The sequence below is a fragment of the Rattus norvegicus genome, chromosome 1 (genome assembly GCF_036323735.1).
Source record: "Rattus norvegicus strain BN/NHsdMcwi chromosome 1, GRCr8, whole genome shotgun sequence".
Classification (NCBI taxonomy): Eukaryota; Metazoa; Chordata; class Mammalia; order Rodentia; family Muridae; genus Rattus; species Rattus norvegicus.
In genome coordinates this window covers 249,506,247-249,733,114 of record NC_086019.1, presented here as the reverse complement: position 1 = coordinate 249,733,114, position 226,868 = coordinate 249,506,247, and the positions used below count along the sequence as shown (strand labels likewise).

Below are 226,868 nucleotides of genomic sequence, written 5' to 3'. Positions count from 1 at the left end.
TCTCCCAATGCTAAACCTATACTTCTAAGTTCTTGAGTTCAGTTCTTTCTAAAGAGTGGCTGTCTAAAAACTTCTCCTCAGCTCAGTTTCTCTCTCATCTTGGTTCTTCTCAGCTCAGTTCTAACTCAAGTCTCTTTGTCCTCAGCACTTAAACATCTTTCGAATACACGATCACATGTTAAGAGTTCATCACAAGTTCACACAAAAAATCAAATCATAAATTGAAATAGAAATTTACAACAGAGAATGTTTACATGCTATCCATTAGGAATAATTATCTGGCTAAACATCTGTCACCTGTCTCAGCTCCACAGGTTCACTGAAGGTTTAAAACCATAACTAAGTTATTAGTGAAGTTTGGTATAGATAAACCCAGTCAATATTTTATCCTCTGTCCTAGCACCTATAACAAATTGTTAGTTCCCTTTTTAGGACCTTTGGTTAATTGTTTTACAACCTCTTGGAGTGTGCTCTAAGTAGGAGAAAGTCTAGTTGCCATCTAAGAGCAATTAACTGGTGAAATGTCGAAGACTGGCAGAGTTCTCATTGTAGTTTTGACTATCAGAAAAGGATCGAATAGCAGTCCCACTATGAAAGAACTCAATGATCACTGATATAAGGAATTCTTATAGGATCATCAGTAAAACTTAAGAAGTCATCTATTTATCTAGTATCGCTACAAGACAGTACATCTTTGTAGATCTTCAGAGATTTACTTCAAAGGGCTGGGCTATTACTTAATGATTGTTATATATCTTTAATAATAACAGGAAAAGCATATTAATAGCAGGAACCTTTCCTAAAATGAATTCCCTTACAGCCTTGCTTAATAAGGGTGAACCTGTCACAGATTATGTAATAATCTGAAAGAGGCCATCTCAGGATGTTAGTTTTTAGCTTGTCACATTATGGCTCCTGACAGGTCTCTCTCTGGCTGTTCTAGAACTCACTATGTACCCTTTCCTCTTATTTTTATCTCAATGCAGTCTTGAGACTGTTTAGCCAGCCTTGAACTTGCTGTGTTCACAGGCTGGCATAGTTATGATCTGCAGGATGATGTCATACAGGTGAAGGCAGGTACAAGAGAGAATGAGGCCTGTCATTGGACAAGAAGGAAGGATGAGAGGGAGAAAAGTTTTAGAGAGAGGAGGAGACTGGAGCAAGAAGAAGAAGTGCTGGGAGAGCATGGAGGTGGATGTTAAGATTCTTCTCTGCACCTTTACAGGTTGTTATGAATATTCTTAAAGGATGGATGTGTATAGGGCTTTGTGTGATGAGCAAATTATATATTATCAATTGGATCAGAGGTTATTGTGTTGTGTGTTCTTTCATGTGGTGATTTAAGTTCAACAGAGTATGTGGTGGCTGGAGACGTGTATGATGGCAACCTGCCTTGGGAACAAGATGGGTAGAGAATTGCTGCCAGGCCCAGAGAGAAGCCATTGGCAGTGTGATATGAGATACAGCAAAGCAGGTGAGAGGCTTTGCTGACTGAGATGAAGATATCTACCAGATATCTTGGGGCACCACAGTGCCAGACCTAGTGCGGGGTAAAAGACAGCTATATATTTTTTATAATTTTACACCAACAATGATCCTCTTGCCTCAGCCTCCCCAGAAGCTGAGATTACAGATGTGTATACCCTCTCTGGCCTGCTTTCCTCTTTGACTCACATCTTACAATCACTGAAGTCCTTTAGCCATGTGGAGGTCATGCTATCAGAGTAACCTACTTGCATTTAAAGGATCAGTTGATAGCTAGGGGTGATGGCACATGTGTGTAATCACGGATCTCAAGAGATCGAGGCAGGGGGAATCTGTAGTTAAAGTCATTCTCAAATATTCAGAAAGTTTGACATGAGCCTCTGATGAAAGAGACCCTGTTGTTGTTGTTGTTGTTGTTGTTGTTGTTGTTGTTTATGAGTAATTGCTGCTTACACTACAGCTTCAGCTTTATGGATTGTTCATGGGATAATGGAGTCTATATCAGAACCTCACAGTGATGCCTGTGGGCTCCTTAAGGTGCAGACTATGATGGAGCTTCCTCTTGTACCTGGATCAGGTGGTGATTTCAAACCAGAGAGCTGAGGGACTGGATATGTGCATTGCACATCTTCTCTTCTTGAACAAACGGAATTTGTTGGAATTGATTCGAGTCTTTTCTGTCATTTCCCTTTTGGAATAAAAACATCTCGGTTCCAGAAATAGCATTACTCTAAGTAGATTGGGTTCTAGACGGTATAGACAGGGTAACTCCTGTTGAAGGTGGAGAAGAGATGAGAAATGACAACTAACCAGAGAGAGGGAAGAACTCTAAAAGAGGAGTGGAAAGGTGGGAAGGTAGGCTACAGGAGACAGGCGGGTGGCTGAGGAGCGCTCAAAGTGACTGGGCTTAAAGCCTTTATTGACTGCCTTGTCCAACCTCAGAGTTGGTGGTAGTGCCTACCTGACAGGGCTGTTAAAATGACTGAGCAAGATGATGTGTTTGTGTGTCTGTTTGTTTGTTTGTTTTTCTATTCCTGGTACATTTCTTGTCAGTCTACAAAGACAGATTAGAAAATCCCGTCTTTAAGATCTAGGTAGCACGGTTGTATTTTATTGATATAAAAAAATCTCTCCCTCCCTATATTTGTGGTCACCTGGTTGTTGACAAAGGCCCAGAAAATTTAATAAAGGGGTAGACGATTACACAAAAAGGAATGGTGCCAGGGAAACCTGCATATCCACATGCAAAGTGAGGGAACTGGACCCTGCTTCATACCATATACAATATCAGCCAGAAGTGGATCATAGACTCAAGTATAAGATATAAAACTATTGGACCCTTAAGGGAAAAGGCCTAAGTGTCGATCTTTATGGCCTTAAGTTAGGAACCAGTTTTTAATGACACCAAAGCACAAAGAGCGAAGAAAAAGATACACAACTTAGACTTAAAATTTAGATCTTTGTGCCTGGAGTGGTACATGAGAAAAGCATGAGCAAGGCCCATTCCACACGCCTGTAAATCCCAACCCTGGGAAGACTTCAGCTCAGCACTGCTGCGTGCCTCACCGTGAGACTCAAGATTGGAGAAAAAGATGCAAGTCGGAGATCTCATATGGGACTTAATATCCAGGATGTTCAACGAACTAATATACCATAACAATAAAAGGCCAACAACACAATTAAAAGTGGGAAAGGGTGCTGGTATCCAAAGATACACATGTGAACAGTAAACACCTGCAGAGATGGTCAGAAGCATTAGCTATCAAAGAAAAATGGATCCAAACTACAAGACACGCCTAACATCCTATTAGCTGTTCTAGAAGCCTAGAGATTAAAATGCTCAAGCACTGGCTGAATACTGACATAGTGGTCTGAATAACAACAGCCCCCATGGTCTCAGGCGTTTGAACGCTTGGTCCCTGGCTGGTGGCACCACTGTTTGGGGAGGTTTAGGAGGTGTGGCCTTGCTGTCAGTGGGGTGGGCTTTTGAATTTTTATAATCTCACCCCACATCCACTTAAGGCTCTGTTTCATGCTCGTGACTAACTGTGTGAACTCTCAGCTTCCTTCTCCTGCTACCTCCTCTTCTGTTCGCTATTGTGCTCATCTCCCAATCCCCCGCCTGCCATCATGGACACTTATCCCTCCGGAACACTAAAGGCCAGATAGACTCCCCTTTCTATAACATGCATCGGCTCCTGATGTTTTATCACAGGAAATACAACTTAAGTTATCCATTTCTCTCAAGGGACTTCAGCAGCCATGAACTTAGCGTTCATGGAGCAGAGTCCGGTAGACAAGCCCCTATAGATACAACAGATTAACTAAATGCCAAAAGGCAACCCCTTGCAAGCAATTTCATAGTGTGTGAATTGTAACCCATTAAAGCTTTGATAGAAACAACAACAACAAAAAAAACCCCTCCTTCTCCCACAATTAACTATGATTGTACAGCAAGCCGCCTCTTCACTTCTGTATTTCCTTTAGGCTGATTATGTGGTCCCTGTGGAGGATAACGATGAAAACTATATCCATCCCAGAGAAAGCAGCCCGCTGCCTGCTGAGAAAGGTAAGCATTTGGGGTTTGTAGTGCTTGAAAACCTCCAGCAGTTAGCTGCTCATCAAATAAGCCTCGGGAAGCTCAGACCGGAAGTGCCCCTCCTCTGCAGCCACGCCCCCTTTGGCTAGGGGAGCATCTGCTTCAGAGCCTTTCTCCTCCTTCCTTGTGCATGGGTTATAAAAGCCCTGGAGCTATCATCTTCAGCCGCCTTCACGCAGAATGGTTCTCAATAGCTAACTCTGGCCGGACCAAAAGACACAGCGTTGACTTAGGAACAGTGCACAGCTATCAAATCAGTGGAGGGATGATATATATAAAAAAAAAAGAGCTCATGGGCTGTGCCACCTGGCTTGTTAGTTCCACGGTGTCTTGGGGCTTATAGGACACTTGGTCTGTCAATCCTGCTGGGGATAAGAAATGCTATCACAAACACACTGTCCCAGATCAGACGTGAAAGCGGCACCCTCTAGAAATAGTGACTTTGGAAAATATAATCCCAGGCAGGTGATGCTTCTCATCCAATAAATTGGACCAGAAAGAAATGGTTCTTGCCTCTCCTGTTTTTCATTTGTTTTGTTTCGTTTTGTCTTTTTTTTTTTATAATAACTCTATCCTATATTCCCCGAGTATATGGCTTAAAGACCAAGTCGCCCAGTGAACAGAGCAACACTTACACATCCCCTTCTCTCCTCTCCTCAAACAGCCTCAAAAACCCAAGGGATTAGTATATGGAAGGGAAGGAGGTGTGATCAATTTGGCACCACCATGTTTAGGTTTAATACACTTTTGATTAAAATGAAACAGAGCGAAACTTTGTCACCCAAGCCTCCAGTAGCTGATATTCTGATCCAGAATGCATTTTAACATGCTATCTTTATTTCATTTCTTTCATCACTAATAAGTACACCCATCCCAGAGCTTCCCCTGAGAAGATCTCTTTGGATGGCTTATGGGATTAAGGAGGGTCATGGAATCTTTGTAGATTCTCTGATTTGACTGATCATGTTTCTATCTGCAATAACTTCCCTCCGTGGAGTGTGTCTGCAATCACTCTGCATGTGTATATTTGTGTGTTTCAGCTCCCACGGTGAATAGATCAACCAAACCAAACAGCTCCTCAAAGCATGTGTCCCCTCCAGGGACTGTCGCAGGTAAGTAGATGCATGGTTTAGTTTTGAATCTGTTCCTTATGCACAACTCAGACCATACACATACAATCACCTATATCCCCAAGTTTCCTAGGACAGGGGACAAAGACTTAATCTTATCCATGCCCACAGGCTTCCTGGAAGTGACCTGACCTCTACCCACTAGATTGCAAAGTCATCTCCCTAAATATGATGGGCAAAAATGTCCCCACATGGTGCCAAGGATCTCTGGGTTGGATTCAACTTCTAGTAGGGTGAGAACATCAGTTTAAACAAACCAGATATCTTAATCCATAGGGACTGGTCTCCTGCTGAGAATTTAGAGAGAGTGAAATCTCTAGATGGTATTCAACTTTTGTATGGAAAAGATACGTAGAATCTGTATTTCTAAGCTTTCTCTAACTTGGTATTTCTCTATGTCGGCTAGGATTTAGCATTGAGTACCTTGGTGGGTCTGTCCTGGCCAAGGTATGCTGCAAAGATCATAAAATGAAGCAGATCTCACATAAGAGATTTATTGGTGCATGTGTGTGAGTGTGTGTGTGTGTGTGTGTGTGTGTGTATGTGTGTGTTGAGAGGAAAACAGGGACATCTCGAAGTAGAAATATGAGAGGCATAGAGACAAAGAGACAGAGAGTGAGAGACATACAGAGACTGGGAGACAGCGGAGGCTGTGATAGGGGGAGCTTTTGAAGGGTTGGTGACTAGTGATGACATAGCTGCTGGTGTTGAGTCTCTGAGGGCAAGCTGGGGAGCACCTAATTTCTAACAGATACCATTTAAAACTGTGCTCCTCAAAAAAATAAACCCTTGCCAGGCAGTGACTGAGCATACCTTTAATCCTAGAACTCATGAGGCAGAGGTATATACCTCTGTGAGTTTGAAACCAGCCTGAGGGTTGGGGATTTAGCCCAGTGGTAGAGCGCTTGCTCTGGGTTCGGTCCCCAGCTCCGAAAAAAAAAAAAAAGAAAAAAAAAGAGAAAAAGAAACCAGCCTGATCTACAGAGTGAGTTCTAGAACAGCCAGGTCTACCCAGAGAAACCCTCTCTTGGAAAGCCAACCAACCAACCAAACTGAATGAGTAGATAGATGACAGACAAACCCTTAAAATTTACAAATTCCCCAAGTGTGAAAACTGAACCTCACACTAATGCAACCAAAATTGTTGCAGAATTGCTGGGTGGAATCTTTTGTGTACATGCCTCAGAATACAGGATGCTACATACTTTAAGATGCTACGTACTTTAACAACAACAACAAACACAACACAGGCTCCAAGAATGCTTGCAAAGAGCTGCAGCTCTGGAGGAGAAAGTGCTGGCACTACAGGGGTTGGGAGGGTTAGGAAAAGAGAACAGATGAAGCTGAAATAGTGATGTGCAAAACACACATGGAAGCAGGATGAACACGGAGGCAGGATGCACATGGGACAGGACACAGTGAAGCCCTGAAAATGAATTCCTAGCTGAGAAAATAAGCAGCAGTTGACACCCCGACCTGCACCTTTAAAACAAACATCTTTATGTTTCTTGCTCAGGACAGATAGACACTGAAGCTAGTTTCGTTTGTTTGTTTGTCTTGTTTTGTTTTTGCTTTTTTTGATTTCCTCCTACATTTATGCTTTTGATACACAATCCACCACCCTTCTCCCTTAGAGTGTCCCAACCAAGAACTGTGCTCTTTCAGAAAGGGAGGTGGGTACCAGGTACACCATTGCCAGGGTCCTGCTGATGTGCCCCTTGGTCTGGCTGCACTCTGGGAGAGCAGAGGACCTGGCTGGTGAATAGAGGAGTCTGTCTCCATTCTCCCTCACAGAAGCCTCCTCCTTCCTCTCCAGAAGAGAGGTGAGGGTGACCTGCCTGGGTTCACAGCTCAGGTGGCCCTGCCACTTGCCCTCTCTGAGTCTCCATCTGTCCCAGCTGGTGTTAGGGAGGTACAGATGGTGTATCTGCAGTCCCTAGCACTCTGCCAGCACCCAGAGATGCTGGGGTATTCCTCACGAGACACTAGTAATAACCCTCTTTACTAATCCTTTATGCATTATAATTTGAATATTACAAATCTCGTCCAAGTACAAAGTCCATGACTTTTATGAACGATATTTATAGAAACATTATATAACCATTGCCGCAGCTCCCTTTAGAATATTCCCATACCCACCCAGCCCCCGAGATCCCTTATGTCCTCTTGTATATAGTCGTGCTAGTCCCACTCCTGGCTCCAGGCAACCATGTGTCTGTATCTGTTACTGTAAACCTGCTCTTGCTGACATTTCATATAGATCGGATCACTGACTACGTAGCCCTGCACATCTGGCTTCTGAACATCTGGCCCTTTCCCTTCGCGATCAAGTCTTTAGCCATCAGACATGCTTGCTCCCTTTATAGCACTATTGATTCTGGCTGTGTTCGACTGGTTTTTAAAATGTCAGATTTATCCTGTTGTCTGACCACAAAAAATGAATTTGACAAGATGACTGTTCCCATTTCACAGAGAGCCTGAGACAGAGTTTGTTAAGAAGTCACCCAGACAGTTTGGTGACAGAAACATAACTAGCGTGCTGTCTTCCTAATGCCAGACCATGGTGTTTTGGTTTGGTTCGGTTCGGTTTGGTTTGGTTTTTTATGAATTCGTCAGGGAACAGGGCATGTTCCTGTCATGGTACACACGTGGAGCTCAGAGGACAACTTTGTAAAGTCTATTCTCTCCTTTCACCGAAGGGGTTCTGGGGATTGAACTTAGGTCCTCAAGATTGGCGGCAAGCACTTTTTTTTTTTCTTTTTTTCGGAGCTGGGGACCGAACCCAGGGCCTTGCGCTTCCTAGGTAAGCGCTCTACCACTGAGCTAAATCCCCAGCCCCGGCGGCAAGCACTTTTATCTGCTGAGCTACCTCACTGGCCAGAGAGCACCATGGTACCTCAGAGCAGAACTGGAAGATCCTCCTCCTCTGTCTGCCTGCTAAAAGCTGGTTTTGGAGAGGAAAGAAACAAGGAGCTGTGGTCAGGCTGGGTGGGGACATGGAAGAAAGGATAGCTCAGTAAAAAACTCAGGCAGTGGGTCTAACAAAAGCTGTGGGGACCGACTTGGACCTTTTACCGCTTCCTGGGTTTTCAGACATGGCCGCCTCCTCTGCCCTGCTGTCTTCTGTCTGAATATGTGCAGTCAGCCTCTTTGCAGGATCACCCTTAATGTTCAGCATCATTCAGCAGTTAGGGGATCGCAGTGGGACTCAGCACCATGGATGACACTTCAGTTTATTTTCATGTGACATGTACAGCTTACTGTATGTGAAGGGACACAGTAAAAAACTGCTGATGTGACTGCTCCATTATTAGGGGAAGGTTTTTATGGTGAATGAGAGAGAAAATATCCAGAAGAGCCCAGAGCATAAAAAAAGAGAAACGGACTGCACACACACATATATTACACACATATATACACACATACACACACATACACACATACACACACTCATATGCACATACATTACCTACATACATGCACACACATACACACACATATACACTCGTACACACCCACATACACAGCCCACACCCACATACATACACACCCACACACATACATACACACACTCATATGAGCACACACACATACATACACATACATACATACATATACATATAGACATACATACCCACATGCACACCCCACACCCACATACACACATATACACACACATACATATATACACACACATAAACACCCACATACACATACATATACAGACATACACACATCCACATCCACACACATCCACACCTACCCCCCACACACATCCATACACCCACATATATACACACCCACACATATACCCTCCCACACACACCTCACACACATATATACCCACACACATGTACACACACACGCATACACACACGTACACACTCACCCCCCCACACCCACATCACCCACATACATACACACCCACACATATACATACATATACATGGGTGTTGAACAAATCATGTGAATTACATATAAGGAGGATGAATAGCTGGGGATGGGTGAGGAAGCGCTGGAAGCCAGTGTGGACTTTGAAGTGTATAACAGGTACTTCTGATACCGAGGGAGCCTGGAGGCCAGCATGGGCGCTGTTGGTATGCTAATAACTACCATAGGTTATGTCCGTGGAGAGCGAAGGGAAATGGCTGCAAGCAGGTGGGGAGGCACTGGGGGACCATTTCACACATTCCTGAGGAATGATGACTATTATCTAACTGCCTGGAATCCTGCGGTCCAGCCTGAGCTAATCTCTGTATATATGGACACTTTGAGACCTAACACTTAGAAATGTGGTTTTCTTTCTTACATGTTTCCTAAAGTTGTATCTAAGTCAGGTAAGCCATAAGCAGGAGAGTCCTGGAGAAGGCGAAGGCATGGCTGCACAGGGTGCTGATGAAGGCCTAGAGTAACACCCACTCTGGTGTGTAGTGACGTCAGCACCCAACTCAGCAAGTACTGTGACGAGTAGATGGTCTCTGTGCAGAAGTCCAGAGAATAACCCTGTGCCAGACTTTCAGTACGTTGTAAGGCCTTTTTCTTTAGGACGAGAGGCACGAAGACAGCATGTCTCTCCTTCCAGGCACCTTCCACAGAGCCTGTGCATGCCTCCTAGTGCTTACCTCAGTAGTATTTGGTAACTGATTTCTGTGTTTACATCACTACAGAGGGCAGCAGATCGGACTCCAGCTTACAGAGTATCTCCTGCATGTCCATTAGGAACCCGGGACCTCTCATATAATAGTCTCTTAGTGAGATGTTTACTCAGGGATTGGGAGGTGGCTCAGGGAGAATGGCACTTACTGATCAGACAGGATCTTGGATCTGAGTTTGGATCTCCAAGCACACGTGTAAAGAGTCAGGCGTGAGCATGTGGGCAGCTGTAATTCCAGCACTCTGAGGAATAGAGACACGAGGGTCACTGCGACCTGATGGATTGCCAGCCTACCTCAGGTTTAATGAAAGACTCTATCTAAAAGGGATAAGGCAGAATAAGAGCAGGGCAGCCGACACCCTCCTCTGTTTTCTACATACACATGCACAAGCACATACACGCATGTACACCATACACAATGTTTATTCAGTTCAGTTTGATCAAATATCTCATCATGAACCTCCTCCTTACTGAGTAGTGTCCAAGAAGCCATCATGTAGGGGATGTATCATCTCTTACGGCCTCCTTCACTTTGTCTGGTTCTATTTTCAGTCAGGCAGGTGGGGAGGGTGTGGATACAAAGTCAAGGGTTCCTTATATGACTTCAGAAGATTCGGTGGGGGTAATGGTCTTGAACATGAGTCTAAGGAGAAGATCTTCTTGAAGTGTTAGAATGGCATTCTGACCTACAACATGTTTATATGTTAGCATTTTTTTCTTTTGTGTGTGTGTGTATGTGTGTTTGCATATGTATAGGCACAGAAATATGGGTGCATGTACACGTGGAGGCCTCAGATTGATGTTGGGAATCATTTTCTATCACTCTTCTACCCTATTCATTGAGTCAGGCTCTCTCAATCAAACTTAGACTTCATCAACAATGGTTAGTCTTGCTGAGTTTCCTATCTCTCTACCTTCTCAGACTGGCACTACAAGGAAACTGCCACACCCTCCTGGCATTTATGTGGGTTCTGGGGATCTGAACTCTGGTCCTCACACTAGAGTGGCAAGCCCTTCAACCATGGAACTGTCCCCCCACCCCTGTATTGGCATTTCACATTCCTCATCACTGTGCCCATTGGTTTGCCCCTTGGCTTCAGTGTCACTAGATATACATGCTTCAGTAAAAGTAACACGAAACACGTGTCTCCAAAGGTTAGCCTCTCTAATACAACTGTCCCTGAAGGCGGGACACAGTGACTGACTCCTGTTTGTGCTGTGCAGGTCGAAACAGTGGGGTCTGGGACTCCAAGTCATCTTTGCCTGCTGCACCATCCCCACTGCCACGAGCTGGGTGAGTACTGATTGAGAATCGTGGCTCTATGAGATTTGGGGGTGGGGGTTAGGGGTGGGGTGGGAGCTGCTGCCCTGAGGACTCCTGTTAATTCTCCCTTCCCATGGTAGCCTTCATGTTGGAGCGACCACTAAAATTGGAAATGAAGAGTCTTGCTCCGAATGGAGTCAGTTTTAGCTACATTCTGAGTCCACTGGTTCACTGTTATTTGCAAGGCACCCCAATTTTCAGCACCTGATAGTTCTGAGACCTCCAAACAGGTTCCACATTTACTTTCTGCTCCCTGGTTTTATTTGCAAGTAGAGCATGGGCTATAAGAGTGGACATCAGAACATGCATTGGGGGTGCTCATACATCTGAACACATATTAGGGTGCACATACATTAGAACATGCATTGGGGTGCTCATACATTAGAACACGCATTGGGGTGCTCATGCATTAGAACACACATTGGGGTGCTCATACATCTGAACACGCATTGGGATGCTCATGCATTAGAACACACATTGGGGTGCACATACATTGAACACGCATTGGGGTGCACATACATCTGAACATGCATTGGGGTGCTCATAAATTAGAACATACATTGGGGTGCTCATACATTAGAACATGCATTGGGGTGCTCATACATTAGAATACACATTGGGGTACTCATACATTAGAACACACATTGGGATGCTCATACATCTGAACACGCATTGGGGTGCTCATACATCTATCTGAACAGGTATTAGGGTGTTTTGTGAGATATAGAATACTTATGAACTATAAGGTAGCTTTGGAAATTGCTGGATAAGTATTACAACATGTTATTAAGTGACACCATACTAGTTACTTTTTTATTGCTGTGATAAGACACTGTGGCTAAGGAAACATAAAAGAAAATATTTGATTTGGGCTTAGTTTCAGATGGCTAGAGATTATAGATTTGAATGCTTAGGGAGTGGCACTGTTTGAAAGAATTAGGAGGCCTGGCCTTGGAGGAAGTGTGTCACTGGGGGTGGGCTATGAGATCTCAAAAGCCCATACCAGGCACAGACTGTCTGTCTGTCTGTCTGCATTTGTCTCTGTCTGTCTCCATCTGTCTGTCTGTCTGTGTCTGTCTGTCTGTCTCTGTCTGTCTGTCTGTCTCTCTCTGCCTCTCTCTCTCTCTTTCTCTCTCTTTCTCTCTCTCTCTGCTTATAGGATCAGGGTGTAACTCTCAGCTACTCCAGCACCTGCCTGCATGCTGTCATGCCTCCTGCCATGTTGATAATGGACTGAACCTCTCAAAACTGTAAGCCAGCCCCAACTAAATGTTTTCTTTTATAAGAATTGCCTTGGTCATGGTGTCTCTTCACAGCAATAGGACACTGACTGAAACCCTTCTCTATCTGTTGAGAAGATGAGCACAATTACATCCTCCATCCCTCCCTATCTGTCCTTCAAGAGCAGTCTTGCACTGTTTTCACTCTCATGGTTTAGGTCTAAGAAGGATGGTACTTCTACCTCATTTACCTTGTGTTTTAACAAGGCTAATCTTTTATTTTCCAGGAAGAAAACAGCTACACCACTTAAGACGGTAAATTGATTCTGCACCTGAAAGTATTTCACATTTCCTGTAATATCTATTGATAGCCACTTACTTAAGGTCGGCAATGCATCCAATTGTGCTTAACAATAGCAGGCTTAGCAACAGAAGCCTAGACAACCCAGAGGAGCTTCTAATGTTCAGGTAGCTGGGAAGGTACTGCTTCCTATGAGCTGGTGCTTGCTGGATTCTGCTGGCCTCTTTAAATGCGTATATCAGATAATAAAGAATGTGCAGGTGTCCGTGCCTGCATCATTGCAGAAGGCCTCTGTCTACTTCCTGCCTTGTTGATCCCAGAGCAACTGGCATACTACTATGTATCAGATAAATAGCCACAAACGAAACTCAGCTTCTGGCCAGAACAGGATGACCCTGGGCCAGCCCATGATCCAAGGCAGCCCAGCTGGACCTCAGCTTACCCTAGAACCTGATGGTGACCATCATTTCGGATACCAGAAGGTGGGACCGTAAGACCAAACCCAGTTGCCAGATGCCAGTTGCACAAGCACTAGTGCCTAGAAACTGCTGAGGAGGTCACAGTGGTCAATACTGTTGACAGGTTAGGGATGTCCCCACAAGGAAATGCACTGCTCCTCCCATGAGGCAAACTCATCCAGGTTTCAATGGATGAAAATGGTGGGCCGGAAACTGCCTTAGCTTCGTCATGACTTAGAGTAGCTGCAGCAAATCTCTGACAGCATATTTAATAGTGCTCTGATTTTTATCTCTATTTTCCAATTTGCTGACTTACCTTTTTTTTCCCCTTAACAATAGACTCCCGTTCCTTCCCTACAGAACGCATCAAATGTTTGTGAAGGTAAATGTGTTTATTCTGAAGGTGAAGGATATAATTCTAAAAATAATCTTTTCAATTAATAATATGTGTGTAAGCTCTGTGTTCTGAATTTCAGTCATTATTTATGAGCCAATTGTTAATATAAAAGCCAACTCTTCTAAGTGGTGGGTCTTTGTGCTGTGGTAGAGAGCAGCGACATTTGCTTAGGAGCCTGAGTTTAGCAGGCATGGGCTGTGGAGGAAGCTACCGCCTGCCTACCTCTTGTCTATTACTGATAGCTACGGTCAGCCAGAAAGCAATATGGTAGTACGATATCTCAGAGCCTAGACAAGGTAATGACTTTTTAAAAACGGCTTATTTAAAGTTCTGTTGCTAAGTTTTCAAAGTTCAAATGTCCCTTGTGTCCGTACATCTCCCAATGCATCTCTGCTTTTGCTTCAAAAAAAAAAAAACAAAACAAAACAAAACACACACACACACACACACACACACACACACACACACACACACACTTTTTTTAATGACCCCATTTTAAAAAATGGGGACTAGGGAGAGAAAGTAAGATTCATTCTTGATGTCAACACTTAGAACATAGAGGCATTGAAGTCCCCCCCCCCCAGAAACAACACCTCACATGAAGGAACCCTGTACAAAAATCACAGTGTCATCCGTGTCTGTGTCCCCATTCCCCCCAACCCCACCTCGGTCCTAAGTCAGTGTCTGCACAGAGCATCCTGGCGTCCCTGCTCAATGGAAAGTGGCTTTTTGTTTTTCCCTAAGCACATACTGCAGCTCTCATCTTTGCTTTTAGTACATCATTAGAGCCCCACCCCCTTTTATTTCCTTTTTTTGCCTTTCCCCAGGCTGTTTCTACCCCCACCTCCTCCTCTGCGGCCAGTGATTCTCTGCCTCCCCTTTGAAGTTTTTCTGTTCCTGGACATCCCACGCATACCTCGCATGGCTTTCCAGTCCCTCCACCCTGATAAGCAGGAGCAGGGCAGATTCTTAGTGTCCTGGGGCCTCTGTGCAAACTTTAAGGCTCCAGGAGTCTCCAAACCAAGTCTTCTTGGAAGCCCTTGGCAGAGGCATCCCGCAGAGGTGTTTAACAAGCAGCTTCTTCAGACTCATTCCAAGAGCCTAGGCAGGGCTCATCTAAACCCAAAGGGGTGGGCAGCCTCCTCTGCCCTGGGAAGAAGACCTCAGGACTGTGAGAAGGAAAGAAGGACGAGGATATAGGGACGAGAGACCATGTAGGGCTTTATTGGGGGAGGGGATTACTTTGTAAGAACCGTTGCCCGTGGCTTGCTTAGAGGCTTGGGTACAGATTAAAGTTTCCTTTTCCAGCTGGCATTTGGCCATTGCTGGGGTGGCCAGTGAGTAGTCAGTTAAAAGAGTCTGAGATGTCTGACAGACTGAGAGTCACATGACTGGGGGTGGGGCCTCGGGCAGGAAGTCGGGAATCCAAAGAAACAACCCACTCTTGTATACGACTGAGGGCAGGAAAGAAACTGCTGATGGGACTGACCCATAAGGTAGTTAACGTTTTTATTGGAGTTATGAGAGAGTTCAGACAGAGGCTTCTGGAACTGTCTAGAACAGAGAGAAAGAGGTGGGCTGAGCGTGGCTCAGGGTAGGGAAGCAGGAGAGAACAGTGGAGATAGTAGGATCACAAGAGGTAGAGAATGGAGCATAGCTAGAGGGAGTAAGAGAAGCAAATAATGAGACTGGTCAGGGTTCAAGAAGGATGGGTAGCTGGGGTCGGGGAGGGGCACTGAGGGGGCGGAAAGGGAGAAGGCCTAGGATGCCAGCATGGACTTTGAAACCTGTAGCAGGTACATGGGATACTGAGCGAACCCAGAGGTCAGCATGGTCTTTAAGATCCTGATAGGCATCACATCATATGACTCCGTTTGGCAGATAGGAACCAGCTTCGCCAGTCCCTGAGGAATGCCGGCTTTTATCTAAACACCAGGAATTCCATTGTCCAACCTGAGCTCTTTCTGGGTATCCGGACAGTCCGAGAGGCCTAACTGAGCTCTGGAAATGAAATTACTGTAATGGTGGGATTGTCACAGCTCAACTGACCACGGAGGAGGTTTTACAAGCCGGCAAGGCCCTCGCTAAGAGTATAGAGATGATATAGTATGGTCAGAGCTGCTGGAACCTAATACGTTTCCACTGTGCTCCTCTGGGAATTTCTGCGCTTTAAAGAAACGAGCACAAAACTAGCAATAGCAGTTTGAAGAATCTGGCCACACACCAGAAACACCTTTAGAGTCAAGGCCGTCTGAATGGCGGTGCACTTGGGCTTTGAGTCGCTGAGTTCTCACTGCTTCTCTTCTTCTGAAGTTCCTGTAACTTTTCGCCTTTCTCAATGCCTCACTAGTAAAGCTTCCTATGGGCTTCAACAGTCATTCCCCATCTCCTGACCCCCGAGATAGGGCCTCTCTGTATAGCCCTTGCTATCCTGGAACTCTGTAAACCAGGCTGGCCTTGACCTCAGAGATCCATCCGCCTCTGCCTCCCACGTTGCTGGGATTAAAGACATGGACCACCATCACCTGGCTTCTACAGACATTTCTTAAGCTTTATGTTTGTGCCTATTTTTAACCCTCCCTCAAGAACACGCTGAGATCCAAGTGATATTCATATTCGAGATTGACCTAGACTTAGATTCAAAAGGAGTAGATCGTTCATAAACCCCAAGATTTTACTCTCACCAGCAATAAGTTACTTAAACCACATCTCATGAGCAGTCAAGACACAGGAAGGCATGAAGCAGAGAACGAGTTACACAGAGGCTGTGGAGCCTGCTCGTCTCCTGGCACCCACCTCTGCTCAGACAGTTAAAGTCCAGTACCCATGGCTTCTGTCTCTGTGTACACGGCTGGAGGAGCCCACATTACCCGTACCACTGCTGAAAGGGCGTCTTGGTCCTAAGAGCGCATGCGCTCCAAGAGGCTGCGGCATACACAGACCAAGAACCCCTTAGAAGACAGGGCACTGGGAAGACATCTGGTCAAAGAGGCTGTATTTGGGGATGGGGATGGACATTTTACTTTAATACTAATGTGAGACTCTCCTAATCCAGAAAAGCCTGTTCCTGCTGAGCGCCACCGAGGGTCTAGTCACAGACAAGACACTGTACAGTCACCAGTGTTTCCTCCCACCCAGAAGTAAGAATCCTTTATTTATTTATTCATTCATTCATTCTTTAAAAATATTTTCATTTTATATTTATGTATGTGTGAGTATAGGCTGCATGTGTGTAAAAAGGTTATCAGCCCCCCTGGGGCTGGAGTTACATACATGGTTGCTAGCCATCCAGTGTGGGCACCGGGAACGGAACTCAGGGCTTCTGCAAGAGCAGGAAGCAATCACCTCGCCCACCCCTTATTTATTTATTTATTTATTTATTTATTTATTTATTTTTACTTATTTGTCTGTTTATTTTATAAAGACGGTAGCCCCAGCTTTCTTGGAATTCCTTATGTGTGCAGCCAGGTTGCCCTTTAGTTCAAGTCCCTCCTTCCCCAGCCTCCAGAGTACAAGGATAATAGATCATGCGCTCGCTCTTTTCCCAGTAAGAGAACCCTTCCCTTTAAGCACAAGCTTCTTCTTGTTGCTATGGGAATTCCTTGTCATGCAAGCTCACACAGGGAACCGATGTTTCATTGCTTCTTAATGAAATCTGGAAGGCTATTAAGCAACTTACGAGACTGTAGAATCTGAGACCCATTCTCCACGCTACCGGTCTCATCTGACATACAGCGCTATAGTCAAGGCTCCTCCTTTTGCAAAGCTGAAGGAAAAACGTCCTGGTTCTCCATAAGGTTTATTGCCCCTCCCATCTTTAGATCTAATTATCCTTTGGTGTAGCTTCTCCAGACTTTGTATTGTGTTCTGCCTTTCATGTAACCTCCATTTCTTCCTTTCAGACCTGTCCTTCAAAAGCCTGTACCCCTGCCAAGTAAGTACAAGATCATGACAGCCAATCATAGGAGGAAGGTAGGGCCAGGCACGGGAGTGAATGGTACTGTCCCTTCCACTGTGCCAGAGTCTTATTTGCTTCCTAGTCTATAAAATGGGGCCAGAAATATTCATTTCATAGAGTTGTTTTAAAAGGTAAATATTTTTAATCTTCAGTATTGGTTGAATATCTACTTATCAGTCAGCATCATATTAAAAAAAAAATAACAGTACAGCTATTTTCAAAATCGGATTGAAATACCCAGAACAGTATGATAGGTACTTAACTTATATCTGAAATATGTTTTAATGAACTTCACATACATCTATAAGATGTACCCTAAAATGAGAACATGGTAATTAACTATGTAATTTTCTCAAGGTAAACATCACCTTAAAAACACACTTCCTCCAACAAGGCCACACCCACTCCAACAAGGCCACACCCACTCCAACAAGGGCACACCTCCATAATACCTTTGCCTCTGAATCCAAACCACCACATTCAGTCAAGACATTTTATCACAGAAAGAGAAAAGTAACTAATACAATAGGCAGACATTTTTCCTTTTTATTAAACTGTTTATTACTTAGTCAAGAAAGAAAGAAAGGAAGGAAGAAAGGAAGAAAGAAAGAAAGAAAGAAAGGAGGGAGGGAGGGAGAGAGAGAGAGAGAGGGAGATAGGCAGGCAGGTAGGTATAGAATTTGATTGGCAGAAGGAATGGTTGGAAATAAGATGACAGATTTAATAAAAAAATTTAATAAAAAATGAGTATGACACTCGAAATGTATATAAGAAATACTCAAGTTAATAAAAAAATCTCAAGCACAAAAAAAATGAGTATGGTAGGCTATTGGATATCTGAAAGGAGATGGCTTAGTAGTGTGAGGCTGGGTATGCAGGGTCTTTTCATGACTCTCCATGTATTTAGAGATGAGATAGAAAGCAAAGGAGGGAGAAGAGTCCCTGATAAGCCTTCCATTATATACTCATTATATATTATTATTATTATTATATAAACTGCCACCATATACATTTATGACATATGGTATGTCTAAGTATATTTTTTCTTTGGTAACTGATTTTTGTTCATTTTATTAATTATTCTCTTATATATTTGTATTTTTAGTACATTAAAGCTTCCCGTGTTTGGGCTGCAAGCACTCTTAATGTCACAATTTGGCAAATTTATGCAAATTCGCAGTGATGGGATTAACGTCAGAGCTTCATGCCTATAGATAAGTGTTATGCCACTGAGCTATACGTGGAGTATGATGTTCTAGTAGTCATTCAATTAAAATACAGAATCAAATCTGGAGAGATGGATCAGAAGTTGAGTTCAGGGGCTGGAGAGATGGCTCAGTGGTTAAGAGCACTGACTGCTCTTCCAGAGGTCCTGAGTTCAGTTCCCAGCACCCACCAAGGCCTGTAACTCCAACCCCAGGGACCAGTGCTCTCTTCTGGCATCTGTGAGCACTGCACCCACACGCATATACACATATACACATATACACATATACATATACACATATACACATATACACATATACACATATACACATATACACTTATACACATATACACATATACACATATACACTTATACACTTATACACATATACACATACACACATATACACATATACACTTGAAAATTAAGAATTTTAACACATGCATATATTAACCAGGTGAGTCAGGCTCACAGAATGTAGCTACTACTGCTCTTCATTTTCCTCCAACTCAATGAAGGGGGTAAGAAAGAAAACAAACTCTACATTTAATTTGGAATATAGTCCAAATAATGAAGATCGACCATTCAAATAAACAGAGTAATTGTCATTTACACATAAAAAATCATATTCTTGCTACATAACTTGATTTTTTTAATTACACCTTTGGTTCGCTTTAAATAAAATTAAACTCATACTTGGTAGTTTTTTCTGCTAATTCTAACCCCACAAAATGAAAATGTCTATAGAAACTTATTTTTTCTGTTTAAAAAGCTTTATCTTTTGTTTGCCAGCTCAAATCATTCTTTCATTTGTTACTGATCATCCATCCACCATGTGCCAGTCACTGCTTGAGCTAAGGAGAGACTAGGCTGAGTCAATGGCCTTGTTCAGATGAAAGTTATATCACTGCTGAAGGAGACAGGAGGCAGGACAACAGACAAGGAGATAAATGGTCTCATACTAGGCAACCCTAAAGTGCCATGGAGAGCAAGGTGGTGGGTGGGTGGATGGTAGAATCTGATGGGGATAGCAGTGAGAGTCACCATCTTAGGTGGGGTGGTCTGAAAATGTTTTCTCTGACATGGCATACTCAGATACACACACACACACACACACACACACACACACACACACACACACACACACACACCACAGGAGGTCCAGCTCAAATATATATATATATATATATATATTCCCAATGACTAGATCTACATCAGGCACACAAGAATGAAAAAATTAATCAAACAGACAAACAAACGAACGAGTATTTTCTCTATTTCCTGTGTTTCTATTAGTCAGACTGTAAACTTGAGGGAGTTTTCACTTTAATGCAAGGATTCTCAAACATTTTCCCCTTGAAACCACTTTTAATACTTTTAAAATGCACTGGAGACCCAAATACCTTCCTACTAATAATAAGTATATTAAATTAAAGCTGTCAATGAAGGGATATGGAGAGGATATGTCAAAGTACTTTGTTTGTCCGTGAAAATTATTCTGCATAATAAAATAAAAATAATTAAATGATTTAATGACAAAAATTAACACTTTTAGCTAATAGGCCATTTTCAAAGCTGTAGGTTAGAGCCATGGATGTGCGAGCTGACGACCCCCCTTGTTTTATGCGTTGGATAAGTCACAAAATGGAGCATGAGGAGACTGCTTCTCATTATTTAAAGCTTAAAAAGTAAAACTATTAAATAACCGATTTAAAAATTACATTGGATCCATTGCACACTAACATAAATATTTTTGTGAAAACTATTTCAAACTAAATACCTGTGTCTCTGTGTGTGTGTGCATATCTGTGCGTGTGTGTGTGTGTGTGTCCATATCTGTGCCTGTGTGTGTGTGTGTGCCTCTGTGTGTGTGTGTGTGTGTGTGTGTGTTTGTGTAGAGTGGTACTGGATGACATTTTACACATTTTACTTACTCCTAAGACAGGGTCTCACTATGTAGCCCAGGCTGGCCTTGAACTCGTGATCCTCCTGCCTTAGTTTCCTAGTAACTGATATCACAGCTTGCATCACCAGGTTCGACTTGACCGAACTTTTCATTTCTGGAGTCAACAGTCTGTTGCTGTGCTTGCTGAAGTAAATGAGGAAAACCTAGACTTTTCAATGATAAGCATTTGTCAGCAACGAAGACCTCAAAGGCATCTAGAAGGATCTTGAGGATCTAGAGGGGGTCCTGAGCACCCTCACCCCCACAGTCCTGAAGATTTTTCAGTTCTGAGTGTGGCCCATAGAGCTCATGCAGCAGTGAGGCAAAGTTTCTGTAAGTGCACAGAAACTACTGAAGGTTAATGGAGTTCTCAAATCTCTTCCAGGGTTCACAGAAGGGGGAAGCCCAGCTGCAGACGGACCGGTACCTAGCTTCCCATTTAATTCTACTTTTGCAGACCAGGTAGGGCATGAGCCTGATGCCCTTGGACTATTTCCAGTGGATTTCGGGAAAGGGCAAATTGTCTTCTGAGAAGACAATTTGGGGTATGGCTCAGGATGGAGTCTGGATTTTAACTGAGTTGGTCCGATGGATACAGAATGTCCTGTTCTTTTCAGTGACTAAGAGAGACCTCACCCCATTTTTTTCTCATGTCTATTACAGACGCCCCAAATAACAGTGTTTCTTTAAAACAGTGAGGGACGTGTTGTTTTGGTTGTTATTCCTCTCACATTTATTTAAACTTTATAATTTCCTCAGAATAGACCTGTGGAGGCCTATATCAAACAGAACAGCATAAAGACACAGAGAAGGGACTCTGTGTGCCCTTGAAGGTGACAAGTGAACAAGTATCCTTATTTGTCAAACTCCAGTAAGACAATATCACTGCACAAACATGAAGATTTGAGTCCCTTTTCCAACACCCCCCCCAAAAAAACCCCAGAATAGACAAAAATGCAATGAAGAGGGAGTGTGATGCTGTCTGTGTGTTTATAATCCCAGCACGGGAGAGACAGAAAAGGAGATCCCCGGGATGGGTGGCCATCATCCAAGCTTAGTCCTCGAGGCCCCGTCTCAGTGAGTGATGCTAATTCAAAAAGCAAGGTGGACAGGTCCTGAGAAGGAACATCTAATGTTGATATCTGACACACTTGCATACGCGCTTGTGTGCACAGGCACTCCCGTGCACATATAAACACACGCACACCGAAATTAGGAAGCACTCTATGAAGCCTCAAGAATAAAACACGGGTTGGGAAGATGGCTCAGCAGTTAAGGGCACAGGCTGCTCTTCCAGAGGACTCAGGTTCAATTCCCAGCAACCACGTGACAGCTCACAACTGTCTGATACTCCAGGATCTCACAAGGATGCAGAGACATACATGCAGGCAAAACACCAATACATATAAAATAAAAATAAATAATTTTTATAAAGACTATTCGCACAATGAGAAAAGAGTATATAATTCATTCAGGAGGAAAGTGGTTCAGGAATCTAGTGAGGTTCATTTATGTTTTAGCACTAAATTTAGCAGCGAATGCCAAATGGGAACGAGCTAGCCATATAATCTCTGTGGTTGGCCAAAGCCCAAAACTCATTTTAACATTACTGGTAAAGATGTCGATTATTGTTCTGGTCTTTTTACCAGCTCATGTTTCCTAACGCTTTTCTGTCTCACAGGAGGCTGAACTGCACGGTAAGCCCTGGTACGCTGGCGCCTGCGACCGCAAGTCTGCTGAAGAGGCCTTGCACCGATCCAACAAGGTTTGGGCACCTAAAAATCCCACATCCGCGCCCGCGGTTCAGCATAAATGCAACTAGTTGTTGCGTGGGTTAGGTGCAGGGGCTATTTCCCTGTACTCCCCTCCTCCCCGCTCGTGGGAGCACCCGTTGTTCTTTCTTCTCCTTCCTGTTTGTTTTTAATATCAAGGCTCCAGGGGGTCCACTACCCTCAAACAATGGAAAGTAGCGGGAGGCCGGGAGGTCTGGGGAAAGACCTGATGCTGCCAGAGCCCAGCTTTGGAGGAGGGAGGACAGGCTATTTGGAACCAATGAATGGGGCTTAGGATATGGACAAAGAAACTACCTGGAAATATTGTTTTGAGAGCTCAATATTGGGGACAGATGGGACAGTGGAAGATTAAAGTTTCCTTTTCACTTCCTCTGTTCTCCCATTTTTTAAAAAAAAACCTCAAATCCCTGTCAAAATGTCAGCTGGTGAGGGTTCTTTGCTCTGTTTAGACAGAAATCATCCGCAGAGCAGAAGACTATCTCCAACGAGTTAAAGTTTTCCTCAGTTTTTGCTTCCTTCTAGTCCAGCCCACTCTAGTTAGGGGGAAAAATGGCCGCCTTTTATGGGGCCCAGCGCCGCACACGGTACACTAGGGAACGTGGCCCTGGAGAGAGACTGCGGAGCGGAGCGGGTATGGTTTGGAGCAGCAACAACTTGTTTGTATGGGCCAATCACATCCTTGCTTTCTTTTGAACCAACCACTGTGGATCTCCTTAGCTAGTCCACCGGGAGAAGGGATAGTGCTTTGGCCGAGGTGGAAGTGGCTCCAGGGCTGCCTGGAGGTTGGGAGGTTAACCCTTGTTGCTCTTTCTGCGAGCCCTGGTTGACTCTGCAGCCTTTGGAGCCAGGACAGTCAGCCGCAAGGTTTTCAGTGTTGTCCCCAGGCCTCTGTCACTCTTGGGTGGTCATCACAGTCTGGCCCACTCTGCTGTAGTCCATTTTAAATGCTGTGGCTGTCTCCGTGGCTTACTTCGGGTCACACATTAAATCTATTAGACCTTACTTAGTCCCCGCGAAACCTGGCGAATTTTGTACCTTTGTTTCTGAGATAGATCTTTTTGTCTTTTTCTTCAAATTCCTCCCTATGGGTGAACACCAGTTGTTGCATTTCTTCTTCTTATCTTAGGTCATGTTTTGTCTATAATTTTTAAAATGTATGATTCTAAGCTATTTTAATAAAATATTTAATACACATTGAACTTTTTAATAGTTTTTCAACTTCAAAATAAGTCTACCAAGGTGAGTATTTTCTTCAGCTAAAAGCTTGAGTTCCCAGTTTAGATTTTTGCTTAAGGAACTTGGAAGCATAGGCTCTCATTTGAGAGACTCTCGGTTTGATCTTACCTTTTCCATGTTTCTGAATCCCAGGGAGCCCAATACCTCAGTCAGCACGTTAAACACTAGTGCCGACTTTGAGTATCCATTTTAATAAGCAGTATTTTTGGAAAATAATAAATTCCAAGCAATAACAAAAACACGGAGCTAAGTAAGTAATATTTTAAAGTGATAAAATACTCTTCACAAACTGATTTCTAGCTGAAGGAAATTAACTAATACGATCACTGTGCTTTACTCTCACTGAACAGGATGGATCATTTCTTATTCGGAAAAGCTCCGGCCACGATTCTAAGCAGCCGTACACACTAGTTGCGTTCTTTAACAAGCGTGTATATAATATCCCTGTGCGGTTCATCGAAGCAACCAAACAATATGCTTTGGGAAAGAAGAAAAATGGCGAAGAGGTCAGTAGCTGTTATTTCTCCATTTGTTTATTTCCTATCTTGAGATAAGAAAATAGTCACAGTCATAACAGGTAGCCTAGGTGGGCCCAAAACTCCTTAGCCCAGGCTGGCTTTGAACTCATAATCCTCCTGAGTTTAGGATTGTAGGAGAGGATCACTGTGGTTGGCTGGTAACTTCTCTTTAACCCAGCTCTATGTCTACCCATTGAATACAGTGGTAGGATGCTCTATTAGACGCCAGAGATCAAGGAAAGAGTGTGAAAGTACTTAGCCTCAGGGCTGTATATATGTTTATATGTTATAAGTAGAACATAAGAGGAAAGGCCATGGTTTGAAATACTGTTTAATGTAGTATACGATGTACATGGTGTAATAGTATATCTGATGGGAAGTCAGAAGAAAGTGTGATGCATACGCTAGTATTTTAGTTTAACTTTTAAATTGCATATGTCTGTGTGTATGACGTGCATGTTGGGGAGGTATGTGGATGCCCAACACTAACATTAAGGAGTCTTTCTGGATTGTTGTCTACCCGATTGCTTGAAGCAGGGTCTTTTGATTGCATATGGCTAGTCTAGCTAGCCACTTGTTCCAGGTATCCCCTGGATCTGTCTTCTGAATACTAGAAGTACATGCAGGCCACTGTGTCCACCTGGCATTCTTATGGGCGCTGGGGATCTGAACTCCCATATTTTTGTTTGCATAGCAAGTGCTTTGTCCACTGAGACATCTCCTCATCTCCTAGTTCTACCCAGTAAGGGAAATCTGATAGGATTATTAGTCCAAGAAAACCCATAAATGAAAGTTGAATTGCCAAAGCCAATTAAGGTTGTAAGAGTCAAGGTCATGAACTATCGTTCCAAAATCAAGGCCTGGGAACTCCACTCTGGTACTGAGTTAGGTGACCAGGGAAGTACTTGAGAATCCAGTACTTGATCTGAAACAGTAGGCTATAATTCTCAGACCAGAATGAGCTTATGTAATGAAATACATAGGCCTTAAATAACTAACAGAAAGGTCATTAGTTAGGAGCAAAATGATAGCTCACTATGTTTCTGGTTAGCTAACCTGTTCCCATAAAGGAATTGTGGAGTGTGTCAGAATAACCCATTATCTTTGTCAGTGTTCTATCACTGTGAGGAGACACTATGTATGGCCAAGGCAACTCTTATAAAGGAAAGCATTTAACTGGGGACTTGCTTAAAAGTTTCAGAGGTTTAGTCCATTATTACCATGGTGGGGAGCATGGCAGCAAGAACAGTAACTCCTGATCTGCAGCAAAGGGAGCAGCACTGAGCCGTGTGTGGGCTTTTGAAACCTCAAAGTCCATCGCCAATGACACACTCCCTCCAACAAGTCCACACCTTCCTGTCCTTTTCAAATAGTGCCACTCCCTTATGACTCAAGCATCAAAATGCATGGGCCTAAGGGTGCCAATCGTATTCAAACCATCAGACCCATGAATGGCCCAGAAAGGAATACTTATTCTCACCTTGAATGATGGGTTGGATTTGAGTCTGTGGAGTGAAGGATGGAGGAAAAAAAAGGAAAAAAAGGTGGAAAAGGATGGTTTTAAACAAACAAAAAAAAGAAGCACAGACAGGGTTCTCAGAAGAGACACTTAAGAGCGAGCACGGTAGCACTTACCTGCAAGGCCAATGCTTGGGAAGATGATGATAGAAGATTGTGAGTTCAAGTCCATCCTGGGCTTTAGAGTGAGACCCTGCCTCAGATTTTAAAGTGGAAAGAGGAAGAAAGGAAGGTAGGAGGAGGAGGGAGGGAGGGAATGAGGGGAGGAAGAAGGGAGAGATGAGGGGAAGGAAGGAACATTCCTAAAAGGTATTTTCTAAAGGAGACAGACCTTTCCAAACCCAGCATTATTTAAAAAGAAATCATAATTACTGATGCATCTGCCTTTTCCAGTACTGAGGCCCTGGCCATGCCTTGCTCACTGTGCCTTTCCAGACGGGGAGGACAGTGGCTTGCTTTAGGGGATGCTACGTGAATGGATTCAGTTGTTAGTTGAATAGTTATAGACAAGAAACCTTGTTTTCAAAATGTGGTTAAGACACACAGATCAAAGTAGGTTGGTTATGTTTAGGTTACAGATGGGCATACGACATCCTTATACAATGATATATGAGCATCAACAACCCCCCTCCCCCCGCCAATCCCCCGCCCCAGCACTGGTTACGTATTTCTGGGTTGTTATAGTAGCCATCTTCATGGATGTGCTGTGGTACCTCACTCACATTCCTCATTCCGTGATTAGCATTGCTCAACATTTTTTATATGTTTATTGACCACTTAAATTTATCATCTGTGCAGAAATGTTCACCTCACTCCCTTGTACACTTTCCAGTCGAGTCCTCCTATTCTTGCTGTTGTTGAGTTTGCCATTACCCCCCTGGGATTAAAGTCAGGCACCACCACGGCCAGCTCTGAGTTTGGGAATGTAGGGACACACTTCCCTTGTTACTTTTTCCTGAGTTGTCTGGGAACACTAATCCAGAGCAGAATCGCACTGTCACTTAAAGCGCTGTCATTAAATAACCGTTCTAGTTTATTTCCCAGCCCTTCAGTTTCCAGTTGCACTTAGCTTCCCAGCACCCTGTGCTGCTGGCCAGTTCTGCTTCTGCCCTCAGGGTATTCCGGCGTGTTTGTGCAAAGGTCGTGATGCTTACCCCGGTGGGTGGGTTTGCAGGATCTCCACAGCTTCAGTGCAGGAGAGAAACAGCCTTCTCTGAGACAATGTTCAGTAAAACAGCTCTCCTTTATTAGGGGTAACAATGTATAAATCTTGGGGAGTCGGTAGGGGGCTTTCAGGGGGTTTTCAGGGTGAGCGCACATTATTGGTTGTTGGGAATGCTGCATTTGCATGAAGAGGAATTCCAAGCATTTGCTGGATGTGTCCTTATAAGGAGAGAGGAAGTTAAACCTATAATTTGGCCACCAGGCTATATGACTACCCAAGTAGGGCAGAGGTTGGGGTTGTGTTACAGGCTGGATCCATGCAGACCCAGAGCAAGGAGGGAACAGTCCTAACTCGCTCCTGTCTCAGGATGAGGTTTTTGTGGTTTGGACACTTCTTGGCTTCTTGCTCCGAACTGGCTCCCCTAGTCGCCTGCCTTCCAGCCCCACCCTGTGCCAAACAAACAGCGTGACTGTATCATTCTATTTATCACAGAAGAGTTTCACTGGCAACAGTGAGAGGGTTGGATGATGGAAGGACTCAAGATAAACTTTCAGATCCCTGTCTGCTTCCCTCTGCTTGTAAAGCCTTCCATTCCTGCTGCAAACTTGATCTTAAACGTCTCTTTGAAAAGATTCTTTAATCGTAATCAGTGTTAGGAAAAAGTGTTGATGCTGATAGGACGGACCCAGGAGTTGCTTCACTTCCATATCTCCCCAGGGGTGTAGCTCACCTGCAAAGGACATGAAAATGGGGAGCTGGGAGCTGTCCTACTCACAGGTCCTGAAATTTTCTGATATAAACTGAGCTCTCAGAGAGAGCCAGAGCTTCCTTGCCACACTGCTCAACAGGAATTCTTCGGTTCCTAAGAACCTTCCTCTCTACCTCAGAATCAACAGGTCAGCACTCCGCTCAACTCTCAGCTTAACCAGCGCCCGGACCAAAATGTGTAGTAGATTATTCTAAAGGTATCTGGCAATGCTGAAAATCAACTTTAAAAATCTCCTTTAAATAATTTGTAAGAAAAATAGATGTTTTCAATACACTGATCAGAAAAACAGGGAAATGAAAATTTGGGCTATCTCACACCAACTATGCATGTGTTTTTAAAGATTGTTTCTCTACTTCTATTTGTATATTGTGTGTGTGTGTGTGTGTGTGTAGTGTGTGTGTGTGTGTGTGTGTGTGTGTGTGTGTGTGTGCATTCCCTAACCAGTTAATTGTTTACCTTTTCATGTGGTTGTTTTGACTTGTACAGTACAGGGTATCATTCAGATGGCGAGACTGTTAAAACCCAACTGTATTTCATTTGAGAAGTTGTCCAGTATTATGATTATATTGTTATTCAATGTGGAGATCTTGGAAGTCATCCAAACAATCAATAAAAATGTTTACTTGCTTTGTTCCAGGCGGCTATCAGGTGTTAACAGATTAAGGAATACAATGAAGTCAATAGATACCAATTCCATAAACCATGCACCTATTACAGACCAATTACTCTAAGAATGACGAATGTACTTACTGATGACTTCACACTTTTATATGCATAATACATATGGCCTGTGCTATGTTCCTTTAATCTTTTATTTAAGACTTTGATCACTTTCAGAACAAACTTTCTGACATCTTTAAGTAAGTCTTATAGACAATGGGGCGTTCAAATATAGACAGAGCGACACACATGGCGAGAGTATAGCAGTGAACCTCATTGTTACTTGCACTGAATTACCTCAAAGTTTACCAGCAGCCAAGAACAGGTAGAAAGAAGAGAGCTCCAAAGCTCCCCTTTCTTGTTCAGAAAGGAAAACAAAAATATAAATCTATCTAGGAGATAAGTTTTCTAGTTCTGAATCCTGAGTAATCCTGAGTAGTATGTCATTGTGTTTCAGTTTGCTTCCCTCGCTATAACAAAAATTCCTCTCCGAATCAACTTATAAAGATGAAAAGTTTATTTTGGCTCAGTTTGGAAGGTCTTAGTCAACAGTAGATTGGCCCTCCTGGTTTTTTGGTCCCATGGTGAGTCGTGACAGAGTGAAATCACGCATGAGGAGGAACCAGAACCTCATGATTCCCTCAAGGGCACTTCCTGAATGAACTGAAGACATCCTGTGAGGCTCGCTTCTTAAAGGTCCCACTAATTTAACATTAGTGGCACTGTGGGAGCCTAGCCTTTAGCACATGGGCTTTGTGGAGATTGTCAGTACTTGTGCCACATTGCAGATAATTTGTGTTCTGTGAGGGTTATGAAGAAGTCTATCACACGGCAGTTTCATGTTTGACAGTATGAAGCAATTTTTAAAATGATTGATTGATTGATGATTGATTGCCTTTTCAAGACAGGTGGCTGTTCTGGAAGTCACTCTGTAGACCATGCTAGCCTGAACTCAGGGATCATCCTGTCTCTGCCTCCCAAGTGCTGGAGTTGAAGTCATGCACCACTATACCCAACTCAGAAGCAAATATTTAAAAACATTTAGCAAATATTTAAACAAATATTACATCATAATCAGTAACTTGTCTAAGTAGGTATTGTAGTTGAAGTTGTCCATATGGCTTTGGACTTACGGAATATAGGAAAGTCCAGAGCCTATCACCCTACAGGGTCCAGGCTTGTTAAACTAGACGGACACTTCTGGGCAGTGTCAGTTGAGCCCCAATAACCGTGAACAACTTGAGAAAGGGGGGCACTGTGCAGGGAGATTAGGAGTGGAGAAAGGGTGGAGATAACATAAGCAGAAATTGACCCGCCCATGTTTTCCTTCTCCAGTACTTTGGAAGCGTTGTGGAGATCATCAAGAATCACCAGCACAACCCCCTGGTTCTTATTGACAGTCAGAATAACACAAAAGACTCCACGAGACTGAAATACGCCGTGAAGGTTTCATAACGAAAGAGACGGTCGACGCCGCTGTCCCAGACATTTCCCCCGTTTCTTCTTTTGAGAAAACTTCGTGTTCTGGCTGTGAGTCATCAGCGATGAGGGAGAGAAGATGAATGAAGCCCCTGAGACTTCATGAATGAATGAATCCACTCCTCCGTAAGATGTTCACACGAGCTTTTCTATGGCCTGACTTGATGAAGTAATGGCTGGGGAGGGTCGGTTATTCTGCTACTAATATTGTCTAAATAAATGTATTTAAAAGAAACGGGTGTGATGCGTGCTCAGTGATATAAGGAAGCAATACTATATTTTTAAACTAAGAGAAGTATACTCTTGCGTACAACAAAGCTGCTGGGAATTTTGCCCCCACGGCAATCATTGTACCTGAATGCAGTGAGTCCGTTGACTGCTGAGGCGTCCTCTCAGGTTCCAGTATTGGGGGACACAGCGTACCTAACATGCCAACCTTTCTCCATCTCCCTGAAAGAGTCCCTTAGAGGGTAGGTAACCCTACCCTGCTTCTCGAAGCCTTCCTCTGCAGGTAGAATTCTCAGAGACGCTAGGAAAATCTCCAGGAGATCCCATCAGCTTTGCCTATAACTGTCAACGCTCAATAAGAAAATGAGTTTCCGCAGAGAACTTCTCCGGCAAGCTAGCTGGTGGGACGGGAGGGAACACATGTCATAGCAACTGAAGGCAACACCTCAGGCCCTGTGTTCTGTTTCAAGGATGTCAGAGAGCAGATTGCAGCTGTGTGACCGGAAAGCTGCAAGCTTGTGGCAAGGGATAGCAAAGATAAGAAGGCTGGGCCTCTGGTCATCAGCAGCCTGCCCTGTGCAGTGCCAGCCACAGTGGGAGTTTCATGGCTCTGAACTCTGGGAGTTAAACTACTTTATAGCAATGGGGGCAGGTTTGCCTAAGAGTAGAATGGATTGGTGTTCAGGACTAGACATAGGTGAGGCATGATTTTAGAACTAGAAATGCCTTTCAGATGCTGTGTAATTCAACTTCTACTTAGAGGTGAGGTTGCATAGCAGAAATGTAAAGGTTTGCTACCTGAAGTTTAGTTGCAATGAATACATCTGCGTCTAAATACAAGGGGAGACATTGTTGGCCTCAGAGCTAGGCAGTCCAAGATCTGCTGCTAACTGGGGTACTGTTAGGTGTGCCTCTTATCCCTGTCAGCAACAGTTTTTACATTTCTGAAACTACTTCTTTCTAGTAATGACACAAGAATGAACAAAGTTACTTTTTTTATACACATACGACTTGTGCCTATTAAATGTTAACTCAGCCACCTAGCTAAAATCTCGTTTGCAGAGATAAAAACTGATCCGTGAACAACTCTTCAAATATATCTGCTTAAAAATGCTTATTTTGATTCCATGTCAGGAAGACCCCTAGGATTTTTCCATGTCTGTCAGTTTTAATTTTTCTTTTTTAGAAGTCACAAAGTTAGCCATTCTCTTTGCCCAAGAAGAAAAGTACATTTAGGTACATCCTATCAGTTTTCTCCAGGTTCCTGCACCCCCTTTCTATGGACCAAACCCCCAAAGATCTAAGGCTTTAGGCCTGTGATTCATCTCCTCCTTAAACTTTACTATGACAAAATGGCTGAAATGCTATACACTAAAGACCTGAACAGCATTTCTCCACTGAGTGAGAAGCAGGGACTGATGGGAGTTCGTACAAAGGCTCTTCAGTGATGCTTCAAATAAGTGACCCCAGCTTCTCTGGCCACAGACTGTGTGACCTTGGCATGCCCACACATCAGATGGAGATGGTAATGCAGTTTGTCTTACAGGATTGTTCAAAGAGTGTGTTAAAGTTGTAAGACATTTAAGAGTGTCGATTATCACTGATATAACCAGTCCACAGTCACCGAGCCCACTGTGTGCCAGGCTCCTGGAAGTGTGGTGATGAAATCACCTTACACTTTTGGAAGCGCCCAAATAACCGGATATTTCAAATTCAGCGTCCTCACCTTATAAAAGCGTCAAACAGGACTCTTAATCTAGGAATTGTTGCTTTTAAAATGATATCCTCTAGGGGCTAGAGAGATGGCGCAGCGGTTAAGAGCACCGACTGCTCTTCCAGAGGTCCTGAGTTCAAATCCCAGCAACCACATGGTGGCTCACAGCCATCTGTAATGGGATCTGATGCCCTCTTCTAGGGTGCATGAAGACAGTGACAGTGTACTCATATACATGAAATAAATAAATCTTTTTAAAAAATGATATCCTCTATTAAGACAAAATTCAAAGGAAAAATGCAAGTAAAATAAAAACACTATTAACACTCGTTACCTCAGTTGCTGCCCCATCCTTTCCCCTGTAAAGCAGTTTTTAGAAATTTTGCCATTCTCTGCTTCTTATTCAAGTAGGCCAATTAGACTTAGATTGAAATCCTGGTGCTATATATTCTCCACCAAGTTATTCAATGAGTTGGTTGTTTTCTTTGGCTTTGGAGGTTTTTTATGAGGGTATCGAAACCCCTGGGACAAAGTCAGTTCTCAAAATATGGGGTCATCATAGATAAAGGTCCAAGTAACCCAAGGGGAAGTCTTGAGTAGAGGATACAATTCAAAGGCTATCACTGACAACCTCCTGTGGGGAGACAGAGACTTAACCAATGGTGGGACCAATAAAAAGCAGGTGGGAAGGTCTGAGGAGTAACACCAGGAGAGAGCTGACTGCATGTGGAGGGCAGGGGAGAGAGCCACTGACTGTGGACTCCCATGTTTCAAATGTGAATGATTTAAAGAATGAAGTCCTCTGACGGTGGGAGAAATGGCTCCTGCAGAGATGACTCGTTCAACATTCTTAGCCACACAGTCCTCAGAGAGGAGTCTCAAGGGCAATTCTCAGAACAGAATGAACCAGAATACGCCCTTCCGTGAGTGTGTGTAGACTTGCCAATGAGAAAAGCTGTTACGCTGGTCTGAAGAGAAATTTAGAAGACTCTCTCTCTCTCTCTCTCTCTCTCTCTCTCTCTCTCTCTCTCTCTCTCTCGATCAAGGCACACAAAGAGCTGTTCAAATGTGAACATGAGTATTGGCAGGTTAACATGTTTTTAGTTCTCATGATGGCATCAAGAAGTAGTGTGTTCTGAAGAATTTGTTGTTCTCTGACAGGAAAGGAGTGCAGCTGTGAATGAGAAGGCCGGAAGCCAAGGATGCAGCCACACATGCTGTGCTGAGGCTCCACACTAGTGCGTCACTGTCAAAGAAGGAAGTAGAGGAAAGTGGCATAGAGGAAGGCACTCCGGCCTTCGAAGTCACACAGCACTTTTGAGGCGCCTATATCGTTGTGTGTGTGAGGACAGGTGCATAGTATTTGTTTTGTGGGCCAGTGTGTTGAATTCCGTTGGGCGCTCAATGGACTGTCACACACACGTCTCAGTGTGGGTCTGTTCTCTTTTCTCTTTGGTAAGCACCCAGGAAGGTAAATGTGACTCACGTAGCAAGTGTATGCTTTGCTTCATAAGAGCTTGCTAGGATGTTTCCAAAAATGGATGCGATGAACCACAGAACAGGCAATGCGTTTACTTGGCTCACATCTCAGTCAGTACTCGATATTGTTAGTCTTTCTGATTTCAGCCATTCTACTCAGGACTTAGTAGTATCCCATTGTGACCACAATTAGCACTTTCTTAGTGACTCATGACACTGAACATTTTTTCACATGTGTGTCTTCATTTATGTAGTTTATTCAAACACTTTGTCTACTTTAATATTTAGGGGTCTTTTTTGTTCCCTTTTGGTTTGGTTTTGTTTTGTTTCATGACAGCATTTCTCTGTGTAGCCCTGGCTGTCCTGGAACTCACTTTTACAGACCAGGTTGGTCTTGAACTCACAGACATCCACCCAACTCTGACTCCCAAATGCTAGGATTAAAGGCATGTGCCACCATTGCCTGGCAATATTTATTTATTTATTTATCTATTTATTTATTCATTTATGAGGGGGTCTCACTATGCCATCTTGGCTGACCTGAAAGTTTCTGTATGAAAGAAGCTGGCCTCAAACTCATAGAAATTCACCTGCCTCTGTCTCCCAAGTGCTGGTATTCCATGCCTTGTCCAATATTGAGTTGCTTTTACTAAATGTCATGAATACTTTATATTTTCCAGATACAAGTACCTTGGCAGATATATATTCTATGCCCGTTGTATTTTGCCTTCCTGTAGTAAACTTAAGGTAATTATAAAACAACAAACATTTCATAATGCTGAATTCGATTTCCCAACACAGCATTCAGGACTTTTGCATGTATGTTCATAAGAGACACTGGTCTTCTTCAAGTTTATTGTTGTTTGTTTGTTTTTCTTTTTCTTTTTCTTTTTTTTTTTGGTTCTTTTTTTTTTTTTTTTTTTTTTTTTTTGGAGCTGGGGACCGAACCCAGGGCCTTGCGCTTCCTAGGTAAGCGCTCTACCACTGAGCTAAATCCCCAGCCCCTGTTTGTTTTTCGAGACAGGGTTTCTCTGTGTGGCCCTGGCTGTCCTAGAACTTACTCTGTACATCAGGCCGAACTCCCAGAGATCCACCTGCCTCTGCTTCTCAAGTGCTGTGATTAGAGTGAGCCACCACTGCCAGCTTCTTCAAGTTCTCTACCAGTGTTAATGGTAAACCCATTGATTGGACAAGAAAAAGCTCCTGTTTTCTAACAATTTCTGCAATACTGATGAGTTTTGCTGCCGATACTATTTCTCACTAATAATTTTAATGGGAATCACCAGCAGAGCCATCTGGCCTGAGGCTTGTGTATCGTTAATAACAAACTCAATTTCTCTCAGAGACGTGTGTGTGTGTGTGTGTGTGTGTGTCTGTGTGTGTGTCTGTGTGTGTGTCTGTGTGTGTGTGTGCAGCTAATTTGTGTTTTCTTAGTAGTTATCTATATCAAGTGGAATTTAAAAAAACTGATACGATTCTAATACAATATTTCTTAAAATGTAGTAATAGCCCCTTTTTGTTCCTGGAAATCTTTTCTATTTTCTAAAGGTTCATCAATCTTACTGGTCTTTCCAGAGAGCTGGGATTGTTTTTGTCAGTTTTCTCCGTTATTTATTTTGTGGTCGTCGGCTTCCACAAAGAGCTTTGCTATTATTTCCCCCTTTCTACTTGTTTTTGATACAATTTGCTCCTTTACACATTGTGAGGATGGAACCTTAGGAGATTTAATTTGATGTTAGGACACAGTTTTCTCATTTTCGCTTACTTCTAAGTGTTTCCAAATGTCCCTTGCGATGGCTTTCGTCACCTGTGGAGTGATCAGATCGGTGCTGAGCGGTGCTTCTCCATCACGCTGAAAGGCTGCAAACAACACGCTCAAAGTCAAGTGCTGGGGGCAGAGCATTATCCAGGAAGAATCCTGTATCTACTGGGCAGTTGTGGCTCACTCCTTTAATCCCAGCACTCAAGAGGCAGAGAGGCAGGCAGGTCTCTAAGTTCCAGGACAGCCAGGGCTACATAGATAAACTCTCAAAAAACAAAACAAAACAAGAATCCTGTTCCCAGCAAAACTATCTCTCCCAAAAGGAAAGAAAAATAAAGACATTCACAGAGAAGTGAAAACTGACAGTGTGGTTGACAGATATTGTATCAGAGCTGGAGAGAGAGATGCTCAGTCCAGAAAGTGTTTGCCAGACAAGGGAGGACTTGAGTTCATCCACAGAAGAACCCAGGTTTTTGTTTTTTGTTTTCAAATCCAGGTGAAATATGGTGCTGGTGTGTAATCCAGGCACAAGGGGACTAGAAACAAGGGAGTTTCAGGCCACAGACATCTCAGGAAAAAGTTAGCCTGAGGAACAGCACCTAAGGTTGTCCTCTAACCTTCCACATAAATAAATGATCATGAATACAAACATATAAGCATCCTTATCACCTGCACACAAATGCCTGATCACACCAATACATGCACAAACACACACATACACACATGCACACACACATGCACACACATGCGTGCACACACACATACACACATGCACACACATGCACACACATGCGTGCACACACACACACAAAATTAAAGGAAGTCTACATTAGCTATCACACTGTGATAAATATGAAAGACAAATCAAATTGTAAGGAGGAGGAAATGATAGTCCACTTGGTCCTGTGCCTGTGGTAACATAGACAGGCACACTAAAATATGTGGTAGAAGAAAACTGGAGAGGGGTAGAGAAGGATGAGCCATGTTCTCAAGTCTCTTCTCCCCAGTGATCTAACTTCTTTCTGTTATTCCTAAACATACCGTCACCTCACAGCAGAGTCACAAGTTGCTGATAGAACCTTTAGCATGTGGCCTTGAGGGAATAATTCCAGATCCAAACCATACCACAGTCTTTCAGGATGAAAGGGACAATGGAAAGAAGTTAAACCTATCCAAAGAAATGAAAAATGACACAGAAGTGTACACACACACACACACACACACACACACACACACACACACACACACACGTAAATACATTTTTCCTTCTAAGTTTTTTCCTCTCCTGACCTAAGACGACTCCAAAAGCAATTATAAATCTACAGAGATACACAATTTACTGATGCATTTTGTAACAAGGATAGCATAAGAAGTGATTAAGCTGCAGAAAGCAAATGTTTTGTTATTGAAAATGAAATCCATTTGAACTCGATGATGTAGGGCAGGCCTATAACCTCCTGCATGAAAAATTCCACATTTTATAAGGGTGTGGTTTTGTTTCATTGGGTGTCATATCTAAGAGGCATTTGCCTGAATGAAAATCACAAGGTATTTTCCTCGGTTTTTCTTGTTTTACACTTCTTGTTTACATTTAAATCTGTGATTGTGTAGTGACAGATTTTGTCCTTTACTCTTTGGACTACGCCTCAGGGTGTAAAGCCTCTAATTTTCAAGTTTGTTTATTCTTATACCAGATTCGACCTCCTAAGCTGCTAGTATTTGGCTTTATTATCCATATTGGATACGGAATTACATTCTCCTCAGCTCGTTGGTTTCCTTTAGGTTTTGGACATACTTATCAAGGCTGCTCATCACTTACCTGATACACCTCTCAAAGGTTTCTAGTATACGCTTTCCCATGATCACATTGTTCTGTATTTCATAATTTGAAACTGGACATTTTATGTAATGCTTTGCACCTGGACCCTTCTTCCTATTGTTACACAGACACAGGACGGACAGACACACACACCCTCAGATGGGCTCCTTTGTAGTGGCTTGGCTAAGCTGAATTAGAAGTCTAGTTCTGCCTTGGATGTTACTAATCAAGTCCCCCCAAACCCTGAATCTTTTAAGTTTGACATTCCCAGGAGTTGCTCTTGAATCTGCATGTTTAGTGGTCAGCCCTCTGTATCTGTGAGGTTTATACCCATGTCACAAAACCTATGTGTCCTTGAGACAGCTCTCACTGCTTAGGGAGTTTACAGATTTGCCTGAGTTCAGAAACTTGCAAGCCAGAATCCCTCTGATCGCTCCTTCGAGTTTATAGCCCGCATGTGAACTGATTGGAAAGGGTAATGGCTTTTCTCCAGGTGGTCACTTTCTCTGACCCTATTCTTAAAACTCCTGTGTGGAATCTTGTTAGTATGCATGACCAACTGTTGGCCTTCTGTACCATTCCGACTGCTGGTTTTAGCAGTACTCTTGCATAGGAACTGCTCATGTTTTGAATACAGAAAAGGCCTGTGATGGCTTTAAAGCATCACTTTGACTGAAATAAAGACTACCTTGAGAACATTTAATGTATGGTTATTTCCAAAAAAGATGGTGGAGTAGGTGGGCATGGGACAGGCTGTCTGTCCCTCCAAATCTAGGACATTCATACACCCTTGGATATCAGAACTCTTAACTCTCAAGCCTTTAGATGTTAAACATACCTTGGCTCTCAGGCTTTTGCTCTTGGACTGAAGAATCAGTGATTCACAGGTTTGGTTTCTTGTTCTGAGCCATAGTACCAGTTGTTTTTGAGTCTCTAGTCTGCAGGCTACTTACTTGTAGGGCTTCCCAGACTCTTACTGAAGAGGTCAATACATCCAACAGAAGTCAAACACCTATCTATACCTTGTGTTAGTTCCACCTATGGAGAACCTAAAACCGACTCGAAATAGGTAATAGACTAGTCCCTGAAGCTCCTTCTAGCACTCTTCTGAACATCTTTGCTTGTGAAACTAGAAGTCTGAGGAGTTCCAGGCAGGGCAAAATAAAGGCAACTGCAGTCAGTGTAGTTGAGTATAGCTGCCTACTGAGAAATACTATTTACTTTAGACTAGTTTTTCCTTTAGATGAGTCATGTAGACTATTTTGTGCCCTTTCCTATAAATGGGTCTGTTCCTTTATTACACTATTAGAATCCAACTCTCAGTGCACATCTTACAGCTTTTAAGATATGAAAGCTACTTTCAATTAATATTTTGCCCTTCTTTAAATCTATACCTTCATTTTGCTTTTTTTAAAAAAGTCACATTTGCCTGCATATATATCTGTGCACATGCATGCAGTGTCCTTGGAGAATAGGATGAGTCAGATCCCGTGGAAATGGAAGAGATTGTGAGCAAACAAATGGGTGCTGGGATCTGAAGTTGGGTCCTCTCTAAAAGCAGGTGCTCTTAATCACTGAGCCTCTCTCCAGCCCAACATATATTTGGGCTTTTCTCTCTCCTAGACACAGAGGGGAACCTACTTTATTATGGACCTATTCAAACCTGCAAAGTTCCAAAAGATCAAAAGCTTTCCCCAGCAAAGCCAAGGACATGTTATGCTAAATACACTCTTTCTCAAAGTTCAACTATTAACTTTTGAAGAAAAAGTAAAGCCCCATTTTTATTCTGTAGTCTTCTTAGACATTAAATAGACAGAAGGGGAGGGAGAGATTTCCCATTAGAATTTCCATTAGGTTTTAGCTCAGTTTAAAAAAAGAAAGAAAGAACTCTCATGTAAACACAAGCTTAAGTTTAATTGAAGAAAACCTTCATTAATAATGAACAAGGAAATTAACAATGCTTACCATTCTTTAAACATCATGTACATTATTAATATATACTGTGTATTTCCAATCAATTCCACTCAGGCTCAATTCAAGAAACACAATTATAACAGGTTTTATACAAAAAAATACTCCACTAAGAAAGTAGATAAACTGCACAGAAACAGTACAAGTATAATGTGCATAGCAATATAGCTGGAAGCATCTACTTATGGCTTTGTTTAAATCAAAACTATTAGGGGAATGGGCCCGTTTAGGACCTACTGTTACAGTTGGCATGTGTAAACGGTTCACATCATTTTTAGGCACTTGCTAACAATAGTGTTTAATCCCTGAAAAAAAAAAAAAGTATGTCCCCAACCAAAAAAAAAAAAAAAAAAGTCAGAAATAAAAACCAATAAAATAACATGGGTACAGTCCTTTTTCTTTTTAAATCACCCATTTTTATTAATGCATGCAAAGAATTAAAAAGAAAATACTTTTTGTGTCATAAACTTCTTGTGCAAATTTACATAATCAAGTACAAAAATATGTACACATTTGTTATATACAAAAAAAGCCCTGAAGTTTTGATCCAATCAATGAAAATGTCATTAACATGTATAGTAACATTAAAACAAAAAATTACATAGAATATCATCTTTTAATATAACTTCATTATCCAATGAGACAAAAAATGATGCAAATGTATATCGTAAGGTTAAATTAATGGATTGTTATGAAAATATCCACTTTGAAATTGTTGGGCATGTCTCTCAGGAATTTTTCAAGTTTTATGAACTGCTACTGAGTCCATTGTTAATGCTTGCTTCTCTATTTTCAAACACCAACTATTAACACTATTCTGGGTTGTTGGTCGTCCTGAAAATGGTCTAGCCTAATGTGGACATGTTTAGGCCAGAACAGTAATTAAACACAAGCAAAAATATAATCTGCTTTGTTAACCTTGCTTCAAAATATTATCTCTGTAAAAATAGTTTTAGTTTTGAAGAAAAGCCATTCCCTTTCAAATGCTTCTATGTTCTTTCTGCTCATTTTGAAGGGATGCCAACCAAGGGAGGTAAAAAAGTCATTTGGTTATGGACACTTCCAATCAGATAGTATAGTTCTGTGCAAGGGGATCACTGGGAAATAGGACCAAATTCAGGAAAATGTTGACATTCAAGTGGATTTTAGAAAAAGTTTGATTCTTCTCTGGAGATTGCCCCATTTACTGCAGTGATCAAGACAGCCACAGGAAGAGACAATCATCTTGAGAGGGCATTCCAATCTGATATAGGGCACAGCAACAGGATTTACTTGCCCCAAACTCTTCAAGCATTATTTCAAGTTTAACTACAGTCCAGCAAGATGTAGCTTTCAAAGAAACTTAATACCTTTCAAATGAACTATGATAGATAGAAAGTAACTTTATCTAAGCTCAGTCCTTCTTTACAAGTAGTAGGAAACCATTGTGAGAAGGTTCTCCACCTCCAGAGAAACTCTTGTCAGTTCTACAAGGCTGGTGGGAGAAGAAAGGGAATGGGCTGTCCACCATTACCCTCTAATTTAATTGAGAAAACTCTTTTGTCAAAAATTTCCTTACCCCTACTGTCCCACAGATGCATCTTTATACAACTAAATCAAGGTCTGTGCTAATTACGTTCTTTCAAAATATATGTTAATTGTGGCATTTCCAAGTACCACATATAAAGCTTTGTTCTTCCACAGAAATATAATCGACTCTTAGAAATGTTCAAAACTATACCAATGTAGAAAAAGCCTGAATTACAATACCAACCCATTCTTCTTCTAAGCTATCCTTTCCTTGGTAATCACAGTAAGTTATTCTAACATATTCCAATCCTTAGTAGCTTCCACTAAATGTCTCTGCCCATGGCCAGCCCACACATCCTGATTGTCAAAAACTCTACCACAGAACCAACAGTTAAACTTAGATTTCAAGACATCTTCGGAGGTAGTTTTTACAATCTGGTAATTATTTTTGCTTGTCTTTTTGAGTGTTAGTTTTAGCACAAACCTTTCTTTCACAGAATTAACAGGTTTAAGCATTTTGTGTCTCTTGGAAAAGTCACTGTAAGTTGTTTCAGAAGTGATAGAAACTGGTTTCAGTAAAGCATTAATAGTTGCTTTTGACAGTGAAACCTTCAATACACGCCCATTAAACTTTGTGATAGTTTTCATTACACGTTCTACTTCTGGGGCATCTGCATCAGGATGGTTCAAAACCACAACTGGTTGGTTTCTCCTAGGACATTTTACAAGCTGTTCGGAATTAAAAGGGAAAAGTCTCAAAGTTCTACCAGAATCCTTTGGAAGCCTAGGTCTGCTAAATCCAAATGTTTCCTGGACATCTTCAGCATTAGCCCTTTCTTTACACTTTCTATGCGTTGCTGACTTCTTCCTTGGAGGTTCTTGGTAATTATCAATGTACTTTCGTTTACAGCTTCTGTTTCTAGATACAAAGGCAGTTTCAGAATCTTGACTTATACGAGTTTTAATTTTTGCAAACTTATTTTTACAAGTCTTTCTTTTATTGAAATTTCTCTCAATTGTACAATTTGCTTTACTTCTTGACACTCTTGTTTCTGAACGCTCACTGATATGTACTGGTTCCTCAGAAGATCCTGGGCATGCTGCAGTAGAAGAAAGGACAGCTTCATTTGCTGGCATCAAATCCTGCACTGAGACTGGTAAGGCATCTCTAGAAGATTGTGGCACTTTCTGTTCTCCATGTACAGTTGGTTTAGAGGGTACAATCTCTTTCTGGAATGAAGATGCAGAGTTGCCAACTGAAAGATTATTAACAGCACTCATACTTAAAACAGGATTAAAAATCTTTAAGAGTATTTTCTGTGGTGCTCCTGCAGGTCTCTTTGGCTGAATACGTTGGTAGGTGCTGTTTTGGACTAACCTAGGCTTAAGCAGTTTAGTGTTATTTGGCATCATACACTTAAAAAATACAGCTTGTTTACCGTCAGGCATGAGGGTGTAGAGAGATGCTTTGGGTAAACTTTCATTCTGTTGTTTTACCGCATCCAAGACATTCACGTTAGGGCCCTGCTGTTCAGGTAGAACGTTAGCAAAAGGAACCGCTTTCACTGAAGAACTTACTGATGTTTTAATAATATAAGAACCTTTCAGTGGCAATGTATTCTCTGAGCAAGTTTTCATGTTCACACAACTGCCAATACTGGAACAAAGTCCAGGTGTAAGACAGTACCTGTTGTGTTCTGCCTTCAGAAAAGGTGTTCTGCAAGGTTCCTTAGTCACAGTCCCGTAACTATGAACATTCTCAGTCTTAACAGTGGGAACACCTTCAGGTTTCCCATTGTTAACTGTCAAAACCACTCCAGGTTTCTTGTTTACAAGGAGAGCAGCAGGTACACTCTGTGTATTAACCAAAGGAACTGGTCTTCCGGAGAAAACATGCAATCCAGGCTTGTTAGCAACATGCAACGGTATAATAAAACCTTTTGGAGTTTGAACAAATACAGGATTCTTCTGTTCTGAGGTTAGAAGTGGATTCTGAACATACACAGGACCTGAATGTTGTGTTGTGGTTCGGAGTTTGTCTTTTACAAGCTGTTGTGTTATTATTGCATCTGACTGAGTCTTGAGTAATGTGATGATACTTGGAATTTTAGTGGTCACCCCTGGATCTCTCACATCTTGTAATACTGACAGCGCTTGTTTTTCCTGTCCATTACATTTTAAATTCAGATCATTTGCAGGCACATTAACACCTACACTGGCAGAAGGAACTGAGATGATGTCTTGCATTTGGAAGTCTTTTGAAGATTTTATCACTTCTTCCTTGGATTTTTTAAGTGTTTGGTCACAATCAAGTGGAAGGTTTTTACTGGGAATGTTATTAGAATCTTCCTTTATATCAGATCTTGGTTTTAATGTATCTTGAAGTAACTGGTTTACTTCAGGTGGCAAAAATTCTGAAGCCTGCTCACTCTGGAGAGAGAAAACAGATGTGATTCGCGGCATCATAGGGGAGCCGGCACAGGGAATGTCATCCCACTTAGGTTCTTCAGTCATATTCAATAAATTTTGGTTTTCATTAGTAAAGAGGCTCTGTTCATTAAAATTTTGTGTTTCTTCTAAATCACATGGTTCTTCAATTTCCGTTTTTATTTTTAAAGTTCCACTTAAAGGGCTGATGGATGCTAACAGGCTATCTGAGTTGGAGCTCTCCTTTCTCAGTGGTGAAGTTGTGTCACTGTCACTAGTTGATTGTTGAGTAACTGTTTTATTCGAAGACTCCCTCTGAAGGTTTTCACACACTGCTCCTCTTGAAAACCTACGGCGTTTATTATTTACCTTTGAGTAATTATGAAAAGGTAATGATCCTTGGTTGGAGAACTCAAAACAGTTGGAGGATTCAGCAGGTAACTCAGAGTTGACATAATTAATGCAGTAGTTATGCATATCTCCACAACTGTATGCATTTGGCCTGATAGTAAGGTTGACTTTATCAGGACTGTTAATGGAGGTTCCTATTAAGTCTGGATGACTCTGGGTGCTGGGATTTTCCCACAAGTCAACATTATCTCTTGCTTCAACTTTTGTAGTCAAACGCACTGATGTAACTGATTCTGACGGTGTTGGCAATGAAGTTACACTTTTACTGTCATCCACCATCTGAAGCATATTATTTTTTTCGGATATGAAAGCTGTTTCCTTTTCAGAAATTACTTTCCTGGGAAGCTCAGGGGATGAACATGAAAGTGGAGCTGCTTTCACAAAATCTGTGTCATTCATTGCAGTTAATCCAGTTGCAAATCCAGTGTTGTCCATGGCCTGGGGTGGCAAATTAGCTGTACTCTCCTTTTCTGTGTTCGGCTGTAAGGCTGGTGAAGGTAAAATCTGCTTATTGGCAGGCAACAATTTTATTACGATATGCTGTCTCCCATCTACCATCTTGAAGCCCATAAACTTAGCACTGTAGTTAGCAGGAATTGTTATCTTATTATTTCTCACCAGTAACACCGTCGGTCCCTGTACAGCGCTCAAGACACTTGAAGGAGCACTTGCTCCCTCATCAGCTTTATTACATTGCCCAGTGGATAGCACAGTTGCCTTTTCTGACCCCGATTCTATGGGCTTATCACCGTCCTCACAGTGCTGTCTTCCACCCTTTTCCTCATTTAATTGCTCTTGACTCTGGTCTTCAGATTTAGTCTGTGTTTTGCTCACTATATTAAATGCTTGAGCATTTTTTCCTATACTTTCATCGTTCCCACTGGCAATTGTCTTACGTTTCCAAAACGTCTTTGTTGGACCTATTTTGTATCTTTTAAGTATTAGTTTAAGTCCTGTTGTAGTCTTTGCCACTCTTTTATCATATTGGTCTCTTTCCAGTTTTTCTTTCGCATATAAGTGTTCTTTATGCAAGGTTATAACATGTCTGACAAGTTGGTCTTTATGAATGGCACCATAGCTACAGTAGTGACAAGTGAAGGGCAGAGTACCAGAATGGACACGAAGGTGCTTCTGAAGCTCTCCCTTGGTAAAACACAAGTGATGGCATTTTCCACATTTATAATGCACTTCTTTATGTCTATGAATGTGCTGAACAAATGTGCCGACATCCTGGGTAAAGAATCTACACTCTTCACACTGAAAATTACCATTAACACAATGTTTAGACGTGAAATGCTTTGTCAAGTCCAATAAAGTATATGAACGCTCACTGTTACAAATATCACATTTTACAAAAGTATTCCTATGGGTTTTTCGGTGTTGTTTAAATATCTGGAAGTCACTTGCTGAAAAACTACACATTTCACAAGGAAATGAAGGCAGCTCGCCATGATGCCACATTTCAAAGTGTTTCTGCAAGTCATTCGGGCTATACTGAGTGCGGTCTTGGCACTTTGAACAAGTAAAGTTGAGTATCTTTGCACACATCTTTCCAGCCTCGTCTTCCGCGCGCTCAGATTCACAGCGCTGTGCACACCCCTTGGCACAGCTTACAGTCCTCACACTGACAGATTTCCTTGCAGTCTGTGGTTTACTCTGAAACAGTTTTCTGTATTTTTCAACTTCATGTTTCATTAAGATTTCATTTGGAATATTTATCTTGGGTAAACAGATGTTCACATTTTTTGGTTCATAATGAAAACCAGCTTCTGAAATTTTTGGTATAGGTATTGATTTGATAGTATCTGGTATCTCATTTCTTGTATCAATTTTTTTCAAAATAGTTTGTTTTTCATCACAAAATAGCTGTGTCTGTTCAAATGGCATGATTTAATTAAAAAAAAAAATCCAGTCTCTTTTGTTCTGAAAACTTGTGAAGTTATTTGTGATTTAAACACAAAATACTGAGTTGCAACATCTTCAAAATAACCAGGATTTTCCTCAAATCAATGCACCTAAAATTAAACAAAGAATTGAAATTTTCATCACAAAATTAAAAGTAAATTTCATATCTTTAAGTTCATTCTGAATCAACAAAGCAGAAATGCTAATCAAACACGCATACTAAAGACACAAAGACCTGGTCTGTTAAGAACACCCAAGGGTAGAGGTGGCTTCATCTAACAACATGAGTGGCAGCATCACTTGACCTTCTGCTATCTTTCCTTCACTTAGGTTAGGAACATGTGATGCCAAAATGACTGTTCAAACTAAAAGTTAACACCCGTCAAGGTACAAACTGAATGAAAGACTATTATCACCCTCCTAAAGCAGAACAGTCTTGGCCCAATAGTCTTATGTGTGAATCCCTACAGTAAGACAGTTTTATGAAAAACCATACCTGATTACAGGTTGCTCATGGGTGCCAGAGGCATAAAACACCATTAAGCATAAACTGACATTAGCGACTACTGGATTTTTCCCTAGAAGAAAATTAGAGCATTGTTACCAAATGATAAGAATATACAAAATAAATACAAAAAGCAACATAAATGTATATATGAGATTTTGCTTGTTCTTGCATAAAGTATTAACACAAGACTTTCATACCTTGACCTTTTTTTTTTTTACTGTTGTATCATAGACTTCTCTCTAGGAATACCGGTGTCAACAGATCTACTCCCCCTTCCAATGGCTTCAGAACATTCCACATTCTTCCTGCTGGTGGAACTTTACTCTTTTGCTACTACAAAGGCTCTGACCAGGGAAACAATATCTGGGATGCACTAAGCTGAACTGCTCATAACTGGATGACTTTGTGCTTGTGTTTTGTCTCTGGTAATGTACTTATTAAAATATATAAATAAATGAATAAATAAATAAATAGAATGCTAAATGACAGTCCCCTTTAAAAGCTAAAACCAGCAGAAAATTAAAGATAGCTACAGAAACAATACTTCCATTTCTCATTTACACAATACACATTTCTGAAATATACCTAGATTCGTTTGCCTTCACCCGAATGTGTACTTCTGCAGTTCTAAAAGTACCTTATATCCAACAAAATTAGAACTATACACTGGAAACATTATTGAAGAAGTATAGATATTAATTTGTCTCTGTAATGTATAGCCTGTATTTATTTTTTTAAGCTTCTTTCTGAACAGATAGATGATATGTTCTATGAATAATACCAGAGATAAATGTGTATTTACCTTCTCCTCATATAGTATAAGGGATTTAAATTGAAATGACTGTTAGTTGAAAATTACAATATACTAAAACTCAAAACATGAAGTAAAAAAAAAAACTATATAAACAAGCTTCCTATCAACTATTTTGTTGCATTAATAAAATTTCAAAGCAAGATTGTCAAGGATGATATTAACAAGGAAACTGTAATCAAAGTCTCTATTTGATCTATTTGATAAGCCTATTTATGGAGCGCAAACTAAGTTACTGACTCATAAACTTGAAATAGTGAGCCTAGAATGGGATGTTTAAACTTTAGTATTATCAAAAGGGGTGGGAGAGAGTTCAGTGAAGGCCATATGAAAAGAAGGTCCCAAAAGAAGAAGAGCTACTGAAAGTAACTAGAACTGTTGGGAGGCCAGGACACAAGGATGTCTAATTGAATGTTCTCCTTTATCCAGATGGAACTTAAAGATAATGACTAGTTATAAAAATGTTTAATTTACAAATAAAAACCACCCTTAGCGTTTACTTAAAGTTGCTGTCAACTAATGTTGAATGTCAATAGAGTATAGGAAGAGCGCATTCTTTTCAGGTAGTTGAGGGCTTGTAATTTGCTCTCAAAGTCCAACTTAATCTGAAAAATCTATCTGACCTTGAAGCATGCTCACTGTTTGTGTGTAACCAATGCCACCAGAGAATAACTTACACTAGAGCTGCCACCTTTGGTAGAAAAAAGAAAAAAAAGAAAGAATAAACTTTGTTGTAGATACCTCAGGTAACATAAGGACAAAATTTTATTATAATTTGACCCCCACCTATTAAGCTATTTTTTATTATAGTCAATTTCCATCTCCACCAACAAAGATTACTGGTTTTAAATGTGCTATTTAAATTATGGTTCTACTCACTCCTAAGTTTACCAATGTCCTAAGTCACTGAAATAAGACACTTTGTAAAAGCAGTATAATACGTTTTCAACACAGTGGCTAATAAAGCTTTCGTTCCTCTGCCAACTGACCAACGAAGTAACAAAACTACCTAATAGAGAAAAAAACTTAAAGGTCTAAGAACAAATTCCAAAAACCTATTACAAAGCATTGGATAGAAAATGGCCTAGCAAGAAAGGCAAGCGCTGACTCACTAACAACCAGCATTTAAAAAGAAAAATGTTTGTGACATCAGGTCTAGCTACATTCATTGCCTGTGTTGCCCAAGCTAGCCTTAAATTTTTGGGCTCAAGCAATTTCCCCACCTAGGCTAGTGAGTAGCTTGAACTACAGGCTTAAGCATCACATTCAGATGCTCGCCACTATTTCGAAAGAGAAAGGAGTCCAATAGGAGACACTCATCAACAATATTCAATGAATATCTTTTACATCCAAAGTAATAAAATGGCAAAAAATGTGCCCCCTTTACCCACTAAACCTACCTTGGGAGAGACGGAAGGCTTGAATGGAAGGTCAGATTGGAGCTCTTTAGAGGACAGAAGGCTCAGGGTGACATATGAGAAAAAAGGAATCCAGAATTTTCAACTGAGTCCAGAAGCCAGGAAGAACGAGGAACTGCTAGTATCAACTGTCAGAAAAGACATAAAAGAAAAATTATTACTAAAAACAAATGAACCTTCCTATACTAATAGCTATTTTCTTCTGCTCAGTACTGTATTTTCTTATGTCAATGTCAGAAAAAAAAAATTCCTAAATTTCACCTCTTCTTCTAATTAAAAAACCTGAGAAAATCTTGTTTTATCTCATCTTAACTACTAATGTCATTAGAAAAGATAAGCAGGAGCTGGACATGAACCTTATTCCCAGCATTTGGAAGGCAGATGGATTTCTTTGAGTTTGAGGCCAGTCTGGAACACATAGTGAGTTCTAGGCTGGCCAGAGATATACAATGGGACCATGCCTCAAACAAACCGGTATGGGGTGGGGGTGTGGGGGAGGCAGACAGAAAGACAATAAACTACAAGAAGCACAAATAACTGGATAAAGTGATGGATGAGTGGGAGGAAGAAAGTTTCAGAGAAACTTCTTTTACCCAAAAGTGACTGCAATGAGTTATTACTGTAAAAACAAAAAACAAACAAACTTTTTTTTCTTTTAAAAATCAAGTAACACAACACCCCCTAACCCATATTTGCTGACTTTACCCTGGAGACAGGGAGACTCCCCCAGTAGATGCCTGAAACCAGAAGTACCTAAATTATGTATATAGTTATTTTCTTACATATATCTATGAAGTTTAACTTACAAAACAGACATAGTAAGAGATTAACAATGATAAAATAGAATACTGTAATAATAAAAAGTATGAAGTTTCTGTTTATTAGCTTGCTGAATTAGATTCACAATTCTGTTATGCCTGATGATACAATGCTTCCAAAACAAGGGAAATGATACAGACACTGGCATTGCACTGAGCTACTACACTGTACACTAGGCAATACGGTCCATGAACATCAAGTTGACAAATGATAGCAGGTTATGTAGCATAAAACACTATGGGCATGCTAAGAAATAATTCACATCCCAGGATGTACAGAAATAGACTTTAACACACCACTCAGAGTAGCATGCTATTAAAAACGTAAGAACTAGCTATTTCTGGACTTTTCTATTCATCATTTTCAGACTATCACTGCCTGTTCAAAAGGGAAGAGTTCTATAGTTGGCAATCACAGTAAAGAAAAAAAACTAATGTTTTAAGAGAGACAAAGTAGATGAGGCTAACTAATTTTGAGGCAAAAAAAAAAAAAACAACAACAAATTTTTAAAGTCAGTTTTTTCAAAAGCTAGGTAAAATTACTAGTAGGAAGAAAATATAAAACTCAATATATACAGTATTAGCTAGCGGTAAATGCTATGGTATATGGAATATGAAACAGACATTTAGTTTTCTGTGGAAAGGAGAAACCTAAGTTTATTCTATGTCTAGTAAGAACTCTCGAGAAAAAAAATGTATAAAAATCAAGGGACTAGATAATAAAAAATACAACATATAAGTAAATATAAACAGCATTACTAGTTTAGTTAGGAAAGCAGAAAAGATTAAAGGAACACATACAACATCAAATACATAAGAAATTCATGCAGAAAAATGAACAACTTCTTATTGCAGATATTATAAAAAGGAAACGTTAGATGCTGGAAAGCAGTAAGGCAGTAAAAGTAACCACTTAGTCTCTGGCCGACAGTTGGTAAAGAACTAATCCGTCTTACTTCAGAAGTCTCAGGAATTGCAGCAGGAAGCAGCAGGAAAGCTAAAGTAAAGTGAAACCTGGAGAAAGCTGCTTGAGCCTTAGATCTGATCCCTACTTAACCTGTCACAAAGGACACTGCTCTCTCCCACCACAGTAGAAACCTAAGCGTGTATTCTCTGCAGGGTGAAACAGAAAGTCTAAAGTGAGAACAGGGGAGAAAGTGAGTACCACAGTAAAATTAAGAGCACTGCATTAACCATTGCAAACAGACACGATCCTCCCCTCCCCCGGTTCCTTTGTCCCCTCTGGTATTGCTCCTAGACTAACAGTGTGACTTAACCATGATCTGCTGATGGTTCCTGAGCCACGTCACTAGCCTACAAGACTGGTATAGATAGTGGGTGTTTAGGAAAAACACCCTGTGGACTTGTATCTCACCTCTTCATGTTTTAAATGTCTTCTAATTTTTTTATGGTTTATTTTTACTGTAGTTTAAAAACTATCATTCTACAATAAATTAGGATTTAAAAAAATTCCTGCTTTTTCCACGTAAGAAGCACTGAGCCAGAATCTGGGGACAGACCAGGCCCATATAGAGCTCCCCAGAGTGGGGAGCAAATGCTGTTTATTAACCCATCTATCAATTCAGCTAATTATTATCATCAAACAATTCAAAGACTGATTACTGGACATCTGAGGCAGTCTCTAAAATTAGCTCAGGATTCAGACCAAACAGAAGGAAAAGAAAATAACTGATAATACAGACATATGCATCAATACACCCTAATTTTAAAACTGATTTTCTAGGTAAATGAGATATAACAAAAGGTTCCAAGAAAAACAACAACAACGAAAAAAAAAAGGCCTTTGGAAGTAGGAAAATAGATTAAATACTGGAAACAATGGTACGTTCATCTACTTCTAATTATTTGTAAGGCAGAGGCAGAAGGGTGACAAGTCTGAGACCAGCCTAAGTTACATAGTGAAACCATGTTAAAATAAAACAACCAAAGTGTAATAAAATAAACATTCAAACACCAGAAAGGCTGAAAAGCATATGAGGTAACTTGTCTGACACTAGAGCAAAGCAGGCACGCTAGGGATGGCTGAACATGTCAGTTAGCCCAGAACATTGGAGGCAGAGATAGGACAACTGCTGCATTAGAAGTCAGCCTAGGGTACTGGCACACCTTTGGCTCTGCCTTCCAAGTCCTGGGATTATAGGCACTAAGCCATACCCTCTAGCTTAAAATAATTTTTTAGGGGTTAGAGAGATGGCTTAGCAGTTAAGAGCACTGAATGTTCTTCTAGAGAAGCAGGGTTCAATTCCCAGCACCCAAACGGCAGCTTACAAACATCTGCAACTCTAGTTCCAGAGGATGAAACACTGTCTTCTGGCCTCTACTGGGATCACACATCCATCTAGTATATATACATATATCAGGTAAAACACTCATGAAAAACACACATGCATTCATGGTACACATACATACATGCAGGTAAAACAATCATGAAGAACACACATACATTCATGGTGCACATGCATTCATGGTGCACATACATATATGCAGGTAAAACAGTAAGAAGTTTGTGAATACACAACAACCAAAAAAAATGATTTAAAAATCTGGAGTGTAATCAATTTCAGGTGTCTCCACTACCACTCACTTGTTACAAGGCTAACCTGAGCAGACTCGGTTCTGAACACACAGCACGCACACCTGTACCAGTTTATCCTCAAGTCTCACAACACCAACCAATGCTGCCTGAAAAATCTCGGTTCAGATTTTACAAGCCTTTTGCTATGAACTGCAGTTTTCACTGTACATACAAAGCTTTCTACTTGTAGAGGACAGGAGAGAACTGACACACGTCAAGTAGTACTCTGACCTCTACACATACCCAATGCACACCAACCCTGCACAAAATAATAACAACAGTTTATTATTATTGTTATTTTAAAAATTATTGAAGTGAATCTTCAATCAGGATTAGGACAGAATTTCCAATAATTTCTGAAGTAGCCCTAAGCATACTTCTGCTATTATGATTTATAAAAAGTGATGTTCTTGGCACTGAGTGTTATAAAATAAAAATATTGATCAACCATGAAAAAAATCAGATACCCCCAGCAATATCAAATATTCAGCCAAATTGTAGTTTTTTTATAGAAAAACAAATAGGCACATCCACCACACTAGTATGTAAATTCGTTTTAGCTTTTGCTGTTATAAAATTACATGTAAATCAGAGAATTGTTTTAAAACAAACTTTTATGAGTCACTATCAGTAAATACATAATTTGTATACCTATTTTATAAACCTAGTTACCCATAGTTACATAACAATTTCTTGAGCCAAAGGGATCATGAGTAGAAAAACTTTAAGAAGTCCATACTATGTGGAATACTGGTTGGTTGGTTGGCTGTCTGTTTGTCTGTCTCTCTGAGACAGGATCTCTCTACATAACCCTGGGCTGTCCTAGAACTCACTACATTGGTCAGATTCATGGAGAGCCACCTGTCCCTGCCTCCCCAGTGCTGAGATTTAAGGTGTGCACCATCACATGTGGCTAAACACTGTTACGTTTTGTTTTTAGGAGTAGTGTACAGATCAGAGGGACCATCGCCACATGTCATCCACATGTAATCTTAGTCTACCCTATCTTCAGAATAGAACTGTGTCTTCACTCTCCTCTTGCTATTCAATGTCATCACCTTAGTCCAGCCACCACAGCTCTAGCTTGAAGTAACAGTCTTCCAAAGGGGCATCTATGCTTCCTGCTTGTCTACCACATTCTCCTAAAGACATTCTCTAAACTTGGAGAGATGCTCAGTGGATAGGAGCAACAGTCGCTCTTCCAGAGGACCAGGAGTCAATTCCCAGCACTTATATGGCAGATCACAACCATCTGTCATTTTAGTCCCAGGGGATCAGACATCCTCTTTTGTACACTATGAGCAGTGCATGCAAGTGGTGCACAGATACATATGCAGGCAAAACACCGTGCACATAAATATTTTTAAATATATAATAAAATAAAATGCATTCTCTAACAAAATAATCTATCAATATAAGTCACAATGCTCCTTAACTTGAACCTTAAGTCCATTTCAGCTGATTTAATAGGATCCTCTAACAGCATACTATAGACTGAGCAGCTTGTAAACAACTGAAATTCCATTGTTCTCATAGCTCCAGAGTCTGGGAAGGCCATGCTAAAGGTACCAGCATCACTGCTATCTTCCTAGTTTGTAAATGGCAGAGACAAGGCAAAGAAACTCCCTAGGGTCTCTTTAATAAGGACACTAATTTCATTCATGAAGAATCTATCCTCATAATCTAATCAATTCCCCAAGGCTTGACCTCCTAATGCCATCGCATTGGGGAATTAAGACTTTCAGTCTATGTAACTCCTCAGCTCTTAAATTTTAATCTTTTTTGCAGGGCCAAAAAAACAATGATAATACCTGAGGCTGGAAACGTGGGTCAGCAGTTAAGCGTACTCGCTGTTCTTCCAGAGACCTAAGTTTGGTTGCCAGCACATGTCTAGGTGCTGACAACATAACAACAGGACAGCCACCTACTGGGTACCTGACACTCCGGGCCCAGAGTGGACAGACACCTGCACTCACACCACCCTTGCCATCTGTACGCACCTTAGCAGGCCACCAGTCTCCTAGCTCAATTATTCCTCTCTTAACTTTCATCATCTCTGCAGCAAGGCCTTCTCAGAATCTATAAATCACCCACCCCCTCCTCAAAAATAAAAACTCTATTTTATGCCTTTATTAGACTTTTATACTATGTTAGCAGTATTTTAACTCTATGCTAACTTACCTTCTAACTCTACACTACAGTATGAACTAAATAAGGACAAATCTTTAATGTTCTTTGCTGCTCCACCAACGTAGTGCTGGGCTTGTAGTCCCACCAAATCAGTGCCAGTCTTTTGCTCTAAGTTATCAGGAGTACAATAGAGGAAAAGGGACAGATTAAAAATCCCTCCCCTTGTAGAGCTAATATTCTACTGTTCAGACAGCAAAGGACACTGTTATTCTGGTCAAAGAGAGCAACAGCAGATAAAACAATGGGGAAAAGGAAGAACTAGGGTGTTGTAATTTTAAACATAATATCAAGAAACTCTCACTTCAAAAGTTATGGGGGGTGACGGTCAGTTTTATTTGTCTAGCATGCTCAACAAGGCTCAGAATTCAATCCTCAGCACTGCCAAAAGAAAGAAGAGTCTTAAGAAGTTAAGGAGGAACTGGGATGCAGGTGTGGTAGCATTTGCTTTTAGTACCCTGGGCCCAGGAGCAGAGACAGGTGGATATCTGTGAGTGTGAGGCCAGCCTGGTCTACAGAGTTCTTAGCCAGCCACAAAAACACAGTACAACATTGCATATAAATAATAAATTATACAAAAAGAAAGGAGATGTTGAGAGATTGAGCATTCTAAGTAAGGAAACATTAGGTCCCAAGACCCTGAGTGTACAGCATACCTAACATATTTGATCTATCAGTATTACTGGATCAGAAAGCATGAAAAGAGAAGAAATGTAGAAGCAAGATAAAACATGAGGACAGAAACAGGGCCTGGAGATGCTAAGCAAATTTGGTTTTATTCTGAAAGAGATAGGATGCTACTTCAGTAGAGATGGGATATGAGCTGAATTAGTTTTTTGTTTCTTCCTTCCAAGTGCCTTGGACATGTTAGGCAAGTATACTCCCATTAACCTACATTTCCCAGCCACTGAACTACTTTTAAAAGAGACCATCTGGGTCATCATATAAAAAGTAGAAGATTTGGGAGAAATATGGAAATTATTAAGGAACCAATTTAAAAGCTATTACAACTATCCTGTACGACATAATGACCTTGCAGAATCTAGAAGTCATGGTCAGGTTCTGAACTGATTTTGAGGAAAGTACCTATAAGATTTATTGGTCTATCTTCTCTGATATAAAGACATATACCAAAAGCACCTAAAACTTCCAACTTCAATAACTAGAACTATGATCTCTTGGAAACCATAAGTATTCTAATATAAATAAAATGTATGTCAAACACTTACTGAAAAATGTTTTTAAAAAGCTGTAGAAATAGCAGGAAAGTCTATCAAAAGGTCAGTTATGTCCATGGACAATTCAGGATGTTTCTGACATTCAAGTGGAATTATGTAATGAGTATTCCACAGAGGTCTAGTTAAAAGATAAAATTTCAGTTGTCATCAGGATATCACTGTGTTTGCATTTATGTATTGGGGACATAATTAAATCACCAAAGCATATATAAAGAGAAAAGTTCAAAGTCTAAAGCCTCAAGAACAGTAAGTGGGGTAGAAAAGAAACACCATTGATACTGAAGCTAAAGAGAATGTGGTACTCTAAAAAGAGGTAAAGAAAATGGGATTGATCAACTCCATTAAGTGAGGTAAGACAGAACTTACCCCTGGTTTTAAGGTCACTGTCACCACAAAGAGTGGCTGGCACAATTTTGGAGGAGTCAGTAGAGGAGGCAGAATGGCAAAGGTTTAAGAACAAATGTGGGAAAAAGAAACATCACGAAAGTTGCTGTGCAGACAACTCTTTGAGGGGTTATCACAAAAGACCTACAGCAGAACTGAAGTCACTGGACTTTTGTTTTGTTTTTAATAAGCAAAACTATAGTATAAACGAGTATCTATGAAAATGATCCTAGTAGAAAATTTTTAAACTGAGGATAGAAGAAAAAATATGGTAACATGACCTTGGTAGATTGGAAGGGATGGAGTATAGAATAAACTGTGGAGTCAGACTTAGAAAAGAACAGAGAATTCATCTTCAGTAACTATACAGGGGATGACACAGACGCTAATAGGTGAAAAATCTGTGGGTGCCTGTGGAACAAAGTGGCTCATCAAGTTTACCTATGGGCCAAATCTGGCTAATAACTGGTTTCCTAAACCTCATTGAAACACAGGCCACATTTGCTCATGTATATATTACCTATGACTACCTTTCATATTCCAATGACAGCTGATAGCAGCAACAGAGGCCATGACCCACAAAGCCGAAGATGTTTACTATCTGTTCACTTACAAGAGGAGTCTGCAAACCCTGGTTAACAATCTTAAACTGTTAATCTTAAATTTGAAGGTCAGATAATTTGGCTATAAGAAAAAGATGGCATGATCTTAGACAACACCAACATCTAACAAGCGATACTTTTATGTCTTCCTTAGTACTCAGCTCCGTAAAAAAAGAATATTTTCTCCTTTAGCTACCTGGAATACACTATATAGAGAGACTCCTGACTCTGCCTTGTAAGTGTTGGAATTAAAGGCAGGTCCCCAGCATGCTCTTCAAGAGATGAATTCTGTAAGTAACCAAATGTTTACTTAAATTTCATTTCTTATCTTGTTCATCTGTTTTATGTACTGCCATATCACTTTTGAACTGGTCATATCTCTAAGTATAGTATTTGTCTGTTACCAAGGATCTCTCAAAAAGGGTAAGAAAATCAGTTAATATTTAAGAAACAGACTAGCATTCTAAGTTAATTATTATTTGTTTACTATCATTTATGTATACTTCACATGTAGCATCAACAGAACAGCATTAACTGTCTATAGAGTGAATACTCACTTTACCTATTATTATGTCTTGAAATGAGACCCCTGTAAAGCCTAAGCTTTCAAACTCAAATATAACCTCTGTTTCTAACACTCACAATAGCAATATTAATCTTAGCATCAATTCTGCAAAATATAATAATCTAAGTTAGTTTAGTAATTGGACTGCAATTTCTTACTTTCACTAGTCATTCTTTTCTACACAGAATACATCAAACATGGTTCTGAAAATTCTCTACAGTCATTATTTTACGAAGGACAAAGTATTATGCAAATCTAGCAAGACATCAAACATGTTTTATAAAAAGGAGTTGCTCAACCCTTAGCCAGACTAACGAGAGGACACAGAGAGTGTGTCCAAATTAACAAACAAAATCAGAAATGAAAAGGGAGACATAACTACAGATTCAGAGGAAATTCAAAAAAATCATCAGATCTTACTATAAAAGCCTATATTCAACAAAACTTGAAAATCTGCAGGAAATGGACAATTTCCTAGACAGATACCAGGTACTGAAGTTAAATCAGGAACAGATAAACAGTTAAACAACCCCATAACTCCTAAGGAAATAGAAGCAGTCATTAAAGGTCTCCCAACCAAAAAGAGCCCAGGTCCAGACGGGTTTAGTGCAGAATTCTATCAAACATTCATAGAAGACCTCATACCAATACTATCCAAACTATTCCACAAAATTGAAACAGATGGATCACTACCGAATACCTTCTACGAAGCCACAATTACTCTTATACCTAAACCACACAAAGACCCAACAAAGAAAGAGAACTTCAGACCAATTTCCCTTATGAATATCGATGCATAAATACTCAATAAAATTCTGGCAAACCGAATCCAAGAGCACATCAAAACAATCATCCACCATGATCAAGTAGGCTTCATCCCAGGCATGCAGGGATGGTTTAATATATGGAAAACCATCAACGTGATCCATTATATAAACAAACTGAAAGAACAAAACCACATGATCATTTCATTAGATGCTGAGAAAGCATTTGACAAAATTCAACACCCCTTCATGATAAAAGTCCTGGAAAGAATTGGAACTCAAGGCCCATACCTAAACATAGTAAAAGCCATATACAGCAAACCAGTTCCAAACATTAAACTAAATGGAGAGAAACTTGAAGCAATCCCACTAAAATCAGGGACTAGACAAGGCTGCCCACTCTCTCCCTACTTATTCAATATAGTTCTTGAAGTTCTAGCCAGAGCAATCAGACAACAAAAGGAGGTCAAGGGGATACAGATCGGAAAAGAAGAAGTCAAAATATCACTATTTGCAGATGATATGATAGTATATTTAAGTGATCCCAAAAGTTCCACCAGAGAACTACTAAAGCTGATAAACAACTTTAGCTAAGTGGCTGGGTATAAAATTAACTCAAATAAATCAGTAGCCGTCCTCTACACAAAAGAGAAACAAGCTGAGAAAGAAATTAGGGAAACGACACCCTTCATAATAGACCCAAATAATATAAAGTACCTCGGTGTGACTTTAACCAAGCAAGTAAAAGATCTGAACAATAAGAACTTCAAGACTCTGAAGAAAGAAATTGGAGAAGACCTCAGAAGATGGAAAGATCTCCCATGCTCATGGATTGGCAGGATTAATATAGTAAAAATGGCCATTCTACCAAAAGCGATCTACAGATTCAATGCAATCCCCATCAAAATACCAATCCAATTCTTCAAAGAGTTAGACAGAACAATTTGCAAATTTATCTGGAATAACAAAAAACCCAGAATAGCTAAAACTATCCTCAACAATAAAAGGACTTCAGGGGGAATCACTATCCCTGAACTCAAGCAGTATTACAGAGCAATAGTGATAAAAACTACATGGTATTGGTACAGAGACAGACAGATAGACCAATGGAACAGAATTGAAGACCCAGAAATGAACCCACACACCTATGGGCACTTGATTTTTGACAAAGGAGCCAAAACCATCAAATGGAAAAAAGATAGCATTTTCAGCAAATGGTGCTGGTTCAACTGGAGGTCAACATGCAGAAGAATGCAGATCGATCCATGCTTATCACCCTGTACAAAGCTTAAGTCCAAGTGGATCAAGGACCTCCACATCAAACCAGACACACTCAAACTAATAGAAGAAAAACTAGGGAAGCATCTGGAACACATGGGCACTGGAAAAAATTTCCTGAACAAAACACCAATGGCTTATGCTCTAAGATCAAGAATCGACAAATGGGATCTCATAAAACTGCAAAGCTTCTGTAAGGCAAAGGACACTGTGGTTAGGACAAAACGGCAACCAACAGATTGGGAAAAGATCTTTACCAATCCTACAACAGATAGAGGCCTTATATCCAAAATATACAAAGAACTCAAGAAGTTAGACCACAGGGAGACAAATAACCCTATTAAAAAATGGGGTTCAGAGCTAAACAAAGAATTCACACCTGAGGAATGCCGAATGGCTGAGAAACACCTAAAGAAATGTTCAACATCTTTAGTCATAAGGGAAATGCAAATCAAAATAACCCTGAGATTTCACCTCACACCAGTGAGAATGGCTAAGATCAAAAACTCAGGTGACAGCAAATGCTGGCGAGGATGTGGAGAAAGAGGAACACTCCTCCATTGTTGTGGGATTGCAGACTGGTACAACCATTCTGGAAATCAGTCTGGAGGTTCCTCAGAAAATTGGACATTGAACTGCCTGAGGATCCAGCTATACCTCTCTTGGGCATATACCCAAAAGATGCCCCAACATATAAAAAAGACACGTGCTCCACTATGTTCATCGCAGCCTTATTTATAATAGCCAGAAGCTGGAAAGAACCCAGATGCCCTTCAACAGAGGAATGGATACAGAAAATGTGGTACATCTACACAATGGAATATTACTCAGCTATCAAAAACAATGACTTTATGAAATTCGTAGGCAAATGGTTGGAACTGGAAAATATCATCCTGAGTGAGGTAACCCAATCACAGAAAAACACACATGGTATGCACTCATTGATAAGTGGCTATTAGCCCAAATGCTTGAATTACCCTAGATGCCTAAAACAAATGAAACTCAAGACGGATGATAAAAATATGAATGCTTCACTCCTTCTTTAAAAGGGGAACAAGAATACCCTTGGCAGGGAATAGAGAGGCAAAGATTAAAACAGACACAGAAGGAACACCCATTCAGAGCCTGCCCCATATGTGGCCCATACATATACAGCCATCCAATTAGACAAGATGGATGAAGCAAAGAAGTGCAGACAGACAGGAGCTGGATGTAGATTGCTCCTGAGAGACACAGCCAGAATACAGCAAATACAGAGGCGAATGCCAGCAGCAAACCACTGAACTGAGAATAGGACCCCCGTTGAAGGAATCAGAGAAAGAACTGGAAGAGCTTGAAGTGGCTCAAGACCCCATATGTACAACAATGCCAAGCAACCAGAGCTTCCAGGGACTAAGCCACTACCTAAAGACTATACATGGACTGACCCTGGACTCTGACCTCATAGGTAGCAATGAATATCCTAGTAAGAGCACCAGTGGAAGGGGAAGCCCTGGGTCCTGCTAAGACTGAACCCCCAGTGAACTAGATTGTTGGGGGGAGGGCGGCAATGGGGGGAGGATGGGGAGGGGAACACCCATAAAGAAGAGGAGGAGGAGGGGTTTGCCTGGAAACCAGGAAAGGGAATAACACTCGAAATGTATATAAGAAATACTCAAGTTAATAAAAAATAAAAATAAAAAAATAAATTCCATATGTAAAAACTGAAAAAAAAGAAAAAAAAAGGAGTTGCTCAAGGAAGGAACATAAATGATAACCTGGTATGTGAACCTGGTTGTTCCATTCAATATAGTTATCAGACATTCATTTTCAATAAATAAAAGTGTATGCCTTTGTGGGAAAAGCCCTGAAAAGAATACAGTCTATTGGTAAAGTTCAAGGAAGAACATGGTTCTATGATTGCCAAGAAGTATATGCTTAATGCATTTAGAAATGAGAATTATAAGATATCCTGGCACCCATTTTAAAGATATCAAAACCAAAGTAACACAAACAAGTGACAGGCATTGTGTTGAGAGCAGATTAAACCCTGTTTTTGAATCAGGGCACACAGTATTTTCCAATACATTTTAACAGCTCTCCTTATAATACTATGGACTTGTTGGCAGATTATGCCATTTTTTTTATCCACATCAGGACATTCAGATGCTTATCCCAGGAAACCAGTCATAATCCCTTAGTGATCCCCAGCTCCTTTTCTAAGCTCAAGTAGATAAGCATTAATCATAATGTAAATATATACTGTTTTTCTTTAGGTGCACTGACTAGCACTTGCCAAATTAAGGCACAGACTGGTCATTTATAGAGCTTTGAAACCTGTTTCTACTGAATTTGTCTTTATTGTTCATTATCCAGAAGCCCTTAATGCTACCTCCATATTTAGTATGACATGTTAAAATCATCTTTGAGCCCTGATAAAACATTAAACAACTATGAAACCCAAAATCAGGTTTTTTTTTTTTTTTTTAGCTTACATTAAAATAAAATCTTCTGGAGAAATCCCTTTTATTTTGGCCAAAAATAAAACTCTAAAGTAAATTTGAACATTCAGAGATAAAAAAAAAAAAGAAAGAAAGAAAGAAAGAAAGAAAGAAACAAAAACAATTGTTTCAGCTGGGAATTTAGCTCAGTGGTAGAGCGCTTACCTAGGAAGCGCAAGGCCCTGGGTTCGGTCCCCAGCTCCGGAAAAAAAAAAAAAAAAAAAAAAAAAGAAAGAAAGAAACAAGAACATTCAGAGATATGTAACCATTCAGTCTATTTAATCCAATATTAAAACATGTGAACTTACTAGTCTATCTACTCAAGCGCACCAATCCATACCTTTCTCCCAGGAACAAAGGCACACAACTTAATGCTTGGACAATGCCACAGTCAGGTACAGTGAGCAAAAGAGATGGTATCTGGAAGTGAAAACAAAGATTTTAAAATTTTGACAGCAAAAGTAAAATGTTTTTATCCTTGTCAATTACACTTCACATTGGAGTTAGGCATGCGCATTTGTTTTAAGCTCCTCTGCACTTGGGCATGAGGATACCACTGACACCCAGTGATAACAAGTCATAAATTATGTAATACAAAAGTCAGAACTCAAGAATCTGTCTTCAATAGCATTATTTAATACAATGAAAGGAAAACTGGTCTTGCCCTATCAAATTGCAAAAGCAGAACTAGCATTGCATCTGATTCTGAACCACTACAAAAGCATACCAACGATAGCAATGTTCAATGCTGGTATCAACATCCCAGGAGAACTGCCTATGATGTGACACCTATAGGTATTAATAGACTCTACAGGAGTGCAGACAACAAGTAAACATTTCAAATTTTCTAAGAACCCTTTTCTCCTTCTTACTGACAAAACCTTTTAAGTAAGTACCTGAAGAAATGCAAGGTTAAAATCTTGCACTTAAAACCAGAAAAGTAGGAAGACTGGTCATATTAAGTATTCTCTACAAGGCACAATGCTTTAATGAGAATAAGCCCCCCCCACCAGTTGCAAAAAAGTAGCAATAAAAGCACATTATAAGGTTATTTGTTTTGTTTTAAATCAAACTCTATTTAGATTTAAAGTTTTTCATTCAGAATATTTCAAAATACAGCAGATTTTGGGACCACAGTATACTACTTCCAGAAAGGAAATCACAAGATGTGAAGATTTAATGATAAAACCCTCCAGTATTTGTGGTCATGAGCTCACACACAGTCATTGTAGTTGCGATCTTTTTATCCTTTCAAACATCAGACATAAGTTTTGAATTGGTAATTATAATTTGGGAAAAAATTTCAGTAAAGAGTAAAGTCTACTATGCTCACCTACCCCATAGAATGCCAATACTTCTAAAGGGTTAATATGAACTGTCCCTTATAAATTTCTTTAAAAAAAAAAAAAAAAAAGCTTCTTTGAAGGATAATTAACAGATCTGCAGATATAATTAAAAATGTTAGGGAATTTCAGCAAGTCACCTTAAATGCTTTCTAATCATTCTAACCATACCTAAGCTTTAGAGCACACTCAAATCAGATCTGTTTTGCTGGGGGGGAAAGCAATCCAATTAGTATTAGTAAAATGTGCATTAAAAAAGACTTTCAAATTAATGACGTCCCCATCACGATGTGAGTTGTTTTCACATTACATCCCTGAGATAATCACAGTTCAACATTGTCATGAATTCCTTAAAAACTGACGCTCCCCTTCCCATTTTCAAGACTTTTGAAAAAAATAATTCACAAACACTAAATGCCCCAAATTTAAACCTGAGGCGAAAAATGACCCTTAACGTTGGTGTTCTAAACTTCTAAGTTCCATCTGTTTCATTGATCTAGATTAGAGTTAAAACACATTATCATCTATGCATTCAGACCGAATACTTTAGAGTTACCAAAGCCATCTAACTCAAAAGACTACACACTTAACAAAGAGGACACCATGTTAAGAACAGATTCAAGATGGACCCTACAAGTGAAAAAAGCCAGTTACGAAGAAATCCATCTGCCACTGGGTGTGGTTGGGGGGGTCTACAAAGAGGAGCACTTTTTTGCCCAACTCTCAGGGCGCGCAGTGCGTGCGCCAGAGAGCGGGGAGTCTCTGCAAGGTAGAGCCCCCAATAGCCATAGACTGGGCCCACAGTAGGGATGCCGTCGAGGCGGGCGAGCGAACCTACAGCTCGAGGGGGTGCGGACTGAGAGCTGCCCATCCCGTCTCCACCAGCCGCGGAACCCGACGAGTGATGGCTTCGCGCGCCAAACGCCCCCGCATCGCCCCCAAACGCCGCGCCCGATCCGCCCCTTTCCCCGGAGTTCCGCTGCCCCTCCGACGCGCGGAAGTACACTGTCGCGGCGCTCGCCCAAGTCCTAGCCTCTGAGACCGTGGGGAGTTCTTACAGACAAACTTACAACAAGCCCAAGCCGAGACGACAATGACCAACCCTAATAGCTGGCAAGAGCCCCTGGTTAAAAACCAATGACTTCTCTAGAAAACTTTGCGGCAAGTTGGCCGGAAGCGCTGAATGGACGGGACTATTTAACATGAGCTTCCTATCACAAGAGGCGGATCCCTAGACCACTTCGAGGAAAACCTGGCACCCCACGAATTCGCCCTTGGTCCCTTGCTGCCTCTCTGTGTGCGCCCCGACATCCTAACTGGTCTTGGCGGCTCCGCGCACAGGGAATACCTGTCGTGGTCCCCATTGCCTGCGAGTCCCAGATGGCGGCCATTACCCCTCCATCCGGGTATTGCCGGAAAGCAGAGCGCCGCGCTGCCGGCTGCGGCGGAGGGATCCGCGCTGCACCTGAGGCGAGCGGAAGAGAACGGCGGCCGGAAGGGTACGCGCCTTAGCCTTACGATAGTAGGCCATGGCGCTGAGTCCACGGCTGACCTCAACAGAAGGCGCCTCCCTGCGTCCTAGCTCACCACTCCCCCTCAACTCACCAGCAGCGGGGATTCTACTGCCGGTGGAAGAGCGGGAAAATGGCTACTGTACTTCCCCAAGTAGACACCAGAAGCAGGGGCTGGTGCGCTTGGCAAGCCTTGGCTGACAGGAAATGGAGAGTCTCAACCCAGAGATTTTTAACCAGCCCCGTCTTAGCAAATGGCGTCTTCCCTGTACTTACTCGGATCACGCAAGTTCTGGTATCCCTTGAAGTCCTAGCTGTTGAACGAAGCAGCCATCCAAAGCTCTGGTCCACAAGGGAGCCAACCCTGAGTTCGAAAGCAGCCTCACAGGCTACTCTGTGAGGGACGGTCTTCTCCCAACACAGGACGACCTCCTCCCAAGGCCTGGAGGTCTCATCTGAGCGAAGGAAGCCCTCCCCGCGAAGAAAACCCTTGCACACACATCACAGTCTCAAAAATGGAATCCTTGCCCCCAAGAAAAGAATCCTCCCCCAACAACACACAAGAGTCGTACAAAGTTCAAATGTGGCCCCTCTCTTTCAGAACGTTTCAGAAGCCTACTAATCTCACTTGGTAAATAATTACCTTCCTTAAAAGGAAAAAAAAAAAAAAACCCACACGTGGAAGCACTGTGGAAACTGCTGCCATCAAAAACACGAGGCGGAGGGATATAGCAAAATATTAAAACTCGAAACTATGAGAATTTTGGCTTCGACTGTGTGCCGTAGGTTTTTTTGGGGGGAGGGGGTGTAACCCCTGGCCCGCGCAAATTTTTCCTAAAACCAACTTTAAAACTTTTAAGAATTTTCCATTGTCTTAGGATATGCTTTTGAGTGCATTGACCTGTTGCCATACGAACTTTACCCTTTAATTTAACAAAGGTGTGGGGGGGGGGGATAAGAAAAACACACTGTGTACCCTTAGTTTTGGGTGGTAAGTATGTTGGTGTACAGCAGTCCTCCTAGAACAGGCAAGCTGAAGTTCACACAAGAAGTACAATTATAACTATAAAATTGAAAGTGAAATCTATTAATATCAAAGTATATAATATAAATATAATATAGTATATACTATATAGTGATGTTTGAAAAATAGATTTTCTTGGGGTGACGGGGAGTGAGCGGTTAACAGGCCATGAGACAGTATAACAGAGCTCTGGTTGTCCTGGAACGCTATTTATAGACTAAGATGGCCTCAAACTCTCAGAGCTCTTGCCTGCCTCTACCTCCTGAGTGCTGGTAGTTTTTCTCCTTAACACAATATTTTCATTGCTCAGGACAAGAGGACACCCACTGCTGAGGAGAGAAGAGGAGAAAAGCTTGCTTGTGCTTTAATAGGAAAAAAAAGTTGTTTTGGAATGTGAATAGTTTTGTTAAGGATTTTATAATTTAGATGATGAAAATGGTGCACCACAATGCTCTGAAGTATTCTCATAAAACTTTATTTTTGTGTATATATTCACCTTGAAACCTGCTTTTATGCTAGAAGACTCAAAATATTCATTGCGTGCTAAATAAGCAGAAACGTTGTTGAGTTCTTTCCCTTGCCCGTTTTTTTTTTTTCATTCCTATCAAATAAATCTTATTCTTTGCTCCTTTAAAGCTCTGAACACTGAAGTTAACAAAAAGGGTGAAACAGAAAGGAATAGATGGAATATAAAATCGCAAAGGAACAAAGATTGAATAATAATAGCTCAAGAAAAGATTCTAGGGACTGGAGAGATGGCTCAATGGTTAAGAGCACTGACTGCTCTTCCAGAGGTCCTGAGTTCAATTCCCAGCAACCACATGGTGGCTCACAACCATCTGTAATGAGATCTGATGCCCTCTTATGGTGTGTCTGAAGACAGTGACAGTGTACTAGTATAAATAAAATAAATAAATCTTAAAAAAAAAAGAAAAGAAAATATTCTAGAATGTTCCATACTTGAGGATAATTAATGGAAATAGGATAACCATATTAATGCTTTCAGGGATCGGTTGCTCTGAGAATGAACCTCTTATTTACTAACAAAGGGCAATAACCTCTTAGCGTCTCCTAGTAAACCTGGTGGAGACAATCACAAAGTTTTCTTCCTGCTTACAGATCCTTTATTTAAATGTATTGTTAATTCATGGTCATCTATCACAAAGTGGGTTAATATAAAATAATGAAAAATAAATGGATAAAATGCATTTCACTTTAGGCATTCTGTCCTCTGAATCATATGACATTGTATCATAATGCAGGCAGCTACCATGTAAATATATATTCAGAGAGAAGTAAGTATAGCTTGGTACACCGTAAGTGCTTCAATCATAATGAAAAACTGACATGTTTGTTTGTTTGTTTGTTTGTTTGTTTGTTTGTTTGTTTCAAGACAGGATTTCTCTGAGTAGCCATGGCTTCCTTGAACTCTCTCTTTAGACCAGGCTGGTCTCAAACTCAGGGATCCACCAGGCTCTACCTCCTGAGTGATGGTATTGTAGGTATGTGCCACCACTGCCAGCAAGATGCTTAATTTAAAGAGCAACAGTCTCCTAAGATTTCATCTCTTTCTGTTGATCTTTCAACTCAACCCCTTGCACCCTGCCCAACAGTATAATTAAACGCATCTGAATGTGGACAAGTTAGACATGAAGAATGTGGGTGATCTAACACTAAATGGCCGTACTCCTTGATCAAGGCTATTATGGGTTGGTCACCAATGAATCTATAAAATGGTAACTGAGGTTCAAGTGGCATCTTCCCCAATGTTTTCTTTTTCCCTTTTCTTTCTTTCTTTCTTTTGTAGACAAATCATTCACTTCACCATTTGTCGTCATGGCTCGGGGATGAGAGGATGTCGATCTCTTAGCAAAGAACTCTCAATGTTATCTTCAAAGTCCATTCTTTGATATCTTTTTAGGAGAAATTCCTTTGAACACCTATTTGTGTGCCACAGAGACAAATATGTGTATTATATTAAAACAGACAAAGAGAGCTGGGAATGGGAATAAAAATAAATTTCATGAAACCTCAGCAAGATGGAGAAAAAGATACTGCTATTGCCATATAAACTCTAAGAGGGGCCCACATTTTTTAATGTATGTGCTAAAATCTGCAAACATCTTCCTGCTACACGAGACGTTGCTTCTGCCCTGTCATGCAAAGCTAAGTCAATGGTAAGTAAAAGGTTCACACAACTCTGCTCTGTGGATGTTCTGTTTCGTTCCTGTTTCAAACAAACAGCTCTAGCTCTTTAGCTCACCCTATACAAAAGCTGAAAGTCTAAGTGATAAGTTTATGCTCACTAGAATGATAAAAGAAATTTTCATTATGTAATAATAAGTAATCTCACGTTTGGTCTGCCTCACTCGTGGCTTAGAGAAAGGAAACAGCCCATTCATAGGAAGAAATGCAGAGAGAAGCAAGAACTGTTATCATGAGCTTGAGACTAACCAAATAGGATTTTCTTTACAGTGAGGTGTGGATAGATTGGATACAGTAATCATCAGTGATTTTGTGAGGTCTGGTCTCTCAACTCTGGCTTTTTTCATTTCTCTCTTTTTAACTGGGACTAACAGTTTTGTTTTGTTTTGTTTGTTTTTTTGGTTTTTTTTTTTTGCTCTAAAAATGAGCAAAACTTCCTAAGATTTAACAAGCAAAAGAGAAAGTATCAAACTAAGAAGCATATCCTTTCTGAAAAGCTAGGAAGATCCCTGAAGCTTGACGGCTAACCAGCCTAGCACAATCCTTGAGCTTTGTGTTCAGTAAGAGACTCTGTCTCAAAAACTGAACATGAGAACAATGGAGGAAAGACATGTAACATCAACCTCATACATCCAATCACACACACACACACACACACACACACACACACACACACACACACACACACACACAAATGCACACACCACACAATAGTCTCTCTCTCTCTCACACATACACACACACACACACACACACACACACACACACACACACGACAGAGCCAGAGATAGAGACAGAGGGAGAGACAGAGAGGTTTTTGTAAAAGAAATGAAAATACAGATGCCACTTTGATCCATATTCAAGCTAACAAATAAACATGAATAAAGGACAATTGGAATTTGAAGATTGAAGACATTTGATATTAGCAATTTCCAATATATAAGTATGATACATATTTATACATATATATACATATATATGCATATATATTTAGGTTTTAAAAGTGTGCTACTTAGAGATATATTGCATTTTTACAGATGAGATGATAGTTTATCAGAGAATTATTTCACAAGAGGAAGAAATATAAAAGAATGTGGATGAAAAATGAAATGGTTGTCTTTGAGTTGATAATTCTTGGCACTAAAGAATGAGACAGAAAGATGTTGGAATTATTTTTTATTCTAACATTGAACATAGAGGGAAAGAGAGAAACTGAATGACTTACAATCAGGTAATTTTGTGTTTCATTGATTTCCTAACAGGAAGGGAAAGCTAGACTGTAGCAGAAAAGGGAGTAATGGAATTTAGAGAGATGACTTGGCAGTTAAGAGCACTGACTGCTCTTCCAGTGGATCCTGGTTCAATTCCCAGCAACTACATGGAGGCTTACAACTATCTGTAACTTCACTTGTAGAATTAGATGCTCTCTTAGACATGCACACAGGCACACATAAAATAAATACAAAATTTTAAAAGAAAGAAAAGGAAAAGATAAGCCTGGAAATAAGTATTACATAATAAATCAATGGAGAGAAGGAAAATGTCTCTAGCCCACAGTCTTCACTTTAACTGGCCAAGTCACCAAATTTAAGTGAAAAAAAAAGTCTTAGGGAGCCTTAGATCTCTATTGCCTTTTTCAAAAATCCAAAGCAGCAGAATAGCCAGACAACAAATCTACTGTCACTATACAACTCTTAGTGCAAAGTGTCACAGAGGGATTCAAACACTTACCTAAAAAAGTAATTAGTTTAGAAGACTCTTTTTACCTAGATAATTATTGGAGCAGAATGATTAATTTTAACTTAATTATTTAAAATGAATACACTTCATGAAGTAAACGTAAACTTCCCCTTATCTGAAAGAAGACTTATAAAAAGATAGGCATATAGAAATAATTCTGGGACTAGAGCAAGGGAGTAAGAACCAGGTGTCTGTCTACCTCGTCAAGAGCTAATTGTCAGGATCTGTTGGTGACGTGATTATTTTGGAACTCTGAAGTCCAACAAAGGCTTACAACTTCCAGAGGAAGTCTCATCTTGACTGACTGCTAGTCTTTTTAGTCCATTTCAGCTCATAGCTTATGCTGGCTTCTGTAGTCGGAAATATCTAGGAAAATACCTAGGTTCTTGATCCCGGAGGAAAAGCCAGGTTGTGCAATAAGAAACAAGTGCTTGTTCTGCACATACCAAAAATCAGTATTTTCTTCCTACCTTCTTTTCTCCCAGCAACCCATATTTTTTTCTTATAAAACATAATCTAAGAATTAGATGAGAAGAACTGAGTAGTTCATAATTGAAGGAGATCTTAGCACACATCTGTCAGGTAGACATAGGTCTGGAGCACAAAACATTTGTGTAGCAAAACACAAAACTGTATCTCACATCTGTATTCCTGCCTTTAAACTGTGCAGAGAAAAATGGAATGCTTACAGAACTGTGGCTCACTTTGAGATAGTCTCACCACACTGCCTATGTCCATCTTGAAATGGCCATCTTCCTGCCTCTGCTAGAGGACTAGAATGCAATTGTAAACCACCAGGCCCATTTAAAGGCAATTTTTATTTTCCTTGCTCTGCATTGCTTGAGCACATCAGTGAAGTCCTGTGTAATATTTCAGCCTATGGGTGCAATGTGCATGATAACATTCAGCTTCCCTCCATCCATGCTCTCCCACTCTATCCTAAAAACCTCTATTCCACATTCAGATCGACGTCATTTAAAGTTTCCACCTAGGAGAGAAACACGAAGCAACTGCTTTTCTGTGCATAGATTATTTCACCCAACATCATCCCATCCTGCTCCATCTATTTTGATGCAAATACACAATTTCACCCTCCCCGATAGCTAATACTCTTAGGTGTGCACATAACACACTTTTCTGTATTTGAACACCTATCGATGGGCAACTATGATAATTCTCTGTCTTAAGTTACTGCGAATAGTGGAGCAGTTAACATGAGAGTCCAGAAACCACTTGGGTGTGCAGATTTCTTTTCCTTTGGACTGATGCCCTGAAGCGGGGTAACCAGATCCTATAATAGATCCTATACTTGCGCTTTTTTTTTCTTTTTCTTTTTTTCGGAGCTGGAGACCGAACCCAGGGCCTTGCGCTTGCTAGGCAAGCGCTCTACCGCTGAGCTAAATCCCCAACCCCGTACTTGCGCTTTTTGAAGCAATGTCTGTACCGTTCTCCATAATAATAGTACCGACTTACACTCCCATTTTAGAACATTTGTTAAATTTTATTCTGAGTAGGTGTGCAGGTAAGGGGTCAGAAGACAACTTTGCAGAATTGTGTCCCCCATCTACGTGTGCATCGGGAGATTAGCTCAGGCGGCCGGATTTGTGTGTGACAACTGTTTTACCTGTTGGATCATCTTGTTGGACCACACACTACTTGAAAGTTCCCTTCTCGACATTGTCACTAACATTTGCTATCTTAGTTTTGTTTCTTCATTAAACAATAGCAGTTCTAACCAGGGTGACAAAATTGCTTGCTGTGGTTTCTGTTTGCATTCCTGTAACAGGTAGTGACACTTTTCATCATGTATGTATTGGCCACTTGAATTCCTTCTTTGGAAAGTTTCCACTCAAATCCTTTGCCCATTTAAAAAAAATACTTAGAATGGGGATTGACTGATGAATAAATTTGTTTAGCAAAATATCTTATTCCATTCCATTAGCTGTCTCTTTGCTCCTGGGATAAATTTTAAGTGTCAGCACTTTTCCTAGAATTTATACCATGCAAACAATTATACCATGCAAATAAGTAAATAGTTATATATCATTTCACACAGGGGAGCTTCCTTTAACATCTTAAATATTAACAAAATTCTCCAACTGAGGACCCTAGACATTAAATGTTTCAAACACAGTAGTAGCCTATAAATACCACAAGGTTTTAGGAATATAACCATTAAATGTGTTTGCCATTTGAATATAGTTTTAGAGGCACTAAAATTACATAAGTGCTATCCCAGAATGGGTAAATTTTAAAATGAAGTTATATTTGATGATTTTCAGAAAGTACAGTCCTGCCTGGAGGAGGCAGCTCAGTGGCAGAGTATTTATCTAGCTTTGCACACGGCCCTAGGTCAGACTCCTAACATCAAAAGAGGAGAAAGTACAAGCATAGAAACAAAGTGTTAGCAGTGACATCATTGACTCACGTGCGTATCTTCTGTACATTTTCCAGCCATGTATTTCCTCTTCTCGTGCTCATTTTGTAATATTTTCCTAGAACATGCATTTTTTCCCTAACTGCTAACTTCATTGCCGTTTTGTCATTTTCCTATTCGTAGATGTTTTATACATTGCTACTATAAACTGTGCTGTCTCTCTGTCTCTCTATTTGTATCTCTCTGTCTCTGTCTCTCTGCGTCTTTCTCCATCTGTCTCTGTCTCTCTCTGTCTGTCTGTCCGTCTCTCATCTTAAGCACCCAGAGTTTTAAGTTTGCTGATCCTGTTGTTCTATAGACCAGGCTGGCCTTGAACTCAGAGATCCACCTGCCTCTGTCTCTAGAGTATGGAATTAAAGGCCTGCACCACCATGGCCCACATAGTTTGCTGATCCTCCATACTGAATATTTTGCTCATTTCCTCCCTTTACCTGATATGAGCTTGCTTGTTTTCTGCTTCTGGTCACTTTAGTGAATCACTGAACTCACCTAACCTAGTTCACCTCTTTTCTTTATTCATCCAGGTAAACCTATACATTTCTCCCCTAAGCACTGCATTAGCTGTTTCAAAATATTTTCTAACTTCTATTGAAAATGTTCTATTTGTGTGTGTGTGTGTGTGTGTGTGTGTGTGTGTGTGTGTGTGTGTTTGGGGGGGGTTCTGTTTGTTTGGTTTTTTGGTTTTGGGTTGGTGTTTTTGGGGGGGTTAATTATTTATTTACATTTAAAATGTCACCCTTCCTGGTCTCCCCTCTGCAAACCTTCCATCCTCTTTGCCTCTAAGAGGGTGCTCACATACCTACTCACCCATTCCCAACTCACCGCTCTACCATCCCCCTACACTGGGGCATCGAGCCTCCACAGGACCAAGGGCCTCCCCTCCCATTGATGCCAGATAAGCCCATCCTCTGCTACATATGCAGTGGAGCCATGGATGGTCCGTGTGTATACTTCGGTTGGTGGTTTAGTCCTGGAAGCTCTGGGTGGTCCAGTTGATATTTTTCTTCGTATGGGATTGCAAACCCCTTCATCTCTTTCAGTCCTTCCTCTTAAGCCTTCCATTGGAGTCCTTGGGCTCAGTCTGATGGTTGGCTGTGAGTATCTGCATCTGTATTAGTCAGGTGCTGGCAGAGCCTCTCAGAGGACAACTAGATACCAGGCTCCTGACAACAAGCACTTCTTGGCTTAGCAATAGTGTCAGGGTTTGGTGTCTGCAGATGAGATGGATCCCAAAGTGGGACAGTCTCTGCTCCCTTTTCTGTCCTGGCATTTCCTTTAGACATGAATTATTCTGGGTTAAAATTTGTTTAGATGGTAGTCCTTTAACCCCTTCTTTTGAAATATATAGCTTAACATCTAAAACCCACAGTGTTTCTTTGATTTTTTTTCTTTGCTGCTCTTTGTATGGATCTTGTGCACAATTCTGTGGTGATCAGAAAAGGTATTTCCCAGAAAACCAAACTGTCCTAATTTGTTGAGGATGCTTTGCCATCTCCGATATGGTCAATATTGGTAAATATTTTGTGTGCTTTTCAAAATAATGCACATACGAGGTAAAGTGTCTATAGATGTCACTTAGTTGAATCTGAATCCATTTTTCTCTTATAGGTCTCTATGTTTTTACTCTATTCTCTTATTTACTAGGACAGTATGTATAGGGGCTGGCAAGGTGGCTCATCAGGCAAAGGAGCTTACCACATAAGCCTGATTACTCAAGTTTAATCCCCAGAATCCCCATAATGGAGCAAGGAGAGAATCTACTATACAAAATGTTTCTCTGACAACAATGTTTATGCTATGATTTACCCCTTCATGTACATCACACACACACACACACACACACACACACACACACACACACGCACACACACACAGAGTAATAATATACCAAATATTATACACACACAGTAATAATATACCCAATATTACACACACACAATTAATATATTCTGATGAAAGATAATGAAGTTTCTACTATGAACATAGATGTGTCTTTTTCCTTATAGCTCTGTCCTTTTGCTCTGTCCATTCTGAAGTGATGCTATTTTGTACACACAAATTGTAACTCTAATCTTCCAAGTAGACAGAATGTTTTCCTTTATGAAGATTTGTGCGAAGATCTACCTACTTCTGCCTCCCACATGCTGGGATTAAAGGCGCGTGCCACCATGCATCTTTTAGTACATGCTTTCAAGTGGCTTTTCCAGTGTTTATTGGTCTGAAGATGTATTTGCTTTACTTTCAGGACTTCATTTTTTGGTTGGTGTGGAATCTAGGTTGACAGCTGTTTACGTGCACAGCAACTGAGGTATTTTACCTTCTCTCTGGCTTGCCCTGTTTCTATTTATATATCATGACTATCCAATTTCTACTCAATCGAAGATAATTTTTTAAATATGAGTTTTGCTTTTAAAGCCTTGTTTATTAATTTTATTTATGTGTGGTTAAGTGTCTCTTATGAGGGTATGCAACATCTAACATATATGTACAGGTGACATAGACTCTGGAAGGTATCAAATCTCCTGGAACTGGAGATACAGATGGCCGTAACTGAGAATGGGTGCTGGAAAACAAACTTGGGTCCTTTGAAAGAACAGCAAATGTCCTTAACCACTGAGCCATCTCTCCAGCATGAGTTTTGCTCTTAAATTTGTCTACCTGCCTGCTTTTCAGCAGCTTGGCTCTTATGTCTCTAGCATGGCTTTGAGATATGTATCGTGCTTATAGTTTTTGTGGGGAAATAGACCTTCATATTTGGAGAAATTCCTTGGTGAGCAATTTATAATTACATTATCAATTACCTCAAGCTTCACAACCATTTGTTATTTTATTAGTTTGTGTGGGTGAGTGACCCAGGAGCAGCACTGCAAGGTGTCTTGGGCATTATGTCACAAGAGGTAACAGCAGGGGGGCTCACTAGACGTGCCATCGCACCTTGACAATAGTGGTTGGTGATTTGCTTTCAAGTGTCTTCCATGCCAGGCGGCTGGTGCCAGGTGGCTGCTGCAGGTACTCTGGCATGGCAACTGGCATCCACCACCTCAACTAATCTGAGAGAAACCAAGGTGCAAGCCTCACGCCCTTTACTACACAGCCCTGCCCTGCCCTGCCCCGTCCCCCATTTCCATTCTGTCACTTTGGTGCAGAGATTAACTGTTTTGGTACAGGAGCATTTGCTAACAGTCTGTTAATATTAAACGACAAAAATCACTGGACACCTTCTCAGTGGCTGTCTCCTTCGTTTCCCAAGTACCCCTCCCCAATTCTTCATGTATCTCTCATGTGGGAAATACAGTCACTTTCAAATGTGTCAGCACAGTATGAGCACAAAACCCCCAATTTTATATCTAGATGTTATGACTCATCTTGAGGAGCGTCCAGATAGGGTACCTAAGATAGGTCATAGAAGTGATTAGTAACTAGTGAGCTTCCCAGGGTTACTGACAGGAACACAGGTAAGAGGTTACTTAAGGGAGTATGGGTGACTCAGAGCCGGTACTTAGTCTACCGAGGCATGATTGATAACACAGGTAAGAGGTAACTTAAAGGAAATGACTCAGAGCAGGAGTGTAGCCTCCCTTCAGCTTGGCTTCTCCTTGTGGAGCTTCTCACATATCTGCAAGGTGACTTGGCTGCCAGAAAGGTCTTCTCTCCCCAGAAATTGTTTACTGCTTTTACAACCTTGAGGGCAGGACCCTGTGTTTCCAGTAGTTTCTATTGCTTCCTAAGTCCCCCCACCCCCCACTTTTCTCAAGGAGGAAGATCATTGTGAGATCCTTAATAAACACTCCTGGGACCAGGTGTAGTGGCAATGCCTCTAATCCTTGCACTTGGAAGGCAGAGGCAGGTGGATTTCTGTGACTATGAAGCCAGCCTGGTCTACATAGTGAGTTCCAGGACAGCCAGACCAATGTACAAAACAAAACAAACAAAACTGAACAAACAAAGAAAATCTCCTGGGTATTTTCCTATTGATCTGAAGTCTTGTGAAGAAAGAGGACAAATTGGCTGTGCCTTGCAGGTCACCTAGAGACTGGGTATAGAAGCCCTGGGTGGCCTGGTATAGATGCTTAGCTTTGCAAGGTGGCAATGGGTACAGCACATGGTCTACATAATTCTGATTAGCATCTGGGCAATAAAATAGTTTTTAATTAGATCCATTCCAAATCACCTGCTCTTACTATCTGTCTTAGTCAGGGTTTCTATTCCTGCACAAACATCATGAGGAGGAAAGGGTTTATTCAGCTTACACTTCCACATTGCTGTCCATCGCTGAAGGAAGTCAGGACTGGAACTCAAGCAGGTCAGGAAGCAGGAGCTGATGCAGAGGCCATGGAGGAATGGTGCTTTACTGGCTTGTTCCCCATGGCTTGCTCAGCTTGCTTTCTTATAGAACCCAATACCAGCCCAGGGATGGCACCACACACAATGGGTCCTCCCACCCTTGATCACTAGTTGAGAAAATGCCTTACAGGTGGATCTCATGGAGGTATTTCCTCAAGGGAGGCTCCTTTCTCTGTGATAACTCCACTAGTGTCAAGTTGACACACAAACCAGCCAGTACACTATCTAAGCTCTTGGCTCTTCCTTCCGAATTAGCTTTTTTTTTTTTTTTTTTTTTTTTTTTTTTTTGTAGAGCATAAACTTGTACTTTGAGCCTGTGAAGCTCTTTGCAGTCAAGTTCATGACTTTGATGATGGGCTGCTACCTCTGTCTCTTTTGCTGTTCTTAGTCATTTCCCAGTAAGCTATTTTGTCCAATAGTGAAGTCTCCCAGAATATTCTATCCCTTCATTCGTCTCCTCTTAAATCATTTTAAGGTGTCTCTCATGAAAACATTAAAAACCGAATGTGAAGCTTTTCATCTAATATGTATCCATAAATAATTATGCTACTCTATTAAACAAACTTGCTCTTTTGTGTGTGAGGGTATTGTGTGAATGTGGGGTGCACATGTATGGGGGGAGCTGTGCATGTGTATGTGGAGGTCACAGGACAATCTTTGGTGTTTATGGATCTTTTGCTGGAGATAGGCCTCACACCTGTCTGGAACTTGACCAAGTAGGCTAGGTTAGCTGGCTGTGAGCTGGAGGAATTTGCTCTCACCTCCCATTTCACTATCATTGGGGTTAGCAAGTGTCTGTTTTCACACCTAGCATCTGATGTGGGTTCCAGGGTCTTCAGATAACTAGGGCGAGCACACTATCATTTGAGTCATTTCTCCAGTTCCTAAAGACACTCTTCCTTCTAGTCTTGCTCATAATTAATATTGAGTCCACTGGCATCTGCCAATATTATCCCTGTACAACTTACCTATCATATTCATATATTTCGTACTTTGTGGTTGTAAAAGAAAAAGACTCCTGAGTTCAATGTTATAAAAACAACTTTTATGCTTATGGCTTCTGTGTGGGTCAGACTCAAAAAATGCATAGAGACAGTTCATCTCTGCTCTACAATATTTGAACCCTTCTTTGGAAGACTGAGAACCAGTATTGTGAAGTCAGTAGAGATCATATTCCTTAGAATGCTGGTGGTGGATGCTGGCTAGATTTCTTTTTCTTTGCCTATGGGTCTCGCCAGGTGACTTCTGTTTGTAGTTTACTTTGGGATTCCTTACAGGTGCCCAGTTTTCCCAGAGTAAATTTTTCAGTAAGAGAGAGGTAGGCAGAACAAATATTTTGGAATCCTCAGGAGTCACGTGACACCAGTTATGTGCACTTTGCTATTAGAGAACTGGTATGAACTACTCAGCTTCAAAGGGAAGAAATGACGCTGCTGACCCACATAACCACTCTCACCCAGGGGTCAACAGCTGCCTCTTGAGGCTGGGACTCAGGTCAGAGCATTGCTCAACCCTCGTCAGAGAAGCTTCTTCTTGTGGTGGACGGTAATTAGCCCAGAAACTCACAACTGGACAAGTAGAGAATGGGAGATGTTGGAGCACTCAGTCCTATATGTGATATCTTATGAGACCACTCCCTCCAAGGGCCAGAGATCTATGTGGAAGGAAGAGGAAAGATTCTCAAAGCCAGGGTTGGTGGATGACTCCAAGGAAACAGGGTCATCTGGACACAAAAGGATTGATACACATATGAAATTACAGAGACCTTCACAAGTTCAAACCATGTCTCACCCCTAACCAAGAAGCTATTTGCAATTGCTATCTGCTGGAAGGGGAAAATTGTTTTTTTCCAATATAATGTTACTGAGTACAGCAACCACACTGAAGGGCAGGCCTCATGCCCTGCAGTTGGCCAACATAAAATAGATTTCATTTTTGTGTGCATGTGCACGTGTGCAAGTGTGTGTGTGTGTGTGTGTGTGTGTGTGTGTGTGTGTGTGGTGTGTGTGTGTGTGTGGTGTGTGTGTGTGTGTGTGTGTGTTGTTTGGTTTGGTATGTTTTGCTGTATTGGGCTTTTGTTTGTTTTGATTTTCTTTCCTTTTTAACATAATGAAAGAGCATAAAGTTGGGTGGGTAGCAAGGTGGAAAGCATCTTGAAAGAATTGGGGTAAGGGGAAGAATATGACCATAATGTATGGAAAATTTTTAAATAAATCAATTTTAAAAGACGCCTTTTATTAGCAGCATTTTCTTAAACAACAAGCCATCCTGTTTCTCCAATCTCATTCATTTTCTTTCCAGAGGCCTCCTGCCGGTAATCCAGTTTTGAATTCCTGAAATGTCTTAAAATATACTGTTTCGTAATTTGACGTGAAAGGTTCTTGGACTACAGAATTTCAGGTTCAGAGGGATTACGTGAGTTTGGCTGATGTGCTGATTCTTTCTGAGCTTTCTGTTCTCTTAAGATTAGGAGGAAGAGTGACCACGGACTCCTGATGCTGGCTGAGAGACTTCCAGGAGTTTTTTGTGCAAACATAACAGTGTGACCCCAGCGGCACAGTGAGCATCTTTGGTGCCAGTTATTCCTCTCTCTCCTCTTACTCCCCGTCTGCTGCTAACATACCAGTGTATCATCACAGATGCTGCTCTATGCGAATGGAAATCATGAGCAGGCCAGGGACAGCTCCCTGAGCTTTCATGTGTCACACTTACAGGCTGGGCTTTGAACCCAGAGGCTTATGGCTTTAAGGCCCAAGAACCTAGAGATTCATTGCTGCCAGGTTCGAAAGCAAAAACTTACAGTGCTAGCTGCTCTGGTCTAAAGACTACTGGTTGTTCTAGGTTTTGAGTGGCAGTAGCCCAGCACCCAGCAGCTAGTGCGACAGCAGCGGAGCAGCAAGCAATGGGGTCTTTGACTCTCTGTTGGATTTCAAGAATTCTTCCAGAAACCAGGGGCTGGAAGCTTCTTCCTGCAGTTTCTTTAAGCCTCTCTGATTTACTCAGTCTCAGTTTTGCTGATTTAGCTCTCCACGGTGCTCCTGAACTCTTCATGGCTGGTGCGTGGGTTTGGGACTAAAATCCCTAGGAGTGCTGGCTTTCCTTATATAACCAGTTCAGCCACCCTAGCTGTAATAAAACAGCAGCAACAACAACAAACAAACAAACAAACAAACAAACAAACAAAACAAAACAAAAACCTTCAAATAACCAATAGAAGAATATTTAGAGGAAAGGTACAGTGGTGGACACCAGTAATACCAGCAATTTGGAAGGAGGAGGGTGAGCTTAAGGCTAGTATAGGCTACATGCTAAATCCTTTCTGTGGTGGGAAGGGGTCATGCTCACAATTAGTAAACTGAGAGGTATTTACCCTTTGGCCAGCTCCTGTCTAAAAACCAGACACCTGTATTATAGCACTCGATTTTTCTTGTTAATATTTTATTACTTATGTTCTTACTGTATTCGTTCCTCATTCTGTACTTCAAAGATTATACACTGTGGTTGACACAAAGTAGTTGCTCAAAAATGTTTACCAAGGCTATGGAAATGGTTCACTGGTTAACGATCTTTCTGCAGAAGCATGAAGACCTGAGTTCAGATCCTTAACATCCATTGAGAAACCAGGGGTGGATGCATGCTCCAGGAACCCCAGTGCTTGGAGGGAGGGAGCTAGGACACTCTCCAGGGCTCACTAGCTGCCAGGCTAGCAAAAAATGGTGAATTCCAGTTCAGTGAGAGACCTTGTCTCAAGGGAGTGAGGCTGAGAGTGATAGAGCATGAGGACACTTGGTCTCATATGTATGTGTGTGCTCACTCTTCCCCCCAAAACACACACACTCATATGTGTGCATGCAAACACAGGCACAAGCACACGTGCACATGCGCGCGCGCGCGCACACACACACACACACACACACACACACACACGCACACAAGAAAAGTTTAAAAATTTTTTTGAGTTAAAAATTTAAGTTTGAGGAATTCAAACACTCCCAAAAGTGGAGGCAAAGGTGGAGGCAGCAAGATCAGAAATTCACTGTTGTATTCTGGCCATTCCACATGACTACAGGAGACCTCAAAATGCCAGTAAAAGCATCTCTCAGGAATTTTGGCTCTAAAGAAGCAGGGACCACAAGAACACATGAACAAGCAGATTGCCCTAGATAAGAAACATTCAGTTTCTCTATCAATACTTCACCTATCCATTGCTTTGGATTTTCTACTAATCCAAGCCAAGCAGGCTTTCTCTTCTAAAGTCTCATCTCTCTTCTTAGGCATGTCAAAAAGGTTCTGACAACTCTCTTGCTCTTGTGGTCCACACTTAATGCATCATTTGCCTTGACACACTGTGGTACAAATGGTCAGTATCAACATAGTGACTCTCTGTCACCTTTGTCAAAACTTCTTACTGTTCCATTTCTCCTACTTTTGACATTTCCCAGATGTCAGGGTATTTTGAAAAATACCATAGTATCTCTAAAAGCTCTGATGATACATAGTCATTTCTCTGAGTAATGTCACTGGAATTAAAGGAGTGTAGGGAAGTAGATAACACTGTAAAATTTCTTCTCCTCTTATCATCTCTAAAATCCTCTCTTAAGACTTGAAACTTGAGGCTGAGATAGGAGGACAGCAGCAAGTTCAAGGCCACCACAGCTACAGAATAACCGGGTCAACCCAGACTGTATTACAGTAACCTGAGATGTAGGAGAGCACATGATGCTTGTAAAGTTTCCAACAATTATCAAACCAATCTTGAACTGCTATGGCTGTTTAACACAGAAAGCAAAATTGGTCAAGGGTCCCCATGTACTACACTCAGAAATCCTTTGCTGCATTTGCATCAACACATGCTGGTCCGGTCAATGAAACAGAGATGTAAGGCAAACTGGTTCCAGGGAGGTCTCCTCTGACAAGTGATTTTTAGATTGAGGACCCTTAATGGATTTGTTGAAAGTTACTTAGACTGTTAACTAGGACACTTTCACCAACCTTTCTGGCCACTGCCCGTCCCATCTTAACTGCTTCAGACTTGGAGCCTCCCCTGGTTCTTGCCCATTTTTGTGCTGAGTGTTCCCTTTATACATTTTTCTGTACATTTACTCTCATCTTTAAAATCCCCTACCCGCCTCCAACAGACTCAGACTTATATAAAGAAATCCCTTTGGAAACATGTATTTTGTCAGGACCTCACTTTGGCAGTTCAGAGTTACTGCATTGTAGTGCTGAGGTCATTATTATTATTATCATCAGCAGCAAAATAAGGCAACAGTGAAAGTGCAATATTCTGATAGAAGACAAAAGTTTTATTGTGCCGAGTCTGAAATAAATTGTTTAAAACTACAGTTTCCCAAGGTTTGTTCCCTAACACGGGAAGGTACTATAACCCCAATGAAGTCAGAATAAAAAAAAAAGATATTTAATTAAAATCATGGGCGAGCTGAAGTACCACTTCTTGGGCTACTATGCTGAAGAAAGGCTTGCAAAGGCAACAATCTATGGTGACAAGGTATAGGAATTTAAATTTTCCAGAAAGGGAGTCATCACGAAATACTGACTTAGGTCAAATTCTATTCGTATGGGCTTAAATTGCTTGCCCTCTCTCAATCTTAGTTCCTCCATATATATATGAAATAAACACAACAGCCTCTGTCTCTCCGATTGTTGAACACGGTACAGCAGGGTTGGCTTTAAGCACAGTGACTGGGCTTGTGTCATGGGCCACGCTCCTCCTACTGCCCAGTCCGACCAGCAGAGTCAGATTGCACCCACTTCCGGAGACCACTTCACCTCAGCATCCCTGGGTCGAGCGCGTATCCTTCCGCGTCGCGTCACTTCCGGGAGACTCAGGACTTGGCTCATCATCATACCCGGATGTAACTGTCATGGCCGACGTCTGTGAGCGCTCGCAATGGACGTGGAGTTAAGGGCTGTCCGAAAGGCTTTTCAAATTAGGGTTTTCGAAGCCTGTTATCTAGACGCAACGGACAAGATGCCGCGAGGCAGGGCGTCCCCTGGCGGCTCCCAAACTGTGCTCTCGCACTCCTGTCAACCTGTCAGGCTTTCCCAGACCTGTTGCTCCCCCTTGGCAGGGCGAGGCCGCGCGGCCCACTCAAGACTTTCTTTGATCCTTTTGCAGTCCAGGCTCTGGGCGGGCATTGCGACTGCATCTTACAGGAAAAGGCGGGCCGGACGCCCGGAAGAGGTGGGGGCACTGAGGACTCTCCGCCGCGGCGCTAGGGACCCATCACCAAGTGCGACGGGGCGCCTCCGCCCTCTGGGGTCCTGGTCAGGTCTCAGCTAAGGTTGTTCTTACTGTGGGGCACTTCTTTGCTGACTCAGCCACACGCAGTCTGCCCTGCCCTAGATTTCTGTCCTCTGAGTCTCAAGGACGGGTTGAGGTGTGGTCTGATTGGTTTCAGAGTTCTAAAAAAAGTGAGAGAGAGAAAGAAAAAAAACCAAAAAAACAAAAACAAAAACAAAAAAAAAACAACCCAACTCAAATATAAGCAAAGCAGTACTAGTTTATAATTCAGAATTTATAAGCAATTTCACGTGTCAAGTTGCGACAGTGTTAAAGATGCGATTTAAAAAGAAGTGTTCTTGTAAAACAAGAATAAATACGAACATTTAGAGAGACCGAACTCTGCTACCACGGTGAACTGGAGAGTTCCTCGTAAGGTTGTTTTTTGCCAAAGGTTTCTGAAAATATTCTAGGTACATTCATTTTAATTACATTTTCTCTTACCAGGAGTGGGGAGTCCTAAAGATCCTGTCACCAAGTTAACAGAAAGAAGCATTAATTGGTTTATTAACAGTTCATACTAGTTAAAGTCAACTTATACCACTAGGGTTAAAAATCTCAGTTAAAACTTTTCCTGCCTGAAATGGGTAATATAAAAGACAGACTGTAGCTGCTGCATTTATAGAAACACAAATGTAGAAGTACTTAACAGGAGGCTGACTTCACTTGGTAGTGTTATCTTAAGCCACACAATTAGCAGAGATGACTTGGAAAGCATTTTTTTAAAAGTAGTAATAGTAAAAGAAAAGAGGAATGATGGGCATGACCCATTTTTCAGACTATTCCATTACTTAAAACATAATACATGAAATTACGAAGCACCTTGAAAAACAAATTTTGTTTTTTGTTGTTGTTTTGAGACAGTCATAAACTATATATTGTTCAGGGGGGCCTGGAATTCACTGTATCCCATACTGGCCTCAAATTCACAACAATCCTCCTGTCTTAGCCTCCTAGATTTTTTTTTTTATAATTATGTACAAAAGCACTAAGTTGGTAATGAATGAGAAGGTGCTTTAAAATAGGCCAAGAAAAATCACAATCAGCTATTATGCTTCTGACCAAATTATGTGTCCTGTCATACTTCAATCACCGGTGTTTCAGTGTGTGTGTGTGTGTGTGTGTGTGTGTGTGTGTGTTATATACTCACACACATGCAGTTTTAGTTTTTGTTTGTTTTGACTTAATTTTTTGAGACAAGGCTTCTCTTTTTAGCCTTAGCTGTCCTGGAACTCTGCAGACAAGGCTAGCCTCGAACTCAGAGATCTTTCTGCCTGTGCCTCCAGAGAGCTGGAACTAAAGGCATGTACCACTTTGTTCATCTAGTTTCAGTATTTCAAAGAGAACAAAAGTGAAGTAGCTGTTTAATTACTGCATTTTGTTCCTTGGATTAAGATTGTTGTGTCTAATAAAGTGTTTAGTAATTTGAACAAGGTTAACCTAGATCCTTACTGTTTGTACGACCTCGTGAATGCAAGTCTTCTGGGCCCACGGCATAGTTTCCCAACAAAGTAGAGTTGAAGTGGCTATTTTTGTTGTTGTTGTTGCTGCTTATTTGTTTAATTGCTTTAGTTGGAACATTAATCATTGTATTGGGTTTTTCATTATTGTAGTTAGCTGCAGGCCTTGTGTAATGTCTGTTAGTTGAGGGATAATCGAGGCTTCCTTTAAATTATTTCCTACTAAATGTAAATTTGATCATAAGGCCTTGCCACTTATAGAAGACTTACCATATGCCAACCTCATAGTGCTTAGTTAATATTTATGGCAATACTATAAAGTGGTCTTTAAACAGATGGAGAAACAAGGCTAAGAGGGATTTGCCCATGGTCACAAGACTAGAGCCATATTCTATTAGCAATAATCGCGCCTTGGATAAACCTCATTGGCTACGATACTGCCACTGCGCAAAGCTTAGAGCCATATTCTTATGTACCTTCTCCTTGTTCTCTTTTAGTGTGTGTGTGTGTGTGTGTGTGTGTGTGTGTGTGTGTGTGTGTAGTTGTGTGCATGAATGCACAGGCAGAGATTGAATTGTCTTTCTCAGACACTCCCCACCTTATTATTTGAGACAGGGTCCCTCACTGGACTTGGAGCTCACAGATTCAGCTAGACTGACTGAACAGTGAGCTCCAGGGATCCTATGGTCTCTGAACCCCTAGACCTGGTAGCAGGAGGTGCCAGGCTCCCCCATCCTCTAGTTGGCAGTTGGTGCCTGCTTGTCTTTGAACTCTAAGAGTTGCAAAGGTACAGGTAGTCTGCTATGTTTCTGAGACTAGTGTCAGAAAAGAGACAATTTTCAAGGCCCAAATTATTCATTAAATTTGCCTTTGTGTCCTAAACCAATAGGATAGGAAACTTGGAAAAAGGACAAGTCCTAGCCTATGGGAAAGGGAGGACAAGAATTTCCCATGAGGACATTACAAATTATTATATTCCAACAAACCAGCCACTTTTCTTTTCTCTCTGCAGAGCAGACTACTCGAACCTGCTTTGTTTTCACTAGTCTCTCGGATTTACCATCTCACAACTGAACATGGCTTCAACATACAAGGCAATGTTGATGTGTCTCTTTCATCTGACTTCATTTCCTTAAAACTGAAACAGACCCGGACTCAGCTGTACCTACCCGGACTTGTCTGTCTGTAGGGGGACATAATCTAACAGTTCCTACGTCTTATTATTTTCTCATTTAGTAAATTAACCCATAGAACCTTACCTTTAATCTTTAATCTTTTGAGACAGAGTCTTGCTATGTGGCTCATGCTATTCTTGAATTTGATATATAACCTTGACTAGCCTCAAGCCCCTGATAATGCTCCTGTCTCAGCTTCCTGAGCACTAGGTTTACAGATGTATACCACCATACCTGGATGAACTTTTGTATTCCTTCAGATCTTGAGATACCCAGAATCTTTAAAACAATCTTTTCCTATCGAGTCTGGGATTTTCTTCTAAGACCTCATACTGATTCTGTAAGTTTCTCTGCTTCACTTGTGCTCTCTCCACCTCTGGCTGTTTGACTACATCCTAACTATGATGTCTCTGATTTCCAAAATGTCCAGGTTTAAAAGAATGTACATCTTGGATAGGCGGTTTTCCCATTTATATATCTTTATAGCCTTTTATTTCTGTATTGTGTGGTTTTGATATGTAGAATTCAAGGTTGAAAAGGAAAAAGCTCTTGCTAGGCATAGTGGTGCAGGCCTGTCACTTCAGTTCTTGAGAGGCAGAGATAGGCAGTCAGACCAGCCTTCACTACATAACAAGACTCTGTCCCAAAAATAAAGCAAAGCAAAACAAAACTGAAGCTCTGTGGTGATGGGACAGTAAGAACTGTTTCTCTCATTCTCTCAATAAGACATTAGCACAATAGACATGCAGTAAGTTCTAGGTAAACATTTGCTAACTGGAAACATGCTGGCACATGCCTGTAATGCTAGCACGGTGAGGTGGAGGGAGGAGGATCAGGGATTTAAGGTCAGCCTTAGCAACACATCGAATGGGGTCCTGTCTGAAAGATACCCCTCCCAAATCACTAAATTAATTAAAATTTAAATTATTACAAATGTATTTTTAAAAGATTACATGTGGCTTTAATTTTATATAAAATACAGTATACCAAAAGTGCAAAAGTAAGGCTGGAGAGGTGACTCGACAGTTAAGAGTACTGGCTGTTCTTCCAGAGGACCTGGGTTCAATTACCAGCTCCCACATGGCAGGGCACAACTGTCTGTTCCAGGGGATTTGACTTCCTCACACATGCAGACAAAGCACCAATGTAAAAAAATAAAAATAAATATATTCTTTTAAAATGCAAAAGTACCTGGGCCTAGTAGCACCAACCTATAACCCTAGCTCTTCAGAGGCTACAACAGGAGGATTGCAAGTTCAAGGTGATTTGAAAGCCAGTCCGGTTTAAAGAGTCTCAGGCTCTATTCGTCTGTCTGTCTGTCTGTCTCTGAAACAATACTGGGAATGTAGTACTTGCCAAGCATGCCTCAGTTCCTAGCTTTAACACTAGTACTGAAAAAGTAGGGTGGGGCAAGGGGGAGAGGCAGAAATGGTCATACTGTTGTTGTTGTTGTTGCATTTAGAGAGCAAACACTGGGCTTGGGAGATAGCTCAATTGGTTGTGTATAAGAGACTTCCTGGGCAGACACAACACACACACACACAACAGTGAAGCAATGAGCTTTTGCTGGGGCTATTGACAGGAGTGTGGGGGAGGGGTTAATCACAGGGAGCAGTGATGACTCAAAAGCAGCTGCCTCACAGAAAAGTAAGGACCAGGAAAGCGGCAGAGCCCTGAGCAGCTGCTAGAGTGCTGGAGAGAGAGACATTCCTCCTCTCCACAGTTGTTTTCCTCCTTGTTTCTGCTGTGGAGGGGTCCTTGAGACTCAAGTTTCTGTTCTTCCAGTTTTGTGACTTCCGGCTTACCTTCTGCAGCCCCTGAGTTTCTACCTTCCTCCTGGTGGGACTGTTTTAAAATACTATAGTACAGTTGGTTAGTAACAAACAAACAAACAAACAGTTGTTACTTTGTAAGGGTGAGGATCTGGGCTCCCGCTCCAGAATCCACATGGAAAAGCCTGGGTATGATGTTGGGTGTTTGTCATCCCAGCACGGGGGTGCGGGGGCAGGGTGCAGAGACAAGCAGATCCCTGGGACTTACTGGCCAGGTGCCTATCCTGTTTGTGAGTTCTTCTGTGACCGAGAGATCCTATCTCTAAGAACAATGTGGACAGCACCTGGGGAAAGGATGCTCAAGGCCACACTCAGCTCTCACACATCTGCACACACAAACACAGGCACACACACAGAAATCACACTATCTCCAAGTTCCTGTGTGCGTGCGTGCGTGTGCGTGTGCGTGTGTGCATGCGTGCGTGCATAGTGATGTGCATGAGCATAAAGGCAAAGATTGAAATCACTTGTCTTTCTCGGATACTCTCCACCTTATTTTTTTGAGACAGGGTCCCTCACTGAACTCGGAGCTCACTGATTGAGCTAGACTGACTGACTCAGTGAGCTCTGGGAATCCAATGGTCTCTGGACCCCTAGTGCTGGGGTTACAAGGTATGCCACCATGCGCAGTTCCTCTGTGATGGCTGGGAATTCAAACTCAGGTCCTCAAGCTCTTTGCCAATGGAGTTATCTCCCCAATCTCCACAAATAGCATTCTTTTTATCCTGATAACTTCAATTGCCTTTTGTCCCTTAGTGGTGGCCTCGTAAAACTGAAATGCTGGTATATACAGTCGTAAACAAGAAACCTAACTGATCTTGTTTTCAAACTGACTAAAGGTCTTTGCAGTAAGGAAAGTTATAAAAATGGTGATAGCTTATTACATCCTTGTACCATGGAGATGTGTAAACTTACAAATAGCATGGGGGTTTTCCAAGCTCTGAATTTTAAAAACTGTAATTGAAAGATAATCTGAAAGTGTGTGAGTAGACAAGTGTTTGGTGGGGGTGGGGGTGGTGAAGGGGAATATGGTGCTCCAGCCTCTCAAGTGCACCTCCTGAGCTCTGTACTTCTGTTAAAATGAGAAGGGGCTCAGGGATTACAGTACTGGATACAGATGGTTCCCTGCAGCTACTCTGCAGCCTGTTGTGTCTGTCTAATCGCCCTCGTTCTTTTTAACCCTGTCATTGTCACTTGAAGCAAGTTGGTAAAGCTAGGTAAGCTGATTATTCTGGCTAATGGCCACCCAAGGGATCCTCTAAGAGGACATTTAAGGCTTTGCTTTACCACAAAAGGAATGGTTGGGATTTTCTTTTTGTTTGTTGGGTTTCCCCCCCTCCATCCAGGTGGAAATAGGCAATGCCCTTGGTATTGGTGGTCCTAAGCTCCAGAGACTCAGAGGATGGGCCCTGGGACCTAGAGATTTACAGTGAGGCCTTGAGGACTAAGGGCTTTGAAAGCCAAAGATTTGCAGCTGCAGGTACTCAAGGGGCATAAGAGGCCTTGAGTATCAGTGACCTGGCACCCAGCCGCTAGAGTCCCAGTGCAAGCTGCAGATGTTGAGCCCCAGCTCTTAAGTGTTGATGGGCCTCTGGAACTTTTCCAGTGGCAGCTATGGTCACCCGTAGTTCCCACGGGTTCTACTTCCAGCCACATTCTGGAACTCCTCAGTCTCCTCTTAGCTGCTGAGTTGAGAGACTATAGCGTGGAAGTCATGAGGACTTATAGCTTAGGGGGTCTCTCTGATGCAACTGTCTACAGCTGCCAGCCAGAATTTGGTCTAGTGTGTGTGCGGGTGTGCGCGCATGTATGCGCTACCAGCCATCCCACTCTATCCACAATAAGGACCATCTGAGAGATGTGTTGACTAGGGCTTTATGTTGAAGTAGCAGGGAAGGGAGGCAGTACCTGGTGAGGAACCTCCTGCACCAACCCAGGGAGTCTGAAAAACACATTGCTCATAATCACAGAAGGGCGTGGCACGCTGTGCACAGCCTCTAGGTGCAACAATCTCAAGTCTTGAATGTGCACCAATCATGAGCTTTTCCTGAGTCACTGAAGGCAGCACTCCTCTGAATTCCTAGTGAGAATAGCTACAAGATGGGTGGGGTCATCTAGGTGTCACAAAGGCTTGTCATAGTTGTAGTGAAGTCTCCTGGAGCCGGACAAGCTGCCTGGAACTGCTACAGTTAGAGCAAGGCCTCCTGCAACTGAAGTTATCCTTTCAGCAACAACCATGGTGGCAGCCAGCTTTACCCTGGAATAGAGATCTCCTCAAGGCTCCAAGAAGTGTTCACTGCTCAAAATGGCTGGGTTGTCTTGATGGAAACCCAGTATGTAGCTTAGGAAAGAACTGTTTGTTTTACAGTTCCCTGTTCAAATCGTCTGCCAATCAAGTGGCTGACACGACTGTTCCTAACAGTTTGGCTACTTAAAAAAAAAAAAAAAAGATTTACCAGTGACGTTAATATTCTCAACAGTACTTAACAGTGTTCAAAGTCAAGTACTCATAGGGGGAGTTGGGTCCCTCTGATCTCACAAGAACATTTCTAGTTTCTCTGTGTAGCAGATCTTTCCCTGTCACTGGTCTTACATACTTAAGAAGGCAAACTTTGCTCTTCTATATAATTGAAAAGATACCAGTAAGTTTTTGCCCTTTGTGGTAGTTGATATTACAAACTTGACAGGATCTAGAGTCACTTAAGATGCAGATTTCATATCTGTGGGTGGTACCATCAATAGTAGGGTTACTAAACTGAAATAGAGAACTGAATAGCACAATATCTCTCTGCTTCCTGGCTGAACACCCAATATGACCTGCCACCTCATTCTCCTGCTGCCCAGCCTTGATGGACTGTATCCTCAAATTGTGAGCCACAACAAACTCCTCTTTCCTTAAGCTGCTTTGTTAGGGTTTCTTCAGAACAATGAGAATAATAACTAATTTATGATTTACCTCAGACATCATAATTTCTATGAGTCTCATACTTCTCCACAATTCTGACCTGACTTTGAGCCTCTCAGTTTCACCAGCAAAGAAAGACTGGTGAAGAGGGAGGTTTCTTATAAGCCTCTCGCTTCCTGAAAGATGCCCTGAGGGGGAGATCAAATGCTGGAATGGAACTGCACACCCTGAGTCAGTGAGCATAACTTCGCCTGTTTCCCCGTCTTCGTAAGAGAATCCATCTGTTCCCTCATTTCAGTGATGTGGGGACTTGTGTTGCTCACATTGGCCTCTAGTTCCATTTTAGCTTCTCCAGGAGCTTTGATGAGCACAACCACTGTTCTGACATCAAGGACTCTGGAACATCTCCTTCCCTCGGTCCTCCCTGTTCCTCCAAAGCTCCCCGGCATTTTCATCCCCCACAGATTATCTCTGTGATTCTCAGAGAAGAGAGACTCCATAAAGCAGGGGCTTCTCACTTATTAGTACCACAGGACATTGTGGCATTTCCCTGATGTCCTTCTTTGTTCCCTTCTCCTTTCACGTGAAGAATGAGAGGGGGGGGGAGGGAGAAAGGGAGAAAGGGAAAAGAGAAGAGAAGAGAAGAGAAGAGAAGAGAAGAGAAGAGAAGAGAAGAGAAGAGAAGAGAAAAAAAAGAAAGAGGCTCTGGGTGCCTTCCCTGTCCTGCCTTTCAAGTCCCAATAGCTCCTTCATGTTGGTGCTATCATCAACCATTGGGTGCTCGGAAAACCATCTACCTTAGAAGAAAACAAATAAACCTTCTCCCAGTACTTTGTCTTCCTCCGTTCTATGAGGTGCCTTTTTTCATGCCCATGGTTCATGAAAACATGCCTCTACCCACTTTTTTTTTCCACTTTGCACTTCCTCTTAATTCTTTGTTTAACTGCAATATTTTATCTCCACTCAAATTAACCAGTTTTAAAATGATTAGTTACCACACTATTTCTAAACTCACCATGTACCTCTCAGGACTTGTCCGATTTGGCCCAGGCTCTAAGGATGACAGATTAAACATTCCCTTATCTTGAAAGCTTTTCCTTGGGCCTTATTGACAGTGTTTCCTGGTGGCTAATAGCTATCTCTCTAGTCATTCTTCCTTGAGTTTCTAGAAATCTTCATTCGTCTGTGGTCTTATTTTCATATCTTCATACCTTCATAAAACATCTGTCACACTCCAGTAAGTACACTACTTATGGGCTGAAGAGATGGCTCAGTGGTTAGGAGCACTGATTGCTCTTCCAGAGGTCCTGAGTTCAAATCCCAGCAACCACATGGTGGCTCACATCCATCTGTAATGAGATCTGATGCCCTCTTCTGGTGTCTCTGAAGACAGCTACAGCATACTTATATATAATAAAGTAAAGTAAGTAAATAAATAAATCTTTTTTAAAAAGGAAAGAGAAAAACACCTTGTTTTAAAAAAAGTATACTACTTATTGGAAACTGAGAAAAAATTGCAATGTTTAGATGCTCCAGAAAAAGGCAATCCTTAACATATACCCAAAGTTTACTTAGCATGTGTTTTCAAGCATCTCACAGTTATATGTGTTTGCTTTCATTCTAGATTTTTTAAAACTGATGCTTCAAGACCTGTACCCTATTTTGGTAGAAGCTTTTACAGAAACATTAATTTTTTTTAATGTTTCTGGTAGGATAGTTAGGGAGATGTCTAAGCAGAGAGAGTGCTTGCAGGGATGGGAGTTAGGATCTCCCAAGCCTATACAAAAGTTGGGAACCTGTAATTCCAGCATGCTGGAGGTAGAGACAGGTGGTCCTCAATGCAAGCTGGCTAGCTAGAATAGTTATAATTTGACTTCTTCAAGGTTCAATGAGAGACCGTGCCACAACTTTTTTTTTAAAAAAAGAGAATCATGGGAAAACATCCAACATCAACTACACACACACACACACACACACACACACACACACACACACACACACACACACATCTGTATATACCACACATATATACAGACTAAGGAGAAAGTGTCTCAAGAAGATTAAGGGTTTAGGCTATAGCTTAGAGATGGTGTGTGTGTCTACCATGTAGCTACAGGTCAGATCTTCCGCTCTGCAAAAAAAGAAAGAAGAAAGGTTAAGTTTTACAAAAGAAGGAAGTTTGCAGAAAGTAGAAATGAAGACAGTTGCATAAACTGAGGGCTTGGGCAGCAGACATATAAACTGAGGGCATGAATACTCCAAGGCATGTTCAAGGAGAAGGTTTTTATTGTGGACACAAAGGAGAGCACAGCCAGAGAAATCTAGAAGAGTCTAGAGCAGGGAGAGAAAGTAGTACACTGAACACGGCAGACTATGGGTGTGAGGGGAGTAAGAGAGGAAGAAAGAGAGTGCAAAGGAGACCAAGAGAGAGAGAGACACAGGATCCACAGGCAGGACCCTCAAGGATAGCCCCTGTTCCAGTTGTTGGGGGGACCCAGATGAAGACCAAGCTCATCTGCTCCATATGTGCTGGGAGGCCTAGGTCTAGCCTGTGCTCACTCTTTGGTTGGTGATTCAGTCTCTGGGAGCTCCCAAGGGTCCAGATATGTTGGCTCTGTTGGTCTTCCTATGGAGTCCTCTTCAGGTCCCTCAATCCTTCTCCCAACTCTTCTGTAAGACTCCCCAGGCTCCATCTAATGTTTGGATGTGAGTATCTTCATCTCTTTCCATTGGCTGCTGGGTGGAGCCTCTCAGAGGACAGTCCTCTGCAGTCCTACTAGGTCCTACCTAGTCCTACTAGGTCCCTGTCTGCAGGCATCACAGAGTATCACTGATAGTGTCAGGGATTGGTTCTTGCTCGTGGGATGGGTCTCAATTTAGGTCAGTCATTGGTCAGTTATTCCCTCAGTTTCTGCTCTACCTTTGTTCCTGCCTATCTTGTAGACAGGACACATTTTGGGTCGAGTGGAAGAGGATGTGCCTAGTCCTACAGTGACTTAATGTGTGTGTATGGTTGTGGGGTGTTAGTGGAGAGTGTGACACCCAGAGGGGGCTTCCCCTTCTCAAAACAGAAGAGGAAGGTGGAACAGGGAGGGGGCAGGACTTTCATGAGAGGCTACTTGGAGGAGAGGAGGGGCTGATACTAAGGTATAAAGTGAATACATTTTTAAAAATTAAGCAAACAAAACAAGAAGGATATCAAACAGACTCTAGAAATAGGAATGAATCTTCACTGACTTAGAAAATCCAGGGCTAAAGATAAGTACTTTCTGCAATTTCCCTAGTTTAGCCAAGGACTAAACACAAGGCCATGGTCATATTCTTTAGGTAATAAATATTCTTTCTTTTCATCAGAGGAAACCCTGGGTAAAAGACATTTGTCTCTTCACTCTTGACACACCATGCTCAGTTCATTAAAGACACATAAATGGAGTGATAGGCTAACTTTACTCTGAGATGAAGATCAGTGGTGTCTTACCTTCTATGGCCTTCTACTAGAGCAGAGAAGGGGCTACAGAGGGGGCTGAATGATTCCTTACTGGATGATGAAGTTATGTCCATCGGCAAACAAGGATCCTGGTGTTGATATCTTGCAGTCACAGTACTAAGCTACTTGCAGTCTGGGCATTATCCCCGTGTGTCCTCCGTACTTAACTAACTCCTGCATGTTGAATGGAAGCTAAGACGACCGAGCTCTGTGTGTCTAGAAGATATATTATTAAAGAAGAGGTCTTTAGCTAAAAATCCCAGAGTTGGCTTCCTAGGGACATTAGTAGCAACAAAAGAAAAACTACGTGAGATTCATGTTTCATTAGGGACTGCTACCTAGAGCCAAACAGTTATGCTCTAGTGTAGTGAGTGGATTGCCAGTAACTCCAAACCACAGACAAACATAAAAACATCGAAATATATACCATGGATTACAATTAACACGAGTACTGGACTGTGTCAGGGAGTCGGGAAGTCTTTCTAAAGTCATGCTCAGCTGAAATCTGGAGACACAAGGAAGTGTTAACTGGAGGAAGAGGGGAGGCTGAAATGGACAATACCTTCTGTGGAAGAGAACAGTCAAGAGGAAGAACTGGAAGACAGAGTCGGGAGGAGACAATGTTGAAGCCAGCTTTGGGCTTTGAGATGGCCTTAGCTACACTTGTACAAAGCACTGCAGTGGGACAGGGAAGACCTAAAGGGGCAGCCACCCAGGCATATGTAATAGTAGCTCTCAGCGGTGGTGATGGACAGTGGGAACAAATCGGTAGTTACCTCTCACTGTTTTGATATGAACGCTAGATTAGACTGATTATAATTTTTTTGAAGGTAATTTATCAGAAACTAAATTTTGAGTATTTCTTTAGGCGGTGGAATAAGAATATTGGCTATAGAAGCCTTTTAACAGCACCCACAGTGAAGGTGGAAGGAGCCCTAAGTGAGTCTATCATTCTCGAAGAGATATACGTATAAACACTCCATTCTTTTAGAAGACCAAGTACAGACATGCTATGCCTGAAAGCAAGTGTGTGTGTGTGTGTGTGTGTGTGTGTGTGTGTGTGTGTGTGTGTGTGTGTGTGTGTTTAGGGGGTCATAATGGAAAGTACTTATTGTTGGCCATGTTGGAGGTATGAAGGATACAAAAATATCTGTATTGGTTATAATGGTTTTGACTACAAGAAACAAAAACCCAGAGTCAAAGATTAGTACAACTGTGGTGGTTTGAATAAGAATGGCCCTGATAGGCTCATAGATTTGAATGCTTAATCATCAGAGGGTGGCATTATCTAACAAGGGATAGGACGTGTGGCCTTGTTGGTGTAGATGTAGCCTTGTTAGAGGAAGTGTGTCACTGGGAAAGTACTTTGAGGTTTCAAAGGCTCAAGTCAGGCCCAGCGTCTCTCTCTTCCTGCTGCCTGCTGATCCAGATGTAGAAGTCTTAGCTACTTTTCTAGCACCATGTCTGCCTATGAGCTGCCATGCTTCCTACCATGATGACAGTGAATTAAACCTCTGAAACTATAAGCCTGTCCCAATTAAATTCTTTCTCTATAAAGGTTGGTGTGGTAGTGGTGTCTCTTCGCAGCAACAGAATACTAAGGCAGCAATTAACTTACAGAATAAAAACTACAGATTAAAAGGCAGGTGTATGAAGGCTCAAGGTGTGTTGTTCCTGTTCACAGTGATATCATTACAGAAAGGCTATTGCCACTGTCTCTGTCACTGGCCCCACAACTCCCTCCCTCTTCCCCCAGCATGTGCCACACACACACTCTGAAGGGGATTGAGCCCAGAGCTTCAGCAAACACTTCACCATTGAGCTACACTGCCAGCCTTTGGTTGCATTTCATATTATAGTTGGTGGATAAAAAGGTGGCATAACTTCAAAATCAAGCTGCAGCAATGCAGCTACAGCAGCTGCAGGAATTCCATGCGGAGCTGGCAAGGTTCTCTTGACATTGTTAGACAGCTACTCCAGGAATCCAATCATGAGTCTTACTGGCCCCAAATTAACCACGTGTCCATTTCTGAAACAAAAACACATTCTCTCCCCTTCCCATGTCCAAGCTGGCAGATGAAGTGAGCAGGTCTTGCTCATACCTGCTGGAGGATTATTATGGTAAGCCTGTTCTGGTGGGGAAGGCCTACAGTTGTCCTGTCCAGCCTTTCTGGTTGGGAATACTGAAGTCTGTTGTATTTATCTGAGTGGCCATTGGCTTAACACATCAGAGGCACGTCCTCAAGTCAGAGTCTTTTCATTCATCCTCAGAGACAGAGAGGGAGCTGAGCAGTGAGCGTGACTGGGGAACATTGGAAAGGAAGGATCTGACTCTAGAAGCTCTTAGAACAGGGCTTCTCAGACTGTGGGTCACAACTGCTAGAGGAGTCAAGTGGCCCTTTCAAAGGGGTCACATGTCAGATATTCTGCACATCAGGTATTTGCATTATGATCTAAAATAGTAGTAAAATTACAGTTATGAAGTAGCAACAAAAAAATTATGGCTGGGATCACCACAACATGAGGGACTCTATTAAACTTTATCAGGAAGACTGAGAACCACTGCCTTAGAAACTGCTTTAGTCAGCTCTGAGACTCAAGGGACTCTTTTCAGGGGAACCTGCAAATGTTTTCTATCTGTATCTTGCTTTATAATGGGCTAAGTTGCACAACCCTTTTCTAGATCTAGATAAAATTGAGAGCCCCAATCCATTTGTTAATAAGAGTAAGTGTGCCAATTGTGTGTGCTGCTTTAGAGACCTCGCTGGACGGGGGAAAGAAGAATTCTGCACATGTTCTGGAGCACACTCCTATTACCATGTGGGCTGGCGTTTCGCCAAGGCTCGCAGCCCTCACGAGAAGCCTTGCCAGCTGCAGTGTGCAGCTCTTGTTTAGAACCTTGGCTTTGTTTGCAACGACACCGTGCCAACCTTGTGTCAAGATTGGTATGTGTCAGTTTTAGCAATCTTATCTCTTTTGGCAAGAGCCTCATTAACTTCCTGGGGCCTATAGATGGTCTTGAGATCCATTTCTAGATGATGAAATAAGAAGAGACCATCTGAGGACTTCTAGGAGGACTCTTATTTTTCCTAAAAAAGTGACATATATAGCTCTTCCTGCCTGGAAGCCATCTGACTTTGTTCTAATGATAGAATTCAGGAAGTCTCCAGAGAGCATTGACTCTTGTGCCTCATCACTTTAAATACTGCTCTATAGTCTTCACATCCCTGCATAAAGACTGGGGCACTGGTATATTTGATCACAACAGAGCTTTCTTCTAAGGTCAAATGTATTTGTATGTTTTAGTTTTAGTTTGAGACAGGGTCTTGAGATGGGGTCCTTTTGCTTCAGTGTTCCAAGTACTAGGATTCTGGGACATGTGGTACTACACTTGGCTTATAGTCTACATTTAGCCAGTGGCTGACTGGCTATTCCTGATAATAGAGTATTCAGAAAAATGTCTGTGGAATGAGGGAAAAAATAATTGTTGAAAAGATTAACGAGTTCTATAATCCTAGTGCTGAAGAGGGGAAGACAGGAGGATCTCCGGGACTTGCTGGACAGCCAACCTGGCCAAATTGGTGAGTGGTAGGTTCAGTGAGAGAGCCTGTCTCAAAAACTGATTAAAGAAGACAGTTGAGGGGCTGGAGAGATGGCTCAGTGGTTAAGAGCACTGACTGCTCTTCCAGAGGTCCTGAGTTCAAATCCCAGCAACCACATGGTGGCTCACACCCATCTGTAATGGGATCTGATGCCCTCTTCTGATCTGTCTGAAAATAGCTACAGTGTACTCATAAATAAAATAAATCTTTAAAAAAAAAAAGAAGAAGACAGTTGATGTGGATCTCTGGTCTCCATGCATGTACACAGATGTGCATGTGCTTCTGCACACATAAGATCACATCTGCACACTCGAGCACACACACACACACACACACACACACACACACAGAGAGAGAGAGAGAGAGAGAGAGAGAGAGAGAGAGAGAGAGAGAGAGAGAAATTGTGTGGATGAATTAACGAATGCTTTAATGAATCCAAATTCATGAATTTCTAACATGATATGATTTGTTCTTTTTGTTACTAAGTTCAAACAAAATACTACACAGAATTAAAAGCAAACTGGGCTGACAAGATTGTTTAGTGGGTAAAGTTCTTGCCGTTCAAGACTGATGATGCCAGGTCTACACACAATAATAGCAAATAAATTAATTAAAACTTAAAAATAAAAACAAGCAAGATGGTAAATCTTACAAACAGGATGGAAAATAAAGGAAGTCAGTCCCAAAGGGAACATAGCGTATGTATTCTTTGTTTGAAAGTCTTGGTATCCTGAGCTAGCAGGAGTAAGGGTTCTGAACAGCAAAGTATAGTGTGGAAGGATCCAGGGTGAGAAATAAAGAAGACAAAAGCAATAGCTGGGACCAGGTCTTGTATATGCTGATGACTTATGCCAAGCAAGTTTATTGAGAAGTACGGCCTCCTGTTTACTATTTTCAGGGGGGATGGGGAACAGCCAAGGTCAGCAGAGAGTTAAGTCAGGCAAGGTTGGCAAAGAGAGCATGAGATACCTCAGACACAGCTGTCAAAGGACTGATAATCACAGCCCAGGAGGGTCTGGTCCCCAGAAGCCACAACCTAGAGTCTTCTGAGGCACTGGCTCCAGCCCTAGACCAGCCCTGCCAAGTCCATTCCTGGACAAGGACACGGAATTAAAGTTCCCTTTGTCTTCTGGGAAAATCTCGGGTTGCTCTGGCCCCTTACATCTAGGAAAGATAAGTTAATCATATATCATCAGGTCCTTACCTTGTGGCACTGTTCTCAATGGCTACCTTGACCGTGGGTTTGTTACAGGGAGGGTTGAGTGGGAAGGAGCACAGAGGAGCTCATCGGGCAATGGGAACATTGAGTCTTGATTGTGGTGGTCATCACACAGTCTGTATTTGCCAAAACGTACTGAAGGTGTGCATCCTGCTGTTTATACATTACACTCGAACCAAGTGTGGTAGTTCACACTGGTAACACCAACATTTGAGATTGAGGCAGGAAGATTACAAGTTTGAACTTAGCTTGGACTACAGAGTGAGACCCCGTCTTCAAAACAAATAAAATGGCTGGTTGTTCTGGCTGGTTTTGTGTGTCAACTTGACACAAGTTAGAGTCACCAGAGAGGAAGAAGTCTTAGCTAAGGAAATGCCTCCCTGAGATCCAGCTGTAAGGCATTTTCTCAACTAGTGATTAATGGGGGAGGACCCAGCCTATGGTGGGTGTGCCATCTCTGGTGGTGGCCTTGGGTTCTGTAAAAATGCTGGCTGAGCAAACCGTGTAGAGCAAGCCGTGTAAAACAAGCCAGTAAGCAGCACCTATCCGTGGCTTCTGCTTCCTGTCTCCAGTTTCCTGCCTTGTGTGACTTCCTGTCCTGACTTCCTTTGGTGATGAACGGTGATGTGGAAGTGTAAGCTGAACAAACCCTTTCCTCTGCAATGTGCTTTTGGGTCATGGTTTTTCGTTGAAGCAATTAAAACTCTAACTAAGACATTAGGCATGTAGCTCAGTGGTAGAACACTTGATTGCATATGTATAAAGCCCTGTATGAGAAAGAGAGGGGGTGGGAGAGAGAGAGAGAGAGAGAGAGAGAGAGAGAGAGAGAGAGAGAGAGAGAGAGAGGTGCAGAGACAGACACAGAGACACACAGAGTCAGAGAGACAGAGACATGAGTAGCCAGTGGTAGGGAGGAACACCAAGGCTGAACACAAATGGTAATTCACAGAGACATAAGAGGCCCATGTTAAGCAAAATAGAGATTAAAGTGTTACTTTCCAGACAAAGCTGGGGCTGGAGAGATTGGCTCAATGCTTGCTGCCCTTGCAGGTAACTAGAATTCCAGTCCCAGCACCTATACTGTGCAGTTCACAACCACTGGTCACTGCAGTTCTAGGGGACCTGATATCCATGATGGCCTGTAAACACACCTATACATATGAATCTGTCTTCATGTTCTATTGCTGCGAACAGATACCATGACCAGTGACAGCTCTTATAATTGGGGCTGGCTTAGAGTTTCAGAGGTGTAGTCCATTATCATCATGCTAGAAAGCATGTCAGCACATGGGCAGATATGATGTTGGAGTTTTAGCTGAGAGTTTTACCTCCGGATCCACAGGCAGCCGGAAGAGAGAGACCCTGGAAACCCTAAAGCCCAACCCCAGTGACATACTTCCTTCAACAAAGCCACACCTCCTAAGCCCTCTCAAGTAGTGTCACTCCCTGATGACCAACACTCAAATCTATGAGCCTATGGGGGCCATTCTTATTCAAATCACCACACATTCCGAGACATGTTAAATAAGCATTTCCTTTAAAACAGTTCTAAAGCTTCTAGAAGTTAATTTTTTAATGCAAAGACTCTTGGGTTTCTTCAAACTGCGAAAAAAAATCTGCATAACTACCTGTTGAAATTTCCATCTAGGACATTTTTTTGGGGCTGTAAATTGGTTTACTTCTTGACATGAGAAGCTATTTCTTATATATATATATATATATATATATATATATATATATATATATATATATATATATATGTATATATATATATGTATATGTATATATATACACATATATATACACACACACATACATGTGGTGTTCAGACTTACATATTGCTGTGGTTTGCCCTGAAGTTATCTGTATTTTGATGCTAATTCCACTGCCCCAAGGACAGCTGCCTAGTCAGAACTCAGGTGACCTCACCAGAACCACCTCCCCATTGAATTTGTAAAGTACAGGTGAAGGGCAGGTACAGGATAGAAGGAGGCCTGTCATTGGAGATGGAAGGATGGGGGGGGGGAGAAGTTTGGAGGAAGAGGAGGAGACTAGAGGAGACCAGAGCGAGCGAGCGAGCGAGCGAGAGAGAGAGAGAGAGAGAGAGAGAGAGAGGCCGAGGCCGTGGCATGACAATATGGCAGGTGACGTTAAGATTCTACTCTATGTATTTACAGGTTGTTATCAATGTTCCTAAGGGATGGATGGTACAGGGCTTTGTATGTTTAAGTGGGCAATTGTATCTTATCAATTGGATCTAAGATTATGTGAGTGTTTGAGTGTAGGAAAGTGTGCGGCTGGGATGTGTTTCCGCCAAGATATCTAGCAGATATCTTGGGGCACCATGGTGCCGGACCTAGCGGGGTAAAAGACCACAATACTTTTTCTTACTTTTATATTTTTACAACAACAACAGATGGACAAAACGGGCACACACATAAAATAATTTTTAAAAAGATTTGAAGAAGGCTGAAGGCCATGTGTTCACAGTGCTTACTTCTGATATCAACTATCTAAAAGACCCAGCACATACCGCAGGTGCATGACACCTCTACAGTTCTGTAACTGGGTATTTGTCTGTGCTCTATTGAGAAACTTCTGGAGAAAAATGTGGGTTCCAGACTTTCATCCTTACACTATGATGTTAACATAATAGAATGGTCAATAGCATGAAAGAAATGAAATATCAACTATACATTTTGGAAGGAAAGAGGCAATTTTTAAAAAATACATAAATTTTAATTGGGCAGGGGCTAGTGGCAGCACCCACCTTTAACCCTAGCACATGGGAGGCAGAGGCAGGCAGATCTCTGAGTTCAAGGCTAGCCTGGTCTACAGAGTGAGTTCCAGGACAGCTGGGAATCCACATGAAAAGCTCTGTCTCAAAACAACAACAACAATAACAACAACAACAAGACAACCCAAAGAAACAAACAAATAAAATAATTGAGTTGGGTCAACTGGGTAACCAGCTCAAAAAGATCAAGTTGCATTCACATCTCAAAAAATTAAATTTTGACCTGAGGGGTGGGGGAACAACTTATCAGGCTGAGGTGGCACAGAAGGCAGAGGTAGGCAAATCTTTGAGTTTGAGGTCAGTCTGGTCTACAGGACAGCCAGGGCTACACAGAAAAACCATGTTCCAAAAAACCCACAAAGCAAACCTTTCTAAACGTATATAAGAATTCTAAATGTGATGAACTTTTTACGTAGCTATATAGATGTAAAGCAAGATGGGGTGGATTCCCTATTTCACTATTATTCGTAAGAGTATAATATCACACGTGACTGACATCCTTTAGTAGGGGGTGTCTTGCTATTAAAGTATCATTAAAAAGTAAAGTATTTCTCTATTACATATAACTGGCCACTGAGATATATCAGAGGATGAAGATGTTCTTACACGAGTGCATACAGGGTGACATATATCTTACATGACCTTGTATATTAAATATGTAATTTATATTCTACTTTTCCTATTTCACAAAGTACTAGTACCACTCTGCATGAATTCACTATATAATCAAAGCATATTTAGAAAAGTTGTCAGAATAAATTCTATGAATGGTACATATTTTAAGCATTTTTAATGTGTTGAAATGATCGCACTTTCTTTAGTAAACATGCATTTTTACTTCTCCAAAACTTACACCTTCTGATGTCTAGTTGCATTTTCCTGAGTGTTTTCCATGCTGATTCTATTCTTTGAGCTGGACTGCAGCTTTTCTTTGCAGACGAATGCAGTCAAGAATTGTTCTTTTTTTTTTTTTTAAGTTCTGATTAGTTTAAAGGAAACATGAAGATAAAATTGCCAGTTTGCTGTGTTGTAGAGGGAATTGGTAATAGGCTGCATTCATTGAATAACATCAAACACGAGTGTCTTAGAAGTTTAGAAACCATAATGTCTTTCCCTTTTGAGTAAATCTGCAGGCAGATAGAAGAGGGCAAAGAAGCAAGTTACTATAGTCCGACCTTAGGCACCTGGCTAGGCCGATAAAGACAGTAATTTCAGTGTCTAAAGACTTGTGGAGAAAGGAGCATCATCCTTTGGAAAGCATCGTAAGATACACATGTTGTGCCTCCACTGTGGCTCTAAGGCCTTCACCTTCAGAAGTCAACCTGGGGAAAACGGGGCTGTCCTGCCAAGAGCAAGAGAAAGTACAACTGTGTTAGCCAAGGCTAACACTAATCTATCACACATTCAGACATGGATTCCATGAAGGAACAACATCGATGTTACAGCATCTAGTTCATCTTGAGAATTTCAATCAGTCATAAAACAAAATAAATGTTCTGGGTTTTTTTTTTTTTTTTTTTTTTTTTTTTAAAAAGACTTGGGAACTGGGTGTTTTGCTGATGGCATGGTGACAGGCTGTCTCCAGGAGTCACTTGGTGTCTTTTGCTTTCACCGCCATCTCCGTTTCATGTCCAATTTGTACCACATTCTCTCTTAGAACTTCTGTGCACACTGTCAGGGTACCAGAGTGATATGCTAAGACCTTTAAACCCTTATGTTGGGACGACTGATTCCTGCCACTGGTGTTTACCCTTGATTCCTCCTAATTTCCCTATAGTTTATGTTCAATGCTGCTAACTTATTTGTTCCCAGCTGCTCCTAACTGCTCACCCTTATGCAGGTACAACTTTGACACTAGATGCCTGTCTGTTAATAAGACTGTGTTTTGTTTTTTTTCTGTTTGTGAGATAGGATCTTCCTACGTCCATCTGGCTCACTTTGTATTGTTCCTGATCCTCCTGCCTCAGCTTTCAAGTGCTTGGATTACAAGACTGAGCCACTATACCTGGCTTGTTATTAAAATCCTGATTTTTTTTTCCCCTCTGAGTTTTTAATGGTAATTCTTAACTTCTATATTCAATCTTTCTGAATAATGTTATAGAATCTTCCATAGAACATTGAGTTTTGATTCCACTTTTTAAGTGGTGAATTCCCTTGATGTTGTGTTACGTATGACACATGATGGACATGCATGTCTTAGCATGCTTATGCTGAAGTCAGAACTGTGTTCTTTTATTCTCTTCTGCCTTTTCCCCTTGAAACCTGAAGCTCACCGGTTTCAGCAGGTTGGCTAACCAGGGACCTCTGGGGAATCTGCTTGGCTCTGTTCTCTAGTACGTGGGCTACAGGTATGCCTAGCTACTGAGAGGCCTGGAGATTCAAACTCAGGTCCTCATGCTTGCCTGCAAGTGCTCTTCCTGCTTTGCTATCTCCCCTGAAATCACCTTTCCCTCGGTGATTGTTTCCCTGAATTACATTGATCTGCTACTTTTAGACTTAAGTTGTATTATCTTTTGTTAAACTCCCAGCTCTTGAATTTTTCTTTAGGTAACATTTCTTACAAGAAATGCTATATTGATTTATTACTGTTTTGTCTCAAATTGTTTACACATTTAAAAAACCTTTTATTGGTTCTTTGTGAATATCCCATCATGCACTCTAATCCCAGTCATCTCCTCTTCTCCTACCTGGCCCCCCACCCCTGCAACCTCCCCTACAACAACGGGAAGCTGTAATGTGTCAGTGTGTCCCACAGTATTTTCTTCTGTCAACACTTCTTTGCTTGCCTTCTTTTTTTTTTTTTTTTTTTTTTTTTTTGTGATGATTCATTGGTTTGCTAAGAGGCCTCTGGCTTCTGCTACTCTGCCAATACTGGATCCTCACTGTTGCTCCTCTCAGACGTTCTGTTGTTGCCTTGTGTCGTGGAGATCCTGTAGTTCCCCTCAATGCACTGTAACATTTCATCAGTTCGTCCATACGGTAGATGTTGAGGTAAGCCAATTCAACGCCGTGGATCTGGGCCTGAGAGGTAGCAGAGATGTTCAGCTCTCCAGGTCTCACGTTCTTGACGCCCTTGGAGCCAGCTCACCTGCAATCCCTGAAACCAGGGCCAGCTCTACCTTGCTGCCCAGGTGAGGTGCAGAGACAACTGCTCTCCATGTTGTGCTGTGAGGGACATGGCTAGTCCTCCCACTCTCATAACCCCTATACAGCTCTCCCGCCTGCCATAGATGGTAAGAAATGAGGGAAGAGGGTGTCTCTCCTTGTCTACACCACCACCCAGCAAACAAGAGACAGGACCAGCCCTTTCACACTCATGCTCTCAGTGGGTGGGGGTGGGGCAGCTCACCCACAGTCCCCACATCCTGTGTCAGCTTTACTGTGCTGCCCAGGTGAGGGGCACGGTCTGCTCTTCCAAATGCTCTCCCCGGCCTGCCACTGGTGGTGAGGGTAAAAGAGGGGAGGAGATATCAATGCCACGGCATGGCAGGCAAGAGGCAGGGCTGCCAGCACTTGAACTTTTGAAAAAAATATTTAATGGGTAGTCGATTTTTTTCTGTATTCCTTTTAATAACATTTGTAGTTTTGTTCTTAGAGTTCTATCTGTGGAATACCATGATTGTATGATCGCCTGTTTTATTTATTCAGCTAGCATCTTGCTATCTGTAAGTCACCTTTGTAAATAATGAAGAATTAGTTTATCCATTCTAGTCTCTCTTGGTGTTCACATCTGTATATAAGCACTGTGTACCTCTACTTCCTGATGTCATTCGTGCAGAACTCCTCATGCTTACAGTCTCCTCTCATCTCCCACTGTGTGACATCACAAGCCCGGAGGCATGGACATCCTGCGACGCTCACATTCCCTTTCAAAGCACCACAGACCAGTGCTAGCCTACCCTCACCCTCACCCTCATTACGATCAGAATACTCCTCCTTCTAGGTCGGCATAAGCCTGTTCCACAGCCATAAGCCATTCAAAGATAAATAAAGAAAAGTCCATAAGAAAATGTATTCAGGTACCTGACTCAAAACTGTCAAAATCATCACTGAGATTCTGTTATAACCCAGAGTTGCTTTAAAAAAAAAATCTAACTACTAAATGTGATATGCTGGGTAGGAAACTATAATGGAGGAGAGATATTAGGGACCATGTAAGTCAGAATTCTGTTGCAACTGAGAAACAAAGAGTGAGGAAGAGAAAGAAGTCCCAACATCCCCTTCAAGAGTTCACTCCTATCTCCCATCCATAGGCCCCATCTCCAAGGGTTCCAGCACCTCTTGTTGAGTTAGCAACCCTCCTCATGATTGAGGAAGACAGTTGACATCAACCTCTGGCCTACACAAGCATGCATACACGTGTCCCCCTCATCACATACACATTTACAGGGAGGGAGGGAGAGAGGGAGGGAGGGAGGGAGGGAGGGAGGGAGGGAGGGAGGGAGGGAGGTTGGATGGATTCAACAATACAAGTCTGTAATCCCATCCTTGTGGGTTAGGGACAGAACTTCCGGAGCTTGCTAGCTACCTGGTCTAGCCAATTAGCTTTAGTTCAGTTAGAAATCATCTCTCACCCCCCACCTCCCCAAATGGTATAGATCAATTAAAGATACCTAAGGTAATCCTCTGGCCTCCACACACAGATGCACATGAACTCAGACATAGAATACTAAAATACAGACTTCCAATAATGTCCCAGTATCGGTTCATGGTGACAAATGTGTTACACAGTGTACGATGAATGAGAGGAAACTGGGTGTGGGATATATGGGGATCCTGAAAAGCTCAATCTGTTCTAAAACGGAAGGTTATTAAAAAGGAAAAGGAACACGTCCTACCTGTGGAAGCATAGCAAGTCAACAGAGTGCACAAAAATGGTACCGTGGACCGGGAGACAAGATCTCTGCTTTGACAGAACTTTAGGGACAGAGGCTATCTCCTCTCTTCCCTAAGCTGCAGAGCATGCCTGAGGCCCATGACTTCAGTTTAAGAAGTCCCTTAAGTCAGGGTGGCAGTGAGTCTCTGACACCTTGGGAACAAATGTAAAGAATACAGTGGGGCAGGGGGAAGTAGCAGCCTGTACCCCTTCCAGACAGAGTGACTTCAAGCTGTGTGCTATCAACTGATTGTACTTTTACTACTTTAAAAAAAAGAAACGAGGATTTTAAAATGCATTTTGAGTGATTCCTAAACCACCATTATTAAACAGAATCCCAGACTCTACGGCTCATTGTTACTAATGTGCCAAGTTATGAAGGTCAATGTAAGCTGCCCGTGGGAGGGCCGAGTGGTGGTCTCACTGTCTGCTTCAGAAGCAGCTGCTCAGCATCCCGTCTCCTCAGCTCGGGTCACAGTGCAAAGCTTGGCTCACTGAGAACGTTTAGAACACTTTGCCACGCCTTTTCCTGCTTCCTAAATTCAGCCCTTCGGGACACCTCATAAGAGCAGGTGCTAATGCGGCATCAAAACCTGCTTAGGCTTCAGCTAAATTAAGTAACAAACAATATTTATCCTGAGGTGAATAAAAAGGTTTACTCATTGCCAAGACTCTCACACACCCATCTCTAACCAAGAAGCTATCCCCAGTAGACACCAGCACACAAAGGAAAAATTATCTTCTTCAATGGAGTCTCACTGAGTATACAAACCACACTCAAGGGCAGGCCCCACACCCAGCAGATGGTCAACTCTGAATGAACGAATGATGCTTTGGGAGGTTTTGTTTTGTCTTGTCTGTCTCCTGATGATTTGGCTGTCTTCCCCTTACTGGTCTTTTACTTATATATTCTGGTTTCTGATTTCATGCTTTAATGGGTTTTCTGTGTGCCCCGTCTCTGCGTGTGTGCATATGTGTGTGTGTGCGTGTGTTGCTTTTTTCTGTTTTGTTCTATCCTGTGTTTTTGCTTTTTTTATTTTTCCTGTTTGTTTTCTAAAGATTGAGATAAAGAGTTAATAGGTGGGAGGGATCTGGGAAATAAGGGAAAACTTACCAGAATATGTTATATGAAAAATCTATGTTCAATTAAAAAAAATTTAGTTCCTAACACACAACTCATTTTAAGGCAACAGAGTTGTCTGCTAAACTCTAATGGCTTCAATGCTCAGGATGTAATACACAAAAGAACAAATGTTTCCTGCCCCTGAACAATGTTTTATACCTGGGTACCTCTTATTAAATTACTTGTGACTGCGAGTTTGACACACATGACAGCACAGCCCATATTTAAAACAAAAGCGATCGTTTTAGTGAAAATGACTTTTATTTTAAAATCAAGTGCACAGCACTCACTGACCCTGCTGTGTAGACCCTGCTGTGTAGACCCAGCACTGTACTCACTGTGTGTAGTTAGTCAGAGCACAGATATTTTGGTTTGCATTTTGTACTTGAATAGTGTTTATTTCATGGACTCTGGTTAAGTCCTTTACACACATCATTAATCTTTTCACAGTACACATTTAATGATGGTCCAGTAATCTCAAAACAGAAAAAAACCTTTAAGACTAATTAATAAATTAAACAAAATGAAACCCACACACTCCCACCCCCCAGCTAACTGTCGTTGAGTTGCATTTATATTGAATCCTGCTGTTTTTAGAAACAGTCATGATTCTCCAGCCTCCCCATCCGGGAATGCAGCAATAGTCATGAATTATCTGACTCCACCCCCAGAAGGATTAATCCAGTGTTCTTTAGCTTTTTAAATATAAACTGGAAAGTGTTAATAAGCTTTTTAAAAAAGGCAAGTATTCTTTGACAACAAGAATGACACATAACCAATCAATAAAAGCACTGACAGGACATTAAGTTACCACAGGCACTGACTGTTGTTTCAAGTTAGGATTCTATCCCAATCTCTTACATTCATAGCATTACTGAGGTAGTTACAACACTGAAAATTGGACTCCATGTTGCTGGGCTCTATCTGTGAACGTGAAAGATACATTATCTTTTGAACCTACTTCCTCCTAATAATTCAAGTTTTCTTAAGAGTTTATAAAATCCAATTAGCAGCCATTTTAAAGAGGAAAAGCGATACGTTCCTACAACAGTTTTCACGCTTGAAAACCATTCACGAGTGTTCTTACCTGAGTGGTTTTCATCACTGACTAGTAAGTCCACACCATGCCTTATGTACGCTAAATATAAAAGTTAGCTTCCTTTTAAGGAAAACATTTCTCTAAGAATTCCTGTTGGCAGAAGCTACCCACCGCACTTCTCCACCGGAGCTTCCTCTCTCAGTCCACCACGCTGTGGAGCCCTGCCCTGCCCTGCCCTGCCCTTCCCTTCCCAGCAAAGGCCACTGACTCCTGCTGCACATCCACATCTTTACAGTGAGCTCTCATCAATACCCACTATGGTCTCTCAGCGGCCACAGTTTCCCTTCTATTCAAGTGCTCTCTTATAAAAACACACACATCTGACTCGTCTTAAGCCAGGAAGTCTCCCTCCACCAGCTCTCTGCTCTTCCATGGTTAAGAGTATACCAGACTCACAGCTTATCACTTCTCACGTCTGTCCTCCCCACCTCCTGACGGTACCTCACGGCCAGGTTGCCCTTGCTATGACGACTGTTGCTGTTTCACTCACGCCCAGTACAGTGAGTTGTCCCTGCGTAGTTACAGTCAACCACAGAAAGCAGCTATTGGAGTCAATGCCCTGCCCTGACTTTCTGGATCCCAAGGGTGCTCAAGAACCACCCTCCCCACAAAGTGCGGCACCAGCCCGACCTGAGGACGACCCTAGCCACCCTCAACTCCAGAACAATCCTACCCGACTCCACTCTAGCACTGACCCTTTCCAGGAGGCCTTCCCCTGAACACTGTCTTACGAGTGACAACCAATCTGAGTACAGGCCTCTGACTGCACTGCGTGATGCGCACGCCGTCCATGCACGAACTCAGGACCCATGTCGTTCGTCCTGTGCTATGATCTAGTCTCATCCCAGCAGGGGCACTGCAGCCTTACACAGGTAGTTCATGTCCTAACATTCCCAAGGCATGTTGGTTACAACTAAGTGTTTCCAAGTACTACAAGTTCCCTGAGTTAGATGTGCTAAACCCTGAAGAATCGGGGCTGACCACTTAGGGGGAAAGGTAGCAGAGCAAAACGAAAATTATGACCATGATTTCAAGGTATGTATCTGCTTCGCCTCTAACTGTAGTATATAAATCCAGCACCTATATTTATGATATGAAGTTATATAAAATCATATGGATTTTTTAACTGCACAGATTAGTATACTTAGCAACCGATGAGTTTGAATTTAGAAACCTACCAGTAGGTCACAAAACTCTGAGCTGCAGGATTAAAACAATTCTTCAAAAATTAATACTGTAACTTTCCTTCATAGAAGATGGTTTGGCAAGTCCACAGACAAACACTAAGTCTTTGACATGTATGCCAGCATAAGGCCAAAGCCCACCACAGGTCAAATCTTAGAATGGCAAATTTTCTGCTGTATTGAGCATTTCGAAATATTTGAACCATCAGCCAAGGACTGGGACATTTCTGTCACATAGGATTTGACACATGTCACTACTTTCCAAGTCCTCCTAGGTACTCATGGTACTGAAAGGGATACTCAGTCTTCTGGTGCTGGGGCCATTGCTCTGTGGTACTATTTGTATCCTTTCCTTCTGAAGAGGAGTACATGAGCTTGCTCCAGAGCTCTCCGTCTCAGAACCGTCTGGGTTATCTATGACCCGCACACATACGTCATCACCTCTCAAAGCATGGGGTAATGCATGGGAAATGCTCGTTTATCTGGTAACTCCGGTTATAGGAAACACTGAGGCAGGGTTTAACTTCCACTGGTATTGCCAGGGACATCCCAACACCAGTCTGCATGTGGCCAAGGCCCTGAACACTGGTCTGAAAGCCGGCAGGACAAGTCTGCAGCGTGTAAGACGAGGTGTGTGTGGTAGACACAATCTGCTGACGGCTTGGCTGTTCTGACACAGGATGTCGATACTGCACGGAGGTCTGATGAAGATACTGAGGCTGCTGGAAGTGAACTGGCCGTGAGGGCTGCGCTGTCTGGAACACAGTCAGCTGTGCTGACTGAGGAGCCGACTGTCCCCTCTGTTTGTTTGCTTCTTTCACGTCATTGTCGTGAGCACTGAGAGGAAGAAAGGGAACAGTAACAGCACCTGGCAAAAACACAGCGAAGCCCCTCCTCCACCCCCGCCACTGCTCTCTCCACAAACCACCACTGCTGCCACCCAGGTCACTGTCAGTCCAGCAAGTCACACCTTCCCTGTATCCTTCTCAAGTGTCCATCTTGACATGAGCAGTGCTGGTGGCTTTGGGGACTCTAGGTTACACCCTGGCAACTCTTAAATTCAGTGGTATGGACATGGGAACGGAGTAAGAGTGGCCTGGACTCAGTGCTGTGGGTCTGCTGACATACAACAACAGCTCCTTGTCCTGCCAAGTGCTGAGGGTCATAGCAGTGACAGGGTCACAGCAGAGGGCTCCTGGGCTGCAGAGCCCGTTTGTTCACAGTAGCGAGCGACTGACAGAAGTGCTCTGAGAACCCCGAGCCTCTGAGAAGTAACTTTTAGGATACATACACAAAGGAAAATGCCACCTAGAAACTGTAAATGCAAGAGCAAAAAGGCTTACAGCAGCAGCCGCTCAATGCACTGCACCAAGAAGTCCCAGGAGTAAGCAGTGAGACGGTGCAGTCTTGTGGGCCATGTTGGAGACAGACGAAGGATAATCCTCGAAGAAGCCACACATGCAGCAGCTACTAAAGAAGGTGCATAATTTAGAAAGGCATAATCTGTGGAGACATCAAAAAGGAACTTGAGCAAAAGAACGCGTGAGTCAGCACGCAGTCACACGAGGGCGCTCTCAGCGACTCACCTTGCAGAGACACTTCCAGGAAGTAGTCCGCATACTTGGCCATGTAAAGTTTAGTCTTTTCCAGGCAAACCATCGGCCAGCCGTCATGAAGGTCTGTCTCGTGTACTGCCTCAGAGAGGTAATACTCAATGAAATGGGCAGCCGTGGGAAGGCAGAGGTTCCACTGAAAGGTCTCTAGGAGCAGGAGCTCCATGTGCAGCAAGTTCTGCTTCGTCAGCACCAGGTTCATATTAGTCATGCAGCCCAGGCTGTTGAGCTGCTCCAGCTTAGGCACGCTGTCCTCTTTCTCTTCAAATTTGCCTTGTAAAGAGGAGTGGGAATGTTAGCAAAGTGCTGTTCGGAGGTCTCGCCAGCTAAATGGGATGTGCCAGCAGGACTCAGGTTTAAGAACAGTCTCCTCTGTGTCCTACAGATGCACTTCACCAGAACGCTCTTCTGTCCAGTGTCATCCTCTTCCTAGGATGTCCCCACCCTTGACCTTTAACCATTCTCTGAAAACAACATGTGCATATACTTGAAGTGTGCCCTGTGGCACAAAGGGAACAGTCCATGTGCTAACAAGGCCAGGGGTTTTTGTGGGCAGAGGGTAATTGGAGAACATTATTTTAGTGTCAAGAATTTAACATGAGAACTTTACGTGGCCGAATGCTCGGCCACTGAGCTAGTAGTTCTTTACACCTTTTTTTTTTTTTTCTTTTTCTTTTTTTCGGAGCTGGGGATCGAACCCAGGGCCTTGCGTTTGCTAGGCAAGCGCTCTACCATTGAGCTAAATCCCCAACCCCTGAGCTAGTAGTTCTTAACTTCTTCTGAAAACCAGTCAGCACCAAGTATATTTAATCTTGGCAAGTTTTCAGCATAATCTCAAGAGCAGAGAAAAACAAACGATGGAGGGAAAACCGAGTAAATGTGTCTAATACAGGCACTTCTATTTCACAAACAAAAGCACAAAGAGTAAGCCTACTGCTAAGTCTCTTTTCTGTACATGTGTTTTTAAGAAACAGAGCGGGACTAGGTATGTGGTGCATGCACACAGCACGTGTGCCTGTAATCATTTGGTAAGCTGACACAGAACAGGAAGTAAGAGGCTACAATACAGACTACATAGTGAAAAGCTCACTGAGGTGGTTCAGTGGGGAGAGGTGCTCAGTGTGCAAGCCTGGAAACCTGAGTGCACCCCCAGAACCCCAAGGGTGGAAGCAGAGATCAAACTTCACAAAGTTGTCCTCTGATCGCCACAAAGCACACATAACCCCAAGGCGGTGCTTCCCTTCCCTCTAGTACTGTTTGAAAGCCAGAGGGAGGGGAGGAAGATTCTTATCCTCTTTTAAATCCCTTAGCAAAGCAGAACAGTAGTGAAGGTCACACTGTGGAGCTCATTATCTGAAGCATTAACTTCTCAGAACATATCCAACTGATGTTCCAACTATTCACGGTGAGGGGTAAGCTTTCCTTTCTACCTAAGAAAAATGTTCCTATGGATTATGAAACAGCTTCCATTTCCATTTCCAAATAAACATTCCTATGCATAAAGCATGCCCTTGGGTACGTCTGTCTCTGGGACATGGTGGTTCACAGAAGAACAGAGACTGGGACTATAGCACACACTCTCTCAGAACTGTGTTCTATTTTACACTGAAGATAAAAAATTATAATTATAGATTTCTCTCAAGGGATTATACACTAATTCTTTTTCAAAACTATTATTAGAAAGTTATTTTCCAGAAGCACACATTATTATATATAAAATTGTTTTAATATCTTGACAATGATCTCAATATCATCTGCTTTCCTTGGAAACCTTGTAATTTTAATCTACCCATTTATAAACAAGGAAACTAATATTTCCTGGTGAAGGGTCTCTTCTTGAAGGGCTGGATTTGTAACACTGGTTAAAGCTGGTACCACAGATGGCAGAGGCCAGGGCCACTGGGCGGGCCGGTGTGCTGGTGGTGGGTAGCCAGAGGGGCTTTGCTCACACTGGCTCATCTCGGAGATAAAGAAAATCCTGCTGCTTACCTAGGAGTCTGCTTAGGGAACAGAACAGGGCTAGGAAGATGTGTCCCTGACACCAGGAAGTGCTAAGCTATTTTGAAAAAAATTTAAACCCAAAGAAGCAGGAGACAGCTATTCTTGCTCTAGAGAGAATGTGAACTTCTTTAAATCTAAACTCCAACTGCTCTTGAATGAGCTTTATCCACACGTTAGCAACTGTTTTACAAAACGACACTGCTGGCCCTTTTCAATTTTAATTTCAAAACACAATTTACACTGCCCAGGCTGGTCTCCGGAGTATCAGAATCCCAGATACACCCCACCCCACCGCTGCCGCCATCTCTCCAGCTCGAAACCATTCTAAATATTACTGCTGAGGAGGAAAACTTAATAATGCAGACTTTAAGGATCCAGACAGCCTCTCCCAGTTCAAGTCATGTGAAAATGGCATTTTACAATACCACGACAGTGGTCTTCACATTACAGTGGTGCTCAGTATTACCACTGAGCAGGAAAGGAAGCTACTGTTCCCAGAGTAATCACAAAGCTCGGTGGAGGAGAATGGTGCAGGTGGTTGCTGTCTCCCATGAGTCACTAAGGCTTTCAAGCACTTGGCCAATTGGGTAGCAGCAGTACTGGCTGCACACTTCAAAGAAATGTTATAAAAGTTAATGAGTTTATTTATGTCACATTTTAAGTTGCTTTGAAAACATTAATATACCATAATTCACCATAATTCAAGGATCAAGGGGGTTTCAAATTCCCCCTTTGAAACTTTCATCATCAAAAAATAAAAACTATTTATGGTCAATTTCAAGCTCAAGAGACCAAGGCATTACGTAAGGTTAGCCAGTTCACCCAAGGACAGTAAGGTGAGTGAAACCAAAACTGAAGGGCAGACGGACGACTTTTACATTCCCAAACCAAAGCACAACGCCAGACTACATGGGACAGCTATCAGGATGGCAGACTGTATCTATGTTTATAAATATTCAGCTATAAGTGTTAGGAGTCTATACGCTGATTTTCAAATTTAAAAATAAACTGCATGGGCTGGAGAGACGGCTTACCCATTAAGAGCTCTGGTTCTTCCAGAGGACCCATAATGGCAGCTCAAAACTGTCTGTAACTCCAGCTTTAGGGAATCCGACACCCTCATACAGACATTCATAAAGGCAAAACACTAATGCGCGTAAAATAAAAATAAAATAAATTTTATGCCAGGCACAGTGCACAGGCTTTTAATCCTAGTTCTTGGGAGCAGAAGCAGGTGGTTTAGGCCAGTTTGGTCCACCTAGGAGGCGTCAAGTCAGCCAGCTACACAGTAAGACCCTGTGAAAATAGACAAGTGAGACACTGCACAATAACCACACTGGGTTCTAATCCAGTCTTAAGTTCTTAGGAACCTTTCCATCATGGACGGGGGAACACACCCAACCACATGGACAAGAACTTCCCGAGCTGTGAAAACACGAGCCCGTGCGTCTGCACCTATCCCTGTGTTAACCGCCTGTGTCTCTTATTCCACAGATCACAAAGATCGGGGTTTCACCTGACAGGAAATACCAGAAGCCATGTGACTATATCGATAAAGGACTCAGACAGGAAACGAGGACACAGGAAATTCATCTGATTCCCAGAAAATAAAGAATCAGAGGCCAGAAACAAAATACCATGTTGTCTTCCCTTTGCAGGAAATGTAAGATCAGACATGGAAACCGTGGTTCCAAAGTCAGCCACAAATGACAGCTTCGTGGTGGAGACAACCGACACAGTGACTAGGCTGACGATGCTCTCTGGTGCCCAGCCAGTGTTCTCTCCCTTCATTACCAACTCGGAAAGTCATCCACACTGTACACAAAGAATCCTCACAAGCACTAAGGCCATCAGCTTAGAAGAGAAGCAGAGAAAGAACAGGAAAAGGCAACTTATGGGGTCTGGGAAGCAAATTCATTAAAAAATAAGACTTAAATCAAGCCAACTGTAAGCTTTAATTTTTCACCTAATAAAAAATAAAACTTAAGTCGGTATTGGTGAGCAAAGGGAAACATCACTTGCTACAAACTGTTAGCACTAACAGCCTCTGACTGAAAGTCTTCACCTTGAGTCCACGATCATGAGCATCTATCAGAAGCCTCATTTCAAGGCTGCTTGCAAACTACCTGCAAGCTCAAGGCTGCTCGAACAAGCCAAAGCAAGCCACAGAAAACAACCAAAATGTAAGAAGTTATTTTCCTGAGAAATACAGATCACTTTAGAAACAGGCAGAGTCTTTAGGAGTGGAACAGGGAAACTGGTCCATACAAAGCAACACTTTCTATACTGCAGTTTTCCTATGTGGCTCTATTTGCTCCTAAGAACAACTTTATAAGCCCAGTGTCTTTATTTCCATTTTATAGAGAATTAACCTGAGACTCAAAGTACTGCACTGGTGATTTAAACCTACAAACCTACAATCTGACTCCTCACTAGTACAAGTGCTTTCTTTTTTTTTTTTTTGGTTCTTTTTTTCGGAGCTGGGGACCGAATCCAGGGCCTTGCGCTTCCTAGGTAAGCGCTCTACCACTGAGCTAAATCCCCAGCCCCTACAAGTGCTTTCAAATCAGAGAACATCCAGGCTCCTTCTTCCCACCTCAGTAGTGTAGCTCCCCAGGCAGGCGGGTAAGCATTAGTTCCAAGAACATACAAACTCTGATCTGTCTTTGGCCACATTACACACAGCACCCAATCTATTAAATAATTGTCTCCTGATCTAATAGTTATGAACTATTCTTTATTTCATAATACACCCTCGTATGTAGGGAGCAGACAGTGGGCAGTCAGAATATGAAGTCAATCTTTCTAATGGAGAGCTGCCACTGGTATCCAAATGGAAGAAAACAGGTGACAGAATATAAGAAATGCTGGCTACGGTGGCACAGGCCTTTAATCCCAGCAAGTGCACAGCAGAGGCAGGTGGATCGCTGAAGTTGAGGTCACCCTGGTCTACAGAGCAAGTTCCAGGACAGCCAGTCCTATAAAGAGAAACCCTGTGCGGGGCAAGGATTGAGAAAGAAGGAAAAAAAAAATACAAGAAATACTAAAATAATCCCACGAATTTATACGAAGTATCAGACACTAAAAACAGACTATTGGTTTATAAGTGTACAAAGCTTTTTTGACCCATATGAGAGACTGAGAGAGGGGAGGCTATATTGTTGCTAACTAAATTCCAATCTTCAGTTCCTGACCTAGTGGGGAGAATTGCTCCAACTCCGTAGGGCTGATGGGTTACCTGGACACGCCCCACTCCACAGTGGAAAAGTGGAATGTAAAAGCAGTTCTCTCAGGAAAACGGGTAAAAGGTGACAGCAGAACAAAGGGAGGAGGTATCAGGCTCTTCCAGTAGTAGCTGACTCCGGTGGTTTGAATGAGAATGTCTCCTAAGGTCGTATGTTTAAATGCTTGGTCCCCAGTGAGGTCTCAGAAGCCCCCACTGTTCCAGTTGGTATTCTCCCCCCGACCCCCGTCCCCTCTCTCTCGTGGATGTTTTCTCAACATGTAAACACTCAGCTACTGTTCCAGTACCGTGCTTGCCTGCCGCCATGCTCTGTGCCACAAAGGCACTGACACCTCCCTCTAGAACAGCAAGCCCACTAATGCCTTTGTAAGTTATGGTCACGGTGCTTTGTCGTGGCAGTAGGAAGTAACTAAGACAGTGACATGTGTCATTCATATCTAAACTAGCGCAAAGACAAACTACACCTTGTTACTAGAAAGAAAGAAGTTTTAAATTTAACAATTACACATTGCCACATAATTACACCAAATAATATCCCATAGAATAAAAGATCACAGCCATACACTGCACTACATTTCAACCTATCCTAAGACACTACAAGAATCAAATTCCCTTCCTCTGTTGTGGAAACAGCAGACTTAGCATCCTGCACACAGGCTCTTACCATACTGCCTGAATGTAGGTTCTACCATATCTGGCTTAAAATTCTTTAAGAACCAACTAAATCTCACAGTGAACCTTGGTGATTCCGTATAATATGAGACCCTACCTAGTTTGGTAAGTTAGTAAGCAAACTAATCACAATGTAAGCTATTTTATGAAACTACATTACTGTCACTCATAATTTCACAGTTCATCAAGTTTAGCTTCCTATTTGATTCAGAATACTCCGAGAACCACTGAAAGCAAGGTGGGACTTAGCAATCGTTGAGTTGACAGTAGCAGCCATAGGAGGCTAAAAAAAAATATTTTTCATTAATGATCTAAAAAAAGTAAGGTAGCACTCCCTGCTTTTATGTCTGATTGCCAGAGTTTGGCCTACTATGAGCATTATACCCTTAGTGTACATTCTATGGGATTAAACAAAACCAAACATGTTACCTGTGGACTTTCATACACCTGACCTATCAAGTATGGGTTTTTCTAATCTCATGTAGACAATTAAACATTAAAGGGCTTCAATTCAAAGCCAGTCACAAAACATCAGTAGTACTGTATAGGAGACATCCTTTGAGTATGAAACTTTGATTAAATTATGTGTAAGTACTACTTCTCTGTCTAGATCTTAGAGGAAAACCAATTTCTGTGGGAGAATAAGCTATTCGGGAAGTACAGAGTACTCTGATAAGAACTTGGCACCGGAGGCACACACTGGGACTAGGTTGATGTGTAGTAAGGGCTCTAAATGCTCCACTAAGCAGTTCCTACCCTAACGAAGGGCAGCAGGAAGCCATCACGGCTGGGGTTTTATTTACATTCATTTAGTTTCAAGAAGGATCTGAAGTTAATTTACAGAAGCCACTCAAGTAGAAGTCTCGGAGTAAGAAAATACAATCTAAGAGGACCAGGTATGGAAATGATCACTAACAGTGCACAGGGTTTCAGGTTTATTAGTGTGAAGAAGCTTCACAGCCTACCGGGAATGCTCTTATCATAGCAGCCATACTGGATTCAAACTTTTCAGTGAGATCTGAGGTCAAGGGGGATGATAGCAACTATATATTACTTTGAAATGAGGCTTAATGGCATAAATAATATAAAAACAGTATTACCAATTCCACTTCACATCAGATGTGACCTTTTTACATTACTGAATAAAGAGAATAAAAACTCAATTTTAATTATTTTACTTGTCCTTTCTCTTTAGTGCAGACACTAGCAAACCTCAAAATGAGTTTTGGCACCAAGAGGCCTAGTAGCACATTCTAAGTGGGCAATAAATACAGTTCTATCAGATTATATACTGAAGCCACATTTGTACCCGTTGCAGAGAACCTGACTAAGTTCAGTAAGCCTATGTCAGCAGGCAAGACAAAGAAGTATGTGGCACCTTTAAGACAGAGTTTCTTAAAGTCAGCCTACATTCATGTTTTGAGAAAAAGAATCTTGGTTCTGGGTAACTGTTCTTCCAATTATAGGATATTTAGCAGCGCCCAAAGCATTTATGCATTAGAAACTAGTAGCATTCCCAAAGTTGCTTCTGGTTGTCAATCACTGATCAAGAAAAAATAGATCTCAATCAAAATGGTACATCAAAATCACCTGTGGGAATTTTAAAGTGTTAATAATAAAAGTACCCAATGCCTATTACTCAAATCCTGGCGCGGATCTTAGTTACTCCTCTCCTTGCTGTTCCTGAATGTGTTTGCTAAAGGAGAAGGATTTACTTTGGCTCACGGTCCAGAGGAAGACAGTCTATTGTTGGTGGGGAAGACAGTGGTAGGAATGGCTCCATCTGTAGGGAACAGGAAGCAGAGGCAAGGGAATGTAAGGGGTTAGCTGGCTTTCTCTTCTTCTCTTTATGTAGTCCTGGCTCCAGCAGGTAGTGTCATTTGCATTCAAAGTGGGTTTTTCCTTAGTTAAACCTCTCTGGAAATTCCCATGTGTAAAGTATGTCTCCTAGGAGATTCAAAATCATGTTTAGTTGACAATTACCAGTATTGTCTGTGGTGCCTAGAATTTGTAACAATCTTGATGAGGTAGGGTTTGGGCATTTGTTGTTCTAAAGAAATGCCTGAACTATTTTTTAATATCTAGCTAACAACCATAATACACATTTCTTAAAAGTAATAACAGGAAATGACTGGGCTTTGATAATAACTCAGTGAGTTCTCCACAGTTTTATCATATAAGCAATGCACGTCTTGGGTTGTGTAAATCAGAGCCATACTCACTTGCCAGAAGCAGACAGGAGAGTGCAACTAAATGCAGCTGCTGGATGGAGCTGTCATAGCGGTCCATGAACAGGTCCAGCAAGTAGACTGCAAGATGTCGGGCAGAAGGGCAGAGTGTGAAGCGATTGCTCACAATGGCGATCAAATCAGCAAAATACCGCCTGAGATTCAGCTGAGGAGACTGGCCCTTGTAAGAAGGCAGCTTCAGCTCCTAAATGAAGAGGAAGAGTATTCCATCTATAGACATATCCTCATAATATCAAGAAAACATTTTGCTAACATATTATGTAGTAATTAATAGCTTAAAGACATGCTTTGCTTGAAGGGAATGCAGAAATAGTTGAGTGGAAGGCGTAGGCTTTAAGAAAAACACACACACAGCCAACCATACTGCAAATACAATCTTCCTCCGAGGAGGTCAACACTTTGGTTGAAAGGGAGCAGACTGGTGAGCAGGCTCCTGGAACTATGCAAACAATGTACCTGCAGGGTTGGGAAGGACCCAACAGCATCTTGTAATCTTGCTTCCCTCCCGTAAGTCACAATCTTTATTTTGCTTTATTTTGCTAACATTATTTATATACCTAATATTTTTCTAATCAAGACAATATTAAACAATTTATTTTAAAATTCTGTATTATTAGGAGATTCTGTGGGTGGGAATATAACTTAATTCCTATCATGTACTAAGTCCTGAGTTCAGTTCACACAACATGAAACATACACACACACACACACACACACACACACACACACACACACACACACACGGGAGGGAGGTTGTACAAATGTGTATCAAGATGGAAGGCTTTGAAATTCATTTTGTAAGATCTGTGTGACGTTGAGACTAAACCTCACAGGTAATCACAACAGAAGAACCATGAATACCAAAAGCACAGAGAGATAAAACAAAAATGAGACTTCATAAACAAAGTGTATCTTGAAGGGAACCATCAGACTGAAAAGGACAGTCCACAGGACAGGAGGAAACGTTTAAATTCATATATCTGATAAGACGTTATTAGCCAAATTACTTTTAAAGCTTTCTTTCTCTTGTTCTAGAATATGAGGAATTGAATCTATGGCCTGTTTGCACAGGCTAGAGACCATGTTACTGAGATACATTCCCAATCCTTCCCAAATTACACAAGGAATTCCTACAACTTAAAAGCAATAAAACAACCTAATTTTAAAGTGGGAAAATAACATAAATAGCCATTTTCCCTAGGAAAACAGACAAGCTTTCCAGGAAAGCATGGGGATCCAAACCAAACCCCCAGAACCTATAAAATGCTGGGGACAGCTGTCCATGCCTCCAACTTCAGCATCAGGGTAAGGCAGAGACAGGCAGACTCCCCGGGTTTGCTGGTTGCCAACCCAGCCAAAAAGAGTTCAGTGAGAGACGCTTTCCCAAGGCAATGCAATGGAGAGAGGAAGACACCCGGAGTATTAATTACACACACACCACACACACATGAATTCAATGTAACTTGAAGACATACAGAGAAAAAAAAAACAAAGAAACTAGCAAGCACATAAATAGATGCTCGACATCTTTAATCATTAAGAAAATGCAAAACCAAAACCACAAGCTTCTACTTCATACTCATCTAGAGTGCTATTATCAAAAAAAAACAGCCCATCCCCAAAGAGCCCTAAACAAAGGGAAAATAACAAGCATTGTGTAGGCTATGGAGAAACTAGACTCCCTGCCCATTACTAATGGTGATGTAAAGTGAGGTAACTGCTATGGACAGCGGTCTGGTAGTTCTCAAAAACTTAAATATAGAATCGCTCCAGGACTCCACATTTCCACTTTTAATCATATATCCCAAATATCTGAAAGGAGGGAGAGAAGACAGGCATTTGTACACCCATATCCATAACACCATTACCCACAATGAGCAAAATGTGGAACCAGCAACCCCAATGCATATGAGCAGATGTGTGGGCACACACACTCCTTGGCTTTCAAAAGGAAACTGACATATGCTGCAAGGGTGAACCCTGGAGATCACACACAAGGACAATTATTATATTAATATGATCCCATTTACCCGAAATATTTGGTCAAAGTCATAGAGGCTCAAAGTAGAATAGTGGTCACTGGGGTAGGGACCTGAGAACTGGGAAGTTCGTACTAAGTTTTAGTTCAGACAGCTGAAAACTTATAACTTAGATCCTCAGGGATAAACAGTGAAAACTGCCTCAAAAGAATTAGGATGCAGAGATCATACAATGCGCTGTTGAGAACATCAAAGAAGACCTAGGGGAAAGGGAGTTCTAGAAAAAGAGGCCTGAATATTACCTTAAAAGGTAAACTGGGGATCATACCTGGAAAATATTGGTGGGCTTTATTTTTTAACTATGTTAATCTTACCAACATTAGTAAAATCAGCCTGGAACCCAGGGCCATCAATGAGAGTTGGTTCTCACTGTTATCACTGTGTGAGCCATGGTATTTGTGGGCAGGCACACAGGTCATCAATGAGAGTTCATTCTCACTGTTATCACTGTGTGAGCCATGGTATTTGTGGGTAGGCACACAGGTCATCAATGAGAGTTCATTCTCACTGTTATCACTGTGTGAGCCATGGTATTTGTGGGCAGGCACACAGGTCATCAATGAGAGTTGGTTCTCACTGTTATCACTGTGTGAGCCATGGCATTTGTGGGTAGGCACACAGGTCATCAATGAGAGTTCATTCTCACTGTTATCACTGTGTGAGCCATGGTATTTGTGGGCAGGCACACAGGCCACAGTGCACACATGGAGATGAGAGTTGCTTTTCTCCTTCATCTTGGTGAACTCGGGGTAAAACTTGGATCATAAGCACCTTTATCTGTTAAGCTACATCCCCAGCCTCAACAGAAGAGTTAAAGTAGCACGAAGAACATGGTGCACTTGCCTTTCTCAGTGGGAAAGTACAAGTACTCACCAGACTGTCAGAACCTATTGTCTGCGCAGGTATGGAAAAGAAACTACGCTTTCCTCAGCTGCGTGTTCCCTCTGCTATCTTCCTTAGTGCCTTAGGATGGAATACCCTTGCTCAAATCACAGGATCGAATCGGGAATCCAGAGCACAGCAAGCCAGATGTAACACCGTAAGTCTCCTTTCTAGCCAGTTTGGAAATAAAGGCCTATAGGAAACTAACAGGTGCAACTACAACTCCTTGGACCAATACTCTTAGTTTCTCACAAAACTACGATTGTTCTCATTTGTCTGTGTAGCTCCTCAAATACTTTCCAGAGAGTTACGGGACTGGAAGATGGGGCAGAATGATAAGAAGAGAAGACAGGCAGTTAAAGGGACAGCTGAGTGGTAAGTCTTTTTGCATGGGAAGCTATATCTACAAAACTAGCCCAGTTGGCGTTCATTATATTTCACTTCTTCCCAGTCAATACAATGTTGGTCACATCAACTATTTCTTTAGAATTAGGTGGGTCTAAACCTAGAACATCTTTCATAGGAGATGAATGGCAACTGCCCTGGGGAAAAGCTACATTCAGATGCCTTCAACTTAAAAAACAGATCGTTGGAGTCTATTCGGGCAAGGGCCATGCCGGTGTCACCAGTTACTGCTCTAAATCCTTGCACATATTAAGGACTGATCAAACCACTGATTAATAGCGGACTTTAGCATTTTTAATGAGAAAATTTATTTAGCTTGACTCCAGTGCACTACAAATAGTGACCTGTCCAGCTGTAAAGTTAACATGAATCCTTTATAAAATGTTACCATTGCCTGAAATCGGGACCATGAAACTGAACTTAAAGACAACATAAAGGCAACCCTAAGTAGTTTGCAACAGGTGGCTGGAGACAGGCTTCAGAAGGAATCCTCCACATCCATCTGACTGCAGGGTTACCCTATTCCCTGGCTCCTTCAGAGACCATGTAAAAGCAACAAAACCTAACTTAAAAAAAAGAAAATTCTTCTTCTAAGATCACCTACAAAACTAATTCTGACAATTACTTATGATTAAAACTACCTACATATAAAATATTATAACTAAAAATCATAGAGATCACCATGAAAAAAAAATCTTTAAACTGTCACATACCCACACACAAAGTTATCATTTATACCAAGTTAACTAGTTTTGCTACACACACACACACACACACACACACACACACACACACACACACACACACACGAGCGTGCAATTTTATCAACAAGCCAAGATCCAGTGTCCCAACCTGCTTAATTTGGTCAGAAACACGATACAAATCTATTATCATTCTAAAATCCTTAAACTGAAAGCTGCAAGATCATATTAAAGAGTCAGCTGTTTTAATTCTTTCCAAGTTTTCTACACTTAACTCGGCCCTTTCCATCCAAGGTAAAACCGAGTTGAGTTAATCTTTCTGGATCTTTCCTCTGGCTGTCAGAGAAGCAGGGCTAGCGCATAAATCTGACTTATGACACACATGGTGAAAATCATTACTTAGACAACAATATACATACTTTGGTCCCAAAAGAGTGTATTCTTTTTTTTCAGTGTTTATTAAGTACACTGTTTCTGCTCTCTACACTGCCATTACCAAGGGTAGCTCCTTCTACCATAACAAGGCTTGCTGAATAGCCTCGATCTGAAGGACCAAGTAACAGTACGTTAGCACATACTCTTCCACTGTTCTAAGTTCCTCTACTGTATTTGCTTATCAGACTTCACGATCACCCCATAAGAAATGTTCCATCGTTATTTCTCCTTTTACAGATGACAGAAACTGAGAAACAGAAAATTAAGTAGTCTGAAGTCTCACGGCAAGTTTGGCAAAAGGCTGGAGAACGGAGTATGTATGGGGCTTACAACAGCTACTTGTAACAGCAAGGTATTTTCTAGTACAAGGCTCTCGCGCTCTCTCTCTCTCTCTCTCTCTCTCACACACACACACACACACACACACACACACACACACACACACACACACACACACCCATGGTCCACATGGCAACACTGGAACATCATCAACCTTCCTTCTCCCAACTACCACGCCCCAGTTCTCTTCACATTTACACGTTCTCCTGATGCATTCGAGGGAAGGAAGAAGTTAATTAACTTTGACAAATAAGCAAACTCGCCTTCTCTGGCCTGGAAGGAAGAGAGTAAAGAACCTGACTGGCCTTTCCAGGAAGCCCAAGAGCCGGGATGGGAAGGTCGGGTCTCGGGGTTACCTTGTACCGAAGCGCCTGGTGAATATCCGCAGCCAGCTGTCCTCGCCACCACTGCCCCTCCAGCTCCATGGAAGCCGGAGGCGCGCCCAGCCAGACGCCGCAACTTCAGTCTGGAAGACACGCCCCAGACGCGGTCACCGCCAGCAACTCTCCCCGTGTCCCCCCACGACCCTCCGCGCGCCCCCTCCTCCAGGGATGTGATCTCAGGTCACCCCGCGCGGCTGCTCATCTTCACCTGACCCGACCCCAAGCCATCCTCCAAGGCCAGTAAGGCCCGATCTACCCAGTTGGGAAGCTCCGGCTTAGTCTGCAATCGTCCGCTGCACGAGCTACAGAAAAGTGCGAGCTCGGAAAGCTCAGGGCCCGACGGCCCGCTTCGCGCTCTCTGAGTCCTGGGTTCGAACTCAGTCGCCCGCACATAGGCGCAGGAGCCCTGACTCTGTCGGGACGCCGCCGGAATGGAGGGTGACCAGGGCGCGAGGCCAGGTCCGCGCCGACAGCCCGGCACGCTCCACCACCCTGGGGATCTGAGGTGCGCCCGCCGCGGCGCGGCCCGGGAGCAACGAACAAAAGGCCGGGCGGGCCGGCAGCCGTGCTGCGCGCCTCGGAGCCTCCTCTCGCTTCGCTGCCCTCCCGCAGGCCTGCCCGGCCCACGCGGGTTCTTACCCGGAACCGCGGCCCTCACAGCCCCAGCCGGGCCGGCGTTCGCGGGGCGCCGGCAGCGTTCATGCCGCGGACAGTCGGCCGCGAAGCCCCCACCTCAGCTTGGGCCCAGCACCCGGGCGCTCGCGCCGCCCATTGTTAAAGGACCGGCAGGCGGCTCGCTGTACAAAGCCAGCGCCGGGGCACGGGCCGCCCGGCGCTGCCAATCCGCTCTCGCGATACAGCGGGGTCGCGCCGCGCCATCCAATCGGCGGCCGGGCCGAGCCAGGTGCGAGTCCGTCTCCACAGCCCCCGCCTAGTGTCGGGCCGTCTCGCTCTGCAACCCAGGCTGTCTGTCGGCGCCCGAGGGCTGCTCACCTGCAGAGAATCTCCGATCGGTCCCGGGTGCGGGCAGAGAAAGTTGCGGTGCCTCAGCCCTGCGATTAAAACTGGGCGGCGCGGGTGTGGCCCGCTGTCTCACTTCCAAGGGGCTGCTCTCCCGGACCCCCCAACCCCAACCCCAAACCTTCCAAATGGCTTTAGCTCTTACCAGTCCCTAAAGCGCTTTGGTTGTCAAGTTCTACTTCAGTTTCCCCTCTAAACCCAGTACTCTTTGAGCTCTTCTAACTCAGCTTTTCTTGTTGCTTTCGCTTCAGCGATTCACGACTGGAATTAACATCTTTAGCAACCTGGCTTGTCAAATCCATAATGGATGTAATTGGCCATCTGTGGTGGTCAATGAAGAAACCCTAAACGGTGGGAACAACACTCACTCAATAGAGGTGATGCTGGAATTGGTGTGTGAGTAACAGAAACCCCATCAATTATATTTGAAAGTGGACCACCATAAAAGAAGTAGACGGGTCCACAGATATAGAGCGACTCTTTTTCAATATTTAAACATAAATCATGAGACCTCACCCCTTACTTTGAATATTTTGTTAAGAAAGAGGAAGAGTGACAAAGGGCTACTACAAAAAGATGAGTGCACACGGCGGGGAGCCTGACTTATCACACCGGTGTTTGCATACATCCCGGAAGGACTGCTGCAGACCCCGGTGTGACAATGTTACACAATGCCCGGGGAAAGCAGGGATTCAGGAACTGATGGGAAGAAAATGGAAGCGTACACGTGAAAGTTGGCAGAACCCAGCCTAGCCTGGTGCAGTTGGGGAAGAGGCTACTGGCAGAGGAGAAGGACGTTATCTGACTAAAATTTTCATGTCGTTTATGGTATTTAAATAGTACCCAAGTCCTCGGTTTCCAATTCATGACTAGTAAGCAGCTTTATGGCGATAATTTGGCTTCCAAATGACTTAAGAGTCCAGGCCTTCTTAAGAACCTTTTCGGAAAAGTGGGTCACAGACTGTAATCGTCTGTGTGATCCTGTAATAAGCAGGTTGTCCTACAGTCTCTACTTTGAAGACGTTTGCCGGGAGATACTGGTTTAGAAAGCATGTATTATTCTAGACTTAGATGGCTCATAATAAGATGCCAATATTCATTCTTGTTCATGCCTGTGTATGTCTCTGGTGGTCTTAGAGTCCTAAAAGGAACTTCAGCCCCCCCCCCCTTTTTTTTTCATTTCTTTAGAGTGAGCTGGGCAGAAAGTTACCTCAATTGTTGTGATCCCATAGTTTACATTCTACTGGGAAGAGAAAGTCATAATAGATGAGAAATAAATCCATACCACATGGTAACAGGTGCGGTGAGGAGAACAAAATGAGGGGTTGGGGATTTAGCTCAGTGGTAGAGCGCTTGCCTAGCAAGCGCAAGGCCCTGGGTTCGGTCCCCAGCTCCGAAAAAAAGAAAAGGGGAAAAAAAAACCCCAAAATGAAAGACTAGTTAGGTGGATGTTGTTTTATGATAGGAAAGCCATGCAAAGGCCTGAGGGGAAGTAAGTGACCGGGTATCTAGCTGGCGGAGGTGTGCCAGACAGAGGGGACTATAAATGCAAAAGGGTTCTCAGGAGAAAACGGATTCGGAAGGAAAGTGGAGGACAATTTACATCTTCAGTAAAGATACTCCAAACTTGAAGTGACTAGCAAGGGTTTTAAAGTGAACCGGACAAGGCACCCCCACAGCCAGAGAATGGAACCCTGAGTCGGGTTGCAAGAGGTGAGGGGGGGGGGACCAGATTCTCTGGTAGGCCTTTGTAATTCCGGGTACTTCAGGCAGTGGGAAGCCGCCATGCTCTGGCGGCCAAGACACTAACATCAGAACACGCAGGGGAGGGGATTATTCATGAAGTTCTCTATACTTGATGCAGTGTGTTATCAAACGCTGTGTGCTGAGAACTAGGGGAGAGGGCCAGCAGCAAAGTGTTTGCCCAGACATACCTGAGTCCCTGGCTTCAAGCAATGGTACCACAAACCAAAACATTGTAAACAATACACAAAATGTATCTAAATGTTAAAAAAAAGAAATCTATTGCTTTTTGTCAAAAAAGAAAACACCTTTAAAATAAATGCAAGCAAAAGGCAAAACATCCAACTGACATAAAACTATGCATAATAACCAGCTGATTTCTTTCTCCACTTCTTCCAGAGGTGGCCTTTCCCAGAGGCACCACTACTGCCGTGGTTTCTGCTGTATCTTCCCAGAAGCATGCAGGTCTTTTTCGTAGCACCTGTGTAGGCTACTTGCCTTGTTTGTGTAAAACGGTAGTTTACTCCTAGGTATACTGTGCACCTCTCTTTCGCCATACATCCTAGTCTAGTGAGCATTCTACACTGGAACATTCGGGGCTCTTCCCAGGCTCTATCCAATTCCTTTGGATATAGAACTCTCACTAGGAACCAGAAGTCCCGGGCCCTGTTCTTGATTTGTCTCCTTGGTACAACTTTACACCTGGGCACTGTTTAAGTCACCACCAACACATTCGCATCCAGTGTCTTTGCCCGAAACGCCGTCATCTCCCACTTAGATTTGGATGAGCCCATTAACTGCTCGTATTGCTGTGACACCTGTCGTCCTTCTCCAAAATATTTGACACTTGGCACTTGGAGCGGTTGGGAGAAGGGAGATCACACCTGTAACGAACTGGATCCGGGGGAGCCTGGGTCATAGTTCCGAGCCACGATGGTGCAGAACGTTAAGGTTAGTCTTTATGCTATTCTCAAAAACCGGAATCAAAATCCACAGGTATTTATAATACGTAATTTATGAATCTACGTGACTGGAGCACCCACTCATCAAACATCCTGGATTATGCCCTGGATACTCGTGGGAAGGCAGTGCTGGCTTGGAGAATATGTGACTTGGTAAGCCAAATAAAGCAGACTGCCCTTCTGAATGTAGGCAGTTCTCATCCAGACAGCTGGAGGTCTGAGCAGAGTTAAAAGATTGCCCTCCCTCAATTGAGTAAGAGATTGGGGATTTCCTCCTGCTTAATTTCTTTAAGCTGGGACATAGTTCTTTTCTGGCTTTTAAACTCAAACTGAAACAGGTTTTTCTTCCATCTCGAGCCTGCTGGCTTTCAGACTAGAATATGACCTCAGAGTTCCCTCTGAGAAATTTCCACCTGGAACTGTACCAGAACTAGCATCGGATGTACCCGCGTCTCGTTAGTACTGATGACATTCCGCAAGGGTGGTCTCTCACTCCTCATCGGGATCGCAGTTGCTTGGGAGCTTGTTGAAAATGATGCGGCTCTCCTCTCACAGGTTCTGATTCAGGAAGTCTTGGGTGGACCTAAACATCTTCATTCTTAATAAGACTCCCCAGATGGCTCAGATGAAGCAGGCCAGAATTGCTTCTTTTCCAGAATGAGATCTAGTGTGGACTGAGGTACACAAAACAACCAGACTACCTGAAGTGTCTCCCAGAAGAGGTGTGTTGGCAAAGAGGTCCTCTAGGCTCATCAGCAAAGGCTGGGGAAGGGGTGCTGATGTGATCTCCACAGTACTCAACTCTATGTAGGAACCCAAATTATGCCCAGCATTGATCAACTCAAAAGAAAGCAGCAAAATCTTAAGGTGTCAGGAAAGCTTGGGTTTAAGAGAACACAGTGCTCTTTGTCTTTTCCCCTCTTCCATTTCACTGATGTCGGGCTAAGGAAGCCAAATAGATCCACACAGATAAAATGTTGTTTGGGTATGGATGAATGTACACAGCCAATGCAAATTCCGTCTGGGGAAATTCAGAGGAGTGAACTCCTGTCTGGTACACGGCATCAATGACTGCCTGGACATCTGTGTAGGGCATCTGGATGGGAAATCCTGTGACCTGGATCAAGGTTAGAACAACACAAAGGTGTGTTACGGTCTCAGAAGTAGCCTGGGAATGTGGTACGCAGAAACATCAGCGGTAGGCAGTTACAGCAGTAGTTGCCTTTTGTGAGTGACTATGATATTCTAGATGGTGTTAAGTAAGCAACAGATAACTGTTTGAGGTAAGTTCTGCCATTGCCCCCGCTCTGCAGACCGGGTTGGAACACAACCAGGGCTCTCTGATGCCAGAGTGTGTACAGTTGTTGTAGCATAAACTCCAACCCTTTAGCTAGCAAACTGCCAACAGGGAAATGTTCTACTGGAGGGCTTTAAGTGGGAAGTTGAAGGGTTTACTCAGGCTTATTTGGAGTCACTACTGTGTGACAGTATTGAAGGAACAAGGAGCATGGGTCTAAGTAACTAACGTTACATAATAGGACACAGATGACAACCACGGACCCTTCGGTCAGTCTCCCATCGCTTCCGAAAGGAGAATTTTTCTCACCCTTAGATCTGCTCACTTGTTTTCCCCATGTGCTGCCATTTCTCTAGCTCACCTAACAAGACTTCATCATTAGGAGTTTCTGATCTGCCACTGTAGGCCAGACCTCTGTGAATGCATTTGATTCTATCTTTACTGTCCACTGACTAAGTCCTGGCACAGAACGGAAACAATGTCTAGCATTTACTAGATAGATAGTAGAAGTTGAGTGCAATGCCAAGAATAAACTCATTTAATCTTCACTACAACCACAAAACAAACAACTATTTTTACCCTCTTTGTCCAATGGGGCAAAAGGTAGAGATGGGTTAGTTGACTCGACCTCCGTTAAAACCAGTAAATGGTCAAAATAAGACCTGACTACAGGCTTCAATCTTGATCTGATCTTGACCTGTCAATAAGTCAATACCTATTAGTCTGGTATTTTTACACAGAAACTCCAAGCTTCAAGCCTTGACTTCTATTTAACTATATTTAATTCGTCTAATTCCAAATTCTATTAAAAACAACAACAAAATAGGAACAACTTCCTTCTTATTCCTGAATGGTTGGTACCTCAGACCCCTCCCTGGCAGCTGAAATACTCAACAGCTAACAGAGGTCATTCTTTCTCATAGGAAGTTCTCCTGGGAGACATCTGCTTCCTGGAGGGGGGAGGGGGGAGGGGAGAATCTAAGAACCCGGTGGAGCAGTTAATAGAGAGCGGCTGAGGTGATGAAGGGATGCTGGTACTAGACAGTAAGGAAAGGGAAGAGTCTAACAAATGACTGCCTTGCTTGTTTATGGACCTGATGAATTTGAGATGTCTTTTCACTCTCCAGGGAGATGTCAATTCGCAGGTGATGGTAAAAGGTGAGGTTGATGCATTTGAAACTGGAAGTCATTGACACATGGAAGTCACTGAAGTTTTCTGGACTCCTCTTGCCCAGAAGCAATGACACAGAATCAAACATATTATTCGAGATCATTTCTCAGTTTCCCAGTTGCATGGTGGACATCTCTTTTCAAAAATCATCATTTATGTGTCATGAAACATACAGTTGGTTCTAAGAAAATGCCATTCATGGGATGATCATTACAGCACAACATTTTGGTCCATAAGTAAGTAGGATCCAGGCTGAAGAGCTCAGTCTCAACCCAAGTATTGTCTACTGTGCTCTATTAGTTAGATATTCTTACACAGAAGCTCCAAGCTTTACACCTTGGGTTATATCTGACTATATCTCACTTATGTCTTTAGAAAATTAACATCTTCACTCCTACTTCCAAATGAACGGTACCTGCAGACCCTCCCTGACAGCAGAAGTACTCAACCCCTAACAGATCGCTTCCTACTTTGTCTCAGGAGAGTTCTGGGAGACATCTAGCCTCCTGGAACAGGAGGTTCTCAATCTTTGGATTTCCAAACCATTTGTCTTTGGTGACCAAGAAAACAGGCATTTCAGAAATAGTTTAGAGTGCTATTATTTGCCAGTTAAAAACAGGTTAAAATCAAATGTCATTTGCACATTAGGTCATATACGAACCCAATAAAACTGTAGCAGCCTTTCCAACTCACTGTCTTCAAACGAAGCAAAGCTTCCCGTGTAAAACTCTAGTTTAGGAAGGATTTGCCGTAGAACAGAAGTGCACTGTCGATTCCAGCGTGTTGGGTGTTTAGGCCGCCATTCCATCATCTTACATTTCAGTGCTCTTTCTATCCTACAGTGAGAATGCAGAAATAACGTGGTGACAAACTGAAACTCTACTCACTCAGTGTCACAAGAACTTTGTCACTTCACAAATGAAAAGAAACTTCTGGGATTTAGGAGGAAACCAGGCACCTATAGTGAGGGGTGCCGACTATGATTCACAGTGATCGATCGGATATGGAGAGACGGGTTCTTGTTGGCTCAGGAAGGCAGAATCTTCCATGCATAGCCAGAAACAGGGCTACTAAGAGAATCTCTTCCAGACACCCAAGTATAAGCAGGTGCTGTCATGTGATTACTGACTGAGACAGTTACCAGCGGTCAAGGCTCATTTGACAGAGGGCATAGTGTTTCCAGGAATTTGCCTTTACAGAAATGCAGGTGTCTAGTCTGGGGTATTAGCATGAGTGGCATCATTAGTTCGGTCAATTCAGGATGTGGACTTGGAAGAAAAGGAACCACTCCACCCACAGCCACCCACCCACACTGGAATGTAGTTCCCCAGGGGCAGCGGTGTGAACCACCCCCAGTACTAGTGCCTGGTGGCACCACGGTGAGAAATGGGAGAAGGGTTGTAAGTTGGATGGTGGGATCCTGTGAGTGAGATGACTTCGTGGGGTTGCGTCTACAGGTTGTCACAGAGAAGCTGCTGAGAGTCTCTTCTTGACTGAGTCTACAGTGCAACTCCTGAGTTCATAGTACGTCAGCTGAAGTGTGCAGGGGATCTCAGTGGTGTCTGGCACCTGAGTGCTTTACCTTCTGAGAATGGTGGGAGTGGACTCTAGGCCCTTAGAGCCCATATGTATGTGTGTGTGTACACACACACACACACACACACAGTTCAGGTAGTTCTGGAAGCAGCTCCAATGCAAACCAGTTGGGAAACCTGTCTCTACTGTGTTTATTCCTTGTTTTCTTAAGAACTGGGAAATGACGACTGGGGAGAGATGGCTTGACCGGTAAGAGCATGGGCTGCTCTTCCAGAGGACCCAGGTCTGATTCCTACCTGCCACATGGTGGCTCACAACCATCTGCAACTCCAGTTCCAGGGGATCCAATGTCCTCTTTTGGCCTCTGTGAGCATCAGACATGCATGTGGTGCCCAAACTTACATGCAGGTGAATACCCACACACATAATAATATTAAAAGTGGTTTTAAATACAAAAGGGCATAGTGATAGTTGTAGATGGAGTAGGCCTCAATGCTCGCAAGAGAAGGTAGTGACGGGATTATTTTGGCCACAGTGATTTGATTAACTGACAGTGGGTTACATGCCAGACTGCAGTGTGAGTGTGAGCCCCTGCAGGAAATCAGATCTAGAAAGTGCTGACACATGAGGAGGAGGAGTGAAGACTACTACAGTCCATGGCCTGTTTGAGGCTTGACTGAAGCTTTCCATGAGGCAATGAATTTATGGGGAAACAGGGAACATCCAGACGTGACAGTGTTGTGGGTGCTTCTACTCTCTAATGGGTATGTTTTCCCACCACCGTGGCCATGGTCATTCCTTCATACCCTTCGAGAGAGTGTTGGCTCTTGCATACCATGGGCTTATCAACTACCTACACTGAGGCTATTTCATGGCCAGTGATGCCCAGAGTTAACTTAGGCTATCCTTGCGAGGGCTGCCTTAGTTGGTAGAGGGACCATTTATCAATGCTGACACCAGGACTTGGTAGTTCAGTGGGTCTAGCCATTGTCATCTCTCTCTTCCTGCCTCTGTCCTCGAGTCTAGTGAGTAATTAGGGAGGCTGGGCTGGATGATTAGAAGGTGGCTGGACATGAGATGGGAGGGAAGACAGCACCTGCTCTTTAGATCTTCTACCATGCTTTTATTGGTATCCAAGTAAACTATTTCTTCAGGCTGAAATACAGACAGATGAAAGTTAGGAGCAAGTCTAGAGACCACCTTTAAATCCCACTCACCCCTGAAGTCCTGGGGCTGGGAAGGTCAGACCCAAACCAGTCTCATGAAAAAGCAATCTCAAGTACAAAGGCCACACATTTCCTTTGACTTCCACACTACTTACTTAGCATGGGGGAGGGGTTGTAAAAGACAGTTTTCATGGGTAAAGCACATTTGCTATTCTCATTTCTTTTTGAGGCCAGTATCTGGCATACTTACTGAAAGCACTAAACGATCTCACACACTGGTCTCTTACACTTGTGGTGACTTTGGCAAAGTTACAGGACGTAACTTTGTTCTGAAGCTCAGATGCTTTGATCGTAAGGACAGGAAAAATAGTTATAGCTGCTGCAGTGGATTCTTAGAGCCATTGTAAAATGAAGCAGTACACGAAAAGCCCAGCATTCATGGGCTGTTCAGTAGACATCAGACAATGCCGTTACTCTTCTGGCACGGTTTATAACTATTCTTCTCTGGGTCTATGGGGTCTGGGTTTCTTATAGCTGGCAGGAACCAATTCTTTGTGTCCATGTGTACCTGCATTTGTGTATGTACTTAAACACACACATTTCATCTCCCATCTCCAAACTCCGCCCCATACACCCTATCCTACAGTAGGGAGTAGTGTTCTTCATGTTTCTTCATTTCCTGTAACCCTAACCTACTTACATTTCCTGTAAGCCTAACCCTACTCAGTTCCTGTAAGAGTCACAAGGCCAGTATTGGGAGGCTGATTTTCAACAGTCTCTACCTTGGGTTTCTGAACCAAGGAATAGAAGCAGCTGAAAGGATGGGAACAGGTGATTCCCAGAATGGGAAGAAAGTTGTGTAAAAAGGGAACAACCCTAGAACCTGTCGGGTCTCTAGGTCCCCAAACTGTGACCCTACAATCAACCCCAGGATTTGTTAAAAACACAAATTCTCAACTCTGCTTTCATGGCCACTGAATCAGAAACTAGGGTGAGATCCAGTGATGCCAGCTTTAACCAGTTCCCCAATGATTCTCGTGCATGCTGTGAATAGACACCACTGTAGTAAGGAGTGGACTCAGGCCCATTGATCATGACAGAGCAGAGCAAGAAACAGAAGTCTGAACTCCAAACACCTTGAGGGGGCTGCAGCTACAACTAGACAGAGCAGGGAGACTGAGTCTGTGATCCAGCAACCACTACCTACCCACGAGGCAATTCCTGTGGATTAGTGAATTCCTCAGGTTTGAGAATGAGGCCTGAGTATGTTGACTTGGTAAATTCTGTTTATCAAGGGGTTTTGTGAGCTTTTCGATTTCACTGAAGGGACCTTTCTTTGCAAGAATTTGTGTTCTTTAAAACTTCAAAAAGGTTCCCTGTTAATCCTGCATCTGGGTGTGCTCGTATTACACAATGAAACATGTATTCTTGATCATGTAAAATAGTGGTCAGATAGGAGCTTATTCTGGGATGCATGTGGTAAGTCAGGAGACTGACTGGAGAGAGGTACAGCTCAGTGCTAGTGCTTGCCTCGCATGCACAAAGCTCTAGGTTCAGTTTCAAGCACCATAAAAAGTCAATAGAGAAACAAGTCCAGCAATTGCATTTGATTATAGCCTCCCATCATGGTGTTGGCTTCTGACTTTCCTGAGGCTCAGGTCCCTACCAGAATTTTGCTCATCCTTCAACCCATCTCTGCTCATGCAGCAACCAAGCTACTCTGGAAGCTTCTGGAGAGACAATCCCTGGCCACTGCAGATTTTGCTGCTAGCTATCTCCTAAAGGCCATTCTTTCCCCTGGATTTCAATAGGCAAGTTACCTGGGTTACCTCACTCAGGATATTTTCTAGTTCCATCCATTTTGCAAAATTCATGATGTTCTCATTTTTAATAGCTGAATAGTATTCCATTGTGTAAATAAACCACATTTTCTTTAGGACATGGTATGTATTCATCAATGAGTGGATATTAGCCAAAAAGTACAGAATATTCATGATCCAATGCACAGACCGTAAGAAGTTTAACAAGAAGGAAGGCCCAAGTGAGGATGCTTCGATCTCTCTTAGAAGGGGGAATAAACTAATCATGGGAGGCAGAGGAAAGGAAGGATCTGGGTAGGAAAGGAGGGGGGGAAAGGGGGAGAACGATCAGGTTCAGGGGGAGACAGAAGAGACGCCCAGAGGGCCAAGAGAATGAATGGAAATATGCAGCTGTAGGGGTGGGGCAGGGAGAACCTCTAAAAGTCCCAGAGACCTGGGATACGAGAGGCTCCCAAGACCTAACGGGAATGACCTTAGCCAAAATGCCTAATAGTGAGTGGGGAGATGGGGCCTGAAGAAATCACCTCCAATAGGTAGACAGGGCCACCAGTGGAAGGATGGGGTCCCCAACCTACCTTCACGTTTTTGACCCAGAATTATTCCTGTCTCAAAGAAATACAGGGACAGAAATGGAGCAGAGATTGAAGGAAAGGACATTCAGTAATTGGCCCAACATGGGATCCATCCCACGGGAGGGCACCAAACCTTGACACTATTACTGATACCATGTTGTGCATGTAGACAGGAACCTGGCTTGGCTGTCCTCTGAGAGGCTCTAACAGCAGCTGACTGAGACAGATGCAGATACTTACAACCAACCATTGTACTGAGGTAGGGGACCCCTATGGAAGAGTCAGGGGAAGGATTGAAGGAGCTGAAGAGAATTGCAACCCCATAGGAAGACCAACAGTGTCAACTAACCTGAACCCTCTTGGGAGCTCCCAGAGACTAAGCCACAAACCAATGAGATACATGGGCTGGTCCATGGGTCCCGGCACATATGGAGCAGAGAGCTGCCTTGTCTGGCCTCAGTGAAGAGGATGTGCCTAATCCTGTTGAGACTTGGTGCCACAGGAAAGGGCGATGTGCTTGGGGGCTGGGGTGAGGGAGCACCCTCTCAGAGACAAAAGGGAGGAGGGGTGAAGAACTCTTGGAAGTGGGACTGGGAAGGGGAGGGCAATGTTTGGAATGTAGATAAAACAATTTTTAAATACAGAGGCAAGTCCTGCTCATTCATCCCCCATCTCCCTTCTCCTGCTGTGAGCTCCCCCAAACCCCCCACCCCCCATCTCCACCCCCCACCCCCGAATTCATGACTTCTGCAGCAGTTCTCCTCACTCCCCATGGCTCCTGCTGTGGATTTTGTTGTTGGCTTTTTCCTCCTTGAAAATGGAAGGTCAAAGAATAGGGATTTGCCTTTTACCTTATGGCACGACCTCTAACACCAACACCAACAGGAAACCACTAAACCCCACCTGACTGGACAAGAAAACACTAAACAGACCAAAACAAGACAAAACAGAAACAGAGCTAAAACCTCTAAACAGACGACTCTCTCTAGGAGGCAGCAGTGTTGTAGCCAAGGCCGGAGGAGGATCAAGGGAAGCATGGTCGGTCGGCAGAGGTGGTTTCGCAAGAAAGATAAGCACGTTTCCCTTTTGTAAAAATGGCGTTCCAAACAGGAAATATAAAAATACATAGATATGACCCGCGGATCCCGGCCCGCAGCAGCTCTCTGCTCCCAGACCCGGTGAGAGAGAGACCCAACCGCCTGGTCAGGTGGGCACTCCTGAGGCTGCAGAGCGGAGGAGACCACCAACACTGCCCACCCCTGCCCACATCCCTGGCCCAAGAGGAAACTGTATAAGGCCTCTGGGCTCCCGTGGGGGAGGGCCCAGGAGCGGCAGGACCCCTGCCTGAGACACCGCCGGAACCTGAAAGAAACAGACCGGATAAACAGTTCTCTGCACCCAAATCCCGTGGGAGGGAGAGCTAACTAAACCTTCAGAGAGGCAGACAAGCCTGGGAAACCAGAAGAGACTGCTCCCTGCACACACATCTCGGACGCCAGAGGAAAAAGCCAAAGACCATCTGGAACCCTGGTGCACTGAAGCTCCCGGAAGGGGCGGCACAGGTCTTCCTGGTTGCTGCCGCTGCAGAGAGCCCGTGGGCAGCACCCCACGAGCGAACCTGAGCCTCGGGACCACAGGTAAGACCAAATTTTCTGCTGCAAGAAAGCTGCCTGGTGAACTCAAGACACAGGCCCACAGGAACAGCTGAAGACCTGTAGAGAGGAAAAACTACACGCCCGAAAGCAGAACACTCCGTCCCCATAACTGACTGAAAGAGAGGAAAACAGGTCTACAGCACTCCTGACACACAGGCTTATAGGACAGTCTAGCCACTGTCAGAAATAGCAGAACAAAGTAACACTAGAGATAATCTGATGGCGAGAGGCAAGCGCAGGAACCCAAGCAACAGAAACCAAGACTACATGGCACCATCGGAGCCCAATTCTCCCATCAAAACAAACATGGAATATCCAAACACACCAGAAAAGCAAGATCTATTTTCAAAATCATATTTGATCATGATGCTGGAGGACTTCAAGAAAGACATGAAGAACTCCCTTAGAGAACAAGTAGAAGCCTACAGAGAGGAATCGCAAAAATGCCTGAAAGAATCGCAAAAATCCCTGAAAGAATTCCAGGAAAACATAAATAAACAAGTAGAAGCCCATAGAGAGGAGACACAAAAATCCCTGAAAGAATTCCAGGAAAACATAAATAAACAAGTAGAAGCCCATAGAGAGGAGACACAAAAATCCCTGAAAGAATTCCAGGAAAACACAATCAAACAGTTGAAGGAATTAAAAATGGAAATAGAAGCAATCAAGAAAGAACACATGGAAACAACCCTGGATATAGAAAACCAAAAGAAGAGACAAGGAGCTGTAGATACAAGCTTCACCAACAGAATACAAGAGATGGAAGAGAGAATCTCAGGAGCAGAAGATTCCATAGAAATCATTGACTCAACTGTCAAAGATAATGTAAAGCAGAAAAAGCTACTGGTCCAAAACATACAGGAAATCCAGGACTCAATGAGAAGATCAATCCTAAGGATAATAGGTATAGAAGAGAGTGAAGACTCCCAGCTCAAAGGACCAGTAAATATCTTCAACAAAATCATAGAAGAAAACTTCCCTAACCTAAAAAAAGAGATACCCATAGACATACAAGAAGCCTACAGAACTCCAAATAGATTGGACCAGAAAAGAAACACCTCCCGTCACATAATTGTCAAAACACCAAACGCACAAAATAAAGAAAGAATATTAAAAGCAGTAAGGGAAAAAGGTCAAGTAACATATAAAGGGAGACCTATCAGAATCACACCAGACTTCTCGCCAGAAACTATGAAGGCCAGAAGATCCTGGACTGATGTCATACAGACCCTAAGAGAACACAAATGCCAGCCCAGGTTACTGTATCCAGCAAAACTCTCAATTAACATTGATGGAGAAACCAAGATATTCCATGACAAAACCAAATTTACACAATATCTTTCTACAAATCCAGCACTACAAAGGATAATAAATGGTAAAGCCCAACATAAGGAGGCAAGCTATACCCTAGAAGAAGCAAGAAACTAATCGTCTTGGCAACAAAACAAAGAGAATGAAAGCACACAAACATAACCTCACATCCAAATATGAATATAAAGGGAAGCAATAATCACTATTCCTTAATATCTCTCAATATCAATGACCTCAACTCCCCAATAAAAAGACATAGATTAACAAACTGGATACGCAACGAGGACCCTGCATTCTGCTGCCTACAGGAAACACACCTCAGAGACAAAGACAGACACTACCTCAGAGTGAAAGGCTGGAAAACAACTTTCCAAGCAAATGGTCAGAAGAAGCAAGCTGGAGTAGCCATTCTAATATCAAATAAAATCAATTTCCAACTAAAAGTCATCAAAAAAGATAAGGAAGGACACTTCATATTCATCAAAGGAAAAATCCACCAAGATGAACTCTCAATCCTAAATATCTATGCCCCAAATACAAGGGCACCTACATACGTAAAAGAAACCTTACTAAAGCTCAAAACTCACATTGCACCTCACACAATAATAGTGGGAGATTTCAACACACCACTCTCATCAATGGACAGATCATGGAAACAGAAATTAAACAGTGATGTCCACAGACTAAGAGAAGTAATGAGCCAAATGGACTTAACGGATATTTATAGAACATTCTATCCTAAAGCAAAAGGATATACCTTCTTCTCAGCTCCTCATGGTACTTTCTCCAAAATTGACCATATAATTGGTCAAAAAACGGGCCTCAACAGGTACAGAAAGATAGAAATAATCCCATGCGTGCTATCGGACCACCACGGCCTAAAACTGGTCTTCAATAACAATAAGGGGAGAATGCCCACATATACGTGGAAATTGAACAATGCTCTACTCAATGATAACCTGGTCAAGGAAGAAATAAAGAAAGAAATTAAAAACTTTTTAGAATTTAATGAAAATGAAGATACAACATACCCAAACTTATGGGACACAATGAAAGCTGTGCTAAGAGGAAAACTCATAGCGCTGAGTGCCTGCAGAAAGAAACAGGAAAGAGCATATGTCAGCAGCTTGACAGCACACCTAAAAGCTCTAGAACAAAAAGAAGCAAATACACCCAGGAGGAGTAGAAGGCAGGAAATAATCAAACTCAGAGCTGAAATCAACCAAGTAGAAACAAAAAGGACCATAGAAAGAATCAACAGAACCAAAAGTTGGTTCTTTGAGAAAATCAACAAGATAGATAAACCCTTAGCCAGACTAACGAGAGGACACAGAGAGTGCGTCCAAATTAACAAAATCAGAAATGAAAAGGGAGACATAACTACAGATTCAGAGGAAATTCAAAAAATCATCAGATCTTACTATAAAAACCTATATTCAACAAAATTTGAAAATCTTCAGGAAATGGACAATTTGCTAGACAGATACCAGGTATCGAAGTTAAATCAGGAACAGATAAACCAGTTAAACAACCCCATAACTCCTAAGGAAATAGAAGCAGTCATTAAAGGTCTCCCAACCAAAAAGAGCCCAGGTCCAGACGGGTTTAGTGCAGAATTCTATCAGACCTTCATAGAAGACCTCATACCAATATTATCCAAACTATTCCACAAAATTGAAACAGATGGAGCACTACCGAATTCCTTCTACGAAGCCACAATTACTCTTATACCTAAACCACACAAAGACACAACAAAGAAAGAGAACTTCAGACCAATTTCCCTTATGAATATCGACGCAAAAATACTCAATAAAATTCTGGCAAACCGAATTCAAGAGCACATCAAAACAATCATCCACCATGATCAAGTAGGCTTCATCCCAGGCATGCAGGGATGGTTTAATATACGGAAAACCATCAACGTGATCCATTATATAAACAAACTGAAAGAACAAAACCACATGATCATTTCATTAGATGCTGAGAAAGCATTTGACAAAATTCAACACCCCTTCATGATAAAAGTCCTGGAAAGAATAGGAATTCAAGGCCCATACCTAAACATAGTAAAAGCCATATACAGCAAACCAGTTGCTAACATTAAACTAAATGGAGAGAAACTTGAAGCAATCCCACTAAAATCAGGGACTAGACAAGGCTGCCCACTCTCTCCCTACTTATTCAATATAGTTCTTGAAGTTCTAGCCAGAGCAATCAGACAACAAAAGGAGATCAAGGGGATACAGATCGGAAAAGAAGAGGTCAAAATATCACTATTTGCAGATGACATGATAGTATATTTAAGTGATCCCAAAAGTTCCACCAGAGAACTACTAAAGCTGATAAACAACTTCAGCAAAGTGGCTGGGTATAAAATTAACTCAAATAAATCAGTTGCCTTCCTCTATACAAAAGAGAAACAAGCCGAGAAAGAAATTAGGGAAACGACACCCTTCATAATAGACCCAAATAATATAAAGTACCTCGGTGTGACTTTAACCAAGCAAGTAAAAGATCTGTACAATAAGAACTTCAAGACACTGAGGAAAGAAATTGAAGAAGACCTCAGAAGATGGAAAGATCTCCCATGCTCATGGATTGGCAGGATTAATATAGTAAAAATGGCCATTTTACCAAAAGTGATCTACAGATTCAATGCAATCCCCATCAAAATACCAATCCAATTCTTCAAAGAGTTAGACAGAACAATTTGCAAATTCATCTGGAATAACAAAAAACCCAGGATAGCTAAAGCTATCCTCAACAATAAAAGGACTTCAGGGGGAATCACTATCCCTGAACTCAAGCAGTATTACAGAGCAATAGTGATAAAAACTGCATGGTATTGGTACAGAGACAGACAGATAGACCAATGGAATAGAATTGAAGACCCAGAAATGAACCCACACACCTATGGTCACTTGATTTTTGACAAAGGAGCCAAAACCATCCAATGGAAAAAAGATAGCATTTTCAGCAAATGGTGCTGGTTCAACTGGAGGGCAACATGTAGAAGAATGCAGATCGATCCATGCTTATCACCCTGTACAAAGCTTAAGTCCAAGTGGATCAAGGACCTCCACATCAAACCAGACACACTCAAACTAATAGAAGAAAAACTAGGGAAGCATCTGGAACACATAGGCACTGGAAAAAATTTCCTGAACAAAACACCAATGGCTTATGCTCTAAGATCAAGAATCGACAAATGGGATCTCATAAAACTGCAAAGCTTCTGTAAGGCAAAGGACACTGTGGTTAGGACAAAACGGCAACCAACAGATTGGGAAAAGATCTTTACCAATCCTACAACAGATAGAGGCCTTATATCCAAAATATACAAAGAACTCAAGAAGTTAGACCGCAGGGAAACAAATAACCCTATTAAAAAATGGGGTTCAGAGCTAAACAAAGAATTCACAGCTGAGGAATGCCGAATGGCTGAGAAACACCTAAAGAAATGTTCAACATCTTTAGTCATAAGGGAAATGCAAATCAAAACAACCCTGAGATTTCACCTCACACCAGTGAGAATGGCTAAGATCAAAAACTCAGGTGACAGCAGATGCTGGCGAGGATGTGGAGAAAGAGGAACACTCCTCCATTGTTGGTGGGATTGCAGACTGGTAAAACCATTCTGGAAATCAGTCTGGAGGTTCCTCAGAAAATTGGACATTGAACTGCCTGAGGATCCAGCTATACCTCTCTTGGGCATATACCCAAAAGATGCCTCAACATATAAAAGAGACACGTGCTCCACTATGTTCATCGCAGCCTTATTTATAATAGCCAGAAGCTGGAAAGAACCCAGATGCCCTTCAACAGAGTAATGGATACAGAAAATGTGGTACATCTACACAATGGAATATTACTCAGCTATCAAAAACAACGAATTTATGAAATTCGTAGGCAAATGGTTGGAACTGGAAAATATCATCCTGAGTGAGCTAACACAATCACAGAAAGACATACATGGTATGCACTCATTGATAAGTCGCTATTAGCCCAAATGCTTGAATTACCCTAGATCCCTAGAACAAATGAAACTCAAGACGGATGATCAAAATGTGAATGCTTCACTCCTTCTTTAAATGAGGAAAAAGAATACCCTTGGCAGGGAAGGGAGAGGCAAAGATTAAAACAGAGACTGAAGGAACACCCATTCAGAGCCTGCCCCACATGTGGCCCATACATATACAGCCACCCAATTAGACAAGATGGATGAAGCAAAGAAGTGCAGACCGACAGGAGCCGGATGTAGATCGCTCCTGAGAGACACAGCCAGAATACAGCAAATACAGAGGCGAATGCCAGCAGCAAACCACTGAACTGAGAATAGGTCCCCTGTTGAAGGAATCAGAGAAAGAACTGGAAGAGCTTGAAGGGGCTCGAGACCCCAAAAGTACAACAATGCCAAGCAACCAGAGCTTCCAGGGACTAAGCCACTACCTAAAGACTATACATGGACTGACCCTGGACTCCGACCCCATAGGTAGCAATGAATATCCTAGTAAGAGCACCAGTGGAAGGGGAAGCCCTGGGTCCTGCTAAGACTGAACCCCCAGTGAACTAGTCTATGGGGGGAGGGCGGCAATGGGGGGAGGTTTGGGAGGGGAACACCCATAAGGAAGGGGAGGGGGCAGGGGGATGTTTGCCCGGAAACCGGGAAAGGGAATAACACTCGAAATGTATATAAGAAATACTCAAGTTAATAAAAAATAAAAAAAATACATAGATATGCCTGATCTGCATGGAGAAAGTTTAGGAGAATGCATGAGGAACTGGTGGGCAGGAGTTATTTCTTAAAAGTGTTAGGGGGGATTTTGAAGGTGGGGGAAACTCTTGCATACCTTGGTATTCTTGATGTTGGCCCCTGTGGCTATGCGTTTCTTTTGCTGTTGTGGGTGCCTCGAATAGACACACAGTCATAGAGCGTGACAGAGTGGATACCTACCCGACATTCGGCCGCTCAGCTGTATGTGACCATTGCATTCTCTGTACCTGCTTAGGTTTTTATTCGTTTGTTTCTATTTTTATTTACTATCTATTTATTTGCAGTACTGAGGATTGAACCCAGGGCCTCATGCATGATAGCCAAATGCTCTACCACTGGACTATAGCCCCGGCCCTTACTTTAGATTGAAAAAAAAATGAATAAAGACAAGATAGCTCTCTAGGTATGTATATTTCACAGCTTCTGCTCCAGTGCGTGCCTGCAGGCTGCCACGATGATAATGGACTGAGCCTCTGAAACTGTAAGCCAGCCCCCAGCTAGATGCTTTCTCTTATAATGTTTGCCTTGGTTATAGTGTCTCTTCAAAGCAAAAGAATAGTGACTAAGGTAGAAGCTGGTATCGGCCCGATACCAGGATAGTAGGGTATTGTTGTGACAGACCTGACCGTGCTGTTTTAGGGAGGATCATGGAAGGACTTTGGAACTTTTGGGCTAGGAAAGCCCATGGGTGGTAAGAGCTCCTTGGCTGTTCCATAGGAGCTTAGAAGATAAGAGTGTTGCAAAGAGGACGGCCTTGTTGGGCACCAATGGAAGGAGAAGCCCTTGGTCCTGCCAATGTCAGGGCAGGGAGGCTGGAAGGGGTGGGTGGTTGGGGAGGGGGGAACACCCTCATAGAAGAAGGGGAAGGGGGGAATGGGATAGGGGGTTTACGGATGGGAACTGGGAAAGGGAATAACATTTAAAATGTAAATAAAAAATATCCAAGAAAAAAAAATGAAGAAAAAGAGTGTTGCAAATAACGCAGATGGGAAATGTCTGACTTGTCCCTTCCAGATGTAAGCAAAGGCTTGTGTGAAAAATCTGTGGTGTCTGGTCTGCTGGGCCAGAAGAATCAGCTCTGATTAAGAAGATGCCTGCATCCTTGAGGTAACGTCTTTGGGAAGTGTTTCCTCAGAGTCAGCACAAGTATACTACACTCCTTATTCCGACAGGCATACTTCTCTCTCCCCCTCCCCCTCCAGTCTACCCTCCAGGTAACTTCCAACCTGCATTTGGTATTAGCATTCCTACAAATGCTTTTACAAATCTATTGTATATAAGACTATGTATACGTGTATATACACATATAGTTACACAATGTCGTTTGCAAACTGCACTAAGTGTTTTCATACTTTGTGCATTATTTCACACCCTCTTTATTCTTCCTCCTATGACACTTTTTATACCCATTCCTGTTGCTATGCATAGCTCTCGGCCAGTGCTTCTCAACCTTGTCTGGAAACAGGACTTTGGGGAGCTTAAAAAACTACTGATATGCAGATTCACCCATCCATCCCAAGGCAATAACATATAGATTGAGAGCTACTGCAAGCTTGTCCAAATATTTTTCCGCTGCTGCGGAAGGATTCGCTGTATGGGTATTTCACAACTCACGGGCTAATTTCCTAATTGGGAATGGTTTCCGACTCCTTGCTACTTCGAATGATTCCCTGCTGGCCACTGTGTTTTCTAACCTGTGTGTATTCTCTAGGGCACACAGCTAGATGGTTCAATTGATAGATCACAAGTTTAGCAAGTTCAACTCTATCATACTATCAGGCAATTCCTACCTCCACCACTTCTCTGCTTTTTGTCAGCAGTCGTCTGACTACACATCTTTTATTTCTCCAGTTTTTAAACATTTTATTTATTTATTATATATTATGATTACACTGTCGCTATCTTCAGACACACCAGAAGAGGGCATCAGACTCATTTCAGATGGTTGTGAGCCACCATGTGGTTGCTGGGATTTGAACTCAGGACCTTGGGAAGAGCAGTCGGTGCTCTTAACCACTGAGCCATCTCTCCAGCCCTATTTCTCCAGTTTTATGTGAGGCTGAACATTTGAATTTCTGCTTCAATGCACAGTTTTTTTTTTTGCCTATTGTTCTTTTTCCCTCTTTCTTTCCTCCTCCCCACCCTCTTCCCCTTTCTCTTGGCTCCTAGTTTGTGGACTCTGTATTGCTTTCACTCTGCCACCCTGTGGCCCTCAATCCAGAAAGTTCTACTGATGGCAGCACGGACCTGCTCAGCCGTGACATTTCGATCCTGGGTCAAGCTGGTCTCCTGACTCCCGCACACCAGGCCTTTCCCCTCCTGTCCTATTTCAAAGGTAAATGAATCGAGCTCCATCACAGAAGGAGCAGAGGGGATGCCTATTCTAGCTCCTTCACTTGCTGACGTGGTTTTAGACCCTGCCGCCATCTTTGCTTTACCCCCAGCAACTGGTACTGTTTCTGTCCTGTCTTCATCCTGCAAGATCATCACTGTCCAGAGAAGCACATTTATTTATAATTTTTTATACTGGATCATTACCACGCGCGAGAACTTTATAAGCCATCTTGAACGTATTTCTGATGGGAAAGGTGGTAAGACCTAAATATAGCATTTGAGATGACATTCTTTTTCTCAAATGACTTTTTTTTCCTGCAGGTACAGGAAAGGCATCAACGGAGCCCAAACAAGCTTGATGGCAGAGAAGATTCATCTTGGGTGAGCATTGCTGAGTAATTCAACAATTGGGCTGTCGCAACTAACAAAGACCAGAAGCAATGGTAACACTCACGCAGATACGCCTGGAGGAGTGTTTACCTGTACACTCTGGGCTTTGGTCCATTGGAAGTTTTTTGGAAGCAGCTGTTTCCAGAAGCTTTCTTTTGAACAGTCAAAATGTACAGCCATTGGTGTATTATTTTGTTGAATATTAAACCAGACCTATGAAAACATTAACAAAAGGACACTGTGAGCCCCCCAGGAACGCATGACCGGCACCAGGGAAGGATGATGCAAAAGCTTACAGGCTTGGGGTTAATTTAAGTGGCTGGAGCCAAGGGGATCTGCGGGAGGAGCAGATTCCAGGGCTTTGGAAGGGTAGCATTAGCTTGGTGGTGCAAACATTAGAAGTGCTACAGACTGGCTCTAAGGGTAAAAGCTGGGCTAATCCCTGACCCCACAGACTACTGTGTACCATGACTTCAAAGGTCTTGGGAGACTCTAATGTGTGCTCAGGATGACACCAAGAAATAACTCAAGGTTTTTTAATTCACATACTTACATTTTTATCGTTGAACAAACAATCTACACTTTGCAAAGGGCAAAATGGGTCGAACTGCTTATAACATTGCCCCGTCGATGGATTCCAAAGCAAACACTCGCCAGTCTCTTGAGTTAATACATAAGCCACATGGCCCTGCATAAGCAAAAAGGTTCATCATACAGTGTATTTGTTGACTCCCTTCTATATGTAGAAATTAATAATCACTCTGAGTTATAAAGTTTTCTTTGGGTTTAAAAGACTCTTTTAAAGAAGAAAAACAACTTAACAGCAAAAACAAACAAACAAACAAAAAAAAAAAACCTCAAACAAACAAAACCCCAACAACAATAAAATCAAAGTCAAGAAAGTTTCAGAAATCCTCAGACCCAGGTAGAATGATGACTTAAGTAAGAGAATCTGTGATCTGGTGCCACCGTTAGAGGTTCTATAGGGAGCACTGGTGGCAATAAAATGTTACTCTAACAAAATCAATATGCTATAACGACTTTCTAACAAACAGTCCTAAGGCTCAGAGGGAATCATTACAGGAGTTTAAAATCCACTAAATTAAAACTGGCAGAAAGACTTGGAACTAGAAGGTTAAGTATACAGGAAGGCAGCCTGGTGGGTAAGAAGCCCAGGACTGGGAGCATCTTAGTGGCCAGAGACACTTGCCCTTGTAGGCTCTTTAGTAACCTGAGCTCCGTCCTGGGGACCTATGAAAAGCTGCAAGGAAAACTCCAGAGTTGTCCTCTGACTCCTCATGTGCGCCTTGGCGTCTCCTCACCACCCATACACGTACGCACTAATAATGACAATAATGTTTATTTAGAAAAGATAGGAAGTATTAGCTATGGAGTCAGTGAGATGGCTCAGCTGGTAAAAGCCCGCTGGCCTAGCCACAGGAACCTGCCCAGGCAGCAGCAGAAGGCACTCGAGTTTTCCTATGACCACCATGTGTGGTGCTGTGGCATGTGACTCCTGAATAATACATACAATTTTTAAAGGTTTTTTTAAAATAGTGATTATTTTGCTCTACATGTATCTTCTCATTGTATCAAGGCTTTCTTAGTGGAAAAATAAATAATTCAAGTAATGATAACAATATTTAACATTTATTGGTTATGCTAAGATTCACACTGATTTTCTCCTTTTGATTTACTCTCAGTTCTGAAGGTGGGGAAGTTTATTACGCACACTCTTTAATGAGGAATTGGAGTTTAAGGGCTAACGTGACAGTGAGAAACAGCATTCGCTTTCAGGCAGAGGTTAACAGGATGGAGAAGCAAATAAAGCCAAGCCCACACCTGAGTGAAGCTGCTGGCTTTAACCCAAGCCAGTCTTAGCACTGCTCTGCCCAGCTTGACATCCCTGTCCTGTGTTTCAACATCTCTGGCCCAAAGCGCTTGCTTTTTATTACTGTGCCTCTCCTTTCACCCCAACCACCAACTGAGGTGAAACCTGCCTGCTATGGAGTTCCTGTCTGGATCAAATAACAGCTATTTATTGAGATCTTAGTAGTGCCACCTACTGGTACTTACAACCTGAGCAGTGGATCAAGGGGGACATTAACAAATTTGACAAGTAATAAGCTATGGCAAGGGATCTTGGGAAATAAGTCATGTGATAGTAAAGAAGAAGAAAAAGAAAGGAGAAAAAGGAGGCAGAAGAGGAGAAGGAGGGAGAGGAGGAGGAGGAGAAGAAGACAACAATGACAAGGAGGAGGAGGAAGAAGAGGAAGAAGAGGAAGGAGAGGAAGGAGAAAAGGAGGAGAAAAGGAGAAGGAAGAAGGAGAAGAGGAAGAAAGAGGAGGAAGAAAGAGGAGGAAGAGGAGGAGGAAGAGGAAGAAGAGAAGAAGGAAGAGGAGGATGAGGATGAGGAGGAGGAGGAAGAAGAGGAAAAAGAGGAAGAAGAGGAAGGAGAAAAGGAGGAGAAAAGGAGGAGAAAAGGAGAAGGAAGAAGGAGAAGAGGAAGAAAGAGGAGGAAGAAGAGGAGGAGGAAGAGGAAGAAGAGGAGGAGGAGGAGGAGCTGCAAGACTGGAAATGCTGATACACGACCAGGCATCCATGTCAGGTTAGAAGCAGAAAGGGATACATTCAGAAGTATAATGTAAAGTGTTGAAGCCTGGAAGACTTCAGGAAGACACCATTAGAGTGTTTGTTCAAGCCTTTTTTTTTTTTTCTCGGAGCTGGGGACCGAACCCAGGGCCTTGCGCTTCCTAGGCAAGCGCTCTACCACTGAGCTAAATCCCCAACCCCTGTTCAAGCCTTTTAATGCAGTTTCTGAAACTGGATGGTGGCGGTGGATAAGAAAGGCCACAGTGCCATGCACGGGATGCTGCGTAACCCCCCTGACCTCATTCACTGCACATTCACCAAGCACAGCTGTTGTGGTGTGAGGTGATTTAATATTCCCAGAGCCCATGTCAAGCAGCACCACTTGACAAGAAGAAAAGTAAAAATCTCTTCTTTGTACTGCAGAGATGTTGGTGCACCAGCATTGCCTCCACGTCACAAATGCTTGCCCGTGAAGCTCACACTTTCCCAGCACTTACTTCTAGTACTGAGGTTCCCAGGATCACCAATGCCTTCTTCCCAAAGTACAGAAAGAAATTACAGAGAAGTATGGCGTGTTCTTCTTTGCTTCCAATAGCCAAACTAATGCAGCACTGGGCAAAAAAAGGGACAAGAATAACCCAATGTGTTCTAAAAGGAGGGGGAGAAGAGGAGAGAGGAAAGAGAACGTGGAGTCCAGTATAGAGCCTTACACTCCCTGCAGTCCTTGCCTTACGTTATCAGGCTGTTAATATAAAAGCCAAGCAGAAAGCTGTGGCTTTGATAAGCTGTAAGAAGAAGAGAATATTAACTTGGAGCACCAGGCCACTCTGATAAAGGGACAGTTGATATGAATATTACATAGAGTGGCCATACAATTTATATCCAAAATGAGACACTTTGTTCAAGACGAATATACCACCCTGAGTGTTCAAGGGAGCGTATCTGCTAAGGAATCACACAGGATTCAGGGGGTGAGGGTGGGGAGTAATATTTTGGGCCTTGGAGGCACAGTCTGTTTTGTACCAGACTCAAAGTCTTGTGCCAGAGTCAGAATATGACTCAAAGGAAGGAAGAGGTATAAGTTAAATGACGCCCAGTCAGGACGCACAATAGAAAAACGCCTTACCCTAAAGTGCTAGACAGATGAGCTACAGGTAAGAGATCAAACACGGGACACGGAGTAAGGGTGTGTGACAAATAGGAATGGGTACAGCAGAAAGGGCAGCCTGGTGGCCTATGACCTCGGCAATGCAAGTACGTTTTGTTTGGCCCTTAGAAACTTTTTGTTTGTGTGTTTTGTTTTGTTGTTGTTGTTTTGAAAACCTGTCCTAGAATTCACTTTGTAGACCAAGCTGGCTTCAAACCCAGAGATGTTTGCCTGCCTCTGTTTCCTGAGTGCTGGATTAAGGCGTGCGTCATTATTCCCAGCCTCAGCTCTAGAGTTGTTTGTTTTTAAGAAAACTTTTGTGTAAAACTTTAGATTTCTGGCTTCTGCTGAAAAAATTCTGACTATCTATTAACAGCATTGGGCCTCCATGTTCAAATGGTAGCTGTTAGGTCTCTCAGGCTGTCCAAATACCCAGAAATGAGCTTACACTGTACTATAAGATTTCTGGCACTTAAATGAAAGCCAGAATTTCTCAGGAACTTATGGAACTGGTTCCCTTCTACCAGGAGGAGTCATTTTCCTCACTTCTAGCAGAAGGGACACATGGCTACCTCTGGCGCCTATCAGGATATCAAAGTCCATGATGGCCTCTGGGTTCCCTCAGTATCACAAGCGCCTATTACCCATTTCAAAGTCCATGCCTGCATCCTAGGCCTCCTCACCTCCTCCTCTACTCTCCCTCTAGCTCATGGACTTCCCTCCCCACAGCCATTTGCCCTTCCTATATCCCGCTATTCCCACTACTCTCTTTGTCACACACTTTCTCTCTCTAGCTCTTGCTGCCCACTTAACTCTTTCTCTTTGCCTCTTATTCCCTCTAACTCTCTCTATTTCACTGTTTTCTCTCTCTAGCAGTTGCTATTCTCCCTCTCCCACAGATAGTCTTGGCCATGACAAGTCTGCTGGCCACATTCAGTCTTCTTCTTCTCTCTGCCCTGGGCTCCGTCAGGTGGGTCTGTCTGTCCTCTCCAGCCCCTAACCAGGTCCTGGAGCGGCTGGTCACGTCAGCAGTTTCTTTCTGTGCCCACTGGAATACAGTAGCAGCCTGCTGTTGGGTAGCAGTGATAACATGCAGATGAGAGACATGCTCTCTGGTTCATGAGAGCCCTAGAGAGGAAGAGGGACAGCCAGGGCGATGGGGTGGGATGAGGAAGCCGGTGAGTTCCCGGTACCAGCTGTTCATTCAATAGACATCTTCTGAGAACATAGCAAGAGGTACAGCCACACCAGTGTGCCCTGGCTGCGTCTGACCCTAGATGACAGGGTTCGGAGAGAGCCTAATACTGCACTGCTGACAGTCCCACAGAGCAGAAATATTCATGAGGAATTACTTTGACTTTTGAATGGAAAATCACCTTAATGACTTATTTTCATAAATGATTATGGAGCAGGCAAGTATACACAAATTATCAAATACTTTCTGTCGTGAGGTATCCACCAGAGAAGACTGCTAGGACATGGGTTTAAGCTGATGGAAAGCCTTTATAAGCTGGCTGGCTACTACACTGGATGCTTGCCATCCCAGTGTAGCCCTGAACCTTTTTCAGGAAGAACTTTTAAGCACAGAAACCATATTCTGGGTTGATATACTTCAGTTAAGGAGAATAGTTAGCCAGAATCGGAACTACAAAAGCCGAAAGGCAAGGCTAGTAGGTTTAGAGACTTTCTCAGAACTATGGACTTTGATGGATTAGGCCTTTTTTGTTTTTGTTTTGGCAGGTGGCGCTATGTGCTGAGTTTCACAGCCTGAATGGTATTTCCATCATGGAGTCAGTGGTGCTAGGGTCTCGGGGCCTACTACGGTCTGGGGCCCTGTTATATTCTACTATTTCACCTGGCAGAAGACTACTTAAGAAGTGCTACCTTAAGAGGAAAGACAAGTGAGAAATAGTACACATTTTAACTATAAAATGTTGTCTGTTACCTCAGATGTCATCCATATGTCAGCACCATCGTTTTCATCCAGTGTCTCTGCCGCAAAAGGAATCAGAGATACAAACCGGGCGATGAGGTCCTGGAATAATATTAACTGACATTCACTGCACATGGTCATTGTCCAGCACAGCACTCTATAGGCAGCATCTGCTGCAGAGCACACTACCGGCCTCTCAGGGGACAGAACGAATGAGCTCAGAGGGATAAAGTTTCTCAGAGTCACAAAGGTAATATGCTATGTGAGCCTCCGGGGATCAGGCCCAAACAGCCTGACCCAGAGAACACTTGTCTGGCATTATGTTTTATTGTAATAAATCATACAATTTTAAAATACTACAACACTGCGTCAATATTAAATGTGTACTTTATAACTGCTCAGTGTTTTTTAAAGGTGAGAAGCAATGAATATTTGACTTGCTTTTGGTTCATCATCTTCCTCTTATAAACTTACACGGGCTGCTGCAGCCAGAAATGGAGAGGGGTGTGACCTGCTTCCTTGAACACAAGTTACACTGAGGATGCTCCCTCCCCACCGGAGTGTGGCAGACTGAGAAGCAGAGGCCAGACAGAAAGGAGAAAGACACGACACAAGAAATTCTTTGACATTCAAAGTGATGTATAACGGATACCCGTTATGAACAGCCACAACATTTTGCACTCATGACTTCATGCAGTTAAGTCCTGTGCCCCACTGTGTACAAGTGCCTGGAATACCCTTAGCTCCAGGACAGTAGGCCTTAAGACCAACAGGTAGGAAAAAAACATAACAGAAAAGCAGAGTGCAGTAAGAAGGAATCTACCCGAATTTGGGTTTTGATTTTTTAGGTCAAAGAGTCCTGTTAAGAGAGCGTTATAACTCGCAAATAACATAAATTGTCTGAGGACAGCCAATCACCTAGTTCAATCCCCAAATAAAAGGTACAGTTGAGCCCAGTGGTAAGGGTGTGTGTCTTCAGTCACAGAACTCAGGAGGTAGAGGCAGGCAGATCTCTGTGAGTTTGAGGCTAGCCTGGTCTACATAGCAGGTTCCACGACAGCCAGGACTACACAGAGAGAAACATACACACACACACACACACACACACACACACACAGACACACACACACACACACACACACGATACTCTTGACTCTTCATAGGTTCTCCATAATCTCGATGAAACTCCCAAAACCAATAACTGAATGAAAAATTGTCACTCACAAGTGTTGCATTTGAGTCGTGAAGAAATATATCCAGAAGTTGCTGAGGTGGATTCAATGCCTTGATATATCTTGTGACTAAGATTTGCATCCCTTCACCATTGAAAACAGTCGCCATGACTCTCCGACTGGGAAACATGGCCTTACAGTTCCTGGTAAAAGTCTGTGCTCGCTGTAAAATGTCTATTTGATCTGAAAACTAGAACCAGATTTAAGACATGTCAACACTATGCCTCCCCACTTACAAAATAAGGGAAAAGACAATATTTACTTCTGATAAATTTGAATTTTCTACCGGTCTTTCGAACTGTCTACACTTTTTGATGATCCGTGTCAGCGTGAGACCTACCTCATCTACTTTGGGGTTGTACATGACGTATGATATCTGAGGTTCAATCGTAGCAAAAATGTTTAGGAAGGTACATTCTTTGGGGTTCTGTCCACTGCAGTCTTCTCTAGGAGAGACATAAGTGTTACTCCAGGTGTACCCCAGCAAAATGGGTGGGATGTTCACTTGAAATGTCCCGCTAATCTGAAAGAACACAGGATGAGAATCAGCTAAACTTATATCCCAGACCAGTCTTCTGCTTAGGAGACCCTCGGCTTACACATGGACATGGGCTCCTACCGGAGAATGACCAGGCTCTCTGGGGCAATCAAGGGACACTCCTGACACCTTGGATCCCTGATCAATAGGTATTTCTCGAAGAGAGCAAAAGTAAGAAAAGGGTGAACCAAGGAAGCCAGTTACCACAGCACAGTGATGAGAGCTCTCAGGAAATCTAATTTAAGGGGCTGGAGGGATAACTCAGTAGTTAAGAGTGCGTGCTGCTCTTGCTGAGGACCCGAGGGTGTCTCTCAGTGCACACATTGGGTAGGCTCCCAGTAGCCTGCGACTCTAGCTCCAGGGGATTTAATGCTCTCATCTGGACTCAAGGGTACATAGCCACACATATGTAGAACCCCAAATAAAATAAACCATAAAACGAGAAAATCTAATTTAGGCTCAACGAAGATGCTCATGTCATCTTTTGCATTTGAGTCTGGAGTGGGGGTTGTGGGGAGATGTATGGGCAAAGCCCATAGCCCTGAGTACAGTTGTGGAAGCAGGGATCGTGAATGTCAGTGAGAAAGTTAGAGGCACGGGGTGGGGGTGAATCAGTGACACAGGCAGCTAACGGTCAGGAGCCCTGACTGTGGGCAAGACCCTTACACTGTATATACAGCAGTTCCCAGTGTGACAAATGCTAGGACAGCGTGTTCCACTCAGCGAGGCAGCTACCGCCTTTACCTTTATTTAAAGTATTGAAGTTGAGGTTCAGAGAGCTGATGCATCTTGTGAAAGATCAGAGAACTAATGAGTAGTGGAGCCAGTATTATAATCCTAGCTCTGCCATCTTTGAGACCCACACTTCGGAACTAGCTGTCCGTCATACAGACTGGCCTGAGGCAGACAGATGTCTGCAGAGATCTGCAAGTATAGCAAGCCCTGTACCTCTGACCACTTGCATCTCTTTATCAGTAATGTGTTTTGTCATATCATGGCCTCATTCGATTGTCCATACATCTTTCTATCTTCCAACTACCATCTATGATCTCGTTTTTTTAAAAAAAAAACAAAATGGCAACAGCTTCAGTTGGTACCATGACAGAAGGGCTGTAGTCACATAAATAAAATGCAAGCAGAAGTCTGAATGGCTGGAGAACTTCTTCCCTGACATGGGGACTGGCTGTCTTGTTTCTCCCTGCCTCCTGTCATGCACAGCTAAGAAGCTGGAGTTGTAGTGGACAGTTTGTAACTCTGAGGAGAAAGAGGACAGCAGAAGGATAAAGATAACCTGGGTACATGATGATAGCCTTGAGCAGCTGGCCCCTGGCATCGTCTGAATTTCTTTCCTGGAGAGGTAAGTAGACCCCTGACTTACACAGCCATGGTTGGTTTTTCTGTTGTACTTGCTCTAATCAGGTCCTAATAAATGATTCGTTTTTACTCAAACGAGTGCTTGTGAAACTCATTAAAACACTTACTTCAAAGAGTCAAACAAGTAGGGGAAAAATAAGTCACAGAAACAGTCTTCTCTTGCCTACCACCAAACTCTCTAAGCCTCCATTGCCCTAGCAGCCGAGGCACAGCAAGGTCCTGCTGCTCTGTACCCTCAGAGAACCCATCCCAAACCAACAGGGAGACACTATAGCATTTCACACTGCATGAAAATGAAATTCACTTCTGAATCTTCAAATCCTCAGGGTTTGGCATAGCTTCTGGAATTTCGGGCACCCTGCTTTCAATAAGATCTTTCCATAAGAAGCTACACCTAATGTGGAGCGTAGACTAGAGTTCCATACTTGCTGGTCATGCAGGCTGCTTGCTGCTGTGGAATCCAACAGGTGAGCCCCGCCCCCAGGTTCTTTCAGAGTCCAGTCTCATCATCAACCAGACATATCTGATAAGCAAGGCTGCAAGAATGAAGTTCTTGGTACCTGGATCTGGCCTTGCAAAGGCCTTCGTGCAAATACAAACTTTGCTTTAAGGCTTAGAACTAGCTATTTTATTCTGTCTTTGTAAACACTTTAAAAACGCAAGAAATAAGTTTATGGGTATTGCCTAGAGATGGCCATGCCTTGCAAGCCCTCTCCCGCCCCACAGTACTTGGTAATGGTTAATAACCTTCTGACCTGGTAGTAATGGAATCTGACTTAAAAACTCCAGAAAGTACTTTTGTTAGACAGAGACAAATCTTGGGGTAATATTAACAAAGAATGTTTCTGTTACCTCAGGCTGTTGCAGAAGGGCTGAGAAAGGGAAGCTGATGGAGCCCAGCCAGTTCTTCTGTATGTATGAGTGGGCACTGCAGCTCTTGAGACAATGGTCCTATTAAAGCAAATTTAAGTTTAAACTCACAGAAATGTTTCCTATAAGACAAATACTTTTACAAACTCATAGGTAATTATGACTAATCAATATTTTTCTGTTCTCTCTCTCTCTCTCTCTCTCTCTCTCTCTCTCTCTCTCTCTCTCTCCCCCCCTACTTCCCTGTCTCCCTCTCTCTTTCCATGCATGCATTTTTGCGTGCATGCATGTGTGCCTGTGCCTGTACATGTTCATGTGCGTGCATGCGTGTGTGTGTGTGTGTGTGTGTGTGTGTGTGTGTGTGTGTGTGTGTTTTGCATCCAGGTACACTTTGCACGCCTGTCTCAATGGGTGTTCTCTTTCACTTTGTCTAACTCCTTTGAGGCAAGATTTCTCCCAGAGCCCATGAACATAACAGACTGACCTTGAACTGTGAGCCTTTACCTTGAAAGCGCTAGAACTCCGACCTGAATTACCACACCTACTACAAATTTTATGTTTAAAATGGCCAGTTTAGTGACCCACTTGTATCAGTTAGTATGGGTCAGGAGGAGGAGGCAGATTTAGAGTCAGTTTAACCTTTTCAAATGCTAACATTTCAGCATACAATCCTTACAAATCGTAATAATCCTTTCATCTTCATCTTAGGATGTGACCTCTTTGTAACCTAGCTTGCCCAATGGGCCCTTCTCTTTTTATTAGGGTCTGTTCAAGAGCAGCCATAGAGTGGGACCAGTGACCCCATGAAACTGGCGACCAGGAAGTAAATGATCGGATTGCTCATGCAACTAAACAATGCAGCTAAAAGTTAAAGCTGGAAGCTTACACTGAAACTTCTCAAACATTTAAAAATGTAAAAGCATAATATTCAAAAAAATATCACAAACTAAGGAAGAATATGTAATAAAAACACACACAGAAAATAATACAAATTAAAAACAGTAGATACTCAGAAAATATGCAGACCAAGATGGTTTGAAGATGAGGTCATAATTTTAGAACAGTTCTATCATTCAGGATTGAGTCAGAGACAAAACAAACAAACAACCGAACCAAACAAATAGATATTGAACACATTTGCTCAAATAAATTCAGAAATCCTGGTCACAGCTACATCAGGAGAACATAATAAAACTCCAAGCAGAAATAAAACAGAAAACGCAGAGTGAAGTATAAAAATTCAAATACTTGGCGCTTTTTCAAAACATTGAGAAATCTGATAGAAGGTCCATGACAAGGGCCAGAGGAGGAGAAAAACCAGGGACACTAATTAATCAGTTATCAAGACACAGACCATACAGAACCCAGGCCTGAAAAATCACTCCAGCATATCAGCAGCAAGTGCTGTCCATTCCGCTGACAAGGACGACCCACGCAGAAGCAAGTCTCTCTGGTCATGGGCTATCCTCCTGCCTCAGCTTTTCCTGCTTGGTGTAATCCCACCCCTCTTATCTATAGCCAGGTTAAGTCCAGACTAAGTGGTTTACGCTCTCCTAAGCCACGTTTCCACAGGTCTTTTTATTGGCAACTGCTGTCAGGCAGCTGCAGGACCTCGTCCAGGGACCCCAATCCTTGGGACTGGAAGCTGTGATAGTTAAATAAGCTTCCCTTTTATTTCAGAGCTCCTCGAGCTCAAAGAATCTGGGTGCTCTGGTGCATACTTGTAATCCCTTCCTTTGGGAGACCAAGGCAGAAGAATCATGAGTTCTAGGTCTGTCTGAACAACAGGTTAAGATCTTGTCTTAAAAATCAGATACAAGGGGGGTTGGAGAGATGGCTCAGAGGTTAAGAGCACTGTCTGCTCTTCCAGAGGTCCTGAGTTCAATTCCCAGCAACCACATGGTGGCTCACAACCATCTATAATCAGACCTGGTTCCGTCTTCTGGCCTTCAGGCGTACATGCAGGCAGAAAGCTGTATGATGTATACATAATAAATAAATGTTAAAAAAAATCAGATACAAGGGGCTAGAGTGATTGCTCAGTAGTCAAAAGCATGTGCTGCCCTTCTGGGAATCTGAGTTCAATTCCCAGCACCAGACTGCTTACAATCACCAGTAGCTCCCTAACTCCAGTAGCTAACTCAGTCCAGCTTCAGGGGAGCTGACATCCATCCCTCTGGCTTCTGTATACACATGCACATAAACGCACATGGACACATGAATGATTAGTGACACAAACCTTTTAAATAATAGGACACAAACAATATAATCGGAAGAAAGCAAAGCACTTGGAAGAAGTCACAAATGACAAGAGGCTAACTCAGCATTAGAGCTGAGACTCTGGTAATGATATGCTAATAATGTGAAGTCTTTCAAAACAATCTTTTCTTCTTCCTTCTCCTTTCTTCCCATCCGTTCCCGCCCTCCACTGAACTCTCCACCCCTTACTCCTGCCCTCCTCCTTTCCTATTTAAACCACCATCTGAACATTGGATTCACTGACGTTCATTTTGTGCCTATCAGGATTATGTTACAGTTGTCCGTAGCCCAGGTTCCAAGCCTGGAGTGCCTAGTCCAGCTCCAAATGCCGTTTGCCACGGCTTTGCCACCTCTAGTGTTGAAAATCAGTGTTGTGTCTGTGAGACTTGCAAGTCCTCAGGGTTCTGCATGCATATACATTAACAAAGGGGAGATCTGTGGGGAGTAAAGATTTGATAATAGGAAAATAATACAGGAGGAAAGAGCCTTTTAGGAGGAGAATAATGAGAAATTATAACCCAGACTGCCTTTCAGGTGGGGGCTTACTCTTGTGGGATGTTCTCCTAAGAAGACTGCCTGGACATGGGTGTAAGCCAAGAGAAAGTCTAAGAGCCAGCAACTACACTGGGTGTTAGGGATCCATCCCAGTGTAGCCCTGAGCCTTTTTCAGGAAGACTTTTAAGCACACACACACACACACACACACACACACACACACACACACACACACACACCACAAACGAACAAAAAACAAACAAAAAAAAAAACCCAAAAAACTAAAACCAAACCAAACCACCACCACCACCAACAACATACTTCAGTTAACAAGAACAGTACTCAGGGTAAATCCTTGGATGGAACCCATCAAGAAATTGCCACTTAATGCCTTACCCTCTGTTTTCATTAAGAAACCATTTACAGTTTTAATGTGAATGCTTGTACACTCTTGGAAAGCTGGCTTGAGGACATTGCTGCTAAGAATTTTTTCAGTCCTGTTTATGGTGATCTGACCCTGAGCTCTGCACTGCAAGGTCTCACCCAAGTCCTCTGACCTAGAGCCTCCATTCCCCCGGGCAGAACTGTCTGTCCCTTCAACAGAACTGGGATAACAAGGCCAGTTCTTCAGAACATTTGTCTTCATCTCGGCCACTACCACTCCCCCTTCCTGTTGTCCTTTTAACAAGTTGCCGTACATACCATGCCGATCCTTTGACAAGATTCGCCCCTTTCCCTTGTCCCTGGCATTCTAAATTGTAAAGTAAGGGTGTCTGATTTTTTGATGTCATGCATGGTGTCATCTACAGATGGGTTGGGCCTCATCATGGCTCTTCCAGGATGCGTGTGGCCCGTGTGTCACAGGTTGGACACGCCTACAAGAGAAGGCTCACCCGAAGGGCTAAGATATTAAATAATACTTCTTTCAATGTAGATTTACATGACCCAGATCGTCTGTTGACTTATAATGCCCCTTCCATTCTGTTCAGAACACAGCACAGGCAAACTGTTGAACAGTTTAACTTGCAGGACAGTAAGATGTCTGTCTGAATGGAACTACACGAGACAGCACCAGGTGGCTGAGGTCCATCACAATGTTTGTTTCAGAGAAGAAAAAAAAAGAGACCCTTGGATAACAAAACCAAGCATGTATCCTGCCTGCTACCATCTCACGGTGAATCCTTTCCCTCCCGACAAAGCCTCTGCGTAGCTGAGCTCCTCCAGGCTGAACTCTGAGACTGAGAGCCTTAGCAATCCTGACTTCTTCCTAGCTCCCATCTCCTTTCGGCAGTGCTCAGGAAAGACCTCATCCTAGTAAGTGTTCCAAGGACCTTTAAAGCCACTTATATGAAAGCATTTAACTTATCTGCCTGAAGACCGCAGCTATGGTGGATATATACCTTTTTCATGTCAAGCTAAACAGAAGGAAACACTTATTACAGAGCTTGCTGTGGTGTTTGCTAGGCATCGGGTTGGGACCTTTCACTAAGGGATGGGGAAGGCAGATATTAATTTTAGAAATTATAGAAAACAATAAAATTCTGGTCTTAAAATAACTTAGTGTCATACATAAAGCGGTGTGGTTTCTTTGGTCAGCCAATGGAAAATGCGTAAGGCTTTCTGCCTACCTTCCTATTCTCACTACCAAGAAGCTTCTATTTAAATGTATTTCAATCGTAAACACCGCTTCACCCAAATCCTTGGCGGGTTTTCCATTCCTTCTCCTCAGTGCCTGTTGTGATTTGTCATATCTAGAGTGCTCTGTCATCAGTTTGATGTTATTGCACAGTGACTCGAACTCTTTTAAGAAAACATTACATACATCATTAAAAGCAAATAATGCAGGTGGCATACACTGGTTATGGGATTGCTACAAGTTCAAGACCAGCCGGGGCCACACAGTGACTCTGAGGCCACCCTGGGCTGCATAGGGTGTCCCTGTCTCAGAAACAGATAACTTCACAAATGCGTTCCAAGATTTCGTTCAGTGTGACCTCATAATTATCTCAACATTAGTCAGCCACTTTCCTGCGTTACCTCATGTTTTTCAATCACCACTTCATCAAAAACGTTGATGTGTATGTTGTCTTTTATCTTAGATAGACTAGAGAAACTGTAATCGTGTCCTGGCGAGCTGAAAACAAGAAAAGCATACTTGAGTGTTTAAGGTTTTTTTTTTTTCCAAAATTCACTTATTTTCTAAGTACATTGTTGCTAAAGTACAATAAATTATCTACGATCCTTTCCTTTGTAAAGCTTAAACTTAGAAAAAAAACCCATATGCCTTACAGCCTTGCTTCTACTGTTTATTAGGATTAATGCCTATATTATAACTTACCTTATTTACTCTTCAGATGAAAATAAAAGCAGACAACACCATGGGTTCAGATGGAGGTCGTGGTAAGACCATGACCAAATGAACCAGGCAGAGAAAGACAGTGCTTGGCGCTGCCAATCCTAAAGAGAGGACTCATCAAAATAGCCAAGACTGCAGAGAGCCCGCCTTTGGGTTTACAGTTCTCAGACCAGCTACCGATGACTGCATTGCTCCAGAGTGTGTGACAGCCATCTTTAGACCTTAGTTCTGGGCAACCCCCAATACAGAACAAGGACATTGCTGTGAGGTTTAACTTGTACAAAAGTAGTATGCTTCACTGAAGAAAATTTAGGAATTAGTTCCAGGAGGTCCAGGTCGACTGAGTTATCCTGGCCAGGGTGATGATGGCTGAGCCCAGCAGTAGCCTTGCTGTCCCTGGTATCCCTCTATTCTTTCTACCATTAAGAGCCCTTTGTACCACCCCTGAGTGTCCCAAGATAGAGCTTTGAGGATGACCTCTCCCATCCCAGGATGTTGGCTCTTTAATAAAAGTTATTTCTTCCCCCCAAACCCTTGGGTTCCAACTATTGACTTCTGAGTGGCAAGCAGACCAGCCCCATGCCTGGTAATATCTTTACCAGATGACTGGTACTGACATTATTAAAACTTTTTTTTTAACTGAGGTAAGTACTACTTTAAGGAATCTCTAATAATGCCTACAATTTCCTGATAACAGTTTCTGGCAGTGACCACTGAAAAACACTGGTTGAGTTTTGTGACAATGTTAAGTTGAATGCTCCCTATGCTTCTGAGAAATGAAATAAGCTAATTCTCCTACATTACTTCTCTGGGGTTTCATTTTATGCTAGGAGTACCCAGGCCAAGTCAGCGAGGCACTGTGCACTTTATTACCATGAGAACAGACAAGAATCACTTCAAGACACCTTTCTGCTTGTCCATTTGGTAGATATCTTACATTTCCAAGTCCACTGCATTAGCTTACATTGAACAGTCTATTCAAACTTTCCTCAAATATTGTCACAATTCCCCTTCCAAAATGCAGTTTGCTAATTACTCTTTATTTACTGTCACCATATGTTACATTTGCATGTAGGTGTTTTTTCCCTTTTCTGGTGCTGGGAATTGAACCTGGAGCCTCATGAATTCTCGGCAAACGCTATATGACTCTATAGTTCTGCATATAGTCCTTACTCACTAGAATGTCACCGGGAACAACGAGATGGAATGGAGTCATTATTACAGATGACAAAAAGTGATACTTGGATCCTTAGCTGCCTTTCTGGATCCCACTGCATCTTTGGCCTTTCTCACTGTTAGACTCAACCATCAACATTCTAGAGTCTTCCCTTCAATTCACTTACAAATTTATTTCTCTTACTGGTTGCTTTATGATCTCCTAATTAAACTACTACAACTTAGGTGTTTGTCTGAGCACATGGGAACGTGGCATTATAATCCAAGCACTCAGAAGACGGAGGCACATGGAACAGGAGTTCAAGGCCAGTCTCATTTATATAGCAAAATCTAGGCCAGTCTGGGCTACACAGCAAGGCCTTGACTGAACAAATGACCCCAAGAATCAACTCCAAACTCTAATGTGTACTTTAATAATCCAAGTAGTTCCAAGCACATAACCAACTATCTTAATTTACAAATTTTTCAGCAAATATATTTTCCTTTCATTTTCTCCACACTGGTCCTTCTTCCTTCCTCTCTCCACCCGTTTCTCTCTCTCCCTTTCTTTCTTATGCATCCTGGTCAGTGTCTGGTAGCTTTCCCTTTGAGAGAGGCATCTTGAATGAGAAAGCTCATATAACCTGAAAGATTCTACAAAAGAGACCACAATAATTATATTAGTTCTTCTGAGTTTCCTTGGCATTTGTTGGAAAAGGCTATATGTTTATATAGAACCAGATAAAACATATAAAATCATATAAATAATTATATATAATCATAATATAAAATCATATAAATAATTATGTATAATCATGGCAATATCATATGGAGCAGAAATGATAAATATTCATAGAAAATTATGTAACATATGGGAATAAAATTTTAACTTTTCCAGTCCTCAAAATAAAGTTATATTATTTGAAAACTATTAGGTGTTTAGCACCAATGGTCACTTGATCATGAAGTAAACTGTTAACCATGTGCCTAGCAGTAAAGACAGTGAATCAGAGAGAGCAGACATGGAGTCTGACCCATTTTTATTGGGTCATGTGTAGGGTCATTCTAATTACACATAGTTATTGGAGTTTTGAGACCATATTTATTTTTTCTTCTTTGAAGCAAAAGGAAGCATGAAGACATGTTTCTTCAGAAGTTAAAATCTGATTTACTAACTTTCATTAAAATGTCTTTATGCACAGGAATATTGTAGGAAATGTGGTTTTACTCATTCTTTTTTTCTTTAAATTTTTATTATATATTTCTTTACATTTCAAAGGTTATTCCTCTTCCCGGTTTCCTGTCCATAAACCTCCATTCCCTCCCCTCCCCTCCCCCTCCCCCACACGAGTATTCCCCCATACATCCCCCTTATTGCCCTCACCCATATTCCCCTGCACTGGGGTTCCAACCTTGGCAAGACCAAGGGCTTTCCCTTCCACTGGTGCCGCAACAAGGCTATTCTCTGCTACATATGCAGTTGGAGCATTGGGTCAGTCCATGTATAGTCTTTCGGTAGTGCTTTAGTCCCTGGAAGCTCTGATTGGCATTGTTGTTTTTATGGGGTTGCAAGCTCCTTCAACTTTTTCAATGCTTCCTCCAATTCCCCACAATGGGGTCCTGTTCTCAGTTTGGTGGTTGCTAGCATTGACCTCTGTATTGGACATGCTTTGGATTGTCACTCAGGAGAGATCTACATCCAGTCCCTTTCCACATGCATTTTTTAGCTTGATCAATCTTATCTAGTTTTGGTGGCTGTATATATATGGGCCACATGTGTGTTAGGTTCTGAATGGTCATTCCTTGAGTTGCTGCTCTAAACTTTGCTTCCATATCCCCTCCTATGAATACTTTCCCCCTTTTAAGAAGGAGTGGGAGCATCTGCATTTTGGTCATCCTTCTTCTTGAGCTTCCTAGCATCAAGACTGTATCTGCATCTTGGGTAATTTGAGCTTTTTGGCTAATATCCACTTATCAATGAGTACATACCAAGTGTGTTTTTCTGTGATTGAGTTACCTCATTTAGGATGATATTTTCTAATTCATTCCATTTGCCTATGAATTTCATGAAGTCATTGCTTTTGATTACTGAGTAGTACTCCACTGTGTAGATGTACCACATTTTTTGAATCCATTCCTCTGCTGAAGGGCATCTGGGTTCTTTCCAGCTTCTGGCTATTATAAATAAGGCTGCTATGAACATAGTGGAATATGTATCTTTGTTGTATGTTGGAGCATCTTTTGGGATATATGCCCAAGAGAGGTATAGCTGGGTCCTCAGGTAGTGTAATGTCCAATTTTCTGAGGAACCTCCAGCCTAATTTCCAGAATGGCTGTACCAGTCTGCAATCCCACCAACAATGGAGGAGTGTTCCTCTTTCTCCACATCCTCGCCAGCATCTGCTGTCACCTGAGTTTTTGATCTTAGCCATTCTGACTGGTGTGAGGTGGAATCTCAGGGTTGTTTTGATTTGCATTTCCCTGATGACTAAAGATGTTGAACATTTCTTTAAGTGCTTTTTGGCCATTCAATAATCCTCAGCAGAGAATGTTTTGTTTAGCTCTGTACCCCATTTTTAATAGGGTGATTTGGCTCTCTGGAATGTAACTTCTTGAGTTCTTTGTATATTTTAGATATTACCCCTCTACCAGATGTAGGATGGGTAAAGATCTTTTCCCAATCTGTTGGTTGCCATTTTGTCCCAATGACAGTGTCTTTTGCCTTACAGAAGCTTTGCAGTTTTATGAGGTCCCATTTGTCGATTCTTGATCTTAGAGCATAAGCCATTGGTCTTTTGTTCAGGAAATTTTCCCCAGTCCCCCTGTGTTCGAGACTCTTCCCCAGTTTTTCTTCTATTAGTTTGAGTGTATCTGGTTTGATGTGGAGGTCCTTGATCCACTTGGACTTAAGCTTTGTACATGTTGATAAGAATGGATTGATTTGCATTTTTCTACATGCTGACCTCCAGTTGAACCAGCACCATTTGTTGCAAATGCTATCTTTCTTCCATTGGATGGTTTTAGCTCCTTTGTCAAAGACCAAGTGGCTATAGGTGTGTGGGTTCATTTCTGGGTCTTCAATTCTATTCCACTGGTCTATCTGTCTGTCTCTGTACCAATACCATACAGTTTTTATGACTATTGCTCTGTAATACTGCTTGAAGTCAGGGATGGTGATTCCCCCAGAATTTCTTTTATTGTTGAGTATGGTTTTAGCTATCCTGGGTTTTTTGTTATTCCAAATGAATTTGTAAATTGCTCTTTCTATCTCTATAAAGAATTGAGTAGGTATTTTGATGGGGATTGAATTGAATCTATAGATTGCTTTTGGCAAAATGGCCATTTTGACTATATTAATCCTGCCAATCCATGAGCATGGAAGATCTTTCCATCTTCTGAGATCTTCCTCAATTTCTTTCTTCAGAGGCTTGAAGTTCTTATCATATAGATCTTTTACTTGCTTGGTTAAAGTCACACCAAGATATTTTATGTTATTTGGGACTATAGTGAAGGGTTTCACTTCTTAATTTCTTTCTCAGCCTGTTTATCCTTTGAGTAGAGGAAGGCTTCTGATTTGTTTGAGTTAATTTTATACCCCGACACTTTGCTGACGTTGTTTATCAGGTTAAGTAGTTCTCTGATGGATCTTTTGGGGTCACTTAGTACACTATCATATCATCTGCAAATAGTGATATTTTGATTTCTTCCCTTCCAGTTTGTATCCCTTTGACCTCCTTTCACTGTCTGAATGCTCTGACTAGGGCTTCGAGTACTGTATTGAATAAGTAGGGAGAGAGTGGCAGCCTTCTCTATTCCCTGATTTTAGTGGGATTACTTCAAGCTTCTCTCCATTTAGTTTAATGTTAGCTACCAGTTTGCTGTATATGGCTTTTACTATGTTTAGGTATGGGCCTTGAATTCCTGATCTTTCCAGGACTTTTATCATGAAGGTGTGTTGAATTTTGTCAAATGCTTTCTCAGCATCTAATGAAATGACCATGTGGTTCTTCCCTTTGAATTTGTTTATATAGTGGATTACATTGATGGATTTTCAGATATTAAATCATCCCTGCATCCCTGGGATGAAGCCTACTTGATCATGATGGATGATTGTTTTGATGTGCTCTTGGATTCGGTTTGCAAGAATTTTATTGAGTATTTTTGCGTCAATATTCATAAGGGAAATTGATCTGAAGTTCTCTTTGTTGGGTCTTTGTGTGGTTTAGGTATAAGAGTAATTGTTGCTTCATAGAAGGAATTCAGTAACACTCCATCTGTTTCAATTCTGTGGAATAGTTTGGATAGTATTGGTGTGAGGTCTTCTATGAAGGTCTGATAGAATTCTGCACTGAACCCATCTGGACCTGGGCTCTTTTTGTTTGGGAGACTTTAAATAACTGCTTCTATTTCTTTAGGAGTTATGGGACTGTTTAGATGGTTTATCTGATCCTGATTTAACTTTGGTACCTGGTATCTGTCTAGGAAATTGTCCATTTCCTCCAGATTTTCCAGTTTTGTTGAATAGGATTCAACAGTTTTTCCAGTTTTTGTAGTAGGATCTGATGATTTTTTTGAATTTCCTCTGATTCTGTAGTTATGTCTCCCTTTTCATTTCTGATTTTGTTAATTTGGACACACTCTCTGTGTCCTCTGGTTAGTTTGGCTAATGGTTTATCTATCTTGTTGATTTTCTCAAAGAAACAACTTTTGGTTCTGTTGATTCTTTGTGTAGTCCCTTTTGTTTCTACTTGGTTGATTTCAGCTCTGAGTTTGATTATTTCCTGCCTTCTACTCCTCCTGGGTGTATTTGCTTCTTTTTGTTCTAGTGCTTTTAGGTGTGCTGTCAAGCTGCTGATGTATGCTCTCTCCTGTTTCTTTCTGCAGGCACTCAGCGCTATGAGTTTTCCTCTTAACACAGCTTTCATTGTATCCCATAAATTTAGGTATGTTGTACCTTCATTTTCATTAAATTCTAAGAGGTCTTTAATTTCTTTCTTTATTTCTTCCTTGACTAAGTTGTCATTGAGTAGAGCATTATTCAACTTCCATGTATATGTGGGTATTCTGTCATTATTGTTGTTATTGAAAAACAGTCTTAGTGCGTGGTGATCTGATAGGATGCATGGGATTATTTCTATCTTCTTGTATCTGTTGAGGCCTGTTTTGTGACCGATTATATGGTCAGTTTTGGAGAAGGTTCCATGAGGTGCTGAGAAGAAGGTATATCCTTTTATTTTAGGATGGAATGTTCTATAAATATCTGTTAAATCCAATTGGTTCATGACTTCTTTAGTTTTTCTACGTCTCTGTTTAATTTCTGTTTCCATGATCTGTCCAGTGATGAGATTGGGCTGTTGAAATCTCCTACTATTATCGTGTGAAGTGCAATATGTGCTTTGAGCTTTAGTAAGCTTTCTTTTATGAATGTAGGTGCCCTTACATTTGGAGCATAGCTATTTAGGATTGAGAGTTTGTCTTGGTGGATTTTTCCTTTGATGAATATAAAGTGTCCTTCTTTATCTTTTTTGATGACTTTTGGTTGAAAGTAGATTTTATTCGATATTAGAATGGCAACTCCAGCTTGTTTCTTTGGGCCATTTGCTTGGAAAATTGTTTTCCAGCCATTTACTCTGAGGTAGTCTTGGTTTCTGTTGCTTAGTTTCCTGTGCTTGCCTCTAGCCATTGGGTTGTCTCTGGTGTTTGCTTGTTTTGCTGTTTCTGGGAGTGACTTGGCCCTGCTGTAGGCCTCTGTGTCAGCTCCTGTAGAACGGTTTTCCTGTTTTCTTTCAGCCTTTCCTGAGAACAGGTGCTCTGATTTCAGGTGTGTTGACGCTCCTGGAGACTGTCTTCCAGCTCTAGGTGTGGGCAGGAATCAAAGGGTCCTGTCTCTGATTGCTCGTGTAGGTCCTTGCACACCTCAAGCACAGTTGGCACTATGCGATTCCCTCTTGGGTCTGGACTTCAGGCAGAGGATAGTCTCCTCTGACTTCTCAGGAGTATCCACACTTCTGAGGGTCCAGCTCTCTCTCCCATGGGATTTGGGTGCACGGAGCTGTTTGGCAGCATCAGTTCGGTCCTGGGTGCAGACCAGAACCACAGGTACCGGTGGCTGTCTGTTCCTATATCTCTGTGTCCAGAGGCATTGTGCAGTTTCCCCCTGGACCAGGGATGTGGGCCAAGGTGTGCAGAGGTGGCAGTCCATCCTGTGGCCTCGGGATGTCTGCACTCCTGCGTGGTCCACTCCCTTCTCCATGGGATTTGGGTGCAGGGAACTGTGGGATGGCATCAGTTCACTTCAGGGCAGAGACAGGAACAGGAAGTGCCCTGACCCAGAGGACTTCTGCCTCTGTGTGTCCTGTATCCACCAGGCAGCTCACTTGGTAGCAGAAAAGTGGGTTTTACCTCTGCTTTCAGCTGTGGCGGCACTCCTGGTGACTGTTTTCCAGCTCTAGGTGCGGGCAGGAATCAAAGGGTCCTGTCCCTGATTGTTTGTGTAGGTCTTTGCACCCAGCGGGCACAGTTGGCTTCCTGAAACTTCCTGACCAAATTCTGATCTACTGGTTTTGTTCCTCTGAAGCCCTAATAAAGACACTCAGGTCAGGCTACTGGAGGACTGGCTAAGAACGGCAGCACCAAAAAACACTGCTCGTACCTCCACAGCTCCTGCACTCAGTAGCCAATCTCTGCTACCTTCGCATGATCCCAGGAGAACCTCCACCGAACCAGGAGAAACTGAGCCCAGCCGGTCTCAGACCTCTCCTTCCACCAAAGCCGAAATCGCTACAGCTCAGCTCTCACCCCACATGAAGCGGAAAGCAAATGACGTACAACCTCACTGGTTTTACTCATTCTTGACATAATAAAGTATTCTAAAACATTGATATAAATGACTACAAATCTTAAAGTAAGGAAAGTAAAGGAAATCCACTGATGATTAAAAACATACACGTTGCATAATTTCACTAAACATAGAACTACTGGGCCCTACCCTAAACCTACAAATTTAGAAACTAAGACAGTAGGTCCAGCCATTTATGTTTAAGAAGCTGTCTGGGTAACTACAATGCACAAAATGTTTAAGAGCCACTGACTTCAACAGTATAGTTTTGAGGGCAAGTACAAGAAAGTACAGAACAATGCTGTTTACAAAGGGAAAAAAATCAAGACAAGAAAGGGTTAAATAATCATGGTGTTTTTGCTCAATAGTACAGTATGTAGATGTATGCAAGGGGATGAAAGTGTCTTATGGCCTATTTAACACTGCAATTACAGAATACCTGAGACAAGGTAAATTGTAGAGAACAGACCTCTCCCACAATTCTGGAAGCTGCAAATATTAAACCTATGTAGTGAGGTGAGGGTTTTCTTGCTGTCTCTTCACATAGCTCGAGGAAAAAACCCTGTCCTGAAAACCCACCCTGCCCTTTCTATAACAGTATCAAGTGAATACTAAGACAATGAAATACCCTTTGTTCTACAGTGATATCCTTGGAACCAAAACATTTTCTATAATAGAGGGAAGCTGTTTAAGACTCATAAACAACTGAAAAGTCTCAGGAAGTCCCTGAAACATACTAGATTCACAAGTCCTACTTCTCAGGCAATATAAGTAGTAGGCCTTGCTGAGGAAAGCATACTCTGACCCATCAAGTTGCATACAGGTTCTGAAGAGTACTCTAGGACTGCAGTTTTCTTGATTTGTCATCTAGGCTGGATGGGTTTTCTGGTGATGGTGCTGCCTTTGAGTCATTCATGCTTCGGTAAGTAACCCTTCTCGAATACTCACGCCAGTAACCTTAGTACATTCATTGGACTTCTAAGTTGTATTTTGGCAGAATTATTTCTTTGGTCTGTTTTCAGACCATTTGTTTTTGCCACCCTACAAAAAGTCGCATGCATCACTCTCTCCCAAGAAAAAGGTGTAAGGTACCTACCTTCACATGTACACACACACAAGCATATATGAACATGCTCCCTCACCTCAGAGTTACTCTGACTACAAACTGCAGGAAAAGAGACTCCAACTTACATAAAATCTACCTTGATTTCTTCATTCCAGCATGGATGAGATCCATTTGCAATGTTGGTTTGATATACAGTATGTTGAAAGGAAACTTCTATGAAAGGGTGTACAGTATCCTGAAATACAGAGTAAACACTGACTAGATTTTTTTATAAGGTCTTACATAATACAAAAAGGCAAAAAGTTGGGAGATTACTTTGTGACTGGTTTCCTTAGTTTTTATAGCTCTTTCTTTCAATAGCCATTACTTAGTTATTGACTTAATAAATATCTATTAGTCTTATTCTATATCAAGCACTCTTCAAAGATCCAAGGACAGACAGAACTTTTCTTTAAAGATTTTAAAGTTTGTTGGGAAAGAAAAAAAAAACCAAAGAGACAAACAAGTAAAAAACAGGAGCAATGCAGCAGGAGAAGAGGCTTGCGGCTGTGGGTTTCAGGACAGGGTATGGGTGTGTGTCTGGGGTAGGACCGGATGAGCATCACAGAGGGGATCCTGATTGAGCTAGGGCTTTGAAACAGTTGTGTTTATCTGGCCAAGAGCAGGGAGATGGTGGAGGCTGTTCCCAGCAAAGGAAACAAGCACTGAAAGCCAAGACAGCGTGGCTGTGCAGTGGACAGACAGGAGGACAGCTGGAAGACAAGAGAAACATTGTCAAAGAGTCTGTGTGTGAGCAGGGAGCTTACGCCCTGTTTTATAGGGCTTGAGGGCAGAGAATGAGATAATACAAGTTACTTTCATAAAGAATACCTTTCCTTTCTTAGAGGAAAATAACTTTAATCGGAACGACACAGACATGAAGAGAGCAGTTGGGAGCCAGAGGCGACCAAGAGCAATCAGTCAATATTAGACCTTATAAACTGCGAAGTACCTCATTTATGACTTCATTCGAGGGTACAAGTTTGGCTTCATTTTGATATCTGAGGTAAGACATGGATGAGCTCAGGTAAGTAGGCATACTCCAAGTTCTTCAGGAAAAACAACATGGAGATATAGTTAGTTTTAATTTAAGTGTTGGTAGGCATAAGGGTTACCCTGGGTCTTACAGAGGTTTTGTTTTTGTTTTTTGTTTTTATTGGTTTTTTTTTGTTTTGTTTTGCTTGTTCTTGTTTTTGCCTTTTGTCATTTCACCTTGGTGACCATCACTGCTGTGGTAGAGTGGCTCCTAACTGAAGTACAAACCAGCTGTCGTCTGTGGTAACGTGACCACTGGTTCTCAGCACCCAGGGGAAAGTAAAGCTAAGCGATATTTTGGGAAAATAGCCTTTCTCGGCTTTTTATTCATTATTTTTTCTTTTTGGTGTTACAATCTTTTCTTCTGGAGAATGACAACTATAGAAAATGGTAGTGGTTTTACGTTCTTCACAAACAGCCATTAAGATGTGCATTGGTTGTGAAAATAACCAGTTGTGCCAAGGAATAAGGTTGTAGTTTGTAAAACAGAGTCAAAACCGTTAAGGGGTTTTTAGATATAAATTAACAGCCAGCAAGCAGAATGTTTATCAGAGATAGAACCCATGAGCTGTACCAAGCTAAAGGCAAGGAAGCAGAAAACACGTGCGGTAAACAGGGAAAAGGGAGATACTTGATATTCCTGGGGCATTTGGGTAGTAATATCATAGTTATCAATCCTCCTTGACACTAGATATCCAGGATACATTTAATGAAATGGATACTTAACATTCACAGTGCTTTAACTTGACTGCCCATTGGTAGGCAATGTCTGAGTTGGTCCAAGGGGCAGACCATACTCAGTGCATACAGGAAAGAGAGGTGAATCCCGCTTTGGTAGAGCTATCTATGTATCCTAAGCAGAACCGACTTTCCCTTTGAAGACCGGAAACAAAATGTGTGTTCCATCCTCTTTCCCTGTCTCTTGTCTTTCAGCTTCTGACATTGAGGGCACGCTGCTGTGGCAGAGAATGGAGTGGCAGGGAGCAGAAACGTCAAAAGCTCTGAACAGGGAACAGGAACAAGAGGAAATGACTTGGTGATACAGAAGACACTTGTGTGGCAAATATCTCCAAAGCATATACTAAGATTACTTAGGGAATCTCATATACCTGTGATGGTTTGGCTTGGTTGGGGCAGTTTGTTCTGGGCCAGGGCTTTGAGCATGTGAGGCAAAAAAATCCTACCTCTGAGCTACTTTGGAGAGTCTCGATATGTGACATTAAAAATAGGTCTGACTCTCCAAATGAAGGTTTAAAGGTTTGTTCATTTTATGCATATGATTTGAATATGTGTGTGTGTGTGTGTGTGTGTGTGTGTGTGTGTGTGTGTGTGTGTGTACGTGTTAGGCATCAAACCCACAGCATTGCGGGTACTAGGCAAGTGCCCCACCACTGAGTGACATCTCCAGGCATTAAGCGTAAGTAATAAGGATGCTTATCCCATTTAAGAAAGACGTTCTGCAACTGCAGACATTGGAGCCCATCACTTACCTATACGATGTTGTTTTTCTGGTAGGAATGTTGTAGGCCCTCAGGATCCTGACGAGAATCTTGATATCGCCATCAGAGATGCTCTGGGCTGTGACTTTTCTTCTTTCTTTCCTCTGAGGTTTTAACTTCCTTCGTGGTTCAATGAACTTACAAAGCGCATCTGTCAATTGGCTAAAGGGTAAAAAGCGATCAGCTCCATATACGCGAATCAGCGTCATTCTAAACACAAGGTGTTCAAAATAATTGTGAATGAGGCCAATATTCTGAACCGTATTATGTCCATTGCAGAAGGGGGGACAGAGCTCCTTTCAACCCAAAGTAGAAACTATTTCCTGACCTTACAAAGGAAAAGACTCTGTGTCCCCTCACGCCAGGAGGGCATATGATTGCACCAGCTCTTTGGCCACATGGTCCAAAAAGAAGTCAGTGGCAGTAAGATAAAGCTATGAAACATTTATCTTTCATCACGATTGCTACTTTTTTAAGCAATCACTCATTCTCTTAAAGATAACTAATGTTCCAATACTCTTCATTGCTCTGAATCAGTTAGATGCTCATGCTGACTACCTAAACCTGTGGAATTACAGTTCGATAGTCACAGCAGTGTCTGTTCAAGGTCTGGATATGTGTGGCAGTAGATTTCAGTGCCCGCAGCAGTCAGAACCTTACTGGTGATGCTGAGAATTTACATGTAGCACCTGCAAGGGCTCAGATGCTCTCCGGACCCTCCCCTTGGGTTTCAGTATGGCCGCTGTAGAATAAAGACAATTCTGCAAAAGTCCACCTCCTGCCCCTGTGCTGCTCAGTGCCTGGCACCGCTGAGGGGGAGAGGATGGGGTTATAGCATTGCTACCAACCATGGCTGATCCAGGAGGAGACTCATGGGGAAACCTCAGAACAACAAAAGGAATGAGAAGAGATGTTCTCTTCTGTTTCTGTCTTGTCCCAGAGACTGCCCTAAAGGAGAGAGAGCCCAACCTTCTCTCTGTAATACTGTACAACTACAACAATGTCAGATAGGTGATCTAAAGTGGCCAGACACACTTTGTCACCAAACCTCACTCTGAGTTCTGAGACTGCAGTTTTGACGTGTGACATAAATATTTGTAAAATACAGAGAACCCAGAGGATTCTGAAGAGATCAGCCTTAATTTCACACTTAAGAGTTGGGGAGTACCTTGTAGATACAATTTCTTCATAGTCGGCCACAATATCTGACAAGTTAAATTTGCTGACTTTGACGATTTTTTTCATGATCAACCTTCTCACCTAAAGAAAAAAATATGGAAGTTAAAAGAAACGGAGTGTCCCTGCTTTAAGACTGTTTTTACAGTGCTTCTGGACCACTGTGTATTTTACTCCTTGATATTTCGAGCAGTGAGTACGAAGGAAGTTAGGTAAGTGGAAATATGGCTATATCTACTGTTACTAAAATCATTCTCAACGCACAGTTATACCAAGGCAAATTCTTCCTATACCCTTTCCTGTCTCATTCATTTGATCTTATCCTCACTCAGTTTTCCCATTGGACTCACAGTCTTCTCTGCTGGATTGGGTCTTCACTAAGAAAACAGACAGTCCTGAGGTCTCATTTCTACAACAACCACTAGTGACCCACATGGACCCTGACCTACAGACTAGAAGAAATCTGCACTTTTGTGCTTCCCTCAAGCATGTCCTAGGCTAACTTTGAGTCCCTATTCCACCAGCGTGGCAAGAGTCAGCCAGAGCGTAAAGCTTCACCTTGGCTACTATAAACCTTGATTTTTTTTTTCCTCTTAAAATTTGAGCCAGAGTCTCAGTATGTAGCACAGGCTGGAACGATCTTAAATGGCCCAGGTTGGCCTTGAACTTGAAATCCTCAGTCAACCTCCCAAGTGAGGGGGTCACTTCTGCTGTTCCTCCTTCTCTAGTCTTTATGACAGGTTTAGGCTTTCAGACATGACCAGGCAGTGGGGTTGGCAATCTTCGGCTTTCTGTTCGACCACACATCATCCTGGAGCCATTGCACCTAAAACTTGGCTACCTGCTTGAACTGGTTAGGAAATGGAGGTGGTGGCAGGAGAACGGGCAACAAACTGTTCCCTTGAGAGTGAGCCAGACCTTCCTTCCCCCAGGAGTTTAGCTCTGTGTCCCCTTTGGCATCATCTAGGACTGGGTTTCTTCTTGCTCTTCCTCCCATAGAATAGATGGGTTTCACTTGAGTTTTCAAACATGTGTTAGTCTGGAATGTTCTTTTCCAGAAAATTCTATGGCTGTCTCCCTTACCCAGTTCAAGTCTAACTGAGTAAGTGGTGAGTTCTCACCCAACTGTTGTCTTCTCCAGGGTTTCCTTTCTCAGCTACCTTATTCATAGTCACAGATGCACCTCCTAAACACACACGCACACGCGCGTGCGCGCACACACACACACACACACACACACACACAGAAGAGAGAGGGGGGAGGGGAGGGGAGGGAGAGGGAGGGAGAGAGAGAGAGAGAGAGAGAGAGAGCTCAAGTTCTCATTTTCTACTCTGTTCCCTAACATGTTTCATTCTCTCAAATATGACTTACTTTTTTATTACATGGCTTCTTCTAGAATATAAACTTCAGGAGGTCAAAACTCAACAACTGTCTCTGAATAGCCAAATTAAAGGAGCACAATGAAGAAATGCGTAGCTCCTTGGATGCTATCATTTCAGCAAAACGTTACCTAGTGACCCTTGGGCCAGCTTGGACTGTACAGTTAGAGCTATAGCCCTAGCCTCAGCTACCACTGATACTGGTCCTACAGCAAAAATCTACGGAACACAATCCATGTCCCATGGAATGCATATAAACCTCAATAACACGCAATTACACTGACAGAAAGGGAAGGGTTAAGAACCTATAGATCTAAAGAATGTAGGGTAAAAAAAATCCACTATCTGTAAATCTAGTATTATGGTGTGAGCCTACCTAACTTGAAGGTTTAAACTAACCCTAGAGCATAGTCTTTATATGAGTTTCCATCCAACTGCATGGCCACCCGGCTTTCTTTTCTTTTATTTTTTTTTTACATTTTATTTTTCTTGGATATTTTATGTATTTACATTTCAAATGTTATCCCCTTTACCCCTTCTCCCAAACCCTGTCCCCCTCTCCCTGCTTCTGTGAAGTTGCTCCCACTCTCACCCACCCACTCCCACCTCAACACCCTGGCTTTCCTCTACATTGGGGAAAAAAGCCTTCACAAGGCCAAGGGCTTTTCCTCCTGTCGATGCTGGACAATGCCATCCTCTGCTACATACATGGCTGGAGTCAGGGGTCTCTCCATGTGTACTCATTGGTTGGTGGTTTAGTCCCTGGGAGCTCTGGGGGGCGGGTCTGGTCTGGTTGGTTGATATTGTTGTTCTTCGTATGGGGTTGCAAACCCCTTTAGGCTCCTTCAGTCTTTTCTCTGACTCCTCCATTGGGGTTCCTGTGTTGAGTCTGATGTTTAGCTGCGAGGATCCTCATCTGTATCAGTAAGGCTCTGGCAGAGCCTCTTGGGGACATTCATATCTGGCTCCTGTTAGCAAGCACTTCTTGGCATCAGCAATAGTGACTGAGTTTGCCACCCAGCTTTCTTAAGATTCCTTTCTAAGATGCATTTCTGGCATCCTCAGCAAATACCACCTTAGCCCTTGGTAGAGCCAGCTCACTGCCCTCTTAGACTTCCCCCAAGAGCAGGCGCATTTTTCTCTTTTCCAGTGTGGCAAGCCCATTATTAAAGTATATTCTAAGTCCCGTTTTTAAAGGGTAGTGTTGGCCAGGTTCGGTTACAAGGGTGACACTGTAAAATTCTTGCTTAAATAGGAGTCAGGGCTGTGCCCTCACAGAATGCTCCCTGGTGAAAAGGCAAACTAAAGAGAGTTGTCTGTCCAACTCCCTGCAAAAAGTGTGTACCATCTATGGTGTGTGTGTGTGTGTGTGTGTGTGTGTGTGTGTGTGCAGCATATATAGAGCAAGCAGACAGATTCTCACAAAGGTAAATCAAATACATTGACAATGCCACGTTTATTACCTTTCTCAGAAAATTGACAGAATTAATCCTTTGTGCAGTGATAGAGTTCACATCTGAAATGGACACATCCTTCTGTGCTTGACTTTCAAACTCCTAAATAGAGAATTGGGTTAGTTTGTAATGCAGGGATCAGTCTGACATGCTCCAACAAAAATGCTATCATTTGCTTCCATTCAATCACAAAGATGGTGGCAAACACTTCTTGGGAAATCACCCTTTTTGGATTACCTCACTGAGAACTGGCCCAAACCCGGTTTCTGAGTCTATTCCATTTTCTTCTGGTATGAAGCCCACTGATCTTTGAGATACTGTGTGGGTCTCGGGAATAAGAGTCAGACTGCCAGGCTTGGCAACAGGCGCCTTACCCTCTGAACCATTTGACAGACTCACTGGTCTTCTACCATGTAGTGATGACCGAAAAAGACCGCCATTTTGAAAATGAGACGCTGAGGAAAAGTCATTAGTTTGCATCTCTTCTTTCCTCTCTGAGCCATCCCTAAGGAGCTTCCATGACACTTCTGACTGGGCTGTGTGTTTCCACCTACAGCATGAGGCTTAACTATGATAGGATGACTCCTGGGTAGTTTTTGTGTAGCTTCTGAAGGGCCGAGTGGACATCAGAATCTGGCATGTTCAATCTAAAATGGCTGCCATCTACCTACAGCAGCCATTCCACTGCACAGGGGTGTTCCATAGAGATGGAACTATCTCTTAGAAAGTTTTAGTTCTGGGTTATGACAGTCGGCCATTGCCACAGCTATGAGCTCTTATAAACTCCTCCTTATGGGACTGGTGGTGTGCTGCTGAAGTGTTTAAAAGCAGGTCCTTTTGAAGTCGGAAGAGTATTGAAATGCTCCAATTTGGAACATTTACTAATCCATGGGACAAATGTTCCCCTTGACTGATGACAGCCACCAGGAACTCCCTGCAAGTGTGGCTGGGAAGGGACTTTTATTACATACAGGCTGCAGTGTATAACCCAACAAGACCAGTGCTTCTCTTGTCTCTCTTTTTGGACTCTAAAGACCTGAAGTTGAGATATGGTTTACAATTAATATCTACATTCACTGTGGTAGTGTTTCTTTCCTGACTCCTCCCCAGAACTGCTGAAAACTTGGTGATATATTTTATGATAACAAAAATACATCAGTAGCATCAATTCAGGTAACCTAAAGGATTTGGGCTGTTAAGCAGATTAGGTAGTACCACACTATAAAGTCAAGCTAAGGGCATGGTAGGATTTAGGTGTCTACGGAGAAAGGGAAAAAAAATCTGTGTTGATTATTAATTACCAAAATTAACACAGAAATGAAAATAGGTTGAGAGCAGCATGATATTAACGCTGTCACACGGTGAGCTGTGTTTGCATAGGAGCTGGTACCTGGAAGACTATGTCTGGAATCTCGTTGTCGTAGAGGGGCATCTGCTGCAGGAGGAAGAGATCCAGCTGGCCTGCATTTCTCAGCTCCAACAGCTGGAAGCGTTTGCTCCTTTTCATTTCTTCCTCAGACACAAAGTTAAATTCATCTTGCAACTGATCAAGACGGAAATATTTGGGGATTTCCTGTCCTTTGTGTCTCAAATACTGGAAAACACGGACATGTAAAGTCTTTACTTAGGAAATTATTTTTGATTCAAGAATTATTTCAGAGTACCGTTTTCGCGCCATCGACTGCGTGAGCAGGAAGGGAGCAATTGGACCCGTGGAGGCACGTGACCTGCAGAAACATGCACGCTGCCTGACATGGCTTTCTACCCTGTCTGATCACGGCTTGCAGAGAAAGAGAAAATGTCGGTGTTGTATGTAAACAAAGGGCAGAAAGGGACATCATCGGGATATGAGTACCGGACCTGGAAGGTGCGTGATAGCCACTACTAGTTCCTAGGATGAGAGGTGATACTGATAAAGGGGGAGGTCGAAGAAAGGTATGCTGGGAACACAGAGCAGTTCAGTTGGCTGTAGGGATGGGCACAAAGGACCAGATAATGGTGGCTGAGTGCAAGAAAACATTTCGAAGTTCTCTCGATAAATCATCACGGCATTTTAGCGCCTAATAAGATGGTTAGCATGTGACGGACTTTTAACAGATGTTAGCTTAAAGGTTAGCCTGCCTACGATCAGGTCTAGAGTAATCACTTCTTTCTTTTTTTAAGATTTATTTTATGTATATAAGTACACTGCAGTTGTCTTCAGACACACCAGAGGAGGGCATCGGATCCCATTACAGATGGTTGTGAGCCACCATGTGGTTGCTGGAAATTGAACTCCGGACCTCTGGAAGAGCAGTCAGTGCTCTTAACCGCTGAGCCATCTCTCCAGCCCTAGAGTAGTCATTTCAGTTGTTGTGTTTCTAATGCCTTTTCAATACTCTAAACCGATTGAAAACCATATGCGCCCTCAATTTTACTTTTGTATGCACCCTAAGCATCTAGAAAAACACACAGCAAATAATGGAGAAATATACAGGATGCATATGAAGAAATAAAATATATTTATAGTGTTGATAGTTTCTAAAACTTACCATAATCAGTTCTGTTATATCTGAATACTCTGGATTATTTGGGTCAATCCTGATGTCATCTGCCCAGTCACAAAGCTTTTGTGAGTTCACGATCCACGGGAGTCCAGGAACACCTCTCGCGTCAACATTTCTTAGCACACTAATGTGGAGAAAATATGTTGTTACTGTACATACAATATGCAGGTTACACATTACACAGGTTAAAGCCTGCTCACTGTGGGAACCCAGAGGTAAATCCAGTCATATCATGTATTTAATGATGAGAGAGAATCTCTTTATGATACGCAGACTAGTACGTCTCATGTTCTAATTTTGCCTTCTAATAAAGTGTCTACTCTCCCTTAAAGACGAGATTGTTAAGGATAAATCTCTATAAACATCCACCTGCGCCATCTCTGATTTACAGAGTAGCTGAAATGCAGTAGATGTTTAACTGAATAGTGCCCTTTGGGTATATTTTGTAAACTCTAAACATAATAATGGGTTAAATATTTTATGTGATGCACAATACTAAAATTTAATCTAAATATCAGCTTGTGCAAAACCAAGGAAACACACAAGGTAAAAAGTGACCCTAAGGGGCTGGCAGGATGGTTCAGTGGGTCAAGATGTCTGCTGCCAAGCCTGCTGACCTAAGTTCTGTCCTTGGAACCCAAAGAGTAGAAGGAGAGAACTCTTTGAGTTGTCCTCTGACTTCCATGGGTGCTGTTGCATGTGTAAATAAATGTGGAACTAAAATACACAAAACATATAAGTGTGAAAAATACTTTGACAGCATCGACTTTAACTTGTGCCGTAATGACTGGAATATAACAGAAAGCAATGTGATTAAATAGGCGGGATGGGCCAGGGGAGTATCTTTGTTCGTGAACAGCTATCTTCAAACACTGGGGCTATAAAAATAAGCTAGATTCGTGATATATCCTAGTGACTCAGCTATTCAGCTATAGACTAAGGAAAAAGGCGGCAATCCTGGAGTATGTGTGTGGAGTTGTCAATTAACTCCATGTCCTCACAGATGAGGTGTTGTGTCCTGTAGAATGAGAAGAACTTGGAATGCATTTCCAAGCCTTTTTTTCTCTCAACGATCAGGGAACAGTTCCCATCTGTCAGCTGAGCTCACAGAATTACAGTTTGGACAGATTCTGTAACGGTTTGGCCTGAGCCTGATGTCTGCTCCTTAAATTCTCCCTTCATCAGTGTAGGGTCTTACTTCTCCAGTGATGGTTATCAAAGTGTGGTGGACCCACCCCACAATATGGTGGCTGGGAAGGAATTCACAGACACTACAGGTAGAGTGAGGCCTTTTCTTTCATTTCCTATTTCTTGAAGCTGAATTATTTTTCTATATTTGTTAAAACTTAACAGCCCTGGCATCTTGCAACAAATTGTCCTTCCTCTTGGGAGGGTGTTAGCCCGAATGCCCCAGAACACAGGGCTCAAGGCAAAGCTTGAATGTTCACAGGTGAACCAGAGAGAGAGAGACTTATGTAACTTACCTTCTAAAAAAGGAGGCTGCCATTGAATTGTACCACAGTCCTGTGACATCTGCTTCATAAAATACCACAAACCTCAGAACCAAGTCAGTGAGTCAGTCACAGTCTCTTGGCTCAGGGCCAGTTGGAGACCTGAAGATTGCACCGTGCGGGTGGAGTACTCAAAGAACATTCTAGAATTCTAGGGTTTTTCTCCAGCCAAGCTGGTCATTCGTAAGTGATTCTTTGGTGATTCAGAATGACTGGGGAATTTTAAATCTTCAGGAATAAACTCTTTGGGAGACAGGGCCTTTGCCTGTAAGTTCAGGGCTTGGGAATCCCTCTCTAGCTGTCCTTGTCACTGTAAAACCTAAGCATTGAAGAAATACATCATTCTTCACATAAAACACTGTCACAGAGGGATGAGTCAAATAAAATTTCAATACTACACTGCTATGTGCTGCCCCTTCACATGCATGCTTCATAGGGCATCTGCTGAGATAGAAAAGCATGCTTTGAATATGAGAAGTTTATTACCTGCAGTATGCAGAGTTCAGTGACTGTGACACGGGTGTCAAAGGCATCCCATTTTCATCTAAGGCCCAGGAGAGAGAGTAGCTAAGTTTCCCTGAGGTTAAAAGGCACAGTTCTTCATTCTCACTCTCCTCGAGATTAAAAGGCACATCTGTTTTAAAAGGACATTTAGAACACATCACTGATTTAGAAATGCAGGGGCTGAGGGGCTGGGAAGATGACTCGGTGTGTAAATTGCCTCGTGCACAAGCATGAAGGTGAGGTTTGGATCTTCAGACCCTTAAGGGAGCTATCTGAAATCCCAGGCTCCCCTTGCCAAACTGATAAGCCTGTCCTTCCTAGTTCTTTTGTTTACACATTTTTTCCCTGCCTCCTCCTTGCTCAACTTGTTCACATCTCCCTTTGCAGCTGATAGGTATAATTAGATGAAAAAACTCCCGAGAAGATGCAGGAAAGGAATCCTGGGAGGAATAAAAGGCCTGGCTCTCAGAGATGCCATAACTAATCTACCTTCATAAGAAGAGTGAATCAATCAAGCAACGAAGGGACAGAAAACCTCTTCTTTCCTCCTTTGCTTTTCTGATCCATTTTCTTCTTTTCTCTTTACCTTCTACACTGTCTGAAGAATAGCAGACATATCCTGCTGCATCCTTACAGTCATTAAAAGGAAGTCAGAAGCAAATCGCTGGACTGGGAAGATAGCTCAGAAGAAGACCTGAGTCAGATCTCCAGCACCCTAGCAAAAGGCTGGGCATGGTGGTACAGCTCTGTAATCCCAGCTCTGGGGTTGCAGAGACAGGCAGATCCTGGAGCTTTCTGACCAGCGTGCTAGGTTCGGTAAGAGACCATTTCAAAAATGAGGTAAAGAATGACTGACAAAAGACACTTAGCATCTACCTTTAGCCTACACACACAAGCACAACACACATATCACACACACACACACACACACAGCACAAATACACACAGGGCACAATTATACACACTATACAAATACACTTACTTCCCATATGCACCACACAAATACACACACACACACACACACACACACACACACACACACACACACACACCAGAGCTCATATTCCAGAATGCTTCTCCTCCATAGGACTAGAAAAGCATAGGTGTTCATGGCAGTGTTTAAGTTTCCCAAAGACCTGATTCAAGACAGTGTTAAACAAGCTAGTTTTTAACACCTGGAGTAATTTTTTTGTAGCCAAATGCTATAAATGGGATTTTTTTCCTGAGGCTTGCTATGTAGCCCAGGCTGGCCTGGAACTCACCATCCTCTTGGGCCTTCTAAGAAGTGGGATTACAGGCAGATGCCACCATAACCGTGTTGTGTAAATTTCATTCAGACTGAAACATTCTAGTTCATAGGGGATCTTTAAACAAAAAGGTAAACAACTCAAAGTAGCTTCAGGAAGTCCCTGAAACTGATCAGATTTACTAGTACCCTCTATCCCCTGCCAGAATAAGAATAAAACTAAGAATCTCTCCGAGAGGAAGGAAAACTGCCTGGGAGAAGCAGAAACCATCCCAGCTGCCTGGAAGAGGTTTAGAGCAACAGAGGCACCTAGGAAAGATACTCCCCAACATGTTGAGCTGTCTGTAAGCTGTGCAGTGTGATCTAGTTCCCCTGCTTTGTGAGCTGTCACCCATGCTAGGTGGGCTTTGATGATATATCTGCCTTGGAGTCGTTTCTGCTCCTCTAAGGATCCTCAATAAGACTCACTGTTTCACAAAGTTGGACTGTGGTAGTACCCATACTTTGGTTTTCCTGGCTCCCTATCTAGGGTGAATAGATATGTGTTGCATCTCCCCAGGAAGAGTTTTGTTCAGAATACCCAGCGAGGATACCTAGCATTTGGTATACCTCAAAAAGAGGCACAAGGAGGAAATTTTAAACAAACTCACTGCTTCCTACGCCTCCGTCCATAGGTATGACCAGTTTATCAGAACTAAATTCTGTATATTCCAGGGCAGTCTTGCCTTTCAGCTCTGTCTTGTTAGGTAAAGGCAGATACATTTTAACCAGTAAAGTTGACCTTTTTCTTATTTCATAAACCTGGGTATAAAACAAATGGTTGACAACTCACCAAAATGCAAGACAGGAACAATGGAAAAACAGAACTCCCAATAACTCATTTGAATCATTTTTGAAAAATGCTATAATTAAAATAGCGCTCTCCTATTACATTTCATTCACATAGTTAAGTCAGGAACAGGAATCTGGTAGGTTGCACTGTGACTACACGTAAAAGCAGAGCAAGAACAGGAAGTTGAGACAAGCCAGGAAAACCTCAACTTTACATTTTACATCGACTCATTTCCTCCAACAAGGCGCTATCCCCTAGGGCCTTCCTACATAATGCCACCAGTGGAAGGCTAAGTGTTCAAACGTGAGCCTGAGAGATCGGGGGTGGGGGGTGGGGGTGGGGGGTAGGGGGTGGAGGGGTGGGGGGGTGGGGGGTGGAGAGGTGGGGGGGCGCTGTTGTGTGCTCACCTACCTGGTTCCTTAATGGGATCCAAGAATAACAGCAAGAAGAGAAAAGGAGGATGAAGAAGACTCTCCCTCCAGAAAGACAGAAGCCACCGAGTCAGGGCTGGGAAATGAGTAGTGGTGGTTGGCACAACAGCTCTCTGGCTTACTGCAGTGTCAATGGCTCACTCAGAATCACTGAGTGTCCAGGCTGACATGAATGTTAATGGAATGGGATTGCATGGAGCATCCATCCACAAACAATTCTTTGCTTATGACATGAAAGACCATGGATGAGGTGGTTTAGGCATTTATTAACTGTAATTACATTGCTAACTATAGAAACCAGACATTCCTTAATGTAAAGGACATAGCTTACCATATGTAACAGGAGTCAACAAGAGAAAATGACACGTGTGGCATGAGACAAGACAAACATAAATGACAACGTCATACCTCCAAGCAGATCGTCTCGGGCCAATACATCAGCTGAATGTTAAAAATTTGTTGAAACATGACTTTAAAATCTAACTGTAGGGGAGATACTGAGGTGCAGGAAACCTGTTTATCATTGTAAAATATTTTGATGAAGTATTTAAGCTTCTGCATTTTGGCTCTCCTCTTTTGCTCATATCTAAAAGAATCAAGCAAATCATTAGATGACCCACAAAAGTTTCCCCCAAATTATCTTAGAATGTTCTGAAAAGATGAAATAATGACTATTTCAGAAGACAAATTCTACCTTTCTGTCAAATAGCACCATAAATATTTTTATGTCATAAAAATACCCCCTTTGCAGTCAATTGTTTTTAAAGAAAGACACACACTCAAAACTAGGAAGAAACTGAAATCGAGGTTCTGCTGTTAATTCTGCGAAGTCATATAAATAAACTCTAGCACCTACCGAAAGTTGTATAAGAGGAGGAAGGAGGGAGCTTTGGCTTGGAATGATGCTTACATCATTAACAATTCTGTCTCTGTCTGTCTGTTTCTGTCTCTCTCTCTCTCTCACCTTTGTTTTTTTTTTTTTCTGTTAAAGAAATTGTAAATCACTTAGGCTTCAGGCTGTGTTTGCCCCTTCCCTGCAGGACCACAGAGAAACCATTTTTTTTTTTTCCCACTGAACACTATAATAGGTAAGACACTATGTCACTTTTCTGAGACCTCTATGGAAATACTTGCTGGTCATGAAATCACTCAGTGGGTGACAGGAAGTTCCAATCTTCTCTATGTCTAATTCATTCCCCTAACCCCAGTTTTTATGTTATCAGCAAGACACCTGCCCCAGTGAGGATTAGGGTTTGATTTTAGAGCTGTTACTGGGAGGTATAACTTCTGCGATAATCAGCTTATGGGCCAGAGTTTCTTTTCCTGCTACTTGCTGACCCATCTTCTTGTAACTGTCTCAGGAAGTCAGGGGACAAACATGTTTCTTCAACCTGCTCTTTGTCACTTCCACCTCCCAGTTACTTCAGAGAAAGCTGCTCTGTGTGTTGTCCTCTGAAGTCGTTTTAACAACAAACTCACAAATGGATTATATGCTCAGAAAATAAAATAAAATATTGTCTAACTCAGAAACCATTTTCTGTGATTTGAAATATGATACCTAAGCTTGCTATTGGGCATTTAGGGGAAGAGGAAAGTCTCAGAAGCAAGGTTCTGGGATGCCATGTCATATAGGAGCCTAGCCCAGGGACCAGTCTTACTATATTAATGAAATTGTCCCAAGATGGTGCTGATGTGCTGGTGGACTAGTCACGAGCTGTGAGTCCTGGTAGCCTAAAGTCATGGCATAATGACATGATACAAAGAGTAGAATTCTGGGAATGGTCTCTGGGGTCACACTGCTTGTTCCTATAACCTCTGTGTTGATATCCATAAGCAAGGCTTTAAGATTCTGTGAGTGGCCCTGGCCTCGGTAGCTGTTGAACCTCCAGCACTGTCACTGGGCTCATACAGTCTTGGCCAGCATCCTGACCTTTGACATCCATCAGTGCCATACTGCCACCTGCCCCAGCTGAAGGACTTCACTGAAGATGCAAGGTGGGGTTCATAGTGTTCACACCAGAGAAGAGAGCCCAGTGAAACCCAGCAGCAGTATTTCAGCCCAAACAACCATTCCCTATTTGGTGAGATGCCTGGTTTTCACTTTTTATATTAGCATGATATTATAAGGAATGCTTGTGTGAGTAAACTGAGCATATTAGAAAGTCAAATCTTGTATGGACATCCTAATTGCCAACGGCCTTACAGACCTTAGACTGTGCTCTCCACATTAAGAAAATTTACCAACTCAGAATTAAATTATCTTCAGGAAACAGTGCCCCCTTTTTCTTTTATAAACAATCTTTAATTGTACCTTCAATTTTATTATTTATTTATTTATTTATTTATTTATTTTTACACTCCAGATTTTATTCCCCTCCCAATCCACCCTCCAACTGTTCCCTGGCCTCCTATCTCCATGAGAAAAAAAGAAAGCATCTTCAATAAAAGGTGCTGGTCTAACTGGATGTCTGAAAGTAGAAAAATGAAAATAGACTCATATTTGTCACCATGCACAAAGCTCAAGTCCAAGTGGATCAAGGACCTCAACATAAAACCAGATACACTCAATCTAATCGGAGAGAAAGTGGGAAAGATTCTTGAACTCATTGGCACAGGGTGAAATTTTCTAAACAATACTCCCATGGTTTACCATCTAAGATCAAGAACTGATAAATGGAACCTCATGAAACTGCGAAGTTTCTGTAAGGCAAAGGACATAGTCAATAAGACAAATGAGCATCCTACAGATTGGGAAAAGGAAATCTTCACTAGCCTCACATCCGATAGAGGCCTAATATCCAAAATATATAAAGAACTCAAGGAGCTAACCACCAAAAAAATATACAAACAACACAATCAAAAAATGGGGTATAGAAAACTAAACAGAGGAATCTTGAATGGCTGAGAAGCACCCAAAGAAATGTTTAAAGTCCTTAGTAATCAGAGAAATACTAATCGAAATGACCCTGAGATTCTACCTTACACCAATCAGAATGGCCAAGATCAAAACCTCAGGTGACAACACATATTGGTGAGGATGTGGAAAAAGAGAAACACTCCTTCATTGCTGGTGGGATTGCAAACTGGCACAACCACTCTGGAAATCAATTTGGAGGTTCCTCAGAAAATTGGAAATAGATCTACCTGAAGATCCAGCTATACCACTCTTGGGAATATACCCCAAAGATGCCACCATGCCACAGAAGCACGTGTTCCACTATGTTCATAGCGACCTTGTTTGTGATATCCAGAAGCTGGCAACAACCCAGATGTCCCACGACAGAAGAATGGATACAGAGAATGCAGTTCATTTACACAATGGAATACTACTCAGCTATTATGAACGAGGACAATCTGAGTTTTGCAGGCAAATGGATGGAACTAGAAAATATCATCCTGAGTGAGGTAACCCAGACCCAAAAGGATGTGCACAGTATGTTCTCAGTAATAAGTGGATATTAGCAAAGCAAACAAAGAACAAGAACAACAACAAAAACCAAGCTGAAGGGCCCAAGTGAAGACATCTCAGTCCCCCTTGGAAAGAAAGCAACCACAAGGGGGTGGGGGGAGGGAAACATGATCTGGTATTGGGTGGGGGAAAAGAACTGAAGCCCTGAGGGTCAGCAGAAAGAATGGAAACAGGCAACCTTGGGAGGTAAGGGGGTTTGGAGGACCCTCCAGGATGTACCAGAGACCAGGATGTAAGAGACTCTCAGGACTCAAAGGGGGAAGCCCAGATGAAAGGCCCTACAGTGGGGAGAGGGAACTTGTAGAGCCCACCTCCAACAGAAAGACAGGGCAGCAAGTGAGGGATGGGGTTGCTATCTCTCAATCAAAACTCTGACCCATAATTGTTCCTGACTGAAAGAACTTAAATTTTTTCAAAGCTTATTTTCAATGATGTTTCTTAAACACTTTTACCTCCCTTGTAGCCCACCACCCACCGGAGGTGGTGGAAAAGAAAGGATATGGGCAGGGGTGGTAGGAAGTAGACCTGTTTGGAAAGGTTCTTTGGAGAAACTCCTGTCTGTGTTGTCCGGAAATCGGTAGTTCGGGTTCACGGGTTAGCAACGGCCGCTCAGTCACTCACAAACACCTCACAGGTACACCAGCAGTCCAGTTCAGTAGAGAGAGATCGCAAATAGGAATCAGCAGCAGTGGCACTACCTAGAGAGACAGCCAGGCCACCACCTCAGCTGGGGTCAGCAGGAGGGACCAGGGCCAACAGGAACACCAGGACAAGTTCTCGGCTGTGCCTCTCTCAGGGAAGTGAAGATCTGTGAAGACTCGAGACCCACACGCGTTGCACAGATAGCTCTATAAGCAAGCCAAGCTCAGCCTCCGTCACTGTCCACTGAGTCTGATCTATACCCTTCAAACATCACGTGTCCTCCCTGGGTCATGTGCATCTGTCTCTGCTGACATCACTGCCAATCATCCCAAGTCTGCGAAGCGGTAAGAAACTGTAGCATGCCACCGGAAGTGTTTTGGTGCACTTCTCTCTATGGAGTCCTAACAAATGCAGCTCAACTACGCGGTGTAAGGCGGACCAATACATGAACGTTGTCAGCAAAGAATCTTCCATTACATGCTTGCTTTAACAGAATATCCTTTCACCTGTGTCTGCTTCAGCTAAAAGTTCTTCAGGAGTCTGCCTTAGTCTTTCACCTGAGTCCACTTCAGGAAAACACTCCTTCACGTGTTTGCAAAGCACACATCCAATACTACTGGCTCTGCAAAGAACCCTTACGTTTCCACATTGTTTAAGCCTTCCCTTATCTCTACTCCTTCCATTTCCGACCTTGGCGTGAACATTTTTCTCCTTTCTAAAGAATTGATTTTGAGGGTGGGAGGGAAAAAGAACCGATTTTGATCTGTGAAGCAGGCAGCCACTCCATCTGATGGCAACCGCTTTGGAAGGCTGTTCGTCTTGTACTTTTGCCTTAATCCCATCATGACTTTTCTAGGTTTTCTGACATACAGATCCTTTTCCCCCCTCTGTCCGGTCCCAGGCTCTCCGTACATCTAGAAATGAGCTCAGGCTGGACTGCAGGAGGATTTCTCACAGTTAGATAGAAGCCAGCATTCTGAGGGAACTTTTGAAATGGGTTTATCCATTCCCAAAAGGAATCCTTTCTCCCACTTTCCTCCTTTAATATAATCATCTTCTTTTTAAATCTGCATGATTTCATTACCCCAACCTTAAGGGCAGTGGCAGTGCATGTCTTTAATCCCAGCACATAGAAGCCAGAGGCAGGCAGATCTCTGCGAGTTCAAGGCTAGCGTGGGTTACACAGAGAAACGCTATCTTAGATAAATAAATAAATAAATATTAAGAAACCATCTTCATGACTTGCCCCCTCCATCCCCCCCACCCTCACTGTTCTACTCTCTACTCTCTGGCACTCCATTCCCCTCTCATAGACAGCCCTGGCTGTGTCCCATCTACTCTTTCTCTGCTCTAGACTCTTCCAGATGCCTCTGCCCATTTTCTCTCTCCTATTCACAATAAGAGCCCTCCCCCTAAGTGACAGTCATGTTGGCAGTGTCTTTACTATGGCCCCTCCCACATGCTCTCCCATTTCTTTTCATGGCTCATACCCTTGCCTTCTTTTGGGTGGGCATTTTGTATATGTTTTGCCCAATCCATGACCTTGGACCCTCGTTTAAAGGACAAATAAGAGTCTGCTTTCCTGCCGCAGCTCTCTACTCAGAAAAGGGTAGTGGTACTTGTGCCCTCTCTGCTACTGTCTGTGTTTGCCCTTCTGTATAACCATCCATCTGTTCGTCTGTAAATGTGATTGTTCACTGGGGTGTCATCCATGCTCCAACTCTGCTAAATGATGCATTCACAACTCTCAAAGCTGGAACCATCCCGCCTCCTCTGGGATGGAGATGTAGAGAACTAGATGCAGTTCGGGGGCACTGTGCTGCAGTGTCCTGTTTGTGGGAGACGGGATCCATAAGCCTAGTGGATGAGAAAACGGGTGTTACATTTGTTTATGTATAATGTCCTAGGCAAGGACAAGGAAGATGATCCTTGCACCATCAAAGAAAGAAACTGTCCAGGGGCCCTCTTGATGTGGAACAGTTTTCATAATCATTTTTATAATCTCATTTAATAGTGGCTCTGTATCCCCCCATTTCTACCTGAATAAGACTAGCACCATGACAAAGTGTAAAACTCACTAATGTATCAGGCAGTACAGGTGTTATGGCGAGTTAAAATGGCTAGCGTCCTCCCTCAGAGATGCATTTGATGTGCGTGGCCTGGAACAACTTTATCTTCCATTAGAATAACTCTCCCCCTTCCAAGACAGCATCGCGCCCCACTGAGCTACAGGGACCATGGCAATGTGAAAATGTATGCATGCAAGTGCGGCAGGGACTAAGAAGTGGTGCTTGAGAAACCTGACATTGTTGTTAGGAGCCGTAAGTCGGGGACGGTGATGAGGAGACACTTCTCTACGGTGCTTACAAGGAACACTTGGATATGTTTGTCAGTTCTGCTGTGAAAGAAAGCTGCGGCGCCAGAGTGATTGGCTTTCTTCTTTCAGCTTCCAATCCTTCAGGGTCTGAGGCTGGATGGGAGAGAGTCTAGAAACCAGAGACAGAAGGAAAGATAGTTTGTACTCGTCTGGTATCTGTTTAGAACCCCAAGAAGCATGGATGAGACCGTCTAACTCATCAGACCAGAGGGTCTCATCACACGTGCACGCTACACACCTCCTGGGGGTCTTCCTTTGGAAATGGCGTTTCTTCACTTTCGTCCCCGGGTCCCTCTGACATTCCCACTTGGTTCTGCTCATCCCACGTGTTCATTTTTATCCTAATTAACAACAAATACAATTGTTTAGAGCAGAAGTTGACATAGATAACTTGGGAGTTACTAGAGTTGTACATTTTGAAAGAAAATGAGAAAAGTCTTCAGGGGTGGGGTGACATGTAAACTAGAGAGTGAAGGTCATGTGTCTGCAGTCTCAGTTTTGTCTCTTGTGGTTTAAGCTGTGCAAACAACCTGGGGTAGTGATAGCAAGTATGTGTCCCAGCTGATCACTGGGGCTGATGCAGCAACAGGAAGTGCTGGGATTGACTGTTAGAGCCACTGTTGGCCAATGAACTCTCAGTACTTACTGGGCATGCGTCAGGCAAAGCCCGGAGTACCTGATACACATTAGCTCCGTTCTCACAGCTCCACACAGTGGACATCACTACAGTTCGACAAAGCTTCACTTACATGGAACATTTTCAGAAAGTTACTGTCCTGGGAGCTGAATTTTCTTGATTAGGGGATTTTTGATTTGTGCTTTTCAGTTCAAAGTTTCAGTGTTTATCTTTAGGCTTTAGGGAGCCATTTGGAGCAATGTATGTGCTGCTTGGAGTGTAAACGGGCGCGGACACTCTGGAAAGCAATCTGGTGGTTCCCTAGAATGCTAAGGAGATTATTGCTGTGTGATCCAGAAATGCTTGCCCCGGTGCAGCCCCGAGAGAAATGAGCCCTATCCTGAACATGTGAGGGGTAATTACAAACAGGGAGGTAATGGTTTCTTTTTCAAATGATGTAAGTGCTCTTAGACTGTGGGACACGCACACGCGCACACACACACACATACACACACACACACACACACACACACACACACACACACACAGAGAGAGAGAGAGAGAGAGAGAGAAAGAAAGAGAGAGAGAGACTGTAAGGCATATCCTAGTAGATCTGTTTGAAAGAGTATATGCTTCATCCTTCTGAGACAGGACACAGGGATGCTACTGTGTATAACACCTATATGGGCTTGGGACCGGGATCCCTGTATTGAAACACCTGCCTCATTAAAGTCACTTCATAATTCAGACAAATGACCAAAGCATCTAGTCCTTCTCTCACCTCACAGACAGGCTGACTCGAGGGCTTCGATGCAGTCAGTGTCCTACATAAAGTGTACATCCAAACATTCTTAGCAAGACAAAGGACAACCAAGTTGCTTCTCTCTGATTCACAGCCATTAACAGTGAATCGACTGACTTGGTGTTCGTTAATGTGACCTGGTAGCGTATTATGTCTCTCAGGGAGGTTCAGCTTTAAGACTCCTGGGTTCAGACCATGCACCATGCCAATTAAATAGGAATGGCTATTATTCCAATACCTAGGTGACTTTGAAGAACAGTCATTTGGAGAACCAGTGTTATTAGTGCCCTATTAGTAAAGCTCTATTGAGTGGCATTGGTCACGTGCTATGAGGCTATACCAGAATCCATTTGAGAAAGTTATTGAGGTAGAATGATCTTGGGTCTGTGGAGTCCTTTTTCTTCTGGGCCATTTAGAAAATGACAAGATTCTGGTTAGTTTAGTAAGTATGAGGTATGAGTCTCCTCTTGTGTGGCTTGCACTCAACCTCTCATCTGAAGCACCTCTCAGTGACGTGAACCTTCTCCAGGTTGTAAAAACAGAACATAGACAGTATCTGTAGCAATGGTTCTCAACCTTTCTAGTGCTGCCAACCTTTAGTACCATTAATGCTTGACCTCTGACCACAAAATTATTTTGTTACTACTTTGTAGCTGTGATTTTGCTACTGTTATGAATTATAATGTAAATATCTGATATGCATATTATCTTATATTCAACCCCTGGGAAAGGATTGTTCGACTCCAAAGGAGTTGTGACCCACGTGTTGAGAGAACTGCTGATCTATGTGAGCCTGAGTTCTCTGTATTTACCAGTGTTGTGGTTTGGATTCAGTAGCTGGGAGCAACTGGCTCAGTTTCTCTCTTCTCTCTCTCTCTCTCTCTCTCTCTCTCTCTCTCTCTCTCTCTCTCTTTCCCTCCCCCTCCCTCCCTCGCATATATTTATTTATTTGGGTAAGGGTGGGAGGCTCACACACATGAACATCACGGCACATATGCGGAGGTCAGGAGACAACATGCAGGTGTAGTTCTCTTTCTAGCACGTGGGCCCTGGGGACTGAACTCAGATCGTCTCACTTAGCAGGATGTGTCCCTACCCACTGAGCCATCTCACCAGCCCAGGTCTCTCTAAGCTCAGTGAGGTGATGCTAACACTTGATGAGGTGGGTTTCCAGCCTGAATAAGATGGCAGGCTTTACATTTAACTGCTTGCTGGATCACCTCAGCCACTTTATAAGACACGCTTTACCTGAGACTGCCATGTCCTTCACCTCAGAAATTCAGTCACCTCAGGATGTCAGAAGCGTTAAGTGTGGTTAGATATTCTTGCCTAGTGTAGAGCCAGTGCGCCCATGGCTGAATATGAAAGTGCTCACTGGGGTTCCTCTGCCTTGTGTTTGGTTTCTCCTCCTTTCCAAGACACTTAAAGCCATTTTTCAAGTATCCATCCTTGATTGTGAGCCTAGCCTTTAACGGCTGAGCCATCTCTCCAGCCCAAGTATCCATCCTTGAATCTCTCCTGGTCTCACCACCTCCCCTTTCCTTAATGTGTGTCCTGGACACTGGTGGCATTAATTAATATTGTGCTACCATCTTCCACATTTTATTTCTGTTTGCTTGATTAACACATTTAGGGCTATTAAGAAGCATAGAATCTGTGCCCCTGTGAAACAATAGAAGGAGTCAGTGAATTGTCAAACTTTTTTGTTGTGAGTCCAGTCTTTCCTCCAGTCTCGCTCGTTAGAATCTACCGGGACCAGGTTGGTTGTTGGTACAAGAACGGCAAACTTAGCCAGGAAAAAAGAATTCTTGGGTGCATTAAACACCTTGCTTTTCTTGTTGGTCGGAATGATAGTTTAATGGCTTAAACTCAGTGTTCCAACTTAGGATCACTGGGGAGAAGCCCTGCGAGGACCAACCTAGTCACTGGCCCTTCAGGGTTTAGTTCAGGGGTTTCTAAGCAAAAGCACCACAGAGAGGCAAGTCCCACCCTGAGTCTGTTGGAAGAGCTGACACTGAGAGCCTCTGTTGGGACTGGAGTTGAGACCTAGTAGGGATGAGACTTGGTGAACAACTGTGTTACTCAAGGCCATAGTTCTGAACAACCTATGGTCTCCTTGTTCCTCCAATTCATGGTCGTGTGTGTGTCCAGTTGCTTTAAAAGATTAGAAGCAAGTTCAAGCTCCTATTGATTCGGGGTTTTAAGGCGAAATTCCATGCCGGCCCGGTTTTAGAATCTGTTTGATGACCCCTTTGTTAAGAGCTTCTACTACTAAGAAGAACAACAGAAAACACACCTTTCCTCCTTGCCTAAAACCACAGTCACCCTTACCAGTTTTGAAGAAGATAGACTCGGGACGAAGGGTCGTCAGGAGAAAACTAGTTATTTCTCTGGAGTTCACAAGCAGCTTACATGATTAACACATCTAATTCCCAATTCAAATTCCCACTTAGCAGATACACTTTTATGACCTAATCTAATTACTTATGTTTCCCCACATTTTATACATGTGGAGTATGATGGCTGGGTCATGGTCAACTTTGGGAGAAAGAGCCAAACCACCTTCGTGCCCACCGGGAACGAGTGGAGATCTTCGCTGTTCAGCGTACTTGGCAGCGTTTGTTAATGACTTTGGTCTTTAGCCACTTGAATGGGCATGCTAATAGTGGTCCATTGTAGCTTTAACTTACATGTTTCTCTGGTGTGTTCTTAAGCACATTTTCATGTGTTCATTTTTCAGCCACTGACCTTCTGGCCCACGTCCACCCCTTGGCCACTTTTCTATCAAGCTGCTTTCTAGCTGAATTGTAAGATTTGTTTATCTAGTCAAGACCCAGGCCTTTAGTGAGTCTGTGAAGTAGTTACGTTTCTTGGACATTGCTCACCAGTTAGTGTGAATTCTCGGCATTTGCAGGGCTTCCTCGGGGACCAATAAACACAGATAGAGTGGCCGCTCACCTATGAAACTGCAGCTTCACTGGGGTGCTTGTGAATCCCTGCTTTTGTCGGAGAGATTTTATCTGTTTCCAAGTCTGGGAGACACTGTGCAACAGGCAGTGGTCCTTTTCCCTTTCTGCATCATACAGCTGCTCTGTGTCGCTGGGGAAATAATCGCAGGCCAAAAGTGGGCTGCTAGATTAGAGCTGTAAGGACTGTAAATCACGTGGAGCATTGTAGAACATAGTGGGTTGAACTGATCCTCTATCCCTCACTTTACCCACATTGGAAACATCTATCTTAGGATGCTTTCCTTGTGTCCACTGAAAATCCAACAGTCACTCTGCAAAGATTTTATCACTATTCAAAAGCACGCTCCTAAGAGTGACCTCTCTGGGAAAAGGGAAATCTCCTAGCTGAGGACTCTGAAAGACCCTAAAGAAATATACAGAAGATGCTGGAAGAAAGACCAGTGAAAGGAAGGATCTGGGAGGCCCTGGCGTTTTGTGATGTTTCTTACTATCTATATGACACTCTGGTTGGTACTCTAGCATTTGTGATGACATGGTATAAACCAGCCAGTGCTTTTGTCTGCTCTGATACAAGGGTGTTTTATCTTGCCACCTAGTAAGTTCCATGTGGGCAGCCCCACGGCCACTAATTTTGGAAGAGTTCAGATATTTTGGGGGTCTCGGAATCTCAAGAGGCTTTGATGAGAAGAAGCAAGGCCGAGGACTATTCTGAGTGTCAGACACTCTGGAAGGATGCTGGTGTTATCTAAAATACTTGAGGTTAGAGAAACACCATTCAGGATTTCAACCTGTCTCACTTCCTTAGTGGTGGGCAGAGTCCACTCTCAAAGACCCCTTTATTGAGACATTAAAACCCACCACCCATGGCCGTGGGCCTCTCGTAGCCTTATCAACTTTAGAGGGCCCCACTTTTCTCCCAGTACTTTTAACAACAGCCCATATGGATGCCCCACTGAGGGTATCATGAAGTGAGTAGATCAGGGGGATTCTAACTTAACTAGGAGGTGGACACATGAACTGCTTATGTCACTGGCAGATGGTGGGACCTTGCATCACTAGCATATGACCTAGCATGCGTCTTGCACCGAGACCTTCCTCTCTCCTTTCTTCTCTCCATGCTTCCTGTCTGCTTGATATTGGGTCCTGTCTTTCCCTGACACATTCTCTCCTGCCGTGGCTTCAAGCCTCCTCAGGTCTATCTCATCCTTTCAGAGCTTCTATGACGAGTGTCAGTCTACGTATGTGGCTCTCGGGTTGCCCAGGATGTGATTTTCTGTTTCACAGACTCTCCATGCTTATCTACAAGTTCACCTGACTTTTCTGTCTGCTCAAACCTGCTTTTAAAGCTGTGTCCTCCAGCGAGCTTCCTCCTCAGTTCTTTTGCTTCCCAGCTCCAGACACTGTCCTTGGGTATTCTTGGAAGTTTCTCATCAAGTAATCTTTTATCGATATATATTAAACCTATCAGCATTTTCTCGTGGTACGTCTATGAAATGTTTCTACACAAACACGAGTCTTAAGGAAAGACTGGCAACACTTCTGCAATCCCCTACAGACTAGAAAGTTCTTTTCTTTCAAATTTTGTATATCCCAACGCATTCACAACTTCTCAACAAGCTACTTCCCTGGAGGACTCACTCCAAACCTACCTTATCTGTTGATAATAATCTTGTAATGATTTCTTGGTGAACTGGCTTGATTCTGGGTTTTTGCTTGCTAATTTGGTAGCATCCTTCAGGGCTCTCAGCTGCAATCAAGGAAAGAGGATTTCGCTGTATTTCATAGACCTGTGACTGTCACTCTAACTCATCTATTGAGAATGAAGTCCGCATGTGTGCAACATAATCCCATGAGTGTAAATTTTGTCCTACTATCTTGTGTAATAATTAAACTTAGCAATGAAGACAAGGTGAGACCAGGCCAATACATGAGGGGAAGGAATGGTCCTTACAATCATAATAGTACATAAATGTTAAGTTAGCTCTGCATGTATGTATGTATGTATGTATGTATGTATGTATGTATGTATGTATGTATTTTTAAAAGGTTTCACCACCTTTCCCAGGCTGGTCTCAAACTCACAGCATTTTTCCTCCTTCAGCCTCCCAGAACTGGTACCCTAGGGGTGCACCACCACAACAGGCTACACTTGTATTTAACAATCAGGCACTTACTAAGGTACAATTCAGATACAACTTTTTGAGATGTCAACATTGCATGGCTAGTGAAATACTGTACTCTTTAATTTTAAACATACTTGAGTGAATGAGACCTACTATTTTTTTCTAGAACATTTGCTAACAAAATGCTTGGGTACCAAGAACCCCAAGAAGGCTTAGATGAGAGGAGACACAATAATCAATGGATACAGCTCTGGTGGTTCTTCAGAACTCATGACTCTCCTCCTGATAGCCACAGATTGCTAGATAGATTTGTCACCCTCAGAAGATGCTTTGATTTCCCAGGAGGCTCAAGACTGCTACTCATTTTAATGAGAAATGCTAAACTGCAATGCTTAAACGTGGTGCCTCTTAAAGCCACTGTAATTTCAAATGCTCTTCTTGAGTTACAGAATCGCACTAACACAGTGGTTCTCAACCTTCCTGATGCTGTGACCTTTTAGTACAGCACCTCTTGTGGTGCTGACCCCAACCATAAAATTGTTTTCATTGCTACTTCAAAACTGTGATTTTGCTACTGTTGTGAATTATAGTGTAGATATGAGTGGTTTCCAATGGTCTTAGGTGACTCCTATGAAAGGGCCATTCTACCCACAAAGGGATCATGACCCATCACAGGTTGACAAGAGCTAGATTAGAGGATGCCCTCAGCAGGCTTCAGATGTCTCCTCGACAAACCAGACCTTCCATTCTGCTCTCAAATCGCTGTTCTAGCAGGTTAAATATCGAAGCGCTGAATGACAGTGTTCTTTATGATACCCGAGAGCATCCTCTCCCACTGTAAAGTGCTGGGCCCTAGAAAACCCCCTCACCTTCTCGTAGAGCAACTGTGATAAGCTCTGCTTCTGTCTGTCCTGGAAAGACTCACAGAGCTGGAGCAGCCTGGCACACAGGACTTGTTCTTGATTGAAGAGAGGGTGATGGCTGAATTGCAAGCCCACGATGTTCAGGTCTAATTGGTACGTTTCCCTCTGACCATCCATTCTGTTTCTAAAACAGCATCCCACGTCATATTTCTCTGCCTTTTAAAGAAAGGTATACACCAAGGTAATTTGAATCGGTTGCCTTTGAAACCATGAATAGCTTTTCCATATAAAGTGGAGCATTTAAATTCCAGAGCTACAGAACTACAAAAGCAGCAAGAAATCTATTTAGACTCATGAGTTAATAAAATAGGATGATACCACATTTTTTTATTATAACGGCTTGTTTTATTTAACACAGCATCTTAGTCATCTTGCTGTAAATTATTGTCCTCTACATCATTACTGTTTATACGGATATCAGATTTTTAATTTATAAGAACCCAAAACAATGGTTTATAGGAACACCATGGTAAATGGTGTTACCACTTTTGCATTAAGGGTTTTATCTTATGAGTCAGAGTTAAATGGGATTATCTATTAAAACATTATTTATAAAGTGAATATACTGGTGATCATCTGAAAAATCTCTTCAAAAAACCCAGACTTCCTAACTGGTCTAAGGACACCATCCCTCTCTGTACAGAACACTGTCTCTACTTGGATATTAGACTGAACCTCAATTTTAATCATTTCAGTCTAGAGGCCTTAGTTTATTTGTAAAATGGTTCATGTATGCCTTAATCTGTTGTTTTCAATTTAAACATGTATATCTAAATATGTGTGGCTGATTTTGAGCGATGCCATTTGAGAGAGATGGTGAGTTCCTTGGCATGTACAGTCTAACCTAACAGGACTGAATCCACCTCAGAAGGGTGGCACTGAGCCTTCCCTCTGAATCAGTCTGGTATAACAAAATCCACTGTTGGGAGTTTGAAAGGGGCTTTCCCCCCTCTGAAGCTCACACTGAAATTTGATTATTATTGGGGGTCAATTAGAAGTTGGACCAAGTGGGACATTAGGAGGTTATTAGTCTGCTTTTCTTGTGAATATGTTAATCACTGATTAGTAGCTGTATGCAATCAATGGTGCCTTACTCTGTTTCTATTGCTATAACGAAGTCCATGACCTGGAGAGGAAAGGGTTTATGTGGCTCATGTGCCCTACAAGCTACATGCCCTGCAGGCAATCTGATGAAGACATTGTCTTAATTGGGGCTCCTCATCCCAGGTAACTCCAGCATGTGACAAAAACCTAGCCAGGACAAACAGATTAGCTGGTTATCTCAAGCGTGTGTCATCAGCTGTAAAAACCTGTTTGTCTGAGTCTTGTATGCTTCCTGCCTCTTGCCATAACACTCTGCCCTGTCTTGGGACTCTGACAGCATGGTCAGCATCAGATGTGCTTGCTCCCCAGAGAGGAATCAGGAGCCTCAGTAAACTTTGAAGCTTGCACTGTCTGTGATACTGTGTTACTTAAACAGAAATTTACCAAGACCAAGTCTTCCAGCCTTGCTTCTCTGGGAGCCAGCCATGGTGGGGTCAAGTGCTACTTGAGGCAGGGCACAGCATCTCATGAAGCCCAAAGGTGTATGATCTCTGGCCTTATAACTCTTCTTTCCTGTTCTGGGGGCCAGAAGCTGATGGCCTCTGGAACTTTGACTAGTTTGCTATTCTGTGGCTTAAAGCCACTGGTTTCTGGCAATTAACTTCTGCTTGTAGCAGCAGGGGATTAAGAGAAAAAGTTAGCTACTTGGCTCTTTTCTTTCTGGCTCAAGGACCTCTCACTGGCCAGGTGAAAGTCTTGAAGTTCGTTAACTCTTTGTGAACCAGAGAGAAAAGGAAAGAAAGAACAGAGACATACACACATCGGATGAAGCTGAAGCAAGCTGCATCTCCAGTTTATTATGGTTCTTAGTTTTTATGTTTTCTCTAAAATTTATCCCATACAACTATTAGGTAGAACTGTTACAAGCAGGAGAATCCATTACACAATTTTCTAAATATGTTTACATTCCAATAGCTTCATAGTAAATTTAAGGCAGTAAGTTTTGTCATAGATTGATAAGGTCTTAGGAGTTACAACAGAATTATTTACATATATTTCTATTAAGACTGGTATCTGACTAAACATTCGTTATCTGTTACTAGCCCCCCATAAATTCATTATAAGTTTAAAACAATAATTTTTATGTCACAAGTTAGCGCAGTTTTGTGTAAAGACAAATCATCTGCCTTGCGTTGCATTAGTTTTGACGGTTTGTCTAGATTAACCAGTCAGTATTTTGTTTTCTGTCCTTGCAGCTAGAATAAATAATTGTCCATTCTTAGCTTATGACCTTTAGTTACCAGACAATGGCCTCACATCTAACCTTGAAGGAATGTTTTCTTTGGTTATAAATTTGTCCCAAGCCTGCTTTCTATTTATAGTGCAATTATCCTGTGACACATGAAGGTTTGCAGAGCTCTATTTGTAGCTTTTAGTCTATAGGGGGCTTAACATTACTTGTATAAATTTAGGAATTCTATAAAATCATTATCATCAATGATAAGGAGTCATCAATTTGTCTACACAGCATTACTACATGAGAATACATCTTCATGTTGATTTTGCAGAAAATCTGACCCATATGCTGGGCTAATGCCCTGCAATCACTGGGCTCTGTACTAGTGACAGGAAAGGCACGTCAGCAGCAGGAAGCAATCCTGGGATGAAGTCTCTAAGAACCTTGCATTCTTAGAGTTCACCCATCACAGGCCATGCAAAACAGTGGACCATCTCCAGAAATTTCACTTGCATGCCTTCGATTTTCCTAGATGGCTTCTGACACAGCCTGTGCCATTGCTGTCACAAACTGCTTTTAAGCTGGAATAAACATTGTTCCACCCCAAGCCTGAGATGGCAGTCTGGGTGCTCTCTAAAAACTAGAGGCCAGGGGCTGGGGATTTAGCTCAGTGGTAGAGCGCTTACCTAGGAAGCGCAAGGCCCTGGGTTCGGTCCCCAGCTCCGAAAAAAAAAAAAAAAAGAACCAAAAAAAAAAAAAAAAAAAAAAAAACTAGAGGCCACCAGCATTGTTCCTAAACTTCCGCATCCTTACTTTTCCCTGAGCTAGGAGAAAAGTCATAAAATCTTGTTTTTTCACTAGCCGTATCTGCTAAGTCCCTGTCCTCTATAACAGTGGCCAACTAAGAGTCCATCTGAGGAATTTATCAGTTAATATACTGGTAAACTGGCCATGACCTGGAAGAGCACCAAGAGGACAACAGTTTCAGCTTAAAACTATTAGGTGATAAACTGTGGAAATGTCAAGTTAGAGAAGCTGGTTTTGTTTAGTAAATGCAGCATTACCTTGACCTTGATCTTATTTGCTTCAGTGGGGAGACATTAGCCTTTTCCTGGTCTTTTCTTACTCAATACTCACTGCCTGTGGTCCTCAGTAGCTAAAGCACAGTATCCGAGCTGATGGAATTTCTAGTAACAAAGGATGTAAGTTTATGCTGTAAGCAGAATCTAAAGAGGAAGTGACTATAGTCTATAGATCTCAAAGGGGAAGTGACTATAGTCTATAGATCTCAAAGGGGGAGTGACTATAGTCTATAGATTTCAAAGGGGACGTGACTATAGTCTATAGATCTCAAGTAGTTCAGCTGTCACAGGAGTCAAGTGTCCTATGAGTTCTCTGTGACCAGACAAGTTCGAATAAATGCAGCATTCAGGAGACTGATTCTTAAATCAACAGTAGGAAAAATTAGAACCATGGAACACAGGAATGCATTATTTTGGGAGGTAATAAGTTAGAACTTCTACTCCCAAGAACTCTCCATCTTGGTATATGATACCAAAATCCATCCACTCAACTCATAAATCAAGGAATTATCCTTTCTCTTATCAACACTGGCTTAGTCACTGTTCTATTGCTGTGAAAAGACATCATGACCAACTCCTAACAAAGAAGGCGTTTAAGTGGGGGCTTGCTTGGTTTCAGAGGTTTAGCCATTATCATTATGAGGGGGAGCATGGTGGCATACAAGGCGTTGGAACAGTAGCTGAAAGCTAAATCCTGATCTGCAAGCTGGAGAGAGACAGAGATGCAGAGAGGGATGGAGAGAGAGACTGGGTCAGAGACAGAGGGTGGGGAGCGGGCGTGGCGTCAGTCCCAAGATGGTGCCCGGGACTGCAGCTAAATCTCATGACTAGCACCTGACTTCCTCACACACCTGAAACTAGCCACATCCATTGTGAGAGCTGCGCAGGCGCACCATGACGCAAGATCAGGTCAGGCCATGTGACGTGGACCTATGAACTGAGATTACGCAGTCTGGACTGAGGAGGCAGGGTTGAGGGTGGGTAGAAGGGAGTGTGCTGGGGGCTTAGAGAGGAGAGAGGGAAGAAAAGAAAAGAAAGATTGCTGCTTGCATGCAGAAAGAAAGGTTCCTGAATAAACTGCTTTGAGAAGAACGTCGTGGTGTCGCTCCTTTCTGCGGGGTGGAGACAGAGATGACCACAGAGAGATGAAGAGACAGACATAGAGAAAGGAGGATGGTGAGGGAGAGAGGCAGAAAGATTGGGCCTGGCCAGCTTGGGCTTTTGAAACCTCAAAGCCCACCCCAAGTGACATACTTCCTCCAAGAAGGTCACACCTCCTAATCCTTCTCAAGTAGTTCCACTCCCTGATGACTAAGCATTCAAATATATGAGCCCATGGGGGCCACTTTTATTCAAACCACCACAGAGACTATTTGGCATTATATAGCAAAACTGAATAATACAAACTTAGAACTAGCATTTCTATTCTGTGATATTTACCAAGCAAGGAAAAAGGAGATTATACACACACACACACACACACACACACACACACACACACACACACACGTATAATCAGAACATATGTGCAGACATTTCTTAGCAGTGTTGCTATAATGTTATAATGCTATATAACAACTTGATACACCTGATATCCATCAATAGAAAAATAGATAGTAAAAGGTGGTTTTCCTGCAATTGATTTTTTAAAGGTATGTATGTACCACTACACACAGTAACATCTGACAATGTACTCTTTTTTTGAAGATATATTTATTTTATATATGTGCGTACACTGTTGCTGACTTCAGACACACCAGAAGAGGGCATCAGATCTCATTACAGATGGTTGTGAGCCACCATGTGGTTGCTGGGATTTGAACTCAGGACCTCTGGAGAGCAGTCAGTGCTCTTAACTGCTGAGCAATCTCTCCAGCTACAACTGAAAAATAAGTCAACTATTGCTGCATACAATTAGAGTAATTTTTTATGATTCCATTTATGCAAAGTGGATAAACTAACAGGGAAAGAGTAATCCACAGAGCTTGAATACCATTCATTTGGCGCTTTTTTTATATACAAAGTGAGACTCATGCAAATTTTATATTATGGTTTTCACATCACATTTTATTTGAACATTTCCCATCATTAAATAGATCTTAAGGATTACTTAACATTTTATCCGAGGTTAACTATTCTAGGACAGTATCCTTAGAAGGCAAAATGAAACCATAAAAACGTAAGTTATAACTGATGATACAAGAGATATTACAAGCAGCTCTCTGTCGCTTACCTTTCTGTGTATAGTCTTTAGTGCTGGATTCAATGATTCCTTGCACATGCAGAGCCTAAAATTCCACGACTGTCTAAGAGGCGAAGGTAATGACATTATTTCTCCACTTTCTTCAAACCAACATTTTCCCTATCAGAGATAGTACAAAAATATAGTAACCGAGTCTTCCACTAAAAAAAGAGTGTCATATGCCCTCTGCTACTGACTTAACTCATCAGCTGGTATACTTGCCTCCTGCAGGCTGAGCAAGCGATTTTCCATTTTGTTGCAGATCTTTTTGCAAGTCTCTGGCTTTTTCTGAGTGTAGAGTCCTTCATCTTCTAAAATGCGAGGCAGCACACCTTTGGGCAGTTTCTGCTGGCTGGCCACTAATGACAAAACTCAGACAATCACTTTAAAGATCACGGTGGGAGAACGGATACATAGAAGATCAACACCCTTTACTGCCCTGACAGGCACACAAGTTGGTGTCCTATAACACGGCACATCCATGACGTGTATATTTCAGGGGAGCGTGTTACCTGGAGAACTACTCGGCACAAAGATAGTTGCCTCCTGTTTTTTTATCAGTTCTTGATCATCTTCATATTTCGCAGCTTTCACTTCAAATAAATCTGTTAAGATTACTTCCTCCATAAAATCCTCATCTTGGCCCTCAGTAGCAATTTGGAAACCACCACCAGATGCACAGTGCTTGAAGTAACTCTCACTTACTGTTTTCTGTTGAATATCAAAAATAAAAATCGGTCTACTTGCTTTCCCCCCATGACCAGTATGCAGGTAAAAGGCATACAAGAAGCCTACAGAACTCCAAATAGATTGGACCAGAAAAGAAATTCCTCCTATCACATAATAGTCAAAACACCAAATGCACTAACAAAGAAAGAATATTAAAGCAGTAAGGGGAAAAGGTCATGTAACATATAAGAGCAAACCTATCAGAATTACACCAGATTTCTTACCAGAGACTGTGAAAGCCGGAAGGTCCTAGGCAGGTGTCATATAGACCCTGGGAGAGCACAAATGCCAGCCCAGGCTACTATACCCAGCAAAACTTTCAATAACATAAATGGAGAAACTAAGACATTCCATGACAAAAACAAATTTACACAATATCTTTCTACAGATCCATCCCTACAAAGGATAATAGATGGAAAACTCCAATAGAGTTTTCAAATAGAGGAAAAGGACATCGTACAAAAATCAAGAAAGGAATCTTTTTTTAACACGTCCCAAAGAAGATAGCCACACAAACATAATTCCACCTCTAACAACAAAAGTAACAGGAAGCAACAGCCACTTTTCCTTAATATCTTTTAACATCAATGGACACAATTCCACAATAAAAAGACATAGACTAACAGACTGGACACGTAAAAAGGACCCAGGATTTTACTGCATGCAGGAAACACACCTCAGTATCAAAGACAGATACTATCTCAGAGTAAAAGGCTGGAAAACAATTTTCCAAGCAAATGGTCCCAAGAAACAAGCTGGAGTAGTCATTCTAATATCGAATAAAATTTACTTTCAACCAAAAGTTATAAAAAAGACACTTCATAGTCATCAAAGGAAAAATACACCAAGATGGACTCTCAATTCTGAATATCTATGCTCCAAATGCAAGGGCACCCACATTCATAAAAGAAACCTTAATAAAGCTCAAAGCACACATTGCACCTCACACAATAATAGTAGGAGACTTCAACACCCCACTCTCAGCAATGCACAGATCATGGAAACAGAAACTAAACAGAGACATGGTGAAACTAAAAGAAGTTATGAACCAAATGAATTTAACAGATATATATATAGATATAGATAGATAGATATAGATAGATATAGATATATACATTTCATCCTAAAACAAAAGAACATACCTTCATCTCACCACCTCATGGAACCTTCTCCAAAATTGACCATATAATTGGTCACAAAACAGGCCTCAACAGATACAAGCAGATAGATGTAACTTATGTATCCTATCAGCTCACTGTGGACTAAGGCTGGTCTTCAATAACAACAATAAAGACAGAAAGCCCACATATACATGGACATTGAACAATGACCTACTCAACGATAGCTTGATCAAGGAAGAAATAAAGAAAGAAATTAAAGACGTTTTAGAATTTAATGAAAATAAAGGCACAACATACCCAAAATTATGGGACACAAAAAACAGTGCTAAGAGGAAAACTCATAACTCTGAGTGCCTCCAAAAGAAATTAGAGATAGCATGCAATAACAGCTTGACAGCACACCTAAAAACTCTAGAACAAAAAGAAGCAAATATACCCAAGAGGAGTAGACAGCAGGAAATAATCAAACTCAGGGCAGAAATCAACCAATAGAAACAAAAAGAATTATACAAAGGATCAGCGAAACCAGGAGCTGGTTCTTTGACAAAATCAATAAGATAGATAAACCCTTAGCCAGACTAACCAGAGGGCCAAGAGGCAGTATCCAAATTAACAAAATCAGAAATGAAAAGGAAGACGTAACAACATAAACTGAGGGAATGCAAAAAAAAAAAAAAAAACCATCAGATTCTACTACAAAAGCCTATCTCAACAAAACTGGAAAATCTGGATGAAATGGACAATTTTCTAGACAGATACCAGCTACCAAAGTTAAAGCAGGATCAAATAAACCATCTAAACAGTCCCATAACTCCTAAAGAAATAGAAGCAGTCATTAAAAGTCTCTAACCAAAAAAAAAAAAAAAAAAAAAAAAAGCCCAAGACCAGATGGATTTAGTGCAGAATTCTCTCAGACCTTCTTAGAAAATCCCATACCAATACTGTCCAAACTATTCCACAACATAGAAACAGAAGGAGCACTACCCAATTCCTTCTATGAAGCCACGATTACACTTATACCTAAACCACACAAAGACCCAACAAAGAAAGAGAACGTCAGACCAGTTCCCCCTGTGAATATCGATGCCAAAATACTCAATAATTAATTCTCCCAAACCTAATCCAAGAGCACACTAAAACGATCATCCATCAAGTAGGCTTCATCGCTGGGATGCAAGGATGGCTCAATATACGGAAATCCATCATCATAATCCACTGTATAAACAAACTCAAAGAAAAAACACATGATCATCTCATGAGATACTGAGAAAGCATTTGACAAAATTCAACACCCCTTCATGGTAAAAGTCTTGGAAAGCTCAGGAAATCAAGGCCCATACCTAAACATAGTAAAAGCCAACCAGTAGCCAACCTCAAACTAAATGGAGAGAAACTTGAAGCAATCCCACTAAAATCAGGGACTGAAGAAGGCTGCCCACTCTTTCCCTACCTATTCAATATAGCACTTGCAAGTCCTAGCCAGCACAATTATGTAGAGCAGTAGGCTGTGAAAGGTATCCTGGTTCCTGGTCAAGATAAGGTCGGAAACCCCAGTGACCCTAAGGGATGGTAGGCATTTTCCTAAATTCCCAAGAGGCCAGGCCCCTCTCACATAGCTACAGCCCCTTGGAGAGAGGCTTGTGGCCATCAGTCACATAGAAGCAGGACCACGCCCTCCCACATGTAGATGAGGTATTCCCAAGCTCTCAGGCCGAGCCAATAGAAGTACCTGCTGTCAGACCCTGACTCACTCCAAAACTGTATATAAGAATCCTATTCAGAAGGATTAAAGATATGTGAAAACTACTCCATCTTCTAAGAGCTTCTTTCATAAGAGCTGTAACACTGTGCTTGGGGAAGAGACCTGTTCTCAGGAAATCGCCCGCCTGAAACTCCTCAACACCCCTTGCTGGCTAGCCAGCCTCCTGCTGATTCAGCCCAGCCAGCTTCTTGGAGCAAGTAAAGTGGCAGCAGCAGAGAAGGAGGTGGAGCAGCTGAGGCAGCTGAGGCAGCTGAGGCAGCTGAGGCAGCTGAGGCAGCTGAGGCAGCTGAAGCAGCTGAGGTAGCTGAGGTGATTAGGCCTCCCTGCTCCTGTCCTCTCCCCTTTGCCTGAACCCTCTCTCTGTGGAAAGCCTCCAGAATGAAAGCCAACACAATTAGACAACAAAAAGAAGTCAAAGGGATACAAATTGGAAAGGAAGATGTCAAAATATCACTATTTGCGGACGATATGATAGTATACTTAAATGATCCCCAAAATTCCTCCAGAGAACTCCTACAGCTGATAAACAACTTCAGCAAAGTGGCTGGATATAAAATTACCTCAAAGAAATCAGTTGTGTTCCTCTAGTCAAAGGATAAACAGGCTGAGAAAGAAATTAGGGAAATGACACCCTTCACAATAGTCACAAATAATATAAAATACCTTGGTGTGACTCTAACCAAGAAAGTGAAAGAGCTGTATGATAAGAACTTCAAGTCTCTGAGGAAAGAAATCAAAGAAAATCTCAGAAGATGGAAAGATCCCCCATGCTCATGGATTGGCAGGATTAATATAGTAAAAATGGCCATCTTGCCAAAAGCAAGCTACAGAGCCAATGCAATTCCCATCAAAATTCCAACTCAGTTCTTCATAGAGTTAGAAATAGCAATTTGCAAATTCATTGGGAATAACAAAAACCCAGGATATCAAAAAGTATTCTCAACAATAAAAGAACTTCTGGTGGGATCACCATCCCTGACCTCAAGCTTTATTACAGAGCAATAGTGATTAAAAAAAAAACTGTACGGTATTGGTACAGAGAAAGGCAGATAGATCAGTGGAATAGAATTGAAGACCCAGAAATGAACCCACACACCTATGGTCACTTGATTTTGACAAAAGAGCTAAAATCATCCAGTGCAAAAAAGATAGCATTTTCAACAAATGGTGCTCTTTCAACTGGAGGTCAGCATGTAGAAGAATGCAGATCGATCCATGCTTATCACCCTGTACAAAGCTGATCCAAGTGGATCAAGGATCTCTACACAAAATCAGATATACTGAAACTAATAGCAGAGAAGGGATTGGGGGGAGAGACCCTTGAACACATGGGCACAGGAGAAAATTTCCTGAATAGAACACCAATGGCTTATGCTCTAAGATCAAGAATCGACAAATGGGATCTCATAAAACTACAAAGCTTCTGTAAGGCAAAGGACACTGTCATTAAGACAAAACGGCAACCAACAGATTGGGAAAAGATCTTCACCAATCCTACATCTGGTAGAGGGCTAATATCCAATATTGACAAAGAACTCAAGAAATTAGACTCCAGAGAATCAAATAACCTTATTAAAAAATGGAGTACAGAGCTAAACAAAGAATTCTCAACTGAGGAACACCGAATGGCCGAGAAGCACCTAAAGAAATGTTCAACATCCTTAGTCATCGGGGAAATGCAAATCAAAACAACCCTGAGATTCCACCTCACACCAGTCACAACGGCTAAGATTAAAAAAAACTCAGGTGACAGCAGATGCTGGTAAGAATGCGGAGAAAGAGGAACACTCCTCCATTGTTGGTGGGATTGCAACCAACCACTGTGGAAATCCGTCTGGCTGTTCCTTAGAAAATTGAACATAGTATTACCCAAGGACCCAGCCATATCACTCCTGGGCATATACCCAAAAGATCCTCCAACATATAACAAGGACACATGCCCCACTATGTTCATAGCAGCCTTGTTTATAATAGCCAGAAGCTGGAAACAACCCAGATGTCCCTCAACAGAGGAATAGATACAGAGAATGTGGTACATCTACACAATGGAGTATTATGCAGCTATTAAAAACAATGACGTCATGAAATTCTTAGACAAATGGATGGAACTAGAAAATATTATCATGAGTGAGATAACCCAATCACAAAAGAACACAGACCACATGAAATTCAAGAAGGAAGACCAAAATGTGGATGTATCAGCCCTTCTTAGAAGGAGGAACAAAATATTCACAGGAAGAAATACAGGGACAATGAATGGAGCAGAGACTGAAGGAAAGGCCATCCAGAGACTGCCTCACCTGGAGATCCATTTCATATACAGCCACCACATCCAGACACTATTGCAAATGCCAAGAAGTGCATGCTGACAGGAGCCTGACAAATACACGGGTGGATGCTCACAGCCAACCATTGAACTGAGAATGGAGTCCCCAATGGAGGAAGTAGAGAAAGGACTGAAGGAGCTGAAGTGGTTTGCAACCCCATAAGAAGAACAACTGTGTCAACCAACCAGATCCCGCCCCAGAGCTCCTAGGGACTAAACTACCATCCCAAGTGTACACAGGGATGGCCTTATGGCTCCATCAACATATGTAGCAGAGAATGGCCTTGCCTGGCATCAACGGGAAGAGAGGCCCTTGTTCCTGTCAAGGCTGGATGCCCCAGTATAGGGGAATGTCAGGGCAGGGAGGTGGGTAGGAGTGGGTGGGTGGGTGGGAGAGCACCGTCATAGAAGCAGGGGGAAGGGGGATGAGATAACATGTTTCTGAAAGAAATAAAAAGAAAAAAAACCTACGGCCAAGTGGTTACAGTGAAATTCTGAAATATAGGCTTATTTATAAGACTTGTTTTAAAATCTGACTATCAGTATGAAAACATATATAATTGTTAATAAGTGGCTCTCTCTCATGAGTATGGATCTGCTCACAAAGCCCGAATAAATTAGATTTGCTCCAGATGACTGTGTAATTTAAAATCTTCACGTACTGAACAGAGTGTCCTCCAAATACATCACTCAATTTAAAAAAAACTCTCAACTCTAAAACTGTGTACTTAGGGTAAGTCATAAAATAAAATTGCAGGATCATTTTTATTTTCATTTGGTTTTTAAGAGAGGCTTGGCATGTTGCTCTAGCCAGTGAAGAAAGAATTCGCTTTGTAGCCTACACTGACCTGAGATAAAAGATTTCCCAGATTCCCCTGCTTCAGTCTCCTATCGACTGCCATGAGCTGCACACCCAACACAAGCAATGTGTGCTCACACAACTGGATCACAGAGTTCTTGTGACTTCAGACTCTTACCTGCTCTTTGACCAATCCCAACAACATTTTTACAAGTATTCCAGAGTTGGGGGTTCAAGAATCATTTATACATGATGACATTTTTCTTTTTTTTCTTTCTTATTTATTTATTTATTTATTTATTTATTTATTTATACACACCAGGTTTCTTGGTGCAGTCCTGGCTGTCCTGGAATTCACTCTGTAGGCCAGTCTGGCCCAACTCATGATGACATTTTTTATCAAACAATCTTTGTTGTTTTCCTCTCAACCTTCTTCCTCTTTCCCCTCCTCCCTCATGTCCTTCATGCATTAACTGAAGCACGGTTGGGCATCACCTGGGTTTGTGTCAAGTCCTGCCGTCCTTCCCTCCTTCCTATTCCTTTTATGAAATCACAGAAACAGTTTACAGGCAGATATCTTCGTGGTGTCTCTTTGGGATTCAAACAAGGTATAACGGTAACAGACATAGATAAGATTTGGGGGAATCTCCACATAGGGGAGCTCCTTAAGTATTCCGATCACCAACTATGAAGCATGAAGGGTCCTTTGCCCGAGCCAGTGCACCCATGAAATATTCCAGGGCTCTCAGTCCTGATGGCTGAGGAAAGCAGGGACCCCAGTTTGTCCCTTGATGCTTGACCTATAGGCTAGGCTGGGTCTCCAGGGTCCTGCCTCTCCGGAGTACCACTATTACACATGCACACCACCACACCTGGTTCTTTTACCTGGGTTCTGGAATCAAACTCAGGTCTCTCACGTGTGCATGGCAAGCACTTTCTCCAGGGAGCTAGCTCCCCAGGCCTCACCCATCGACTAACACACTCTATTCTGATGATCTAGTAGACCATTGAGCATCTAGGAGGCCCTCTGTCAGTGTTAGTATTATAACGGGCAGCTCAACTCCAAGAGAGGAGAAAAGTTTAGCAATGAGATTTTCATCTTCCATGAAAGTCAGACATGAGGGTGCACGCCGCCATCTTAACATCCTAACATCAGGAGGCCAAATAGGAGAGTCCAGAGTTGCAGGTCAACACTGAGTTACAGGGAAAGACCCTGTCTCAACACACACACACACACACACACACACACACACACACACATACATAAGGGCACATACATATACACATGGTACATGGATCCCTTTCCTGTCCAACCCTCATCCTTTAATCCATGTCTTTAATAAATAGCTTGGGAGAGAGCAAAGCTATAAAATGGAGACACAATTCTAACCTGCCTCGAAGACCGGCTCGCTGCTGAATCTTCTTCCCCACTCAGGATGAAAAATGAAAGACCTTCGTCCAGCAAGACTTCAGTCTGTGGGTTGAACAGCAGCAGGCCAGTAGTTAATGTGATGGATTCACACTGTCTGCATCAGGGGAAGGAACACTTTTCCACAGTGTGGCAGATGGCAGCTTAGTGGCAAGCAGGAAACAGCATGGTGGTTGTTTTACCAGCTCCTTTACACTCAGCTTTGATTCATAGCTCACCTTTCACCCTTTATCTTTTACTGTGTGTGTGTGTGTGTGTGTGTGTGTGTGTGTGTGTGTGTGTGTGTGTGTGTGTGTGTTTTGGTAACTCTGGTGAGAACCAAAATAGAACACAGCCAAAATCTCCTTCTCTGCTCTCTCAAACATGCAATTAGAGGATTATTTCTCGTTTTAATCAAAATGCTGTCCCCCATCAGTGTTCTCCGTGTTCAAGGGTTCTTGTGGACACGAGCTCACCCCCCACACACACCTTGTCATCCTGGTCCCACAATATCTGGTGACATATTCTTCACTACAGACTCATTCATAAATAAGTCCTTGTTTCTGTCTTCTATGCTGCAAATTCAATTTTTTTTAAATAAAAAGAACATAGCACTTCTTTCACATGCGGATATAACTGCCTTAAGAGAAATTTAGAGGGGACTCAATTCCAGGAAAAAGAGGAAGTCACACTAGGAATCAAACAATTTCAAAACATACAAAATGTGAAGATGTACCTCCTATTTTGTTTCTCTCTGGAGTCTAGCTGGCATTGCACCTACACACTGCCCACTGTCTTTGCTCATCCCCTGCTTCCCGGAATACACAAGCGTGTATTTAGTACGGGAATTCTTATTTTATATAGCTAATTTGTTTTTATATTTGTGCATTGGTGTGTGCCCACGTGAGTTCGTGTGCACCACATGCGTGAAGGACCCCTGTGCTTTAATATCTGCAACGCTAACAAGTCCGCATACTTATGGCAGAATTACCAGCTCCCCGCAGGATCTGCCCATCTCTAATCCTAAAGCCCGCTACTAACTGGACACGAAACTACTTCTTCTGTATTCTTTTACCGGAAATGATATGCACAGTTTGCGTGTCTGTCTTGTAAAGAAGAAAAAGCAGTCCGCAATCTAATTCGTTTCTTTCTTTCGTCTTTGTCGAGCAAGGGAGAGGAGTGGCGCTTTGTGCCATGGGCTCACAGGTGAGAAACTTGTGGAAGGTGGTGAGAGACCCGTCCATCAGCCTGAGTAACTGAGCGGATAAACTGGAGGAGTAGAGCCCCTAACTGCCGGCTAGCTCCTGACACAGGACTTTGTGGTCACTGTCCCACCTTGCTGAGTCGGATATTCCCTCTGCCTTACTTCTTCAGGGATGCCATGATTGATTTCCCATCATGCTTCCCTGGTGGACCCCTAACCAGCTGCCAGCAGGAGAGGCCCAATTCGTGGGTTGCTATCTGATCCCAGAAACCCTGCAAACGTTTAGCGCACTTGAGTTTATCCTACTATAATTTACCAGGATGAGTAATGCCGGGTAGCGATAGGGGTGGAACGGGGCACGAGGGCTTCTTTTATGGGAGGATGCAGATGGCCTAAAACTGGATCATGGTGTCAACCACACCATCCCACAGTTTAACCAAAAGCCACTGAGTGGTAAGCTAAAGAGGGGATGAATTTTTGTTGTGTAAGTTATACCTCCACAAAGATGCTTTTAAAGAGGATTTTAAAGAAAGTTACTCACCTTGGACCAGCGACAAGTCCTTGTGTCAGCGAGCAGCTCGGCTGAGGACTTTTCCCCTTGACTGATCTGAAACATGAAGTTTTACAGAAAATCGGCATACATGAACATGTAGTCTTCTCTCCAAAAACGAGTGAAAATAAAAATTTATGTTTTTTAATGGTGTGCACACACACACAACCACACACACACATACACAAACATTTTTACCTGAGATGTCCTATATAATATTACTATAACCAGACTGACTTTTCTCAGGTTAGGTTCACTTGAGGGGTATGTGTGATGTTGGTGGCTAGTCTTATGTCAACTTGACCCAAGCCAGAGTCCTTGGAGAGGAGGGAGCCTCAGTTGAGAAATTGCTTCCATAAGATCTGGCTGTAGACAAACCTGTAGGGAATTTTCTTAATTGATGGGGGAGGTCCTAGCCCATTGTGAGCGGTGAACCCCTCTGCGCTGGTGATCCTGGGTGCTGTAAGAGAGCAGGCTGAGCAGGCCATGGAAGCAAGCCAGTGAGCCGCACTCCTCCATGGCCTCTGCCTCAGCTCCTGCCTCCAGGTGCCTGCCCAGCTTGTGTTCCTGTCCTGACTTCTTTCACTGATGACCAGTGATAGAGAAACGTAAGCCCAATAAAGCCCTCGCTTCCCAACTTGCTTTTCCGTCATGACATTTCATTGAAGCAATTGAAACTCTAACTACAATAGGGTGTTTTTTTTTGTTTTTTTGTTTTTTTTTTTGGTTCTTTTTTTCGGAGCTGGGGACCGAACCCAGGGCCTTGCGCTTCCTAGGTAAGCGCTCTACCACTGAGCTAAATCCCCAGCCCCTACAATAGGGTGTTAAGATGTAAAAGAAAAAGGAAATAGAAGGAAAGAAGAAAAGAAAAACAAAGCAGGCTAGAAGGTGAAGCTTTTTAAAAATTGAGGTATATCAAGACAACCTCAGCTCTTTCTTAACATAAAAGAAAGAGTTTTTGTGATTCACGTTCCACTTAAAACAGTCACTCTGAGAACAGGAGAAAGCAACTGGCAGCATTACCTTAGCATGTTTTAGTTTTTCTCTTACTTTGCCTCTCAGTGTCTCTGTTATGTTTCGATTTTCTTCTGCAGGATTTAAAGCAAGACGTCAGCGTTACACACGGGTCAGGTCATTTTACTATAATCAATCAGCAGTGACAGTGAAAGCCCTGTGTATCTTAGCTGCAACTATGCCTGGCCATCACGATGAGCGGGGAGAAAAGACCACAGTCCCAGGAACTCTTAGGAGCCTGTACCCATTCCCCCTTCTCATCAGGAACGTGCAGATTTATCTACGGTAAGCTGGGTTTCTTTTGCAACCTTTTCTCTGTCCTTTCTCAGCTTCCCTTGCTGCTTCAGCCCTTGCTGTATCAGCCAGAGTCTGTCTTGTAGCCAAGCAAAGCAAAGCATAAAACAAGCTAGACAAACGACCTCTGATGCTGTTGTCTTGTTAGAAAGAAATTCCTTGAGAACATGTGTATTCCATATAGAATGCCCTGGGACATGAACTAATATCAAAGCCACGTTGTGGTGTTGTTGTCATTAAAATGGAAGAACGGAACCGGAAAAGAAGTGTGTAAGCTCCAAGCTATTGCTACTTTCTGCTACCCATAGGATGGGTGGAGAACGGCAGTGGTTGTATGGTTCTGAATACAAATTTTAAGAAGGAAGATTAATTGGTCCTGTTCTCTTGAGTTGGCCTTTTCCTCCTGCTCCTGCTGAGTGCTTGTAAGTTGCTCCGGTTGGAGTAAGGACTAAGACTAGAGCTAAGTCACAAGAGGTCTTCTGAAGCAGGTTCTGCGTCTGCACACACCTAAGGTCTAAGCCAGGCACCAGGGAATCCTCCATGTGTACGGTTAATGGACAGAGTGGAACATCACGAGTTCAATTTCTTGGAGAAAATGAACATCGTGAGTCCAGTTTGTACGTATTTTCCTTGGGCCCATCTTATATCGTGTAGGAAGCCTAGTTTATGTTTACGTTCTAGAATGCTGGAGTGCTGGGATGGAGGTGATCTTTACATCCTTAAAAACTAAAACCCAAGGATATGAGAGTTGTGGAGAACCTGCAGGAGAACCTTTTGACAGTCGCCTGTCCATTATTTCTTCTGTGCTGCTGGTTGCTGCTTCTGACATCTGTGGGGGGGGGGGGAAGAAGGGAAGGTTAGGCTGCAGTTGGCGGTTACAGAACAGCTTGTCTATGTCAGTCAGTCTCAACATCATCTTCTATAAAACATCCACTAATACTCTTTTGTCTGGCTGCTCAAACTGGAATTATTATACTAATTCATATGAATTCTTTTTTAGCATATTCATCTTTTAAAGATTTATTTATTTATTATATGTAAGGACATTGTAGCTGTCTTCAGACACACTAGAAGAGGGCATCAGATTCTATTACAGATGGCTGTGAGCCACCATGTGGTTGCGGGGATTTGAACTCAGGACCTCTGGAAGAGCAGTCAGTGCTCTTAACCACTAAGCCATCTTTCCAGCTCCTATATGAATTCTTTATATATGATTGATTTTTAAATTAAGTCATTGCCACATGAAATCTCAAAAAAAGAAAAACAAAACAAAACAAAACCCTTTAAATGACAAAATCCGACGGAGACTTAGCTCTTTGTGTTTGTGTACTACATGCCTCCTGAATCTTCTAGAAAAGTCTGGTGAAATTAAACATTCATAAAAGTACTTTAAAAGCCTAACACCCTACATGTGTCATCGCTTGAGGGATTTCTCTGCAACACCTGACAAAGCAGACACCTTCCTTCCTGAAAGCTATCTGTACGTTGCCTCCGATTCCTAACTGTCCCCTCCCCTCCCCATCCCTTCAGTGGCCACCCTGTTCCCCATCACAGAAAGGCACGTGTACCCAAGGCTTTGGTGAGTACATGTGTGCCTGACATGGCCTCCCAAATATGTGTGCCTAACTCGGACTTCTCTCTCAAATATCAAAAACCATTCCAGCTCCCCCTGTTGGGGGGGTGGGGGGGCTGAGTACCATTATCACTTTCTAGTATGTGAAGATGAACATTTGAGGTCTTTCGAAGCTTATAAAGTAACTGTTCTCACTCTCTAGTGGTTTGGAGTTTGTTTCAAACTTTAAATTTAAGATACATAATAGCAAAGGTTCTTGAAAAAAATTGTACCTGCTGACCAAAATAGCCTGAAGCTGGAATGGGAAGAATAAAAAGACACATATTAGTTTCACAATTGCATTAAAAAATGTGGATTCAGGGGCTGCTGAGATACTCAGTGGGTGAAGGTGCTTGTTACCAATGCTGGCTACCTGAATTCTATCCCTGGGACCCACGCGGTAAAACAAAAGGTCCAACTCCTACAAGTCTCCCTCCAACCTCCATAGGTATGCTATGGCATGCATATGTACGTGTGAATACATACACATACATGCATGCATACATGCATACATATATACATACATGTATTAAAATGGACTCTCATTGAAAATCAAAGCAGGACATCAACATGATCCTGATTCTTCAAAGATTAATATAACAAGAATCTAGTCAACAGACTTTACGGAAGAATTTCAAAGTCTGCCAGTGACTCTCGTATCACAATTAAAACTCCTGAATAAGGTCACCATGAGGGGATATGCCCCTGTCTCGATAATCACGAACCTCTTCAATGGTTAGTCTTGCTTGTCAACTTAAATGAGTCCAAGATGAACTAAGAAACAGACATACCCATTGGGTGGATCATCGAGGGTGTTTCCCAGAAAGATTAGCTGAGGGGAAGGCCCCTTCTCAAATGCGAATGACATCTTCCAGCGGTGGCCTAGATCTAATGTAAGGTGAGCCAAAGTCACAGTTTTTGCTTCTCTTCTTGAAGTGAGTGCATCTGCCCTGCTGCTATCACCGGTGCTACAACCTACCCTTGGCTGACATCAGAACCAAGTTTCCTCAGTCTCCCCTGGACGCAGGACCCAGCTATACACCCACACAGCTGGAGCTGCCCAGTTTTTGAAAGAGGTGTCAAAACATTCATTGTAAAAAAAAAAAAAAAGACATCTTTAACAAGAAGCTGGAAAAACCATATGTTCATATACAGAATGATCCTCCTCTCTTCCCTTGTTCAAAAGTCAACTCCAAGTAGATCAAAGACCTTAGTGTAACTTTTAAACTGCTCGACAAAGTGTTGGGCTTTTCTAGAAAACATGGACAAACATTTCAAGATAGAAGCATAGGCAAAGACTTTCTGAAAAGGACCCCAACAGAAGAGAAAATGGTCACCAGAATAGAGTAATGGGATTGTGGGGCATCAAAAGGCTGCAAAGAAAACAACTGGCAGAGGAAGGACAGCCTGGAGTCGGTAAAGAACTGAAAAGTTGCACACCGCACCCCCATCATCCTGCCAGTGGAGGCTTGGCGCTCACAACAGCTTTCAAAACAACAACTGTGGCTTGCAGAAAAGCACTTGAAACTTCCAGCCCCCAGGGAAATGAAAGTTAAAAGTGGTGCAAGATGCTATCATGAGAGAGTGAACAGCAACAAAATCAGGCTTTGGGTATGTGGAGGGAACCCTTAGGCACTGGTGGGGAGTGAAAACTGGGGCAGGCACTAGTGAAAGCAGTAAGCAGACTCTTCAAGGAAACCTGGAGACACAACGATAATATGCTCCAGCTACCCTATTCCTGGATAGACCCAACTCAAGTCAGCATATCCAAGGCATTTGCAACTGGACATGGTGGTGCACACCTATAATCCCTCACTCAGGAGGCAGGGGCAGGCAGATCTCCATGAATTCAAGGCTAGTCTGGTCTACATACTAAGTTCCAGAACGGACAGGATGATGAAGAAAAACCCTGTCTCAAAAAAGACAACACAAAGACCAAAGACATCTCACACATTGTGTTTACTCCTGTGAAAAAATGGCCTCCAGCCCACTAACTCATAAGATGAATCCCCACTTACCAATGCTATCATATCCAAGTTGTTTACTTCCAAACTGATTAAAAATCAGAATGTATAACAGAAAGCATAAAAGTAACGGGATACAAATGAAGTTTTCAGGAAATCATACATCTTGGTAAAATGCTATAAAAGCTTGTATTTTTTAAAAAGCCCTCAAGTTTTCATTAATACTTTACCTTTCTAAAAATCTCTTCTCTTCTCTTTGAAAGTTTTTTCATGATGACTCTTTTGTTGTCACTATCTAAAGAAGAATGAGAAACTGTGTTATTAAAACAAGACTGCTGTGACAGGATTAAGAGGCATAGTAGGGGCTGGAGAGATGGTTCAACAGTCAAGAACATGGGCTGCTCTTCCAGAGGACCCAGGTTTGATTTCCCAGCACCCACATGGCAGCTCACAACCTTCTCTTAACTCCAGTCCCCAGGCATCTAGTGCCTCCTCCCGGTCTCTCTGGGCAGTGCATGCACATGGTCCACAGACATACCTGTAGGCAAAATACACATACACATTAAAAAAACAAAAGAATAGAATTCGAAAAAGATACCAAAAGCAAAATGAAAAATAGTGTCACTTTGCTCTTGCCCTACCTAAGACATCTGACTATACGTTATAAAAAATACAAAATAAATAATTAGTATCTTCAATATTTAATACGTATATGTTCTCAGCTTTTAGTCTTTAATAGAAATTTTGGTAATTGATGTAGCAATTTCCTCTGAGCTAAAACCTTCCATCTTGGACAGAAGCTTCTTAGAGCACAGCATGTTTTAAAGGACAGTGAAAGCATGGAAGGTCATTAAGACTCTGAAAGTAAGCAATTATAAAGGTCCAGGAAGTTCCTGAAACTGACCAGTAGCACTAGGCCCCTCCTTTCCGAGCTTATATAAGTGTAAGGACTGCAGACAGGCACTCTCCAACTTGTCTGGCAAGTTGCACAGTATACTACAGCTTTAATGAGATGCCACCCATTCTGGTGGGCTTTTGGTGATGCAGCGTGGAGGCAAACATATATGAAACACTCAGGGAAGAGGGCTGGACAAGATGTAAAGATACTGAATAGGTTGGAATAGAAAAGAGTCAAGAGCAAGTTAGCTAGATTTTTTTTTCTTAATTCGTAGATGGGACATTTCAATGATTGACATAAGGACACTTAAGATTCTCACTGATGACGTGTCAAGATAAAACACAACAGGAATAAGTTGACAAAAAAAGTCAGTGTTGCGGTAAATAATAAGGCTAGATGCACCAACCCACACTATTGCCAGCATTGGCAGGCCACATGGCATCTGCGGGGTAGTTTCATCTCAGTCAGCAAAACAACTCCACCTGACTCGCTAAGTTCCCAATTTCTATCCCACACTGCCACCAGCTACTCTCTGGGCCCTCATAGCAGCGTGACTAGCCTCATCAGCGATAATCTGTCTCTGGCCCCAGCAGGAGCTGCCCTCTTGGGACTCTCTGCTGTGAACTCTGTTCACAGTCCCAGCATCTGCCCCCTGTGGTTATAGTCACAACTCCCAGTAACCCATTAAAATTGAAACTCTATAAACTTGTAATTTAGCAATCAAATTTATATCAGTAAATTCAAACTCCACAAAATGTCCATACAATAAACTCAGAACCAATTGATAATGATATAAACTGCCCACCTAAATAAAAATTTTCCTGTAAAAATCTATCCCTTATGAAATATTCATAGCTACTGTGGCCACTTAAAGCTACACAGATCTGTATCTTCTCTCCTCTCCTCTCCTCTCCTCCCCTCCCCTCCCCTCTTCTCCCCTCCCCTCCCCTCCCCTCCTCTCTCTCTCTCTCTCTCTCTCTCTCTCTCTCTCTCTCTCTCTCTCTCTGCTCCCACCTTACTTTTTCACTGCGCAATCACAGGCCTTGCCTTATCCTGTGCCTGCTCTCACCTGCATATGGATGTCAATCCACAAGTCAGTTTCTAATTTCCCAATACTTCTCAATCTTCAACACCTTCTAAGATGAACGCAAGCCCAACATGATGGTTCACACCCATAATTCTAACATCAAGCAGCCTGAAGCAGGAAAACCCTAACTGTTCTTTATGAGGAGACCCTGTCTCAAAATGCCAAAAACACACAATAAAATGAACTTCCAATAAATACGTGGTTTCTGGTTCCTCTGCAGATTTTGTTCATAAACTACAGAAAACATCCTCTACATAATAAAACTTCAATGATTTATTAAATAAAACAAAGCAAGCCAACCCTTTCTTTCAGAATATTGTCATTAATTTTTTGCAATGAAAGCTTCTTCTAAAGGCTAAGGAAACCGGGGGTTAACAACTCCTGTACCAGATGCCCTACAAGTCCAATGTCAAAACACAAAAATTAAAGCCAGAGTTCTTGATACACAGCAAGGAGATGGCAAATTTATTAGTAAAAGATTTTACTCTGCCTGCCTAAGTGGCAGGCAAACCCCTGTATGCTGGGAAGGGAGAGACTAATAGTGGCTAATAGTGATTCCAGACATATGCTTCTCCCTTGGTTCTTTAGTTTGTTTTTTTCATGACAGAGTTTCTCAGTTTAGCCCGGGCCATCCTGGAACTCACTCTGTACACCAGGCTGTCCTGGAACTCAGAGAGATATGCCTGCTCTGCCTTTGGAGTTCTGGGGACTAAAAGTGTGTGCCACCATGGCTCTGCTTCTCTGTGGGTTCTTACTGGACCACTTTTAAGATGTACTAATGTCCCTTCTTTCCTGCTCAGAACAAACTTCAGTCCAATGTGGTTGCTGGCTTCATCTTTGACTGAGTGGATCCACTGTCACACAGCTTGACTAGTTATGCTTCTTTTTTAAAATTTAATTTATTTTTTAATTATTCACTTTACATCCTGATCACTGCCTCCCTCCCCCAATTCTTCCCCCAACCCTCCTACCCTTCTCCTCTGAGTGGATAGGGGTCCCCTGGGTATCCCTCCACTTTGGCACTTCAAGTCTCTGTGAGGCTAGGAGCTTCCTCTCCCACTGAGGCCAGACAAGGCAGCCCAGCTAGAAGAACACATCCCACGTACAGGCAATGGAAATCTGCAACTGACCGGGGTGAGGAGGTCGGGGGAGGCATCGCCAGGACAGACAGAGGCCTGGGATAAGGGAGGCACCCAAGAATCAAAGGGGAGGACCTTAGCTATGACTCACAACTTTGCAAATATGGAACTTGATGAGGCCACTTCCTGTAGCCAGGCAGGAGCCCCAGTGGAGCCATAGAAACCACCAATCCACCCACAAAACTTTCAACCCAAAATTTATCCCATCTATAAGAAATGCAGGCAAAGGGGGTGAAACAGACTGAGGGAATGACAAACCAAGAGCCGGCCCAACCCATCCCATGGGCAAGCACCAATCCTGACACTGTCAGTGACACTCTGTTATGCTGCAGATAGGTGTGTTTCTTACATCATTCAGAATTTCTTTTATTTGAGTTAGAATGCTGTGCCAAAAAAAAGAGTCCAATAAGAATTAAAACACTGGGCAGAATTTTGTCCAAATAAAAATCCACTAAACACATAGCATTGTCTGCCCTTCAGGAGTAGGTTACAGAAAAAGCAGAATTGGACAAAAAGCTTCCCACCAGCCATATTCTTTAAAAAGCATCATGACCCATGGATATTCCACTACCTGACATATTGAAAAATATTCACATCTTTTACTTAACTGTGATTTCCCCCCCTAAATCAAGAAGTGGGGATCTTGGCTCAGGCTCAGCCTCAGCCCAGGAGGATCCAAGGAATACATGGCCTGAAAGGAAACCTTCTGAACTGTACATTGGTATCTTTGGGAAACATCAAAACCAAGTTCCCTGGCTCTCTAGACCGAATGGTAAATCCTGGGCAGCAAAGATTTCACTTCGGTCACTTTGCCCCGTCAAACAACTGCTGCAGGGTTTGAGGAAAGTGTGGTGAATAAAAACCGAAATACGGAAACAGGTGACACAAACTGTCACATGGACTGAAGGTTTGTATCCAACACACCCAAGACGATATAATTATGCTACCTGGAAACTGATCTCAAGGATTATTAGAGTGTACTGATTTACGGGGCAAACATGGACACCAGGTCCAGTAAGCTGGCGGGAGTCCTGTGCTGTTTACAGTCTAGGTCAAAGAACCATCTCTGGGTCTAGACTAGCTTCAATTGGAGAAACCCAGAGGTTCTTCACAGTGGGAAAGCCCTCAGGCCACACTTGCCACACATGGGCAAGACTACTTTATTTTCCCGGGTCATCCCTTTGCTTTGAGTTTTGTAACTTTTCTTAATGGACTGCACACTGTGTTTCAAGCCCAATTCACATTCTGCAGTCTTCTAGTGACGTTCTCCTAGCTCTTGTACCCGCCTTCTGTTGGTACTTACCTTGAAGCTTATATTTCTGCTGATTCTGAGGTGGTGTCCTAATGCTTACCCTAGCAAAGAGTTCAACTCCAGCCCCCACAACCTCCTCCACTCAGGAGATAGTTTTCTGACCCGAACTTAATCCAAATCCCTCCCTGACTTCGAAGCTCTGAGGTGTACACATTTTCAGCCTACTCCTAACCCGGATGGCTGGCTAAGGGTCTACCTGCTCTCTTGCCGCTTCACCCGTTGCCTTGTTATCCCAGCCCCAGGATTTGGCACAGAGGAAGGCTCCATCCCTAGTGTATTCTGGTATTGTCATGGGAACTTTGAGGGACAGGACATTCACCTGACAGATACTGCTTTTCAACGTGCCTAGGAAGTGAAGACAGATCCCGAGCAGCTACTAACGCCTGCAGCCCAGGAGCATGCGCGATGCGAGCGTTCTGCCCTCTGCCCTTCCACTCTCCAGCCACCAGGTTTTGATCCAGCCTCCGTGCACGTGATCGATCGCCTGAGCTGCTCCCTCAAGCCTCCGGACCCCGACCCCCTCGCCCAGTGTGGTCAGCCTCTCGTGCCCCTCCCCTCAGGGTGGGGGTTGGTGGCGGCTTGCGAACCGCACCTGCCACCAAGAAAAGACAGGAGAGCTGGGGCGCAGGGTGTGGGAGCTTTTCATTTCAAGGGACCGGTGTCTGGCCCCATGCAATAGCTGTCAGTGCAAGCGATTTATTTTTTATTTTCGGAGCTTGCAATTCATGTCACAAATTTAATGTCTTTTAAGTCTTGGGCTGGGTGCTGGAGAGAGAGAGTGGTTAAGAGCACCTACAGCTCTTGCAAAGGCCCAAGTTCCCAGCACCCAGTTCGGTGGCCCACAACTGCCTCTAACTCTGGCTCCAAGGTGTCTGATGCCCTCTTCTGGCCTGGGTAACACTTGCACACACACACACACACACGCACGCACGCACGCACGCACGCACACACACACACACACGCACGCACACACACACACACATCCTCCCACCCCCATGCAAACATAATTAAACATAAAATAAATCTAAGAGAAAGAAAAAGAAGACGTTCTGGGCTGAGGAGATGGCTGAGCACATAGAACACTTAGTGTGATGTCCGTGAAGTTAGGAGCCCCAGAACCCATGTAAAGCCAGGCAAGTGTGGAGGCGGCAGCAGGGACCCCCGGGACAAGCTCAGGGGTTCAGAAGAGAGCAAAGTCTCAGTAAATAAAGAGTAGTGTGATGGAAGAAGACATCTGGTGTCCAGCTGTGGTCTCCACTACACCGTGAGTGTACCGCTCATGGCAGTAGGGGAACACGCACACCAAACAGCGGGATGTCCCGCCCGCACGCCTCTTTGCTCCTTTTTAAATTATAACCTAAACAAAGCTTAATAAAGTTGGGAGTAGGACTCAGCACAGTGGTGTGTGTTTCTTCATTCCAATATGATGTTTTTATGAACTGCTTACTGTGTCCACCCCATTGAACGGTTGGCCCGGAATTCTGAAGACACTTAGGAGGTCTTTAACCCGCATTACACTTGAGAAAAGGGAGGTACAGAAATAAGGCAGCTGCAAAGGTAACTCTCCAGGTTAGGTAGGGACCCTGGGGCACAAGGAAATGAACTCAGAAGTTCCACTTGCCTCATTCTGGAAAAAACAAACAACAACAACAACAACAAACTACTCACTTTTAACTATGTCTAAGCTTCAAAATTATTGGGACAAATTCTCGTTCCAAATAAAATCCTTGCTGTCTAGGGCTCATCTGGTATAGCATTTAAGAGCAATGACAGTAGACTCTTGTCCTTTTGGTTGTGAGCCTAGTCTTTAAGGGTCAAGCAAGCCATCTCTATAGTCCAACTGCAGAGTCATAAAGCAAAATCAAGAATGTTTTCCTTACATACTGATGTCACTGATTAAATGGGAAATGTCTGCATGTTGTAAGTATCACAGAACACAATGAACTTTAAGAACACTTGACTTCCAGGATTATCAACCAGTGCTATGCATTTTTTAAAAAGTACACATGGTGTGTGTGTGTGTGTGTGTGTGCATGTGTGTGCATGTGTGCATGTATGTGTGTATCTGTAGATGCATGTGTGCATGTGTGTGCGTGTGTGCATGTGTGTGCGTATGTGCAGTGCATGTGTGTGTGCCTGTATATGTGTGTGTGCACGTGCGCATGCATGTACTTCAGTATATTATTGTTATCATTATTATTATTATTATTATACCTAAGTTGTTAGGTATATGGGTCCAAATACCCAAGACAAGGTAATGTAGGATTCAAGATCTCCTGCCAGAGAGTTTATAGAACAGACATGGAGAAATCCTAAATATTTTCAAGGTTAAAGAGCATTGTCTATAAGAGAGGAGGAAGTAGGAGAAAATATTGACCTTCAGTCAATATTTCAAACTAGTGGTCTAACCTCACAGGCAGAACTGTTTTGATTCAGGATATATATATATATATATATATATATATATATATATATATACACACACACACACACACACACACACACACACACACATATTTAACTGCTCTAGCTAAAGATAAGATTTCATATGAAAATTTGAATCTCTTGACAAAGATTTAGACAAACGACATCTTCGCAGGCAGGCAGGGCAGTCAAGCAGGCAGGCAGTGCAGGCAGTGCAGGCAGGCAGGCAATCATCCAAGGCAGCAATTGTTACTGGTAAGGGGTCTACAGTGTCTTCTGTGCACAGAGAAAGCCTTTCCGGTTCTCCACAAGCAAAGCTGCCCTCTCGAGCTCTCCAGCACCGAGTCTCAGCTTCAATTGCCTTTTCAAAGTCTTCTCTATCTTAGTCACCTTTTACTTGGGGTGACAATCTGCCTGAGCCTTTGAGTCTAAAGCAGCAGCTGCAAAAGTTAAGTGAAGACTCCTGCAGTCTTCCCTCAGGAGGCTATAGTGGGAAGGTCCTGAGTTCCAGGTCAGCCTGGGTTAGCTACACAGGGGGACCTTTTCCTACTCCCAGTTAGAACAACAGCAATGATGTCCTTAAATAAGGAGAAGTGCCATTTCACAAGTACAAGTTACCTGCTGGGTTCAAGCAAATTGTGCTTCGGACTGTCTGCTGAAAAAGCTAACCCTCCATCACTTCAGGTGTAGACGATGTGTCTACCTCACGCCTCCCTGGGATCCCTATTCAGTCAGGTCTGAACAGTGTGGAAGGCTAGGTAACCATGATGCTTTCTGTCCTCCTTTCTTTCTGGGATGATGCGGAACATAGCAGTGATGTGTGGATGTACATTGTAAGCTGCAGCCAGAGAAGGGGTAATATGTTACGACAGCACGTACTCATACGGAATATAGATTTATTTCTTCCTCCCAAAGGGCCTCTCTTTAAAGTTTAAAAAGAAAAAGAATCACATCATCACAAACACCTCAATTGAGAAAGAACAGAAAACAAAACAACAACAACAACCGCAACAGGTACCAATTACATTTTAGTGAGCATTTCGACCTCTTCTGGGAAGCTGGAAAATGATGGTGTAGAATAAAAGGACATAATGGGGGGTGAGAAATGACCTTCCCTAAGCCCTGTACTTAACGAGCTTTATTGAAGTTATCAGATACAAATTATTATAACATCTTGGGGAGGGGCTGAGCAGTGGTCTCCCTTCACTTTGCAAAAATAGAAATTAATTTTCCATGACTTTGTAACATTTGTGGAATAACCTTCAGACACTCCTAATGTACTTGATTACTTCAGAAGAGTCTATAAGTTTGCTGCCAAATTAATTTTCCATCATAGAGCAATTCTTGGCAATCCAAGTGGGTAGCAATGAGCATCAGGTAATCATCTTGTTGCTCTGATAAAATTGCCCCAACAGAAGCAACCGTAGGGAGAAAAGCTCAGTGAAAGGTGGAGTCAGTCCTTCTTGGCAGGAAGCCACCAGTGGGAGCTGGAGGGCTGGTCACATTGTAACCACAGTCAGGAAGCTGAGAGAGATGAGTGCCCAGTACTGATGTTCACCTCTCTTCTTTTTGTTTAGCCCAGTACTGCCATCCATAGGATGGCATGCCACTGACACTCAGTGCTGATCTACCCAGTTTAATTAACCCTATAGAAAACAATGCCCAGAGGTTAGCCTCATTTAGATAACCCCTCACTAGCTTGTCTCCTAGGGAATTCAAGACCCTGTTGGGTTGACAGCTAATATTGACTATGAGGTACTAGATCTGTTCCGACAGTGTCACCACAGTAGGATGATGTCATTATGCAGGTGAAGGCAGGTACAAGGCAGAACAAGGCCTGTCTTTGCATGAGAAGGAAGGATGGGCAGAGGAAAAGTTTTAGAGAGGGGGAGGGGACTGGAGCAGAAGAGGAGAGCAGCTGAGAGAACATGGAGGCGGATGTTAAGATTCCCCTCTGCACACTTACAGGTTGTTATGAGTATTCTTAAGGAATGGATGTGTACAGGGCTTTGTGGTCTAGGTGGGCAATTATATCTTATCAATCGGATCAGAGGTTATTGTGTTGTGTGTTCTTTCATGTGGCAATTTAATTTAGTTTAAGAGAGTTGTAGTGGCAGATCACTGGGCCTACCACAGAATTGGGATGTGTGTGTCTGGCATGGTGGCAGCCTGCCTTGGGAACTGTTGCCAGGCTCACAGAGAAGCCATCGGCACTGTGATATGGGATGGAGCAGAGCAGGTGAGAGGCTTTGCTGACTGAGGTGAAGATGTCTACCAGATATCTTGGGGCACCACGGTGCTGGACATAGTGCAGGGTAAAAGACAGCATTTTTGTTATTATTTAATTTCACAGCAACATACCACATGGAAGATTTGTCCCCTCTTTACATTATATCATGTCCAGCACAGCCAGCATTGCCAAGCCTCTGCAGGCCTGTCCTGGCCCCCTGTCCATCTGTCCACTTCTTAAAGCTTCTCTGTTCCAGAGCCAGAGTTTTGCAATGACAGGGACAGCTGAGGCACACAGGGTGATGTCACAGCAAAGATCTCACTTCCTGTAACAAAGTAGAATGCACTTATGGGTCCTTAGCAAAGCTGGGGCCTCTTCCTCAACTCTAAATAGTCAAAACTTATTTATAGAGTCCTCCATTTTTTTCAGTCATCTTGTATGAGCCTGTTTCTCAGCTTTGATTTTACTGTCTGAATATACATATGACGCTAAAAGAATAGAAACAGTCTTAATTCTTTCATTCTGACAGTTACATCTGAGTTTTCTTATAATTATTTTCCTTTTTAAACAGGGGCCCTTTTTTGTTTAAGCTTGGCGGAATCCCTTCCTGCCTCTGGCTTCTGTACCCTCCCAGATGAGCAACTCCTACGTGGCCTCATCTCCACACTTCTGCCCCTGTCTTGCTTTCTGTTCGACCTCTTGAATACCTTTCTCTCACAGGACACTCCTTGCAGATTTTGGGGCCTGACTTTTGCTTAAGGACACACTTTCCTAGTGCCCCTTAGCCCCCGGAGTCCCTACATGAGAGCCACGCCCACCAATGGTGCCTGGAAGCAACATCCGTATTTTCTGTCTCTGCTCGACTATTCCCAGGCCCTCCTAAAACACAGG

The 226,868-nt window shown here is 42.6% G+C and overlaps 4 protein-coding genes, 1 long non-coding RNA gene and 1 pseudogene across 25 annotated transcripts in view; 2 read left to right on the top strand and 4 right to left on the bottom strand.

Moving 5' to 3' along the window:
- Blnk (B-cell linker) overlaps window positions 1–30,051 on the top strand; it is a 67,470-nt gene extending 37,419 nt beyond the window's left edge. The window contains exons 7-17 of the mRNA NM_001025767.1: window positions 3,973–4,054; window positions 5,125–5,196; window positions 11,093–11,162; window positions 12,700–12,727; window positions 13,511–13,553; window positions 16,624–16,708; window positions 17,471–17,502; window positions 21,064–21,140; window positions 22,360–22,443; window positions 24,058–24,213; window positions 29,673–30,051. Of these exons, the coding sequence (NP_001020938.1) occupies window positions 3,973–4,054; window positions 5,125–5,196; window positions 11,093–11,162; window positions 12,700–12,727; window positions 13,511–13,553; window positions 16,624–16,708; window positions 17,471–17,502; window positions 21,064–21,140; window positions 22,360–22,443; window positions 24,058–24,213; window positions 29,673–29,792 (849 nt within the window). The 3' untranslated portion in view covers window positions 29,793–30,051. The remainder of the gene's footprint in view (window positions 1–3,972; window positions 4,055–5,124; window positions 5,197–11,092; window positions 11,163–12,699; window positions 12,728–13,510; window positions 13,554–16,623; window positions 16,709–17,470; window positions 17,503–21,063; window positions 21,141–22,359; window positions 22,444–24,057; window positions 24,214–29,672) is intronic.
- Window positions 30,052–38,713: 8,662 nt separating this feature from the next.
- Zfp518a (zinc finger protein 518A) lies at window positions 38,714–64,300 on the bottom strand. Of its 6 annotated transcripts, none has more exons than XM_006231397.5 (5): window positions 62,872–64,300; window positions 61,031–61,110; window positions 47,761–47,906; window positions 45,538–45,619; window positions 38,714–45,151 (listed from the first exon to the last, which is right to left on the bottom strand). In XM_006231397.5, exon 5 carries the CDS (start codon window positions 45,021–45,023, stop codon window positions 40,587–40,589), a length of 4,437 nt encoding a protein of 1,478 aa, XP_006231459.1. In that variant the 5' UTR covers window positions 45,024–45,151; window positions 45,538–45,619; window positions 47,761–47,906; window positions 61,031–61,110; window positions 62,872–64,300; the 3' UTR covers window positions 38,714–40,586. The 6 variants fall into 6 exon arrangements, with proteins under 6 accessions (XP_006231459.1, XP_038936539.1, XP_008758662.1 ...); XM_039080611.2 differs by having other exon boundaries at window positions 60,999–61,110; window positions 63,382–64,300; XM_008760440.4 differs by having other exon boundaries at window positions 63,821–64,294.
- Window positions 64,301–83,444: 19,144 nt separating this feature from the next.
- LOC120100114 (U4 spliceosomal RNA) lies at window positions 83,445–83,513 on the bottom strand (annotated as a pseudogene).
- Window positions 83,514–106,316: 22,803 nt separating this feature from the next.
- Ccnj (cyclin J) lies at window positions 106,317–124,124 on the bottom strand. 4 transcript variants are annotated; one of them, XM_006231376.5, is made up of 6 exons: window positions 123,960–123,988; window positions 123,294–123,403; window positions 118,110–118,320; window positions 109,944–110,243; window positions 109,701–109,827; window positions 106,317–109,194 (listed from the first exon to the last, which is right to left on the bottom strand). In XM_006231376.5, the coding sequence occupies exons 2-6, from the start codon at window positions 123,360–123,362 to the stop codon at window positions 108,795–108,797; spliced, it is 1,107 nt and encodes a 368-aa protein (XP_006231438.1). In that variant the 5' UTR covers window positions 123,363–123,403; window positions 123,960–123,988; the 3' UTR covers window positions 106,317–108,794. The 4 variants fall into 4 exon arrangements, with proteins under 4 accessions (XP_006231438.1, XP_006231439.1, XP_038965087.1 ...); XM_006231377.5 differs by having other exon boundaries at window positions 109,701–109,824; NM_001106369.1 differs by having other exon boundaries at window positions 106,321–109,194; window positions 109,701–109,860; window positions 123,960–124,124.
- Window positions 124,125–124,220: 96 nt separating this feature from the next.
- Cc2d2b (coiled-coil and C2 domain containing 2B) lies at window positions 124,221–223,744 on the bottom strand. Of its 13 annotated transcripts, none has more exons than XM_017590370.3 (35): window positions 221,643–223,744; window positions 217,118–217,182; window positions 214,071–214,140; window positions 213,027–213,091; window positions 211,995–212,060; window positions 210,232–210,315; window positions 202,617–202,815; window positions 202,327–202,463; window positions 202,096–202,224; window positions 196,446–196,655; window positions 195,103–195,200; window positions 193,443–193,583; window positions 189,305–189,407; window positions 189,057–189,175; window positions 182,987–183,164; window positions 181,966–182,116; window positions 180,052–180,199; window positions 178,040–178,178; window positions 176,899–177,102; window positions 175,518–175,610; window positions 172,668–172,759; window positions 171,491–171,661; window positions 169,918–170,014; window positions 169,052–169,161; window positions 159,549–159,645; window positions 154,740–154,838; window positions 152,316–152,498; window positions 151,968–152,165; window positions 150,756–150,845; window positions 148,161–148,274; window positions 145,625–145,759; window positions 145,162–145,284; window positions 132,146–132,204; window positions 130,175–130,349; window positions 124,221–128,162 (listed from the first exon to the last, which is right to left on the bottom strand). In XM_017590370.3, the coding sequence occupies exons 2-35, from the start codon at window positions 217,157–217,159 to the stop codon at window positions 127,974–127,976; spliced, it is 4,308 nt and encodes a 1,435-aa protein (XP_017445859.1). In that variant the 5' UTR covers window positions 217,160–217,182; window positions 221,643–223,744; the 3' UTR covers window positions 124,221–127,973. The 13 variants fall into 13 exon arrangements, 12 of the variants coding, with proteins under 12 accessions (XP_017445859.1, XP_017445861.1, XP_063136464.1 ...); XM_017590372.3 differs by having other exon boundaries at window positions 214,083–214,140; XM_063280394.1 differs by having other exon boundaries at window positions 214,071–217,182.
- On the top strand, window positions 169,637–171,244 carry LOC134484043 (uncharacterized). Its single transcript, XR_010061353.1, has 2 exons — window positions 169,637–169,971; window positions 170,934–171,244. It is a non-coding gene; the product is annotated as an uncharacterized LOC134484043 (long non-coding RNA).
- Window positions 223,745–226,868: the final 3,124 nt, after the last annotated feature.

Bases quoted from the DNA above. Each gene is read 5' to 3' on its own strand.
- Zfp518a (XM_006231397.5), bottom strand. From the start codon at position 45,023: ATGCCATTTGAACAGACACAGCTATTTTGTGATGAAAAACAAACTATT.
- Ccnj (NM_001106369.1), bottom strand. From the start codon at position 123,362: ATGGAGCTGGAGGGGCAGTGGTGGCGAGGACAGCTGGCTGCGGATATT. The intron at 118,321-123,293 runs GTAACCCCGAGA...CTCTTCATTTAG, and splicing joins ACCAGGCGCTTCGGTACAAG to GAGCTGAAGCTGCCTTCTTA. The intron at 109,861-109,943 runs GTGAGTCGCTGA...ATGTCTCCACAG, and splicing joins CCTGGAAGTGTCTCTGCAAG to ATTATGCCTTTCTAAATTAT.
- Cc2d2b (XM_039095248.2), bottom strand. From the start codon at position 217,282: ATGTTCTTGACTGTTGAACCATCTCTCCAGCCCCTACTATGCCTCTTA. The intron at 172,760-175,517 runs GTAATAAACGTG...TTTTTTCTTTAG, and splicing joins CTGTCAATTTTCTGAGAAAG to GTGAGAAGGTTGATCATGAA. The intron at 148,275-150,755 runs GTAACAGACAAC...TTTTTTGCCCAG, and splicing joins ACATATGGATGACATCTGAG to TGCTGCATTAGTTTGGCTAT.